General features: G+C 43.5%; 3 protein-coding genes across 10 annotated transcripts; 2 read left to right on the plus strand and 1 right to left on the minus strand.

The window, feature by feature from the left end:
- The first annotated feature begins 12,233 nt into the window (after positions 1-12,233).
- On the plus strand, positions 12,234-12,833 carry LOC101017794 (COX assembly mitochondrial protein homolog). Its single transcript, XM_017949018.3, has one exon. The coding sequence runs from the start codon at positions 12,366-12,368 to the stop codon at positions 12,684-12,686; it is 321 nt and encodes a 106-aa protein (XP_017804507.2). The 5' UTR covers positions 12,234-12,365; the 3' UTR covers positions 12,687-12,833.
- Positions 12,834-20,619: 7,786 nt separating this feature from the next.
- SORL1 (sortilin related receptor 1) lies at positions 20,620-200,190 on the minus strand. 8 transcript variants are annotated; one of them, XM_003910849.4, is made up of 48 exons: positions 199,539-200,190; positions 182,186-182,302; positions 173,416-173,541; positions 164,982-165,143; positions 162,729-162,796; positions 155,856-156,036; positions 139,778-139,879; positions 138,549-138,718; positions 132,158-132,350; positions 130,327-130,444; positions 130,041-130,114; positions 119,999-120,087; positions 108,761-108,939; positions 107,077-107,263; positions 102,452-102,580; positions 101,859-101,944; positions 98,397-98,569; positions 97,191-97,322; positions 95,120-95,211; positions 93,690-93,936; positions 92,865-93,003; positions 85,619-85,792; positions 83,606-83,719; positions 79,505-79,627; positions 76,486-76,605; positions 70,230-70,355; positions 67,438-67,545; positions 65,619-65,750; positions 64,395-64,526; positions 63,609-63,743; positions 62,619-62,774; positions 57,986-58,135; positions 50,543-50,674; positions 49,753-49,879; positions 49,423-49,592; positions 47,730-47,842; positions 47,398-47,502; positions 46,519-46,591; positions 43,517-43,599; positions 41,849-41,945; positions 39,337-39,521; positions 35,520-35,639; positions 34,494-34,658; positions 33,170-33,344; positions 32,150-32,256; positions 29,099-29,291; positions 26,627-26,839; positions 20,686-24,883 (listed from the first exon to the last, which is right to left on the minus strand). In XM_003910849.4, exons 1-48 carry the CDS (start codon positions 199,821-199,823, stop codon positions 24,816-24,818), a joined length of 6,645 nt encoding a protein of 2,214 aa, XP_003910898.1. In that variant the 5' UTR covers positions 199,824-200,190; the 3' UTR covers positions 20,686-24,815. The 8 variants fall into 8 exon arrangements, 7 of the variants coding, with proteins under 7 accessions (XP_021782330.1, XP_021782331.1, XP_003910898.1 ...); XR_002517258.2 differs by lacking the exon at positions 29,099-29,291 and having other exon boundaries at positions 20,620-24,883; positions 199,539-200,101; XM_021926638.2 differs by lacking the exon at positions 26,627-26,839 and having other exon boundaries at positions 20,620-24,883; positions 199,539-200,099.
- Positions 199,822-211,990, plus strand: LOC108582137 (decreased expression in renal and prostate cancer protein-like). The gene is given in 6 exon segments (XM_031653866.1): positions 199,822-200,133; positions 200,239-200,398; positions 204,265-204,403; positions 210,568-211,194; positions 211,196-211,312; positions 211,314-211,990. Coding segments are annotated over 6 exon segments (1,746 nt in total). The 3' UTR covers positions 211,705-211,990.
- The last annotated feature ends 76,368 nt before the right edge of the window (positions 211,991-288,358 follow it).

Genomic DNA, 288,358 nt, shown 5'->3' on the forward strand with positions numbered 1-288,358 from the left:
TGAGGGTGTTTGTTACCTCCAGCAGGTGACGACTAACAAGAAAGCAGCACCTTGAGCAGCCCCAGGGGAAGAGAGGTGAGACTAAAGCAGTGATGTCAGCAAGGGCTGGGAAGTGGGTGCCTCCATGTTCATTTTGCCTCTGCCATCTACTTTGGCCCAAACATGGCACTAAACTTTTCGAGGGCCCAGGAGCCTCATCTCTAAAAACAAATCATTGCAGAGCAGTTATCTCCATGATGGCCATCTGCAGGTGGGAATCCCTTTTGGGAACATAAGTGATAAATGAGGGAAATCAGGGCCGGCGGGGGTTGGATTTTCATTTCTAAAGATCTCAGTATAAGCATTTATTTAAAGCTACAAAATTGAAAATTCCCCGGTAAGTACTGTCCTCCCTCAGTATCTGTGGGGAATTGGTTCCAGGACCCTCACAGATACCAAAATTCATGAATGCTCAAGTCCCTTTAGATGAAATGGTGTGGGATTTGCATAAAACCTACATACATCCTTCTATATACTTTAAATCATCTCTAGATTACTTATAATACCTAATACAATGTAAATGCTATGTGAATAGTTGATATACTGTATTGTTTAGAGAATAATGACAAGAAACAAAGTTTGCATATTCAGTACAAAGCCATCCATATATATATAATATATATATAATATATATATTTAATATTTTGTATCTAAGGCCAACTGAATCCATGGATGAAGACCCCATGGACACAGAGAGCCGACTGTAAGAGGAATTTCTTATAGGCAACAGCAACACAGGTTGTGGCTGATGGAGGGTTTCATTAAACAGGGAAAAGAAGTGACTGGCTCAGTCATTAATGGGTTCAAAGACTGAGGAAAAGCCTCAATCATGGCTGAGGAGCAAGGAGGTCTTATACAGAAATTCCGGACTTACTGAATTTGTGTGACCTTGGATGAGCCACTTAACTCTTAGGAACCTCATCTGTTAAAACAAGGGAATTTGGGTTAGAAATGCAGTGATTTTTAAATTTTGTTTTTTAGCTTCTAGCTGTACATTACAACCACCTGGGCAGGGAGTAAAATTGTGACCCCTATCCCCAATCCCTTTCCCTTGTGATTTCAGCAGCTCTGGGGTTAGGGCCCAGGCAATTCCTAAGTAGGCAGGACTGAGAAGTTCTGGATTATAGCAGGTCCAAAGGCTGATTCTCAGAAGGGAATAAAGTAAATGAAGCAATGGAAAGGAACACTGGAATTCCTCAGCCATTCCAGGCACGCAGGCCTCGAACCATTGTACTCACGCGAATGCCTCACTTGCCTATTTCCCCCCAAGGCCAAGTTCCCTCTAGGATTAGGGCGAGACTCCCAGCAAGACAGTCAGCACTTTCCCAGCAATCTGCAGGAACACATGTAGTTTTCAGACTGAAAGGAGGATAGCAGGAAGTCTGGGTCCCTAAACACTCTGCAGGTATTGGACCAGATGTGTGGAGGTCCCACCTCCTCCTCCACACAGTGGGGTGGCCCCTGCAGCAGGTAAGAGACGAGCGAGGCCCCAACCACATCTAACAAGATGGCCGCTCCGTCGGCCTGGCTGGCTGATGCCAGCGCCAGCCGCTAGCTCCCGACATGCAGGACTTAAAGCATCTGCCAGACTGGTGCCGGCTTTTGATCAGTACCATGTTGAGCCAGAGACCTGCAGGGAAACGGCCAGGCTCCCTGGAGTCGACTAGCAGGAATCTTTCTTGCAACCTTGGGAGAGGTGCTTGAAGAATTTGAGCACAGATTTACAAGTGAGGTGCCGGCAGGGGGAAGGGGTGTGGGGGACTGCTTGACAGAGGCTGTCTTTTCAAGGCCAGGTTATTCCATCTCTGCTAAGGGAAGAGACACCCTTTCCTGGCTGGTGGTTGGAGCAGGATTTCTGGGCTCCCTTTGCACATTTTGCTGCTCTGTCCTGGGGGTCAGAGGGAGTCTTTTAGCCTCAGCTCATGCATCTGTAATACCCTGAGACCACTACGACGGGTCCCTAGTCTCCCCTGCATCCAGCTCCACGGTGTGGCAGTAAAACCACAGCAGGGCCATTTACAAGACACTTGATGACTCCAGCCAGTCCACTCGCCACAGGGCCTGCAGGAGGGCTCCTGTCTTCTTAATGAGTCCGCTGGGGCCTGGGCTGCTGTCCTTAGGAAACCCAGTCCACATCCTTGGCAGATATTCAGAGTCCCCCTAAAAGCTGTGTGCTAACATGGGGAGCCCCCTCCTCCTCTGCCCCCTTCCTGGGACACCAGGCCAAGTGTTAAGCAGAGGCCCAGCCCCAGAAACAACGCATTTTGTGTCTGACAATAGCAGCCTACGTGACTTGAAGGACTCTGCTCTTAGTAAACCAAATGCACGCCAGTTTTGCTTATTTGCTCTAACCTTCAAAGAACCCAGAGGTCCCTTCCTAGTTCAACAAATAAATCCAGTTCCACTCTAGCGGGCCTCCTGGACAAAGTTCCATTGTTACGCCTTCCCTGAATGTCCACTGCTCGCTCCCTCTCGGGCACGCTAGCCCCATGCCTGTTCACCCTTCTTTCGTTTGGGGATAAATCAGCCTCCTTTTTTTGTTTTGTTTTGTTTTGCTTTAATTCTTTCCAAGGGTAAGGAATGTTGACACCCCCTGAACCATGCCTCTGATGTCTGCTTAGACTTCAGACGGCTGTATTTGAACGTGTGCTGACGCAGTCGGGCAGATTGGGTTAAACCAAATATTACAATTGCAAGAACTCATCTGGAACTAATAATTTTGAGGCCACCGAAAGTAAAAGGGCCCTGCTTTGGGGCTGGCCAGCGGCAGAGGCCAGCTCGGGCCGATGCTGCCACCTGCCGAGGGCGCCGGGAACAGGGCGCGCCGCCGCGGCCTTCCTGTTTTGTTCTGGCCCCGCTCACCGGCTCCCACGCAGACAGGTTCGCCAGCCAGCCAGACCAGGGCTATTTTAAAAGGCTAGCGCCTCTTCCCAGCCCTTGGTGTAAAGATAGCTAGTCTGGCTGTCCCGTGTCTTCGCTGAAAAAAAGACAACTTCCCAATTATAGAGCCGGGGCCGGCTACAAAGGCAGTTGCAGTCGGAGTCCGATTAAACATGTGCCCCGTGGATTACACAGATCATGTGTCAGTGGCTCGCCGAGGAGGAAGGCTCGTTTAAGTTCAGGATTTTTATTTTGCGGGGGATGAAGGGGACGTACAACTCTGGGTTATGTCGGCGCATTGCTGAACTGCGAGTCACATGCCAGATCCAGAAATGATGAAAACATCTGTTTTTGCTTTAGACCAGCGAGGCTCTGGCGGTGGGGAGGGGCGCGGGAGGGACGGGCATGGCTTTGCTCACCAGCACCATCTGCTGAGCCTACTGTGGAAACGCGTGCGTCCTCGGCACAATGCAGGTTGCCGCTCGCCCCGGGAAGGGGGAGATCAACAGGTGGGGGTCTCTGCCCGGGCGATCACTCTCCGTGGAGGACAGCCCCGATTGTGCCCTGGGGACTGTGCAATTCCGTATTGTCTCAGAGTGTTCACAACAAAGAGCTTTGTCCCTGGGGACTGCCCCAGGGCAGAGGAGGAGGAGAGAGAAGCAGCAAATGAATTCCCAGGTTGGGAAGGAAGGAGGTAAACGGGGAGGGGAGTAGCTCCTTGGTGGTTTGCAGACAGTAAAATTTTGCTGTTCTTTCTGGCTGAAATCTACCAGAACAAAGGAACCACGTCTCTAGGAAAACTCCCAACTGCACTTCCCCCCACCGTCCCTCTTGCCTGCGATGGTAGCTTTTCCTCAGCATGTCTGAGAATGTTCCAGTATTCACAGAGACCTTTCTGGTCAGGCAGGGCTTGACCAGCCCTTCAACGTGCAATCCTCCCAGCCTCAAGAACCCAGCGCTGGGATGGTTCTGAATCGGAGCCATACTGACAGCCAAGCCAACGGCATTCTTTCGATGCACAGCAAATATTTACTGCCTGCCTGCTAGGTGCCCGGAACTCACTCAGCACAACTATTTGTCAGACAGTTTAAAAAACAATACAAATATGTCAGAGGAAAATGTATGTTTAGTGTCAAGTGCGTGTTTGAGACAATGACAGCTCTGAGTTCAGAGGCAAGGAGAGGATTGCAGACCTCGAATCTACCTTTCCTCAGTATTTGGGGGCCAATTCTGAGAAGAAGCTGGATTCCTCCAATTACGGGTTGTGTAGTCAAATCCCCTGAGTAACTGATTTTAATCAACTTGCTTCAGCTATGACCTCCAGCCCTCTGGCGTTAAACATAAATCCTCTACAGTTCCCATCCAAACGGTATCCATTACTCACAATCAGAATTGGGTGGGGACCTAGACTCCACTCCCAGGAATCTCCCGTGGGCCAGGTACAAAATTCTGAGCTACAACCAGATGAGCTGTGCTTCCCAGCAACACACAGAGAGGTTAATCCAAGGGAGAAAGACTTGGGTCAAATGAAAAGATCCAGGCTTGCAGACCTCATTAAGCACAGCGCCTCCCTTTACTTGTAGCTACGGAGCACACCCTCAGCTCTCTGCTGCCCACATCTGAGGTTCCCAGAAGAGCAAATACTGCTAATCTGGACCAAAGTCAGTCTCTTCCGTAGGCTCATTTTTGTCCACTTACCTATAAACTCCCAAGTTCAAAAAGGGAACGGATCCTCTCCATTCCATCCCTTCTTCCATCTCACCCCCAGATAAGTATAGAAAGAGCTGCCATTTGCGTGGGTCTGGAAACTTGACACTAAGGACTGAGTCGGAAAAAAGCCTCCTTCCCATTTTACAGCTGGGCAAAAAATGTAAGAACCATCCCGATCCTCACAAATCTTGCCACCAGCTATATCCCCAGTGGCCACATCCACTCCCACAGGACTCACATTCTTAAATTATTAGGGCGCAAACGAATCCCCAAGGCCATCTGCAAGTCCGTCGGTCAGTCACCTGCTCCGCTCTGCTGAAAGATTACTAGTTCAGGGAAACCATGCAATTCAACACAATCAACTTCACTTTTTGTTTCAGGCCTCAGAGGATTAGAGCATGAGACAGCACTTTAATCTGGTTTGGTACTGGACTGATGTGGAGAGTTCTGATGAATTTTCTTTGTTTTATAAACTGAGGAAACCTTGTCACTGACCCATATTTGTTTTCTGGACTCTTCTTGACAGTTTTCCTCATTTCTATCTGGTTTTGCAACAGATCTGTGTTTGAATCTATTGAGGGCTGAAATTTTTCATGCTGCATTGACAACTCTGAGCCCAGATTTTAGGGTGTTTTGTCAACATTCAGCAAAATAAAATCTCTGAACTAGGCTCCAGCAAGAGGGTAGAAAAACTGCAGATGAAAAAATATGTGGCATGAAAATAAACTTTGGTGATTTTGTGCCTTACTAGGCCTAGGATGCCAACCTCCCAACTATTTTTCCAGGCCTATATAAGACTCTCTTTTTCCTCATTATAAAAAATAATTTCTGTTGCCCCACTTCACTCCATACATCTTGGTGTGATTCTCTTCACACAGAGAAATCACCTTTGTTCAAAGCCCTGCTCTCCTAAGCTGTGCTGAATTCTGCAAGATCACTCTCCACATACGAGATTAGCACCTCCTTTCCAGCTCCAAATAGACTATCATCCAAAAGCTGCTCTTTTAAATAGAGGTTCCTTTTATGCTTAAATTCCTAAATAAAAGAAACATCAATGCTACTGCTAGTCTCCCCAGTTAAATCCGATTTGCAAGAAATGCTGCATGCTCAAAAATCTGGGTGTGAACTGAAGTCTGGGCTGAGGCAACGCATTTGGGATTCTCCAGTCATTCTCTATCTGGAGGGCCCTCCAGTGGCCAAAATAATACCTGATATAAACAAAGACCACCAAAGCAAATGTTACAACAAAGGCAGAGGATGGACGCTAGCCTGCGTTTAGAATGCTGCGTGTGAGCCCCACATTTGCCCCTTAGAGGTGTGTCTCATTTAAAGAAAGCCAAGGCAGAATCTCAGCTCACAAAACGAAGGCATTATTTGCATTACAAAAGGAGCCTTCACTTGATTAAAAAGAGGCAGGTTTGCACTCCATTAAATGACAACTCCCCCTAATTTCTTTAAGATTCTATTGAATTTGCAGAAAAAAAAAAAGACTGACATACAAATTTGCAGAATGCATGTGCAGTGTAAAACAAGGTACATTTGTACTCACTCTGCACTACCTGACCTACCCCACCCACATCTCCACCTCTGAAGGCCTAATAAGCACTCTGACCATGAGACGTGGGGGAAAGTGCAGGTCAGAACCTGTGGAGGTAAGACCTGAAGGTTCAGGGCAAGTTCAAAGTGCTCGGGGCCCAGAGCTGCCCTCCTGGAGGACGGTGAGGGAAGCAACCATTTGTTCCAATACAATTTGCTCTGGACTTGAAGGATGCTGTTGGTTTTCCAGAAGGAAAGTTCCAGCTCTGCCGTGTAGTGTCATCTCACGACACGCAGGCATGCCTCACTTTCCACGGGTGTAAAACGAATGGGTGGACTACACAAGCCAGATACAAAATTCTGGAACCTTGGACTCCCAGATACCGTAATGATCTTTCTTCCCTTGGAAGCACTGGGGACAAAGTGGGGAGAAAGGGGGGAAGGAAACTTTCTGCCGTTAAGTCTTTTAGGTCCTTCTGACTCTTGTTCCTGCACCTCACCCTGACTCCAGTCCTCCAACCAACCTGTGACCTGCAGCAGCACCAAATTTCAGCACCCCACCACAGACCACAGTCTTCACAGAGCCGCCGTCACCTCACTCCCCACTAGGCAGACTCCTCCTCATTCCTCATGGCCCAAGTCAAATGCCAGTCCTACCCTCAAGCATTACCAACTTTCCCAAACACTGGGCTGATTTCTTCCCCGCTTCATGTCGCCACGGCACTGTGCACCTGCCTCGGTCCCAGTGCTTGGCCATGCTGGTCCCCTCCAGCTCGAGGACTGCAGGGCAGCCCCTGCCTCCTTTCTAGCTGCATCCCCAGGGCTTAGCATGGTGCTGGGGACATGAGGTGAGTAAATGGGGAATGAAAGCAAGGGATTCCTGAGAGCAGAGCTCCTTCCATTCCCTTGGGAGATGACACAGTGGTTGGGGGCCAGCAATCCCTTCCCCAAGCCTGCTCTGACCCAGGGCCATAGGCTTCCACTGCCAGATGCTGGGAGAAACAGAACAATGGTCCCTCCCTTCTGCACAGTGTGGTGGTGGTGATAGAGGGATGTCTTGTCCTCCCCATTCCTCTCTTTCAATCAAGCACCTGCCATCAGTCAGATCTCCCTTTGTGTTTTAATGATCTGTGCTAGAGACTGAATGTTTGTATCCCCCCCAAAATATATAGGTTGCAGCCTGATCTCCATTGTGATGGTATAAGGAGGTGAGGCTTTGGGGAGGTGATCTGGTCAGGAGGGCAGAGCACTTATGAATGAGATTCCTGTCTTTATCAAAGGGACCCCAGAGAGCTCCCTTCCCGCTTTCTCCATGTGAGGATACAGCGAGAAGTCTATGAATCAGGAAGTGGGCCCTTATCAGCCATCAGATCTGCCGGTGCCTTGATCTCAGACTTCCCAGCCACCAGAGCTGTGAGAAATACGTTCCCTCTGTTAATCAGCCACCCATTCTGTGCTATTCTGTGACAGCAGCCCAAACAGACTCAGATCACCTGGGTTCTTTTTGCACTTTCAGCAAAGGCAGCAAACACTCTGGAGCAGCAAGTATCGTCTGGAAAGTGTGCTAGTGATGGGCCCAGCCACATCTAGTTCAGGAGAAAGGACACGTCTGAACAAGATGACGATGTTCTGAGGCAGGTGGGGGTGCAGGTGGCAGAGCAGTGAGTTCTGAGGTGGCAGAAGCCACTGAGCACACAGTACAGGCTGCAGGGCCAGCCTCCTGCTCTCCAGACACTCCTGCTTCCCCTCTGCCCACCAGACATGGCCCAGTCTTCCCCAGACTATGAGATCTTTCCCTTGATCTTTTTTTCCACATTGAACCTACTATCCTCTTTCTCTCTTTTTGAACATTTGTAGAGATAACTCTAAAGTCATTTCTTCTCCCCACCTGCTCATCCTCTAAAACCCGCTTGTTGAGGACACCAATGGTTTCTTTATCTGTCAAGGGCTGCAGGAAGGATGAAGGAGGGGCATTCTCACAGGCACCACTCATAGTCTTGGCTAGGATATGTGTTCTCTCATTATCTAATTTCACCCTCACTACAATACTGTGAGTCAGGTGCGAAACCACCCTTATTTACAACCAAGGAAACTACAGTGCAAAAAAGGTTAAGACACCCAGTCACATGGCCCCTGAGTCCAGATCAAGCAGAGGCCATCTGAGCCCAGAGCCCAGACGGTTAACCACTTGTGATTCTGCATGGAAAATGCAAAGAAGTGTTTCTGGAACAGATGAGCTGCTCCACAGTTATCATCCCTCAGCTCCCTGTGGTATTTGAGCCGGATCCTGCCCATCAGCTTCCTGTGCCCCTTGACATCTGAGTGCTCCTGATCTCCACCTACCTCTCTGGCCTCCCTAGCACAGCTTGTCCCAGGCTCCTGATGTTGGACATTGAAAGAGTCCCAAAAGTGTGGCTTTGAGATCTCTTCTCTTCTTGACATCCTTCTTCCAACTTTTCTCTCTACCCTCCCTCTAACTGCCACGATTCAAGATATAAATCTCTGGCAAACATCTCCAGCCTCGCTCTGCACTCCAAAAAAAACTGTCTAAACTGTCCTCCCCAACTGCTCTTCCCATGCACAATTCTCCTTCGAGCTCTGTAACTTCCCCCAGCCCCCGCCTCCCCAGCACTGGTAACACCGACCATCTTCAAACATATAATGTCATTTCGTAATCTCCTGTGTTTATTGTTTGTCTCCCTCTGCTTGAGGCCAAGTTCCTTGAAGGCAGAGGTTTGTGTGTTTGTACACTGTGGTATTCCCAGCACCTGGAGTGTGCCTGGCACATAGTCACTCAGAAATGAAAAAAAAAATAGCTGTCAACTGGTCATGCCGCCTGGAAGTGCCACTAGCCCTTCAAACTCAACATTTCCAAAACAGAATTCACCACCCTTCCCAGCCCTTGTCCTCCTTCTGCCTCTCCTGTCTGGGTTCGTTCAGCTAGACCCTCAGTTTTATAGACTGGGAATGTTGAAACTGTCCTGAACCTTGCTCTGCCTTCATGCCCCTTCTTCTAGGGGCACACTGCTAGCTGCGGTGAGTTCTCTGCAGATGGTATGACCCCTGAGGTTTTGCAAAACAGTGATCTCTGTACTCAAGGAGATCCCTTACAACGTTATCAGCAAGGCATTTTCCTAGATGAAACAACTGAGGACCCATGTAAGACTAGACAATGAAATGGGCAGCACAAGCAGTGCGGTGAGTGCAGCGCAGCAAAGTCGGTCACAAGACATTGGCCTGGGCTAGGTGATCATTTTCCAAACATTGTCTTTTTTCTCCAAACACTTACAGAAGTGATATTCATCTAGTGCCTTCCAGCTTAAAAGCACTTGTACAACCGGGCACGGTGGCTCACGCCTGTAATCCCAGCACTTTGGGAGGCGAGTCCTGAGGTCAGGAGCTTGAGACCAGCCTGGCCAACATGGTGAAACCCCGTCTGTACTAAAAATACAAAACATTAGCCGGATGTGGTGGCGGATGCCTATAATCCCAGCTACTTGGGAGGCTGAAGCAGGAGAATTGCTTGAACCCAGGAGGCGGAGGTTGCAGTGAGGCGAGATCACGCCACTGCACTCCAGCCTGGGCAACAGAGCGAGACTCCATCTCAAAAAAAGAAAAAAAGAAAAAAAGCACTTGTATATCTACATCTTTCAAACCTTCCAACAACCCTGTGAGGTCCGCTTCCACATTATTCCATTTTATGGACAAGAGAACTGAGGCACTGAGGTACCAAGGTGATCAGGGAAATTGTCTCGGTGGTCACAAAGCCACGAAGCACTGAGGCAGGCTGATGCCTCAGCTTATACTCACCCCCCGCACCCCACTTCGGGCTAGACCTAGCTAACCTGGCCCTCCGTAGAATCTGGCCTGTTTTGTTTTTGTTTTTTGTTTATGTTTTCTAACTTTTCATTGGTTTTACTATTATCTGCCACAGGCTGTAGGCAAAGATCACTAGTTGCCTGCTCAATATTGATTCTCCCCTTCCTCCTTCCAGCGCTGGAAGTGGCAATGAGCCAGGATAAATGCACGTGCTTCCCAGACTCCTTACAGGAAGGGGTGGCCAAAGCCGCACAATCAGAAGTTGTTAGGTGGAGATTCTGGGAAGACTCTTTAAAAGGAGCCGACACAGCAGTGAGGTACTCTTACCCACCTGACCTCTTCCTCCTTCTTGATGCCTGAAACTTAGACATGGTGGCTGGGATGGGAGCTCCACGCAGGCTGCAGACAAGGAGGGGATCTAAAGGGAGAAAGTCACCCTAAGGATGGTGGCGCTGAAAGATGGGAAAATCCTGGATCTTTGACGGTCAAAGCTTCTATACCAGCCCAAGATTTCTTTTACATGAAAACAAACAAACATACAACCCCAGTCTTTTGAAACCACTGTTAAATGGGGTTTAGGTTATATGCAGCTGAGCCACATACTAACTGATTCACTCTTCAAGAACAGGTTAATTAAGGCCTGGTGCAGTAGCTCACATCTATAATCCCAGCACTTTGGGAAGCTGAGGCAGGAGAAGCACTGGGGCACAGACTCTGTCTCCAAGAAAAATTTAAAAACAAATTAGCCAGCCATGGTGGAACAGCCTGTGGTCCCAGCTACCTGGGAGGCTTAGGGGGGAGGATCGTTTGAGGCTGGAAGGTCAAGGCTGCAAGTGAGCCGTGACTGCATCACTATACTCCAGCCTGGGTGACAAAGTAAGACCCCTGTCTGGAAAAGAAAAGGAAAATAAAAGAGAGGAGAATAGGTTAATTCATCTCCTCAGCCATTCAACAGATTCACTGAGTGTCAAGGATTGTTCTAGGCTCTATGGAAATAAACAAACGAGGAGCTCCAATTTAAAAGGTTCTGTGTTTTCTACTTCTTCACCCTCACTCTACCCCTAACTGCTCGGGATCCAGGGCTGACGAGTGGCAGGCTTTATTCCACAAGTTTGCTCACTCCTGGGTAAGATCAATGACCTTCACTTTTGTATTCTCCCATCAAGCTCACCTTCTCCACGGATGGGGTGACTTGTGCTCCTGAAGCAAAGAGGTCACCTTTTGTGCTGTCTCCCCCTGTCAGAGCCACTTCTGGTCCATGTGTCTTTGTGTGAAGAGCAACTTCACGTGACCTTGGAATGTCCTTTAAGAGTAAGCCCCCAGAGGTCGGGAGCAAGACGGCCGAATAGGAACAGCTCCAGCCTCCAGCTCCCAGCACGAGTGACATAGAAGACGGGTGATTTCTGCATTTTCAACTGAGGTACTGGGTTCATCTCACCGGGGAGTGCCGACCAGCAAGAGCTGAAGCAGGGCGAGGCATCGCCTCACCTGGGAAGCACAAGGGGGAAGGGAATCCCTTTTCCTAGCCAAGGGAAACTGAGACACACAACACCTGGAAAACTGGGTAACTCCCACCCTAATACTGAGCTTTACCAATGGTGTTAGCAAAGAGCACACCAAGAGATTATATCCCACACCTGGCCCAGAGTGTCCCACGCCCACGGAGCCTCCCTCATTGCTAGCACAGCAGTCTGAGATCTCACTGCAAGGCAGCAGCGAGGCTGGGGGAGGAGCCCCGGCCATTGCTGAGGCTTAAGTAGGTAAACAAAGCCTCCGGGAAGCTCGAACTGGGTGGAGCCCACCGCAGCTCAAAGAGGCTTGCCTGTCTCTGTAGAGGCCACCTCTGGGGACAGGGCACAGTTAACAAAAAGCAGCAGAAACCTCTGCAGATGTTAATGACCCTGACAGCTTTGAAGAGAGCAGTGGATCTCCCAGCACAGAGGCTGAGGTCTGAGAACGGACAGACTGCCTGCTCAAGTGGGTCCCTGACCCGAGTAGCCTAACTGGGAGACATCCCCCACTAGGTGCAGACCAACACCTCACACCTCACATGGCGGGGTACACCCCTGAGAGGAAGCTTCCAGAGCAAGAATCAGACAGCAGCACTCACTGTTCAGCAATATTCTATCTTCTGCAGCTTCTGCTGATGATACCCAGGCAAACAGGGTCTGGAGTGGACCTCAAGCAATCTCCAACAGACCTACAGCTGAGGGTCCTAACTGTTAGAAGGAAAACTAACAGGCTTTTGCAAAGGGCCCACCTTTCTGTTGTGGGAAGCTCCCGGAGGTCGCACGTGCGTCCGAGCCCAAGCCCCTCCCTCCACTCCCCTCCCCGCTTGCCCCGGAGCCGGCAAGCGGCTGGCTGCTTCTCGGCCCGCTGAGATGGCGCTCGACCGCGCAGACCAGCATCTCAGACATGTCGAAAAAGATATTTTGATCCCTAAAATAATGAGAGAAGAGGCCAAAGAGAGGTATTCTGAACAAGTTCAAGATTTTACCAAATGTTGCAAGAACTCTGGAGTTCTTATAGTAGTAAAATGCCAGAAAGAAAACTCTGCATTGAAAGAATGTCTAACTGCTTACTATAATGATCCAGCCTTTCATGAAGAATGCAAAATGGAATACCTGAAGGAAAGGGAAGAATTCAGAAAAACTGGAATTCCTGCAAAGAAAAGGCTACAGAAGCTTCCAACAAGCATGTAGGCAGATACTCAAATGACATTCAGGAACTCTAATATTCATGGAAGTCATTTTATAGTATAAATCACCTTAAATAATGAACTCAAGCATGTATGTTTGCTTTAATTATGGAAATACTGAAATAAATATTTTATTTCAAAAAAAAAAAAAGAAGGAAAACTAACAAACAGAAAGGACACCCATACCAAAACCCCATCAGTACGTCACCAGCATCAAAGTCCAAAGGCTGATAAAACCACAAGGATGGGGAAAAAGCAGGGCAGAATAGCTGGAAATTCAAAAAATCAGAGCACATCTCCCCCTCCAAAGGAATGCAGCTCATCACCAGCAACGGATCAAGGCTAGACGGAGAATGACTTTGACGAGTAGAGAGAAGGCTTCCGTCGATCAAACTTCTCAGAGCTAAAGGAGGAACTACGTACCCAGCGCAAAGAAACTAAAAATCTTGAAAGAGTAAGCCCCCAAAGGACTACTTCAGTCTGGCACTTATTCCAAAAATTTGCTACATCTTGAAAATGTGTCCATTCATTCTAACCTGTTCGATGTATCACCAAATTTTGCAGCAGTAAGAAATTTAAAGATCATGTAGCTGTATAGAACAGACTAATCTGTGTGTGTATGTGTGTGTATCTCATTTTCAGTGAGGAGCGTGATGGTTAATTTTATGTATCAGTTTAACTGCCCATAAAGTGCCCAGATTAAACATTATTTCAGGATGTGTCTGTGAGGGTATTTCCAGATGAGGTTATCACTTGACTGGTGGACTCACTAAAATAGATCCCTTCCCCAGTGAGACTGGGCATCATCCAGTCCATCAGGGGTCTGAATAGAACAAACGTGGAAGAAGGAAGGGTTTGATCTGTTGTGCTCCCTACCTGCCTGCTTGAGCTGGAACATCTCATCTCATTGTCTCCAGTCCTTAGATTAGGATTTACACCATTAGCTCCTATGGTTCTCACCTTTTGGACTCAATTACACAACTACCTTTCCTGGGTCTTCAGCCCTCAAACAGTAGATTGTAGGACTTCTCAGCCTTCATAATTATGTGAGCCAATTCCACATATATATTTCCTAATGGTTCCACCCTAATGCAAGGAGATAGGGAAAATCACATAAATCTCTGGGCTCACTCTTCCTGTCATGGCTTGCTGCGTCTTGTAAGACATAATTACTTTGTCTTCTCCTTTCAATCTACCCCCGGACCAGAACCTCTGAATACAGGAAACACTCAAGTAAATGTCGATTCCATAAAACAGACCATCTGCTAACTAGCACAGTGGGGTTAACCCCAGGAAGGACCAGATAGATCTGGGCTCAAAACTGGATTTATCTTCTATGTAAAACCGGATGATTCTATTTATTCCAAAAGAGTTTTCATATTTAGTGATATGGCAATGCCTGGCACATCATTGGTCCTCCATAAATGGGAGGGATCATTATGCACTCATCCATCCATCCACCCAACAAACATTTCCAAATTAACCGTAAATTCAGAGCAGTATAGTGTCAGTGATAGACACTGGTCTTTCATTTTAGAGAACTTAGTTTTGCCATCCAAAATAGAAGTTAGGGGAAATTTTACCAGATAAGAAGGCAAAATAGATTTTCCATCAAAGGGTTCCAGTGGCCACAAATCTCTACAATAAGTGTGATTTATTTATTTATTTTGAGGCAAGGTATCACTCCACCTACTGGGCTCAAGCGATCTTCCCACCTCGGCCCCTAAGTAGCTGGGGCTACAGGCACGAGCCACCACGCTCAGCTGATTTTTGTATTTTTAGTAGAGACAGGGTTTTGCCATATTGGCCAGGCTGCTCTCGAACTCCTCACCTCAAGCAATTCACTTGCCTTGGCCTCCCAAAGTGCTAGGATTACGGGCGTGAGCCACCACACCCAGGCAGTGTGATTTATTTTAGTAAGAAACCAGATCACACCTCAGGCTCTGTGTGTATATGCCATTCCTTCACACAGCCCAACTGGAGCAGAAGAGAGCTGCCCTTTCAGTGAGGGACTCAAGGATGTATTCTTCACTTTCCATCCTGCTGGTACCCCTGCTGTAGCAGTTGACAAGCAGAAGCATTCAGGGAAGGACTCCGTCTCCTGCTCTACTGTGCAGGGGATGATGCTATGTTCATATCAACAGGCCATATGGGTGTAGGATGCAACTGCTTGCACCATTGATTCGAGGGCTGTCTAAAAGAGTCAAGGAGAAGGAATCCCACCTATGATGTTCAGAGCAAGGAGGAAGATCAACTTGTTAATTTATGGTCTAGAGACTCATTTTTAGTATGAATTACAGAGTTTAGGGTGAAATGGTGAAGATGGACATATTACCTGTGCTCCCTTTAGAAAGGGAGCTGAGAAATTCTGGAAAAACCTTAGAAGATGGGTTATTCAAAAATGTATTTTCTATGTGTGTTTTATAAACAAAAAGCTTGCCTACTTTTGTACATTTTGCTGTTATTACAATCAGCTTTTATTTCCCTAATATAAAATAACAGAATAGTGTCAGGTTACAGGAGAGTATTTGGGTACTGGGATTCTTCCATTCATCCCTTTTTCCATTTGAGGAAGAGTCTACATATAAAAAACAATGGCCAAGGGGAATAAGGTACCACATTATTAATAAAATCTGGATAAACAGACAACACAACTCTTCTGCACCAGAGAAGAAGGTTTCTCTGAGAAGTTGAGTTACAGCCTGACTTAGGCTGGAAATCAAACTGGAGCCTACTCCCCCATCCCAGTAGAGTCACAGGGCGTACAGCACAGGCTTCACTTCAGAGCTTTTGGATTAAAACTGATCAGCTCACTGATGAGCCAAGCTCTTATGCAAGTCATTTGACATCTTTATCCTCCATTTCCTCTTTTATCATATCATTTATACTACCTACATAAGACCCAAAATGGCCTCTCAACCCTGAGGTTTCATTATTTGTTGCTCGGGAGAGCAGGAATCATGCCTGTCTTATTCCCAGCAGAAGGCACAGCATCAATTCACATAGAATCCGAATTTTACATCCTCTAGCTCTGGCATAATAATCTCTATAATATTGGTGTGCTGCAATTTAATACTAAGGAAAACCATCTTGCCACGTAACACATTCCCATTCTGAGTTGAAATGAAGAAAGTATTCACCATCCAACACTAAATACCTCCAAAACTCCTTTCATCTCTTTCTCTTCCTCCCTCCCCATCACAGAAACCTGCAAACCGGTCCCACCACTGAGCCTTTAGCAGACTGGAGACCATCCACTACTTCTCCCCAGAGTTGACACCTCCTTGTTGGCAAGTCAGGTTCCTTTTGGCCTAAACATGCTTAATGTGACAAACATGTTTGCAACCCATCTTCTGTTTATGTGCCTATGTTGTGCTGTTTCATGTCTACTTCTGTTCTCCACTTTCACTGATGGGATGTATTGATAGCTGTTCTCCCAATCTGGTGAGCAGCAAAACACTGAACAGTAAAAACCTGGTGAGCCAGAGACAACGAGGTGACTGGAACGAATCCTCCTGGGAACCCCATTAGTGGAAGATGACTCAAAGCACTTGACTGTAATGATAAGAGAAGGAGACACACAGCTGGTGGAGCAGCAACAACCCCCGGGTCCACTGGTCTTCCGAGTCAGCCCGTATTAAAACTGCTCCTAGGTGCACAGGGGGAAGAAGATCCTGCTCGGCTTCTATCTGAATTCAGATTTGTCTTTGTAGTTGGAACTAAGACCTAAGAGACCTAAGAGAAGTGACAGAGGTCTGGCACACTCCCACACATGGACTTAGTCATTGTCACAGCAGAACTGTAACAGATGCCGTCACTCATACAGAACAAAGCGATAAAGGGACACATACCAAATGTTAACAGCCATTATCTCTGGGGTTACCTGGAAATCTTATTTCCTTCTGGCTGCTTTCAGTTTCCAAAAATGTCTACAATGGATACAAATTCCTTCTATAATCCACCCCCTAACAGAACATTACTGTATTTAAAAGGGTAAACTGGCTGGTTAAAATAAATTCCTAGTGTATACACCCAAAACTGTGCTATCAAAAGGGTTGTTTGGAGAGATTGTGCAGTGAAGTAACTGAAAGCACTCTGGAGCCAGGTTACCTGGGTTCATATCTCAGCTCTGACACTTAGAAGCTGTTGTGACCTTGGAGAAATTTCTTAACCTTTCCGTGCTTCCATTTCTTTATAATATGAGAATAATAATACCTTCCTTAAAGGGCTGTTGTGAAGATTAAATGAGTTAACATATAAGAAGCCCTCAGAACAGTGTCTGGCAAGTAGCAATTACTTGCTACTTATTACAAAATACTATTACTTATTGCTACAGTGCTGCCCTTCCTCAAGATATTTTTGGACCACCTTTTGGGAACCTAGTCATTAGTCTTAAATGCATTCTCTTGAATCACCTCAATAAGAACAAAACTTCTTCGAAAATGTGCTAATTCTTAGGAGCAGTCAAGCAGTTTGGGGTCCAAAATAAGGTGTATTTAGGAAACCAACAGGTTGTTCTATTGTTGGTCATCTGCTGTCTACGAAGAATTCCATCAAACATAGCTGCAAACACACACACCAGATAGTTCAGCACCATCTAGGGCTTGATCAATCCCCGGGTAACTAATAAGTTCTGCGTCTGCTAGAGAGAGGTTGAAAAACGTTTGAATTATGAAACCTCTTTGATAGATCCTGAAGGCTTTACAGATTGGCATGTAATCAAAGGGCAAATTTCATAAAAGGCTGATTTACATTTAAATCCTCGTCTTTTTTCTTCCTCAAAGTTTGCTGATGCTGAGTTTTAAGTATGAAATGTCATTGTTTTCATACAAATATTCCCAAACATTACCAATTGTCATTTTGGCATTAAACAGGGTTGCAACATTACAATTGTAACATTAGCATTTTAAAAAGCATAACATCATTGTTCTGTAAATTGTTGCGGGCTCAAATTACCCTACACATGATCTCTTAAAATTAATGGGCCACAAGCATCAAAGCCAGTTCAGGCTGGATGGAAAGAATGGGAGCCACCTCCTTTTGCTGGGATTTTTGATGGTCTCATGCTAGCCCAATTATCACCCTAATAGAACATGTGATGATGTACCTCGCTGCATATGTAAATAAAGGTGAATAAAATATTCACTGAACGTTCCTAACCAAAGATGCAGAGAATTTTGATAAAATGTAACTGGGTTGCTGAAAAGCAAAAGAATCCTCCATGTTCCTAATTATTGAACTCTTTGCAAAAACGTTTTCCAATAAAAAAGGCTTCATTGATCTACCATCCATAGGTAATACTGTGTTCCACATAAATGGTTGTGCAAAGAAATCTAAGTATACTTCTTTATGTCTCCAAACATTGTTTTTAATCTTTCTAGTGGGAATCCTTTAAATATCACTATTACAGATCACTTAATGTTATACTGACAGGGCTAAACAGCATGACAACTAAGAGCAGGAGTTTAAGGATGCGATAAATCTCGATTATTTTGACTCTTCCACTTTAATACATGTGAGACCTTGGAGAAGTTACTCTTCTTTTAAAACAACATCTTGTTTCTTTTAAAGGAAAGATTAATACCTAAATTAGAGAAGCACTTTTAGAATTAACATATTAAATATATTTATATATATTCATATAATATATAAATATATTAATATATAATGTATAAATATATGTATTAATGATAAGAGAAGGAGACACACAGCTGGTGGTGCAGCAAGAACCCCCGGGTCCACTGGTCTTCCGAGTCAGCCCGTATTAAAACTGCTCCTAGGGACAAAGGGGAAGAAGATCGTGCTCGGCTTCTATCTGAATTCAGATTTGTCTTTGTAGTTGGAACTAAGACCTAAGAGAAGTGACAGAGGTCTGGCACACTCCCACACATGGACTTAGTCATTGTCACGGCAGAACTGTAACAGATGCCGTCACTTATACAGAACAAAGCAATAAAGGGATAAATATATATATATATATATTTATATATGCATATATACGCATTTATTATATTATATATAGATTATATATAATATATAGTATAATATATATTTATATATTATATATTATATATAAATATATGTATATGTACACCTATTTTAATTCTAAAAGTGCTTCTGTGATTTAGGTATTAATCTTTCCTTTAAAAGAAAAAAGATATTGTTTTTATATATAACAAGATATATAAACTTTCCTATGAAAGATATTCTTTTTTATATATATATACACACACACACACATATATATATATATAGAGAGAGAGAGTTTAGCATAGTCACTAGCAAAGAATAGGGGTTCAATGGAAGGGAATGATAATTATTCTAATTGGATGGGCTACTTACTGTGTAGGACTCTGGTTTTATGCTAAATATTCCCAAGAAGTATATTTGCTGGAGTTCCTTTATCTCTCACATAGGTTTTCCAGCAGTCTAACTCCAACTCGTGGCTTCTCTTCTATTGTACTCGGAGTAGCCGCCTTTAGCAGCCTCAACCCATGTTCAATTTGCTGTGGGCTGGGGAGCCCAATAATCACAGCTGACGGATGTAGTCAGAATGTGGCTCTTAGCCAGGAAGATTCGATTCAGACTCAGTCCAAATAAATTCATTTTGCTATAGAATGTTTTCATGAGTGGGGAGCTTACTCAACAACGGGACACGTAGAGATGAGTCAGAATGACCGATGTAGGCAGTGCCCAAGACCTGTCCAGGGGAATCACAGTGCCTGGACTTGAAGTATTAGATCCCATTGGCAAGATCTTTTTAAATAGAAATGGATACAGGGCGTTGCAATCTGACGGTTTCAAATACTAAGTTTATATGGAGTAGATGATTCCTGTTGCGGAGTGTCAAGCCTTTGTCCATTCATTATTTATACCACTATGCTAACCCAGAATCCTCCTACTTTTAAAATTATTTGCCCCTGCTCTCCAAGCAAGCTTCTAGTGGTGACTGGCTCCTGGGATAGATCTCCCTACAGGGAGAGAATGCACTGGTCATGTGGACATTGTAAGGGACAGGACACTTTCCCAGGGTGAATTAACAAATGGACATTATGACGTTGCAATATCAGCATCCTGAGTTTGGTTAAGGTGTGTTTGGCCATGAGAGATGAATTCACTATCATGTGTTGACAAAAATTATCTAAGCCTGAAAACCTAAGGGTGAGGCCATGACCAAGGAGACTCACCCAGGTGGTAGGTCTCCCCTTGGGATTTCGCTTGGTGCAATATGTTGGACTAATGCGTTCTCTGTGACACTGAATGGTGACATGAGGCGCTGCGGCACCGTGATTCAGAAAAGGATCTGGAATCAGAAACACCAGGGACGGGAGGCTGGTTTTGCCTTTTATGCTCTGGTTTCTCCTAAATTACTTCACTTTTCTATGCCTCCTTTTCTTCATTCACAAAACCGGATGCTAATACTTCAGGGTTTGGCTCTGGCTCAGTGTCTAAACAAAAGCAGCATACCAGAAGACCTGTTAAATTCTTAAAAACCTGCCTCCCTCCCCCACCCAGTTCCACAGCCTCCAATCCTCACTTACAGGCCCACTGGCCATTCAGCTGCTCATAAGAGGTACATGCAGCCCTCCTCACAAGACTCTCTATGGAGACCCGTGGAAGTGCTCTTAGACACACAGCTCATCTCTACTGCTGGGTTCCTTCTCTTAGATTTGAAAATTGCCTTCTTAGCACACTGCCTCTTAGCAAATGTAGCTACAGATTTAAGAGAGCTACTTTAGTCGTTGTCCCTACGGAATAATTCTGTTTACTTCAAAACAGCCACCACATCTCCCCCCTCCTCAGCCAACACAAAGGCATCGTGTTCTTCAAGGATCCACCATCTGAGACCAGCTTGTTAATAACAAAATTATTCCAGGCCTTAGTGTTCTCTCATCTATGAAATAAACATCCCTTTAAAACAGACCAATCAAATGGGGTTTGGAGCCTGCGTTAGCCATCTTTATTGCACTCTAAAGAACAACTCGAGACACACAGAGACAGTGGATTTTCAAATCGGTGTTTTCTTGACCCAGTTAAATTTTTATTCAGTGAAAAAAGTTGACATTGAGACAAAAATTATCTTAAAATTGTGCAACAATATAGTAAAACCTTCAGCAGATTTCAGTGACTTGGAAACTTATCGAGGCAATTGAAATTATAAATACCTAATTTCACTTTGGAGAGAAACAAGTATACAGTGTTTCACTTTAAATAAGAGTAGAAGAGGCCTTTATTTTGCCACAAATACTTTCGATTTTGCCTAAAGTTTCTAATAGTTCATAACAAGAGTCTTTAAATGAGAAGTGACATAGAATATTTGAGGATAATGTTCCACTCCAGCATTCATGCTTATTCCATTTGAGCTATTACACATGAAACTAATACCATTCTTGGGTTATTACTTGGCTGTGATGATTTAATTCATAATATGGCTGCTCAAAATTAGTGGGCAGAAACATATATACAACCCATCCTCCCTCAACCCATTTTCGGTGCTGGTACTCCATCCGAAAACACATTTACTGTCCGTGTACCCAACAGTACATATCTCTTGCTATCCATTTCATATCTCAGTCTTGCATAGAAAGTAGTCTATATAAACTTAATGCACTGGCTTTTATTACACAAAAATTGTACCTGAAAGGCAGCACACACTCCAGTTAAGAAAAATAACTTGACAGGAATGTCAAGATATAATCCCAACACAAGATTCTGCACAGAGTTTTAGAGTCAATTCCGAAAATCAATATGGGGTGATATTCAGTTTGGTTATGTCTCTGGATGCCTTCTCTAAGGGACCCCTCCAACCGTCTGCAGAAGGAAGAAAATTTTCAGGAATTCACCATGACTCCCTTCATGGAGAAGGGACTGACCAAACCTGACAGGATGGTGTTTCTGCCCTAAGGAAGTGTACTGGAAATATAATCTTACTAGATGCAGGGACCACTGGGTAAGCATCTGAAGGCAGGATTCACCAAGGAGGAATGGGTGCTCATCTGTAAGGGGCTCACCATACTACTGCTCTCCCAAGCCTCCCCTGAAAATGGCCAGTTTTGAGAAGGGTTACATTCCTTAAATTTTTGCTGAGTATAGCCAAACATGATGGGCAGGAGAGAAAAGACAGCTGTGTGTCCCCTGTCCGTCCTACCCAAATATCCCTGGTGATGCTACCGAAGACAGAACCCCAGGAATTACTTGTTCAAAAGTCAAAGTTTCAACAGTTACCCAGAATAATAACTATCTACCCAGCTTGTCAAGGTAGCCAGTAGCTCCGGGAGCTTCTCACCTGTCTGGAACTAGGACTGCACAGACATGGCCTTTTCCCGGAATATCCTCTGTAGAACTTCACTCTCTGACATTTTATCCATGTGGACTCGTATCTCATAAAGCTCAAGGGGCATTCAATACATCCAGGAGTAAAATCGGCTTCCAGAGAAAACTCATAAGCAAACCCCCTGCCCACCAAATTTTAGAGGCCCATCGTGGTCCACATGGATGCAGGCATCTGACATTCTAATGTACACCGCGAGAGAATAAAACCTTTTTCCTGCACGGTGTGAACTTCTGAGGTGGCATCTCCAACAAGGTACAAAAGCCCCTTCTTCACAAGCAAGGAGGGACTCCAACTGGTCACAATGAAGACAGTTATCTGGTCACCTTCAAAGGCTGTCTGTCGTATGAGGCATTTGTTTTCATTTCCTATTGGCACTCCAACCTCTGGATTCTTTCAGACAGCATATACACATGAAATCCCCACAAAGCTACGCAGAGGGAAACGGGAGTGTGTGCTTCAAAAGTTCATAAAAATATACAATTTACATATAGCTGCATCTATCTAGCTTAGTCTTCAGGAACTTAGCTCTTCTGTTTATATAAAATACTCTAGCCCTAAAAAGCTGCTTTTTTTCAAACAGCACAGTGGCATTTTCCAAGGAGAGGGGTGATGGCCACTCTACAGTACTGTGCACTAAGCATTGGGAGGCACTGGTAGCTAGAACTGGATGCTCAAAAATATCTCAAGCTGCCAACTGGAGACATATGCTCTGTAAAAAGGCTTGCCTATGGAATAACTGAAAATAACATCGCAGAGCCTTTTATATCAGCTTTTACAAATGCCACCAAAAAGTTGGCAGAAAAAGAAAAGAAAATACACTTCCTAGTGGTTCAATTAAATGACTTACCTCCCACCAGGTTGTTAATGATTCAACTATTTAAAGAGCTTATTAAAGGGGAGGTGGTAGGGCTTAGAGTTTTGAACAAATCTCTATAGTAAGACATGATAAAGCCAAAAAAATTCCAGTCTTTAAAAAAAAAAGAAACTTAAAAAAGGAGAGTGACAGGAAAGAAGAGAAAATACACTAGAAGAAGGCTTATCATTACCACCGGTTGTTAAAATGAAATACAGCCCTACCCGTATGGCAAATTAAAGGTCGACAGCTTAAAATACTCATCTCAGTATATATATAAATAAAAATTTTAAAAACTAAAAAATTTAATTGGCTCTTTGTTTTCTAAACAATCCCTAAGTAGAATAAAACTATATTATCACCCAAGAATGATACTTTCGGTTAAAAGAAACTAAACACTTGTGAGAAGGTGATGCATCGCACCTAAGGGGGGATGGGGTTTTACAAAGCTTGCATATCAAGGACATATATTCAGAGACACGACTTTGGACTATTCTCAGACCTCACTGCTTCTTGGCTGAAAGGAAATTCTTCAGTGAGAATCATACAGTACAAGTCACAACGATGCTAGACATTGGTACCTACAACGCTAAGCCTAAAGGGTTGGCATCAGCCCACGATGGCTTCTACATAACTATCAAGTGGCCATGGTTTGAATGCAGGGGTGGCATTTTAAAGGCAGAAGAAAAAAAAAAGCACAGCTTGTTTTACAAAGAGAATAAATGAACACCCTCTAGTGCTCCTGCTGTTGTTAACTGGATTGAGGAGTCTCAACGTTTTAGATCTTCTCTATCTCTATGAGAGTGTACAGCACTGTCTCTTTAGATTGAGTGGGGGCATGGGTGAGGGAGATGGAAGAAAAGAAAAAAAAAAAAGAGAGCGAGAAGGCACTGACCCAATTCAAAATGACTGCATACATCAGTATGGATTTTTAAGGACAATAAGTGGCCATCTCAACCCAAATACATAATTTTACATTTGAGATCCTTCAGTAGTAAGTAAAAACAAAAAATGGAAAATGGAAAAATTATGTACTCTATTGGCCAGTGTATGGATCATGGCACAGATCTAGAACTCTCTCCTACAACAAGGGTAAGTTTTTGCAATGACAATGAAACCAGTGTGTAATAAAGCAGTATTATCATTTTGTAGCTCTCAAAGCTACATCTTGTACAGAGGCACATACAGTAAAATTCCATCAATTAATATAAGAGAGGAAGCTGTGGGCTTGCAGGGCTTCCCAGGCTGCAGCTCTGTTTAACTGAACTCCGGCAATGACTCAGTGCTCTCTCCTGCCAAAGACCATTATGTGACACACAAGTGAATCAAAATGGATTGCTTCCGGAATGGCAACAAAAAATGCTTCTGTTCCCACCTCCAACCCTATGGGTAAGGGGCTCATAACACATGTGGTGTCTAATGACCACTAAAGCCTGGCCTTACACAGAGTCCCAATAAATTAACAAAATAACATAAAGAAACCTTCCCCCCATAACACACCCACACACTTTCCTATAAACTATATCCAAACAAAATGGAGTATCTGCGCACACTTTCAAGGAGAAGGGGTTCCACCCATCACTCTCTCGAGGTTTTTATTAAATACATTTCTGTGTCTTAGAAAAATAAAAAGATTGGCCAATTTACTGAACCAAAATTATCTCACAGACTTAAAAGCATGCCCAGCAAGCACAGCCCTGTAAGACTACGTTAATGTCAAATCAAAGCAATTTGGTTACTCAAATCAACCTGGTTTGAAGTTCACAGTTGATTACTACAAAGTTTATTCATTCCTTTCTTTCCTTTTTTTTGTTCTTTGTTTTTTGTTTTTGGCCCATATAAAAATAACATATTGCAACTCAAAGTGCATCTTTTAAAATAAACCATCAACTATCTTTATCAAATAAAATATTTACACCATTTGGTTTCTAGTGAGGAAAGCTCTTTCAGGCTATCACCATGGGGACGTCATCTGAAAATCCAGTTATCATAGGAGCATCTTCATCATCTTCCCCTAGAGACAAAACAGTCAGGCCTTGGTGAGTTCCAACACACTTTAACCTGACCCCACATCCCACCACTCTACCTACCCCTCAACCCTACCACAACCCGCTAGCTGAGAAGGTCAACGCCATAGCCAGGCAGACACCATAATCAGTTCTGAAACCCAGCCCAGCTTCCCACGGTCCCTCCTGGCCACCTTCTACCCATCGACGGATCCTCATACTGATTTTAATGGTCATTTGAACGTAGCCAAATTAGGAAAACAAAGTTTCTCAGGAGAAGAATCTTATTACCTACACAAAAGCTAAGTGGGTGGTTTGGGTTCCCCAGTTTGAGTTATCCATACCCTACACTAGCACAGTGAACTGCAGTGTCTGCTTTCTCTTCTGAACCCAAACTGCTCTGGGGAAAAAGGATCTTGGTGGGGTTTAAGCATTTTGAGGACAGCTTCCCAGACTAATGGCTATCCTCTTGTGACCCCTGGTATAATCCTGTGCAACCAAGTGTCGACCGACACTCAGGGATTATCGCAGGGCACCGTGACGGGTCGACTCCTTTTGCCTCCAACAGCAGAAGCAAAGAAGCCACCCCATTTACGCAAGGCAGTCCAGGTGCCGGCTTATTAAGCAAGAAAGGAAACTGACAAGGAAAGGGAACAGAGCTAATATACGACCCGTGAAGGGGAATATACAAATGTCTTTATACACATAGATAAACAATTATAACTAGTTTACAGAAAAAAATAAACTTGTACATTCACAGTCATTAGTCTCAGTTTGGGGAAGCCTTGTAACACACCCACTTAATTATATTACTATCTTACTATCTCTATTAGCATTTAGGGTTTTCATTGTGCAAAGATTTCAAAACGGGAAATTTCTTACTTTTTCCCTTGCTATGTGTCAAGAGAGGGGTCCCCAGTGCCCGGGTCAAGGACCACCGGTACCAGTACATGGCCTGTTAGGAACGGGGCCGCAGAGCAGGGGGCAAGCAGCGAGCCAGTGAGCATTACAGCCTGAGCCTCGCCTCCTGTCAGATCAGGGCGGCATTAGAGTCTCACAGCGCAAACCCTGTTGTGAACTGAGCATGCAAGGGATCCAGGCTGAGCGCTCCTTATGAGAATCTAATGCCTGTTGATCTGAGGTGGAACAGTCTTATCCTGAAATCATGCCCCAACCCTCCCCCCTCCACCACTGGTCCAGTGAAAAAAATTATCTTCCACAAAACTGGTCCCTGGTACAAAAAATGTTGGGGACCACTGTGTTAAGGTACATGAAAGAATGGCTGGTGAGGTTACACTAGCAACCAGAAAGAGAAACAGCAAGACGGAAAGGGCCTCCTTTGATAGAAGCTGATTGGGAAAGCATTATTAGTTATCTCGAGTTAGGATCTTGAGAGACCTCAGACCTCCAGGTCAGTGAAGGATGAGAGACGGCTCAGATATTCTTGAGGATTTTCCCAAACTTTGGGAGTCTCAACGCCTGGGGCCTATCTATCCTTCCTGTTTGAGGCACGCTCCCTGTTTCAGGCCAGAACTACACAGTCAAAGATAATACAACATTTTAATTAACTTAAAAGGTAAAAAGTAAGGACTCTGAATGGTTTAACCAAAAGCCGTGGAATCAAATCGCTGGCTGATGAGAGCTCCTCCAGTGTCGAAAGACGAGCTGAGGGTGGGTGTTTCCTCTTCAAGTCATTGGCTGTGTGCCGGCCAGCCCTGGGAGGAAGAACCGACTTTCCCTGCCCCACTTACCCAGGTCATCCCCAGAGGAGAAGATTGCGGACCCCAGCCTGGAGCTGTAGTGGCTGTTGGCGAAGGCGGTGAAGCTGCTCTGCAGCCTCCGGTGCTTCGTGTACAGGATGGCAAACCCCACCCCCAGGCTCAGCAGTATCAGGAATAAGATGGGCACTACCACGGCAGCAACATCCGTGGATCTGGCAGCCTGCATGGCGGATGCATCTGCACCTGCCAAGGCAAAGTTCCCACCAATAAGCCCACCTGAGGGCAGGAGAACAGACCAGATGACTCCTCAAGGCCCCACCCACCAAAAAAAGCTGGGCGATCGCCACAGCTACACAAACTGCCTGTCTGGTATGAGACATTTCTGCATGTGCGTGATGCCTGATTGCTTTCCGACTACTTGCTATGGGCTGATAGACCAAGGGCCTTGTGCATGCAAATACGGTAATTACATTAGACTCCTAATCACTGCCTTGTTGGTTATTTAGATAATCTCTTGGAAGGGAGACCTTTGTTGGGGTATCAACATTGATTTCATTAGCATTATTACTTAAGACCACTTGCTTGCCTTACATAAGAGGATGTGAAATCAGACCACTAATTAACGAGATTGCAATTATTTCCCCCTACTTGGCACCAAAGTCACTCTGAACTGCAATTACCTGAAGCTCCATTAAGTGATACAAACGAGATTCCTATACCACAATACAGACTTAACAGCTCATGAAGTTTTACGAGGTTTTTCACTTAAGTAAAAAAGAGAGTGGGGGAGAAAAACAACTTTCCATATACATGTAACATTTTTTAAAGCTCTTTACAAAGCCTTTTTGCCATTTATAACCTAACACAGATGGCCCCTTCCTATTGACTTAAACAAACTGGCTCTGTGATGAGTCACTAATAGATTTGTACCACCAGGGCTCTAGGGCAAAGCCATGGCCCACCTTCCACGCTGCTGGGGTAGGGGCCAGTCTCCTTGAAAGCGGTAGACTTCTCATGTTAAAAATTCCAGGGAATGTCTGAACTTGAAAATGAAACCTAGGAATCAGGTTTTGGCAAAGGAAACAGAGTGGACTTCCCTCAGGCTAGGTCTCCATGAGGAGCCTCAACAGGCTTGGGGTTGCTCCCTGGTATCGGGAGAAGTGGCACAGGCCAGGACTCTGCTTCATGTAGAAAGCTCTGTCGCTACCCAGGCATTCACCCTCACAGGGTATTCATCAAGATGGGCCAGAGAACCACCATTTCTTGCAAGCTTAATTTAACAATTCAATATTCATGTCTGTATTTAAATTTCTTTCATTATTTCCTTGCCAGAAAAAAACTCTAGCAACATCTTATTTAATATGTTCCAACCTATTCCAACTGTGCTGTGGTTAATGAAGGGGGTGTGCTCGGCCGGAGCAGTGAAGAGGAAGTCGGCACAATGGAGGCTGGGAGCTCCAGGAATGAGCGCCCTCCCTCCCCCACCCCACTTCCAAGGGGAAGGTGAACATGAAGGGGCAAGATGTCAGTCAAGAGCCCTTCTGCCTGACAACCTTGGTTCCATAAAGGTGGCCGGGAGGGGTCTGCACAGGAATTTTTCCCAAAGCATATTTCACAGGTTACCAATTAGTTTTGCCTAAAAATGGGGCTCTATTGAGGAAATCCTAGGTCAACAAGAGTTGTGCTGGTTTCTGTAGGACCTTCTCAGAACCTCTAATATGTTATGATTCTCCCAAGGGAAGTGGCAGGCAGTGCTTCCCTCTCTTAGTGGGGGGTGCCAAGGATAAATATTGCACGAGATCTCACCCTGAGAAACACTATGAGACGGAACATTTAACAACTCTAACACAAGATTTTGGCTTGAGCACTGGTTAGTTCTTGGCTGAGAGTAAATGGAACTAAAAAAGACCAGTGGCAAAACATTTGTTGAAATCCTGGCCAAGCTACTCTAATGTAAGCAGACTTTCTGTATGAACGGAAGGGTCTTCTCTACCACCACTAGCATGGCCCAGCATAAGACGTAAGACAGAGATCCCAGGGCAAATTCCAGGCCTAAGCTTATGCTGAGAGCTAAGATGAAGCCGGGGCGGGGCGGGGGTGCGCACTGTTATATGATTTTACATGTAAAATCCATGACAAAGAGATGATCTACTGGCTTGGGGACCCGCAGGGTATATTAGCATGGTAGAGGCTCTGAGAAGTCCCACAAAAAACAAAACTCTTATGAACCTAGTATTTCTCTTTTTAAACCAAGCCTTGCCTTTCTTATACTTTCTGTTGAGAATCCAGTCCCCCTGTAATCTCAGCTTCTTGTACCATGTCCAGCTCAGGAAGTATTTGTTAAATACATCACTACCTGATTAAACTGATATATAAATGATTTTCTTTTAAGCTGAGAATATCTTCAAGGTGTTTTAGAAAGACAAGTGGTCATCAAATCATCCAACGTTCTTGCTATTTCCCCAGAACTGCAGGCAGAAACGGACAGCAATCGCAACTCACCAGAACCCAGCTCATCGTACAGCAGGATGGCAGGCTCCCCACAGATCTGACTGCCAAAAAGGCATCTTGCTTGGACAGTGAACGTGTAATTATGACCCATCTTCAGGTTGGAAATTTTAAAGAAATTGTCAGTAGTATTCCCAAGGTAAGCTGTGATATTCATGGCACTATCATACATGTGTATCTCATAGCCCTGAAAACAAACACAGGAGATTGCTCAGGAAGTCGAATATGGAAACTGACAGCCTAGTCTATTACTGGTTCCAGCTTTATGTGAACTCCTCACTGCAGGCTGCTATAGATGCTAAAGTGCTCTGGGTTTCTCCTTGTTCTTTTTATATTACCACTGAGATACTGGATTCAGAAAATGAAAATTTGCTCATCTCCAATGTCTCAAATAACTGCCACCCCCCGCCCCCCACTTACAAGCTATATTGTGGAAATGAGAACTGTGGCCCTCAGGAAAGTCATTTTAACAAAGCCACACTTAGAGTTGTGCTCAGCAGTCTGCCTGTCTCAAGCAATATTAAATGCCACCAAGAATCTGAACAGGTTGCCGTAATGGGATTTGACTAATAATAAATCCAGGTCGCAGTGGACTCCAGCAATGGGGTGAGAAAGGGGAATTTGCAATTAGAAAAGACAGGACATTTGTCTCCAGAACAATGTGTAGGAATGACCTTGTCGGCTCACTTCCTGTCTCCTTGCTTTCTAGCTCCTCCTGAGCTGATCTCAGCTCCCCAACAACCTGGCCTTGAAATAAGAAGCACTGTAGCTTGATCAGGCCCCTGTTCACTGGAGGAGAGGATGAAATGTCTTCCTAGTTAGAGCCCTGGACTCCAGTGCTGGGAAAAGTCACCCTTGGGACAGCCCTGGCCCAGGATGCTAGCTGGGATGAGGGCTGACAACCTGACCTCTCTGCTGATCCCCGACTATTCCAGTGTCAAAGCTACTGACACTCTCCACCATCCCCCTGAAAAGACTCTATCCCTTATCTCTAGCCACATATTGGGCCCCCTTGCATAATCACAGTCTCTTGATCCCAACACCACTGACCTGTCTATTCTTGATGTGGTTTGGCTGTGTCCCCACCCAAATCGCATCTTAAATTCTAGCTCCCATAATTCTCAGGTGTTGTGGGAGGGACCCAGTGAGAGATAATTGAATCATGGGTGTGGTTTCCCCTATATTGTTCTCATGGTCGTGAATAGTCTCATGAGATCTGATGGTTTGATAAGAAGTTTCCCCTTTCACTTGGCTCTCATTCTCTTTGTCTGCCACCATGTAAGATGTGGCTTTGCTCCTCTTGGCCTTCCACCATGATGGAGAGGCCTCTGCAGCCATGCGGTAATGTGAGTCAATTAAACCTCTTTCATTTATAAATTACCTAGGCTTGGGTATGTCTTTATTAGCACCGTGGAAACGGACTAATATAATTCTTTATTAGCACCGTGGAAACGGACTAATATAATTCTTTGAACTCCCTGTCAGGGGAAGGGAAGAAGGATATGCTCTGCCTGTGCCAGACCCTCCACTAGGAACGAAATACTAACTTAGAATCTCAACCTAAGAGCCGGGCTCCAGCCACCCAGGAAGGATCCCCTACTGGCGACTGGCTGCCGAACTGGGATTCCCAATACCTGCCTGGAATCTCATCCCCACATTCTTTTCTCTAAGCTAGCAGTTATTACCTTCCACCTAATATATATTTGGTGTCGATCGTTTGTAAAATACATAAAGGTTATAAAGAAAATAATTTAGATTACACAACATCAACCACTCATACATTATTTAACCCATCCTCTTCTGTTTGGCATTTTGGCCATTTCCTCTTTCTTACTGTCATAAATACTGTACATAAATTCTTCAGGCACATTGTTTCTTTAGAGTAAAATCCTACAACTCCTGGATCAATGGGTGTGAACACTTTTAACATTTTTGATAGATATTACCCAAGAGCCTTACTTAAGGTTGAACCAATTTATATTCACAGAATGTTTACTTCCCTAACTATTATCCATACCAGTTATATTCTTCCCTGCAAATCTTTACCAATTTAACATGACAGGGCTACCTCTTTGTTATTTACATTACTGGTGAGGTTGAACTTTTCTCCTTTTGCTTACTGCTGCTGGAATTTTTTGCTTTGTTACATGTACCTTCTTCAAAATTAGAATATTTCTGTTGTGAATTTACTTGAAAGCTTTCCTTATATTTAAGGATATTAGCCATTTAGATATCATAGTTGTAAGAGTTATGAGAACTCTCACAGAGTGTGTGGTGAGAATTTTCCAATTTTCATTTCACTTTGCTTTGGCATTGCATGGTGACTATTTAGAACCCACGGCTCTTTGCCTATGCTGCATCTCCAGGTAGCCATAGTTGATTCATCACATTCCTATTTAGCTAAGGCTTTGCTGTCACTGGGGCCAACCCAGCTTTACTCAAGAATCTGTCCACCCTTGGGTGGTAAATCTACTCCCAGGTCTCACTCCCCTTCCCCTGTCTTTTGCTGTGAATATCATATTGGCCTACCAATAGCAAAACCAAACAAAACCAAGGTGTTCTTCATAAGTCAGCAAGGTATCTTCAAGTACCTCCTGCTCCCTGTAATTTCTCTGGGAAGAGAGTGCTGAGATGCCAGGCTGAGAGTGCAGCTCAGCTCCTGGTACTGAAGCCACAGTCCCGCCCTCAACGAGTGTGGAACAGGCGGGGCTCCTGGTGTGATACCCTGAGCCCCAGCCCAGCTGCAGCTTCTGCGGGAAGCACAGCATGGCCTCCAGCCCATTTCTCTTTCTTCAGAGGAAGACAAGTCAGGATTGAAAAGTGCTTAGTGCAGAGATTCTCATCTTTAATGGGCAATATAAAGATTTCACTAATTAGCAATCCCATCGAAAATGGTCCTTTAATTCTCAAGTTCATGTCCACGTCCTATTCTTTTTCTTTCTTTTTTTTTACACTATCTATGCCAGCAGGCTGTTAACGAGCTCATCTCTGAAACAGCATTTCAATTAAATTTCCAAAGTCATTGAGAATGAGGGAGGAACTTACCCTACTTTCATTAAAATGCTTTTCCTTTAAACCCAGGCTTTTCCAAAACAGAAGAACATGGTCATTTTCTGTTATGATTTTTAAGGCATCAGGTGCTGATAATGAAACTGAAAATTAAAGATGAAATGGGATGCAGTTAGTGGATACACATTTGAAACTCCATTTTCTTGTCTGTCAAAGAGAGATTAAATAATGCTAGCCTTGGAGGCTGGATTACGGAAAAAAATAAAACATATAGACTGCTGAGTACAGAACCTAGCATGTGGTAGATATTCTTTAATTGGCATCTCTTTGTTATTGTTATAACATCTTCAGGCAAGAAATTTGGACAGTACTTAATTTAATAGCCCTTGTACCCAAGGGTGTACAAAAACAAATGGGGTGGGCTAGAGGGGTGGTGGGGAAGGAATGGGATGGCGTAAGGAGTTTCGTCTGAAAACAGGACACTGGAGTGACGATGGCTCGTGGCCCGGGCCCACTGCATGCCACTAGCATAAATGGGGCTGGGCCTCCATAACCCAATATCAAAACTCCCAATAATACCTGCTGTCTGAGCAACTGAGCTTACTACCATCTTTCTGAATTGAGCGTGACTGCCCTTAGATCCACTGCCCAGCTATGGGTCTCCCTCCACTTCGACATGTCAGACTGCCACAACGGACCATTGAGAACCTGCCATTCAGATATTCAGCTACATCGTGGTAACTATTCGGTTTTATTTCCTCTCTTGGGCATCCCTCCTCTCTTTTCCTTTAGTAATATCAAAACAAGTGAGGGGAGTTAAAAAGACTTAGAAAATATAGAAAACGATAGCCACTCCCCAGCCCACTGTGCCCCGGCCACCACGCCGCAGCCCAGACACTGGAGCCTCTGCACTGCTCTGCCCCTGTAGGGATACTGAAGGCAGCGTTTGCACTTCCTGTGAAACTCCTAATGAAAAGTCTGTGTCTGGAGGTCTAGCGGCACAGCACTGTGGGCACTTGGCTGTGCGAGGAGACCTCTAACCTCTCTCCCGCTTACCTGTGGTAATTTTGATGCTGGCATCTTTGCTCATGTTCCCCAGTTGGACAATGATGTGGTATTTCCCACCAGGTTCCAACTTGTTAAGGGTGTATTCCACAGTACTGTTACGGGATTTTACTTTGTAGCTCCTGTCAGTCTTTCTTATTAGATCTTTAACTGCAATTGCATACAACTAGGACCGAAAAAGAACATCTGAATGATAATCAGAAGGCTGACATTTTTTACTCTTTGTAGTTCAATGGTGGACAATGCAGTATATTAATAGCTGTGACCTACAGCAACCATAGTTTGAGTCCCAAACTCTGACTTCATTCTTTGGAAAGCCTTTGGAGTGACCAGGTCCAATCTTAAAATAACTATTCACTCATAGAATTGCACATAGAGTTATCAATTAAATTTTTTTTAGCCCTCTAGGGAAAGCCACATTTATCGTGGCATCAGCAGGTAGGCTGGAACAAGCAAGCACATCCAAACTCAGTACTCAACTTCCATATCTCCACCATTGCAATAGTTCATGGATGTTGTTGGTGGAGAGAGAATGAACCAAAGTGTTCAATCCTGGCTCTAAAGGGCAAGGATCTACTTACTTTCTCCCAGGCTGCCTCTAGGTATATGGGTGCAAGGGAAAATAACAGGGCATATAGTAAGCACAGGAAATTCAGTCGCAACAAAGAAGTGGAGAGTTGAGAGGAGTATTAGCAACCAAGCATTTTAAACCAACCACTGCTGGATGAAGGGGAGTGGAGAGAGGGCAGAGGGCAGAGCAGCCCAGAGCAAGGAAAAAATGGGCGATTTTTGTTTTGTTTTGTTTAGGATCAACGCTCCTTTCAAAGAGGGGTCACAAACTTTCTGTAACGGTCCACACACAGTAATACTGTAGGTGTTGAGGCCCAGAGAGTCTCTACCACAACGACTCTGCTGATCATTGCACAAAAGTGGTGAGATATAATATACATATACAAATGGGCATGACTTGGTTCCAATAAAACTTTATTAAAAAAAAATAGGCAGTGGGCTGTGTTTGGCCTGCAGACCTCTGTTTGCTAATCCCTGTGTGAGAGGGTCAGGGAAGGAAATGTGAGCAGCAGAGAAGAAAGAGGGACAATCCAAAATGGTAGCTGGGAATAACGGAGAAGTGTCAGTTAAGAAGAAGTCCCTACACGGACCCCATCTTTGGCCAGACAGAAATGGGAGAGACCTTCTGCTGGGCGCCAGAAAGCAGGCCTGTGTTTCTTGCCCCATTAGAGGACCCCCTTCCATCCCACCCTACCCTAACCATGCCAAGAATAAACACAGAGGCCTAGAAGCCCGGCCCACTCACCAAGTCCTGGTCAGGAGAGTCATACGGTGATTCCCATTTGATGACCACGGAGGTTTTGCCCGTATGAACCACATGCAGGTGACGGGGTGGAAGGCGGCTGTCTGGAATCATCTTCACTACAACGTAGTCAGACGATGGCCCCTGGTAGGGTACCACCACCCGGACCTAAAGCCCAAGCACACACACAGGAAAAAAAATATATCATGGCCTTATGCAATCTTTATTAAAGTATTTTTTCAACAAAATAATGACAACAATTAACATTCAGTTAGTAAAAAACAACATAAAATATAAAGTAATTTCCCACCTACCCCAGATCATTTTCCAAGGGGTACCACTGGTAAGAGTCTTTGTGCTTCCTTCCAGAAATGCCCTATGCATATATAAGCACGGATATGTATATACATGTATCCTTACCCATATAAGCATGTGTATATGTAGCCTATCTTCCTCAAATATTTTTTATACAACTGAGAAAATGGCACACATATTCTGCTCTTGGCTTCTTTCACAGAATAAGATAGCTTAGAGACTTTTTCCATATCAGTACATTTGGAGTTGTCATATTTCTTATGAATGGCTGCCCTGTACTCCAGTGCATGAATAAATCACAATATTTTTAACCAGTCCTCTCTTCATAGACGTTTAGGTTGCATCACATCTTTTGCTATCATAAGTAATAATAACATACCAAGTATCTTTCTCCATCTATCTCAGCACACACATAAAAGTATGTAGACTAAATTCCTAGAACTGGAACCTGATAAAAGTTTTTGATTTATCTATACTTGTGATCATCTGCTGAGTTATCAATCCTCCATAATGGAGCTGCAGTTGGTGACAGTGGTCGTTCATTCCATATTTCAAGCAAGAACCCGATGATGCTTATGAAGAAGAGGAAGTTGCCTCTCGACACACACATCGATCCTGGAGTCCAGGTATGCGAGCTCCCCAGGTCCTGGGTTGAGCCCAGAGCCCAGGACTTAAGACATCCCTTAAAAAACTGAAATGGTACAGGAAACTTACCAGAAACAAATACTGCTCATCCTTACTGACAATGACCGTCTTATTGTGGAGCGAAGTAGTCAAGCTCTTCGGGTTGCGATAGAGGTCAAGAAAGGACGTGGCATAGAAAATACCATACACCTGGTAAAAGCAGAGAATGGAAGAGGACATCAGCTCATGGGCCAATGACCTCATTTCCTTGAAATCCCCAATTTAAGACCCTGGAACTGCTTCAAAGGAGCTCAGAGAGAAGTCTTCATTCTACATTTATTACATTTATAGCATTTACAGAGAAGGCACTTGGGCCAGGCACTGTATGTAGAGCTACAAAAATAAATATGATGTGGTCTCTGTCCTCAAAGAGCTCATTCTGGAGAAGAGGCGGGCAGAGAAGAAAAACATACATAATTATAAATAACAAGTGGCAAACATAGAGCGTTAGATGCTACACCAGAAACCCACATGATGAGCCCGGGAACCAGGGGAGCTATTAAAGAGGGGGTGTCATTCTACCATTGGCAGCACGGCCGTGGGCTCCAAGGAGATGTGCTGAGTGGGAAGGAAAGTCATGGGAGCTTGCAGAGTAGATACGAACACCCCAGCGAGTGTGTGGAGGGAGGGAAGGCGGGCAGACACTGCTGGCTGTCCAGCCGGGACCCATCCTCCCTTTCTTCCTCAGAACTCTGGTACTTACTGAGAATTGCTGCCTAGAAAAAGTCTACACTGTGCACCTCCCTAAGCTAGGAGAGGCTAGACGAGGAGCTTCCAGCCATTGAGATGCAGATGTATCACACGGAAAGCTTTAGGAGGACTCATTACAACAGAGGGAGGAGCCCTTCTTCCTGCCCTCCGGCTGCCTGGAATAGAGATCATGACTGCAGCCCCAGCACCATGAGGTAAGCTTGAAGACGCATGTCACAGGCTGGAGATGACAGGGCTCGGGTGCCCGATCAAATCATGCTGCTCTGACAGAAGCCCTGCACTGCTCAACTCTAAGCTTCTTTTAATTACGAGAGGAAATAAACTGTTCAAAGCCACTGTTACTGTCACTTCCTCTGCTCTGTGCATCCCTGCTTAGTCCTAGCTGGTAAACATTGGAAACTGAGGGAGTCTCAAGCAGGCAAGTGGGAATGGGATGAAGCTTACGGCAGAAAGTGGAAGCCGAGAGAGTTTATTACTGGAGGGTGGGAGCTGAGGAGGCTTTCTATGTAAGGCAGAATCAAAGAGAATTTTCTCCAAGAGTTATGTGCACAGGTAAGACAGGGGCTTGAAGAGAACTGTAGGAGCTGCAGGATCCATGGGATGAGCAGGAACTGAGCAGGGATCCACAAAGGGATTTCCAAGTCCCAGGCAACAGGGTGACTTTCTCCAACACTGCTCAGCAGCTGTGAGGGCTAAGCTCTGCTTTTTAAAATATTGACCAAATTCCTCTCTAAGGGGTCTGGGGAGTCATGCCCTACAAACCATAAATTCTCATTAGATGGGTTTCATTTCATCCTATATATCGGACTTACTTTCCAACCTGACCCTGGCATAACATCATGAGACAAGGAAGAAAATCAAAATATTTTACCCCAAAACATGTTTCTTTGTCATAGCTTGAAAAGGCCCTGCAAAGCTGTCCTTTGTAGGGGAAAATTCACATCTGTAAAGAATCTGTATTCACATAGCTAGATCTTTTTCTTCCAGGCCCTCCCAATCCGAAAGACGTTAACTAAAAGTCTTGCTCCTTTTAAAGATCTACATAGGAAACATTTGTCATCTATTTCCCCTAAGGGCAGCCACTAAAAGACTTCAAAACAACCTTGGTCTCTACAATCTTTTATCTTAACCTAAACATTTCCTTTCTGTTGATCTCAGGTCTTCAGACAAACTCAACCAGATGACAACCAGAAAATGTTTAAATTTACCTATAGCCTGGAAACCCCACCTTCATCACGCCCACTTTGAGTTGTCCTGTCTTTCTGGATCAAACCAGTGTATTTCCTAAATGTATTTGATTAAAGTCTCATGCCTTCCTAAAATGTATAAAACCAAGCTGCACCTGGCCACCTTGTTCTCAGGACCTCCTGAGGGCTGTGTCACGGGCCATGGTCACTCATATTGGGCTCAGAATAAATCTTTTCCTATATTTTACAGAGTCTGACTCTTTTTTGACAGCTGAAAAAGGACAGACAGACAGGAGAGCACAGACAGAGAAAGAGGAAGGGAAACCCTGAAGACGGTGATCGCCTGGGAGGATGTAAGAAAGATAAGCGCTGAGGGACTCAAAGGAGTCCCAAAGCAAATGCAAATGGAGCTGCAAAGCATGAGGTGGCAGTAGGCCAAGTGGGGGCTTAGAGTACAGAGGTAGGATGATATCACCGAGGACAAGCTGGTGACCGCCCTGGATGGGGTGTCTCTGGAGAGGAAAGGGGACCACAGAGCTATGGGAGCCAAGGGATGAGAGGCTCCCCACATGCACAGTGACAATGGTACTTCTCATAGTAGACAGGAAAACCATGAGAGCTGTCAGGGTCCTCAGTGAACTAAAGAGGGGTGGAAACAGAGAGCTTCCTACAGGTGATCTCATTTACACTCTCACCTCTGAAAGCCACCTTTAGTGTGACCAGCACATGAGCTGGGATGAGGTGCAGGAAGCCTCCTCCAATTGCACACTTACAGACCCCAAACCAAGTCAGGCTTCAGTGTTCTGTGCAATTGCCCTGCTCTGGACAGATAGTTGGGGGTGATGAGGTGGTCACGTGCTGCCGGGTATGTAAATGGAAAGAAAGGGTGCTTTGTGAGTAGACTCAACTTCCAGGTAAAAGAGAGCTCCGGGGATGGGTCAGGGCTTCTCATCACTGTCCCTGCCTCAGCTTCAGGTGCTGGGACATACGAAAGAGCAGAGGCTATTAAATTAGCCAGACCTGAACTGAAATTCAATCTACTGCTTGTGAGCGTTTTAACTCTAGCAAGTTACTCAGCCTCACTGAGCCTTAGTTTCCTCGCTGGCAAAATGGGAATATTTACCCACAGAACCAATAAAAGGAATAAGGGGGAGCATGGGTTTATCGGGTTTTGTATTGTTCCTGGCACATACTGGCTGCTCAGTAAACCTTAACTTCTCCTTCCTTCTTCTTCACTGATTTTATAGACGATTACTTGCAAACTTTGGTTATTTCCTTATAAATCAGCCCTGTGCCAAATGCACACTGAAGATATCCTCAGAAGACCAGACGTGGGTAGTTCCTCCACTCATCACTAAGGATTTACTAATTCCTGATTATAAATTTACTTCTATATGCTTTTCCATTGAGAAAATCCAGAAAACAATCCTTCCCTTCAAGGAAATTACAAACTAGTTAGGAAGATAAGAGTAACAGACAGAAATTATCAAATAGGGTAAGGCGGTATTTAATGAAATATCATGCTATATGGAACCAACTATAAATATAGTAGGAGTTCATAGGGAAAGAGATCGATTATAGAAGGGAGGATTTTCTTGCATAGCAGGAGGAGGAAAGGACTCCAAGGAGGAGAAAGGGCATAAGCCAAGTACAGAGAGGCAAGAGGGGGATGAACGTGCCAACAGCCTCGGGACGGTCGACCTAAAAGCAAAGGGGACACACTGGGGAGGAGTGGATAGTGAAACACTAGACTGAAAAAGGAGCACAGATCTGCTCACAGTGAATCATAATGCACATACGAAAACAAAGGAAAAAGAAAGGCCTATATCCAAGAGCAGCAGGGACACTGGAACATTTGCAAAAGACAGAAAAGCGCTAGAGTTGTGTGGTGGCGCAGCATTAGGAGACAGTTCACACTCACTCTGTGATGGTCATTCTGGCTGACTCACCACATTCCGGGGGCCGGTCCAGGTACATTCCACTGCAGTCTGGTTGATGGCTTTGGCCTTGAGGCTAGGTGCAGGTGGGCGAACCCCTCTGGTCATGACATGCTCAAATGCCAGAGGGCTATCCCCCAAGTCAGTCTTGGCCCAGGCAGAAATCTCATAGGACGTATGAGCTGTCAGATTGCCAACTGTGAAAACAGGAAAAGGAGATTCCAGGAGGAAGCTGGGGGTGTGAGTCAAGAATGTGTCTTGGTACACATACTTCTTAAAAAAATAGTCATCTCTCAATTTAAATGAGTCCCATGTACTGTAGGACTGTCATTAGATGACAAATTCATTCAACGTTTATGCACTGATGACGACCGTACATAACACACTGCACAGGCACTGGGTAATTTCCTTAAAGCTGCCCATCCACGGATATGGGTTGGTATGATGCTCCTGGAAGCCATCTGGCCTTGTATAACAAGAACCTTGAAAATCATACCCTTCAATCCAGTTATCCTATGAAGTCAGAGAAGGACTCGAAAGTGTGTATAATAAGGATTCGCATCACAGTGTTACAATAGGAAAAAACTGAATGTAATTTGATTGTCCAGTAACAGGATAATAATTAAATAATGTGCGTTCCATGAACTACTGTGCAGGCACTAAAAGTTGTTTCAAAAATATTTGATGACACTGGAAAATTCTCACAATTGTATGTTAAGTGAAAAGGGTGGGATATAATACTATATATGGCATTATTCTGATTTTATAAAAAAGACATAGAGATCAATCCACGGAAAAATATATTAGAATATATCTGAAATGTAAAAGTGAAATTACAGGCAATTTTAATTTTCATTACATTCTTTTTGTTCTCTCAATTTTCTGAAACAAATATGTATCCCCTTTCTAATCAGAGGAAAGGCTATTAAAACTAAAAGAAGTCGGGCGCGGTGGCTCACGCCTGTAATCCCAAAACTTTGGGAGGCTGAGGCAGGTGGATCATGAGGTCAGGAGATCGAGACCATCCTGGCTAACACGGTGAAACCCCATCTGTACTAAAAATACAAAAAATTAGCTGGGCATGGTGGCGGGCGCCTGCAGTCCCAGTTACTCAGGAGGCTGAGGCAGGAGAATGGTGTGAACCCGGGAGGTGGAGCTTGCAGTGAGCCGAGATCGCGCCACTGCACTCCAGCCTGGGCGGCAGAGCGAGACTCCATCTCAAATAAATAAATAAATAAATAAAACTAAAAGAAAAGTGAGAAGGGGGAGGCTACGCTAACAGGATAGCCTTTGGAATCAGAAGGACTGGGGTTTAAGGCCTGACCCTATACTTTGTGGTTGTATAACCTTGGATAAAGTATTTAAACTCTCTATTTCCTTGTTGGTGAGATGGAGAAAAAATAACAGCACTTACAGCAGCTGCTGGCTTACAGGGAGAAAAAAAAGAAAATGCTTATAAAGTGCTTGGCATAATGCCTAGCATGGCACTAGCCCTAATAGATTTCAGACAACAGCTAGTTAAGACTTCTGCTCCTGACTCTGCCAGTTTCTACTGGGGCAACACTGAGGCCATGAGATCATAGGCTTTGGAGTTAGAAAGATGTGGGTTCCAGTCCTGGCTCTGCCACCATCTGAGAGTATGATTTATTCTTTCAACTTCAGTTTTGCCTCTGTAAAGCGCCCATATCTCATGGAATTATACTTGGGGTTATGTAAATAATATGCATAGAATGCCTGTGTAAATGCCTGCACATGGTAGGTGCTCCATGTGCAAGAGTACCAATAACAACCTCCTCGGGTACCTTGTAGACTTTCAGTTAAAAAAAAAAAGTAACAATAGAACATTTGTAGTCTCTATTTTATAAGGCTATGACAAGGACTAAATAAAAACATGACTGAAAGTACTTCACGACTAGAAGATGGAGACAGGAAGAAGCTCCCAAGTCATTCTCAACAATCACAGTCAGCTTTGGCCACTTAGAAATAAATTAAAATCCGTCCTGCAGCACGTGTTTAGATAGAGGAGTTGTAGCTGAGACTTGCTGCTGGTACATATGTAACAAGGACTGGACCACTCCTCCTTTACTTTTTGTTCCTTTCTCCAGGCAACGTATATTTACTGAACGCCAGTTATGCATAAGGCCTTCTGCTGTCTCTCATTAGCAACGGAATAGAAAAGAGAGACAGGAAACTGTCTACATCTAAGAACTCTTTATTTTGGAAATCAAAACTCATCTGCAGAGAATTAGTCTTGCCTCTGTCCAATTTTCCTCCTTATGGCCCCCAACTTCCACTAAGGGTCATGAGGTTGGAGGAGGGCTCGACGGGCCACCGAGGGAAGCCCTCTGCCTAGGATCAGCAGCAGACTTACAGGATCCTCAATGCACAAGAACCTGTCAACGCAGAACAGCTTCCAGAGAATACCTCCCATTCCCTGGCACCCCCAATCAAGCTCTATGGCGGGAAGGCGTCGGTCCAGCCTTACTCCTTCCTGCTCACACACTGACCAGCACCAACGTGTTACCTTTGTGTGATAATATGCTTCCTCGGAAGTTCAAAGTTCTCCTCTCTTGCTTGTGGGTATCAAACGCCCAGAAAAGGTTCACCACATAGCCATTCACCTGCCAAGAACGAAGAAGCATGTTAGATGAACAGCTAGTCATGCGGCACACCACATACAAAAGGCAGGATTAAAAATACACCTCTTTTCTGCTGTTTCCTTGGGTATCTCGCTTCTTACACTGAACAGGTTGTTTTTTAAAATTTTTAAACAGGTTCTATTTGTGCTACCATCAGCTAATATTTAGTTATACTCCACCTACTTCTAAAAACAAATAGCAGACCATGTTTAATTTATAAATTCGATGCAACAAAAAAATGAATGAAGAATAAAAGAATAATAAACAATTAACAAAGGTAGAAAGAGGAAACACTGGAAAGATAATTAGGCTATGGAAATTAAGGATAAGTCCTTGCAGTCAAGGCCATGAGGCCAATCCACCCAAAACAGGCTGGTTAGATCTCATTGTCTAACTACCAAAAATACACCCACCCATCAGGAAAGATTACCTTTTCCAAGTCCTGAGCTCATAAAAGGATTTGATCTAAAGATCTTTAAATATGGGACAACGAACAAACAAAAATATTTTCAAGATCAAAGATTACAAGACAAGAACCACATAAGGCCATTTCTTTTTCTTCTCTTCTTTCTTTTTTTTTTTTTTTTTTTTGAGACAGAGTCTCACTCTGTTGCCCAAGCTGGACTGCAGTGGCATGATCTTGACTCACTGCAGCCTCCATTTCCCAGGTTCAAGCAATTCTCCTGCCCCAGCCTCCAAGTAGCTGGGATTACAGGCATGCACCACCACACCTGGCTAATTTTTGTATTTTTAGTAGAGACGGGTTTCACCATCTTGGCCAGGCTGGTCTCAAACTCCCGACCTCAGGTGATCCATCTGCCTCAGCCTCCCAAAGTGCTGGGATTACAGGCGTGAGCTACCACACCCGGCCAAGACCATTTCTTATATCAACCCATTCTGAAGCTAAGGGCATGACACTAAATGGTAGTTAAGTAAATGGCACAAGGACTCTGAAGGCTGCTTGTCCCAACACAGCTTCATCGATGGAGAGGCTGTGAGGAGGGACAGATAAGAAGGAACACTATGGAAAGTGGATCTCAGCTTGAGGAACCACATGGGCACAGATAGCAATGGCGAAGTCGGCTACGCAGAGGGCCAATAGAAGCGAGGGCGGTGCTGGAAGAGGAAGATCTTAGGTGGATGGAAAGTGAATATGTTTCCAAGGTCTCCAACTCTCCCACAAGAAGGTTGTTCTTCCACTGTGAGTGCCTCAGCATTAGCGCTTAGCACCAGGAAATCCAATAAAGCTGAAAATTACAGGGCATACATATTCTGTTAACACCAACTCTTTATTTGCACTGTTGCTGTGAACTATTTAATTATATGGTTAAGGAAAAACAGGCACCAGGCTGAGGCAGAATAATTACATGCGAAGATTCAAGTTATTCTTCATGGGGGGAAGGAACCACCTAGTTCTGGTATTTTAGCTTCACTAGATCTAGCCGTTCGTTTTGTTTTTGTTTTTGTTTTGTCAGCCTTACTGTGCTATGTCCTTTCAGTTCCCATACAAAATAAAGCCCCATCCAGCTGCTGGTTTGAAATTCCCACATTACCTTGATATCACTCTCCATGGTCAGGGTGAAGCTTAGATAATTTTCCCCATAGCTGTCAATGTGGATATCTGGTCGTGGGATCACTGAAAACAAAAAGGAATTCAAAAACAGAAGCCACGTGATGAAAAACGAGGAAGGCAGGACTTAACAGTTTTCAACTCAACGGACAAAGCCATCTTTCAGTCGGGGAAGAAAGGGTATTTCTTTGGCAGTGTTCCTCATCTATCTTTTTTACCACTGTTTTCCCGAAGCTAAGGTTGGTCCACAGTTGCTTGGTGAACACAAAACTATCTTGGCTCAGTCAGCTATCCTGGCAATTAGGTCAGGCAGAAAAGTTCCATTTTGTAAAGGTCCCAAAACAGCCCTGCTTCAGCCTCGTTCTTAAAGGCACAGGGATCATTCACTGCGAGTGGCGTCTCACTTGGCACTAACGAAGTCCCACCAATCTCAAGTCCTTTCGGAAGGCTGACAATGGGGTAAATCATAAATGGTAGATGTGCGTGTAGCAAAATGGAAAGAATGTGGCCTCTGGAATCTGGCAAACCCGAGTGAGGAGGACAGATACGAATTCCTGTTCTGGTAGCTGTGTAACCTGGGCAAGTTACTTATCTTCCTGGAGCCTAGAGATGTTATCCGCATTTCACAGAGCTGGGAAGGTTAACTAAAATAATGTATGTATGGTGCCTAGCACTCAACTGATCCTCTCTTTCTCTTCCTTTCCAGTATAACCTCACATAGGGCCAATTAAACAACTAGAAACCAACTGGCGCTCTCAAAAAGACCAGAGCTCAAGCTGAGAGTTGATGGGGCAAGGAGAAGTGGCCAAGGAAAAGACCCCTCTCACTTCAGCCAGTGAGCGCCATGCTCGTTCTCTGGAAGGTCTTCCCACCAGAAGGCTGACAGTGCTTGGCCCAGCATGATCTAAAAGAGCTCAACGGATCAATATTATCAGAAAATATTATTTAAATGACAACTTGCATATTAGACTCTCCACATATATGCCCCTTCTATAGACTGGGCAAGAGAGAATCAAAGGAGCAGATAAGATTTGGTGGCAAAAGAGACGTGTCAAAGTCTGAAGAGGTCTGTCCAGATGATCAATCACGTAATAAAACTCGACTTCAGGAAAATTCAATAACTGGAAGAAGAAAGGAGATTGGAAGCTTCAGGCGGCCAACACAGAACAAAACACTATGGATGCTGCATATGGTAAAGCTGACTTGAATTATAATCATGGCAGCCACAGACAAGTCACAATCCACTCCAAACCCCAGTTTCCTCAGCTACACAATGAGGATAAGGATACTTATCTCATAGGATTCATAAGGATTAATAAGAGACCAATTCATGAGCAACAATAGCACGGTGCTAGTGTATAACAAGTGCTCAGGGAATGGTGGCTTTTCTCATTGTCATTACTAATCCACGACGTTCACCAATTAACCTGGCATGTCTGGCTGATGCCTCTGCTGTCTTTGTCCTTCATCTTAAAATATTATTATGATACCAGGTCACAGATATTTTATAACAAACACCTTTTGGATGTGGCACACAGCTGCCTTCTGTATAAATCCTAGCCCAAATATATGCAAGGAGCTGAGATTCATCAAAATCACAGAAAAGAAGTTAAAGAGAAGCAACCACCCACTGAGATTTTCAAATGCGGTTGTGACTTGTGCCTTTGGAATTCAAGGTACATGTTTTTGGTCGATCTTCCAACATCCGTTTTTCTTGGTACGTGTGGTCAGTGTTTTGAAACAGACTTTGTAGAGAGAAGTCATAAAACAATAAAAACTCTAGGAGAGTGTGAATTCAGCAGGCTTTCTCGAATACCTGCAAGCATTCAGCTCCAAAGACCATCTGGTGGCACTATGTTTGACCGCCTTGGGCCCTGATCTCAAAGGCTCCAGATTTTAGAGGGGACCAGACAGTGACTCTCCATGACCCAGAGCCTATTCTTCACAGGCTTAGGTTAAAGTAAAATCTTCCAGTCCTGTTGCATGCCACAGTGTCCACCCGGTTTTAATACCTGGAAATCCAGAAATGCAAGTCCCCAGTGCCAAGGCGAAGGTCCGGAAAACCACTCTGGAAAATGAGTTGTAGTCCATCCCCCAAAGTATGCCAGAACCCTTCATTTAACTGGTTCGACTCACTCATTCATCAATCATTTCCTTAGTCTCTACTAGATGCCCATGATAGAGTAGAGAAAAACAGACCGGATCTCTGCCCTCATGAGGCACTCGTGCAAGATGCTGAGCCCGCCACCCCCGGCAAGCAGGGCGGTCCAGTAGGCCGCATGTGTCTCAGCCCAGAGAGAAGCGTGGAGCACAGTGGTTAAGAGCACAGGCTTTGGAGTCAGGCAGATCAGGTTCCAGTGCCAGCTCTGTCACTTACTGATTGTGTGTCCTGGGGCAAGTGACATAACCTCATTCAAGTTCCTAATATTTTTTTGTAGTTGTTCTGACCATTCAATTAGACGAGCTGATGTACGCAAAGCAGTGAACACTCTAGAGTGTCCTGCCCTTGGCAAGCCATCAGTTATTACTAATATCAGCTCTAGTACAAGATAAAAAAACCACCTACACACAGTTTGCCAGTGCCACTGGGAGAATAACAAGACTCAGCATGGTGCTTTCTTTAAAACACCATAAATGAGCATGCACAAAATCATCTTCGGCTTTGGCGAGAAGGAAGGACTCCTTCTATTTTAGATATTGTGACTACTCACAAAGGGCTGGGCACGATGGCCTTTGGAAATCCCTTTGTATGTCTGCATTAGAAGAAATGCTCAGTTCTAGGAGGAAAAACACACTCAGTCACCCCAAAAAGACTTTGTATCTAAAGCACTACAGAGACACCCAGAAATGTGCATGTGTTGGGGAGAAGGAATTTGTGTGATGTTTTTCTGACCTACACTTCCCCATTTTCTAGTCATACTGAAAGTCATTTGAAAGGGTTTCTGTAATATTTTCTCTAAATCTGCAAAGGCTGGGATCATTTACCTTTTCCTTTTATGGTGGTAATGCATTTAGAATCGCTCCAGTTTCCTATTCCACGACTAGTCACCGCAGCCACCTTTTCAAATCAGAGGGGGAATTAGTATGACATAAAGGCAATACACCACACAGCAAGAATACTGAATGAGTTAAAGGGCTGAGATTTTGGCAGTGAGGGTGGAAAAATTTTATACAGAGTGATCCAGAATATTCAGAGGTGCCAGCATCTGAAATAAGATGGCAAAATACCCGAGGGAAGGAGCTTGGGTAAAGGGCATTAGGACAGTCCTGAGATCAGGAAATGTCTGTTGATCGACAAATATCAAGGTTCTTCTAAAGGGCAGGTGTACGGGGGAGGGGGTTCATAAATAGACACATATATAAAAAGGGTGCTGACAAAATGATCAGTGTGAGAGTCACGAATGTGTACACTTAATGGTCTTAGCAAACATGCTTTACACAAAATCTATCCCTTTCTGCTAAAAAATACTAAAAATATATTTCATAAGAACCTCACAAAATCAGTGTCGAAAGACTACTTATCATAGCTCTGCATCATCCTGCAGCTAAAGATAAGCAGAGAAGAGCTGAGTGCAAAAGTACAGGAGCTGGAAAGCTAGCAGAATTTCAGAGTTAAAAGCAGGGAAGCTGCATTCCCATAAACGCCCCGTTATTGACAGAAACTCTGACGTCAAGCTCTCTGTGGCGTCCATTTAAGAGACTGAAAGAAACTCTGAGCTCCCCTGTCCCAGGACAAGAAGTTGGGTATTTTGCAGATGAGTAATATGCATCTCATAAAGGTGAGTAGAGAGTTCTCACAAAATAGCAGCAATTTCGCTCAGTTCTAAGACTGCGTGGATGGCTGGAATGGACGGTGACACTCACTCTGACGGTGTATAGAGTGTTGACCAGTAAGTTGTTGATTTCTGTAAAGTTACTAGCAGCCCTCTGGGAGGCCCACATCTTGGAACCACTCCTGCTGTACTCTACCTAAAATGAGAAGAAAAAAAATGTGAGGAAAGGGAACCAACGGTCCAGGGCATCCTAATACCTTGCAAGGAGGCGGGAGGAGAGGAAAGAAGGTGAGGAGCAGAATGTCCTGACAGATGGGTCATCACCTACAAAGCTATACCAAATCAACCCCTACTCATACAGAACACCCAGAAATCTCCTAGCCCCCCCAACACACATACGGCCAACTCCTGGAAGATACTTACAATGTACTCACGGATGAGGCCATGGGTGTGGATGGGAGGAGCCCAGTGGCCTACAACCACACCTTCTGCTTCCCTGGGGAGTGACAGCTGGAGATTTCGAGGGGCATCTGGCACTAGAAAAAGAGTCAACTCAAGGTTAAACCCATCTGCCTAGCGGCCAACCAGAGGAATTTTCCTGGGCTTAGAACAAGGACAAGAAAGACTCCACAGGCCGGGCGCGGTGGCTCAAGCCTGTAATCCCAGCACTTTGGGAGGCCGAGACGGGCGGATCACGAGGTCAGGAGTTCGAGACCATCCTGGCTAACACGGTGAAACCCCGTCTCTACTAAAAAATACAAAAGACTAGCCGGGCGAGGTGGTGGGCGCCTGTAGTCCCAGCTACTCGGGAGGCTGAGGCAGGAGAATGGCGTAAAAACCCGGGAGGCGGAGCTTGCAATGAGCTGAGATCCGGCCACAGAACAGAAGCCTCCTCGACAAAAAAAAAAAAAAAAAAAAAAAAAAAGAAAGACTCCACAGCCGGCACTGAGACTATCCACTAGAAAGGCTGCTAGCTTGGTCTTCACACTGACAAGACACTTTTCCTCTTCTTCCAAAAAGCAAGGTGTGCCGTCCACACGTCACATCATGGCTTAGTTGAGTGTGTGGTAAATTTGTGGCTCATAAGGCCTGCAGGATAGAATCACTTGGGCAGGCTGAGTCACCACTGACCCTATGAATTCAATGTTCAGATCTTAATTGTCAATGACAGCACCTGCTGCCTCTGCTTCTTGTACAACAAAAACAGAGTACTGTGGGCATGACTACCAAAAAATAAGACTAATTTTGTAACATCACAGAATTTCTATATCCAAATGAATGTGATCATCTTCAAAGCAGGCTCCTTAATGAGTTTAGTGCTAGCATATTAGAGATACTTTAGGCAATGGAAAAAGATGACATTCAAGCAGACAGTTGCTCATGTCAACTACTTTGAAGTAGGGAGGAGGTGAGGAACTCTCTTAGACACATAAATTTGGTAAATTTCTTAAAAACTTAGCCACAAAGCCAGGCGCAGTGGCTAACATCTGTAATCCCAACATTTTGGGAGGCTGAAGCAGGTTGATCACTTGAGCTCAGTAGTTCAAGACCAGCCTGGGTAACACGGCAAAACCCCATCTCTACAAAAATACAAAAAGTTAGCTGAGCATGGTGGCACACACCTATAGTCCCAGCTATGCGAGAGGCTGAGGCGGGAGAAGCACCTGTGCCTGGGGAGACTGAGGTGGTGAGTAGTGATTGTGCCTCCACGGCACTCCAGTCTGGGTGCCAGAGTGAGACCTTATCTCCAAAAAGAAAAAAAAACTTAGCCACAAAATTGCTGATATGCCTCATATTTTAATGACGATGACCTCCCAAGTACCAAGTACTAGGAAATATCTAGAGAAGGAAGGTAGAGGTAGAAACTAGACAAACAATGCAAGAGGACAATGGTGGAGAGAATCTTAAATTAACTTAAGGTACAAGAACAGTCTCTGACGCAGTAAAGGAGAAGAGCTGTTTGACAGCTCTCGCAACACTATAAAGCTTAGCCACAATACTTCTGTACATGTGAGGCACACGGGTGTTCCCACATTCCTGAGAATACTCGGAAAGATGCTCACAAAACCCCACCTGAGGTCTCACACACACCATAAAAATTAACTGAAACACTTACATCCCTCCGGGGTCCTCAGGGTCACAAAGTCATTGGTGTTGTGTGCCTTGCTGAGACACTGAACTTGTACTTTAACCTGATACGTGGTATCTGGTTTCAAGACTTTTAATACAGTGTTTGTCTTATTGCTGTGGGTCTCCAGAGTCTTCCATATGCTCTCTCCAACCACCCTGGCCCAAAAAAATAAAGATATTGTCACACGGGAGCAGCACAGGGGGCTGAGATGTCTGACTCAGTTAAGAACATGGTGCACGCCACTAGAGAGCTTTCAGAGCATCCTGGGACAATGAAGACATCATTTTCATCTCCCGTGGCAACGACGGGACCCACCTGTAGTAGACGTTATATACACAAGAAGCAGAGGGCATTTTTTTGGGCCGCATCCAGGTCAAAGTCACATCCCCAGAGAAGTCAGCTGTCCACTGAAGATTCTGTACTTTGTACACAGTCAACTCATCTAGAGAGATAAAGGAGAAAAAGTCAAAAGAAGTTACATCTCGGCCAGGCGTGGTGGCTCACGCCTGTAATCCTAGCACTTTGGGAGGCTGAGGCGAGTGGATTGCCTGAGCTCAGGAGTTCGAGACCAGCCTGGGCAACATGGCTAAACCCCATCTCTACTAAAAATACAACAACAACAACAACAACAAAATGTTACATCTTACAAATCCTTAGATTTCAGAGGACTCCTGCTTTTAAACAGAACTACTGCGATCTAGATTATCAGGAGATCATAATCAATATCCGAAAAGAAATCTCAGAAAATGTAGTTGAAACCTCCCTATACAATCCCTCCTAGGGTCTCCTGAGATAAGAACAGAGTTAATTCCACCAGCAGATTGAGACTATGAGAGTCATGATGTATGGACATGAGGTGGGGAGTCCATAAAAAAAAAAAATCCAAGACCAGCTTTTCACTAACAGGGAGGAGACAGCTGCACGTTATATCAGACTCTGGCCAAGGCTCACCTCACTTGGGGCTCCAAAACTAGGCACAAATCTGTTTCATCCTCAGATTGAGGAACAGTTCAAAAGGGTCCTAGCTGGAGATCTACACGGGAGGGGCCCTGGGGTAAGCGAGCCTCCCAGCCCAGCCCAGCCCAGCCCACGGGCTGGCACTCACCACTGCAGGCCTTCTCGTCGCTCTCGTCTGAGCAGTCCAGGAAGCCGTCGCAGCGCTCCGAGAGCACAATGCAGGCCTCCCCATCCTCGCACTGGAACTCCCTGCTCATGCAAGTCAAGGTGCTGTGTGTGGCTGAAACACAGAGAGGCTTCTTAAACCCACGGGGAGAGGCCGTATGGTACTAAAGGCTGGGCCCAGGTTTATTCGGGTTTAGGCAAAGTACTAATAGGCTTCTGCTTCAAAACACACCTCTGGAATGACCAGTGGTGGAATCTATACCGGCACTAACATCTAACATCTAACATTAACAATTGGAATCTGCATTCAGGAAGAGGGAGCCCTTTGGAGTCAAACAAACTAGAGTTTAAACCCTAGATCTGCGTGAGTTTGAGCAAATCACTTAACATCACCCAGGTTCAGTTCCCCTATAAAAAATGGAAGTAACAATTCCATCGCTGTCGTGTCTACAAGGATCTAACGGGATCACACACCTGGAATAGCGCCTGGCTCCTGGCCAGCATCAACAAACTGTAGCTATTACTCTACAGTACTATTATTCTGCTGCTATTATTAGTTTGCAATCTAGAAAGAGGAGCTGATTTCTGGTTTGAGTAATAGAAATAATAATGAGATGAATCCCAAAAATATTAAGAGGCATGCGTACTTTATGTAGTATTTTAAGTTGTTTGGCTTTTCAAAGTACTTTCACGGAAAATGAAACAATGCAAATAATGAGCATCGGTAAGTTAAGGGTTACTCAATTGTATGGCTAGGCTATTGACCAAAATGTGATGTGCTCTCCAGTTCTGAAAGTAGATTTAAACTGCATGGGAGGCTCTCAAAAGAAAGCAATCACCATAAAATTGCAAATCCTCCTGAAAAGAGAAAAGGTGAGAATGGCTATAGACAGCAAATCTGCTATGCAGGCTGTGTACCTGGGTGGTACAAATCTGCTATGTACCTGGGTGATCCCAGGAACGGTAATTTGAGGCCTTCCTTATACAGATTCACACCTGCCTGCCCAGTCCTGGACAAGGAAGGGCTACATCAGAAATCCAGTGCCACCAGTGATGAGGGTCTAAAATCAATCTTGCTCCTCCAAGTCAAACAGGTCCACATCCTAATCCCTGGAACCTGTAATATGTTACCTTATGTAACAAAGCCACTTTGTAGGTGTGATTAGATTAAGGACCCGGAAGTAGGAGAGTTCAGCCTGGATTATCCAGGTAGGTTCTGTCTAATGACCTGGGTCCTTAAAAGCAGAGACCCTTTTCTGGTTGTGATGAGAGAAAGAGAGAAAACAGAAGAAAGGTGAGAGACATGCAACATCACTGGCTTTGAAAATGGGGAAATTACAACAGACAAAAGGAGGCCGAACATGAGTGGCTCCATTCTGCTCCCCGCACCCTGCCCCGTGCCCGTGGTGACATCTTGTAGGTTAACAGCCTCTGCTTATCTCGGCACGGCACATAGGCCAAGCTAACTATGGAAGGAATTTTGTTTATAGTTTAATTTTAAAGCAACGATGATAATAGTCCCTTCCTGAAACTAACCCCTGAGGAAATAAGGAGTGTGTTCACACAAGTAACAAGGTTATGTTAAAGGTGATATGAGCATTGTGACCTGAGCAAGGAAGCTTCATCCGCCCCACCTCAGACCCAGGCATGTGGCCATGGGTCACCTCTTGACCTCGACCCCCTCCCTCTTCCCCTTTCTGCTAACATAAACAACCACACTTTGAGACGTAGGTAGAGAAACTGGATAATGTTCCCATGAGAGCAACAAGGATGCTCAAGAGGAATGGATAAAGGATCCAGGGATATTTTCCTAGAGACGAAAAGACACAAGGATGGGGGAGGTGGTGAGAAGACGTGCAGACTCTAACAAGTGTTCCCCGCTGAGGAGTCTTCATGAGAAAGAAGAATTAAGACTTCTTTGCACGAGTCTCCAGGATGGAGGTACAGACTTCAGTTCACTACTTATTAAAAAACAATTCTGATACAGAAACTGTCAACAGGAGAAGGGACCTATCAAAACCACTTATAAGGCTTTTCACAAACTGTAATCCCCCAATCTCCAGGAAGATCACTGCATTTCAGAATTCTATTATATACTGAGATGTAATTGGTTTGCCATGGTGGGGGGAAGCTCGTAACAAACAAACGTGTATTCAAGAATTAAAGAAAGGTTTGAGAACCACTACTGTAATAGTCTCAGAAGCCCAAGATGGAATTCATCCATCCAGCGAACATTCATGGAGGTCCTACCATGACTCAGGCACTGCTCCGGATGTTAAGAGTATGGGGATATGTGGAACAGATGAAGGACCTGCCCTCATGGAGCTTATCTTCTATTGAGAGAGACTGCAAACAAGTAAATTAATCTGATCAGGTTATGCCATTTTTTATAGGATTGCCAGGGACAGACTCTGTTCAGAGGGGATTATTTTGAAAAATACCAAAACCCTCATCACAGAAGTATTCCACTGGGGAACAATGTGGTAAAATACCATCAAACAACAGATAAGCAGTAGAGCTGAGGACATTGGAGGTTTCTTTATAAAGTGTGTCTCAAAATTTTAAGAGCAAAAAAGCACAGGCTTTAGACTCTGGAAATAAGCTGGGTGCAGTAGTGTGCACCTGTAATCCCAGCTACTTGGGGAGGCTGGATTGCTTGAGTCCAGGAGTCTGAGACCAGCCTGGGAACATAACCAGACCCTGTTTCTTCAAAAAAAAAAAAAAAAAAAAATAGAATCTGGGAATAAGGTTGTCATTGATCTCTGAAAATTCTTAAACTGATAATGAAACAGATGATTAATAGGCACTTAGAACAGAACTTAGTAGCCTTCAGGGGACAGCTTCTCTAAAAAGAATCACACCACACTCATCTCATTTCATTTTTAGATAAGGTTATCAAATTATTGTTGGAAAAAAACTGTGGATATAACACATCTTGATTTTAAGACCCTTAACTAGGCAACATCCCCGTGAATAAGCCAGATTGGAAACAGGCTGAAAAACGATTTCAAGAATGCCAATTAATGAATTAGTATCACCCAGGAGGGAGGTCCCATTTCTTTTCTCTTTCTTAATTATCTCCAATGTTCATCTTATTATGTGGTTGCTTATTCGGCTCAGACGTTCCCACTGTTATTTTGGTGAGTGTGGGGCCAACCTGTCCCCGTTGGTTTAACACTCTAGGAGTCCACTTTGTTCATTCTTTTAATGTAAGGGTAGAATTGCACACTAATCCCTATTCAGTTCATCTGTGTTGGTTTTGGTGTATTCTTCCCTGATGAGAACTTTCAACACGGCTTTCAACCTAAATAAATAACCCAGTCTGGTACTGGCTAGGTGATGCTCTTGGAACCTTAATTCTCCTATCTCAACAAAGGAGATAATACCAAAATCACAGTTATTTTGAGAATTAAGTGGAATGAATACCTGATTTGCCTGAGAATAATGAATAGCACATTAAAACCCACCACCAACGTTTAGCTTCCCTTTGTAAAACCTGAGTGTTTTGCCAGAAAATAAGCTATCTGGGCAACTTTGTATTATTTGCAAGTATGACAGGCATTGCCTTCCAAGTTTTCGTCTGGTCATTAAAGAAGATAGGATCACTTTAAAAAGCATCAGAAAATATTACCACAGCGAATAGAGCAAAGCAGAAGCAGCCTGAAAAAGACCACTTATGATAAAGCAAAGCGAAAACGAAACAGCCAAAATGCAAGAACAGGCATAACAACGAAAGCAGTATATAAGGCGATAGAATGAGAAACGAGAATCTTTTAAGGCTTATCAAAGGCTGCCGCATCCTGCTAAACACACAACTTTAAAAAAAAAAAAAAAAGTACACAGCAGGAAAATTAATTATATTGAAGACAAACTGTATCAGTGAATCCAAACACTTAATTGTGTGAACTTGCATTAACTTTGAAAGCAAATGACAAAGCTCAACCTTATAACTGATAGACATGACAAAGAAATGAGAAAGAGATGTAATATGGAAATGTTAACCAAGGAGATTAAAATATCCCTTACCATCTGAATTTATTTGGTTTATTTTTTAATTTATGTGACAGAGTTTCACTTTTGTTGCCCAGGCTGGAGTGCAGTGGCCCGATCTCAGCTCACTGCAACCTCCGCCTCCTGGGTTCAAGCAATTCTCCTACCTCAGCCTCCCAAATAGCTAGGATTACAGCATGTGCCGCCACGCCCAGCTAATTTTGCATTTTTAGTAGAGATGGGGTTTCTCCATATTGGTCAGGCTGGTCTCAAACTCCCGACCTCAGGTGATCCACCTGCCTCGGCCTCCCAAAGTGCTGGGATTACAGGCGTGAGCCACTGCGCCTGGCCTATTTGGTTTATTTTAATAGATTTATGTATTTATGTCTATGGATTTATATGCAAGTATCAAGAGATATCAAATTATCTTAATCTTTTTGGTTCTTGGGTTCTAGATAACAAGGGGCATGTTCTGGACAGAGAGAAATCCATCCCCAAAATGGATCTGAAACTGCTCAATTCCTGAGTTCCAATAGGAATAGTTTAGTAATGAAAGATTCCTTACGATTTTCCTAAACTAAAATAAACACATAAATAAATAAACGAAGCAAAAGAAATCGCCCTACCTTAGAAATTGAAGAATTAGAAAGACTCAAAGGCTGTTTCTTGAAAAAAAGAACCCTAGGTAGCAACTTATCCAATTCCTTGACTTTTAGTCAAAGAAAAGACCCTTCAGGCAGCTGAAACAAAAGCCAAAGTGACATTCCCGGAGATGAAAGGATGCAGGAATGATGGGGGTCCTGGGACCCCTGCCGAAAAACCAAGTGTTAAGAGAAAAACCTATGTATGGTGGAAATAAATTAGTTTCATATTGCAAGTTAAGGACTTGGCCAAGATGATTTTTTCTCTCAACTCAGAGCACATCAAGGCCTAGAATGAAATTCGTCTCCAAAAGTCCATCACTGTAGAGATCATCATAAGGAACAACAAACGTGTGAAAATTGGCAAAGGCTCATTCCAACGGGCAAGTGAAGGACACGTGCACGGACAACGAATGCAGTAAAATGAAAAGGAAGACAACAATGCCCCAGTTTCTGACCTTCCCTTTTCACTTTCTACCAGGATGACTTGCACTACCTCAGATGCTAATGTCAATCAACGAACCCACCATCGTGCCTAGGCCCACCCAGGGAAAGCTGTGACTCCTCATCCTCAGCATCCCCCGCATAGCTGGCGGCATCACCTTTCACTGTCATCCTGGGGGAAACCTTCATTCTTCCTTTTTCCGAATCACCACAACCAAAAAAAACCTCACTGGACACTGTTAATAGTACCTCCAATATATTAAGAGGTCACTCTCCCTTTTTCACCTTCACAGTCCCATCAAATTAGCCTCCTCACGGGCACCTGGCTTCCAATCTCACTTCAGCCTTCTTCTAACCCATTCCCCGCGTGATGAAGTTCAAGTGATCTAAGATATAAACACCCCATCTCTGAAATCGTCAATGGCTCCCTAGGACCAGCAAAATAAACTCGAAGCACAGGGGTCGCCCCATCCACCTCATGCCTACCTCTCCGCACTCACCTTTATCCCACTCACAACCACTCTACAGGTCTGTTTTCCTATGCCTCTGAGCCTTGAAATACACATGCTGTCCCCTGTGTCTAGAATGCCCATCATCTGCCACCTTGTCCCACCGTTGTCCAGGCACCATCAATAGGGCTGCCTCTCCTGGCCTGTCCCCACCTCTCCAGGAAGCTGTGAACTATGCCAGTTCCTTGGATAACTTCTGCTACTGCCTACACCACACTGTAGGATAGCTGCTGACTTGATGTCCCTCCCACTAGAATCTGTATTGCCAGTCACCGGGCATGGTGGCTTAGGCCCAGCACCTTGGGAGGCCAAGGTGGACAGATCACTTGAGGTCAGGAGTTCAAGACCAGCCTGGCCAACATGGCAAAACGCTGTCTGTACTGAAAATACAAAAATTAGCCAGGCATGGTGGTGCATGCCTGCAATCCCAGCTACTCGGGAGGCTGAGGCAAGAGAATCACATCAGCTCAAAAGGCGGAAGCTGCAGTGAGCTGAGATCCCAGGCTTGGGTTCTGGAGCATTTCCTCCGTCATTGCTCTTGATTCAGTGGTCTGAGGTGAGATCACCAAATTCACATTTCTTATAAGCACTTCCACATGATCCTGCTAAGTCCCATAAATTTTGTAAATACTGAATTAGAGGAATTAAGAGATGACTAACCTCCACCTCAGATTCTATTCCATCTCTAAATGGTAAGATTCGGTAGGGTTCCAAATGAGGCTTAGTTTTTCATTGGTTGAGGAAGTCATTATTTTAAGATTAAAAAAAATGGGACCAGAACAGGGATCAAAGCGGAGGAACTGAGGCATTTGCTGCTTAGGGTCAGGGCTTGGCGGCAGGGAGGCTCTCAGCAGAGAGTGAGAGGAGCTTCCTCTACATTCACCAGGGCAGGAATCAGGCAAACATGGACGAAGCCCTATCCTGGCAAGGAAGGGAGTGTGACTGGCTAGGACACCTGCTGTCTGCAGCCAGCAGGAGACTGGATGGAGGGGAGGCCCACAAAGCTGGGATCCCTGAGCTAGAGCAGTACCCAACCATCAGGGAGGCAGGCTGGTGAGGGGCTGCATAAGCACCATTCCAGCCATGCCCTCCCTAGTCCACTACAGTAGGACAGACCAGCCAGTGGTGGCATTAGCATGCAGCCAGGGACTGAAAAGTGCTGACTGGTCACATGAGGATAACGCTTGCAGAAGCCAGTGTCTCCCTCCATCACTCACTCCAAAGATCCTCCCTGGGTACATCAGAGGACCGAACACCAGGACCCACTGTGTTTGAAAACTACCAACTCCAAACTTGTAGAGAATGCATGCATCACTTCACACTGGGTTCAGATGGCCTTGCAATTATTCCCCATGTGGCTCAGCACACTATCTCACCAACCATAATTACCCTAAAGGCTAAGAATGAATTTTCTCAATGGGGTGCTAGAGGCAAACCCTCTAACAACACGGCCTCTATGCCCAGTAAGTGCTCACTAAATACTTCCAGAAGAATGAATGCACATACAGAAGAGTTGTGGCTTTCCCCACGGGTGTTTTTAAAGAGTTAAATATGCTTATGAAACCTATCTAAAATATTTATTTTAGTCATTCAGAAAGTATTTTTATTGGACACGCTCCTGGTATTTAAAACACAGTCAACTTATTAAAAAGAAAGTGACTAACGCAACGGAATGGGTGCACGTGGCAAAGCTCTTGTGGAGAATGTAGTAAGAGCATGGTTACACAAAAGTACACAGACTCACACACAGGCGTGTGCTGATCCAGAAATGAAGCAGAAGCACCAGAACTGCACTGTCTGCAGAAATGTGCCCAGGGGGTGAAGGGCTTTCTGACTACTCACGGCAATTGGCCTCGTCCCGGCCATCCTGGCAATCTCGGTGGCCGTCACAGCGCTTCCAGTTGGGAATACACTTCTTTGGTTGGTGGCATTCGAATTCAAATCGGTCGCATCGCCCAAGTTGGGTGGGAGTGGAGGCAGCAGTGACATTTGCTAAAATAAAAGATTTTTAAAGTTCACTTTTTAGTACTGAGGGAGCTGGCCAATAACAGCAACCAATCAATACGCTAGGAGATTACGGTGCTTTAGAAATTACAGTGGGAACCTGAAGACAAATGCAAGTTCCACACAGAGAACTCAGTAGATACAGACATCTAATGTTGCTTCCTCACAGGATCCCACTAAAGCCACAGCCAAGAGATTGTTTTCAAAGACCTAAATCCATGAGGACGTGGATAATGAGATTTGGGACCTGGAAAGAAGACAGACAGCGGTATGTGACTAAAGAGGCCAGTGAAGGCTGCATCCTACCTTAAGCCGTCACAGGAGAAAGCTCAGAACCAATCAGATCAACAACACACAGTCCTCCAAAAGCTCAGAAACTGGTATTTCCCAACCAGAAGTGAAGAAAAAGGAGTTAAAATAAGGGAACTGACGGAATGATGTTTAAGACGCAGCTACATTCCCTATATCCCCTCCTATCAGTCCCACCAGACAACCGATCCATACGTCACCCCAATAGAAGAATGGAGGGTTGTTGTTTGGAGAGGGTAAAAACAGAGAGTTGTTTAGATAGGCGTAGTTGAGAGCAAGTATATCCTACTGATAAAAGGGGGATTAAACCTACATACGGCAGCCTCAGTCCTCTTCTCCGAGGATCCTAGCAATAAGGTACTTATTGTCCAGGCAGGAGATCTAATAATCTTCTCTGGGGAAAATGACCAGCTTCAGAGACTAACCCTGAAGTAACCGAGATTCAGAGTTCCCCCATGGTTCCCAGCCATGAACCTCAAAGTTGACAAGCCCACCCACGTGCTCACAATTACTTAGCAGTTCTTTAGTCCCCAGCCTTAAACACAAGCAGAGCAGCAACCAAGGACTCTCTGAGAAAAAGCTTTGACAGGAAAGGCAGAAAGCCAGAGCCCCCAACCCCCAAAAGGCCATTTACAGGCTTTGCAAGAAGAAAACTCCAGAAACAAATATCCTTAATGTGTTCAGAAAGAAAGAATATATATTTATCCATGAAAAAAACAAAACAAAACAAAACAGGAAACCATAAAAAGGGACAGTGGTAAAAATGGAAAAGCTCTCAAAGTTGAAACCATGATAACAAAAATGAAAAACTCAGCAAAAAGTTGAAATGTAAAGTTGAGTAAATCTCCTAGCAAGTTGGGGGTAGCGGGGGAAGGGAATGTTAAAAAATATAAAAGATTTTTTAAAAATAAGGAAGAAGACCAGATCAGGAAACAACATATGAATGACAAGAGTTCCAGGAAATAAGAGAAAACAGAGAGGGAAATATCATTAATAAAAATTTCAAGAAAAATTCCTTGAACTAAAACATATAAACTTCCATAATCAAAAAGCATGCAAGTGTCTACTACGTTGGATGGAAAGGGTCTCACAGCAAAGCACATCATTGTGAAATTTTAAAACACTGGTGCCAAAGGGAAGATTCTACAAGCTTCTAGAGGATTAAAAACAGGTCACATATTAAAAAAAAAAATCAGAATCAAAATGGCTTTTGGATTTCCCAAAAGCTGCTTGAAGGCAGTAGAACAAAACCTTCAAAATTCTGGAGGAAAATTACTTACAATCTAGCATGCCAAACCCAGCCCAACTATCAATTAAGTCTGAAGACAGAATTAAAACACTTTAAGACAAGCAAGACCTCACACAGGCCTCCCACATGCATTTTCTCAGGCATTTTCCAGAAAATGTGCTCTACTGAAACATGGGATTAAACTAAAGAGAGAAAAACTGGGACACAGGAAACAGGAGTTCCAACAGGAGATGGAGGTAAAAGCAAGTACTGAGGATGATGATGGTGCAACGTCCTAGAAGGCAGTTGTGCCCCAGGTATACAGGGCAACTAGTACAAACCAGAGCAGCAAAATTCAAGAGACAAACACCTGAGAGCTGTTATCACAGTGTCCTTGGCCACTGCATCATCATATTCACCTGACAAGGCTACTGAAGGATGCACTCCACCCAAACAAGGGAGTAAACTAAGAAAAAGCAAAACACAAGATCCAAGAAACAAGGAATCTAAACTGGGAGAAAGGCAAAGAGAATTCCAAGGAGGCCATGAAAATTTCAGCATAACAGGCACACAGGAGGACTAGAGAACAATCTGTCCAGAAAGGAGAATCCAAGTTGTTAGAAGAAATATCTCCAAGAGAAAAGCTGAACCTGATACATCCCTGGACATGTTGACCTGTGGAAAGTTATCCTGAGTGGTGACTGAAAGGCAGAAAGCATTGGCAAATGGTACAAAACAACCTAAGCAAACAAATGAAAAAGCAATTATTAACTTTAGGATATTTTGCCTATTCTACAGTTTTAATTGGATTTTCAAAAGGGCTTTCCCTAAATCCCAGAAACACTCTGCAGAAACACAAGGTACACGGAGACAGGTGATAAAAAATAAAAAGGGGGAGAAAGCCAGGCCAAGGCAAATCATGCCACTTATTCCTGGACAAGAAGGGAGGCATCAGAGGGCTCCAATACTGGGGAGGATATGATCGTTCATCAGTATGGGCCTTATCAGAAGAAAACTGAAAGGGGGAGAAATATGAGGCTGATAAACCAGTTAGGAGAGTTCTACACTAAACAAAGAAGATCCAAGAGCTACAGACAACAACGAGTTTAAATTTGTCCCAGCACTGCACACAAAAAAGAAAGCACAAAAGCTGAACAGGATACATAAACAGAGATCTGCTCAACGGATTAGTCAGAATTTGCTAGAGTCTATTAATGTCCTGGTCAGAGTTTTAATAAGCAAAAACAACTTGGAGAGGATAATCAAGTTATTCAATAAATACGTAGGCCTGCAGGGGAAAGGACAGACACAAAGTTTTGTTTCGTTTTTTACAATTCATTTTAATTTGAGAAGCATTTAGGGGATACTGACTATTTGCCTATTATTGTAGGAGACACAGAGCAGGACTCAAAGTAGTAGATGGCATGATCCCCAAACAGGAAATCCACACAATGGCTATGGAAGCAAAGATCAACACACATGAAATAATTAGGAAGCAATATACAGCAGATCCTAGTTAAGAATCAAAAGGTCAATGGGTAAGTTTAATGAGACTGGAAAAGAGATGGAAATCAGTTCAAGGAATCAGTGAAAGCACCACAGAGGTGGAGCTTGAAAGGAGAATAATGCCCTATTTGTTCAAAGCAGAAATCCCAAACTTTAGTGAACCTAAGAATCATATGGGGATCTCCTGGGCTCCACCCAAAAATTCTCATTCTACGTTTTTTCTAAACACCCCAGGTGATTCCATTAGGGTGGTCTTTGCACCATATTTTGAGAAGTTCTGACGATATTAACACATCAAGGTCTCTTTTGCTATAAAATCCATGCCTCTGTTTGCACTGACGGATGGTGGGTTTCAGTGATAAGGAAAGTAGGAAGACGAGGTTGAGGATACAGGAGTTTCTGCTGAGAGCAAAACCTTGCTGCAGATGCACAGGCAGGAAAGAAGCAAGTCTATCTGGAGAAGGTGAGGAACCTAGCTTGGCTGATGTAGGGAATCCAGGGAGGCAAGGAGGAGTCAGCTCATAGAGGGCCTGGAAAATAGAAATTGTCAAAAATTGAGCTTCTAGACAAGAGAACAAGAGGAAACTCAACATGGCAAAAAGACCACCCTAGTAAAACCATCATTTTTAGAATGTTTTATAAAAAAAAGCATAGAATCAGAATTTCTGGTTGGAACCCAGGAGATCCCTATATGATTTAGCTTCACTAAAGTTTGGGATTTTGATGTTTTTAAACAAGGAAGCCATGGAATGAACATGGTCACAGAAGAAAGGAAACGATCATGCAAAGCATGCAAAACATTATTTGTTCTTCTATTATAACTGAGTTTGAAGTAGACTCCTGTTTAGGAACGAACACAGGATCCTTACCTCTGTTCTGCCTGCAGTTAAGAGCACGCACGAGAAGGGGTTTCAAGGTCTACGCCCGCCTCCAACAACATGGTGACTACAGACCTTCAGCTGCCTCTTTGAGTTTAGCCACTAGATGGCAGTGCTTACCCTTCTTTTAGTTGGACAGGCCAGCCAACTAGCAAGTGGAATTGGGCTCTCTCCCCTGAGAGTTTAACACACACACAAAAAGTGCCACATTAATTCCAATTTGTACTTTCCCACTAAGAAGGCAGCAAAGGTGGCACAACCACAGCCTGGGTGGAAATCAGGGTGGCTGGCCTCTTGCAGGAAGGTCAGAGGCCAGTTATAGAGGATGAGATGCTCCCATTCCAATTTCCTATGCGTCTGTGATCCAGGGAGAAATGCTAGAAATCAGCCTTCCCTGGAGGTGCACCATTAGTGACAGGCAACCTGGCCACACAGGGAAGGCCCAGACAGCAGGGCATGAGGCCCGGTTGGGTTGTGCCCAGAGCACACCCCCAGAAGGTCCTCTCCACAACAGCAGGTACCACAGAAGAGGACCTGGGCCAGAACTCACCAAGCGAGGGGCAGGCTTCCTCATCTGAGCCATCTGCACAATCTCGGTACCCGTCGCACACCCAGGTGTCCATCACGCAGGTCCCACTGCTGCAGCGGTAGTAATTGGGCAGACACGTGGAGGGCCCAGGAGTCGAGAAGGGAAGAATATGTGAATCTGAGAAAAACACCAAGCAAGGAAACCCAGAACATTAGAAGCAGAACATTGATCTTAGACCAAATGCATCCCAAACCTAGTGCGGATGTCCCAGTTTTAGCTGTACCTGCTGAGGGAGGCCAGTGCCAGGCACAGCTCTGAGCAGTGGCTAATCTAGAAATCATGTATAACAGGTTGTCAGAAGAGGCAATATCCTTTTCCCTTTTGGGGAGTAGATTTCCTTTACTTACTATATTTGATTTGGGCTAATAACATTCAGGTAAGTTTGCTTTCGCAGGGGCTGGGGGAAGAAACAGGTGGCTGAGGAGGCACAGCGTGGCTAAGAGAATTCCTACCGAGGTGAAGCATTGTTTTCTAGTTAATTCAACCTCAACTACCCCACGACCTGGTCCAGAGATGAGAATGCCAGAAAGGAAAGGGGCAAGTCTGCATTCCACATGAGTGCTCCTCAAATGCACGGTGGAGCACACAGGACCTGGGGGTTTATTAGCAGGCAGATTCTGACTCTAGGTCTGGGGTGAGGTCAGAGATTCTGCATTGCTAACAAGTTCCAAGGAGATGCAGATGCTACTGGTTGTAAACCACACGGTGAGTAGGAAGGCTCTAGACTTCTCACTCTGCCCTGAAAATACAGAATAAACAGCCTGAAAATAGGAGAAACCAACCACACTTTTTTCAAAATGAGAAAGAGGAACAGAAAAAATTTGAGTCACTATTCTCACAAAAATATGCCCCCGAAAAGACGGAATAAGCCAGGCACACCCTGCAGAGCTGGTGGAACGATTCCGGCGTGCCTTGGTGATGAGGCTGACCCAGGACCCTGGGGCCTCTTACCTCCACAATCCTTCTCATCAGTCCAGTCCCCACAGTCGTTCTCCCTGTCGCATTTCCATCTGTTGGGGATGCAGTGGCCGTTCTCACACCGAAACTGGAAGTAGCGGGAGCAGTTCGGGGCTTCTGTGGGGTTTTCTGTGGAGATCAACCACGTCATCAGTCGCTTCCCCTGCACCAGTGTGAACGCGGGGCTCCAACTCTAGGCATCCTCCTCCAGACCCAAGTTCCAGGGCAACCCGCACTTCCCACCCATAGAGAGATAAGGCAGCTTCACGCACCCAGTGGGCAACAAAAAATACACCTACGACCTAAACAAAACCCCATCTTCCCAGCCCCTAACCCATGTTCCTCTGATCTATACTATGACATCCTGAGAATGATCACCTGAATTTTAATTCTGACATTTCACTAAAGGAATAAAACAACTATTGATGGTAAGCCAATGGTGACAATAACTATTACACGGTGGCCTGTCACTTTTAAGGGGAGGTCACTCCATAATATTTACCATAATTCCTTATCTACCGTCTTCCTTATACATAATGTGGTCTTCCCAACTGCAGAAAGGAAAGGAGATCAAATAAACTTTTCCCTAGCACCTGCTGGGTGCCAGCTGCCCAGTTCAAGACTCAACACCTCGTGTGAGGATTCAGGAACTGGCAGCAACTGCTGCTGAGTTAGGGGAAGGCCAAGTCTGCAGTGGGGGTGTCGGTGAGTGTCCCTGTAACTGCAGGCATCGCTGTAACTAGAGGACTAGGATGCAAGGAGGCAGATCTGACATCTTACCGCAGTTGGCTTCATCAGAATAATCGCCGCAATCATCCATCCCGTCGCATTTCCAGATTAAACTGATGCACACTCCATTCTGACACTGGAAACCGAACTCATCACAAACCTTGTGGAACTCAGGATCTTGGGCTACAGAGGAAACAAACATCCATGAAGTCCAGGAATTTCCAGGCTGAGGGGTCGAAGCAGCAGTGCTGCTCAGAAGCAAAGGGGAACAGCAGTGAGTCCTGGCAAGGGACTGTCTGGCTAAAACATACCTTGAAAGCAAAAGCCAAACCTAATCTAAACAGAGCACACTCTGTTAATTAATCCATTCCATGAATCTTTACCGAATCATGTTATGAGCTGAGTTTATCCCCCCAAAAATCATGTGTTTAAGTTCCAACCTCCAGTCTCTCAGAAACAGGACTGTATTTAGAGATAAGGGCTTGAAAGAGGAAAAGTTAGAATGAGGTGATCTGGGTGGCCCGAATTGAATAGGCCTGGTGTCCTTACAGAAGCGGAAATGTAGACACGGATGTGTACAGAGGAAAGACCGTGTGAAGAGCCAGGGAGAAAGCAGCCGTCCACGAGGCCAGGGAGAGAGGAGGAACCTAACCCTGCCGACACCTTGAGCTTGGTCTGCCAGCTTCCAGGCTTGTGAGAAATAAACTTCTGTTGTTTGAGCCACCTGGTCTGCGGTACTTCGCTACATAAGTCCCAGCAAACAAATACAAGAGCTACTCCAACGAGGGCACTGTTTTAAGATAGGGCCATAGCAATGCATAAAACAAGCCCCTGCTCCTGTGAAGCTCAAGCAGCAAAATGAATAGACAGGTCCAAAGCGGGGCAAGTTGTGGGAGGACCATCGAAGCAGGGTAAAGGGCTGTGGCAGGCTGCAGGTGCCATCTGATACAGCACTGGCAAGGAAGGCCTCTCACTCTCAGTGACCCTTGAGCCAAGACCCTGGTCACTCGCCATCCTGCCCTTTATACATACACCCACTACTGAAAAGCAGGATTCCTTAAGCAACAAAGGAAAGTCTTTCTCAGAAAAGGCAAGCTTGGACACTCAACCTAGACGTGTAAGCTAAATAGAGGTGCAACTCCAGGGTGGCCAAACCCCTCAACACTCATCCAAGACCTGTAAGTTATTAAATAGAGACACAACCCCAGGGTGGCCAAACTCCCGTGCAAGTTCTTTAGTGACCGTGAGTCACCTCCCCTGCCTGCCCCAACTCACAGCATCCCGCAAACGCCGCATCCTCATCAGACCCATCGCGGCACTGGATGATTCCGTCACAGACCATGGAGTGGAACAGGCACTGCTGGCGGTTCTTACACACGAAGTCCATGAAGTGCGTACAGAGGGGCTCTGTAAGGGATCCAGAGCGGGGAAGAGGCCATGAGCACTGTGGCTGGCTGGGCCTTCTAGCCCTGGGCAAGTGCCTACAGGTACAGATGTGGCTTCAGGAAGCAACAGTAAAAACCACCATTTATTGAGCACTTGTTTTCTGCCAAGCCTAGAGCTAAAGCACTTGACATAAAGTGCATCATTAAACCCTCAAGACAACATTAGGAGAGATTTTATTGTTGCTAATTCAAAATGAGAAAACAAGGGCCATAGGGTTAAGTATGTTGCCAAGAGTACACAGCTGATGAAGATGAAGCCAAAAGTGAAATCCAGAGCTGTCTGGCATCAAACCCCCTGATCTCAAGCATGATTAATATGATACTGACTCTCTAATATGGGGGTAGGCAAATTTTTCTGTAAGGAACTAGTCTAATGGAATGCACTGTGTCCCCCCAAAATTTGTATGTTGGAGCCCTGATCCCCAATTTGACTGTATTTGGACATAGGGCCTTTAAAAAGTAATTAAGGTTAAATGAAAATATAAGAATGGGTCCCCAACTCAATAGAATTAATGTCCTTTGGGAAGAGAGAGACACCAGGAATGCCCACACAGAGAAAGGGCCGTGTGAGGACACAGCAAGGAGACCTTCATACTTGAACTGCAACTGGCTCTCTCCAAGGTTTGCAGCCTGACGGCCTTTGGACTTAAACTATAGCCTTAGTGTGTCCCTGGGTCTCCAGCCTGCTGGAGCAAATTTGGGACTTGCCAGCCTCCAAAACTGCATGAACCAATTCCTTAAAAGAAGTCTATATATATACATATGCATATCCTATTGGTCCTATTCTTCTGGAGAATCCCAACTAACCCCAACTAACACAACTAGGAAGCAACTATTTCAGGGTTTTCAAGTCATACAGCCTCTGTCACAACTGCTCAAGAGTCCAGTGCCGCAGCATGAGAGCAGCCATATACAATATGTAAACAAATAGTAGTTACTGTATGCCAATCAAACTTCATTTAATAGAGCAGGTTAGGGACTGGATTTTGCCCACAGGCTAGTTGGCCACTCCCTGCACTGATACATTAGCTCTCAATCCGGACTGCACAGAAGAATCACCAGGAGCACCATAAATGTTCCAACACCCCAGCCACACCTACGCTAATTACATCAGAATCTCTGGGGGTAAGGTCCAGGCACCAGAAGGTTTTAAAGCTCCCCAGGTGATTCCCATATGTAATCAAGGATAAGCACCAGTGACCCAAGGCAATCTTTCTGGGTCTAAAGAAAACTGAAGATAAAAAGGGTCACCTGGCCAAAAAATGCCTACCCACCCCCCCACTCTACCCCCAGTGATACTCAGCAACATTAATAAAACCTATCAAGTAGAAATAAGTGGCCGATTCAAAACAACCAGTCAATTAATAGAACAGATTTCAACTAAACAGTATGAACTAATTCACTGAAGTACAAACTAATCCCACCATCGCCCCCAACCCTGCTTCCTTTCTTCCTGCTCTCCTTTAACCAAACCATGTCCCTCTGCCACGATCAGCCTCCAGGAGTCCTAGCCAAGAACTCGGGGATCAACTCAGTTAAAAGCTAACCACAAGCAGGTACTGAGGAAATGAAAGGATTTAGTCCAATATACGCTCTTCACTCACAATCACCAGGCCTGAGTGCGTCCTAGGGGCAAGGAATGAACTCACCGCAGTGCTGTTCATCGGAGCCATCAGAGCAGTCACGCAGACCGTCGCAATGTTTGCTGGATGGGATGCAAGTGCCATTTGGGCAGCGGAATCCATTGCACTTCTTCTCTGAAAGAGAATTCAACAGTACGGAAGAATGATGAGGAGGAAACCGGCAGGCACTTACACACAGTGCTGGCCAGAGTACACATTGGTACCACCACTGGGGAGGGCAAATTTGGCTATAACTAGCAAAATGACAAATGTATATACACTTTGACCCAGTAATTCTACTTTTGTAGAAATGCATTCTATTTCACAACTGAAAAAAATGATGTAAATAAAAGTTTACGACCTTGTACTTAATGTAAGTACAAGGGTTGCATTACAACACTGTTTGTAATAGATTGAAAACTACCCACGTGTTGCATTGCAAAACTGTGTAATAGATTGAAAACAGTCCATCAACAAGAGACTGTTTAATAAATTACTGTACACTGGAACACAGACAGCTATAAAGAGATGCAAGAAGTGCTCTATAAAAATTATGCCTTAAACAGTTCTGTGAAAAAAACAAGGTGCAAAGTTAAACATGATGGGTATGAAATAGCACAACAATACAGAGTATACTTACATTTGTTTATATATGCACAAAAATATTCTGAAAAAATATACAACTTGGTTTCCTATTAGGAAAAAGTGGGAACTGGGCAGGTGAGGAGATCAACCTTTAACTCTATACCTTTTTGTATCTTTTCCATTTTGAACATTTCCATTTTTATAAGTGTGTGTGTATGTGTGTGTATATATAGACACACACATATACACATATATATGTATATATGTGTATATATGTGTGTATATATATATTTTTTTATTTTTATTTTTTTTAAGGCAGAGTCTTGCTCTGTCACCCAACTTGGAGTTCAGTGGCATGATCACAGTTCACTGCAGCCTCCACCTCCCATGCTCAAGCAATCCTGCCACCTCAGCCTCCTGAGTAGCTGGGACCACAGGCGTGCACCACTACGTCTGGCTAATTTTTGTATTTTTTGTAGAGATGGGGCCTTGCCATGTTGCCCAGGCTGATCTCAAATTCCTGGGCTCAAGCCATCCTCCCACCTCAGCCTCATAAAGTGCTGGGATTACAGGCATGAGGCACCATACCTGACCTAAGTATACTTTTTAGAAGAAAAAGAAAAGCTTCAATGAATAGGAAAAGGACAATATGAATCCTGACTATGAAATCCTAGTTTTATAAAGCTCTTTAAATCACTCACTACCTTAATTCTGGAGGAATTCTAAGGCAAAGCTGTTTTTGAGAAAGTTTGCGTAGAAATGCTAAGAGCCTGAGGTTTCACAACAGTTCCAGGGGAAATTAAACTAGAACTAAGGTATCTTGATCAGAATCTTTAGTACTAGGTCATCCTTTCTCCTGAGCAAAAAGTTACTGCCAGGCATTGGACTTGAAAATCAGTTCTGGCCAGGCGCAGTGGCTCACGCCTATAATCCCAGCACTTTGGGAGGCCGAGGTGGGCAGATCACTTGAACCCAGGAGTTTGAGACCAGCCTGGGCCATATGGCAAAAACTTAATCTTTACAAAAAAATAGAAAAATTAGCTAGGCGTGGTGGTCCACCCCTGTGGTCCCAGTTACTCAGAGGCTGAAGTAGGAAGATGGTTTGCGCCCAGGAGGTCAAAGCTGCAGTGAGCCATGATCACACTACTATACTTCAGCCTGGATGACAGCGTGAGACCCTATCTCAAAAAAAAAAAAAAAAAAAAAAAAAAAAAAAAAGAAAGAAAGAAAATCACTTCTAATGGGGCAGTCATAGATAGCCTTTGAAAACCGAGCTCTGTGTAGAATCGCTCCTTGAGGATTAGGTATAAGCATGAAAATGTGTTTTAATCCTGTAAAAAGTAATCATTTCTGGGAAATTAGCCAAAGGATATCAAACAGAAACAGTAAACAGGCACCACTATTTGGAGAAATGGTTAATGTCACTAGGTAGAAAAAGTATTTTAAAAGAGGTATAAATCAAACCTACGTGAGGCAAACACACACATTACATTAGTGGAAGCAACTAAAAAGATACAAATCTAATATCAAGGGAGACTTGCGGAAACATACAACCTATTACTAGTAGAGACACATTTGATGGAATCCCTTGGAAATCCAATCTGGTAACAGAGAGACTCAAAAACTGGTCAGAACCTTTCACCTTACAACTCCGTACTGAAGCACGCCTCTCAGAAAATATCTCAAGGAAAAATCAGGCCATTTCCAAGGACATGAATAGTGGTACTAGCATAATAGTATAAATCTAAAAACCTCAAACGCCCAACCAGGAAGCAATCAGGTGAACTAGGTTATGGCAGTATAAAGTGAGTACGCATCTTCCATGAAAATGCTAACTACAGAAAAATAGAGTTGCATAAACATCTTTACTTGAGGAGTAGAACGTATAATATGTAGACAACTAACATCCTCTGCAAATTTGGAATGTTTGGCAAAAGGATAGAGAACCTTAAAAATATTTGGTTTCAAAAAGCATTTTAATTTGTTTACGTGGCAGCATTTCATATAGTTTGTGTGGGGGGCAAACTGCTTGCCTGCAACTCTTAAGACTATATAGTATACTCTGATACATCATATGGCAATACAACATAGAAAGTAGATGGGCTTATTCGATTTCAGAGTGTAAATACGGGCATAGGAGAACAGCATTTCATCCCCTGGCTCGCTGTTGCCTCCCTGCCTGAGCAGCAGACACTGGGGAGGCTCAGGGAGGGAGCTGGGGAATTTGCATTTACCACAGTTGACTGGATCCTCATCGGAACCATCCTGGCAGTCCGTATCCCCGTCACACGCCCACCGCTGGGGGATGCAGTGCCCGTTTCGGCACTGGAAGTTGGAGGCCTCACAGGTGTGATAGATGGCTGTAACAGAGAAGAGACACACAGTTGCACACCCCTCAACTCCATCCCCAGCCAATGTCCAAGGGGGTGGGCTGAAAAGAGGTTTGCACGAGGTAGGAATATGGTCTGAACTGTGGGAGCGCCCAGGTTTCTCCTCGGCTGGGAATTGGGCACTGGGGCTGACCTTGCAGTGGAGGGCAGCTCCCTCAATGGGCTTGAGCCGATGGATTTATAAACATGACCCAGGCCATTGCCCAGACACAGATGCACACGTTAAAAAATCACTCGCCCTTCACAACAACCTGTGAGGTAAGTATTATTCCCCTTTCACAAATGAGAAACAGGCTTAGAAAGAATAGGAAACTTAGAGATCATTAAGCAGTAACACCAAGGCAGTCCAAGGCCCAAGCCTGTACTTCTTCTACTATACCCTGGTAGTTTACCTTCTCACCTCAATCCTCTTACTCATCCAGATGCTGAGAAATAAGGAGTGGCAGCCTGTGCTCAGGAGACGGAGTCCTGGACCTGGTGCAGCCACCGTGTGGTGACCTCAAATTCACCAGTCATACAGTGACACCTAAGGGCCCTGCTAAGTTCTGGAAAGCCATACGTTACAATTCTTAAAAAAAAAAAAAAAAAAAAAAAAAAAATTCAAATGTGAAAAACCTCAGGCCAAAGGAAGAACATAAAAGAATCATCCAAAATCACAAAGAAAGCAGCCCCAAGAACCTGAAATTGTCTTTCTGCAGAGTTGAGAGCAACATCTACCAGCCAATAATATGTGGTGTCCACTATAATCACTAAAAGCAAAAAAGAAGCTAGTGAAACAGAGAGTCACTGTTAAAAATGAACAGCCCCTTCCACACACGTGGGCTGAGGCCACCTGGAAGTCATTTAGAACCATCTCAAAATCTCAGTCAAACACTAGTTCAAATGCATAATATGTGCCTCAAACCCAACCAACACTCCTAATGGTCCTCTCCATCTGATTTCCTCTTCCTCCTCTGAAACAGAAAGCTGTTTGTGTCTGTTCATTGCTGAATGCAAGCCAGGACTGGCCTTGTTTACAACCAGCATAAAATAACAGAACCTAGATAGATGGGCTCTCTGTTAGTTTAACTGTGTGGACAGGATGACTCCACAACAGAAGAAAACAAAACATACAGAAGTGGGTTGCTGAGAGCAAACTAGAGTTTTCTATTCAACTGAGACAGTTGGCAGTAAGTTGCCCAAGGACTGGGGAAATTGGTTTATGATGTCCTCAGGAATTTTACTGCATTTGAAGCTATTTTTTGCAATGGTCAGAAATCCAAAGAACCTGATTTTTCAAACCACTTTAAAACAAGCGGTGGCTCATTATCTATGTCTTCCCATCTCTCCAAAGACTAAGGCTGTATTTGGCAGCATGTATATACAACTATAAGAAGTTTCAATATTTACAACCTTTGGCACTCAGAATCCATTAAACATCTTTAAAAACTATACTTATTTCTGATGAGAGGAATAAATGTATCATGCATGTTACATGAGTTTCTGCCCCAGTAACAGCCATCGCCTGGAATACTTTTGATTTATTCATGTCACAAGTCTGACAGCCTTTCAAAAAATCCCTCACCAACACCTTGCTCACATCCATAAAACATAAAGTTGCCTAAACTGATTGCCATGCTAATCTAGTTATTATTCAGCCTCTGCACTGCATTTTTAATTGAAAACCATTTCAGAGTGCTAGTGAAGTTTCCAAATGACAATTCTGGGAGGTATAGCTGAGATCTCCAGATTCTATCACAGAAGCTGAGTTCAGAAAGAGAAATCAGTTTGCACAATTTCATTCAAGTGGCCAAGTATGGCTGGAATGCATAACACATTATCTTTTTCTAGATTGTTCTGTCTTCTTAGTAACTTACAAGCTCTGATTTTGAGTGCCCGGTAAATACTGCATGCTTAATACATATTTTTTTTTTTTAATTACAAGGATGGAAGACATGGACTTTAATCCAGACTGAAGAATTTAGGGAAGAAAAAGAATCCTCTGCATGATAGGATTCATTGTGACTATAAGAATGGTGAGGTTCATGTGGTAAACAATCATGGAAATCTAGTATCAGTTTCTAATATAGGTCAATATCCTACAACTTAATCTTTGACTCAGGCAGAACTTTCCTGATTCATCAAGACCTGCTGGAACACCTGATTAAAAACATTAACCAAACATGGGCAAAGTAGAACGGATGAAATAAGTACTATAACAGGGAAAGTACTGCCTTATTTCTTACAAAGCACTGACTATTAAGAAGAGAATGAGGGCCAGGCACGGTAGCTCACACCTGTAATCCCAGCACTTTGGGAGGCCAAGGTGGGTGGATCAATTTGAGGTCAGGAGTTAGAGACCAGCTTGGCCAACATAGTAAAACCCCATCTCTACTAAAAATACAAAAATTAGCCAGGCCTCCTGGTGCACACCTGTAGTCCCAGCTACTCGGGAGGCTGAGGCAGGAGAACCGCTTGAACCTGGGAGACAGAGGATGCAGTAAGCCAAGATTGCACCACTGCACTCTAGCCTGGGTGACAGAATGAGACCCTGTCTCAAAAAAAAAAAAGAAAGAAAGAAAAAGAAAAAAAAGTGTATGAGAAGGGGACCAGGTGCAGTAGCTCATGCCTGTAATCCCAGCACTTTGAGAGGACAAGATAAGAGGATCACTTGCACCCAGGAGTTCAAGACCAGCCTGGGCAATATGGCAAAACTCCACCTCTACAAAACATACAAAAATTAGCCAGGCATGATGGCACGTGCCTGTAGTCCCAGCTACTCAAGAGGCTAAGGCGGGAAGATGGATTGAGCCCAGGAGGTCAAGGCTACAGTGAGCTGTCATGGCGCCACAGTCCTCCAGCCTGGGAGACAGAACAAAACCCTGTCTCAAAAAATAAATAAATAAAATAAAAAGTAAGTGCATAAAGAAAAAAATGACTATCATCACAATTTGAATGATTGACAGAGAAGAAAAAGCATAAAGTATAAAAAAAGAACACTGAAAAATAAAGGGCAGATTTGAAAAAGAACCAAACAGAAATTCTAGATACAAAACATATACTCACAGAAATAAAAAAAAATGCTCAATGTATATGTGAAACAGCAGATTAGAGTTAGCTGAAAAGAGAATTGCTGAACTGGAAGATAAATCTAGAGAAGTCGCTCAGATTCTGCATAGAGTCATAAAGCAACAGCAAATATAAAAACAGGAGGGAAGAGAACAACAGAATGAGGTAGTCCAATGAATGGCTTAGAGTAACTGCTGAAGACAAGACCAGAGAAAGTAGCCAACAGGTATAGTTGAAGAGTTAGTGGCTGTAACTTCCCAGAGTTGTCTTTTGAAAAATTCTCAGATCTTAAACAAAGTCTCAAGCAGGATAAGTAAAAATAATTCCAAACCTAGGTAGGTGAAACTAAGAGCAATATAACCTAAAGGTAATTAGAAAGAAAAGAATGTCTGTTATTGTTTGAACAGACCACTAAGAGCAGAATTCAAATCAACACAAAAGAAGCCAGGAAGAAATGGAAGAATTCTGTGAAAATACAGAAAATTACTAAAAACCTAGAAACCCAGACCCATCTGAATTCAAGATTGAGGATTAAAGATATGTCTATACTAACAAAACCTTAAAAGAGTTTGCCACTCATAGACTCCTGCTGCAAAACCCCTGAAGGATGTGCATTGGTGGAAGACATTAGCAACAAGACACAAAGGTAGCTGGTAATAGCTGTGTGCCTATGCAGAAGAATGGTTATTAAAAAAAAGTAACAATGAAGTTTAGGATTTTTCAATATAAAACTAAAATACTAAATATTTAGTGTTTAAAATACTAGGTATTTTAGTACTGGAACTGTAGGCAGAGATTTGGATCAAATTCTAAAGTCCCCATATATCTAGGAGAGAGGAAAGATGTTAAGAATATACATAAAATGACTACAGGTAATTGTTCTTAAAAGAAAAAAACACACAGAAATCAGATGTATACATTTAAAAAACAATAGCGGTGGGTTGAGGCGAATAAAGAAAACAGCCCCATGGAAATTAAAAGTGGGGAAAAGCAAAGCAAAGATGACACACAGCAGAGAACATATCCAAGCTGATGCCAACAGGAGGTCAGTTACGCTGACCTATTTCTTTTGGCACTGTACCAGCTTAATTTAGTAGGTCTGAAAATGAGGTGTCATGTCACACATCACCATGAGCTCACATCTGACCTCCAGCTATTTTGAGATGACAGAGAAGGTGGATCATCCTTGAAAGGTTTGGAAGAACAGCCCTTGGAACAAGGCTGCAGTTGAGCAGCAAGGACTCTTAAGTTTTCTCCAGTTTGCCTTGCCGGAAGAAAATCAGAGAAAAAAACCCAGGAGTTTATACAAGCTTGCCTACAGAAATGAAGTTATCAATTCATTCTGTAAGACCGGCACACACTGCTGAAACACAAATTTGAGTAAGGCAGTTGTGTTAACAAGATGTTCAATCATACTGCAATTTACAAACTGCAATGTCCAAGTGCACCCTTCTAATCTATTAACTAATTATCCATCCAAACCCGAAGCTTCCAAACAGCATTCATGCGTTTCCTGTGCTAATGGTAGCTCCCTTATGGGCCTCGGTTCTTCCTCCCTCTGCAGGCTTATATACAGAGAGAAGCGTTTTCCTGCAGTCTTTTCAGAAGCAGAGGTGAAGCCACAGAGGCTGCACCAGAAAGAATATGGGTGGACTTTACAAGCGAACAGGATTTGGTAATATCACAGAATATCCCGTGTGATGTATAAGGCATTTGAAGAGATCCATTCACTTCCTTAAGGCCATTATGAGGTCACCTCTAAACTAAAATGAATGGAGGGAGGCAGTTGCGCAAAATTACTCAATCCACAAAGGTTCTCTGAGCACGCACTCTATTATGTGCTGGGCACTGCAGAGAATACAAAAGAGTAAAAGAAGAGGTCATCTCTCTCCTTGGGGAAGCAAGTCTAAGCCAGGCATAATGCACAGTTATTTATCCTTAGGTTTGAGATATAACAGATGTACCTTCTTTGTATTTGCTTTTACCAATTAATAGGCGTGCTTTGAGCCGCCAGATGCCGGGCAGTGTAGGAAGTGCTGGGATACTCTGGGGGCAGAGGAGGTTAAGGCATGAGATTTAAAAGTCCAATAACTCACAAGATTAATGACTGGCTTCAGATAATTGAGAAGCTGACTCAACAATGAATTGCACAATGAAGTCTGAATTATCCGAGTGTAAAAACAGATCTGTCCTTACCATAAAATGTTTAAATGAAACATCTTTATTTCCCTAGTCCAAAATCACTAGAGGAGTTCAAGACAGAACTGAATAACAGCTTCTCGAGGAGGCTGTAGAGCAAATTTACTCAATGAGTCATAAAACCTGTTTTTTATTCCTTGATTTTTGTTTTATTTGACAAATTATAATGGGGTACAATACAAAGTGATGATTATAAAATAGAATTTGTTTTCATTTCTCCACAAACTTCCCAACTCCTTGCACTACCTACTGCCCATCACCCCCAGTCTGCCCTGCCCCGTCATAACGTATATGGCCACCATTCATCCACTCATCATAAAAATAATGTAATGAACGTAAGTGAACCCAACAAAAGAATTAGAACATTACCCCTACCTTATAGCACCTAGCACTTGCCTTGTATTCATGTTGTTTCCATCTTTACCTTTAATAAAATCTTAGCCAAAATGAGTACAAACACAGTTTACATTTTCATTGTCTGGGGAACTCCCTGATGCTCCATTTAAAAAACATGAACTAGTTCAGTGCTTACTCAAAGTATGGACCCCAGCCGAGGGGCTGGTCTGAAAACTGTTTCACACTGGTCCTGAATAAATAAGAAGCTTGAGCCAGAACATAAATCAACGATATCACTCAGAACACTGTTTAGTCAGTTGCAAGCAGGGTGTTGATTTACATTCTGGCACAGGCTCCTTATCTCATCACAGACCAGTTCTTTGAGAAGCATGAAACTCGTTGATTTCTAAGGTCCAAGCTAATTCTCAGAGCCTAGATCTTCCAATCGTTTAAAGCTATAATGTTAACCACTGCATGAACAGATCAGTGCTGTCAACTGAGTCCAGGAAGTACTGACCGGTACAGTTGGCTTCGTCAGACCAGTCCCTGCAGTCGTTGTCCCCGTCACACACCCAGGAGGAGCGGATGCACATGCCAGAACTGCAATTGTACTCGTCACTCCGGCACTGGTGCATTTCTGCAGGTGAGACCACAAACAGAGAGGTGAGGACAAAAGCTTGTTCAGAATTTTGTCTCTGGTGTGAAAGCTCTCATAAAGGACGGAGATGGACCCATGATCACCAATGATCCATAGAGACCATGAACGAAGAGACTTTTACCAGGGACATAAGGTCATTTAGCAGCTTTCAGTCAGTGTGCTGCAAATGGGTTACAGGGTGCCACAAATGGCTGAGATTCTGAGATCCTCAGACCCTTAGAGCTGCTTGCCTCTTGACAACAGCATCCTTGTCCATTCATCCCAGTGCTCTCCACATATATTATTGTCTATGCTTGCTATGATGGAAAGAGGTTACGAAGCAGTGACAGAGGCGGCCAAGGAGCAGAACTTTCAAGAAACAGAGGACTCCTACAGACACAGCCTGTGGTTTCAGAAAAGGAGCACCAAGAGGTCCGCATGCGCTGATCACTGTGAGATGCTCAGTCAGAGAGAGTAAAATCAGTGCTGAGCTCCCAAAACGGGGGAAATGTAACTCGGGACTTTCTGTGGGCAGAGCTCCAGGGACGTGGGTGGATGCACTGTCTCTAGAAGGGTGGGGGCCTGGTACGAACCAACCAGTAGAGCTTGACCAAGAAGGGGAAGGAGGCTGCCCTGGCAACAGCCTTCAAAGCTCCTGGGGAGATCATGAAGACAGAATGCTATAGACTGAGCCTATAAACAATAGCAATTTATTTCTCTCGGTTCTGGAGGCTAGGAAAATTCAAATGTTTATACTTCATATGTTGAAACTTCAAATTCGTTATGTTGAAACTTAATCACCAATGTGATATTACTAAGAGATGGGGCCTTTGTGAGGTAATTAAGTCACGGGAGCGGGGGGAGCCCTCATGAAGGGTTTACTGTCCCTATGAAAGAGGGGGGAGGGAGCTGTTCACTCCTTCTGCCACGCTTGTGTACAGAGAGAAGCATTTCCTGCAGTCCTTCCAGAAGCAGAGGTCCCATCTGACGATGCAGTGAAGGTACCATCTATGAGGAACAGGCCCTCACTAGACAAAAAGTCTGCTGGCACCTCAATCTTGGACCTCCCAGTCTCCAGTACTCTGAGAAACAAAATACTACTGTTTATAAATTACCTACACTAAGTATTTTGTTATCGCAGCCCAAACAGACTGCGGCATAGAACTTTCACATGGAGTTTACAGAGCCTCAGAAAACAGGAGCAGCCAAGCGTGGGGCCCGAGGCAGCCATCTCAGTCATTCTCCCCAAGAGGCTTGTTGATGGCAAAGCTGGTAAATCAGATATTGATGAGGAAGAGTTTGGAAACTTACGAAGAGGACCTGCATCAGAGGATGGGGCTAACTGGGACGCTGGGATGAATTCAGGACAAACTAGTAAGAATGGGACATGAACAGAGGATCCGGGGGGCTGAAACTGTTTCACAGTCAAACATGTGCCCCGTACGTGAGCTCAATGATACCAGAAAGAGGGAACCATGTGGAGTTTCCTTCTTACTAGGGCAAAACTAGCCACACGTTTCAACCTTCTAAGAGTGCTGGGAGAGGAATGGCAGGGATGAAGGGAAAATAGTTGCACATTCCAAGGACATGTTTTCAAGCACTTGAAGAAGGAAAACTGGGAATTTTTAAAAAACCTTCCAAGAGCCAGGCTAGGGGTATTATCTGTGTGGAAGTGGCCTAGGCTGTGCTCTACTGGTTAAATTGTGTTGAGATGATTTACAAGCTGCCCTAGCTCCCCTTATTTCAGCCGCTGTGAGTCAAACCACCTGCTCATAATCAAGCAGGCTGTGTCCATGTGCACAAGCACAGCGTGGCTGGACCTGCCCCCGTGGACAGGGAGAGAGGGCCGACTAGGGCCTGGCCAACTCATCACCACGTCTGGGTCAGCGTCTGGCCTCTGCTCTCACTTCCCTCTCATGCCTCAATCTGGCACACCATGCTGATTGCATAACGTCTCCTTTGGTGGTCAGCAACTATGAGTCTGGGACCGAAGACTGTTAACTAACATAGGTCTCATGAAACTGACATGGAGGTACTGTGCAACAGAAATAGTGCAGGATTAGAAAACAGGAGACATGGATTCCAGTTCCCCATTCTGACACAACTAATTGTGTTACCTTGAATAAGCCCCCTGACCTCAACAGACCTCAGTCACTCTAGAAAGTAGAAATTAAAAGGATTGGACCAGAGAATCTCTATCATTCCTTGGAATTGTAACCCACTGTTTTTCTAAATATAAAAATGTCCATTCAGAAAACAGATGCTCACTCAATGCCTATACCATCTGCTGACTTCTAATAATAACAGAGTTGAATGAATTAAATTGGTTAAAAAAAAAAAGAACAGTTCACAGAGGTGCAGATTTGTGTCTTCAGCGGGCTAATCTCACACACACTCAGACATGTGGGCCAAGCCTGTAGCGCTGTTAATAACTCCCTGAATTCATTCAGAAATTTACTTCCTTATCATCACCTTTTGTCCTTGTAGCATCTCTCCAAGGCAAAGCAGGGTCCATTTCTCCATTTTTCAGATTAGAAAACAAAGGCTAACCTAAGAGTAAGTGACAGGAGCTGAGTCTCGGCTCCATCTTTTCTGACCATGAATCATGAGGGTTCGGTTCTGCTGGAGACGCTTGATCCAGAGACCCTAGATTCCCATTCACTTTGGATCAAGTGTCTCCAGCAGAACTGAATCCCCATGAAAAGCAGAAAACAAGCTCTTTAAGAATGGAAGAGAGAAATTACTCAACCCCACCATGTGGATGGAGAAAGCCATTCAGCTAGAATATCATAAATCCTGAGATGGCAATCAGAAAACCAGTACACACCAGTACAGCCCTGTGAGGGAGCACGATGACCCCTACTCCGGAGCAGGGTTTCAGGATGTGGCATCCCCTTACCACAATGACTTTCATCACTGTTGTCTCCACAGTCATCCTCCAGGTCACATTTATAGGAGAGTGGGATACAAGTCCCAGACTCCTGGCAACGAAACTGGGTGTCCAGGTCACAGATGGTGGTAGCTAAAATGGGAGAGAAAGATGATATACTCCTTAGGTACAATTAACTTCCCACAAATGTAAATATCCTACTGGAAAGCCAATTAAAAAACAGAAGAAAGCAGATATTAATTGTAGCAACAGAAATTAAACCTAGACTTACAGAAGAAATAAATTGCATGAGAGCCTGAAATTTACAACCAAGAGAGATAAGGGTATATCTTTCTGTGGACAGCTTCCAGATTGGAATAGGACTGGGAAAAGTGAGAAGCTGTCATCTGTTGGGGAGAGAGAGTGACAGGCTAGATTACCTCCTAAGATCCCTTCAGACGTGAAAAGTGTCTTCCTAAATAGGTGGCAGAAATACCTTTATCTACAAAACTACCTTTAGAGAAGCTCAATTTCACCCAAGAAGTTAGCACTTCACTGGACAGATGGTAAAGGCAACACGGAGGTAGAATTCCACAGTAGGAACAGAGGCTCTGTCTGTAGTCGGTCAAGACTGGGCATCAAATCCTGGCTCTACCTGTTCCTGGGGAAATTAATTTTAATCTCCCTATGGCTCAGTTTTTGCAACAGTAACATTGGGTAAGATAACATGTCCAAGTGTTTGAGATCACAGTCAGAGAGACTAGATTTGTTTTTTTGTTTTTTGAGATGGAGTCTTGCTCTGTTGCCCAGGCAGGAGTACAGTGGTGCAATCTCGGCTCACTACAACCTCCACCTCCCAGGTTCAAGTGATTTCTCCTGCCTCGGTCTCCCAAGTAGCTGGGATTACAGGCACCCACCACCAGCCCCAGTTAATTTTTGTATTTTTAGTGCAGACAGGGTTTCGTCACATTGGCCAGGCTGGTCTCGAACTCCTGGCCTCAAGTGATCTGCCTGCATCGGCCTCCCAAAGTGCTGGGATTACAGGCATGAGCCACCAGGCCCAGTCAGAAAGACTAGATTTGCAGTGAATCTGCTACCTACAACTAACTTAATCTACCTTTACCTGGTAGCATTATTATGAAGACAAATCAGGGAACAAGTTTGGAACCAAAGCCTATTAAATAGGATGTAAATATAATGGGCTCTAAACAAATGTCACTTCTCTTCCTCATCATTCCTCACGTCCTTCTGGCATTAGAATGGATATAGAATTAGATTTTTCTTCCTCTCCTAAGTAGGTATTTCCTGTGCTTAAGCACAATCCCTGGCACCCCGTGAAACACCCTCCAGGAAAGGCGAGGGGAAGGCAGGCTGCTCTCAGGAACAGTGAAAGGCTGACCCAGGAGGTAAAATGTGGCAGAACAGAATCCTGGCACGGGGGAGGGGTTATCGTGCACGAAATGCCAAATAGCAATGCTGCCGTTAGACATCCTGGCAGCTCTTATTTGAGGCTCCATTTCTTCTCTGTAATTGAGCTCGTGGTGGGAGGCAGGGGATGAATGCAAAATGACAAGACTGCAGGGATTCACGTCAAAACCCTGAGTGCCTGACAGCCACCCAGCTGGAGGAATCTGTGTAAGAGGGAGGGAAACCCACTGACAACACCCTCCTGCATCCCTGTGTCCCCCTCCTCCACTGCTCCCTGGCGGCTGGCGGGGTGCCTCACTTAACTCCCCACATGGCAGTACTCATTCACGGCGGTCCCTCTTCTGCAGCCCTGCTTAGAAACAGGGAACCTCTCTCCTCCACACGCAACCTCCTTGATGAGGGAGACACGTGTGCAGGCACAGATAAGCCCCTCTCTCCATTCCCAGGCTCTGAGTTTTAAATCCTTCTGGTTCCTCCTCTCCACACCTCAGCTCCATCTGACGTGTGTAGATCTGAGCCAGGTGAACTAGGGAGATGACAGAACAGAAAGCAGGTCTCGGGGTCTCCGGAAAGTGAATCCCAGTTGACATTCACACCAAGCTGGGAGGAGGGCAGGGCCAGCTCCATACTTCATGCATAACTGTGCAGTCTGCAACAGAGCTCAGGGGCTGGGTGGGAGGAAGCCACTGGGGGCAGCAGGTGCCTCCCAAAAGATGCAGGTCTTCATTCCTTTCAAAACTCAGAGCCAATACAAGATTCAGCCTGTCCATTTAGTAGAAACCAAGCCCAAGGGCACAAGGAGGAATGCTGGGCCGCCTGCGTCCCTCACTTGGATATGAGGTCATCTGGTTTGTATCTCACTGCTTCCACTGTGCCTAATTATGTCTGGGCAATTTCCTTGCAACTTGTTAATTCTAAGAAGCATCTTCTATCCCACCCAGATATGTAATAAACTCCTTTCCGTTACCTGCTTCAATGCTGTTGATAAGCATTAATGTTTTTAAAGAGCTTTGGCTATTCCCCCACAAATATCACACCTTCCCGCAACTCTGGTAGATAGAGGAGGCTTTATAGGCCTTATTTTTTGCAGAAAAGACACAGAGAGGTTAGTGCTTTCCCAAATCTGCCATTCCGCAAATAAGCTCTTCTCCCTCGGTGTGAAAGGCATCCTCTGAAGCCAAGGGAAAACGATTAAGGAAAGGCTTTGTGAATAACCCTCTAGCAGTCAAAAGGGGGAGTCTGTAGGATTGCAGGGCCCAGATGTGTTTAATGAGCTGGATATTTCTCAAGTTGCTTTCTGGGTGAGGTGGCAGGGGAGCCAGGCACAGGCCCCATGGATGACTGGCTAAATGAGTATCTAGAGCTGCCCATTAATCTGTTCTTACAGTACAAATGGGTAAATGAGCCCCTGGGTTGCCAAAGGTAAAATATTTAAAAGAGAAGCTTCTGACTTGGTTCCTGCTTCTGGTCTCTCTCCATCAAACGCATTCTGCCGAGTCACTCCTTATCCTTCCAAAGATGAACTTTTATCACATCACATCAGTGGTTCCCAACTGCTTCTCCCATAAAGTCCACAAAGCCCTTGCTGCCCTGGGCCCCACCCATTCATCCAACTTCACCTTGGCCCCTGTGCCCATGCCCATTCCCCATAACTCAAACCAGTTTCCCGGCCACGCCAGCTTCCCCACATGCTGCTCTCTTGCCTGTGAATTGATTCCCTCCACCTCTGCTTGGCTCACCCCAGACACTCTCCAGAGCTCTTTGCTAGGGCCTGCCCAAGTTTGCTTTGGGTGCCCATCCTACGTGAACATGACACTTCCCCATCGCAGTGCCCATCGCTCTACTATAACTGCCTATTTTTCTGACTCCTACTTCAGACTGTGAACTCCGTTTCCACCTTGATCGGCAATATACATGCAGGCCCAGTACACAGCCTGGAACACAGGGTGTATAGCAACTGCTCGTTGAGTGAATGCATGACTAACAAAAGGGCAAATCATCTCCTTATAAGATGATGTCGAAGCTACTAGAAATTAAGTGAAGAAAAGATAGTGAACATTTGTGGTTCATAAACTATCTGTTATTTGTGATTGTTTGGTTTTCTTTAACTTCTGCTAACCACAGTCTTATACTTTAGAAGTCAGACCTTAAAAGTTATACAGCTCAAAGATGACATTTACATGGCAGGTACACTAATGGCCCCACACTGTAGGCCAAGCTATGCATTACTAACCAATGAAAACAATCTTCTTGAGCCTGGTAGGTAGCCAGCATCGACTAACTGGAGTAAATACTCATTTCCCATCCCTAAAAAGGCTGAATATTGAATTTTCAAATCAAAGAATATCATGTGTTTACTCACCCAAGTCACCAGTTTTATTACAGAGCCACAGCCAAGACTAGAGCCCAGATTGCCAAATCAGTTCAGTTTCAGCCATGTGATGTTTATTTATAAATCTCTTGTAATGAGTGGTACTTCTGGGGTGGTTAAAAACATATTATGTATATAATACTAATCCTATATATCTAATACCTACCTGTATGTGGAAATATGTTTTCTCTGTCATCCAAGCCCCATCCACTTAGACGGGCATCACCAATCATGGGTGGCCCTCACCCTAGACCTTAGGCCCTCAGCCTGGGAAGAGCCCACCAGGCTTCTGAGTAATGGCAAATGCTTAATGTCCAACCCAGAAGACTCACGGCAGTTTCTCTCATCGCTCATGTCTCCACAGTCGTTGTCGAAGTCACACCACCAGATGCTGTTGATACAGTTCCCGTTGCTGCAGCGATACTGGTTGCGGAGACAGGTGTTCTCTACCCATCAGAGTGCGGCAGGGGAGGAAATGAAACCAATATTATTCTCACTGCTGGACCACAGGACTTTCTCTTTGGCATTTCCCTTCCTTTAGTAACATGATGGTAAAGGGGGAGGAGGAACGCCAAGCACACATGTATACAGGGAAGGAAATGTCCCATACTAGCCTCTTGCTTTCCTCTTTTAGTTAAAATCAAAGGAGAGAAGGCTTGCTGGAAGAAATGCTTAGGAAGGATAACCATGACACCAATTGAGTCTATTGGGTAGTGAATAGAGTACATCAACATTACAAAATACTAATTACACACAGAACTCCTTAATGGACTGTGTCTACACAGTATTAAAACAGACAGATTCAATATATCTATAGGTATGTTTTTATATATATGGTTATATATATCCATATATATTCTATCTATCAAGCAAATGAGTTACGAAGATTTTCTCAATACTCGGAGACTTTTTTCTGTCCCATGACTACTTTAAAGCAAGCAATTAAAATTCCTTACAGAAAAAAATGTATTGTTTGGCAAACTGCATCGACGACATGTGATGACTGGTCTCTTATTTGGATAATCAAAGGCATTCTAATGGGAAATATAGAGTAGCTTTCTTCCCCTTCTCTTGGAATTTAGTGTTGATTTTATTTCTTTCCAAATAGTTTTAAGATTGTATCCACAGCCTGAAAGAAAGTTTCTTGTTTCTAAGAAAGAAAGGCTCATCGTTTTTCTGTTTATATTTCTTAAGGAAGACTGACTAAAAGGCTTGTATTGTGTGTTTCACTGCCTTGGACTTGGGCTGCTATGAGAAGCAGGGGTAGGATTACAAAGCAAATAGAGTAGGCACGGTGGCTCACGGCTGTGATCTCAGCTCCTTGAGAGGCAGAGGAGGGAGGATCCCTTGAGCCTAGACGTTCAAGACCGGACTGGACAACAAAGTGAGACCTTATCCCTGTAAAAGAAATTAGCCGGACTCGTGCCGGGAGTCCTAGCTTCATGGGAAGCTGAGACAGAAGGATCCCTTAAGCCCAGGAGTTTGAGTTGAGGCTGCAGTGAGCCGTGAATGTGCCAGCCTGGGCAATACAGCAAGACCCTGTCTCTTTCCTGTCTCTTTAAAATGTTAAAAAAAAAAAAAAAAGGCAAATAGAATCACAGATAAGGAAAAGCAGAAATTCTGGCCATCAATCCATGTACTTCATGGCATCAATCCATGTACTCCATGTACTTCACCTCACTCACAGAAACATGAAGCTGGAGGGTAGGGAAGTGGTGAGGGTAAAAATTACACAGGAAGGAAAAATTTTTTAATTTCGGAGGAAAGAAATTTTAAATCTCTATATTCAAATTCAGAGGGGGAGTGGGCGTAAGGCTGCTATTGCCACTTGGTCACGGCATGAAAGTCTAGACTCAAAGCGCTTTGCAAACATTGGTCTGAAAGTTCAGGACACGCTGGGCTAGGCTGTGGTGAGAGGATGGACACGGAAGGAGTCACCCTGGTTATTTTTCCCAGTCAGGCTGGTCCAGCTTATGCAAAACAGGAAAAGGTAAGAAACCTGGATGTGAGGGATGGGTGAGGAAAGGAAGAAGCAAAAGAATAAAAAGGGACACCCTGAAGAAAGCCTGTGCCACCTGACATGAAACCAAAAACCACAACTACTCCTTAGAAAGGCACAGCGTAGGCCTGTTCTGAATGAGGCCTGAAGGGCCTCTTTGACCCTTACCAGGCCTTAGAACCCAAACCAGTATTCTTGTAAGTATCTGCTAGGTTTGATTTTTACCTTGGACTTTTTCCAATAACGGGAAAAGGTCAGGAAACAGAGAGCTATCCCTCCCACCCCTGGCGGGGGAGCAGGAAACAAAGGAAGGAGGATGACAGGCAAAAAAGAAAAAGGGAAGTACCTTCTTTGACACAGGTATTGTTCTTGAGCTGATAGCCCTGAGGGCAGTCACACATCAGGTCCCCTGACGGAAGCACACTGCTGGACACACCCTCTGGACACCTGCAGCTTCTACTGTTGTTGGCCTTGGGCAGGCACAGCAGGCTGCATGGCCTGGGCACACAGGCATTGCTTCCTGGAGGGCAGACAAACAGCAGCAGGCAGGTTAATACACACCATGAGGGAGGTACCGAGTACATAAAGGAGACCCAGTGTAACCTCCTCGTCTTACGGAAAGGACAGCGGGAAGCTCTAAAGGGTCAAGGGGCAAGCTCTGGGGGCCCTACTGTGCCGAAACCTTCTGCTCAGTATAACCAGTGACTTGCATCCTGTCTTCAGCCAGATCAGATTGCCCCAGAGCCAAGCCAGGCAGCAGTGTTCCTCCTGGGAATTTGGAATTGGGTTACTGAAAGACAAGAAAGCAACCAAGGAACGGGAGCCAGGGAAAGGGTCATAGAATGTGGGTGTTGAAGTGGCACATGGCAAGCCAAAACTGTGTGGAAGTCATAATTCTGGGTATGCAGATAAGCTCAGTCTGCAGACAGTCAGGAGACTAAAAGAGACTTACAGAGGTGCCAGGCATGGCAGCATGCACCTGTAGCCCCAGCTACCCAGGAGGCTGAGGCAGGAGGATTGCTCAAGCCTGGGAGCTCGAATCCAGCCTGGGCAATATAGCAAGATCCTATCCCTTAATTTTTTTTTTTTTTAAATTGAAAAAAGAATCAGAATGTCTTTGGATTTCTCAATCACAACACTGGTGGCTATAATATAGTTGAACACTGCCTTGAAAATTCTGAATAAATTGTTTTTTTAAAAAGAAACTTATGGAGAGAAGAGGCCTAACGAGAGGGAAAGAGAAAGAACAGCTCCAGTCCCCATGAGGCTCTCCTAGACTTCCATCTTTGGGCTCCTTTAGTCATTCCATAAAACCATTCACTTGAGCTAGCTTGGGTGGGTTTCTGCTCCTTAGGGCCCCAAAGGCCTTAATTAAAACATACACCTGATTAATGGTGAGCCCAGGACAAAAATCCAGGCCTCCCCTTCTCAATTCCTTTGTGCCACAGTGCAGCTCAAGAGCTAAATGAGGAGCCAACCACAGTACTCACCAGTCACTGCTGTGCAATGAGTTCATATAAGGACTAGTGCATGATGATCTAGCCCACTCCTGCCAATCTTTTCTCTGGTTCAGCTTACCAAAGGTAGCACCAGAGAGAGTTGGTAAAATCCATCACTGCACTCTTGAGAAGGAGCCTTTGTGGATGAACAAAGGTGGCAAAAGTGCCATCTCATCCCCTACGTCGTTCCAGGGATGGCGGGTAAGAGGATATATAAACCATTTTATAACAATCTGAAACATGATACAACTATGGGGTCACAGAAACTGTGAAATCATGTTTTTTCTTTTGACTGCAATTATTAATCATGAAAATGGGGAAAATGAACACAAAAACTTAGATAGAACTCAACTGCTAATTCTTCATTTGTGCTATGTCATGGACAGAGACACCCTCCCACACATCAGCACCATATCCAAATCATCTGTTGCCATCCAGCCAAGCGTTCATCTAAGTCATGCGTATCCTGGCCTACAGGTTAGACGAAGTTCATTAATGGCAATCAGTATCAATATGGATAATATACTCATAGCTTTGGGTGTGTGGGCACCTCACTGGTTAGTTTACATTATGAATAAAAATAAAAATCACAACGCTATGGCAACAATGTTATTATGATGCCAAGGAAAAGGGTAAGAGGTATTACCAAAGAGAGAAAACATACACATCCAGAGGAAGGGAAGTCCATATGATGAAACATTCCAAAAGGTTCAGTAAATAATCAATCATAACAGCTTAATTACCATAGCAGCATAGCAGACTAACCAGGTGACTACAGCAGAAGCCCCCGACATCCCTTCACTCTGATCTATTAGTGGGCACAGACTGCTCCTTTAGTTCAAAGGTACAGGCCACTGGCTACAAGAGGGAATGCAGAATTGACACAGAGCCACCACTCATGAGAAACAACTCAAACAAGGATGTGGGAACATGTGTTTTGTATTCAAAGGACAACATATCACTCAATGTTCCAAGATCCTGAACAATAACAGAATATGATGTTATCTTAAAATACTCTATGACTGGCTGGGTGCAGTGGCTCACACCTGTAATCCCAGCCTTTTGTGGGGCCAAGGTGGGAGGATCACTGGAGCCCAGGAGTTTGAGACCACACTGAGCAACATAGTGAAGACCGTCTCTACAAAAAAAGTAAACACAATTAGCTGGGTACACATCTGTGATCCCAGCCACTCCAGAGGCTGAAGTGGGAGGATCGTTTAAGCCCAGGAGGCAGAGGCTGCAGTTAGCTGAGATAGCACCACTGCACTCCAGCCTGGGCAACAGAGCCACAGCCTGTCTCAAAAACAAACAAAACAAACAAATAAAAAATTGACTCTACTACAGGATGATTTTTTCCACAGGGATCGTGTCTGTAAAGTAACGTAACTAACATTTTCATATGCAGAGCAAATATTCCTATCCAAACAAGCAAGAGCTAAGAGCAGAGAATTCAAAATGGGGTATCATGCTTCAGGAGGCTGATCTAGGCAGAGATGTATGAAACTGTACTCTGAGGCAGTAACCAGGGACAAATTCCAAACCAAGCCAACCAGGTCACTGATCATGAGAGGCAGGCAGGGCAGGAATGTCTAGGCTGGTAGGAAGCCAGAGAATGGAAAACGGGAGAGCTGCATCAGAGAGAACCTGGAAGAAGATGGAACTCCTACGATGGCAATTCCACCACAGCCACAGACCCTTTATACAGGATGCCAACTGTCTTGAGTAGACCAAGCAATATGAAAACCGTGATCTCAATGTGAAGAGCGGACAAGTGAGAGCAATCATCTTCAAAGACATTCCCTTAGAAGATTAAACACGTAGTCCCGTGACGTCTTCACTGGCCATGTTCAGAACATTTTCACATTTCCTCTTTGGAAAATTCCTCCAGGAATACTTTAGGAGCCAAAAATGTCATCATCTCAAGTATCTATACACTTCGCAGTTATCAAAATCAAATCTACCTCAAATAATAAATACGTACCCTCATTACAGATATTTAAAAGCACGTACTTACTGCAGGCTCTAAAGGAGAATTCCAAAACTTCGAAAGAATTCCAAAGCTCCAAGAGCCATTGCAGGAGCAACTGAATACATCAACAATCTTGTAAAGTAACCTCTTTAAAGAAAAAACACACTTTACACTTTACAAAGAATAGATTCCAGTAATACCATTTAAAAACCAGCTAGTGGTCAGGCACAGTGGCTCATACCTGTAAATCCTAGCACTTTGGGAGGCCAGGGTGGCCAGACTGCCTGAGCTCAGGAGTTCGAGACCAGCCTGGGCAATATGGTGAAACCCAATCTCTACTAAAATACAAAAAATTAGCCAGGCATGGTGACACGTGCCTTTAGTGCCAGCTACTTAGGAAGCTGAGGCACAAGAATTGCTTGAACCCAGGAGGCAGAGGTTGCAGTGAGCCGAGATCACGCCACTGCACTCCAGCTGGGGCAACAGAGTGAGACTCTGTCTCCAAAAAAACTAAATACATAAAAATAAAAAATAAAAACCAGCTAGCTATAAAGGAAAAATGCATTTTTTGTTATCCGTTTATAATCAAATATTTCAAATTGATAAATGTTGCAATTGAACAACATTTTAATCAGGAACAATCATCAGTCAAAATCTAGAACAGTACTTCTCAACTGCTGTCACACTACCAGGGCACTGCTATTCCAGCAACACATGGCAGAGGGAGCAGAGCCTGGTGCTTTTATCCAAGTTCAAGCTTTGACGTCAACCGAGCCACAGTGCAAATTCTTACCACTTACTAAGAGTGTGACCTACTCAAGTTACTAAACCAGACTTTCATATTGTCATCTATAAAGTGGAAATATTAATAGTACATATGGAAATCTTTGGAAAGACGAAGTGAGGTTATACAAGCCCACAAAGCATATTACTGTGGTACTTACAACACAGCAACCCCTCAATAAATGTCGTTACTATCAATTATTATTATTTAACACTTGGTTAATATAGTAGTCCCCACTTATTCCAAAGTCCCCAATTCCAGGACCCCCAGGTGACGCCTGAAACTGCAGATAGGACCAAACCCTATAAATACTGTGCATGAATTTACTTTTCCTTCTTTACAATTTCAGAGATAGAAGGTTCGTTCTTACAGCAGATCTTAGCAAACTCAGTGTAAGATTTTTTCCTCCCTTATTAAGTCTAGAACTTTCACCCTTTCCCTAAAGGAAGCACTTTACGACCTCTCTTTGGCATATCCACATTACTAGAATCACTACTCTTGAGATACAGGGTCATCATGAAGTAAAATAAGGGTTCCTTGCACACAAGCACTGCAATACTTTGACACCCTGATAACCCAGCCAGCTCCTAAAGGGACTAATGAGCCGGCAGCATCAACAGCATGAGACACTGGCCAAAGGGAGGATTCACATCCCAGGTGGAACAGGGAGGGGACAGTGCAAAATTTCATCATACTATTCAGAACAGCAAGCAATTTAACTCTTATACATTATTTATTTCTGGAATTTTCTATATATATTTTTGGACAGTGGTTGACTGCAGGTAGCTGAAATCACAGAAAGCAAAATGGCAAATAAGTAGGAGACTACTGTAGAAAGTCCTGAATATATTAGGAGGAGACAACAAAAATAATAAAGATGGACAGGAGTTCCCAACACACACCGTGGATCTGTAATACAGTGTCCAAAAAAGCAAGTATCTTCTCAGTTCCAGAAAAGCAAGCAGGTTAGAGCAGAGTTCAAGGCCAAAAGGTGTGGAGTGCTCACAGACAGTGCTGACAGCCAGACACCACTGCAGAAGTTTTGATTTGACCCACACTGGGCTGCAGAGAAAGACAAAAACATCTTTCTCCAGCCCTGCGTTAGGAGGCAGGAGGTCTTCCGGAAATATCCTGCTCACAACCAAAGGGGAATAAGAGAGAACCCCAAAGGCAAACAGAGAAAGGAACAGAGAGGCGAAAACTGGCCATGGCCAAAGGGACGGTCACAGCCGCCTCTGCACAGGTCCAGGTCTGTGTTCTACTCACCAACACAGATCTCCCCCAAAACTTTTTTTTTTTTTTTTTTTTTTTTTTTTGTGACAGGGTCTCACTCTGTCACTCAGGATGGAGTGCAGCAGCACGATCTCAGCTAAACTGCAACCTCAACCTCCCGAGGTCAGGTGACCCTCACACCTCCACCTCCCGAGTAGCTGAGACTACAGATGCGCGCCACTATGCCTTGCTAATACACATCTCCCTTTTAAACCAGCCTGTCATCTATCCAGACCTCACTCTGGGCCCCAAAATGACTCTGGCTAGCTTAAATGAAGATGACTCTTTGAGGCATGAAAGGGAAATTACACCTAAGGTGAGGATTGTAGGCCTGTCTGTCTGGCACCAAGACACCATGTTTGCACATGCTGAGACCACAAACTCCCTCCTCCCCCACTGCTCCCCAGTCACGGGTGTGACTGCCTGTGTCAGCTGTGCTCAAATTATTGGGATGAAGTGGACAGTCAAGACTGGGAAGTAAGTTGTGACCGGGTAACCACTGGCTTCATCTGCACACAGTGTTTCAGAAGCTCCTGTGTGCACATCAAACACATGCTTACAAGCACTTGTGAAAATGAAGACCCACTGGACTAAGGGGTAACGTGGAGAAATGCTAAAAATCCACTTGGAGAAATGCTAGAAACCCACTCTGCTAGCTAGCAAGTCAGATCAGTAGGGGTGGATGTCCTCCATCAAACAAAGGCCTGAAGATTTCAGTCACTGGAGCTGAGAAGCAAGATTCCTTCAACTCTCCTTATTTCAAAATAGGTGCCTCCTCTAAGAAAGAATGTGACTTCTCCATTTAGTGGCAGAATTGCAACAAAAGGCCAGCTCCTAAACTAGTGAGGATACTTTGGGAAAGCTAATTGATATCTGAGATTTAATTCCCTAATCTATAAACCATGGATCATAACACCAGCCTTCCCTACCTCACAGGTCAGTGGTGAAGACATAACAAATAATACCGTCTTACATTTGTAAGACACTTTATAGTTTTCTCAGGGTATTCTCATGCTATCTTCACAATCCCAAGAGGATAACAATGGTATCTATAACTGTATTATTTCCCCTGTCAATTTTCTCTTCGTATAGGGTCAGCCAAGAACCATAAAACAATATCAACATTCCAGCTAAGAACAGAAAACTTAGCAGTTTGTCAATAAAGGAGAATCAGCAAACCCAGGATGCCATTTAATCCTGCTGAGATAAAGAGGGAAATTCTTAAAGGGACTATTCTTCTTGGTAATCCTCTGATCTTTCTCCTCTAGAATCAATAGTAAGGCTGGGAGATAAGCAAAATTAAAGAGCAGTCATGAAATGATAAAGGCTTTCCATTGAATAGTCTCAGACTCCAGGACTAGCCAGGTCAAAGCCTCATAGCAGTTCTTGAAGCCTCACCCGATAGATCTCTAAAACAGCTACTGTCTGCACTCACTGCAATTCTTCCCCTCCCTTTTCATCCCTTATTCTTTCAACAAATATGAATTGAGCACCTACAAAGTGCTAGACACTGGTAAAACTATCGGGGAATAAAACAGACAATCTCTTTCTTCATGGGGTTTAGAGTTTCACGGTGGGAAAAATTAATTAAAACAACACCTAACTACACAGCGCCATTCCAGCAGAGGTAGGTATGGGCAATGAGCAATAGGTCATCTGGGCAACCAGAGAACAAGCAAGAGGCCCTGGCGGGAAGCAGCAACGATCTCAGCACCCAGCCCAGAGTCTCTTCCTGCAAGTGTGCCAAACAGGGATTAAGCACATGTTGGGACTCTCCCAGCTGCAACAGAAGCCACGCCACCAATCAGTCAGGGGCCAAGGGCAGGAGGAGGGTGTAATTACCCACCAAGCACCAACACTCTAGGCAGGCAACAACATGCTGTCTTCCAGCTGTGTGTGTATCGTTAGAAAAGAAATTAAGATGTCATTAGGAAGAAATTAAATAATGTGCATGTTGTCGTGACAACAAAGACGCAGGCTGCCAGCTCCTGCTCTGAGCAGATTGGCCACACGCAGCCCCTTTCCTGAGATCAACTCTACAGAGACAACAGAAGAGACTCTGCCTTACCGGTGTTCTTCCCCTTGTAGAAAATCTTCATGTCCATGAGCCCCGTGAGCTGGTGCGCCAGAATCTCCATCTGAGACCCACTGTATTTGGAAGCTCGGAATATGCTGAGCTGTGACCAGTCATCCCAGTAGATTTCATTCTACAAAGAAAACCTTCGCCCATTAACCCAGCTCTTTAGTTCTTTATTCCGATCCCTCTCTAAGGGTAAGAGCTCCCCGAGGCAGGACACAACTAACATTTATTGGCTGAATGACTGGCCCGATCAAGCTTCTACTTAAATGCAAAGGACAGCGATTTTATCCAAACCTCACCATATAACGCCACAGAAGAAACTGCCCAAAAGAAACTATCTGATAAGCATTCAAGTTTATCACAGGAACCCAACCCCCTCAGTTTGAAATCTGCTTCCCAGAGTTGGGGAGAGCCATGTTGCTCTCCAGAGTTGGAAAAGAACTGCAAGGCACTGTAGGTGGTGCAGAGCTCGCCGGAAGTCATCAGGGGATAAAGTGAGCAAAGCGCACAAGAAATGAAGACACCACCCTGAAATGAGGCTACTGACGCTGAGGGACAAACTGGGAATGTTCACGGGAAGAGCCTTCACTTTTAACCTTTTGAAATGTGAACAGCAGGGGAGCCTGGTCCCCTGGCGCCTCTGCCTGGCATCCCTCCATAGGACTGAAAATAAGTTATCTCAAATTTGGAAAAAAGGCAATCTTTAAGAAGTTAACCAGCTTCTCTGCAAAGCCCAGGGACGGCAGGCTCCTGACCTCATATGTCCTCACCCGCTCGAGATGACTGTCCAACGGCGGCAACAAACGGACTCACCTTAAAGACAGCAATGGCATAGGGGTGCGGGAGGTTGTCCAGGATGACGGAGCGCTGCTGGCCACTGAATGTGATCCGCTCTATGCAGTTCAGGTAGGCATCCGTCCAGTAAATCCACTGGTCGTCCACAGAGATGCCGTTGGGCCACTTCACATCCTCTGATACCAGGCGATAGACAGCAGAACCATCCATATTGCTCCGATAAATCCCAGGCTTCAGGTCTCCCCAGTCCGTCCAGAACATCACCCTGGCGGAAATGGGGACAGAACACATATCTCACCAGGACTAGAGAAATGGGAGCTCAAATACTACTCCAAAAAAGATCAGAAACCCCTTTCGAATGATCCAGCTGGTTATTTCAGCATTATTATAACAATATATAATGATAATACCTGAAACCACTTAAATTCCTTGACCTGCAAATCCCTTTACTAGAATTTACAGATAAAATCAAATTATGCAAAGATAATATACAAAGAAATGTATATGTTTGTATATTAAACCAAATGTTAATCAGCAGAGGAGGTGACACATTATGGTACATATAATAGAATACTCTGAAACCTAAAAAATCTATATGTGCTCACACAAAACTATCTTCAACACATATTAAGTTTGTTTAAAAAAGTACAGAACAGAAACTCTACTACAATTCTATTTGGCATGTGTGTGTGTGTGTGTGTGTGTGTGTTTCAAAGACATTACTTGTACATAAGTAAAAGCAATCATGAAAGATACACAAGATATTATTAACAATGATTACCACTAGGAAGTGTGAGGGTGAAGGGTTAAGAATGAAAAGGAAGGAAGCAAAATTTTTATCAACTTCTGTTCTCTCTAAATACTGTCAACCAAGTACATACATTACTCTTAGAATTTTCTTTGAAAAAATTGTGCCAATTCTCTATCATAAATGCTACGAGAGAGGAAAAGCCAGAATGTCAAATCAGGGATTTCCCTCTTAGTTATGTTTTCTTCAGTTAATGAGTTAATAAAAAGCACCTTTGCCTTCCCCAAGTGCACACTGATTGTAAGTAAGAAAACCTACACATGCTAGGAAGGCAGGGGAAAGATGGAATGAATTAAATGTTTGTACCATGCATAAAACTCAAGAGAAAGTTCTCACAATATCCAAGCAGGCCTATCTAGGTCTACAGAGGCTCTCTTTTAACATCAACTTTTCTAGGGAAACAACCTACAGATGCAAGACATCTGGATGCCTAAAGAGATTCTGACACTGGCTAACAAAAAGTGAATGGAGTTACCTGACCATGGTGACTAAGCTGTGGTCTCTATTAACTTTTCAGTTAATAGATCATTTCAACCACCATCATGAGAAACAGGTTTTTGTCCCACCGTCTGTGTTTCCATGAGAATCTATTATTGCAGCATTGGATGCAAGACTGATTTCCTTTTGGGGCAACACTTACCCCTCTTGGGGCACGAGGACCAGAGCCCTGGGATGATCGAGCACAGAGGAATTGACGATTGTGAGTCGGAAGTCGCCATCTGGATTAGCTACCTGACAAAAACAGGGGGAAAGAGGCTGAGACGGATCTGAGCTCCTTAAAGACCCCCATTGCCAAAGATGGCTCCTCAGCTTCTGCCTACAGACATGCCCCCTCCATGCCTGCCTGTTTCCCTGACCCGACCCATCTGGGAAACCTGCCCCAACTTCTAGTCACAATGCACTGTTCCTTCCTCTGACTCATGGGACGTTTTTCAAGTGGTCTGAAAGAGGAGCTAGAACCATGCATGCACCAGTTTCCAGGGCATGATGATCTGGACAAAGCAATATCAATAAGTAAATTACTCAAATAATAAGCAAATAAGCATTGACTTATTTCACCATCCCATGTCAGTCCACGTTCCAAGGCAACCGATGGCTCCACACTGCCCATAAAACAGATTCTCAATGTCACAGCCTTGCAATGAAGAGTCCACAGGTGGGACTCATATTCTTGCTCCTCTCCATCAGCCAGGCTGGTCATCTCACGCTTCTCTAAGCCTGATGCAGACTCACTCCTGTCTGCTCTTGCCACATCCCATCCTGGACCCACCTGCCCCACTGCTTACTCTAATCAAGGCATAACTCTCCTTCAAACCTCACTGCCAGGCCTGCCTCCTTTCCTAACTCTCTGACCCACTTGGACCTATAAGCATCAGTAGCTCTGCACCTTGGCTCATTTGACATCATTTTGCACCAACAGTATTTGAGTTGTGCAGTGGTCACCCCACAGCTTGTGAGAAGGTAGGTGCTTGTGACCAACCACCTGCATTCTTCTGGCCCCTAGCCAAGTGCTGACCACACGCAACTAAAGAAAGGAGAGAAAGAGCAATAACACGACCACCAGGGCAGCATTCAGTAGATGCCAGTTCACTTCTATCAGCATCCCCATGAGGTGGACACAAGATCATCCTCGGCTCAGCTCAGACATCAACTTCAAGTTACCTGCTCTGTCTGCCTATTCTAATATTGCCCCACTCTCCAAAAGTGCAATCACACTGCACTGTTTCAGAGTCTTTGCAGCAAGTATCACCAACAGAACTGATTTATTATTTTGCTTCCTCCACTAAAATCTAAGCTCTGTGGGAACAGGAACGTGTGAGTCAGGCCCACTGCTGTATCATCAGAACCTAAACCACATGTATCATGCAGAGAACCCCTGTCAACTGGTTGCATGAATAAATGAATCTCCATCTAACGCGTGAAGCAACTGAAGTTTAGAAAGCATAAGCACCTTGCGCCATGTTGCTTAGCTAGTGGAGTCAAGCCTACACCCGGGTCTATCTCCCAAGTCTGTGTCTTTCATCTTACAACTCCTCTTAGTTCTCTGCATCTCCCTGCTTCTACTGTACTTCCCACTTAACCCACATGCCATCTCTCCATGCAGAGTCAGTATAAAGAGGTGCTGATGCAGTGAGCTGAGCATACTACATGCCTCAAGACAATGATTTGGCAGTTTAGAGGTCATTCATTATCCTTGCCTTGGGTATATAAGGCGGGACAGGTTACTAGATAGCTACATTGCAGAGAAATGGGGATTAATAACGACGACGATGATGACGATGATGATACTGTTGCTATCACTCTAATTGACTAAAATAATACTAGACTATTATTGTTACAGTGTTATAATAATACCATATTAGGTTGATGCAAAAGTAATTTTAGTTTTTGCCATCATGTTTAATAAAAGTAGTAAAATAAAACAAAAATAATATATAAATAAAATAAATAAGTACATATATAAATAAAATAAAAATAATATTACCATTTATTGTTATTAGCTAAGCTTCTGCTAGTCAAAAGATCAACTCCCAGGTACTTACCCCCTTTTCTCTCCTCTCCAGAGGCTCAGCTGGTCCATTCTCTGGAAACTCGCAGGAAATTTCCAGAGTAATCTGACACACTGGCCCCTGCCTCTGTGTCAAATCTGGCTCAAAGCCCAGGTGCCCCGCCTACTCCCTTAATTAAGAACAGCACGAAAATACACATACCTCAATCTTTTTGAAGCCCGCATCTACCCAGTAAAGCAGCTGGCTGAGGGGTTCAAAAGCCAAAGCTTCTACTGTCTCCAGGCCAGAATTGATGATCACTTCTTGCCCTGTGCTTCCATTCAAACAGAGGCGCTGAAGAGAGAAAAGTCATAATAAATGCTAGGAACTGTTCAAATGACCGCCTGCCAAGTCAGTCCTATGAAGGGTAACCTTTATTCAAGTGGTAGGACTGGCAAGGGATGAGATGTTTTATGTTAGTAAACTTTCCAGACCCATGAAGCCGGGTTTTCATGAAAACATTTCTCAAATGTACTACATTTTTGTTTTTTAAGCAGGACAAAGAGAATTTAATCATATACATTACTCTGCATTATCACTATGAACACTGGTTACTAAATTATGCTGTATCGCAACAATAAAGTCGGAGATTATTGAGATGTATGAGTCTGTTTGCTTTTAAAAGAAGTGAAACCAGACTGCTGTTATATTTAAGTTCTTGTGTCTGCTTTTATACTCTTTCTTCCCTGTGAGGCTCTTAGCCATCAAGTGCTATTGTTGGACAGCTCCATTCAGCATCACCGCCATCCCCCACCCCAACCCCCTCAAACACCCAGGCACTGTAAGATTTCTGTTGGGTTGGGAATCTAGATACAAAGTTGTTGGAATTGCTTTTCTAAAAGGATTAAGCAGACAATGAATAACGATCAAATAGCTTTCCTTTAAATGCATGGGTTTGAGTGTATGGCTATCTCCCTGGCCTGTCCAGGGCTCTTTAACGCTTGCTTCCTGGTTCTTATCTGTGTTCAGAACAGCTGAAGTGGATAATTATGTGAGCTATGGGTAAGTCAAGCGTTACTGTATCATGACTTGGGAAGAAAGATGCTCAAGAGGCAGTTGGCACAATAGGGGGCAACTAATCATCCTACATTATTAGTCCCAACACCTTCCCAGCAGGCAAAGCAAGACCTCACTTTCAAGCACATCTGTGGATTTAGGGCCTTCTTTATGCTTCCTATATGAACAGATGAAGACAGAGAAAGAAAAATACTAACACAGAAGACTGGAAAGTTTTACCTGTTGGCCCTGAGATGAGCAACACTTACAAACCTCTAACGGTCCATTTCCATAGGCCATTCTGCATGAAGCTTATCAGGACGGGACAGTCATAATGCACAGCCCCCACAGTGAGGCCAAGCGCTGACTCACCTGGATGATGTCCAAGGCCAGGTCAGACCAATACAAACAGTTGTGCTCATAGTCAAAGTCCAGGGCCACTGCTGCCCGTAGCCCGCTGAGAGGCAGCTGCTCTGTGGCTCCCGAGGCCAGGTCATAGCGATAGATGGATTTCCGCACAGCATACAGGATGAACTCGTTCTCCTCTGCCAGGCACACAAGACACGTGGGAGGTTGGACCCAGGGGATGCTGAAGAGGTCCTAGCACATCTGACCTATTTGTTTCTCACACACAAACCTCAAATCCATTGGCATGTGGTGTGGACCCAGTGAAGAGCACAGAAATCAAGACTCAGGAGGTGCATAATGGAATCACATTTCCACCTCAGGCAAGTGACTTAAACTTCAGTGAATCTGTTTCTTCATCTGCAAGTGTTTTTACTTGTTACGTTTTTCTTTCATCTGAATCTCCCAATATGCATGCTCCAACAACCATACGTCTGGGCTAAGCCTACAAGTCTTCAAGTCACACTTGCCAACCTAATTACACCAATCGCCCTGTTCCCCCTCCTCATGTGACTGCTATCACCACAGCACCATCATCTTGTTGACGAGAGATCATTAGTCACTGAAGCCTTGTAACTAAGCTCTCTAATCAATGTGCTCACTTATTCATATTGTTTACAACACCATATGGCAATTACATCAACCTCTTAGATCTTCAAAATAATAATAATGCATTTGTTCTTGGCTATTTAGAAAATGGTGCACAACATCATCATCACAAAAAAATCTGTTTCTACTCAACAAATACAAATTGTGTACATATTGTGTACAACGTGCTTACTAAGTATTGGGCATTATTTAAGACTCACAACAACTGCCCGATGGTAGAACTACTGTTAACCAAATTTTACAATGAGAAAACTGAGACCAGAGAGGTTAAGTAACTCACCCAAGGTCACACAACTAGCAAGTGGCAGAACCGAGATCAGAACCCAGGCACTCTGGATCCACAGTCTATGCTTTAACTACTACACCGTGCTCTCTCTTATGATACAGACACGGGTGTGGATGATTTTTAAGATGTAGAAATGAAGGTCCTGAGTGCTGAAGATACTTACCTAACGTCAGACAACTGGAAATAGGAAGACTCAGTACACTCTCTTTTCCACTTAGGGAACAGCCTGGGAAACATCCAGATTCTTCCCCAGGAGTGGACACAAGCAGCACAACAGCATCTGTGTCTAAAGTGTGCCTCTTGACAGTGTGTTGCATATGGAACCAAGATGCAAATCTGAATTCTTTTGCTGCCTGCCTGGGTTAGCCATTCCTGCCCACTTCCTGATTCCCTACACTCAGTGACTTAACATGTACCTATCACCTTCTTTATAAAAGCTGCAATATAGATAATGCATCAAAAAATAAATCTATCTACAATTTGTAATAAGGTAAGTTTTCCTTCTTTTCCTTTGGTTCCAGGTCACTTTAGAAGTATCTATGCTACCATCACATGGTAACCTACCTCCCCTTTTGATTGTCAAGAAAACCTTCCCACTGTCATTCCCAGGGAGGGGGCCAGCTAACGTATAGGGATATGAAAGCTACCTTTGCAACAGTGAGCCTTTTGCCCCACATCTCTCTCCAGCATCTATAAACCTCATTCTGTCACTTTGGGTTATTTTTTTTTTCCTTTAAGAAACCAATACCCATAAAGTAGAACCTGAATCCAGAAATACTTGTTTTAGGATTATGTTCAGAGCAGCATGTGGCGTTCCAGTGGGCAATGTTTAACCTAGAAAAGGAATGGAATTCTTGGCTGGTCCTGGCCATACATGAGCACAGCCTAGGAATGTGTGTTTTCATAGTAATTGTAAAGGAAGAAAAATTCTTGCATTTAAAAAATCCTTCCAGATGCCCAGATTACCTCATCTTTGCAAAGATATTATGGCTCCATTAGTCCTATGAAAGCATCTTTTTCTTTCCTGGTATATCCCTGCCCCCTATTCCATGCCTTTTTTTCCTCTCTCTCTCTCTTCTCCATAGGAGGTGGCCCACAATGGAATGAGATTTCTCCACTTCATTCCCTGTTCTATCTTCTGGTAGAAGAGAAAACAGCTTTCCTGCCAGTTTAGATGGCTTTAAACAAGCTGTTTTGTCCCTTGTTGAATGATCTTCGAAATATTTATTACAAAAGTAGGCACTCCAGCCCCTTAAGAGCAATCACTCAAACCCCACTAACCCACGCCCTCATCAATAACAGCTCTTGTGAGGGAAATATTTGAATATTATCTGCTCATTTGTTGGAATTTGCTGAAGTGGTGGTTCTTTTTAAGTCTCCATAGTGAGGTATGTTAATTACTCTGGTAATGATGAAAGATTAAATTAAGGGACTAACGAGCTTAGCAAGAAAAACACCAGGGCAAGCTGGCAGCAGTAAGCAAAAGACAGGGCTGCCCTGCCCTGCCTGCGGAGACCACACGCTTCTTTCATGATTCATTCGGTGCTTATGGCTGTCCACGCAGACAACACCATCCACCGCAGATGGAAGTTAACTCCAGCCGTTTGCCTTCACCAAGAGGTATGGGCAGGAAAGTGGGCACGGAGGGAATAAAGAAGCTTTAAATGAATAAGAACTGGAAACAGAGTGAAGAAAAATAAGCAGCTAAGAGATTATTTGTCAAAGTATCATCATTTCATGTCTCTATTGTAAAGATCCCATGTGACATCACCACTAAATCTAGCAGAAACGTGTTTTAAAACACACTATACCTTTATAGCATATGAATCATTTCAGAGAAGTTTTTCTTAATTAGCATGCATAATGATTATCTAAAATAGTGAGAATGACATTTATTTGCCCTCTGGGCAATGTCCAATGAAGAGCATGGGGCTTAGAGTCTGAATTTCAACTTTGTCACTTACTAGATGTGTGACCTTAAGCCATTTAACTTCCTCTGAACATGCTTCCTCATGAAAAAGTAAAAAACAAAATTGATAATATCTGCTTCCCTGAGTTGTTAAAAGGGTTAAACTGGCAACACATAAAAAAGTACACTGAAATCTATAAAATTCCATTAAAATTGTATAGTTATTTTTATTATAAAATTAACACAGACTACTCAGCTACTTCCTAAGAAGCCACACGCCTCTTTATACTCAACTTGGACAAACAGATTAAGGAACACACGGAAGCCCGTGGGCACCTTTCTACCCCAGTGGATGCTGAATCAATATTTTTCAATTAACAAAGGGATTTCCCTCAAAGAAACTGAGCTGACACAAAATACTTTCCATTCCTAATAAAGGGTATGGCTATGCATAAGTTGAGTGTAGATACCAACCTTAGGGAAAAGGGGAAGCCCTGTGATGCTTGTGATGGCCATTGTTTTTCTCCACTCAATTACAGGACCCACAAGCTCAGACTTGGGTGAGATCATGACACTGTTGCAACCACGTCTCAAGAAATGAAAGAGAAGAAACCACCTCCCTTACCTGCCAGGGGACAGGGGACCACCTCTCCTTCCAGTCGCGCTTCAACATCTCCTCCGCTACAAGTGTCCCCAGAAATCTTCCGGTAGCTGTCACCCCACCCCAAGGGCAAGAGGTCAGAAACAGGGAAGAACAGTCACAAAGGCATCCCAGCTAGGAATATATTTACTATCCACGCTCAATACAGTCCATCCACTCATTCCCCTTTAGAACTAGAAAGAGGATGCTCAGTAGTTCTGAGTCAGTTCTGCTTATAACTAGACTAGGCAAGCCCAGACAATTTAGGGCACTGTCCTGGCCAAGATTTTTAAATATATCTCTTGAATACATTCCTCTGAAGATGTTTCCTTGCTAAAGTTGATGACTTAAGATATTCCTAGAGTTTCAGGGATGCTTACAGACTTGCAATGTTTTTCTCACTGGAGGTAGGAGAGTTTACAAATACCATAAGTTAAAATGTGGCCCAAACTACTTGTAGGCTGTTAACTTGCAATTGTACAATTTAGAGTATAGAGCAATCCAGATGGCCCTCTATGCTCTCTCGTTCCATGTGCAGACCCCTGAGAACCTGACAGGGAAATCTCTGTGATACATACCCTCTCGTTCTCCTGTAAGTAGAACCCACAGGGCAAGGCACAGGAAGGGAGTATGACTTTCCAGAAAATTCCGGATCTGGAACACAAACCTCTAATGACAAATCTTCACTCATCTTGAAACCGAAGTCACTAAAAAGGCAATTGGGCTTTGTTAAGGCCACTGTTTTATACATTTCAGGCATTCCCGTACCAATTGTGCTGACTTTACCTTACTACTTTTCACTTTTATTATAAGTTATTTAACTTGTCCCTTTAAAGAATATTTACTTTTTATATAAAATACATCTTCAAAAGAAGATTTATATCAGAACCACAGTTGGGAAAACACAATCATATGCCATAAATAGACCAAAAAAAACACAAATCATCATGCCAAATCAAAACAATATTAAATTTTAGCCAGATCCAGTTCCCTACTCTAAGAATCTGGACCTGCCCTCTCTGTTAAAAGGGATTAGGCAAATGTTACAGAATTACTAGTAACCAATGAGACTTTCTGTTTGACAGACTCTGAAGAAGTAAAAGAGAAATTTTAAAAGAATAACCCTTTTAAAAAATTATTTTGGGCCGGGCATGGTGGTTCATGCCTATAATCCCAACACTACGGGAGGCCAAGGCAGACATATCATTTAAGCCCAGGAGTTCAAGACCAACCTGGGCAACATGGTAAGACCCTGTCTCTACAGAAAAGAACCAAAAAAATAGCCAGGCATGGTGCTGCACACCTGTGATCCCAGCTACTCGGGAGGCTGAGCAGGGAGAATCATTTGAGCCCAGGAGGTCAAAGCTGTAGTGAGCCGTGATTGTGCCACTGCACTCTAGCCTGGGCAACAGAGCAAGACCCTGTCTCAGAAAAAAAGAAAAATTTTGACTAAGGGTTCAATGTTATTTAAGACTATGTCCACATACTAGCTAAAATCATCCTGTACTTTGAGATACAGTAGTTAGGTTCACGAGACCGCCTGTGATTTGGGGTCACATCTGCCAAACCTCCCAGCTTGATGGGCAGCATCCTGGAGTAGGAAGCAGGAGGCGTCAGTCGAAGACGATTCTAAAACGAGATGACTGTACTATGAATGTTCTAAGGCCCTGCCCAAGCTGTAAATTCTATAATTCAATGAATTATAGAACATATTCAAAGAATTATAGAACAGAACATATATTCCACATTCATGTGCTCTACCAGAACACATTTATTTGCTCTATTCAATTCAACAAATATTTAAGCCTGGCATGGTGGCTCATACCTGTAATCCCAGCACTTTGGGAGGCTGAGGCGGGTGGATCACTTGAGGTCAGGAGTTCTAGACCAGCCTGGGCAACATGGCAAAACCCCGTCTCTACTAAAAACACAAAAATTAGCTGGGCGTAGTGGCACGCACCTGTAGTCCCAGCTACTCTGGAGGCTGAGGCAAGAGAATGGCTTGAACCCGGGAGGTGGAGGTTGCAGTGAGCCAAGATCGCACCACTGCATTCCAGCCTGGGTGACAGAGTGAGACTCTGTCTCAGTAAAACAAAAAAGAAAAATAAAAAAACCCAAATATTTATTAAACATTTCTGACACGAAAAGTATTAACAGATACAGAGTGGCCTGTGTGCATTATATCATAATCCACATTTAATAATTTGTAAAGAATCGAAAGGCAGCAGTTTTGCCACTGGATCAAACGTGCCTCTTTCATTACCTCGGTTTGTTATTACTGAACAGCCACTTTAAATCTTTTTAGGAACCAGATAAAGCATTAGCTAATTACTTATTTGCCTCCAATAGCAAAGCACTCTTCCTGGGCACCTTTCTTTGACCACAGGTCATGACCTAGTGGACTCTGAAAGTACCTGGGAGGCCCAAGACCAGATTCTTCCCCTCCCAAAAAAGAGCAAAAGATTGCAAAAGGCCCCATCATACATTTAAAAGTCAACGTTGTCTCCTAAAACTTGTGTTTTAGTTACATGTGTGTATGTATCTACATATACACATGTAGGTACAGGGTCATAATAGAAAATGTATTATTTACTAGGGGTTGCAGTCAAGAATGTGAAAGCTGTATGACTTGGCAATGTCAAGAAATATAAGGATATAAAAGAATCTGCCACTGAAATCAGGGAACAGGGGCCGATAGCTGGGCTTCCCTGCATGGTCTGAAAGGACCATCAGAAAAAACCTGGTGTTCAAACACAGTTGGTCAACCAGTACCTGAACTAATGGAAAGATACTATAATCTCATCTCATTTCCTGACATCCATCTTGGGACCATTTTCCTTTTCACTGCCATAGTCCGATGCCATCAAACATCTCCAAGAGCCACACAGTTGGGCCGGCTGCCTTCCAGCAGCTACAGCAAGCAGAGAAACAATGGGGGGTGGAGCGGGGAACAGCCGATATCCATATACCCCTTAGCATTTCAGAGGGTCATCACCCCACGATCTCATTTGGCCTGCAACCCAACTCCATAAGGGGCAGAGGAGGTGGTTTGACTGGTCTATAATAAAAAGACTCCGCGTACAACCAGGATGAGCATCCAGCAGGTTCCAGCAAGGCAGATGGGGTGGGCATGGCAGACCAGCAGGATGCAGGTCAGTTTACCCAGGAGAGCACACCAAGCTCCATTTCTTTTTTGTTTTTTTGTGAAATTTTTTTTTTTTTTTTTTTTTTGGTGGGGGTTGGGGAAATGTAGGGCAAGAGAGAAAAGTTTAATGTTAATTGTTTTTAAACCTAAATGTCATGGGGAAAAAAAAAAACCCAAAAATTCGTTAGACTTTCTTACTTATTTTTTACTTAGTCTTAATTTTATTTTGAAGTACATGTTGGGGATAGGAAGAGGGGAGAGAGAGGTCACTATGATCTTTTCAGGGATTAGGACGTCTCCAGTCTCAAGCCGGTCTGAGGAGGACTACCTGAGGCCACCAAAGCTCTTAGATTAGATTCGACTATAATGAAAAAGTGTCTAAGGAAGAGCAGAAGGCACACAGCATGGAACTGGCATCACCGGGAACATCAGCCAGCTCTGTGCTTTTGCTGTTAAAGAGTCTGTGTCGCTACCTTGGGAGCACACACCTTTCTAAGGAAATGACTGTCTTCTGTGTTCTAAGCCTTGCTGCTCAAAGGGTGAATGTGCAGATAAGCAGCATCCGCATCTCCTGGGAGCTTGATGGAAATGCAGACCCCCAGAACTCCGGAGGCAGAATCTGCACGTGATTCATGCGCACCTTAAAGTTTCAGAAGCACTGGTCTAGAACAGAAGTGGCCAAACCTGGTTGGCCATTTTTGTAAATAGAGATTTACTGGATCACAGCCACATTCATTCATCTAGAGCTGCTTTCACGCACCCATGGGCACTGCCATGGGCAGAGTGAGGAGTTGTAATGCAGATCATGGAAACCATATGGCCTACAAAGTCTAGAACATTTACTGTATGACCATGTTTCAACCTCTGGTCTAGAACACATCAGAAGTTTCTGGCTTTAGTCAAGACAAGTACAGCTGCCCAAAGCAAAATCTAGTTCCTCTGTGCCTCGGCAACCACTGAAATATGAGTTGTGTATTTATATTAAATACCCATGGCACTCTTGGTGCTTCTGAATAAACTACAATGATTTCATGCTGAATTATAGACTGAAGTAACTGTCCAGGAGCTCTGAGATCCTGCGTACTCCTCCACTAGAATCCTCTTCCTACAGCTAAGTTCTGTTCTGATCATCAACTCTCCTCAAAATTCCTACAGCTAAGCTCTGTTCTGATCATCAACTCTCCTCAAAAGCCCCTGAAGGCTTCCTCCTAATTATAGAATAAGGTTCATCCCTTCTAAGGTCTCTCTGCCCTACTGTATTCTATCTTTTCAGCCTCATCTCCAATTATCATCCCCATGTCATACACCCAACAAGGCATCCCAGTTCAACTCCCAACCACACCCTGCTGCCTCTACACCTGCCTGTTGCAGCTACATGGTCTCAAAACACTGCTGTCTGCAAATATAGATGCTCCCTGAGAGCCCAGCTCAAACAGCACTTCTTCCAAAAATTTCCTGATTCTCCAACAGCAAGTCACAGCCCTCTCCTTCCCTTCAATAGTCACAATAAAAGTACCGGTTCCTGCTCTGAGGCACCTGCTCTCTTCCCCCTCCTGTGCCAATTAGCTATGCACAAGTCACTTCTCCTACTTTTAGCATTCGCAGCAGTGCCTTGGATATTTTGCTCAAGAAATAATAAATGATGCAAACACACACATACGCATATACACACACTAATATCCCCTTGTTTCAGATAAAGAAATAAATCCCCTCCAGGATACGGTCCTAAGGAGAAGGATTACCAACAATGGAACCTTCAGCAAATTTTTGGGTTACCCTAATAGAAATAAATCCCAGAGCTATCTATTCCTGAAGAAATGGCTACAGCTCTCCTAGACACCTCTACCACTTTACCTGGCTGTAAGAAAGAACTAAAGAAGACAACTTACATGAAACATGCCTACACAGCTCCTGGCACATAAAAGATGCTTCCTAAATAATTGTTTCCTTCTATTCCCTTCCTTTGCTCAGGGAAAGGGACCGTGCCTAGTCTCTTTCCCCGACACTACTGAGTGAATAAAGCATAACTCAGTCCCCAGTCATCAAAGAAGAACTAACCATTCATAGTCCTCCCGGGTGCAGGAGCAGTTGGACACGACCACTGGCCTGTCAAAGTCCTCTCCATTGAAGCATGTGGCATGGGGGGTCCTCCGTTTGAAAACAGTCTTGTGTCCCAGTAAACACTCATTCCCCCGCTCATCAGATGGTGACCACAGCTTGTAGTCATTCTCTGTGCAGGGAACTCCTAAGGAAAAAGGAACACAGCACGAAGCATTACAGGCAGGCCCATACGGGGTTCCCTGCTGTGCCTCAAGGTGCCCGGCCTCAACCCCCACTTCCTGTCTATCTGTTGCCACCCCACAAGCACACAGACCCTCCAATCAGCTTGCTTTGAAGCTGGGCAGCCCTGTGCCAATGAAAAGGATACCTGAAATGCAGACATTTGCCTGGAAAAGTTGGGAAGAAGCAAGCCACCTTTAGGCTTCTATCCAAACTTCTGAAACATTACAGAAGACATTACTGTAGAAACAAGTACCCGGAAGTGTTTCTCTCCTAGAGAATTGGCTGATTCCTTGATGAGCAATACCACTGGGGGCTAGTGTTCTCAGCCTGCCTCCTCGGGCAGTGACGGCCATCTGGTAGTGTGGCCCGAGGGCAATGGAGGGCTCGCTGGCCCTACTTGAAGGTACAGGATCTCTATGGAAAGAGGCTGGAAAATGCTAAGATACCTTGCACCGTCACTCCATCTGCCACATTCATCGAAATGTAAGTAGGGTGCTTTTTACAAGCATTCCAAAGTATGCCTATGTCTATGTTAGCACTTTTTGACTCTTATATATGTGTCTTCAGTCAGATTAGATACTACCTGAAGTCGATACACAACTTTTGATTCAATGCCATGCAACACAGTAAACTTATTAAACTCCTACCGACTCTAACGCTATCGAACTTTCCAGTAGGTGGAATACAAATACGCACAGGGCAAGCTCTTATTCTGAAGGGCTTTATAATCTAGTCAATGGAAGGTGAAACACACCGAGTGACAGACACAGAGTTATGAGTACACTTATGTTCTGGACATAGAGAAGGGAGATGTCTTCTGGTTAGGATATCAGCAACAAGTGTGTTGGATCCTGAGATATGAAAAGGATTTCGAGTAGGGGAGGCTGAATGGGTGGAGGTGAGAAGAAACAGGGCATTCCGGGCAGCTAGAATCAGGTTAGCCAAGGCTGAGAGGTAGGAAAGGGTAAGATAACGTGGGGATGCAGGGAGAGGATGCTGAAGAGTTTCACTTCTGCCTGCATACTTACACATTCTGTATCCAGACTAGCAGATCACGACTAGATCCTAGATGGCTTTGAGAGGACCCTGCATTGCTTGGCACACTGACTTACGGAAAGCCAGGCACACTCACTGAATACGTCCAATTGGCACTGCTGATTTGGAACTATGTTTTTCATTCATGTATTTATCTACATATTCAGCAGACATATATTTAAACCTCCTATGTGCCAGGAACTGCATGAGGAAACTAAGATACAAAGAATAACACCCAGTCTTATTAAGAAGAATTGAGCAAGCCCTCAATTACCTCCCTATGCATTTTGCTAACTCTTATGGGCCCATCTACCCCAATGAATCTCAAGCTCCTCTGAATACACAGTATCTAAGCTGGTGCTTTGCACATAACAGGAAGTCCATGCATACCCATGTGAAAAGGTCCAAGGAGGCAGCAGCTTACCCAAGGCATCTGTGGCATTGACCTGGAGGATCAGCCAGCTGTGGACATTCTCTTTGTTCGAGCCAAAGATGGTGAAGACAGTGCTCTTCTCCCCGGGTTCTGTGAGGAGGCCATACACAAACACTGGCTTCTCAGAGAAGATGAATGTCTTCCAGGTCTCCCCTTCATTGGTACTGTATCTGCCCAAATGGAAGTAAGAGAATCCTTGCAGTTAAAGTATCTAAGGCAAAGGCTTGGTTTCCATATAACATTCACCAGGAGCAGGAACCAGGGCTCCTTGGAGAAATGGCTGATCCCGGGCTAAGGCAGGGAAAGTTTAAGGAAATGCTCAGAGATAAACGCAGTCATCTCCAAAGAACACAGGAACCAGCCTGATGGGGCTCCAAGTGGCCGAATTTAGGAGAATTCAAACATAAAAAAGAAAAATGATGGTAACAGATTACACATTGAATGAAAATAGGACATGGGTCTCTAATGATACTAAAAAACAGAGGAGCAAAAGAGAAATTTTTTTCTTTCTTTTTTTTTTTTTTTGGAGATGGAGTCTTGCTCTGTCGCCCAGCCTGGAGTGCAGTGGCGTGATCTCAGCTCACTACAAGCTCCGCCTCCCAGGTTCACGCCATTCTCCTGCCTCAGCCTCCTGAATAGCTGGGACTACAGGCGCCCGCCATAATGCCCAACTAATTTTTTTTTTTTTTTTTTTTTTTTTTGTATTTTTAGTAGAGCCTGGGTTTCACCATGTTAGCCAGGATTATCTCGATCTCCCAACCTCGTGATCCGCCTACCTCGGCCTCCCAAAGTGCTGGGATTACAGGCGTGAGCCACTGCGCCCAGCCCCCAATTTTTTTCTTATATTAGAATGACACTTAATAAAGGTTGGAAACAATATAATAGTAATTACAGAAAAATTACCATTCTGTAATACCCACTGCAATAACTAAATCACACAAGGATCAAAACTGGATGCTAAAACCACGGGGTGAAAGTGTTGGGGCCAGGATGTTCAGATTGTCTGAACATCAACCAACAGACAAATCGTTCACTACAAATGGGGAAATAAAATTTTACAAAACATAATCTCACAATGAATGATCAGAGAGTCACAATCTTAGCTAAACATCATCAATAACAGGACAACTTAATATTAGGTGCCTCCTGAATAAAGCATTGAGAATAACACACCCTCTGAGTACTATTCTATATAATTGGACAAATCCAAAATGTGGGATATTCTACATAATAACTGCTCCAGATTCTTCAAAAAAATCAAGGCCACAAAAACCAAATAAATAAACAAAAAAGGCAGATAATGTGTTACAGATTTAAAAAGACTAAAGGAGTATAATAGCCAAATGCAATGAGTAAACAAATTCGCAATGCATAAATCCAATCCAGGGTTTACTTCAGGACTGAGTAAATCCCAGATCGAAGGGGAAAAGTGGCCATAAATAATTTGAGACAACTGAGAAAATATAGTCTATAAGTCATACCGAGTTCATGTTAATTTTCTTAGGCGTGAGAATGGCATTGTGATTATATAGGAAAATGCCCTCATTTATTGGAGATACATGTTTAAGTAGCTGTGAGGGAGCATGATGTCTGTAACTTTCTTTAAAATGATTCAGCTAAAAAATAATAGATGGATACACAGGATAGATAAATAGACCAATGATAGAAGTAGAGCAAATTGGCAAATTCTAACAATTTGTGACTCTAGATGAAAGTTTCATGGGTGTTCTTTATACAGTTTTTCCAACTTTTCCACGGTCTTAGAAATTAAAAAGCAAAAAAGTTGAAGGAAAGTATATACTGAGGAAAGTCTCCAAGACAGACTGTAACAGAACAAGGAAGCAAGTCCTTGAAAAACTAAGCAGCGTTTGAGTAACTGCACTGATTTTACACTATCTTTGGTATTGAAGAAGGAGAAGGAGAAGAGGGAGGGAGAGGGAGGCAAGGAAGAAAATCTGCCCAACATTTGTTTTATCACCCACTGAGCGGGTGAGATGCTTGACATGAGAAATCACTCAATTCAAGCCTCTTTAGAATCACAGGGCTTCTGGGCCCTTCCTAAATCCAAATTATATGCAAAACTTTTTCTTTCAGCTTTCTCACGTTTTTGAGATTTTAGTTTTACACCTTAGGATTCTAATACTTGACATAAATCTTTTCAAGACATCACTCAATCCAAACACTTCATCTCATATTGAGATTATTAAACTTGATTTGGCCAGGCATGGTGGCACATGTCTGTAATCCCAGTACTTTGGGAGGCCAAGGCAGAATGATCTTTTGAGGTCAGGAGGTTGAGACCAGCCTGAGAAACATAATAAGACCTCCATCTCTACAGAAAAAAAAATATTTTTTTTTAATTAGTCACGTGTGGTGGTGCCCCCTGTGGTCCCAGCTCCTCCTCTGGAGGCTGAGGTGTGAGGAATGCTTGAGTCCAAGAGTGTGAGGCTGCAGTGTGCCATGACTGCACCATTGCAGTCCCGCCTGGGTGACAGAATGAGACCCTGCCTAAAAAAAAAAAGAGAGATACTGCCACAAAAAGGCTAGGGGTTAAACCAACTGGTAGGGTTACAAGGCAGAATAATAAATGTCAGTGGGAGATTAAGTAATCTCCCACTACAAATCTCTCACAAGGGGAGAAATCTCACCTGGCAGATACACTTTTGGTTTAAGAAAATTTTGAAACAGATATTTGGATAAATTAACTCATTCAGTCTCCTTCTTGTAACCAGTGTCATAAGCTAAAGGTTTATATTACTTTTAAAGCAAAATGAACCAGCAGAGTCAACCTATTATCCAGATATGATGGTAGCCATCTGCCCACTCAGCGGTAATGCTAAAGTCCACCTATTTATACATTGCCAGGTTAATTCTCTTTAAGAGCTCCTCGAACCCCACATAACCTCAGGAAATGAATCACCTCATTTCTTGAGGGTTCCCAGAGGACTCTGACAATAACTCATTAATGAAATAACAAGCAGGTGCATGACCAAGCATAGCTTGTATCTGAAAATACACTACTCATTTAGAAAATGGTGCTCTTCAGAATTCTGGTGAAAAGGCTCTTGCCTTATCAACAGCAACAGTTAAGAGAACACGTATTTTGGACTGAACTCTGACCCCTAAAGGAGAACTTGTGTTGGTAAAAGTGACAAGAACCTTGTGAAGAAACAAAGTCATCTTTGCGTTCTTTTTTTGTATTTTTAGTAGAGATGGAATTTTACTTTGTTGGCCAGGCTGGTCTCATACTCCTGACATCAAATGATTCACCCACCTTGGCCTCCCAGAGTGCTGGGATTATAGGCGTGAGCCACCGTGCCTAGCCCATCTTTGCATTCTTAAGTTATAAAAGAGGATATAGGGCACTAAGCTTTAGGAATGAAGAATTCAAACTGCTCAGATAAAAATATAGACATAATCCCAGGGACAAAAACTCTCAAGAAGATGGGAAGGTCATATAATATAATAATAAAACATAATATAACCACAGATACTCTAAAAGGAAGAAGTGTGGTAGATAACCAACTTAGGACTCTAGCAGGCAGCTACACAGAAAGGTTCCTGGTGAGTTCAGGTTTCTAAAGAACACATTCAAGATGGGAAAAAAAGTCATATAATCAAGAGCAAAAAAATTCAGTTACTGCGAGCTAATTCTAGCTGTAATTCTCACAGCCAATAGTCTGTCGGAACAGTAGCAAGGTAAGTTCAAAATGAATCACAGTTTATGTTTCAAATTACCAAAATAATTGGCAGACTGGTGGGTCAGTGGATGGGTTACCTGATAAGTTCTATAAAGAATTAGAAAGGAACAGGATCATTGTTCTGATGGTCAATAGAATAAATAAGAGCAGACATAATCATATGTATCAATTTAAAAAAACAGAGCACTTGATATACATTCATCTATTAGTTCATTCATTCATTCATTTATGAAAACCATCACCCAGTTCTGCCTATCTTTACTAGAACTTTGAATTGAAAATATTTTATGTTTTCTGACTGATTGGAAAACTGAGAATAAAAGAAATAAAGACTTCGTTAGAAAAAAAAAAATCTTTGAGTAACAACATAGTAGTAAAGCTGGGTCTAAAAAAAAAAAAAAACAGAAAAAAATAATTTCTATTTTGCTCTTTATCAACGAAAATAATCTTCAAATTGGACATGACAAGAAAAACTAGGTAAGTTAAAGGAAAATGAGTACAAAATATATTCTAAGGACTGAAAGACTTAAAGACACGATGATTATAGCATCCTTTTCAAAAATCTCTAGAAGAATTATGAAGAACAAAGATCTCAAAAACTAGAATAAGGAAAAAACGTTTATTTCCTTAATGAAGAAAAGGTGGTTTCAAGAATGGATTATAAAAGAGGTTATTTGAGAGCAATCAGACGAAAAGGAGGTCAAGGCTAAGAACTCAAATGGTTTCACACACAAGTCACAACAGACTAACTCCATTTCCTTTCCTCGTGGTAATTCTTGATTTGAAAAACAGAACAATGACACAGAACATTCGTTTTTTCATGAAGATCTTTGTGGACCACGCAGTCAGATAAAATTCACTGGTGGTAAAATAAGCACATCCCAAGAGTGCTGACATATGGTTTGATCTCAACCCAAGATAAGACTTCTCATTCTCACAGAGCTCAACACATCTGTCAATGATCTGAATAGGGATCTGGAAGGCAAATCTGCCAAATTTGCAAGGGGTAAAAGGCTAATTGTATAAATAATAAAATAAATGACAAAAACAGAATTCAAACCAAAAAAATAAGCAAAAATAAAAATAAAGCTCCACACGTTGTTTCAAAAACCTATCTGCTCAAATACAGAATGGGGAACATCTGGTCTTTAATAAGATCCATAAGAAAGAAGGATCTCAGGTATTTTAGTTAAAGTGAACTCAGCCTACCAATACCAGTTAAAAGATGGATAAATCTCAAAATCATTATGCTGAGTAAAGGAAGCCAAATACAAAACATACAAATAAATGAAATTCTGGAACAGGCAGAACTAACCTACAGCGATAAACATACCACTGGTTGCCTGTAATTGGGGCAGGGGTTTGGGGGTGGAGAGCACTGACTGGAAAGGGACACGTGAGTATTTTCTGGAGTGACGGAAATACTCTACATCTTGACATGCACCCTTCAGAACTGATTAACTGCTGTAGTCAATATCTGGGCATCCTGTGGTATGCAAATGATACCTTCACTCAAAAAAAAAATTAATAGGAGCCACCAGTTTGAGATGGCTGTTAAAAATGTAAATATTGTCAGAGGTTTTTATTAATAGATACAGAGTGTTCAGAATCGTGAAGGCAAAAATCTCAATGTCTTCTGCACGTTTCAGGCTACTGGGGCCAGATCCAAGTACCACATTTTAAGGCACTGACATCGTGAGGCAGACCTAAGGCAGAACCTAGAAGATGGAGATTCGGGATTTATAGAATATGAGGAAAGGAACTGGGGATATTCACCATGAAATGGCAGACACTGAGGAGAACATGACGGACTCCTTAAATACTTGAAAGGCTTTCGTGCCAAAGGAAATATCTACTGCACATCTCCACAGAGCAGAACTAAGTCCATGAATAGAAGCTGGAGGGAGGAGAATTTGGGCTCTCCCTTTCATTCGCAAATGAATGAGTGAACAAATGAACAGCAAACTGTCCCAAAGTAAAATGGAAGCACCTTTTGATATGGCAAATTTCCCACCAAGAGAAATGTTCAAGTATAGAACAGAAGACTGTCTATCACAGATGGCATGGAGAAAATTCTTGCAAAGGGTGGCAGAACGCTGAACCGGATGTTGTAATATATCCAGATTCCTGCTGGATATCTCCCCTTGGACACACCACAGAGGCTTCAATTCAACCTGTCCATGTCTGCATTTAATACACAGCCCTGCAAGCCTACTCCTTCCCCTCTGCCTTTCTATGAGTGGTAGAATCACTTCTCCCATCATCCCAGTGAATCAGAAGCCACGCCCTGCAGACTTAGTCCTCAAACACCCCCGCATCAGCTCTCACCTCCGGTCTCTCTCCACTGAATCCATCCTCTCCATTCTGCCAGATCCATCGTTCCATAGTGCAAGTCTAGCCACGTCATTCCCCTACTAAAATCCCTCAAAGGGACCCTATTACCTCAAAGCAAACTTTAATCTCTTTAGTAAGGCACAGGTAAGGTCCCCCAGGACCTGGCCTCTACATACAGACCTTCCTCCAACCTCGTTTCTCACCACTTGCCACCTGGAAATTTGCATTCTATTAATACTCAAGAGCCGTGCACATTCCCCACTGAGCATGCTTTGGCCCTTGCTCAAGGTCTCTCTAGCCCTAGAAAAGCATTCCGACCTTGCTTTATATCCTTTTAGGTTCAGCTGGGGTTTCCTCTCCCAGAAGCCCTCCTCTGTCCCCCAGATAGCACCACCTGGCCCTCATTCTGGTTCCCAATGCACCCAGGGCTCTCCATAATCTTATACCTCACTATATTTCAGTGACTTGATTTTGCGAGTGTTTTCTACCAGATTGCCATTCATCAGGAATAAGACCTCTTACTTTCTGCCCCTGGCACCTCGAATCTTTCCTAGCACACAGAAAGGGCATTATTCATAAACGCTTGCTGAAGGAAGTTAAAGAAACTGCACTGCATTTTTTTTAACCCCATTTCTCGGTTTCTTAACGGTTAAAAGGTGATAAGGACCAAGCTTGGTGGCTCACACCTGTAATCTCAACACTTAGGAGGCTAAGGCAGGCGGATCACTTTGAACTCAGGAGTTCAAATGAAAACAGCCTGGGCAATATGGCGAAACCCGTGCCTACCAAAAAAAAAAAAAAAAAAAGATATAAAAATTAGCCAGGCATGGTGGCTCATGTCTGTGGTCCCAGCTACCGGGAGGCTGAGATGGGAGGACCGCTTGAGCCTGGGAAAAGGAGGTTGCAATGAGCCGAGATTGCACCACGGCACTCCAGAAAAACAAAAAAAAAACATGGTAAGAATACCTGCTCCTCTATACCTCAAGGGGCAGAAAAACCACAGGGGTCAGGATAAAGTAGAGGTGACTCTCCCGGCAACTGTACCATTGAGAGGTGCTGCAAGCAAGTGAAGACATTAACCGCTGCCTCCCACATTCTGGAACTGTGGGTCTGATTCCAGAGCCCAGGTCCAGAAAAGGCAGCTGCTCTGCTGCGTGGAGTCTTTGCAGGAGCTTTTCGGGATTTCCAGAGAGAAGCCCCTATGAAACTGGATATCTTAGAAAAAAAGATGCTTTGGGGCAAGTTCAAAATCTTATTACTGACTACGAATAATATCATCACACTGACAAGCAAACCGCAGTGAAGAAACAGAAATTGATCTTATCTTCCGTGATAAAGCTGACAAACGTGTTTGAATCTTCTTCAGTCGGGGTGCAAAAATGCAACAGCCCCTTCTCCGAAGAAAAAGCCACTGCTCCTACACCTCCCGTGAGCATGTTCACAGGAGCAGCATGCTGAATGAATGAATCAGTGAATCCCCAGTGCAGGTTCTTATTTACCCATTTCAGACATGTAGACACAAGAGCAAAACAAAGTGTTCCACTTCTTGCTCTCGATTTCAATTAACAATAACAAAGGTAACAGTCTCAGAGGAGACTCAAGGCAGAAGCTGAAACAAATAACAGTCAGCTCCTAGATATCTGTGCTAATCAGGGAGAGAAAGACACGCATAACTTAAAAGAACATCAACAACAACAACAACAAAACCACTAATGTTTACTTCGAGCAATGCTTCAATTTCTGTCCCCACTACCACCTATTTGAGTTACCAATGCTACTTTACTTGGCTTTCCTCCCTAAAGATGGGTAAAATCAGAGCAGAAAGCCCTCTTTCAAACAACCCCCTCCTCCCAGCCTCTCTCTCTGCATCTGGCTCAGAAACATCACAGAGCAACAGTGGGCACAGGCAGCTCCTGATCAGTGTCCCACTCGCCTTTGCATCCTTGGTATCTAGCACAGCATCTGCTTCATTGTAGATGTTCGACAGCTGTCTGTGTAATTGACCTGAAATGATTCCTAACAGAAATATGCTCAAGTTCCAGTGTGGGCATTAACTCCTGACTAATCTCTTATTCCCTCATGTGAAAACTAAGGAAAGTGGATTAGGTCACCTCTGGTGTCTCTTGGGTACCACCAGGTTGCACACATCCAGGGAGCCTCCACTCACATCTGTGCTCCCGGGGTTGTCATTGACACGGAGCACAATGGCAGTGGTCCCCTTGGAGCTGTGCAATTGGCACGCCAGCTAGGTCTCCTCTAGTTTTATAAATCAGTTAAAAAAAAAAAAAAAAAAAGCAATCTTGGATGATTAAGTATGCATGACCTATTTCAATCAAATATTTGCTAAGTGCCTGCTAACCTGTATCGAGCAGAAGTATTTACCTACAAAGACCTTACTAACGAGTTGCAGAATTCAGGCACATCATGTAAAGGTAACTAACATAAGAAGTCAGAATATGATCAATGCCAAATTAATGGGACAGCCTATACATGCTGTGAGTCATAAAGGAAAAGAGATCTCTGTGGTTGCGGAGGCCAAACTTAGAAGGGGCCTGAAGCCCTAGCCCAGCAACAGATATCCGGTCTTGTCAGAAGCACCCTCTCCTCGTGCACGGGCATCACAGTAAATCACTACTGTAGTTTGAGAATATGAACTAACTTGAATATTATTTCTTGCTTTTTAGAGCAGCAGGAGAAGAAGCAAAATACCTCTGTGAACAACACACTGAGTAAATGCCAGGTGGCTACACAGATTTAGGCCAAGCTCAGGTTGTTATGTGGGACACATGCACCTGTCAATAGGAAGCTTATATGTATTTTTGTATTTTCAAATGCTTTATTTGAACTATTCAAACAGACACTTCCAAAAGAAACCTATACAAATAGAGGAATGCTACAGTGTCCATAATCCCCCAAAGTCTACAACCCCCAAGTCATTTCAGAACGTCTGCGGAAGGCTTTATGATTTTCTGGCAGCGAGTTTATTTTCCTCATCATGTTTTGCTCCAGCTAGTGCAGAATGACGCTGCGTTCCCTGAGCACATATGCACCGACAGATGGTGTAAGAGGACTAGAATCACACTAACTCCTTCAGAGGAGCCAGTTTGGAATGCAAATTTAATTTTCAGAGAAGTTAAACAAGGCAAATCGAGAACTGACTCTGAAATCTGAAAACCATACAAAGAATGAAATGTATTCCTAGGAAGCCAAACTATGTCCCCTACGTGCGTATTACACACATAGCAGTATACCAAACACTACAATTGTTTCCTCGCCCACCTTATGACTACAGGGTGGCATGCATCCTATTCATCTATAGATACACAGTACCTGGCACAATCGGCGCTTGCTAAACATGTGAAATGAAAATTAAATTAATGGGTATATAAATGATAGCACAAATGTGGGAAGTACTGTGCTCTGTGATGGTCGTTGTCTGAGCAAATACCTATCTGAATATGAATACAGAGTGTGGCATACAAACAGGACCTCTTCAGAGTATTGCCTCTAAAGAAACAGCTAACCAGTGCTACACAGAACAGAGAACAGCCAAGCGGAATGCCAAATACCAGTACTTTGCTTCTCTCTCCTTCTCTGAAGCCAGGTTGCTCAGCACATGTCAAATTATCCACAGGGAAAAAACCAGCTGCTAAGATCTCTTTTTCCAAACCACCCACCTCTCACTTGCTGCTGGCCCTGTTTCTTTTTTTCTTTTTTTTTTTTTGTGATGGAGTCTGCCTCTGTCCCCCAGGCTGGAGTGCAGTGGCGTGATCTCGGCTCACGGCAAGCTCCGCCTCCCAGGTTCACACCATTCTCCTGCCTCAGCCTCCCGAGTAGCTGGGACTACAGGCGCCCGCCACCTCGCCCGGCTAGTTTTTTGTATTTTTAGTAGAGACGGGGTTTCACCGTGTTAGCCAGGATGGTCTCGATCTCCTGACCTCGTGATTCGCCCACCTCGGCCTCCCAAAGTGCTGGGATTACAGGTGTGAGCCACCGTGCCCGGCCAGTTGGCCCTGTTTCTAAAAGGAGCAAAGAAAAATAATGCTTTGTCCTTGCAATAAACAAGATAGTTACAGAAGCCCTCTCCAGATCCTTCACCAATCCATCTAATGGGTTCAGCTCAAAAACAGGAAGAAGTGCGGTCCGGCATGAACTTGACCTAACATGAACCATTCAATAATGAGCCAAAAGAACCAGTACATACATACAGATCTGTCTATAGCTGATAAAATCAGAACATAAGGGTGTAGAGGTTACAAACTCCTGACAGTTTTGCTTTTCAGAACAATATATTGCAAAGAATGTAGGATGCAATCTAAAAACCCAAGTGCTAATCCTGCCAATGTCACTAACAAAAGGAATGACCCTGGGCAAGTTACTTCGCCTTGCCGAGCCTGTTTTCTCATCTGTGCAATGATGCAGTTAACCCTAAACATCCCTTCCAGCTCTATGAGACCCCCCCACCGACCTAATGCACCAAAAGTCAATGGCTATCAAGGTGTATGCATTCTGTAATTGTTACTCATGTATTATTATTATTGCTATTTATTTTTAGTCATTCTATGTAATAAAGACACAAAGCAAAGGAGAACAAATTAAAGAGCCTTCACTTAATTACTTGGCCATTATTAATTCTTTCTACAGTGTTATACTTTTTCAAATCCATAAAATTAATTGCCCTGTTCCTCACAATCTCCCTTTCTGATAGGAAGGACAAGTTCTTATTATTCCCATTTTAGAGATAAAGAGTTTAAGTCAGGGCAGGCGTGGTAGCTCACACCTGTAATTCCAGCACTTTGGGAGGCCGAGGCAGGTGGATCACCTGAGGTCAAGGGTTCGAGACTAGCCTGATCAAGATGGTAAAACCCTGTCTCTACTAAAAATACAAAAATTACCCAGACATGGTGGCAGGCGCCTGTAATCCCAGCTACTCAGGAGGCTGGGGCAGGAGAATCGCTTGAACCCAGGAGATGGAGGTTGCAGTGAGCTGAGATCGCACCATTGCATTCCAGCCTGGGGGACAGAGTGAGACTCCATCTCAAAAAAAAAAAAAAAATAGTTTAAGTCATATCCAGAGATCACAAATTGTGCTGTCAACAACCTAGTGCTGTAGAGAGATAATCCACTTAGAATCACAGACGTAAATTTCTGGGAGAAGAGTTTGATGTTAAAAGGCCTCATCAGAGACACTTACTTTAGCTCATTGGTCTCCATGCCCTGGGCAATGGCCATGATGATTCCGCCGTGGTCTCCCCACGTGTAGTAGTGAGGTCCAGGAAGTGCCTGAGGAGGAAAAATTCATGGTGACACCACTGCTGTGGAGGTAACTGTGCAGAAACACATAACCAAAGGCATGCACACATGTGCACATAGACATAACAGCAATGACAACCACTTTAAAACAATTTTTCTGTTCACAGAAGACACTGACATCCATTATTTCATCTGTTTCACACAATCCTAGGGACAGGCAGAGCAAGTTCTAGTATCTCAATTTTTTGCCCAAATGAAGAAACACGGGCTTAATATTAAAATGGCAAACTGTGAACAGCAGAGATAGGACTCAAATCCAAATCTATGACTCCCACCAACCCTTGATTAAAAAGTAACTGAGGTTCCAGTTCTACTATGACAGTATTAGCCCTCTATAGCCTATCCTTCCTGCTAATTACAGTTGAAAACTCTGGACAAAAAACAACTACCAGTGGATGCTGAAAAAGTAAACAAAAGCAAGCAGCTTGTGGAGATTTAAAAACCTAGAGAAGCTACACACACAAGTCATGAATTTGCTGGTAAAGCTTTGCCCAAAGGGAAAGTCCCAGACATGGGGTACACCTCAGTCTCAGTCACAGCTAAAACTTCAACAGACACTATTTCCCCCAAAGGAATCAGAGAAAGGAGCCTCTGTAGGGTAGGGAAAGTGTGGATAGAATCCCATAGCAGGGAGTGTCAAAAAAGTAAATCCCCTAATTTTGTGTATGAATTTACGTAAGTCGCAGCCTAACCCCTGAAGTGTATGTGCATGAAACAGACACAAACCAGTATAACAGAGGCTTAGCATACTGAACTGAGAGTTAAAATACCACCTACAGAAAGCAAGACAGAACTCAGGGTCAGAACCTAAACAGGCTGATTATATGCTGAAACAAAAATATCAATATCCTTCAGAAGTCTTGATTGCATGAATTTCATTCACATGTGCAGAATACAAACCAAAATTACTTAACATACAGCATACAAACATATCCAAAAAATGTGTCTAATTCTCAAGGGAAAAGATAGTCAAAAGGTGCCAATCCCAAGTGACCCATATTATTAGAATTTTTTTTTAAATTTTTTGAGACACAGTCTCACCCTGTTGCCCAGGTTGGAGTGCAGTGGTGCAATCTCAGTTCACTGCAACCTCTGCCTCCTGAGTTCAAGCGATTCTCCTGCTTCAACCTCCCAAGTAGCTGGGATTACAGGCATGCACCACCACGCTCAGCTCATTTTTATGTTTTTAGTAGAGACAGGGTTTCACCATGTTGGTCAGGCCGGTCTCAAACTCCTGACCTCAAGTGATCCACCTGCCTCAGCCTCCCAAAGTGCTGGGATTACAGGCATGAGCCACCATACCCGGCTGGAATTTTAAAATAGCTGTTATAACCATGTCCAGTGAGGGAAAGAAAAACACACGTGAAATGAATGAGAGAAAAGAATTCCAGAGAAGTGGAAACAATTTTTAAAAAGAAACCAAACAAATTTTATAACAGAAAAATATAATGTCTGAAACAAGAAATTTACTGATGGGCTCAACATCAGAAAAGCAATGACAGAGGAATTACTGAACGTCAAAATAAATATAGATCTGTAGAAATTACAGATCTATCTGTATGTTCTAAAGAACATACAGGGGAAAAAAAGATTTCAAAGAAAAAAAGATTGCCAAGGACACAGAGAATAATAACAGTAGGTCTAATATGTAACTGGAGTCTGAGAAGAACAGGAGAAAGGGACGGGGGCAGAAAAAATTTTTGAAGAAATAATGGCTGAAAATTTCACAAATTTGGTGAAAGACATAAATATAGATTCAAAATCAGCATCTACTTAGAGAATAAACTCAAAGAAAAGCCCTCCTAGACACATCATAACAAAACTGCTGAAAACTAATGAAAAAAAAATCTTCAAAGTATCCACAGAAAAATGGCATGTTACACACAGGAGAATGATAGCTAAAGTGAAGACAGGTTTCTCATCAGAACCCACCGAAACAAGAAAACAGTAGACATCTTTAAAGTACTGGAAGAAAATTACCCAGAATTCTCTATCCAATAAACATATCCTTCAAGAATGAAGTTAAAATAGAGATAGATTTTCAAACGAGGGATAAACAAGAGAATTCACAGCCAATAGATCTTGCTACAGGAAACGCTATAGGCATTTCTTTAGGCTGTAGGGAAATTTCCCATGGGTAAACAGAGATTTTTCCAGAACAAAGAGCAAGCAAGAGAAATTGTAAATATCTGGGTAAATATTTAAGTTCTTTGAAATTCATATGACAATTTAAAGAAAAACCAAACACTGCTTTGTGGGTTTTGTAATGTGTGTTGATGTGATAAATATGAAAATAACATATAGGTGGGGGAGGAGAAAAGGGACTTACATGGTTGAAAGGGTTCTAAATTTTATGTTAAGTGCAATATCAACTCAAAGAAGACTATAAAAGATTAGATATGTATGTTGTAATCCTTAGAGAAACCACTAGAAATACACAGAGAAGCCCCCCCAAAAATCGAAATAAAAGTAGAATACTTAATGTATCTAGATAATACAAAAGGAGAGAGGACATAAGGAACAGAGGAATAATAAATAGGAGAAATGAAAAGAAAATAAATGAAATATTAGACCTAAATTCAAATATATCAGTAATTATATTAAATGTTAATGGCCTAAGCATTTCAGTTAAAAAGCAGAGCTTGGCAGAATGAGTGAAAAAAGCAAGACCCTACTATATGTTGTCTGGAAGAAACACTTCAAAGAACTGCACATGGCAGCATGTGCCTTTAATTGCAACTACTTGGCAGGATCACTTGAACCCAGGAGTTCAAGACCAGTCTGGACAACACACAAGACCTAACTTCAAAAAAGAGAAAAAAAAAAACACTTTAAATACAAAGACACAGATAGGTTGAAAGTGAATGGAAGTTAAAAGATGTACTATCCAGGGTTGGGCGTGGTGTCTCACACCTGTAACCCCAGCACTTTGGGAGGCCAAGGCGGGCGGATCACTTGAGATCAGGAGTTCGAGACCAGCCTAACCAACATGGTGAAACCCCGTCTCTATTAGAAATACAAAAATTAGCTGGGTGTGGTGGTGAGCGCCTGAAATCCCAGCTACTCGGGAGGCTAAGGCAGGAGAATTGCTTGAACCCGGGAGGCCGAGGTTGCAGTGAGCCAAGATCATACCACTGTACTCCAGCCTGGGTGACAGAGTAAGACACCAACTCAAAAAAAGATGTACTATCCAAATAGTAAACAGAAGAAGGCTACAGTAACTATTTTAATATCAGATAAAATAGACTTTATGACAAAGGGCATTACAATAAAGAGAGATAGTTCATAATGATAAAAGGGACAATTCATGAGAAGATATTATTATAAATGTGAATACACTTAACAACAGGGACTCAAAATGCATACCAAAACAAAGGAAAACTTGACAGAATTTAAAGGAGAAACAGACAATTTCAGAATCATAATAGGAGATCTTACCATTCCTCTCTTAGGAATTTAGAGGACTAGACCCCCCAAAAATCATTATGAACACAAAAGATCTGAACAACATTATCAACCACCTTCATCTAAATAATATCTATAGAACACTACCTCAAACAACTGCTTAATACATATTCCTTCCCAGTGCACATGATATATTCAACAATACAGACCACACGCTGGATCTCAAAACAAATCTCAATAAATCTAAAGGGACTGAAATCATACAAAGTGTCTTCTCTGACTATAGGAAATTAAATTAAAAATCAATAACAAGATATCTATGAAACCCCCAAATACCCAACAAATTAAATAACACTTTACTAAATAACTTATCATTCGAAGATAAAAATCAGGAGATATTATGGGTTGATGAAAATGTTCTGGAATTAGATAATGGTGATGACCGAATAATACTAAAAACATTTGAATTGTACACTTTAAAATGGTGAACTTTATAGTATGTGAATTATATCTCAGTGTTATCTGTTTTTTATTTTTTTGAGACCCGGTCTTGTTCTGTCACCCAGGCTGGAGTGAACTGATACAATCACAGCTCACTGCAGCCTTGAACTCCTGGGCTCAAGTGAGCCTCCCACCTCAGCCTCCGGAGTAGCTGGGATCACAGGCATGCCCGGCTAATTTTTTTATTTTTTGTAGAGATAAGGTTTCACTATGATGCCTGGGCAGGTCTTGAACTCCTGGCCTCAAGTCATCCTCCTGCCTTGGTCTCCCTAAGTGCTGGGATTACAGGCATCAGCCACTGTGCCCAGCCTATATCTCAGTTTTAAAAGGGGACATTAAATATACTCCGAACTTAAAAACACTAAAAATACAATATATCTGAATATGTGGCATATAGCTAAATTAGTATTTAAAGGAAAACTTATAGCTTTAGATGCTTACATTAGAAAAGAAGATATAAAATCAATAACCCAAGGTTATATCTTAATAAGCTACAAAAACAACAAAAAAACAAATAAGGGAAAAAATAATAAGAAAAAAATCAACAAAACAGAAAGCAGACAATAGAAAATCAATAGAGATAATGCGGATTCTTTGGAAAGATCAACAGTATTGAAACACCTAAACTAAGGAAAAATAGAGAAAATACACAAATCACCAATATCAGGAATGAAATCATCACCAAAGATCCTACAGACATAAAAAGATAAAGAGAATATATCACTATTAACTAAGGCCAATGAATGTCACAACTTATGTGAAGGGACAAATTTCTTGAAACACACAACTCATCAAAATTGAAACAAGAAGAAGAAAATCTGAATAGTCTTATATCAACCAGAGAAATTAAATCTCTTATCAAAAAATATTCCCAGAAAGAAAACTCAATGTCTGGACAGTTTCATTAGGGAATTACTCAAGAAAAAATAACACCAAACTTTGTCCTAAAAAAGAGGAAGAGGGGTTTACCACTCTGCTTGTTTTGTGATACTAGCCAAACCCTCATACCAAAGCTTTAAGATTTTACAAAAAAACAAATTACAGACAGGTATCTCTCACAAATAATGCAAAAATCTTTAACAAAATATTAGCAAATCAAACCTATCTGCACATAAAAAGGATAACGCATTACAACCAAGTAGAGTTTGTCCTAGCAATTCCAGGTTGTTTTAATATTCAAGAATTGATTAATGTAATATTTAATACATCATAGTAATAGAAAAAAATCATTTTAATAAATGTAAAAATAGCATTTGATGAAATCCAGTATCTGATTATGATAAAAAAAAATACTCAACAACTAGTAATAATAGGGAACTTCCCAAATGTTGATAAAGAAATCTACTGCTAACATCATAGTTAATGGTAAAAAGGCTGAATTGTTTCCCCCAGAGAGAGAGAACAAGACAAGAATGCCCACTTTCACTGCTCCTATTCCGTTGGTAACAGGCCCCCCAAAATCTGGCCATATCCTGGCCCCAAAACTGGCCATAAACAAAATTTCTGCAGCACTGTCACATATTCATAATGGCCCTAACGCCCACGCTGGAAGGTTGTGGGTTTTCGGGAATGAGGGCAAGGAACACCTGGCCCACCCAGGGCGGAAAATCACTTAAAGGCGTTCTTAAACCACAAACAATAGCATGAGCAATCTGTGCCTTAAGGACAGGCTCCTGCTGCAGATAACTAGCCAAACCCATCCCTTTATTTCAGCCCATCCCTTCGTTTCCCATAAGGGATACTTTTAGTTAATCTAGTATCTATAGAAACAATGCTAATGACTGGCTTGCTGTTAATAAATACGTGGGTAAATCTCTGTTTCAGGCTCTCAGCTTTGAACGCTGTGAGACCCCTGATTTCCCACTTCACACCTCTATATTTCTGCGTGTGTGTCTTTGATTCCTCTAGCACTGCTGGGTTAGGGTCTCCCCGACCGAGCTGGTCTTGGTGTATTCAACACTGTATAGAGGTCCTAGCCATTGTGATAAGGAGAATGAAAGAAATCAGAAGGGAGAAAATGGAGGGAAGGAGGGAAAGAGAAGAAGAAAGAAGGACAAGAAAGAAGAGAAAAAGAAGGACAAGAAAGAAGAGAAGAATGAGAGAAGAAATAAAAGACATTAAGATCAGAAAGGAAGAAATAAAACTGCCACTCTTTACAAATGGTATGATTGCTTACATAGAATCTAAAAACCTACTAGGACTAATGAATTACCTTAGCAAGGTCACAGAATACAAGATTAATATATAAAAAATCAATTGTATTCTTACATACTAGAGCAAAAATTAGAAAATTCCATTTACAGTAATACCAAAAATAAAAATAAAAATATATAGGAATAAAGCTAATAAAAGATGTACAGGACCTCTACATTGGAAACTACAAAATACTAAGAGAAATTAAAGAAGAAATGGAAAAAGATACTGCATTCATGGATCAGAAGACTCAATAGTATTAACACATGGATTCTCCTCCAAATTGATCCTATAAATTCAAGGCAATTATAATAAAAATCCCAGCAGATTTCATAGAAATTGACAAGTGATCCTAAAATGTATCAGGAAATACAAAGGACCTACAATAACGAAAATGATTTGTAAAATGATCAAAGTTGAAGGACTTACCCTACCTGATCTCAACATTTACTATAAGGCTTTGGAAATTAAGATAATTTAGTATTAGTGAAAAGACAGACAGATTAATGGAACAGAATAAAGTCCTGAAATAGACCCAATTGGCCTAAAACTGGCCCATATATGGCCAATTGATTCTCAAACAGGTACCAAGGCAATTCAATGGGGGAGAGAGAAGTGTTTTCAACAAATGGTGCTAAATCAATTAGATCTCCATATGGAAAAAATGAGTATCTACCATCATACAAAAGACTTGAAACCAAAACATATTTTTTAAAACACTCCTACAACTCAAAGAAGATAGACAACTCAATTATTAAAATTAGTTTTTAAAATTTATTTATATATTTATTGAGACAGGCTCTCATTCCATTGCCGCCCAGGCTGAAATGCAACACAATTACAGCTCACTACATCTTCAACCACCAGGTCTCACGTGACCCTCTGATCTCAGCCTCCTGAGTAGCTGGGACTACAGGCATGCACCACCATGCCTGGATATTTTTATTTTTTGTAAAGACGAGCTCTCCCTATGTTGCTCATGGCTCCAGCAGTCCTCTTACCTCAGCCTTCCAAAGTGCTGGGATTATAGGCAGAGCCATTGTGCTAGACCAACCCAATTTTTTCAAAAAGGCAAAAGGTTTGGGCAGATACTTCACAACCGTATTTTAAAATGGCCAATGAGTGCATGAAAAGAATCATTAATAATCATGCAAATGCCAATTACAAGTACAATGAGATATTATCACATGCTTATTAAAATGTCTAAAATTAAAAAGACTAATCATACCAAGTGTTGGCAAAGATGTGAAGCAATTAAAATTCTCACATACTGTTTGGTGGAAATGTAAATGGGACAATAATTTGGCAGTTCTTTAAAAAGTTAAATATACACCCACCATGCTGCCCAGCTATTCCATTCCTAAGTATTCACCCTAGAGAAATGAAGAAAATATGCACATGAATGTTCATAACAGCTATATTTGTAATCAGCAAGGCTGGAATGTTCATCAACAGATGAATGAATAAAGAAATTATGATATATCCCTACAATGGGATACGACTAGCAAAGGAAAGAACAACTGATACACAAAACAACTTGGATGAAACTCAAAATCATTGTGATGTGTGACAGAAGCCAGGCAAAAAGAGTATATACTGTGTGAGTCCACTTATCAAAATTCTAGAAAATGTCAATGAATAACCTATGCTAGCAAATGCCAATGAACAACAGAAGCAGACAAGGACAAGAGTAGAGAGTGGGACGGATTGCTGAGGGGCACAAAGATACCTCGAGGAGGGTGATGGAAATGTTTGTTATCTTAACTGTGGTGACCATAATTCTGATCAAACTGTACACTTTAAATACGTGCAGTGTACCATCCCCTTATCTGCTTCAGTAAAGTTGTCAAAGAAAAAAGCTAAAAATAAAAGAAATAAAAATTATTTTAAAAAGAAAAAAGCACAAAAAAGGGATTCTGAGGATCAGAGAATTTGCAGATGGAAATGTTTGTTTTCTTAATTGTGGTGACCATAATTAATTCTGATCACACCGTACACTTTAACTATGTGCCGTGTACTGTACCTTCATCTGCTTCAATGAAGTTGATAAAGAAAAAAGCTAAAAATAAAAGAAATAAAAATTATTTAAAAAAGGAAAAAGCACAAAAAAAGGAATTCCGAGGATCAGAGAATTTGCACAACTAATTAGGAGGAAAAGAAAACCAGAATTACGATCAGCAGTGCTCCGGGCAGCATTCTGTCCACTACAGCCTCTTCCTCTGCCACCACCTGCTCCCGCACACAGCCCAGATTGTCCCTCTAAAGTGAAGGCTGCCCATGGGGACTCAGATGCCCACTCACACAGATAAACTCACAATCTTTTCATCCCCCAGTTAGTTTTCTGCTATGTCCCAAAATAAGGTCTCTTATGCACTGGCTGCTTCTTGGCAGGCACAAGGCGTGTGTGGAGGGAGGCACTGACAGCTGCCCCAGTAATCGCCAGACGATACCACTTCACTGGAGGAGGAACAAGACACTGCTTTCTACCCAGAAGGAAATCACTTGCAGATGTGCAAATCCCAGATTACACCAACAGCAGAAGGCACAAACAAACCACAGGCCTATTTGCAGAGAAGAGGATACCCCATTTCAAAGGGAGCGTCCAGCTCCACGAAAGGGGAAGGCAGCTGCTTAATCTTCCCTTGGGAGCTGGACAAGGACAACCCGAAAATTCTCCTTCAAACTGTCTGCACTCTGATCACAATGGCCCTAACAACCTGCCTCATCTGAACGCATATTTCTGTTTGCCACACACAGTACACGGTGTCTGAGCCTCATCTCTCTCCTCGGGAGGGATGGTAAGCCCTGCCACAGTGAGAGAAGGCTTGTGACAGGCCTCCATGAACTGCGAGGTGCCAAATGAATGTTGGTATTTTTATTACTGCTTTACATATTACCTATTCAAATATCAAGGTGAGCACGGTGCATTCCCAGTAAAGCACCACGTGGATGGGAACTATGTCTGCTATCTCTTCTGAGGACTCCACATCACTCCTGACATGCTGCTTAGGCTGCCCAGCCTGCGTGGCTGCTCAAAGACAACGTGCTCATCCTGTCAAGGGATCTACTGGGTTTCACCCTAGTGGCTCCCGGCATAATTAGAGGGTCACTCCTGAAAGTAACCCCTATAGAACGAGACCAAACACACGTCCTTGGCTTTAATCAATGATGGGAGGCTGGAAACAACGTTTTGTTTTTTTTTTTTAACAAGTTTGGAAATTCTCTAATGCCCAAAGATGAAGATGAATTAGCATTTTGGAACCAGAGAACTAGCCCCGCTATAGGAATTGGTATAATCAGGATTGATACTAGTTACACAACCTTAAGGCAAAAACAGAGTCTATTTCCATAGCACAGAATGAGATGAAAGTGCCCACACAACACAGCCCAGCAAGGACTGGCTTCATTTCAATGTCAATAATATACAAAATAATAAAAATAGCCGGTTTCAGGGCTGATACCACTACGTTGTAATTTGCTGATACATGCAGCATATATGCCCTGAGCCCCCACTCCATGCCAGGCACTCTTAGGTCCTCAGGATAAAGAAGTCAGTAAAACAGACACTGTCTTTGCCCTCATAGAACTCATAATCTTAGAACGTTAAGTAAAATTCACACATTTGCAAAGGTCTGTTTTTAATTTAAAGTAACTGTGGATACAAATCAGTGACTTCAGGTACCTGTCTTTACTTTATAGTCATTTCTGGCATTATTGGTCTCTGCCATGGACCATATGTGTCCCTGAAATGCCAAGGCACAGTCTGCATTCTCACACAAACGGGAACCAGGGTGGAAGGGAGAGGATTGGGGGAGGGGGCTGACCTCTCGCCACCTGGCTCCAGCGCTGCTAGAGATGTACACGTTTGTCTTGCTAGCCAAGTTCTTTCCCACTGAACCTAAAATGCAAGAGAAATAATTATTTTTAATTTCAAGAGTATGTCAGATAATCACCTTGCCCAGCCAGAAATTCTGAGTAGTATCTAGCAACTAAGAATGCCTTCAAACCACGAAGAGTGGTTACTGCTGGAGAGGTGGGTGATCACTCTGCATCTGGCTGCGTATCACCAGACAGCCGAACCCCTTGTGAGAACAGGCAAGGCACACTTACCAGTGGCGATGATGAGGCCCGGAGCCGACTCCTTGGACAGGATGGGCATTCTCCGGAGCTGGAGGTTGAGGAGCTGACTGAGGCGCTGAGCCAGATGAAGGGAACAGCCCTGGGAAAGCTACACAACCAAAGTTTCAGGCAGTGTCAGCACGTGATACCATGCCTAGCGCTCCCTGTAAACCCTGCGGCCTGTGTGAAGGCACTGCAGCTGACACAGGGCAAGGAGGCCTGGCCCAGGGGAAACCAGACTCACAGTCCGGCTGTCCCCGCACCCCCCAGACAGAGGGGATCATCTGGACCCACATAAATGTCCCATGGAAGAAGAGAACAATCACAACTTAGAAAGGCCTTCTGAGACTCTCAGGGAATAACAATTAGAAATCAGTGTCATCTCGAGTAGATGGGAAAGTCATCATCTCATCCTATCACTCAGTGATCCTCTCAAGTGACTCAGAACTAAAGAGAAATGAAATGATTTTGTCATATACACTTTCTAAGTCAGAGATGTATTTCAAATATGATTCCAGCAATTCTATCATAAGACCAAGAATCAGAGGTTATAAGTCTCATGGATAAGCTCCCCTGATGTACAGTATCAATGCGATATAAAAACCAAAGGACAGGCATTAAATTTTTTGCCATGTATTTTACATTTGCACAAAGGTGTACGTATACAGGGCAAGGCTTCGAGTGATTCAATCTGGCTTCCATCACTCATGTCCAGATTTTAGTAGCTCTGCAAGCAATCAGGACAACGCCTTTTGCCATATGGTCACACTCAGTTCTCCTGGTCAGAAGAGCTTGTTCAGTGTTACTTAGATGTGGCCAGGGTTCTGCACAGGAGAACTATGTGCTTATGTGGTTATAGTCAGGTAAAAATGGTAGCAAGGTTTGCTGGATTATTTGCTACTTATTTTTGTCACAAAAGGATCTCTAACAAGTATCTGTCTGGCTAGAGTCTCAGTTTGACCAATGAAAACTGGAACAAATTAGGCTGGGTGTCAAAGAAATATTTATTTGCTCACTCCTCTTTGTGACTCATGCTTTTCTGCCTGCAAGGAAGTCTGTTCATTGAAAAGTTCCTGTTATCCTCAGGTAATCAGACTTATCCATTTCCTATGCATTCCTTCCACCACCTAAACTCAGAAGAAGAAACTGAAAGCTGATGAACTGTCCTGTAGTTCATAAATAAACTGCTCAGTCAGGGAAACAAAAAGCTGAATTTGAGTGACACCATTAATTCAATTTAACTAAAGCCTGACCCCCAGAGCACACTCAAAAACACCCAAGTTCCAACCACCCCAGGATCTCACCAAGACGCTGTAGAAGACACTACTAAGGGAGGAGGAAGCACCCAGATATTTGTCTATATCTATTTATAGGCTGCCTCTTTCCAAAATTAGATTTGATGTGGTAAGCCAAGACCCATTGCTAAATAGAGAAGAAAAACCAAGAAGTAAATTCAAAGAAATGTTCCCAAGGGCCACAGATATATCATACAGGGGAGTGTCCGCATAGCCCACCATGGACAAACAAAATTCAAAAATCCAAAAGACCAAGTAATGGTCTAACTAAACAAGTAGTACTAAAAGTGAATACTACTTTTTTTTTTTTTCCTGAGTTGCTTCTGCCCAGAAGTGGTAGTGAGACCTTGGAGCAGAGTTTGGGAACTCCAAATGTAGCAACACAGATAAAAGTCTGCTCCATGTGATATTAATAGAATCCTATGTGATACTGTATTTTTTCAATTAATACTAGACATAGGAAACTACCACAGAGTAGGGCTCTTTCCCTTATATCAAAAAGCAAAACAAGATTAAAACATCAATACCTCACAATTGATTTTCTCTCCATATCCCGTGAAGGCTGGAGCCTGAAGAAATTCCCAGGTTCCCCCTTTGTCAAAGGTGATGACCGATCTCATGTTCTCCTCATTCATAGAACCATTAATCAGAGTAGCAATGTAGACTCCTTGCAATCCTTCCACTCGGTGGAAGTCAGCAAATGGCTCATTTGCAAAATACCTACAATATGAAAATAAGCAGCTATGAACCTGAATTGGTATTTGCTTGTTATTATAAATAACATAAAATTTGACCATTTAAAAGTATACAATTTTGTGGCATTAAGCACATTCACAAAGTTGGGCAACTATCATTACTATCTAGTTCCAGAACATTTCATCATTCCAAAAGGAAACCTCATACCGACTGGCAGTCACTCTCCATTTCCTCTTCCCTTCCCAAGCCCTGGAAACCACTCATCTGCTCCATGGGTTTATGAATTGGCCTATCTGGATATTTTATATAAATGGAATCTACAATACACGGTCTTTTGTATCTGGTTACTTTCACTTAGCACAACGCTTTCAAGGTTCATCCACGTTATAGCACATTGTTAGTACTTCATTCCTTTTTTTTTGGAGACAGGGTCTTACTGCTGCCCAGGCAGGAGTGCAGTGGTACGATCACGGTTCACTGCAGCCTCGACCTCCCAGACTCAGATGATCCTCAATGATCCTCCTACCTTAGCCTCCCAAGTACCTGGGACTACAGGTGTGTGCCACTACACCCAGCTAATTTTTTAATTTTTTGCTAGAGATGGGGTTTCGCCATGTTGCCGAGGCTGGTCTCGAACTCTTTAGCTCAAGTGATCCACCTGCCTCGGCCTCCCAAAGTGCTGGAATTACAGGCGTGAGCCACCATGCCCAGCCAGATAATTTGCTATTTTAAAAAGTTGTTTCTTTTCAACTTTTAGGGCCAAAAGGCTTATCTGATCAACAATTCCTAATAGGGGGTTTAGAATGATGAATATAACATACAAAAATTGACGTAAGAGTCACATCTATTACATCAGTATCGAAATTGACTCCAAATCCTCCAGCGAGCCTTCAAAAACAGAAATCATTAAGTCAGACCTACAAGACACTAATAACAGTACTGAGGCTTAAAATTCAACCCAATCTGTAGGAACATAGCTCAGGGTTACACAGCCTCTCTCCAGGTACTTACAATCTAATTATCCAACACTCTGATCAGATAGAAGTCCACAAGGTCTTCTGTCAGGAAGCTCAGCAGAACCTGTCGACTCCTTCCTGAAGAAACTGTACATACAGCAAGGATGGCTCTAGAGAGCTTGGGGTCATATTCTGAAGAGAATACGGCCTTCCCAGGCTTTATCTACTATGCTGATACCCTGATGCCACAGGAAAGTGGTTTTGTGCTAAAATGATACAAGCATTACAAATAGAGCGGATTTCTGAGAAATTGTAACCAGGGTTCATACATGGCTGTTAAGACTGGAAGCTTAGCTGAGTGAGGTGGCTCACGTCTGTAATTCCAGCACTTTGGGAGGCCGAGGATGGGGGAATCACAAGGTCGAGGGATCGAGACCATCCTGGCCAACATAGTGAAACCCTGCCTCTACTGAAAATACAAAAATTAGCTGGGTGTGGTGGCACATGACTGTAGTCCCAGCTACTTGGGAGGCTGAGGCAGGAGAACAGCTTGAACCCAGGAGGCACAGGTTGCAGTGAGCCAAGATCATGCCACTGCACTCCAGCCTGGGTGACAGAGCAAGACTCCATCTCAAAACAAAAGAAAAAGAAAAAAGACTGGAAGCTTGCCCTTTATTTCAGGGGTTCTGAGCCACTGGCTACACAATAAAGCAGAGAAACGCTGCCCTCTGTCATCCGTCTCCACACAATCTCTTCAGCTGGAGGACTGCCCTGCCACATCAGACAGAAAGACCCAAAAGACAACCTCTGAGGCAGGAAAAGGAACACTAGGAGCCCCACCAAAGCTGCTTCAGGCTGAGGGACTGAGCACAACGCTGAATGAAATGCTGGAGCTGAGACCAAATTCTCTGACATGAGGTTTCCTTAGGTCTAGTTCAGTTATTTTTCAGGGGCTTCTTAGGAACCAGCTGAAGGTCTCTCTCCCTCCTTCTCTGTTGACCTCTGCTCTACCTCTCCGGGGGTTATCATCATAAACTGTCACCCGACCAGTTATGGGCTTCTTCTACATATCTGGGAGGTCTGAGTTTCTCTCATTTAGATGAGCCCTGTTTCTTTCCCGAGTTGGATTCTGGGAGTTTTATCTTTTACTTCTAGGCAGAAGCCTGTCTTCCTGTATCTCACATGCTCCTCCACCAGGAGTCCCAGCTCATCCTTTTCTTTCCCCCACTTGACCTGCCCTACAACAATTTGCCCCACCCTAAGCACTTTCTCTGAGAGTCCACTTTCTCCCATTTTATCCTCACTGGCCCTCCCCCAGGCACTTCTCCCCTTCTTCCCGGAGTACCCAGGGCCAAGGCTTACCAGGAAGCTCACCAGGTCTCCTACAGCCCCGCTCAGTGCAGAATCCACTCCCTGACAACACCCCCACCATCTGGGCCCGTGCCCCTCCCTAAGGTGACCCGCGGGCCTGACATCTCCTCAGCACATTAGTTCCTCCAAAGCATCCAACATCTAGCTAGTGCTTTCCATGAGACTCCCACCTGGCACATCCCACCAGGGCCAGGGTCATTCCCCAGAAAGAGCTCTTTCTCCATTTCTCTAAGTAAATCAGAAGCAGTTCCCACACACCATCCTTTCCTATTCAGTTCAAAGACTTGCTCATTTCACACACCAGTTTACTCTAAACCAGCCTGCCCACGTGATGTGCTAATTCACCTTTATCCCATTTCATCCGGCTGAGATCGAGATGCAGATGACAAAATGTCACTCAGCTGAGTACAACGGAACCTCTCTAGTCCTCAGATAAAATCTGAGAAGAATGAGAAAACTGAGTAGGACGTTGGTCTATGACTCTTGACGTGAATCTATTTCCAGTTTCTTCACTGGACTGTGCGCTCAGGCAAGGAGGGGAGGCCTTCATAACTCTGCAAAGGGCCATCGCTCTGGCTTCTGGCTCATACTCTGTCCCAGCATGAAACATTCACCCTGACTATCTGACACATGCGGAAGACAAGAAAATATTTAGCAAGCTGTGACTTTTCCATTTCATAACCAGGGGCTTTTAATGGTGAAAAAAGAAAGATTAAAGCGTCAGTGAGAGGTCTGAGGGACAGTGATTCACTATTTTAATTATTTAAAAAAGGAGACTATTATTCACTATTAAAATGAATGAGGCACTGATCTATGGTACCCATGGATGAACCCTGAAAACATTATGCTAAGTGAAAGAAGCCAGACACAGAAGGTCACATATTATTGTATGATTCCATTTATATGAAACACCCTGTAAAATAGGGAAAAATCCACAGAGACAGAAATCAGACTGACAGCTGCCAGGGGCTGGGAGAAGGGGATAGTGGAGAGAAGCGACTTAATGGGCATGGGGTTTTCTTTTGGAGAAATGAGAAGGCCATGAAATTAAACAGAGGTGGCAGTGGCGCAAGATTGTAAATGTATCGAATGCCACCGAATTGCCTACTTTAAAATGATTAAGCTGATGTTATATACATTTCACCTCAATAAATAATATGTATTTTTTGGAGACGGAGTCTCGCTCTGTCGCCCAGGCTGGAGTGCAGTAGCGCGATCTTGGCTCACAGAATCCTCTGCCTCCCAGGTTCAAGCGTTTCTCCTGCCTCAGCCTCCCGAGTAGCTGGGACTACAGGCACGTGCCACCACGCCCGGCTAATTTTTGCATATTTAGTAGAGATGGGATTTCACCATGTTAGCCAAGATGGTCTCGATCTCCTGACCTCCTGATCCACCCACCTTGGCCTCCCAAAGTGCTGGGATTACAGGCATGAGCCACCACACCCAGTCAATAAATAATTTTTTCAATAAAAAACGACAAGCCAGCCTGAAGGAGGTAGGATCTGCCACTGACCAAACCAGGACAAGCTGAGCATCAAAATGAATCATGGCAGGAATGGTTTATAACACATTAAATAATAATTAATCCATGAGTCTGTGTCAGGTGAGGAAAGGAATAAAAGATGACAGCACCTCCAAAAGAGAAGAAACAGGAAGTGGAAAAGCACCATCAGAGATCAGGTAGAAAGCTGGGCACGTGGATATCCAGTAGGCCTCTCCAACCAGGTAAGTCCCAAACCAAGTTCGTGGTCTCCCCCTAATACTACCCCTGCCCCAGATCTCCCTGACTCCCTGTGTGGCCATCTCTTTACAGGCAGCTCAGGTGAAGCAGCAGCAGTCCCTGGCTCCTCCTTCTTTCACACCCCTCGTTCCCATCCATCAACAAATCCCATTGGCTCTACTTTAAAAATATATTTAGGGTCTGACCATTTCGAGCATCTCTAGTGCCACCACCCTGGGTCCAGCCAACATCCATCCCTACTGGCCTGTATCTCTGCAATCCTTTCACAACTAGTCTTCCTGTTCCCGCCTTTGTCCCCTACAATAGTCAAATTCCCACACAGCATTGAGGATAACTTCTCTAAAAGATAAGCCACATGAGGGCTCACTTATAATTATTTATAACACTATTCATTTATGTTTTACATTCTTTTCATTACATAATGCAATTCACAATTTTTTAATGGAAAAAAAAGAAAAGGTTAAATCAGATCATGTCCATTTCCTGGTCTAAACCTTCCATCTCATTTAGAAGGAAAAAACAGGATTGAGTGTGGTGGCTCATACCTGTAATCCCAGCACTTTGGGAGTCCAAGGCAGACAGATCACTTGAGGTTAGGAGTTTGAGATCAGCCTGGCCAACATGGTACTGTGTCTACTAAAAATATAAAAATTAGCCTGGCCTGGTGGCACACGCCTGTAATCTCAGCTACTTTTGAGGCTGAGGCAAGAGAATCACTTGAACCCAGGAAGACGAGGCTGCAGTGACCCAAAATCACGCCACTGCATTCCAGCCTGGGCGACAGAGCGAGACTACATCTCAAAAACAAACAAACAGAAAAACAACAACCAAAAAGAAAAAAACAAAGCTCTTCACAAGCCCCTGAAGGCCCTATAGGATCTGAGCCCTGCTCTCTTAGGTACTGTTTCTTCCTTCTCTCTCCCTCTCTTCAGCCCTTCCAGCCACTCTGGCCTCCTCCCTGCTCCTAAAACACCAGTGCAGTCCAGCCTCAGAGTCACTGTGCTTCCTGTCTGCCCTGCTTGCAGTGCTACTCGCCCAGGGTTCTGCCTGGTTCCTTCCCTCATGTAATTCAGGCACCTGCTTAAATGTCCCCCTCCTGAAGCAGCCAGTAGAATAAAAGAACACCCTTGCAAACCCCCGTCCCCTGATCTTGCTTTATTTTTCTTCTCAACATGTTAGCAGGCAGATCACATACTTGCTTATATTCTCTCTTCCCCAACTAGAATATAAACTCCATGGAAGACGGACTTTGTTCTGATATGTTATTGCTTCATACATTATTTTGTGGCTATACCTAGAACACTCTGGCAGAGAGCAGCAGCATACTTGTGAATAAACTGACAATGGAATGAATTGCCCAGAAACAGTGGGCACAAAGGCATGCCCTCAGACCTGGCTGTCATGGCTGGAGAGCCAGACCCCATCCCAGACCAGTCAGCTTCATGCAGGAGACTCTTTCCAAGAGCAGAGGGGACTCTAACCACAGCCACACAGGTCACACAAGTCTGGCTGTCAAACGACAACTCAGAATAAATGGTCCTGAAAGGATCTTAAGAACCAATTCATCCCTCCCAAACCCCAAGTCCTCCACCACCCCTTGATGGGTGTGGTGCTCAGATATTGCTCACTGCTGGACTGCAAAACAGCTCTAAACACATGATTTACAGATAAAAGATCAATGACGTTGGCGCCTTTCCTTACAAAACACTGCAATTATCTCTTAAAAAAAAAAAAAAAAAAGAGTAATGACATCAATTAACCTGATCCACTGGCCGCATATGCCAGCTCTCACTGACTTGATATTTTCCAAGTGCTGTTTTTCAATGCTCAGAAACCACAAAACCAGAACACTGAACAAAAGGAGCTCAAGGGATTGATTAACACAGTAGCTCTGACCCTGAATGTTACCTAGAGGTGTAGTTTCCAGACTTGGCTGCACATAAGAATCACCTAGGGTGCTTCTTAAAATCCTCATAACCTGGCCACACCCCAAACCCATCCCACGGTGATCCCCGGGCATGTGAGCCAGACATTGGATTTCCAAAACTTCCCGGGTGAATCCACATGTGCAGCTAATGCTGCAAACCACTGAACCAGAGAGAAGCTAATGGTTGTGTTGGCCTAAGAAGGCAGAAGGACTCACAGTCTCCTTACCTCACCAAGGTGTCACTGCCGGCCCCTCCTGGGCTGTAATAGAGCACGTTCTCCAAGGACAGGGAGAACTTCAGCCCCTCTGCCTCTGAGATGTATAAATTGGTACGGTTGTTACTGTGGCTGACACACACAAACACCTGGTCCTCGGAGGCATCTGCGATGTAATATTCCTTTGGAATCAGAAGTCAAAAAAGATATGTCAAAAAACAAATGTGCCCTGTGGGCTTTTTCTATACACACGGAAGCAATGACTTTCAAATGTCCTAGTGACGAATGTGTGCCTAAAGCCCACAGGAAGCTCCCTAACCTTGGCAAAGAAGCTTTGGCGACTTTCCCTTTGGAGAACCTGAGGCGGATCTGCAGCTTAGTGGGCCCCTTACTGGCAAACGGGGCACAAAATAACGGGCCACTGCACTGCACAAATGACCTACAAACCTCTTTCTGTTAATAATGTCTCCCTCATTTTCCCATGAGACCTTTCATTCGTGCAAAGTACAATATGGATTAATGCATTTCGCTTTATTTTCCCTAAGGTGACCAAAGGAAGGCAGAATCCATAGAAACTAGCAGAGAACTGGCAAGACGGTTCTCCATATGATCCCATTCGTTGGGTGGAAGGTACGTCAGTGAGCTGCTTACCTTTCATCAAGCCAACTGCCAGTGTCAAGACGTTTCACTGTGACCTCCTCTCTGTGGCAACTCCTCTAATGACCCCATCCCATGCAGCTCTTTCCTATCCATCTTCATGTTATAAAGCTGCATATGTAAGCACTTGCTTATGTGTGGTTTCTTCTGCTGCTCAGTTCATAGTCTCTCCAACCTGTTTCTAAAAGGTGGGACCCAAATCCTATCCCCTGTTGGAACTCACCCCTTGCAAGCAATACAGCAGGTACTCAATAAGAAAAATTCCTATCATGCACAAACTTCCCATTGCTTCAGTACTGGCACACTGCTCAGATGGCACTGACTCTGGCTCCAACCTCTCTCTGCCAGTGCTGCTGCACTTAAAGCAAACTAAGACTCTCCTTCAGCTCTGCTTCAGTGAAGTGGGAAACACAGATCACGATGGCCAAAGTGAAACTGCTCTCTCTAGAGACCTCTCTGGAAAGTGACTTCAGGGAGGCTCCATAAAATATCCACTCCAGCAGGCCATCCCTGCAACACCCTTCCTCTGACCTCTGCGTAAAGACAGTGACACTTCTCCCCAACCTCAAGCAGACCCCACTCACATTAATAGGATGTCTTGTGACAAACTGGGCTGCTCGCATGGGCTTCCGGCCAAAGGAGACCCAGAGCTGGACAGAAGACTGCTGTTGACTGCCCAAGAGATGCTGCCAAGGAAGAGGAGAAAAAAAAAATTAATGGTGCCACATTACAGTCATTCAAAAGCAGCAAAAATAAAAATAGAAGAATCAGATTCTTCCAGTTCTACTGGAAACACAAAATAGAGACTGATTGCAAATTCATATTTTTGCAGCATCTGCCATCACTGGGCAGCTTGGGTTGTACTGCTTCATCTTAGATACCTGGTTTGCAACGGACACTAGATACTCCGTGGATATTAGATAAGGAAGGAAATGGTATGATGGTAGAACTTGGACTAGAGGAGGTTGTTGGAGGCTGCCAACACTTCAGTAGAGTAAGAGATAGAAAGAGGATTGTGTGATGAGGCTGAAGAAACAGGCAGGGAGGAGCCTACAGCCCCCAAACCACTAAAGGGTGAGATCAGCCACACACCATGCACACAAAACATGTTCTTTTCTTCTTTCTACTCCTATTTTTAGATTACAAGGATGCTGCAGTCACAAGGCTTTAATTTGCACCAAGACTTGAGAGAATATTCATTGATTCTGGTTTTCCATCTCTGAATAATCTCATTGAGGAAGGTCTTTTGCTAGAATATATATTCATTGGTAGAGTATTCAACATGATGTTGACCACATCACATTGCATTTTAGAGACTTTTAAGTCACAGCAAGAATCTTGGAAATGTGTATAAAAGCATCAGATTAAGAGCTAGCTCTACCAACTGAAAAAATGACAAAAATCTCTCTAGCTTTCAGTTTATTCATCTACAAAAGGAGAAGCTTATTTGGATCAAGACTTCCCTATAGATGGGTTTAAATGGTCCAGCAACCCTGTAAACATATATGCAAATTTTTTATATACACTCATTTATTTTGCTATGGAGGCTCCATACGTTTTATCAGATTCTCAAGAAAGTCCACAATTCCAAAAAAGATAAGAACTGTTACAAAGACTCTGTGTGGTTTCTTCCAGCTCTAAAAGAACACGGCCAGAAACTGAAGGCAAATGTTGCATATCTGTCAGGAAAGACACAGGGAGGCACACCCTCATGTGGACATAATCATACAAATGACTATTAAACTTATTGAGATGTTGGGATTCCCAGCCAGAGGGGTTACTTCGGCTTCACTTATCCTTGACAAGGTTGCTGTTTATTATAGATATTAACTTCCTAAAGAGTAAGGAACATACCCATTTATTTTATCTGTAATATAACAACTCAGTACCCTGTGCTCACACATGCCCTATAAATACTATGAGGACCCAGCTGATAAAGACAAAGTTACTTTTAATCCATTTGAGCAGCAGACATTCAAACCACCACTGAACAAATGGTTAAAAGTAATTTGTTTTAAAGAAATCAGGTAGAGAGGTACAAAAGACTGCCCACCAAAATGGAAATCTGAAAACCATATTAATAGCTTGTACTAAACATGGGGCTGTAGGAAATGATGGATCTATAAAAAACGTAAAAGCATTTTAACTGAATGAGAAAACAATTCCCAGCAAAATTGTGACATATAAATTCCAAAAGCCCTCATGAAGCTGATAAAATGTTATGACTATGTCAGATGATTGGTTTCAGTCAGCCTATATACATACATTTTTGTTAACATATAGAGGAACGTATCAATGAAATACACATTTTTATGCTTTGTTTTTTACTACTTCCAACTGTCAGTAAAACTTTAAAAAGAGTGATTTCTCAATGACACCCAGGCTCATCATTAGTTAAAAATACTTAACAATTGCTGCTGGGAGGCCTGAGTATTAAGAATATATTTCACAGGTCAGTCTTACCTCATAAATGCAAAAATCACAGAATACTACAATCATCGAACCAAAAAAAAATCTCAAAACGCATCGATCCCACTTCCTTCTTGGAGAATTATTCCTAAACCTGGACAATTCAGGTTCATTCTTAATGCATTTTTAAAGAGTTATTATATTGTTTTACTGCCACCAAGAAATATATTAACAATTAAGCTATGGTACACTAGTGATTGTAAGATGTATTGTAAGGCTCTGAGATTTTTCTTAATAAACCGTAGGTTTTGGGTTGGTTTGTTTTTTATCTCTATTATTATAAAAGCAAATCATACTCATGGAAAACATCCAACAGCACAGATGAGTACAAGGTAAATGCAGAAGCTCTGCTCTGACCTCCACATCCCTCCTCCCACTCTACCCTGCAGAGTGCCCAGTGGCTAACAGCTCTTGTGCATCCTTTCAGAAATACACTGTGCCACCACACACAAGCATACTTACATAGTGACAGACACTGCTACATCTACCCTCAACACCCATTATCCCTTTCCTTCCGAGCACTAGGACCCTGACAACATCCAGGATAAATGACTGCACTTCTCTACCATTTTTGCAGCTATGGCTAGTCATGTGATTAAGTACTAGTCAATAAGATTAAAAACAGAAGTCTTGTATTGGATTTCTAGGAAGGCTGCTTAAATAGATGGAATTGGTGGGAAGAGGTCCTACTTGCTGTCTTTCCTTATTCTTCCTAACTGCAATAAGGACTTGAAGGCTAGTGTGGACGTCTTGAACCACGAGGTAATCTTGAGAATGGAAATCATTAGTCAGGATGGTAGAACGTTAAGACAGATATCTGGGTTCCCAAGAACATCAGGACACCAACATACCAGCCCAAGACAGCCTACCTCCAGGCAGCGAGGGGGAGAAAACTAAACTCCTGACTTGGCTAAGCAACTTTTCTTTCTAGTCTATTACCAGCAACCTAACACAATTCTAAACTGACACAGGCAATTTAATTTTTCACATATAATTTGGATCATGATATAAATGCTGTTTTATTACTTAACTTTTTCCATTAACAGTATATCTTACTGTCCCACAATTTAACATTTTATCACTGGCAATTTATCTTAGACATCTTTCCACTTAACAGCTATTGGTAGGCATTTGGGTTATTTCCAAAAACATTTCTTAAACACACACACACACATATATATTTATTACTTTTTCAGAACTGCACAATACTATTGGTAGGATGCATTCTTAGAGAAGAATTCTTAAGTCAAAATTTGTATTTTTGATAGCTATCATGAAATGGCCCTCCTGAAAGGCTGTACCAGCTAACACATCCACAAACACACATACCTTCATCAATTACTAGGAATGATTTAAATGTTTTAATCTAAGTCAATCCTATATCCTATAGAGTCTGAGAATTTATAAGAAGTTTTTTTTTTTATTTTGTTTTCATTTCTGATAATTAAAAATAAATTTGGTCAGGCACAGTGGCTCACGCCTGTAATCCCAGCACTTTGGGAGGCCAAGGCGGGCAGATCACGACGTCAAGAGATCAAGACCATCCTGGCCAATATGGTGAAACCCTGTCTCTACTAAAAATACAAAAATTAGCTAGGCATAGTGGAGTATGCCTATAGTCCCAGCTACTCAGGAGGCTGAGACAGGAGAATCACCTGAACCTGGGAGGTGGAGGTTGCAGTGAGCTGAGATCATGCCACTGCACTCTAGCCTGGCGACAGAGAAAGACTCCATCTCAGAAAAAATAAATAAATAAATAAACAAATAAATTCATCTAGGTATGTGAATAACCTGAATTTCCCTTTATATTTGAGATTGTGTTAAGAGCAAAAAGAAATGGAGGAGGATCAAGAAGAGGACAAAGGAACTAAATAAAGGATACTCTTATCAAGTAAAGGCCAAAGGATACTGCAATGAGCTATCCCACTGAAAGTTGCATGGCAGCTCAGCTAGAGAAAATGCGTAAAGAACTAAGCCCTCCCAGGGCATGTGGAAGCACAGGGCCACTAGTTCAGAAGCACCAGAGCCATGGGTCACATCCTCCCTTGAAGCAGCAATGAAGCTTCAGCAAAACATCCTCATCCACATTAATGTTGTTTACAAAAAAAAATCATAAATAAAACATAGCTAAAATCCGACATCTGGGATATTCCAGGGGGTAAAAAGGAGTGAGTAGATAGCTAAGGAGAGGTTGGCAAACGTAGGTAAGTAATATTGAAGCTGAATGAGGGCACATGGGGAGGTCATATCAGCATTAACTGTTCTTTCGTGTAGGTTGGAAAATGCCTATAATAAAGTTTACAAAGTTAATATTAATTGGAAGCATTTCTAGGAACTCTAAAAATATACTCATCCTTAAAAGCAAGAAAAACACTGACAAAAATCTTCAAAATCCACTTTTTCACAATTCTGCAAATGAAATAAAGAGTTACAAAAATTCAAGGCACATTTATTCAAGAACAATGGCTGAATCTTGGCAAGAATAGCCAGCTTTGTGATGTTTTCATTTGCCCTAATCCCATCCCCCTCTCTCTAGCTCTGTGGTAGCCTTGGAAACCCACAGCCTCACATCTACAATAGCTGTGAAAAACAGCAGCCTAGCAGCCACTGGAGAGGACAAAATAGGTCTGGAGTTCCCAAAAAGCCTGACCTGTCTGGGGGCTCACAGGAAAGTGCATTATCAGCACTTGTCCTTATATAGCCTGACTTGGTTCATGACATAGACAGCCTTATAGCCAGCCAAGGTATTTACTGAAAACAGTGAATAAAAACTAGCAAATGCTTATCATCATAACTGCTGAAGACAGTATTACCAATTAGGAATAAAAAGAGGCTAACTAAAAAGCTCAAAAGGAAAAACTGGGGAAGAAGATGCCCTTAGGAGACTTCATTAAGCTCTAGAATATTCCTGGGACTCCACAAAGTCAAACACATTAGAGCTGTGAGTATGCTCAAGAAAGAAATGAACAGGGTCTAATCTCTTACCTCCAGCTAATCTTGAAGCTCTACATAAGCAGGAAGTGAAGGCTAGGACAGAGTTGTAAACTGCCTGCCAAAGCATTGAAGGTATACCCAAACACACACCCAGAGGCCATTAGCAAAGGCTGAGGGACTTAGTGGTTCAAAGTGTTTAAGAAAATCTCTGTCTTATCATTGACTGACGAATAAGCTAAATTATGAGATACTTCAGTAGCAATAACAATAAAGAACACAAACTTGAGAGCAGTATAGGAAACTCCCTGAACAACAAAACCAACAACAACAAAAACAGCAACAACAACAAATAGCAACAACACAAAACCCTGAGGAGGGGGTGTCAGTGGTGTGGAGCTGCCACACCATTTAAAATGTCCAGTTTTCAATTAAAAAATCACAGGACAAGTGAAGAAACAGCAAAGTATAGTCTATACACAAGCAAAAAGAGTAGTCAGTAGAAACTGTCCTTAAAAGCTCAGACATTAGACTAAGTAAAAAAAAAAAATTCAATAAGCTATCATAAATATGTTCAAAGGACTAAAAGAAATCATATATAAAGTATGAAAGGACAGTGTAAGAACAATGCCTCATCAAATAGAGAATATCAATAAAGAAATAAAAAAATTAAAAAAGAAAAACAAGCAAAAAGAAATTTGGGAGTTGAAAAGTATAATAAATCAAAAGAAAAATTTAGTAGAGGCGTTCAACAGCAGATTTGAACCAGGAAAATAAAAAAGCAGTGAACTTTAAGACATGTCAATTGTGATATCTTAGTCTGACCAAAAAAAAAAAAAATGTTAAAAATAAACAGAGCCTAAAAGAACCAGTAAACACCATCAAGTGTCCTGACATACAAATTACTGAAGTCATTGATGAGATGACAGAATAAAGGAGAAAGAATATTTGAAGAAATAATGGCCCAAAACTCCCCAAATTTGATGAAAAACATAAATCCAGTAAGCTCAATGAATTCCTGAAAGGATAAACTCAGAGACCCATACCCAGGCACACCATAGTAAAACTGCTGAAAGCCAAAGATAAAGAAACTTGGAAAGCAGCAAAAGAAAAATGACTCATCTTATATAAGGAGTCCTCAATTAGACTAAAACTGTACTGACGGGCTTTAAGAGTATAAAGATGAGACAATAATAGCACAAAAGCAGCGACACAATAAAGCTATATAATGACAAAGATTTTGTACACTACTGAAGTTACATTGTTATTAATCCAAACTAGATTTCATAAATTAAGGTATTTATTATACTCCCCAAAGCACAGATTAAGAAAACACCTGGGAAAAAATTTAGTGAAAGAAGGTACAAGGGAATTTAAATGTTACCCTAGAAAAATCTGCATTTAATATAAAAGAAGGCAGTAATGAAGTAATAGAGGAACCAAAAAAAAAAATATGAGGAATATAGAAAGCAAACAGCAATAGCAGATATATAGTCTACCTTTTAGTAATTACATTAAATGTAGGTGAATTAAACACCCTAATCAAAAGGCAGAAATCGAAAGAATGCATAAAAGACCTGACACAACCATACGCTATTTACAAGGATTCAAAGATACAAATAGATTGAAACTACCAGGATGAAAAAATGGTATGCTCTGTGATATGGTTTGGCTGTGTCCCCACCCAAATCTCATCTGGAATTCCCACATGTTGTGGGAGGGACCAGGCGGGTGGTAATTGAATCATGGAGGCAGGTCTTTTCCATGATAGTGTTATTATCACTGTTCTCCTGATAGTGAATAAGTCTCATGAGATCTGATGGCTTTTAAAATGAGGGGTTTTCCTGCACAAGCTCTCTTTGCCTGCTGCCATCCATGTAAGACATGACTTGCTCCTGCTTGCCTTCCACTATGATTGTGAGGCTTCCCCAGCCATGTGGAACGATAAGTCCATTATAAACCTTTTTTGTAAATTGCCCAGTGTTGGGTATGTCTTTATTAGCAGCACGAAAACGGACTAATACACCATGTTAACTGTACCCAGAAGAAAAGAATAGCTATAATAATAGTCACAATAGAATTTAAGACAAAAAATAGTTACTAGAGACAAGGAAGGACATTTAATAATGATAAAAGTGTCAATCTAGAAGAATTAACAATCATAAACATATATGCACCTAACAACAGAACTCCAAAGCACATGAGGGAAAACTGCCACAATTGAAGGGAGAAATAAATAATTCAAGATGATAACAGTTAGAGATTTCAACAGTTAAATATTTTCCCATCTTCAATATAGAACAAAGCAGAAAAGGAAAAAGATAAACTGAACATCACCATCAACCAAGTAGATTTAATAAACATTTCTAGAACATAATACCCAACAACAGCAGAATACACATTCTTCTCAAAGCACATCTTTCGTTTCACATGTTCAGCCACATTCTCAAGGATAACAGATGTTAAGTATTAAAATAAGCCTCAATACATTTAAAAAGAACTGAAACCATATAAAGTACATTCTGTGATCATAATGGAATAAAATGAGAAACCAAAAAGACAAGGAAATTCACAAATATATTGAAATTAAACAACACATTCAAAAATCATCAGTGGGTCAAAAGGAATCACAAGAGTCATTAGAAAATACTTTAAGATGAAGGAAAATGAAACCATAAGCATATGAAATGCAGCTAAAGCAGTGATTAGAGAAAAATGTATACCCATAATCACTTATATTAAAAAAGAAGAAAAATATCAAATCAATAACCTGACTATCCACCTTAAGAATGTAGAAACATAAGGGCAAACTAAGCCCAAAGCAAGCACAATGAAAGAAATACAAAGATTCAAGTAGGAATAAATGAAATACAGAAGAGAAAAAGAATAAAGAAAATTACTCAAATAATATACTGATTCTTTGAAAAGATTAACAAAATTTAATAAACTAGACTACAAGCTAGACTTGCCAAGAAAAGAAGACTCAAATTATTAAAATTAGGAAAGAAATAAGAAACATCAACAATCTCACAGAAATAAAAAAAAGAAAATCAGTATAAATACTATGAATAATTGAAAATTAAATAACCTAGAAGAAATGAACAAATTACTAGAAAGATACAAACCGCTGAAACTGAACCAAAGATAAATTTTAAAAACTAAAAAGATTGAATTAGTAACCAGAAAACTTCCCACAAAGATGGTAAATTCTGCCAAACAAATTACAGGATAAAAATGATTATAAACCAAGAGCATGTGGGATTCATTCCAAAAATGTGCATTGGTTTAGCATATGAGAAAGATCCATCAGTGTAATATTCAATGTTAATAGACTAAAGGAGGAAAAAAAGAAACATACGACATCACAACTGACACAGAAAAAGCACTGACAAAATCCCAGACTTTTTCCATGATGAAAACACTCAACAACCTAGGAATAGAAGGGAACCTTTCTCAAATTGGTAAAGGGCGTCTAGAAAAACCCCACAGTTAAAAATCATACTGAATGGTATAAGACTGAATGCATTTCCCCTAAGATCAGGAATAAGACAAGGATGCCTACTCTCTCCACTCCTAGTCAACATTTTACTAGAGGTTCTAGCCAATGCAGTTAGGCAAAAAAATAAACAAACAAAAGGCCTCCAGACTGGAAAGGAAGAATTAAAGGATGATGTTGTCTCTTTTAGCAGACCTAAGGAATTATCCTAAGGAATCCACACACCAAAAAAGTTAGAACTAATAAAGTTCAGCAAGGTTGGAGAATATAAGATCACCAATACAAAAATCAATCATGTTTCTACATACTAGCAATGAACAATCTGAAAATGAAATAAAGAAAAGAATCATTTACAATGGAGCCAAAAAGGATACTTAGGAAACTTTTTTTTTTTGAGATGGAGCCTCACTCTGTCACCCAGGCTGGAGTACAGTGGCACGATCCCAACTCACTGCAATATCTGTCTCCTGGGTTCAAGCAATTCTTCTGCCTCAGCCTCCTGAGTAGCTGGGACTACAGGTGCACCCCACCACGCCCAGCTAATTTTTGTATTTTTAGTAGAGATAGGGTTTCACCATATTGGCCAGGCTGGTCTCGAACTAAAGTGCTGAAATTACAGGTGTGAGCCACCGTGCCCCGCCAGGAGAAGTTTTTAACTAAAGAAGTCCAGGACTTTTACACTGAAAACCAGAAAATCCAGTTGAAAGAAATTAAAGAAAACCTAAATAAATGGAAGAATATCCTTTGTCCATGCATTGGAAGACATAATATATTGAGATGGTAATACTCTCCAAATTGTGTTGAATCTGTAGATCAATCTCTATCAAAATCCCATCTGCGGTTTTTTGTTGTTGTTGTTGTTTTAGCAAAAAATTGACAAGCTGATCTTAAACACACGTTGAAAGAATAGCCAATACAATCTTGAAAAAAGAACAAAGTTGGAGAGTTCTAATTTACCACATTCAAAACTTATTACAAAACTACAGTAATCAAGACAGTGTGATGTTGGCATAGGGATAGACATATAGATTAACGGAACAGAACTCAGAGTCCAGAAACAGGCCAAGTGTAGTGGCCTGGGCAACATAGTGAGACCCTGTCCCTTCAAAAACTTAGCCAGGCTCAGTGGTGCATGCCTGTAGTTGCAGCTACTCAGGAAGCTGGGGCGGGAGGACCATTGGGCTTGTGAGTTCAAAGTTGCAGTGAGCCATGACCATGCCACTACATTCCAGCCTAGGTGACAGCAAAACTGTTTAAAAAAAAAAAAAAAAAAAGAGACAGAGAGAGAAGGAGTCCAGAAATACATTCTCATATTTATGAGAAATTAATTTTCAACCAAGGTACCAAGGGAAAAGTATAGCCTTTTCAACAAATGGTGCTGGGACAACTGGTTATCCACATACAAAAGAATGAAGGTAAATAACTACTTCACACTAGATACAAAAATTAATTGAAAATGAAATGAATCATAGACTGAAGAGCTAAAACTACATAACTCTTAAAGGAAAAGGAAGCATATCTTCATGACCTCAGATTAGGCAATAGTTTCTTGGATATAACAACAGAACAGGCAACAAAAAAAATGGATAAATTGAACTTCATCAAAATTAAAAACAAGGCTGGGTATGGTGGCTCGTGCCTGTAATCCCAACAATTTGGGAGGCCAAGGTAGGAGGATTGCTTGAGCCCAGGAGTTTGAGACCAGCCTGGGCAACTTGATGAAACCCCATCTTTACAAAAAATAAAAAAATTAACACGTATGGTGGCACATGCCTGTGGTCCCAGCTACTCAGGAGGCTGAGGTAGGAGGACTGCTTGAGCACACGAAGATCACGGCTGCAGTGAGCCATGATTGCTCCACTGCACTCCAGCCTGGGTGACAGAGTAAGACCCCCAACTCAAAAAAATAAAAATAAAAACTTTAGTGCTGAAAAAGAAAAGAAAGTAAAAAGATAAACCATGGAAAGGCAGAAAAGATTTGCAAATCATGTAACTTATATATAAAGAATATATAGAAAAAAGAACTACTATAACTCAAGAACAAAAAAGAACCCAATTTAAAAACGGAACAAAGGACTTGAACAGACATCTGTCCAAGAAAGACATACAAATGGCCAACAGCCACATGAAAAGATGTTCAACATATGTTCAACATCCTTAGCCATCAGGAATTCAAATTAAAACCATTAGATACCACTTCACACTTAACTGGGATGGCTATCATCCAAAAAACAGTAACAAATGTTGACAAGGATATGGGAAAACTACACCCTAATACATTTCTGGTGGGAATATAAAATGGTACAATAGTTTTGGAAAACCACTTGACCGATTCTCAAAAAGTTAAACAGAATTATCAGCTGGGCACAGTGGCTCATGCTTGTAATCCTAGCACTTTGGGAGGCCAAGGTGGGCGGATCACAAAGTCAGGAGATCGAGACCACCCTGGCTAACATGATGAAACCCCATCTCTACTAAAAAATACAAAAAATTAGCCAGGCATGGCAGCAGGCACCTGTAGTCCCAGCTACTCGGAGGCTGAGGCAGGAGAATAGCGTGAACCCGGGGAGTTTGCAGTGAGCGGAGATCGTGCCACTGAACTCCAGCCTGGGTGACACAGCGAGACTCTGTCCCGAAAAACAAAACAAAAAAAAGAATTGCCACATGACCCAGAGTTACCCAGTAGTTACTCCCAGGTATAAACCCAACAGAATTAAAACCATAAGTTCACACACAAACTTGCACAGGAACATTCACAGCAGCACTGTTTGTAACAGTGAAATAGTAGACACAAGCCAAATGGCCACCAACTAATAGATGGATAAATAAAATATGTTATATTCATTGCAAATACTAGTCAGCCATTAAAAATGGTTAAAGTAATTATACATGCTACAATATAAATGAAACTTGAAAACATTATACTGTGAAAGAAACCAGTCACAAAATGTCACTGATATAATTTGGCTATGTCCCCACCCAAATCTCATCTTGAATTGTAGCTCCCCCATAATCTCCACGTGTCATGGGAGGGACCTGGTGGGAGGTAACTGAATCATGGGGGTGGGTTCTCCTGTGCTGTTCTCAACATAGTGAATAAGTCTCACGAGATCTGACGGTTTTATAAAGGGCAGTTCCCCTGCACACGCTCGCTCTCTTGCCTGCTGCCATGTAAGCCACGCCTTTGCTCCTCCTTCACCTTCTGCCTTGATTGTGAGGCCTCTCCAGCCATGTGGAACTGTGAGTCTATTAAACCTCCTTTTCTTTATAAATAACCCAGTCTAGGGCATTTCTTTATAGCAGTGTGAAAATGAACTAATACAGTCACAAATTGTATGATTTCTGTTATATAAAATGCCCAAGATAAGCAAAGCCGTAAAGATACTAGATTAGTGATTACCAGCATCAGGGAGGAAAAGGGAAGTAATGGTAATGGGTATGTGGTTTCTTCTGTGGGGTGATAAAAATATTTGGAATTAGGTAATGATGAGCATTGCACAACTTTATGAATATACTAAAAACCACTGAATTGTACACTTAAAAAGGTTAAATTTTGTAGAATGTGAATTGTATCTGAACACAGTTGTAACAAATATTAATTTTAAATGTATTGGTATTATAGTTTTATTTTTAATCAGTAAATGTTTGGGTTTTATTGATCGTGTATGAGAGTTATAAGCATTAGGTGCTTATACGTAGCTTTATATTTGCATACATTTAAGTAACATAGTTAAAATAATATGTAAGTAATTTGATTTGGGTCAGTTATCCTATAATTCACAGCACAGTTTTGTCAGCTGATTTCTCATCTAGAAGGCCACAACATCTTGCAGCAGTTACTAAACTCTTCTGTTACCTCTGATCAACATTAGAGACTAAATTAGCTTAAGGTTGAAAATTGGTTTTCAATAGTGAAATTGGTGGTTGCTTGGTCAGAATCATGAAAATATACATGGGCTTTCACTTGGGAGATCGACATGACATCAAAATACTTGAATTGGGCATAATATTCTAAAGATACCATCCTGTCATTAACAGGGCATAACAATTGAGAGAGGCCCATAACCTATACTTTTTGGGATAATGCCTGGGACTTGTCAAAACAATGCGATTCCAGTTACCTGATGCCAACTGAAGGGGTAACAGACAACTAGCAGCATAGTCAGCAACTACAGGTAGTCAGACAACTATCTGTAAAGGTCCAGATAATAGGTATTTTCGGCTTTGGAGCCATACTGCTTCTGTACAGTTAACTATGCAACTCTACCACTGCAGTATGAAAGCAACCTTAGACCACACATAAGCAATGACTATGGCTGTGTCCCAGTAAAACTTCATTTACAAAAACAGGTGGTGGGCCACAGTTTCCTAGCATCCACTCTAGAACATAACGTGTGCAGCATGCAAGGCATGGGTGGCTGCATCACCTGTAAGGACACAGAAGAGACTTCAAGTCCACAGATCATGTCTTTGCGTACTGATACACATTTGTGCCAGAAATATCTGAGTCTGGCTTGCATGATAATCTTAATCTGGTAGTGAGGTTGTAGGGGAGTAGCTAACCCTGACCCACCTCAAGCTTTTCAGAAATTACTGTTATCTACTGAAAGAGTCTCACAGTTGTGTACTACCAAATTAACAAATCACAGAGGAACGTCATTGTTTCTTTAATGGTCCTATCATTTTGATGTAGACTATGAAGACAAATAAGTGAAATTTATGTCAAAAAGCAAGGAATAAAAATTAAACTAGACAGCTTAAGGGCAACAAATACAAAGCACATTACAAAGCCAGAGCAAGGCCAACAGGGTACCAGGAGGTTCTGAAGACCTGGACACCAGCTCCAGTCCCGGAGCCAGGGGGCTGAAACAGTAACTTGCAAAGGACTGTAATTATTCACGGTGCTGGAAGGAAGCAAAAGAGTTAATCACACAAAACCAACTTTCTGTAGTTTTAAAATCAGTTCTTTGATTTTCCCAATTTGATCTGAATTCATTTAGCACTAAAGCCAGCTGGAATTCCCCAAGCTCAGGCAGCCTTAGAACTAGGCAAATCCCAGATAAAAAGTTACACTTGCAGGTTTCAACACTCCTGCTGGGAGGGGATTATCTGACCAAGGCCAACTTTGTTTATCCTTGCGGTTTAGCAGTCTGATGTAATAAAAAGGAGGAAAGCACATATTTTACGTGCTGTCCACAGCCAGTTGTGTTTCTTTTCTCATCAATCCATCCCTTGAGAAATATTCCCTAGACAGTAGTACAACTCTGTCATTTGAAGGATCTGCCTGTAGAAGGCTCAGGGCAGAGTTTCTCAAACTGGTGATTCTTAGACGACCTTGAGATGCTCTGGGGAAAAGTGCATTTGAGCCCTGCAATCTGCACTTGTAACAACTGTCCTTGCCTGATGCTGACGTGGCTACTCCTAAGACCACAATTTGGGAAACACCTCTCAGTGGTGGCCCAACTCATCTTACCTACATCCTCTTGCTAACACCACTGACCTTGGACTCTGTTGGTTCATCCATGTGCAGGAGGAGGAGCCAACACATAACTACAGTTGCGCCACCAACAGCATATAAATAAATAAGCCATATAGAGAGTTAAGAATTGCCTATAAAAGTACCAAAAATTTAATACCTCTCCCACCGCATTTCTAAAAATTGACTACTTTTTAAATTTTGTGGGCAAACATGGCATTCGTTCAACTCCATTGCGCATCTGCTGCGTACCAAACATTGTGCAAGGCACTGGGTACTGTATTAGTGAGATCGAAACAAACACGACCCCTAATCTTACCACTGGCTAGGTTTAATTAAAAACTCACCACAGGCACTCTGTAAACCAGATACATCTGGAGAACAGACATAGCTGTTAGATTGGAATGGAGGGCACAGAAAGCTCCAGCTGGAATATAACTTTTTTTCTTTTTTCTTTTTTTTTTGAGATGGAGTCTTGCTCTGTTGCTCAGATTGGAGGGCAATGGCATGATCTTGGCTCACTGCAGCCTCCACCTCCCGACTTCAAGCAATTCTCCTGCCTCAGCCTTCCGAGTAGCTGGGATTACAAGCACGTGCCACCACACCAGCCTAATTTTTGTATTTTTAGTAGAGATGGGGTTTCACCATGTTGACCAGGCTCGTCTCGAACTACTGACCTCAAATGATCCACCCACCTTGGCCTCCCAAAGTGCTGGGATTACAGGCATGAGCCACCATGCCCGGCCCAGCTGGGATATAACTTAAACTCTCGGCCGTGACACCTAGGAATAACCCGGTTAAGAGACATGCACAACAGCTATCCATCCTGCCCTGGTTCACACAAAAAGGAGGACAAACCAGGCAGTCAGCCAATGTATTTTAGCGTTCAGAATTAAAATCATACAATAACTCCAGGCCCAAGGTACCAAGGCAGAAAAGGCCTATAAACCCTGGAGAACTGAAGACAAGGTTTTAGACCATACTGAAAACTCAAGACTGTCCAACTGATGTCACAAGACACCAGTGCTTGGGCCTGATTTCTCATCTGTGTGTTCCCATCATCCCATCCCTGCCCAAAGTCATTCAAGGATGCTTATGTTTCTGGGCTGCTGTACATATTTGTGCATGTGTGTCTAAGAGAAAGATAGAGAAAGAGACAGGCAAAGCAGGAAGGCAGTGAACCGATGTCTGTGGATCAATGCAAATGGCCCGACAAGAAAAACTGCCATAGGCTAATGGTTTTTCAGAACATTTTGCAAGGTGTGTAACTGAAAATGCCTCTAGCCTTTAGCCACCCACATCTCTCTTCTCATTCTGTCCTTACTCCCTGCTTTTCCTGCTGGGGAGGTCCTCTCTTGACCCTAAAATCCTACCAAGAAGGTTGACCTACTTCCACCTTGCCTACTACCAATTATAGAAGTAAATGGGAACCTGAAGGAAAACACTGCGTCTGATTTCAGTCTCTAAGGTTAACAGTGACAGACAATACAGCAACCTCCCAGTTAGCAAAGGCCTTCAACAAAGCCTGAGTCAACAAGGGAAGGGCACCATCAGGAAAGCAAGCTAGTAGCCTCCCAGAAATAAGAGCCCCACCTGCCCTCGACTGGACCTGGTTATTTCCTTTACAACTAGGGTGATAAAGACTGAACTCAATACAGTTTCAAGACAAGTCCTGTTAAGTAATCAACTCTGGTTTTAAACGAGCAAGCCCGCCATTTCAGCATCTGGCTCCAAGACATCAAATCAAGGGGAAGATCTTCCCAGAGGCTGAGAGTTAAGCTACTTACAGCTGGAAGCTTAATTACTGCTTTTCTTAGAGCATTAACTCCCACTAGCCAATGACTACACATCCTATTAGCCATGTAAATTAACATGTGTTGAAAAATCTCAAAGAAATCAGCCTAAATTTAAAGGAAATCAGGCAGTGGGATTAAAGGAAAGAAACCACTGAACCACCCTCCCCCCCTCCATTCTTTGCTCTTTTCATAGGGATTTCAAAGCAATAGTCTTTGTCAAGAATGCTTGGCTACCAGGAAACAACCAAATTCCTAGAGCCTAGAGCCACTTCGAGTGTTTGTCCTAGGCCTCTCCACTCCTCTGACTTCCTAGCACCTGCCAAGCCCTTTGGGAATGTTCGTCAATGTCGTCAATGTTGAGAATCCTTCAGTCAATCTGTCCCAAGCACATCCTTCCGGTTCCTGTGTATGCAAACTCACCTATTTAATCACAGAATGCCAAACGTCACAAAGGAAACTCAAAAGTAGTTTATTCTTTAGTGCATTCAACTTACCACCACCTTTGTAGCAAACATGTACTTGTCCCGAAGCTGAAAATCTCGCACTTCCTCAAGGATCACTTCCTGGTTTTCCCGAGACTGGAAGAAATCTGTACTTCGGAAAACGGTGGAGTAGCCAGAGGGTTCATGTCGTTCAATGTAGATGGTATTTGGTTTGTCATAGGGATCAATTCCCCTGGCAGAAAAAAAAAAAAAAAAAGGTTGTTATCATTTGCACATTTAATTACTAGAAGTATGGAGGCTTTGCAATGAGGAAAATCAACTAGAATTTAGGCCTACCATGGTGTGACCTACAGATGATACTCTCCGTGCCTCAAACATATCCCTGTGGTTACTCCTTGACTCAGGATAGAGGGGACAAAATTGCCATTTGTAAAGTGTTTTCTGTTGTTTTCAAAGCATCCTGGGTTTTGCTCAAGGCAACCCTGCCCTGCTTGGGAAGGGCAAAAAGTAGTAGTACAAGATAAAATTTTTCAAAATTAATAAGCAAGGGACTGCTTGAAGCTATAAGCAAGTTTCTGGTCTCAAGTTATGCATCTCAGAGGAACGAAGGAGAGTTTTCCCAAGGTGCTACATCCTCTGAAGAACATTACTGGAGAAACCACACTATCAACCTCTGAGCCTGATCCTTCCAAGGGACGCTGCCCTCTCTCTGCCCTGTCCCCTGCCAATGTCACCGATCTAGGCAATCTGGAGCTGCCTGTGCATTTCGTCTCCCATGAGGCTCTTCCACAAACTCTTTCTCGCACATACTGATCTCCTTGATGTCCTTCAGAAAAGGAGGACGCCTTTCTCCCTCTGTGCTTTTGCGAACACCACACTCCCACGAAGAGATGCCCTCCGCACACACTCTGATCCCCCCATCCAATTCCTACTCTCCTCTGTCATCCAGTTCCAGTCTTCATCTTCCAGGAAGCCTTCCTCAGTGCTGTCCTCTCTTCTCCCAACACTAGCAAAACATCGCTCCGCAGCACCCAATTCCCAGCCTTTCACATGAGTTTGAACTCCAGACGAAGGTACAAAACCCCTTTAGTTGGGCCATTTTTTAGAATCAGTCTTATTCCTTTACGCAGTAATGCCTCTTAGACACTGTATTTTATTGTTCACCATTATGTATATGTCTGAGCTTCCTAGACACAGTATAGATGCCTTGGAAAACCATGTCTGAGATTTCTTTTCACACTATAGTACTCCTAGCTGAAGAGATACTTTTTGCATGGGATCTGTGGGGCAATTCGAGAAGCTAATCCAAAACGAAAACATAGAATGACCAGGCCAAACTACCTTGGAGAAGAACTTCTGAGCCAGTGTTCCCCAAAGAAGCCCCACACGGTAGCTCAGAGGACAACTCATCTGCTCCAGGTCTCCTAACATTCTCAAGAACACCAAGGCCATAGGAACCATTCAGCAAATGGAAAAAATAAATGGAAAAGTCGGGAAGATAGTCTTGTAGTAAGAATACAGAGTGATGACTCAAGGAAAGGCAGAAGGCCTCAGTTAGGTAATTGCCCTTATACAGTTCCATATGCATGATGGCTCTCAGAATAATGAAGGTAATTGTGTTAAAATTCCTTCAGAGATACACCGTCAAGAGCATATTCTCCCCTACCCCTCCCACAAAGGAAGATAAGAAGCAGAGAAACAAGAGCCTCTTTTGCCAGGTGCAGTGGGTCACACCTGTAATCCCAACACTTTGGGAGGCTGAGGCCAGGGTAGGGAGGGAGACCATTTGAACCCAAGAGTTCGAGACCAGCCTGGGCAACATAGTGAGACTCCACCTCTATAAAACATAAATTTAAAAATAGCCAGGCACATTGGCACACACCTGAAGCCCCAGCTACTCAGGAGGCTGAGGTGGGTGGATTGAAGCCTGGAAGTTTGAGGCTGAGTAAGTCATGATTGTGCCACTGCACTCTAGCCTGGACAACAGAGCAACACCCTGCCTCAAAAAAACAAAGAAAAAAGAGCTTCTTTTTACAATGAGAGCAAGACTTGAGTTTTGCCCTACAATCTGGATTCTTAGGGCAACGAAGAAACCAGCAGCCTTGGTCCTAGTGTGGGAGAAAACTATTCTTCACTATCAGATCCTCTGTGTGCATGTGTGGGCGGGTGGTGGCATGTTCTCTTCTTTTCCACAATTAGAAGTACTGATTAAAGTACTTCCTCTAGCCAGAGGATATGCAAATTAAAATGAGGCTGCTTGGTATTTTTAAAACAGCAGAGGAAGGAACCTTTATTGAGCTATTTTGAGACCCAGCTCACCTCTATTATTCCTTCCTAGCCAAAAGCAGCAGCCAACACCTAGAGATAGAAAGAACTATGACTTTCATCCCAATTTTCTTCCATAATCCATATTTGGACCTCCCATTTCTGCAAGCTGCTCCACCTACAAGTTCTTATACTTTGCAATCACTTAGACTTCCAGTGTCTTACGCTCACTGACACCTACTTTCTATTGTCTTTGCCCTCATTGAGAAATTCCACTCCTTGCTCTACCTCTGAGCAGTCACCAGCCTCACCTGGCCTCACCTGAAATCCCTCAATGATACTCCACAGGGTATCTTTAGTCCCCTCAGCTCCCCTCCAGGTCTTCCACTGTTCTGTCCGGCCAATCTCCAGCTCCCGACCATGTAAATTATTAGCTTTCCCACTCCTGCTGCTCCCAACTTGCCAAGCATTGTTGAACAAATGTATGTCATTATTCTGACAGACTAGATTACACTTTAACTTACTATGGGGAAACCTAAGGGGAAAAATCCCCTAAATAGCCTAAAATCCCCTAACCGACATGTCATTAGCTTAAATGAGATAAACCAGTCCTTTCTCCCAAGATATCTGTATATTAAAATTTCTAAATTGTATGTTCCCTTATCTAGTAATTCTGCTGGTTTGCCCTCTTATAGTTTCTTAAACAGATAAAAGAACAATTTTTCCCCTTAAAATTCAAATCAAGCAAAAGAAAGTTCTAATGGTTTTCCTTGAGCACAGGGTGTCCTTGGATGAGACTGTGGTTATAATTTCACTAAGATCCCACAACTTCTGCTCAAGGAAAATAGCAAAAGGGTCAGAAACAGCTACCCTCTGTGGAAACATAAACAAGAATCTATGGGTGTCTGACGATGGTCAGCTGTAAGGCTCCTCAACATGCCAGCTCCATCTTTACCATCCTCTATTACTAAGGAAGCAATACCAACTAAAAGACATTTCGCTTTACATGGAGAACTAAAAGAAAGGCAGTATCTACATCTTCTGGGACCATTACACGTAATGAGGACTAAAATTACTAGTAAAAATCTAAAAACACATGAAAAACTAGGAGATAGAAATATAAATACACACACATACAATCTATCTCATATTACAGCCAAAGGGCTAATCTCAAATACATAAAGAGCTCCTTGAAATCAATAATGAAAATACTAATAATCAAATAGAAAAGGGGCATGAAGCCAGGCACAGTGGCTCACACCTGTAATCCCAGCACTTTGGGAGGCCGAGGTGGGCAGATCACCTGAGGTTGGGAGTTTGAGACCAGCCTGGCCAACATGGTGAAACTTCGTCTCTACTAAAAATACAAAAATTAGCCAGGCATGGTGGTGGGCACCTGTAATCCCAGCTTCTCGGGAGAGTGAGACAGGAGAATCGCTTGAATCTGGGAGGCAGAGGTTGCTGTGAGCCAAGATCACACTACTACACTCCAGCCTGGTCATACTTACACAAACAAACAAATAAATAAATAAACCACAATCCCAGCACTTTGGAAGGCCAAGGTGGGAGGACTGCTTGAGGCCAGGCGTTTGCAATCAGCCTGGGAAACACAGGGAGACCTCCTTTCTACAGAAAAATTTAAAAATTAGCTAGGCATGGCTGCACATGCCTGTAGTCCTAGCTACATAAGAGGCTGAGGTGGGAGGATCACTTGAGCCCGGGAGTTTGAAGCTGCTGTAAGCTATGATACTGTCACTGCACTCCAGCCTGGGTAACAAAGTGAGACTCTCACTAAAAAAATATAAAATAAAAATAAATAAAATTAGCCAGGCATGGTGGCAGGCACCTGTAATTCCAGCTACCCGGGAAGCTGAGGCAGATAATTGCTTGAACCCTGGAGGCGGAGGTTGCAGTGAGCCAAGAACGCACCACTGCTCTCCAGCCTGGGCAATAGAGCGAGACACTGTTTCAAAAAAAAAAAAAAAAAAAAAAAAAAGGACCCTTAAGCAGATTTAAAGATGTTCTAACTCTTAATAAGGAAAATGCAAATTAAAACCACAGAGATAATATTTCTTCCCTAACACACTGGCTGTGGAGGGAGACACTATGGTATATTGTTGAGATGAGGGCAAACTTGACACTTTCTATAGCAAATCTGGCAATCTCTCCCAAAGCTACAAGTTTAAGGATTTATTCACCGGGATATATCAGTGCACAAAACTTACAAAAATCCTTGCCCTTGGGGAGTTTCCACTCTATTGAAGAGAGAAAGACAAATAATAACCATAATAATAGTGTATTAGAATGTGGTAAAGTGCTCTGCAAAACAGAACAGAATACAGTATAGGAGACTGGGAGTAATGGGGGAGTAGGTGCAATTTTATTTTTATTCATTCATTCATTCATTCATTCATTCGTTTATTGAGACAGCATCTTGGTCTGTTGCCCAGACTGGAGTGCAGTGGCGCAATCTCGGCTCACTGCAACCTCCACCTAGCAGGTTCAAGTGATTCCCCTGCCTCAGCCTCCTGAGTAGCTGGGACTACAGGCACCTGCCACCATGCTCAGCAAATTTTTGTGTTTTTAGTGGAGACGGGGTTTCATCATGTTGGCCAGGCTGGTCTCGAACTCTTAACCTCAAATGGTCCACCCAACTCAGCCTCCCAGGGTGCTGGGATTACATGCGTGAGCCACCGCGCCTGGCCAGGTGCAATTTTAAATAGGATCCTAAGGTGGGCATAAATGAGGTGGGCTTCATTTAGAAGATGTTATTTGAGCAAAGACTGGAATGAGGTAAGGGAGTACGCAGTATAGTGTATCTTGGGTGGGAGTATTTTAGGCAGAGAAAACAGCAATTGCAAACATCCTGTTCCCTGTGGTAAGAAGGTATCTGATATTTAATCAGAGAGAAATGACGAAGCATTTAAGGGTTCAAAGCAGAGGAACAGAATGATCTAATTTGTTTGAATAGACTCAAACCAACCACATGCTGAGAATTAATGGTAGAAAAACAAGAGTAAAAGCAGAAAGACTAGTTGGGAGACTAAGGAGCAATGATACTGGAGGCTTGCAGTAAAAGTGGTACCTGAGTAGAAGATTCTAGATATATATTAAAGGTGGAGCCAATAGGATTTCCTGATAGAATGAATGTAAAGCATAAAACAAATGTGAAATCAACAATGACGCCAAAGATTTCAGCCTAAGCAAATGAGAAAAATTATGGGTGGTGTTGATTCGGGGTGGTGAAGATCAAGAGTCAATTTGGGAGATGTCAAGTTTGCAATATCCATCAGTCATCCATGTGAGTAAACGGACAGCTGTTAGATAAACCCACTGACCCAGCATACCCACTCCCAGAAATCTGTCCTACACATTTGCCTACACACGTACAAATTCAGATAATTCACGATCCTGTACTACTTTATCACTGTCATGGTAAATTACAATAAGTATATTACTATTTAGTTCTAGAACAAGTACTTCTTGAAGTACAGCCTGTTTATTTCACTCCTCTTCTCAAAAATCTACAGTGGTATCCCATTGCTTTCAGAAGGGAGCCCAAATTCCTTTATGAAGCAATGCAGATTCTAATACCAGCTTCCCTTTCAAAACGTCACCCAATATTAAGAGTTCATGTTCTCTATCCAAGCACTATATTGGCTCATCCTTGTGCCTTTGGCCACTTTGTTCCTCTGCCTGGAATTCCTATCCTCCACACCTCCACACAGGTACATCCTACCTGTTGTACACATCCTGGATCAAGGGCAAGCTCCTCTACAAAGCTGTCTATGATCCTCCCATATGGAAGGATAAGTCCTCTCTCTAGCTTCTCACGTGATGTCTGTTACCTCTGTGTCCCTTTCACGATGTGTGTTATGTACCTGAAATGTCTTTCCTTACCTCTCCTTAATAACTATATCCATAAATTATTCAACTTCTTATACCCTTAAGCATCTAGTAGGTTTTATATTTAACAGACATTCAAGTAAATGTTATGAACAAATGAAGAATTTTGTTTTGTTTTTTTGAGACAGAGTCTTACTGCATCGCCCAGGCTAAAGTGCAGCAATGTGATCTCGGCTCACTGCAACCTCTGCCTCCCAGGTTGAAGCGGTTTTCTTGCCTCAGCCTCCCAAGTACCTGGGATTATAGGTGCATACCACCATGCTCAGCTAATTTTTGTATTTTCAGTAGAGACAGGGTTTGACCATGTTGGACAGGCAGGTCTTGAACTCCCAACCTCAGGTGCTCTGCCCACCTTGGCCTCCCAAAGTGCTGGGACTACAGGCGTGAGCCACTGTGCCCAGCGAAATGCATAAATTTTATATAGAGAAAAAACTCCCACTTCTAATATGATGCTCTAAAAATGAAACTCTACAAACATGCAAGGGCCTCAAGATTCCCCTGGGTTCCCTGACAGACTGAAAAATGCAAAAGCTCTACCACTCCTCTCATAAACAACCTTACTTTCTCCTCTTCCCCACTCTCTCCCCCAGTGAGATCACTGTACTTGCAGCTCTAATTCTCAGATCTGGAAAAACGTATTTCCTGAACAAACGCTTGACATTTCAGGTGAGGGCAGGTTTGTCCACCATGAAGGAGCTAGAACTGGAGAAAGGAGGTCATGTACATCAAAATTTCTTAGATGACACAACTTACCAAGAAAAGGACTTGACATGTTCCTGAATCATGATCCAGGTCTGGCCAAAGTCATCTGACTTCCACAGCTGCAAAGACAAGTGGTCATGATGCAAGAAGCATGTATGATGCAAGAGGCATGTATAATACAACCTGAATGGCATCACCATCAAACACCCGCTGAAATCCCACCTTCCATGACACGCTCTCTGTGAAGGCAGGCACTGGGACTGCCAAAGCCAGCTCAGTTGCTCCAAAAGCAAACAAGGGCAAGAAAGGAAAGACAACTATGTACATATGTGTTCTTCTCTCAATAGCAACTGGAAGGAAAAATGAGTAGGACTTGCCTTCTATTTATGGATTACCAAAAGTTATATTTCACTCAAGACTAGCCTCTAGGTAATGGTAAAAACAAAAGGTTGATTATACTCAGCACTTTTCACCGAAGAAACAGTGTCCTTAAAACCCTTTCACAGACAGCAGCATTCACGACAGCTAAAATGTGGAAGCAATCCAAGCGTCCATGAGGGATGAGCAAATAAGCAAAATGTGGTCTATGCATACAATGGAATATTATTCAGCATTAAAAAGCAAAAAAACCTGACACATGCTACAATATGGATTAATCTTAAGGACATTCTGCTAAGTGAAATAAGTCCATCACAAAGGGACAAAAATAGTATATAATTCCACTTAGGAGGTACCTAGAGTAGGCAAAAGCATAGAGACAGAAAGTAGAATGGTGGTTGCCAGGGGCTGGGGGCAGAGAGGTATTATTTAATGGTTTTAGAGTTTCAGTCTTGCAAGATGAAAAGTGTTCTAGAGATGGATGGAGGTGATGGCTGCAAAACAATATGAATGTACTCAATATCACTAAACTGCATGCTTAAAAGGGTCAAGACAGTAAATTTTACATTATGAGTATTTTAACACAAAAAAGAAAAGGAAGAAAAAAACAGTAATGGACCCTGGTAATTAAAGATGAATGCAGAGGACACCAGCTAAGTACAGAGCCCCGCGGGGAACCAGCTGAATACGCGGCTGTGGCAACGAGGAATTAACACGCTGATCTTTGCCAAAGCCCTTCAACTTCCACAGATGGAATCTGAGGGTTCCTCCGGCCCTAGGAACCATGTATTAAGAGGCACGAGACCCGGGCCGGGCGCCGTGGCTCACGCCCTGTAATCCCAGCACTTTGGGAGGCCGAGACGGGCGGATCACGAGGTCAGGAGATCGAGACCATCCTGGTTAACACAGTGAAACCCCGTCTCTACTAAAAAATACAAAAAACTAGCCGGGCGAGGTGGCGGGCGTCTGTAGTCCCAGCTACTCAGAAGGCTGAGGCAGGAGAATGGCGTAAACCTGGGAGGCGGAGCTTGCAGTGAGCTGAGATCTGGCCACTGCACTCCAGCCTAGGCGACACAGCGAGACTCCATCTCAAAAAAAAAAAAAAAAAGAAGCATGAGACCCAAAAAAACGATAATTCCCCCTCCACTGGTAAACTGACCCAGCCCATACTTAGGTTACTCCCTAAGGCAAGCAAAGGTAAACAGATCTGTGTTTTGGTTAAACAACCTGCAAAGAAATGTTCCAAGGTTTCTCTGAGCAAAAACATTCAAGGCTCACTGTAAATCCAATCATACAGGATCTACAAGTTTCACAGATTTTTGCCAAACCAATATCCTTGACTTGGCAAGTTGCAACCTTGAGATACAAATCTTACTGAGGCTCTTTCCTCATCTCTCGGATTTCCATCAAACCTGGGTTGAAGGAGGAAAATACACACATTTATATGATACACATGCACGCACTCAAAGGAAGACTATTACTGTTAGTGGTAACTTCAAATAAATGGGAGGCAAAAGCAGTGTTTAAGGTGGAGGACGGGGAAAGCAGAACAGAAATTCAACAAGAGGTCCCAGAAGAGCTCAGATTTCAGCTTTCTCTACCTGGCTCTCTCTCTGATTAAATTCCAAAGCCTCGATTTACCCCAAGAGCTAACCAAGGTGCAACTGCATGGAGAAGGGCATGACGTTTAACCCACGGGGTCTGCCAAGTGCTGGGTGCTGATGGCTGGCTGCGCTACCGACTGAGAGCGCCAGGAGGAGATATTTTTCTTGAGCCCTGGTAAGGGAAATAGTAGCTACAAAGGCTAGGCCTGAGACAGAAGGAGGGACAGGCAGGAGGCGACGTCACTCAAAGGACACACAATCACACAGGCAGAGGAGAAAACTAGAAGAGCCCCGTGCAACTGGGTTCCGAAAGCTCTCTTACCTGCTTGTTGGGGTGGGACCTGTCGAAGCCCAAGAGAAGGTTGGAGGCCTTACTGTGTAGGAGGAGATCAGCCGCCCGAAATGGGATGGAAAAGCCTTGGAGAGTGTTGCAGAAGTCAAACGTGATCCAGAGGTACTGGGCATAAGCGTCTGCAAAGATGTACTGCAAGGGAAAACAGGTAAGTTTCAGAGCAGGCTCTGTCCAGAGCTGCCCAACACTCCCCTAAACCACGTACGAGTCCACGCGAGTACACACATGTGCAGGGGCCAACCTGCACCAAGAAGGCACCATGGCCTTCCAGGGCTTCCACAATGGCTTTCTCCCCACCTCTTGGCAATGAAAAGACACCGGTACAGTCCAAACAAGGCTTAACGAAAGAGGCGGCCTGGAGATGGACTGGGATGAAGCTACAAGGTGGGTTTGTTTAACCAGGTAATGAAGCTGGTCAAACCTTTCTGTTTTTTCCTTTCAATGGAATTAGCAATTCCCACTCCCTAGCGGGTCACTCAGTCACAATCAGAGGGTAGTCACTGGCATCTGGGACAGAGAAGCCCTACTTTTCAGATTGGCTAAACACAGATGGGATGGCTGAGTCTCCCTGCATCCTCCAAGCAGTTATGGGACATGGCTTTCCAGGAAAAGCACTAAAATCACTTCCATCTTAGAAGATAAGCTTCTCCTTCTTGCTGTTATGCCAGGTGACCGGCAGCTCCGGGGACCAGGCTGCCACCGTGGCTGGCAGGCTCACTCTGGGGCAGAGCAGGAAGTGCCTCTGGTGAGCAGGGGCCTCACCTTACTTAGCTTCTGCATGGATGAGTGAATCTGAACAAGTTAGGCTGGACAGTGGCTGCGGCTGAAATGAAAGAGTTCCCTGGGGAGAAGGATCCAGGCAATTCAACCTAGCATGTGTGCTGCATTCCCACCACGGACCAGACACTCAGGAGCTGCCACAAAAACCCGAGAAGCCTTCCCTCAAGTAGCCCGAAATCTGACATGGGAGACAGACATGTCCAGGGCTAACCATCAGTCCAGAGAAAGTGAGGCTGAATGAGAAGCCATGACCAGAGTCCTATGAGTACCAGTCCAGGCCGAGAGATGAGAAATGATTCATGGACGAGATGGGCCTCGAAGGGCAGGCGAGACACCCACAGGGAAAGAACATTCCAGGTCTAGGGTGGCGTGGGTTTAGGCACAAACAGGGAAAAGAGATACAGCATGGGTTTGAGGAGAGTCTTGTTTTTCTGAGACAAGGTCTCACTCTGTTGCCCAGGCTGGAGTGCAGTGGCGCAATCATGGCTCAGTGCAGCCTTGACCTCCCCGGGCTCCGATCATCCCACCTCAACCCCCCAGGTAGTTGGGACTACAGGTGTGTGCCATCACACCCAGCTAAGTTTTCGTATTTTTTTTTTTTTAAGAAACAGAGTCTCGCCATGTTGCCCAGGCTGGTCTCAAACTCCTGAGCTCAAGCCATCAGTCTGCCTCTGCCTCCTAAAGTGCTGGGATTACAGGCAGGAGCCACTGCACCCAGACGACAGTCCTGAGGGCCTGAGAGAAATAAATGGAAAACAAGGCTGGGAAGCACAGATGATGTAAGGCCTCGCGTGCACACCTGGCAAGACCCGGAGGCCAGTCCCTGCTCCTGGAAGAATGAGGAAGGCTCAGGAGATTATGAATCAGAAACCAGAGCAACAGGGACCTAGTTCTACCCACAGCCAGTCATTGACATCCTAGAAGTCAAGCAATCCTGCAGGATAAGCCCAAGGACACTTTCTCTAATGGACTCCACCTGACCCAGATCAATCTCCAGCTCTGAAGCCTTTCAGCGCCACAGCCTCTGTGTGGACCAGCACTTTGCACTTGTCTCATACGGCTTTCAGATGCTCTCACTCCTTTTCATTTGCACTCTCTCCCCAAATCCAGACCATAAACTTCCCAGGGACATATTTTGTGGATTTACGCTCGTCATGTTTCCTCCCCAGCATCTCAGGTAAATCTCTAAACTCTGTAGAAGCCTCATTAAATTGAACTGGAAAAGGTAGTAAATGTTTTAAAAGCAAAACCTACAAGAAAATCCAATGTTATAAAAAACAATTATGATCCTAAGAGGATCATCATAATTTTGGCATAAAAGTATTCCCCAGAAATAACGTAGTCCATCTTTCCGCTCCCAAACCACCTAGGTTATTGGAGAAGGAAGCATTCTCAGTTTGAAAAGATTTCCCCAGAAATCTGTTCCATGGCTTCCTGCAGCCTCACATTGGAGAATCTAAAAATCATGCACCCAGTCACAGAATGTATTATTGTCCATGGTAATAGCTAAACATTTTCAAGAGCACTTACTATGTGTCAGGCACTGAGCTAAAAGTTTGGCATGCCTTATCTCATTCAGGGTTCACAGTGACTCAGTGCTTTGGATATTACTGTTATACACTCTCTTAATAATGAGGACACTGAGACTGAGAGTGGTTTACTGCCCAAGGTGACGCAGGACTAGGCAGCATTGACATCAATATCTGACTTGTTCACATCCCACCTCTTAACATTTCTTCTTCTAACAAAAAGGCAACATTTCCTGAACTTCATTCATAGATCTTACCTTGTACTATTTAACTCATTTGCGTGCCTTTTCTCCTAATCCACAGCACCCTCTCATTTCACCTCTCCAACCCCAGCCCCTGATCGTCTCAGGCCTTCATTCTCCTCTGCTGGCTCCTTTGTCCTCCCCACTCCCTACGCTCATGTAACCTCATTCTTCTTCTATCCTTTGCTGCTAACCTTGGCTTATCCTTTCAAAAAGCTTCAACTACCACCCTTAAGAACAAGCAGGGGGCCGGGCGGGGTGGCTCACGCCTGTAATCCCACCACTTTGGGAGGCCAAGGTGGGTGGATCACTTCAGGTCAGGGATTTGAGACTAGCCTGGCCAACATGGCAAAACCCCATCTCTACTAAAAATACAAAAAAATAGCTGGGCATGGTGGTGTGCACCTGAAATTTCAGCTACTCAGGAGGCTGAGGCACAAGAATCGCTTAAACCTGGGAGGCAGAGGTTGCAATGAGCCGAGATCATACCACTGCACTCCAGCCCGAGTGATGGAGTGAGACCCCGTCTCAAAAACAAAAGAACAAGCATGGCCTGACTTTTAAATCTACAGTCTAACCCTGACTTCTTACAGAGATTCCATTTTTGTTTACCTTCTCACCCTCTCCACTTTTGATGGGCCAAGATATTTTACTATACACAAAACTTGAGTTCTTCAAAACTTTCCCAATAAAACCCAATTCTCCCACCCCACGTCCCAAGTCCCCTCCCTGCTATGCCTTCTCCCAGCCCCACTACTTACAAGCAGAGATAGGTTCTACTCCAATCCTTCCCTTTGGCCCTCAGTCTCTATCAGCCACCAAACCTGTTTTGTTTTCCTTTAAAATCTTTCTCAAAATGCGTGCCTTCCTTTTTCCTCTCAGTGCTATTGGCATGGCCCACATCTTTACTAGAGACTAAGCAAACTGGAGGCAGGCAATGGGTTTTCTTCATCCTTATGTCTTCCAGGGCCTAAATGAAATACTTAGAGGGTGATACTAGGTTTGGTTGAGTGACAGAGCGACTTCATGCCTGCACTGCTACAATAGTTCCCTTTCTAGACTCTTCTCTAATCTTTCCCTGCTAAAAGGGAAAGTCATGAATATTGCCAGAAGACACATATCCCTAAAGCACACTATTCATTTACACCCCTACTCAAACACTCTTTCCTAGCTCCCTTCAGCCCGCAGAGCAAAAGATAATCTCCATCTTCAGACAGGGGCCTGTTTGACATTGTACAGCAGCTCAGTACAAACTCTTCACCACTGAGAAGTGAATCTCCTCGCCATCCTGCACAGAAACCACATTTTAGCACTTTGCAGTCTCTGCTGACGCCCTTCTCCCGCTTGAGGGCTCCTGCCAGCTCTGCTCTACTTACCGGGGTCACACGCCCATCCTTGAAGCTCGTATCTAATCCCACGAAGACTTGACTTCTATGATCCAACCTCATTTGATTCCCCTAGCTCTATTATTTGTAGGTTACATTCATCACTTGAGCACCTGGTACCTCATGCTGTGATATAAAGGGTCACATACGCACATGTTAGGAAGACACGGTATTTCACCCTGGCTTTTAAGTCCCTGTGCTGCCTGGCTGTCCAGTTTACTGGAAGTCAAACCTACAGACTGACCAAGAGCTGACCTACAAGGTGCTTCCAAAACTATGCAATTTCAGGAGTGCCTTTGTGTACCCCAATCTCTCAACCCTGTTTGCAGTAACTTAATATTCCAGAGGAGCTTCCTCCTTTGGTTTAAAGCTGTTTCCTCTGAAAATACAAACACCTCTGGAAAGAAAACAAACTAAGCTAGTGAATGTATCCACAGTCTATTAGCATAAGTGACTTTCTCCAGTTTCAAGTGGAGAAACCAAGAGTCCCATGAGAGGAGGAAGGGAAGGGAAGGCAACGAAGGAACATCCCTGCAAAAGATGGGAATTACATTTTACCTAGGACCAACCTCTGCCTGGAAAAAGGCAGGACTGGCTCTTGCTTCTGCCGAGGCTGACGCCGTGAGCCCTAACTGTACATTCAGTGGCCTTTTTTAAAAAGCCCCGGATATGCAGTGGCGCTGGCCTGTAGTCACAGCTACTGGGGAGGCTAAGACAGGAGGATCCCCTGAGTCCAGGAATTTGAGGTTACAGTGAGCTATGATTGTGCCACTGCACTCCGGGCTGTATGGCAGAGTAAGACCCTGTCTCTATTTTTTAAAAAATTAATAAGCAAGCAAGTAACAGCACCAGACTTACTTCAATACTGTCTGAGCGATCTCAGAGGCCCCACAATGTTGGTGGAACTGCCACGTGGCCAGCACTGCACAATGGTTCAGGGCAGCACACAGGAGACCAAGAAGGAAGTGGGACTGCTGGCTAATGCAAAAATAGACCCAAAACTCACATGGACCCACAGGCACCATCTCCATCACAAGGCAAAGCCTTCGGACTGCAGCTGGATGCTGTGCTAGCACCTTCTCTCCCCTTCCACAGGCACCCACACTCCTGGACATCCACACTGCCCTTCCCTGACATCTTAACCTTGCCGAGCAGCCGCTAACATTCATTTCAACCATTTCAAACGCTCCTTGGCAGCTCACATTTTCACCTGGGTGATTTGCCTAGGCGGAGCGCCCTGCTGTTGACAGCAAGGCACCCAGCCTTGTGTGATTCTTCTCAGGAAGTGGTAGGTCTGGTGGGGCAATTTGCCTTTCAGGGGACAAAGGCAAAAGCAACAAAAGCAATCAGCACTGTTAAGAGTCATCATTTCCTTCCTGAGAGTCTGGTGGGGTGTGAGGAGCAGCCTTCTCTGGGGAATTCGAAACTATCTAGACAGAATGCTGCCCCCCTCACCCACTCAGCCTGTTCCAGGCCTGAGGTCCAACCGTCAACAAATTCTCCAAGAAGGCAGCCTTTTTTCTCCTGACTTCTCCATCCCCACCAACTCCAAAGAATATCCACCCATGAGAATCTAAGACGCACCACTCAAAGGTACACAGCACTTGGGCTGCAAACATGTCACCCCTATTCCACTGTGCAGCACCTAAACTCCTTTATTGCAATCGCCCTCCAGTCTCCCCTTGCTCTTGCCCCAAACACCACGGCCCCAGCTCTGCTCCTTCTCCAGATCCAGTGCTTCCAAAGCCCCGGTCCTCTGCCTGCACCAGCCCTCCTCCTCCAAGTCCAAAACATCATCTGTCCTTGTCTTCTGACTCTTCAGACTTGTGACCTTAGCAGCTGCTCATCACAACCCACAACGAGCAGGAAGGAAGTCGGAACCTACCTAAAGGCATCTGTGCAGTAAGGAAGAAGCTGGGGAAGAGGAGATGGAGCCTGCCTATAGACATCTGTGCACTAGGGGAGGTGCTGGGGTGGAGGAGATGGAGGCTGCCTATAGACATCTGTGGACCACAGTGGGAGCTGGGGAGGAGGAGATAGAGCCTGCCTATAGACATCTGTGTACTAGGGGAGGAGCGGGGAGGAGGAGATGGAGCCTGCCTATAGATAACTGTGCACTATGGGAGAAACTGGGGAGGAGGAGATGGAGCCTGCCCATAGACATCTGTGCACCACAGCAGGAGGTGAGGAGGAGTAGATGAAGCTGAAAAGAAAGATTCCAGAGGGGCAACAAGGCATTTTTGAGGGCCACAACCTCTGCAAGAGTAAGCTCTGAGACAATGTGTAAATATAGTAATCATCATCACCATCAGATAAGTACAACCTAATACATTGAGAAATCCAGGTGTTATTAGCCTGGTGCAAAAGAAATTGTGGCTTTTATCATTACTTATGATAATATTTGATTAGTCTTTTTTCAAATTTAATTATTTAAATTGTCATACTATTATACATATTTATCGTGTAGAGTATAATGTTTAAAAACATACATACGTTGTGTAATGGTTAAATCTGACTAATTAACAAATGCTTTCCCTCTCATCATTATTTTTGTGTGAGAACACAAAATCCACTCTGCAGTTCCAAGCGTACAACACATCAGCAGGTGTAATTCGGTTCTTGAGAGGTGGGGTGCATGTGGATCCATCCACAGAAGAGGCAGCTAGGAGCCGGACCCTGGACAGGGCTCCTCGCCTCATGGAGGAGCCAAAGGCAAGGCAAGCAGCGGGCCCTACCTCCCTGTGGGAGTCCCAGGGGCCAGGACTCCGGGTCACACTGTGCAGTGAGGCAGAGGGACACAAAGGCTGGCTGACCCGTTTATGGGGCCATTTCTCTCCAACACCACCTCCTTGCTTTTCATCTCAGAGGAAAAAATTACTCTTGTCACCCTGGAGTCAGGTAAGAAAGGGAAGTTTGCTCCTAACTGCCACTCCACTCTGAGATCATCAGGCAGAGCTGATATTTTAACAAGTATGTACCAGTAATGACCATTCCAGTTGTTAAAAAACAACTGTTCTGTACCACCTGGTCAACAGCCGCTGCCCTGAAACCCTTAAGTGACCCTCCCTAAGCCTACACCCACAATACTTCCCATGGCCTGGTCCCTTCCCCAGGACCTCCCTGAAATTCAGCAACTCAAAAGTTAATGCATGGCCCAGCAGGGGACGTCCAGGACCCAGCCTCCTCCGGACAGGATTTGTTCTGATTGGTCAGTGCCTAAGCCACACCAGTTGCTAAAGATTTTGAATGCAGCCCTTGCTAAGAGACCTCAAGCAACCTGAGAAGCCAGCACTAGGGACTGGAAGTAGGACCCTGTAGATCTTGCTTGCTGGTTGCTTTCTGGAGCAGAAAGCCTCTGCTACTAGAAAGTTTCTCTTAGTTTTTCTACTAAGGGTCTTTCCCTAGAAGATCTGGCCTGGAAACAAACAAGGTAACACAGAGTGGGGAAGAAAGCAATGAAATACAATTCTCCGAGCTAAGAGCTACCCAACCAGCAGGAAAGCCTTGCCGGCTGCCGGGTTCCTGCCCTCCTACCTCCACCTCCCCGGGGGCCCAGGGTCAGTGCTTCCTCAAATCAAATTGCCTAACTGAAGAAACAAAGGCCCCAGGGCCAGCCAGCTGGGAAAACAAAGCAGGAGGCATAGCAATATCTGCTGCCTTGGTTTTCTTTTCCACGTCAGTACAGGTTCAAAGGCAGGGGGAAGAGGGGTGCACCAACACACGCACACAGGTACCCACATGTGCTCACAGGTACCCCCACACGCACACGCACACAGGTACCAATGCATGCACACAGGTACCCCCACACGCACACGCACACGGGTACCAATGCATGCACACAGGTATCCCCACACGCACATGCACACGGGTACCAATGCATGCACACAGGTACCAATGCATGCACACAGGTACCCCCACACGCACACGGGTACCAACGCATGCACACAGGTACCCATACGTGCCTACGCACACACACGCAGGTACCTACATGCGCACAAGTACCTACACGCACACAAGCACACACACACAGGTACCCACACGCACACAAGCACGCACATGCACACACTCGCATATAAGCACACATAAGCACGCAAGCAGACACACTGATAGTGTCTTGGAAAACATGAATTAGACTGCAAGGTTATTCTCAGTGTGCCTGGGAAACATTTTTGCCATCTGCGAGTCAGGCAAGGTATTATAATGGTTGGCTGATTTTCTGTGGTTTAGCCTGCCATTGTTTGTCTAGAAATCCTGCCTGACCAGTACTTGGCCTGCCTGATTGTGCAGAGACCCACCCTGAGAACAGCAGTCTGTCACAAATGCCCAGGTTAGCACAAAACCTCACTAGCCATCAGTCATGCTGCAAAGATCACAGACAACGCCATCTCCTAGCACCCTCTTAAGTGCGGCAACCTTCCCAAAACCCAGTCCCATGAAGTCAGGACAGGCGGGATGGCCGCTTCCTTACCCGCTTGTTGTCCGCAGGGCTGTGGTAGAACTGGGCAATCACAGCTTCACTCCTATTTCCCACGCCAAAGTTTAACTTCTCTGAAATTTTCTTGAATGATTTTCCATAGTCGTAAGACACGTATACCTGGAATATAGAGACAAGGAGAAGAAAAAGAGTTGGTGAGAAACTAGCAAAAAGAAAGATCTCTTTTTTTTTTTTTTTTTTTTTGGAGACAGAGTTTCACTCTTTTTGCCCAGGTTGAAGTGCAATGGCGCGATCTCGGCTCACTGCAACCTCCGCCTCCCGGGTTCAAGCGATTCTCCTGCCTCAGCCTCCCAAGTAGCTGGGATTACAGGCACCTGCCACTACGCCTAAGTACTGCCACTACTAAGTTTTGTTTTGTTTTGTTTTGTTTTGTTTTTTGGTATTTTCAGTAGAGATGGGGTTTCACCATGTTGGCCAAGATGGTCTCGATCTCTTGATCTCATGATCCACCTGCCTCGGCCTCCCAAAGTGCTGGGATTACAGGTGTGAGCCACCACGCCCGGCCACAAAGATGTCTTTCAAACATCCCATCCTGGATCCTGAACCTGGCTCCCATTAGTTGCCTGATAGGAAATGACAGATGTTACCAGATAACCCACAAAGGTGAGGCAGGGCACCTCTATGTCTGTCCCCAAGCATGTGGGGGCAGAAAGCATGGGGCCCCTGCAGTCCCCACTGCCTGGAATACACAAGTCTCTTTTCTGAGGTCATGGCAAGTCCCTGGAGCAGGAGACGAATGATAGAAACAGTAATAACCTCCTCACCAGGGCTGAGTTAAGTGTTTAACAAATTACATCCAGAGGCAGGGAGAATGTGGCTAGCTGAGGGGAATGGAGTAGAGGATTTGCTTTGTCATCTGTTGAACGGTGCCCAAAACGCATCTAATTCTTCATTCTTCTGCTGGGAAGTTCTGTTTGTACAGCATTCCATACAAAAGAGAAGAAAACTCTCACAGGTCTCTACCACGTAGCCCAAGAGATGGAAATGAAAGAGTGCTGAGTGACGTGAAAATACTGGGAGCGCTAGTGTTTTATGACTCTGTAGCACTGGAGACGGTAACAGCAGCAGAATCCACGAGGGTGCCAATCGTATTTGCTTCTCTATTGCACCCCAGTTTCTGGCTATGCAGTAATCACAGTGACAAAACATAAGAATGTTTGTCATTCCGTGAGTGCTCACCATGTGAAGATAAAGTACCAACCTCTTCAAATGAATGAGCTCCGGTAACTCACAACGGCCCTGCATGGCAAGTGCAATTATTAAAATTGTTTTACAGATAAGACATCACGGGCTCATGAGGTTAGTCCCCTGCCAAAGTAACACAGAAAGTAAGTAGCAGAGTGGAATTCTGACCTAAGCTGCCTGAAGGCCATTATCACCGCAGGTAACAACTAGGAGAATGAAGGTCTCAGATGTTTCATACCTACCTGTGAGATGTGAAATAATTAATATAATCACTGGGTTAAAAACAAGCCTGATAGGTGAATATATTAATAATAACTTAGTTATTTTTCAAATGATTCATGGAAAAGGGGATTAGGATGAGCATTAAAGACAAATGAGGCCATGAGTAGTGGCTCATGCCTGTAACCCCAGCACTTTGGGAGACTGGGGTGGGAGGATGGCTTGAGGCCAGGAGTTTGAGACCAGCCTGGGCAACAGAGTGAGACCTTATAACTACAAAAAATATAAAAATTAGCCTGGCTTGGTGGTTTGAGCGTATAGTGGTTTGAGCCTGTATTCCCAGTGAGTTGGGAAGCTGAGGTGGGAAGATCACTTGAGCCCAGGAGTTTCAGGCCACAGTGAGCCGTGATCACACCATTGTACTCCAGCCTGGGTGACAGAGCGAGGAAGGAAAGAAGGAAGGGAGGCAGGGAGGCAGGAGGGAGGGAGGGGCAGGTGTTCAAAGTAGAGCACAGTGTATTCCCATCCTTGTTTGTCTGAGTCATCAGCAAACATGTTTTGAGGGTTCCATGTGAGCCAGATATTGTCTAGATACCAGACAAAGACTAATAAAAGACATAGTGTTTAGACACCACGGGCATGTAAACATGTAAACGTCTGTAAACAATGCCCTATGTAAACACAAGATATATAGAAAGGGAACAGAGAGCACATGCAGGTCTTTAATACTTACTAGATGTTAAGGTTAGAAGAAGCCAAGACAGAGCCTCTGCCTTTATCTGGGTCACAGTGGAGGAAGCTATTAGAACACACAGTATGTGTTCCCAACTACCAGATACACAGTAAGGGGCTGCCACAAAAGCAGCTTCAGAAATTGTGCAGGCTGAGAGTTCACAGATAATCTGAGTGGGTAAAATGACGAAGTAGCACTTTCTCACTTCCATTCTGCTGGCCAAGAATGGACATTAGTGTCCTAGTTAGGTTCAAACATGACATGGAGCAAAATAATGGCTTCTCAGGAAGGGAACTAAGGCCCCTTCCAGCTCTGACATCCCATAATTTGATGACCCCCTATGTATTTCTTCAGGGGCACGAAGGTGATAGTTTACATTAAGGTAGCATTTTTCAGTATGCAATACTCCTTTACAAACATTCTCTCTCTTCATCTGAAAAACCGGAGTTAGTCGCACCTTTGTCTCTTTCAGTGTACCTGGGGCATAGCAGGCACTCAACAAAGATTTCTAGGATGAATAAATATCATTATAAACCAAAGAGCAAGTAAACAAATGTGATAAATAAATGAATAGAAAAGAATGAATTGAATGAATCAGTGAGTCACTAAGAGATTTCCATTTAAGAGACACACAAAAACTAAGATTCCCAGAAGTGAATGGCCAGCCCCAGGTCATACCACTAGGAAGAGACAAAACTATGGCAGTTTCTTCCAATTCCACGTCCAGTTGTCTTTCTACTCCAACAAGTTACCTCTAGGAGAATGTTCTCTTCTCCATCTTAACGTTTCTCTGCTAAGTAGGAAGGTCTTATACCAAGTCTACAGGCCAAGCACTGGAAGGCGTGCTGGCCAGCAGAGAGAGAAGACCCACATTAAAAAGTAGGGAGCCTCCCTGAGATTCTCAGCCATGCTGCTGCCATCATGCACATGGAGGTAAAACCACCTTCACTATCAAAGAGCTCTTCCCTAATTCTCACCTATAAACAAAAATCCATCTCTTTGGGTCTTCTACTCATAGAAGTGAAAAAGCAAGTCCATCCTATGCCTGAAGGCCATCCTGAACCGCTCATCAACTTTCCTTCTCTTGGCTAGGTTGAAAAATTCCAACATGACATTTTTATCCTACCTTCATAATTCTTATTTCTTTCTCTTTTTTTGACGAGACAGGGTCTTGCTCTATGACTCAGGCTGGAGCGCAGTGGCACAAGCACAGCTCACTGCAGCCTTGACCTCCCGGGATCAAGCAATCCTCCCACCTCAGCCTCCTGGGTAGCTGGGATTACAGGCAGGCGCCACCACGCCCAGCTAATTTTTTGTATTTTTTTTTTTTAGAGACGGGGTTTCCTAGGCTGGTCTCCAATTCCTGAGCTCAAACAATCTGCCCACCTCAGCTTCCCAAACTGCTAGGATTACAAGCATGAGCCTCCGCGCCCATCCCTCAATTCTTATTTCTATTTAATTAGCATAGACTATAAGCTCCATAGAACAAGGACAATGCTTAAGGCTGGTGCACAGTTCTCTACCTTCCTCCACATTGAACAGCCCAGAAAAGGCCTCTGCCAGTGTGCAGTTAGCTCAAGCGGATTGGTGGCTCCGTGGCCTCCACACCGCACCCTGACTTGCGCGTTCCTTTCTAGCTGTCTTGTCTTCATGGCAGCACCATGCTGCTGACTCACGGTCCAATACGATCTCCAGGTGAATTTGAGAGAACACCCTGGACTCGCTCATCTTGTGCTTCTTGTTGGTTTTTCATCCAGACAGGATTTCTGCACTAATTAGTCCCCTCTGACCTCAGTATGATGCTACTCCCTAAAGAGCAAAATAGCAGAGGGGAGGAGTTACTAAACTGCCCCCAGTTTCTACGTACAAAGATGGTCCTTCAAAGTGAGTGATTTTAAATTCTTTCCCTTGTACTTCAAAACTACATAATAATAAAGAGGAGGGAGAGAAAGGGGAGAAACAGATGACGGCTAAAATGTACAGAAAACATCCCCACATCTGGCACTGTTCTAAGTACTTTACAGCAATGTTCTCAAACTGTAATATGCCCACAGACTGCCCCCCCTCCACTCCCCCACCCCCGCCCCCCGGCCCCAGCAAGACACTGGACAAGTGCAGGTTCTGAGTCCAGAAGTCCAGGCAGGACCTGAGATTCTTTTCTAACCAGCTCCCAGAAAATCCCCAAGGGCTGATCCACAGACCACAACCACACTTTGGGTAGCAAGGTTTAACAAGCACTATCTCAGTGACAGAGGAGGACAAGAGAAGGTACATCACCTGGCCCAAGGTCAGATTGCTAATGAACGGCACAGCCGGGATTCCAGCCCAGGTGTTCTGATTTCAGAGCCTGTGCTCAGCCAGACATCAGCCTCCCGCTGTTAGTTAGCAAGACCTGACACTGTTTCCCAGTCAATCCTGAGGGGCACAATCATAATGTCACACTGCTCTAGGGACAAGGGCAGCAAGTCCTGTCATGCACAATATATTCCCTGGTTGACTCTTTGCTTTCTTTTTTTTGTTTTTTTGGTTTTTTTTGAGACAGGGTCTCACTCTGTCACCCAGGCTGGAGTGCAGTGGCACAATCACAGCTCACTGCAACCTCCACCTCCCGGATTCAAGTGATTCTCCTACCTCAGCCTCCTGAGTAGCTGGCATGACAGGCTTGTGCCACCATGCCTGGCTAATTTTTTGTATTTTTAGTAGAGTCGGGGTTTCACCATGTTGGCCGGGCTGGTCTCGAACTCCTGGCCTCAAATGATCCACCCACCTCGGCCTTCCAAAGTGCTAGGATTACAGGCATGAGCCACACCTCACCCAGCCCCTGGTTGATTCTGATCTTCTGGTGGACTGTACCACTGGACAGCTCTTCAGCCAATTATGTTGTACCTGAGCACTTTGTAAACCTAGTACTTTGTAAAATACATCATGAGAGAGCAGAAACAAAGAGTTAGGAAAAGTTGAGATAAACATGTATTGTTTCTTTTGTCGATTTATCACGGGACAGACGGGTCCTGCAGGAGCCGTTCTCTTCATGGAACCACACTGGCTTCAACTTCATCAGTGGAAAATGATTCATTTTTTCCCCCCCTGTTTAAGAGCAAGGCTTTCTGGATTCCAGCTTCCAGAGCCATTCCTTTTTAGATACTGAATATGCATGACCTTGGCTGCTCACCAACACCCACACAGTTCCTGATTTGTTTAGGTTCTTTCCCTTCTGGACTGCTGATGGGACCTTACAAACCAAGCTCAGTCTTCTTTTTTTTTTTTTTTGATTGAGTCTTGCTCTGTCGCCCAGACTGGAGTGCAGTGGCCGGATCTCAGCTCACTGCAAGCTCCGCCTCCCGGATTTATGCCATTCTCCTGTCTCAGCCTCCCAAGTAGCTGGGATTACAGGTGCCCGCCACCTCGCCCGGCTAGTTTTTTTTGTATTTTTTAGTAGAGACGGGGTTTCACCGTGTTAGCCAGGATGGTCTCGATCTCCTGACCTCGTGATCCGCCCGTCTCGGCCTCCCAAAGTGCTGGGATTACAGGCTTGAGCCACCGCGCCCCACCCAAGCTCAGTCTTCTTTAAAGAGAATTTGGATTGTTATTACCCCAACTCCTGCCTCTGAGTCATCATTCTTTTCACATTAACTTTTTACATCAGGCATCTCAGTTGCATCTGACAATCCTTTAACACAGTTTGTATACAGAGGAAGGCCATTTCTGCCAACCCTACTTATTAACTTTGGCCATTGCGTTTCCTTCCCATTTAATCTATCTCCCATTTCTTTGAGACAGAGTTTTCGCTCTTCTTGCTCAGGCTGGAGTGCAACGGCGCAATCTCAGCTCACCGCAACCTCCACCTCCCAGGTTCAGGTGATTCTCCTGCCTCAGCCTCCCGAGTAGCTGGAATTACAGGCATGCACCACCAAGCCCGGCTAATTTTGCACTTTTAGTAGAGATGGGGTTTCTCCATGTTGGTCAGGCTGGTCTCAAACTCCCGACCTCAGGTGATCTGTCTACCTCGGCTCTATCTCCCATTTCATTCCACAATAGTGTATCCCACTTCAAATGTTCAATGGGCTGTTAGTCAGACACACCTAGATATACAGAGAGAGCAAGAGTTGGGTTTCAATCGACTGGCAATACTCAGGTGACAAACCATCCTGGTTGACTCAGAACTAAGGGAGGATCCCAGGATGTGGGGCTTTCAGTGCTAAAACCCAGACAAGTTGGTCACCTGACTAACACCACATCTTTGCACACTAAGCACATGACTGGGCCTTGAGTCTCATCAGCCCCAACTTTCCCACTGACACGCTGAGTGACCTCATGCAAGTCTCTTTACAACTCTTGGCTCCTGTTTGTCCAGCAAAACTGTAAAACAATGCTTAAGGTCTTTGCCTACCTCACAAAAAAATGGTGTCTGGATTAAGAGTTTTTTTAAATGCATAAAAATTCCAAGAAGGATTTCTCAACACAATACAGCACAGTACATCTATCTCCTGTGCCCAGGAGGGATGCCCATGGGCAGTGGCTACACACAGGTGCCTATGAAGAGTTTCACGGGCCCAAAGGCCTTCTTTCCTATTTTTTGTTTTATTTTTTCTAGAGAGAGGGTCTCGCTGTCACTCAGGCTGAAGTACAGTGGCACGACGATAGGTCACCGCAGCTTCAAACTCCTTGGCTCAAAGGATCCTCCCGCCTTAGCCTGCTGAGTAGCTGGGGCTACAGGAGCAGGCCACCACACCCGGCCACCAAAGGCATTCAGACATAGCTGTCTGTGGTGGCCACAGCTGTAACCTGCAAAACCTAATCACATTTATAAACGGGCCAAAGTCATTGCCCCAAACAAGTCTAGCCCTGCCCCAGAGCACTACACCCAGACTGGCCTTCAGCAGCGGTGGTCTCCCACACACACGGCTCAGAACCCACCCTGGGCAAAGCCATGCATCCTGACAGCCAGCCCTTCTGTCTCCCCTGTCTGTGGCTGCCCTCATTCAACTCCCTGGAAACAGTCCCCTGAGACAACTTCCCATCGCCTGCTTCTCAACACACCCAACCCAGACGGCGGATACACAGAGAGGCACCTCGCAGAGACCAAATCCGCATCCGAGAATTATAAATGTATCCCTAAGGCTGATGTGAAAGTGCTGGCAAATTCATCAGAAGGTTCCCCCGGCCAGAATGCAGGGTGACTGAAGCTGTAAAGCATGGTGTTCCATCCACAGCCTCGCACTGCCACAGCATCAGATCCCAGGTTGAGGCAGGGTCTGCTCCTTTTTTCCCACAAGGAGGAATCCGGAGCACAGGCCGCAGACCTGGGACCAGCCGTGGGGCCAGCTTTGGCCCTTACGTGTGTTTCACTTGGCTCGCGCGGTGTTTGTAGAAACTATACACTGGCTGCCAACTTGTAAGACTCAGCAGTTTTCACATGAAACTCCAGACCTCAGGGTTCCTCTGGAAAACCAGAAGATCTGGCAACACTGGGCCCTGCATTCTGCACGGCAACCAGAGCCTGCAGCTGATGAGCAACGCTCCTCAGAAGCATGCTTCTCCAGGTCCTCAAAGGCCCTTCCCCTTCCCCACGTCTCTCCAACACGGGAACCGAGTATCCATTACTACGTTCAAATTTAGATACGGGAGAATGCTTCTTGAATCTGCATCTCCATCAAAAGTAGAAATGACATATATTGTCCAAGAAGGCCACAGACTTCAAGAAAAATGGGAGAAACCATATTTCTTTGAGGAGGTAGAGTTGTTATGGCCAGGCATGGTGGCTCACACCTGTAGTCTCAACAATTTGGGAGGCTGAGGCAGGCGGATCGTTTGAGCCCAGGGGTTCAAGACCAGCCTAGGCAACATGGCATAAACTCCATCCCTACCAAAAAATATATATAAGTACAAAAATTAGCCAGCCATGCTGGTGTGCACCTGTAGTTCCTGCTACTCGGGAGGCTGAATGGGTGGGAAGATGGCTTGAGCCCAGGAGGCGAAGGTTGCAGTGAGCCAAGATCACACTACTGTACCCCAACCTGGGCAACAGAGTCAGATCCCAACTCCAAAAAAAAAAGAGTGTTGTAAACTTGAAGGGGTTTCACTCCTATCCTTTACCTGCCTGGCCTCCCATAGGCCTTTGAGTTTGTAACCCTTGGCATCTTGTGTCTTCAAAGTACCTAACCTACTAAACATCATAAATACCCAGCTACAGAAATTAAGAATATTAGAGAATCAGTTTCAACAGCTCATCCCACTACAATGGGTTAGAAGAAACCAGCATATGGGAAAGGCCAATTTGATTCCATCTGGCTCAGCTGCGGGCAGGCAGGTCTGCCCAGGAAGGCACTCTGGTATTTTCTCGGGCAGATGCAACAATCCAGTCCATACGCTATTACTTCCCAAAGGTAATCACACATTGCATGGATCTGTTTGCAACACTGACTGCAACTCCCTGTGTTCAGCAAACAAGGGATATATCATTTTGTAGATTATTTTCTCTGTCATACAATTCATTCCTTCCATGTTCCAATTACCCACTACTTTTTCTGGTATGATAATCCCAGTAGATCAGAGAAGGGCATGTTGATGGCATCAAGGTGTGCCCAGAGCCAACACAATACTTACATCGCTGCTCTTCGGCCTCGTCAACGCCAGGCTATCTCGGGCCAAGGCCACGATCACGTTGCTTTTCTCTCCGGCCCAGTGCACCACCATCTGATTGTGGGAATCATTCAGACTAACCTGAAAGAAATCAATATAGGAATTAGGATCCATAATAAGTGATGGCCACAAACATTCTAAATCAAGACTCCTTCCTCCTTTGTCAAGCAGAAACGATTAAGATTCTGACATCTAAAGCATTTGGGCCAAGGGGGCCTCTTCCCCTCCCACCTCATGCATATTCTGTCACACTCAGCTTCCCCACAAAGAAATATGAGTCCCCTGCTATTTTGGATGTAAACAGATTTTGTAGAAAGGCTTCTTGGGCTCTCATTGGCATAACCAATTCCTTTGATTATTTTCATCCTTTATGATACCAATCTCGGGTTACTCTGATCCTTACTCCATGTATGACATGCACTGGTAAGATTTTAAACCAAAGCATGGAAACACTGCCCTTCCTCAGAAAAAATTCATGGGCCAGAAAGACCACATGCTTTTCAAACTTCTTTTCAGACTATGTTTTCTCTGGCTCGGTGGTACCGTCATTCACTTTCAGCTGGTAATGAGAAATGAGAGAAGTAGCATTGTGAAGCTTCTCAAAATCGCTTTTGAAGTGTCTCAAATAAGGAAATATTTTAGTTCTCAGACTTTTAGATTTTGTAAACCAATGAAATAAAAATGAGGAAGGCCAACAGAGAACTGGTTGGCAACTTCTATTCCGCCAAGTAAGGACGTCACAAAAACAGGACTAGCTATTCTGTCAATCTCTTTCCTCTGCTTCCTGAGGACACTGCAGACTCTGGTCCAGGCTGTGGGGCAGAAGGTGTGGCCTGGGACTGAGTTCCAGCAGGTGGAATGTGAGACAAGTCATCAGGGCCACTATCAGCCTGGTCCCCATCCAGTCCTGTTTTCTTTCCCCACCCACAGGCCGCATTCAGAGGACTCCAAAGCCCCAGAGGAGGGCAGAGCCGAAGACAGAAGGAGCCTGCATCCCCAAGGAAAAGACCTCCGCTAATCAGTAGCATTCATCCTGAACTTCTCATAACCCGGAGCCTCAACTCAGCCACACCGCCGAGCCTGTGGGATTTGTCTGTTATGCAGCTCACCTTACAGGGCAATTTGACCACTATCTAGAGTTGCTGTCATTTTTTTTTAAAGATGTATTAACACTGAAAACTGAGGGAGGATGCCATCTCAGAATAAAGAACGGTTGTTTCGCTGTATGGAAAACTACATTGCTTTTATTTTCTTACTTCACCATTGGCTGTTGGACACCTGTCTGAGGACTGGCATTTGAACACCTGAACCATACATTCCACCCACTCTGTGGAAAGCAAAGTCATGACAGGAATAACAATAATTCTGAGGGCTGGTCAGGCTCAGTGGCTCACGGCTGTAATCCCAGCACTTTGGGAGGCCAAGGTGGGCAGATCACCTGAGGTCAGGAGTTCAAGACTCACCTGGCCAATACGGTGAAACCCCGTCTCTACTAAAAATACAAAAATTAGCCAGGCATGGTGGCAGGCACCTGTAGTCCCAGCTACTCGGGAGGCTGAGGCAGAAGAATCGCTTGAGCCCAGGAGGCGGAGGTTGCAGTGAGCCGAGATCGAGCCACCACACTCCAATCTGGGCGACAGAGCGAGACTCAGTCTCAAAAAAAAATTCTGAGAGGGGGTCCAACACTCAGAAGCAGGACAACACCCTGAAACCAGGAGCACAGGCTGCCTCTCCTGCTGAGCGACGTCTGAGAGAAGCCCATTCCACCAGCCTCCTCAACCTCAGCTGTCTCAGGCACACATGGAAGGAAATCAAGCTTCTGGGACTCCAGCCCACACAGTCCACCCCACCCATGAGTAAGGCTTAGACTGAAGACAGTTCAAGCCTTGGCCAACCTGCCCTCCAAGCTGTCTTCTCACCAAGGCTCTGCAGCAGAAAACCCACAGCTCCTTTCTCCTTCTCTAGCTTCCTCTCCCCAGCACTCTCGAACTTTCCCCACCCACTCCTAGAGGTGCTCTCAGATGTTATCAGGGAGAAGAGAAACACCTGTACCACATACTTGGCTGGCAGAAGGACACAGCAGCTAATCCTTAACGACGCTACTTGGGGTTTTAAATACCTGCATTTAATTTGATCCAGGATCAAACTCTTTTTGAAAAAATTTGAAAATTTTACTTTTAAACTCTTACTTTAAAGAGAAGGACCTAGGAAAATACGTCCTTCCAAAATGTCTCTTCTCATTCCCAGATAGATCAGTCCAGGCAAGCACTAACTGAGAAGTGCAAATAAGAAATAGAAGTAAATAAAGTATTTAACCCAGAATGCTACAAAGAGAAAGCAGCTAAAGGAATCTCCTCCAGTCACTGAAGCCTTCGCTTTTCCTCCTCTCTCTTTCCAGCCCAATCCTCTGGATGCATCTGGAGATCAGAAACTCACAACACAGGTGCCTGGGAAACCCAGGTAAAGGTTTCCTCCCCTCCCAAAACATCTGCACTCTTGAACCAGAGTGGGGATAGAAAACTATGCAAATGTCAATAAAATAAAGGACTAGGAACCTAGAAAAAAAATCACCCATGTTCCCCTGGGGTCTGGGATAAAAAGTCCTCAAATATTCAACTTGGGCATCCTTAAAGATGACGTCAAAATGCTCCCTCGGGCAGGTAACACTCAGATAATGCTTTGAGTAGGTTGCAAAGCTTTCAGTGATCAGAGAGGGCAAAAGGTCTGAAGACAACTTGCTGAAATCGATCTACTCAGAGGACAGGAGACCTCCTCACCAATCCCAAGGCCGGTGAAAGGTGAGAAGAGCACCAAGGGCAAGCCTCAAAACATCCAAGGGCTTTTCTACAAAGAAAACCTCTAGAAGGCAAGCCTGGTACAACACCTGTTTGTTTCTTTCTTTGTTTCTTTCTCTTTTTTGGTTCTAGAAAAGCCTTTTTTATTAGATGTGCCTTTTACTCGTAAGAGCAGACTGAAAAGGGGCAGCCCAGTAGGGGGATAAAACCCCCGGCAAGAAATGACTTGTACGAGGGCCACCAGGCACTCGCAGGAACAGCTCAGCTCCTTCGCTTGGCGAGATGTCAGGCACATCCTGGTCATGAGAATAACTCCCTGGTGAGTCACAGCTGATCCCCAAGGCAGCCCAGGTGCCCATCCCCCCACAGCAGACCTAGTCGTAGGAATCAGGAATGATGCCCACAGCACAGGGGAGCCAGCAGGCAGGCTGGCGGGAAGTAAATTTTATTATCACCAAGACATGCATTCTGCCCTCCGGCCTCACCTTCCTCCTCTGTCTCCACCGTGCCCCCATCCTCACCCCCAAGGGAGGATGGAAAAGAAAAGAAGTCATCAAAGCGGGCTTTTCCCCGGCTGGCTCTCCATGGCATGTGGCCAAGACACCAGCAGCCCAGGGCAGCCCCCAGCAATCAAAAACAACCTACAAGTCCTTAGATCCCTTTACTTAAGCAGTGGCTTCCAGTTTGTTTGGTTCCTTTTCCATCCATCCCCAAGGATCTCCCCGTGATGTCCCCTTTCCTCCTCCGCAAGCCTTTTACCATCGCCAATCCCCCACGCAGGTCCCACACCCAGAAGACACTGGCCTGGGAGCGGGTGGGAGGGTGGCCTTCCCAGGAACATAACCTTGACGTGCAATCAGCTGTAACCACAACCCCGGGGTGTGAACAACCTTCCCTCTCCCCTCTCTAGCTCACAGGGCATAGCTGGAGCTTGATAAATGAGACGCAATTAATTGGAACTGTTAAGGCAGCAGGGAGGGGCTGAGTGCCTCCCCTCAGAAAGCAAACAGAAAAATTACAGGCCACAGAAACCTCTGAACACACAAACTACATCATAAACAACAAACAGCATCTGGCTCATTGGCAGGTCATTAAGAGTCAAGATAACTCCCTCCACCCCACCCCCCGAAGATCACCTGGCCTAGGGGGGTCCCATGCCCCACCAAAGGTCAGAATCACCTGAGAGGCCCCACTCCACGCCTACCGGCTCTGTTGCCCTCTGCCTGGAGCCCAGGAATCAATCTTTTTTAAAAGACACACCCAGCCGGGTGTGGCGGCTCACGCCTGTAATCCCAGCACTCTGGGAGGCCAAGGCAGGTGGATCACGAGGTCAGGTGATGGAGACCATCCTGGCTAACACAGTGAAAACCTGTCTCTACTAAAAATACAAAAAATTAGCCAGGCATGGTGGCAAGGGCCTGTAGTCCCAGCTACTCGGGAAGCTGAGACAGAACTGCTTGAATCTGGAAGGCAGAGGTTGCAGTAAGCCGAGATCATGACACTGCACTCCAGCCTGGGCGACAGAGAGACTCCGTCTCAAAAAAAGAAAAAGAAGACACACCCCAACCCCAGGTATTTCTAAGGCAGCTTCTTTGGGAAACAATGAATCTAGCTGATTCCCCTGCCTCCCAGCAGGAGCTGGAACTAAATGACGGTAACTAGAAAGATATACCATTTTATGGGGATTTGGGATGGTCATTAAGACTCTAGGATACACTGATGATATATGCTACAATGTGGATGAACCTCACAAACAATATGCTAAGTGAAAGAAGCCAGATACAAAAGATCACATATTGCATGACACCATTTATATGAAATGTCTCAAATAGGTAAATCCATAGGGACAGAAAGCAGATGAGTGGTTACCAGGGGCTGGCAGATTGGAGAGGAGGGAATCGCTGCTTAATGGGTAAGGAGTTTCATTTCAGAGCAATGGAAATGTTTTGGAAATCGTAGTGGCACAACATCGTGATGATATTAAATCCACTGAACTGTTCACTTTAAAATGGCTAATTTTATATAATGTGAAATACACCTAAATGTTTTTAAGGCCTCTAGGACCTGCAGAGAACATTATATTTCTCAAGTGCTAATCAAGAACCGAGGAGCTTCCACTCTTAAGAAGTGCTCCTTTCATCTCATCTCGAGCCCTCATGCTACCAAAATATGCAGCTAGAATGAGTCATACAGGAGGCAGGCTGGGGACTGGGTCTCTGGCCAAACCAATCCTTCAAAGTGCTGTCAGTGGCATCTGCAGAGCCACAGCATCCGCACGGGCCTCCCTGTCCCCAGCTGGAGAAACGGCTGCAGGCCCAAGGCTAGTATCCACCGCCAGTTCACAACAGTGGATGCCACCCACACCTTGACTCGCCTCGGCATCTTCATCAAACAAGTCCATATCACCCCACACATGTTGTCCCTCAGCCCCCCGCGTGCCCTGGCAACCCAGAGAGGTGAAATGATTCACCTCCTGTTATTCAGAGTAAGGGGAAGGACCTGCTACCACCCAGTCCTCAAGTTCTGGGTTGTTACAAGTAGAGGGGAGGAAGTCAATGGCTTGGATGAAGGGACTGATTACTCATGCGTTCACTTGTGGATGAAGTAGGCACTGAGGTCTGCTAGGTGCCAGGCACCCTTTAGGCTCTTTAATCATTTCTTACCTGTGAGCTCACACAGAGCACTTCTGGGGAAAATTAGGGTTGCAAGTCTAAGCCAATGATAAGAAGTTTCCTATAAAACCACCAACATCTGCATAGTTGTTGAGCCTTATGCAGAAGGTGGGTCCCCTGAATAGAATGGGTCACAGGTACCCTTCTCTACATCTCCTCTTTCAAATTGGTCAGACCCAAAGATCAGGATGTCCTAGACTCCCACAGCTTGCAGTCCTCACAACTCCTACACAGCTTCCTCCCAGAACACGGTACGAGGAGGACAAACAAGGCAGTCTGATTCATTTCTCTGCTTCACTAGCAGTGGAATACAAAGAGGCATTTTTAAAATTCTACAATATAGCATAAAACAAATATCCTGTCCTTCAACTGTGAGGACAGAAGGAGCCAGGCACTCCCCGAACTATACGACAAAACTGAGGAAGCCAGAGACAGCCTCCTGAGGTCCAAGGAGAACAAGGTTTTCCCAAACCGTCCCTTTGCACGGCCTAAATGCTAGGTATGCAAATTGCCTCTCACTGTCCCCTTTCAAGACTGTGTTCTCACTATATTTAGCAAGCTGATTATCCTCCCTGGACTCCTCACCTCAGAAGAAGAGCTGAAATCTAGTTTACAAGCACGCCCGGAAGAGAGGCCCAGTTCATGGAATCTCAGCTCACTCACTTGACTTTTGAGTTTGCTCAAGATGCTTCACCCACAGAACTCCTGAACTACTTTGCTGATGAATTCAGGCTGCCCATTTTCCAGATGAGGAAACACGGAGAGTGACCTTGGACTAGAACTTAGCGTTCACTACTATCTCCTTCACTGGAGCCATGACCACTCTACAGAGAAAATACACACATGCCCTTTCCTTTCTCTTTGCTAAAAGGATGATAATCATAATCTCACTGCCTTAGAATATCAGTTTAGAAAACTTATTTCCCTTTCTGATTGATCCTTGGCAGGGAGAACCTATGTACCGTTTACCTCTGTGTGCCACTCTGTCCTGGTGAACCCACTTTGTCAATGAGCGAATGTGCTTTGCTGTTTTGGGAGGGGCTCCCTACCAAAAAGAAACCGTGGAAAATTCTCTTTCTCATGAACATAATATCACCCCTTAATTTACCAGTTGGTAAAAAAAGAAAAAAAAAATGAGGAAAATATCAAAGCCAGAAAGAATCTCAGAGAACATCTAAACCAAATGCTACATTTTGCAAATGAGATTAAGCTCAGAGACAGACTTTAAGGCAATGTGGTGGTCCTCACTGCCTTAAAACACAGGGCCCCAGTGCAGGAAACACAGTCAGAGCGAGCACAGCAAGCACCCCCTCCAGACTGCATACCCTAAGCCAGGACTTGCCTTATGTGAGGATTCCGCTGTGAGCCCAAAGCCATTTCTCACAGCTCTTCAGGATGGTTCCAGACCCCCGACTTTCCCTCTGCAGCTCACTATAAATAGCCTCTCACCTTGTTCAGTCAATAAGTATTTATCAAGCACTTACCATATACCAGATGCTATACTAGGTGTTAGTAAAATGGCAGACTCACATCTGTAATCCCAGCACTTTGGGAGGCCAAGGCAGGCAGATTCCTCGAGCCCAGGAGTTCAAAACCAGCCTAGGCAACATGGCAAAACCCCATCTCTACAAAAAATACAAAAATTAGATAGGCATGGTGGCGCATGCCCGTAGTCCCAGCTACTAGGGAATCTGAGGTGGGAGGATCACTTGTGCCCAAGAGGTCGAGGCTGCAGTGAGCTATGATCATGCCACTGCATGAGGGCCCACCCATTGATTCACCCCCACATTTATTTCACATAAGATTCACCCTGGCCATCTTCCCCCAGGGTTTCTACTCAACAGTGGCAGCCTGGGCGACAGAGCTAGACCCTGTCTCAAAAAATAAAAAAGAAAGAAAAATAACACGCTTCTAGGTCCTGCCTCACATCTCTGACTCTAGTAGGGAAAACACGCATTAAACAATGAATTCCAGGAATGATGATTGAATTACTGTTGTTACACAGGGGACCTAACCTCATGTTGAGGAGACAGTGAGGCTTCACGGAAAACCTGACCTATGTACTGACACCATAAGGATGAAGAGGGAGGAGTTAGGGAAAAGGGGATGGAGAAGTGAGGCAGAGAACAGAGACCCAGACCTAAGGCAGGGCAGAGCAAAAGCCAGGAATGAGAAGGGCCTTGATACTTGCTGTGTTTGAAAAATTACAAGATCAGTGTGGCCAGGAGAAAGTGGAATTATATGAGATCTCCAGGTTTTAAAGGTGGAGAAAAAAAGCACTGCAAAAAAGCTGTGGATCCCCGCCTGAGATCAAAAATTTCACTAGATTAGTTAGGATAGACAAATGTGTCCGCGTAAATCTGAAACAAGTTAGCAGGTTGGTTTGAGTCTTGATCTCTCCGGTTTACCACCTGTCTTAACTATGGGTAAGTCACTTCACCTTTTCGAGCCTCAAGATACTCATCTCTGAAATGAGATGAATAATCATTCTTATCTTCCCCATTTTTCAAGATTGTCGTAAGAATCAAATGAGATGCAACCCATGGATGTCATTTCATAAACTCCGACGCACTAAAACATCATTTCTTTTCATTACCAAATGCCTCTCAACCAAAATAAGCCATTTCTCACAAAACGGCTCCACATAAAACATTAACATTAGCGTAAGGCCTAAGAGCAAGCGATGACATATATAAAATGACAAAATGCTGCACGCCTGAGTCAAGCTAGGAGCTCCCGCCTAACTGAAACTCACAGGCAGTTTTCTCCTTGATTCCCAGCCAAACTCCGAAACCTGGGGAAACCCAACCTCCAGGTCCCAAGGCTCCAGCCCAGAGGTGACACTGTTTTCTAGCACTTTCCTAACCCCAAGAGAAAAGCATTTAAACATTACAACCCAGAACTGAAGGCCTCTATACCCTACCAGTGGCTTCTTCACCACCCTGTGAGAGAAGCTATAAACAAGACTAATGGAGAAGGGGGAGTGCATTAAACCCAATGGCTCTGCCAATTTCTCAGTAATATGAGATGCCCTCTGGGCTACCAGGAGGTGAGGCAACAGGCGGACGTCCCACAGGCTCTGATCTGCTAGCTAAACTCCCCCAGCTCTGTTTAGATAGCTCTTTCACCTCTAGCCAACTTCCACATCCACTCCTTCATTTCTCTCCTCTAGAGATTGAAGGCCTTGTTTCTGCAGTAACCGTCGCCACCCCCACCCCACCCATCACCACCACCACCAACAGCACACCTTGCCAAATTCAGCAAACCACGTGCACAGTTAGCTGCAGATTTTTTTTTAACCACTCAGTGAGAGAATTTCAGGGAACGAAATATACAAAGATGAGGTAAGTCATAGGTACAGAGTCTCAGGTTACTCAATTAATTGAGCACAGATTTAAAACATGCAAGTCCTTCCAAATACTCCCGGTTTCACAGGACACTCACCCCATTCTGCTGTGTCCTCACTCCCTGCCATCTCGGGCTCCTTGGCTGAGATCCCTGGGCAGCCAGCACTGGCCTTTCTTCCCAAGTCCCTGGGGCAGAGACACGTGGATCTGTCTCGCATGTGTCTCCTGGGCTAATAGAGAAAAGGGGTCCTTAACTATCTGGGACCCTAACCCTATAGCTTGCTATCTCACAGGTACCTATTAAAGTCTTCCCAGCCACCGTTTCCAAGCTAGCCTTTCTCCCCAGGTAGCTCTTAACCCAGGGCCCTCCAGGCTCAACCAGCTCATACCAGCCTTTCCAATGCCTCTGGGCACAGAGGCTTCCTAAGAGTTAAAAATTTCATCAAGGCCAGGCATGGTGGCTCACACCTGTAATCCCAGCACTTTGGGAGGCTGAGGCAGGTAGATCACGAGATCAAGAGTTCGAAACCAGCCTGGCCAATATGGTGAAACCCCGTGTCTACTAAAAATACAAAAAAATTAGCCAGGCGTGGTGGCACGCACCTGTGATCCCAGCTACTCAGGAGGCTGAGGCACAAGAATTGCTTGAACCCGGGAGGCAGAGGTTGCAGTGAGCCAAGATAGAGCCACTGCACTCCAGCATGGGTGACGGAGCAAGACTCTGTCTCAAAAAAAAAAAAAAAAAAAAAAAAAAAAATCATGACACTATGCCTCAGCTCACCAGCCCACCAAAGTCAGAAGGAAATCATCTCAGTAACCCTAAAATATTAAAATCCCAACTGAGGGCCCACCCATTGATTCATGCCCACATTTATTTCACATAAGATTCACCCTAGCCCAGGGTTTCTACCCAACAGGCTAGTCTATCTTCTAAATAATAGAGGTCACATCAGTTACCTTCTTCATTTAAAAACTCCCCAAAAAGGGGGGGACATAATAAACAACACATCAGTCTCTACACAGCACAAATGCATTTGATATAGGTACATCTTTTTATTGCCCTTGTCAGCCACTCAGATTTGGGATATAATCACATCAGCCTGCCTTTCTGAGAATTCATAGCTGTGTTTTGAATCTAATTCAGGGGACTGGAGATAAATCATTGTGAAGGGTCCTGATTCTCCAAGCTAAGAGCCTGCGGCAGCAGCAGCAGCAGCAATGGCACGCTAAGTTAAAAGGTCAGCCAAGAAGAGGGGGAGGTTTTTATGCAAAGATGAAGACCACACGCCTGTAGTGTTTGTCTTCATGCCAATCTGGAGGGTTGAAGGGAAGACAGACAGACCCAGCTACATCAAGGTAAGTCAACAAGAGCACAGGAAGCAAAGGGCAGGGCAGGGAGATGGCCCCACTGTTAAGGCACTATTTACATCTTTCATTGCTAAACAGAACGTGCAGGGTCTGCACTCCACCTGAGCGAAGCCCAACACAAGGGCAGTGTTTGCATAAGGCCAGATGAGAAGTGAAGCCAGGAGATTTGGTTCACCCTGTGAATAGCCAGCCTTCATTGACTAAGTGACTGACGGAAGGAGGCAACTGTGCAGAGGCATGCCCTAGAGTCAATCACTGGACCCACTTGGCCCTCCACGGTCCCCTGGTAAGTTCCTACCTAGGAAAGAAGGGCCACTGTCTCCTGACACTCAACTTGGCAGTCAGCAGCCACCAACACCTGGGGTCTAGACCCGAGCCCTCCACTCTTGCTTTTATTACCCTGTTTGCGATGCCTACACGAGCAGGTCTTTGCAGGAACTTCTCTCTTGGGTGAAGCAGAGGTTGCCTACAGGTGGGAAGAAGGGGCCTCGTCAAAGCTCGTGCTGTCTATACAGGAGCCAAGAGCCACATGTGGCTATTTCAACTTTAAATTCATTAAAATTAAATGAAAGACACTTCAAATCTTCAGTCACACTTGCCACATTTCACCTGCTCAATGGCCAGATCTGACTACTGAACGTGGTGAACAGCACAAATAGAGAACATCATTCTCACAGAAAGATCTATGGAACAGTGCCACATCGGAGGGTCCAGGATGCAACCAGGAAGATAGGATCTTCCAGCTCTTGGCTGGTAGCAGTGCTATGGCCACGGATGTTACCGTTATAATAAACCCAGTGGATAACAGAACTTTGTAATTACTTTTTAACACACTATTGTACTTGTGATCGTTATGCAGACCTATTTTTATGGAACTCACCATAAAATGCACAAAGCATTAGTCATGTTACGGTTTAAAAAAACTGAGCAACTCACAATAACATAGGAGGAAACCCAAATCTTGATCTTGCTCAGGAGCCCATCCTGCCTTTTCTGGTTTTTAGCTTCATCAGCCACTTCAGTACTTGAAGGCCGCCCATGCCACATCTTCAAAGGCCCAGGGTTCACAGGTCGATAAACCAATAAATTAGGTCGAAATTAACTGTGGTCCATTTTAAATTGAGGGAAATTGATTTTTGCATGTACGCGGCTAGACTGACTATACCATCTGCCAACAGAGTCTGGCATACCTAGAAAATGCATAGGAAGGTCCCACATTCATCAACAAAGAGAATGTCTCAACCCCATAGCCCAGACCACCTCTGGAGAAATACTAATCCCTGAATATTCAAACCAAAAATGGAGTGAGCTCTCTTTTACTTTCCATCACATTTATTTAAACCCAAATAAATGGAGGAAAGGTCAATGTAATGCCCCCGGTTTTAATACATTTTTATGCATTTAAAACATTTAATACATTTTTATCAACTCTCAATTATCTGCATCTGAATTATTGTCAAAAATTCTAAACCCCAAATTGCCTCTCCCTGAACACATTTATGCCAGCCATTTCCCTTATCAATAGATCAGAGAATGCAAACTCATTTTAATATTCACCTAAGCAAAACTTAATTAGGAAGGTAAATGAATGCTTTTTAAAAAAGACTAAATAAATACATAGCAAAAGCAAATAGATTATTTTTTGGATTATCTGCTCTCCCGATTATGATAAGACTGCCCCCTGTGTCCCTCCATTACAGTGGGTGGAACAAAGCTGGCTCCATCTCTCTGTGTCCTGGTATTCAACAATGACACTACAAAGACGGCTGTCATCTCTAAGGAGGAAAAGACCAAAATCTGACAATGAAATGTTCCTACAACATCCACCTTTTGCCTTGGGATGTTCGTTGCTATAAGGATCTGCCTTGTGGATCCCCAGTCTCAAAGCAATTTATGAAGCATACCACTAACTTCATTTTACAGAACATAGAAAAAATATTCTCGGAAAGAACACAAATTAAAACCAAGATCCATGATCACTGTATTCTGATGCTCTTACAAGCCTGGACTCCACATCTCAAGGGAACTGTGCTCCAGCATCTCTGCAAGTTATAAGAGGGCTACACCAGGCTGCTCTCCTGCTCTGCAAGAACCCTTGAAGTGAAAGGAGAATGATGTTTTTCTCACCTGGCCTGGAAAAAAAGTAATTATCTATTTTATATTATGACACTTCAGGTAATTTTCTAACAATTCACCATCATAATATCACAAATATAATTTAGAGCTAAAGTTAATCTCATTATTCAGGATACCAGGGACTACAGATAACAGGAAGCCACTTATAATTCAAGTTTCAAATTTTATGTACATACATGTTGTACATGCAGAGACTATTTCTGGAAAGATATACAAAAAGACTGATAACAATGGATGCCACCTGGGAAGGAGCTCTGGGTGAACAGGGGGCACGAGAGGGAAGGAAATTTACTTGTCACTACATACTCTTTTGTACAAATTTTGTTTTGTAAATGTGCATTACCTAATCAGATAGCTTTTTATTTCATCCCTTGAAATTCCACCTCCTTACTCTTCTCACCAACCCCTTTCCTCCATTCCTTCCACCTCTCAAAGCCTCCACCTTCTGTGCCTCTAACCACGCAAGCTATTTATGAACTAAAAGTGGCCAGAGACTGGGCACAGAGCTCCCTAAGAAAAGATGCCAAGTGGAACCAGGAAGAGTTTTTCAAGGTCACAGCCCTTATTGAGCCAACCCAAGGCCCAAAGCAACTCTTCAACTACGTAGAAGCCAACCTGAAACAGCAAATTCTTTGCCTTCTCATCTTATTCTGGAAGCATACAGGTCAAACATCCAAACTTCAGAATCAACCGGCCAATTCTTTCCCAAGCAAGTGTATCATGGAAGAATCTACTCAAAAGAGATCTAAAGCTAAACGGTATTCCACCCCCAAAGGAGGCCCTTTGTCCCAGGGCCTTGTGCTGTAACAGACACTTTATTTTCAGTCCCAAATCAGGACACTGAATACTGCCTGGCCTCTAAAATGTAGGAATTATGAAGAGAGAGCTTGTTGGAAGGAAAATAAACCTGTAAATCCTGTTAGGCTTTGTGCTTCATTCCAAAGGATTTTTCCCCAAAACAATACCATTAGCATAAACCAGAATGATAGCCCTAAAAGGGAGGATTCTGTAAAATAGAATCCAAGCTCTTCATTCAAAATAACTCCCAGATAGCACAGGAAAATCGGGACTCCACTATCTGTAGGCCATGCCACTTGCATCCTCACTACCAAATAAGCCAACTCATTTTCACTATCCATGTGTGGTTCACTGCATTCCTCCTTATAAATACATTTTATATAATGTGAATTTGCTTCCTACCCTCCAGGCCTCTCTTCTTCCAGGTGCGCTGCTGGTCCACAAATACTCATTAAGGGCCTCCCAAGTGCCAGGGAAACACAAGAGAACTTGATCCATGCCCTTAAGGAGCAAGTAGGAAAACGAGACAGTGGAGCAATTCTAACACAAGGCAGCAAGTGCTGCATCCAAGCTCAGAAGAAACTCTTCCCACCGCAGCCTGAGAATACCAAGAGGTATTCCTTGGATGTTAAAGAATGGAATAAGCGCTTTCCAGGCAAGGACGAGAGTCGGAGAAGACCATTTCAGGCAGAGGAAAAAGCAGGCATGATGGTGCAGAGAGACAGAGCTTACTTGAAATCAGGAGGAAATTCAGTGTGGCATAAATCATGGAATTTCTCTTCTTGGACTTGGCCTTTTTAAGAAGGGCTCAACTTCTAAACTTTGCCTTTTTTTTTTTTTTGATGGGGTCTCGCTTTGTCGCCCAGGCTGGAGTGCAGTGGCGTGATCTTGGCCCACTGCAACCTCCGCCTCCCAGGTTCAAGTGATTCTCCTGCCTCAGCTTCTTGAGTAGCCAGGACCACAGGTGCCCGCCACCACGCCCGGTGAATTTTTGTAATGTTAGTAGAGACGGGGTTTCCCCATGTTGGCCAGGCTGGTCTCGAACTCCTGATCTCAGGTGATCCACCCGCCTCGGCCTCCCACAGTGCTGGGATTACAGGCGTGAGCCTTGAACATGGGCAGAAAAGTCCTGATATCTGCCAGCAAATTATTTTCACCACTACAACCACATTTCAGTTCATAAATGTGCCTTTAACTAATCATGGCAGAAGCCAATCTCCCCACCTTAGAGAAACTGAGGAGGAAAATGGTTAAAATAACCAAGCCTAGTTTACCCAAGAGGTTAGCAAAGCAGAGGAAAAAGGATCGACATTGACTCTAGGACATGGCTCTTTCTCAGATGCAAGTATTCCCCTGAGAAAGCCTTCCCTTCTCTTCCCCCTGAAGCTGGTGGCCTTAACATTGCCTCTAGGCCTGCTTCCTTCAGGCAGCTTCTGCTTCCAGCCCTGCTCTGTACTGCCAGTGTCCTCTTAACCTCACTCAAAGGTCAGAGGGCAAGAAGCTGGACAGTGTCTGAGCCCACCATCCCCTATCGCTCCATCTCCCATGCACTGCATGTCACAGCCCGTTATCACACCATTGTAGAGTTGTGGCTGGTTTCTTGTGACCATGTTTCCTGGTTCCCGTCCTGGTACACTGACATGCCTGTGTCTGCATCTGCTTGTTCTCCTTAAATTGTACATTTCCTAAAAGCGGGAATGAAATTCTATTCCCCACCCCACTGCACCTCCATAGAACCACATTCAAGTCAAGCAGTACTGTTGGAAAACATCACCATTCCTTAGGTTTAAACCTAAGTTGAAGGGGAAAGCGGTGAGTATAAAGTAGAACTTGGCTTAAGGCTAAAAGTAGGACCATATAACTTACTGTCACATCTTGACACTTTTGAGAGTGAAGGGGGTGCTATTCATAACCACCAGAGACAACTTAGAAACCAGGTCTGCCCCAGGGAAACACAGAGGCAATGGTCATCCTTGCTAGAAAGATCATTCCAAGTAGATGTCAGTTACTCCAGGGTTCCAAGAAGGGCACCTCAAATCCCTTCAGTCACCAACCTGTGCTTGCACTCGGAAGTGTCTGCACCAGACAGAACTTGTGGCAGAAAGCCCAGTACGGGGAAGTTCTTCCTTTTATCCGACTCAAATCCTTACAGATTCCAATTAATTCCACTTCTTATTAACCTCAGAGCAAGAGGCAACAATGGCATAGGAAGGCAGCCACAGGAAAGAAAAATCTCACCCTTGCATCCTCACCCTCTGGTTAGGAATTCCTCATTCTGAGTTCGACTGCTACTTCTCCATCCTTCAGCTGAACCAGACTCAATCTGGCTGGCCCAGAAACTCAAAAGCCCAGGGTTTGGAAGTCACTCCCAATGAGAACAGAGTTCATGTCCAACTTGCCCCACATCCCCTGGAGCTTTTCACAAACCAAACCCAAGAAAGAAATGGCACCTGTACGCATATTTTTGAAACCAGAAAGCTTTTTCCTCAACCTAAACTACAGCTTCAGGGGACCTGAGCACTGGGAGGGATTGCCTCCCACCAGCCCCCAACTCCCAGTTCCCAGAATGCTGATTCAAGAGCACAGCAGAGCTGGGCTGACTGGGGAGGCCCAATGAACAAGCAGGCCACTCCTCCTCCTCCTCCCACCCTCCATCAGCCCCATGCTGTTGTCGCTGTTGAGAGCAAGGACCTTGATGATTTTTGTTAATACATATATTTGTCATATGGGGTGGGGACGGGGGACAAGGATCTGGGCCCAAGAGGAACTGAGCATGCAGGTTCCTGCAGCCTGTGGCCACCATTAGTTACATGCCCTGGGGCACACATTCTTGCCCAGGGGCCAATAGTGGAGGGAAGTCTAATGCACCCACCCAGTCCCCACCATCCTTTCCCCCTTTAAACCAGATCTATTTTATTTCAGGAAAGAGGTATTTAAGCAGCACTGCATAAAGACAGGGTGACTGCAATCAAGCAAAGGTCACTGAGACAATGCAGACAAAAACTAGAGAGCAGGCCACCTTCCCGGTATGACCTTGGACTAGTCACTTCACCGTTCCATGCTTCAGTTTCTTCACCAACAAAATGACACAATAGGGTGATATGTTTATAAGGTTCGTCCTGGATCCAAGGGTTGAACATTTAACTCTATATATTTCCTGAAGAAATGGCTAAAGTGAAATTAGTGAGAAAAGGCAGAACTCAGGGTAATCTTTTATTAATAATTTCTACTTTGAAAGAAACAATTTGACTCTAGAAAACAAGTGTATTTACCACCTCCTCTGGTCCTACTTTTTCTCCCCTCCCGACTTTATACTTTTGCTGATGTCAATCTTAACTGCAGAACTGGGAATCTCATGAGGCAATAACACGGTCAAATTAATTTTGCCAGTGCGGATCCTAACCTACAAACTCCATCTGCAATTCCTCGCAGTAAGTCTGACCATAAAAGTGAAATTCACGTTACTTATGACCTAATAAACCCATTGCCTGGATAGAAATAAATCACTTATAAAATAATAATGCCCACCAAATTTCCTGCAGTCATTTCAAATCTCCAAGTGCCATGAGGGGTATGCCTCTCCAAAATAAAGTTATCTTGAAGGGGGTAGGAGAGTCAGTATCTTGAAGGGTGGGAAGAAGGAATGGAGAGCATCTCATACCCTAGCCAAAAATCAAAAATTAAAAATTCAGCCCTTACACACGCACACACACCTCTTGTCTGACTGTACAGAGACAGTCGACAAGCTTTCAGGTTCGCCCACCTTATTGTGCTAATAATGCTAAGTGTGGAAACCCCCACCTCGTGCTGTTCTGTGTAAGTGTACCGCAACTGCAGGGTGCTCGCCTCCACTGCCAACTGATGGTACACTAAAGAAAGCCCGTTTTTTATCCAGATGTAAAATGAAGCTGCACCCCTCCTATACCTGCCGGAAACTACAGCGTTCTGCACACACCCTGGGGTAATACGCACTGCACCCGGCCAGTTACCTGGAATACGTTTACTAAATCGACAGGAAGAAGGAAAGATCAATGCGATTCAAGTGCTGACGGTTGTACTCGTGAAGGAAAAAAACAAATGCAAGCCGGGAAGTCCACAGTGGTGCCTGCACCTAGGAAGCGACTGCAACGGATGGATGCGGGGGTGAGGAAGTGCAGGGAGAGGAAAAAACTGGAGCGAGGCGGGTTGCAAAACTGCTCACCTGTCCGTACACCTTGATGGGCTCGGGCTGCAGGGCAGCGCTCCGTTTCCTCCGGAGCGGCTTCTCGTCCGCGCGGCTCGCCCCCCTGGCATCCCCGCGCGCCCACAGCCGCAGCTCGCGCGGGTCGCCCTGCACCACGAGGAAGCCCCGGTCCTGGGGCAAGGGCGCGCGGCCGCCGTGCAGCCTCTGCGTCCAGACTTCGCAGAGAGCTCCGGGCGGCAGCAGCGCGACCAGGGTGAATAGGAACGGGAGTCGCGACTCCCTCCTGCTGCTCCGTGTCGCCATGTTCGGGCGAACGCTACTGCAGGTGGCGCCGCCGCCAGGAGAGAATGTGCAGCGCGAGGCCAGGAGAGCCGCTGGGCCGGGGCCGCGCGCGCAGCTCCCGGGGCTCCAGGCCGCCCGCGCCGCTCCGGGCCACCCCGCTGCGCCCGCCGCCGCTGGCGCCAGGTCCCGCTCGGTTCGGCGCGGCGCCGTCACGTGTGAGGCTCGCAGCGCGTCCCCTTCGCGCACTTTCTGCGCTCGGCGGCCTCGGCGGCGACTCCGGCCCCTCCCTGGCGCGGGGATGGGGAAGTTAAGGCAGCAAGCGCCGACGAGGGTGCGTCCCCTTCCCTGGCGGGCACACCTCCTTGTTCTCCCTGCAGGAATGAAGAGTTGCGTGGGGCTCGCTCGTTTTCTCTGGAGTTAATTGCCGCCTATACAGGGTCGTGTCGAGGTCGTCCTAAACTGTGACCACTTTCCTGAGTGCACAGCCCTCAGTCCCGTCACAAGACCACCTCCCCCCGGCCCCGGCCCCGGCCCGATCCCCACCTCCATGGGAGAGCCCAGAGCCACAGAATTAGCTCCTAGAACGCAACCAACAAGTCAGAGTCCAGATGAACCCGCTCCAGTGGGAAACTCAGTTTTTCATCTACTCTGGCCACCAAAACGTATTTGCAGGGGCCACAGCAAAAACCACCCTTTATCAAGCTACGTGCCCCCGCCTGAAGCACAGCAAATAAACATTCTGCACAGAGGCAGTAAAACCAAGGGTACATCTGACAAAGAATGCACCACACCTGGACAATTATTACACAGCTATACAGGGTGTGCTTGCACGCACGCATGAATACCTGTGCGTGGCACAGGGCCCCAGCGGCGGCTTGCTTATGATCCCTCCAAGGTGACCAAGCACTGAGCCACCCTGCCTCAGCAGTAAAATAGACACATTTACCAGTCCCTTCAACCCACAGCCAGGAGCTAGGCAAACACCCACAGAGGAGGGAGGACACACTTTAGATTAACCCTACTTTCAGCTTGAAGAGCCAAACTCTGTGAACCGCAGGAGATAGAACTTCTGCCATGGAACTGCTAAGGTACGCCCAAGGAAAATATTTTTTTTGCAGGTTAGTGGGAGCCGCCAAGGTCTATGTACTACTGCAACCTTTCCTATTTCATTTTATGTTTCACTGCCCTCTGGACTCAGATCCTGGTTTTTGATAAGAATAAAGACACAGCAAGCAGGGCTGAAAGGGAGACTACCTCTATAGTTGCATACAAGCTGCTGTTCAGGGGAAGGACGGGATGGTCAGTTCAGTTTTCCAACAATGTTCCTCATCTCCAACAAGCCACAGTAGCCTGATTCCTACCCCTGCCCACTCTAGCGCTTTTCAGTCAGCCTACCAAAGCCCCCTCCTCTACCCAGGACTACCACTGACAACCTGCCAGCGGCAGGCCAGCTTGCCTCATCTCCCTGAAGCCAGCATTCAACCAGCCCACCCTACCCCATGCCAGACTTGCTGGAGACCTCTGCCTCAGATTCTGTACTCTCCCACCTCCTCCCACACCCGATTTTCTCCCCAAGTCAGATGATGTCTTTCTGTCCATCTCAACGTAATTACAGAACCACCCAGTTCTCCCCACCAAGCAAATCATGCATTCTCTATGTTAACTACCCTGCTTTGTTCAAGCAAATCATGCATTCTCTATGTTAACTACCGTGCTTTGTTCATTATACATCGTATACAGGTATCAAAATATCACACTATGCCCAGTGTGATATCATTGGGGTGCCTTCATCCTGCACCCCAACTTTGATGGTGTTTCAGAGAGATGGAGGAAGTGGTAGCTTGTTTACAACCCAGAGCTGGTTTTGAAGCTGAGAGGAACGCCTAGCTCATATTGTGCAATTCAGCTCTAACTCATATATATATAACATATATATTTATTATATACAAATATATGTCAATTAAAAATAGTAATTCAAACAATCATGCATCCTCCAAGAAAGCCACTGAACCACTGTCACCTCCCACCCCTCATCTAGATCAGCTCTGTCTGGTCAGCATCACCTTACCAGGAATAGACAACCCCATGGTCTCTCAAGACCAGCAGCAAAGGTATCTCTACTCCCATTTAGCCCTCAAAGGAAAACGAAGGGAATATGGCTAAAGTGAGAACATCCTGTAGATGACTCAATTATTGGGGGTTTTCCAACATATATTTAACGAGAACCTTCTCTACAAGAGCAAGTGTCAGAGTCCCAGCAGAAAACAGAGACAGGAGTCTCCTAAGTGTGGATTTGAAGATGGGGATCTGTTTGCCCACACCAACTGCTGGCTTAAGGTTCAGATGGCCCCTTGCAGAGAAGGACTAGTAGGGCAGGGCCAGCTACTTGCTCATTTTGATGTTGATTTGCAACTTGGATGCTGGAGAATTGGTAAGAATATTCAAACATAGTTCATGTACTCCTTGCAAGCCCTCCTATCTAATCATTATCTACATTCCAAACCATTCTCAGGTGGATAATCAGCAACCCCCCAAGACTGTGCCCGCTGCACAACTACAGGGCACAGTGGAAGACACGCTGAATTTCAGGTCAGAAGGTTGACTTTCTAGCTATGGGGACTTGGCCAAACCTACTCAGAGCTTCAGTTTTCTCATCTTTAAAATAGGGATCTTAATCCCTACAAATCTCACAGGACTGCTGAGAGTATCAGATGAGGTAAGTATATGAAATAGCTGTGCAAATTTGTGTGAAGGCCTCCAGAGAGAAATAGTGCATGCAGGTGGCATTACAGACATAGATTCTAGTCCTGGCTTTGCAACCAAATTATTGTATGATTTTTTTTTTTTTTTTTTTTTTTTTTTGTCTTGATCATCTTGCCTCTCTGGACATTGATTTCTTCATAAGTTAAATGAAAAGACACCTTTCAGCCCTGACCACTCCCAAACTGGGTCGTGAGATAGGAGCAGTCACAGACAAGGTCACCCAGGACAGGAGTTAGAGCTGAATTGTGCAATATGAGTGAGGTGTTCCTCTCAGCTTCAAAACCAGCTCTGGGTTGTAAACAAGCTACCACTTCCTCTATCCCTCTGAAGTAACAACAAAGTTGGAGTGCAGGATGGAAGGCAGTACCCCATCGCCCTCTGTCCCAGCTTGCATGGCCTTGCTCGGATGCTGCCCAGCATCATGATGAAAACATGCATGGAAATGTCATGATAGACTCACAGCTGTGTATAAAACAGTCTTAAGCCTGTTGTCAGACTTTAAACTGCCCTCCTCTGTCTTTCTGCCCATCCCAGGCCACTGGAGATGGAGGTAGAGGACAAACACACAGAGGTCACAGTGTCCCACATTTTTATCCAGATGGAGTCCCGTTTAAAATAGCAGCAAGGACAGCCACGAAGAGGAAGAAACTCCCCAAAGCCTAATTTGACTTCTTTCTGTTCTTTCTCATCCTGTGGCCTTCTCACATGCTCACCTCCTGGCTGGCCAACTTCTATTCATCCTTCAGGTTTCAGAGCAGCCTCCTTAGGCACCTAGGCTAGGTTATAGCCCTCACTCCAAGGCTCTAGTCCCCTGTAGCCTTTGATACTTCCTCTCTGGTCACTTGCTTAATCTCCATCTTCCTCTTAATCTACAAGCAGCAGAATGGCAAAACCAGTCTATCTCATTCATGTCTATATGCCCAGTGCCCAGCTTACTCTTGGCACATGGTGGCACTCAATATTTATAGGGTGCATGTATTTAAATGAAGGTGAGAAGTGACACCCCCTTTGTCCTGGTGGCAATGGTTGGGTAAGGGGCCAATATCGTTGAATCTCAGATCTTTTCTTACCACCATCTGCTTCCCACCTCCTTTTTTCCCCCAAAGCAGGCCTCTCTGAGTCACACAACCAGACCAGAGTCATTAAAACAGAAAAGCGACTTCCCTGCCCTTAGGATAGTAAACATTGTTCCCTCTTCCATGTTACTTTGGCCAAATAACTACCATTTACCTCACCAGCTCAGGCAAAATAGCAATACCCGCCTGCCCCCAAAGAAATAACTCCTTCTGCTGTTGCCAAAATCTACTTCAGTTAGGAAAACGTCCAAGATAATTGATGAGGTTTAAAATACAAATGCACCCAGAGCATAGAATAAGTAACTTATATTCTCACTCTTGATTAAATTAAATCCAAAGAGGAGTTTCTGGAAATAGCAGTAACTTATTTTGCATAGCAGTGATCTACATTTGCATAACATTATAACAGCATTATCTATCTCATTCCATCCTGCAGCAACCCTTTGAAGTGGGCCAAAGCAAGAATTATTGTCACCCCCATTTTACAGACCTTAAGTGCTGAAATTCAGAAAGGAAGACGACTTGCTTTGCCTAAAGTTAAACAGGCTTGCTAACTTACTGTTAGTAAGGGATAAATTTGAACCCAGCCTCTCTTTTTCTGCCACATCTGATACTTCCCTTAGGAAGAGAAGAGCTGGTATTTCAAGTCCTGGGTATAGTGGAACAGCAGGAACTAGGACAGAAAGAAGGAAAGGGAGTGGCTCTAGGTCTCACCTCCTTCACAGCTCAGCCCTGCTTTACCAGCGCTGTCTCCCTTCCCAGGTACCTAGCCTAGGTGAGATGCTATATCTGCTTGACCCTCAGGCCCTGAATGGGACAAGTTAGCAATAATGTTACAGTTACAAAGCTCACAAGTCCAGTCCTATTTTCTGTACTTTTCTAGGAGATGAATTTAGTGAGGGATTTGGTTTCCAATGTGTTCCAAAACCTGTGAGAGAGCACGAGTTTTAGAAGGTGCCCTCAGACGGGCACAGTGAACTATGCCCTTAATCTCAGCACTTACTGAGGATCGTTTGAACCCAGGAGTTTGAGAGCAGCCTGGGCAATGTGTCGAAGCCCCACTTCTACAAAAAATAGAAAAATGAGCCAGGCACGGTGGCACATGCCTGTAGTCCCAGCTACTTAGGAGACTGAGTGGGGAGGATCACTTGAGCCCAGAAGGTCAAGGCTGCAGTGAGCTGAGATCACACCACTGCACTCCATCCTGGGTGACAGAGAGAGACCCTATCTCAAAAAAAAAAAAAGCCCTCAAGTTTTGGTTCCACTGTTTACCCTTGTCTGGTCTTTCATCCCTGAGTAAATCAACTTCCTGAACTTCTATAACAGGAAAGCATTTAGACCTTTGTCACAAAGTGTGTGAAGTGGGAACCTAGAAGTTTCGCATAATTATGTAGACCCAAGGACAAACCTCCTGACGTAAGACAATGGGTGGCTGAGGGTCCCCAGGAAATTACCTCTTTCCCTGGGAATATAGAGGAGTAGGACTCCCCCTCCTGGGTTTGAAGTGAATGAGAGGAACTTAAGCTGAAGATTCTTTGAAAATCCCTGTGTAATTACATATTAAGGCCTGTATCTTCTTCCCTTGAGGCCTTTGCAGTACATTCAGTGGGGATGCATGCGCTAGGCACAGATGAGCCTAGAGATGTGACCAGTCAGCTTGGACACAACATAATTGAAATGTGATGTTTTATTTCAGCAGATGCCTCTGCACTCTCGTAGGGCCAGCAAGACAGGGAAAGCAGACAGTCAGACTAGCTTTTTGGCCCACCTCTCCTGGATACATTCCTTTTCCTTTTTTTTTCTTAAGACAGAGTTTTTGTCACCCAGGCTGGAGTGCAATCGTGTGATCTCGGCTCACTGCAACATCTACCCGCTGAGTTCAAATGCTTCTCCTGCCTCAGCCTCCTGAGTAGCTGGGATTATAGGTATGTGCCATCACACCTGGCTGATTTTTGTATTTTTAATAGAGACGGGGTTTCACCATGTTGCCCAGGCTGGTCTCAAACTCCCGACCTCATGTTATCTGCCCACCTTGGCCTCCCAAAGTGCTGGGATTACAGGCATGAGCCACCATGCCTGGCCTTCTCTTGGATACATTCTAACAGAAACCTAGGATCTCCCACACCCCTTTTCCAGTCAGAACAGATCAAAATGTTCTCCCTCTGGCCTTGTTTATTCACTAACTAAAAGGCCACTTCTTGACCTCTTCCTGGATTTCCCCCAACCACCCATGGAGGCCCTGAAACTTGCTTTAGGTTTCTTTTGAGATGTTGATCATGTTCTGCCTTCCATTAGAGCAACCATTTTAGTGCTTACCTCCTTTTCTAAATACTAATGATGTCTTGGAGTCTGTTCCCCTGTCTTCTACTTAACAGAGGCAGACTAGATCCTACAGAATAGAAATGAAAGTGAAGCGAGTGGTGAGAGGGAATTACCCCCACCCCCTTTCCTCATACCCTGCGGCAGTTGGTTCTGGAAGGAGGAACAATTTTCAATCAATGCTCTGGGGAGTCTGAATTTTCCATTCTAGCTTTCACTCCAAAGAATGGCAGAGAGACCTCTGAGGGCCTGTCAGCACCGGGAGAGCCAGCCCGAGCGAAAAGGGAGTCTTTTCCCTGCAACGTATTTTTATGCATGTCCTAGTCATCATCTGCCCAGTAATAGGCTCAAATGTCTGTAAAGGACACAGCCACTAACTTCAAGGAGCTTGAAGAAATAGAAGAAAGATAAACATGAAACTAGCAGAAGTATGTAAATACAAAAAGAATTCTGTCTTGAGGGGGAAAAAGATGAGTACTGGCTTTGGGGAGGGTGATGGGCAAACTCTCTGGAGAATAAGACGTTTTGAGCCGTGGTTTCAGGTGTGTGTGTGGTAGTTGGGACAGGACAAGCGGGGAAAGCTAAAGTGCTCTGGTTCCGGGAGGAAGCAGGAAGTTATTTTCAGCATCCGAGGAGAAGGAGGAAAGGTTTCAGGATAGAGTGGCAGCAAGGTAGGGTGTGGGAACAAACAGGTGGGTTGGTGCCTGCTATGGGAGGCTGAGAAGGCCAATGGAGAGAGACACCAAAGGAGAGCTGTGGGGACAGCAGAAGCTGGGGTGTGAGCGCCCAGCTAGTCCCTTTCAGCACGGCAGTGCAGGGATCTGTGGAGGCCGTGCAGCCAGGGGTTCTGAGAAGCGCTTCTTCCAGCATCTGTTTCACCAGGGCCACAACACGTGTTCCAAATGCCACTTTTGCCCATCTCCTGCTATAGCTCAGGAGAAGTGGGAGGACCTATGTATCATGCATATCATCTCCCAGAGGGTGCGACAGATCATACCTGTCACTGTGCGCCTTCTCTAAATCCATCACCCTGGAAATTTTACGTGGTGTCATCAGCTGATTTAACACCTGTTAAAATCATCATTCCCACCAGACTCAAAACTGCAAGTGCTTTTAATGAGGCTCCACATAAAAGAATACATTTTCTCAGAGCCCTTAAACAAATTACATTAAATCCTCCACACCAAATAAATTATTGAAACAGCGATTAGAGTTTGGATTGTACCAACAGACCTGCTCAGAGGCAAATTTTCAAACTGCCCAACCACCTAAGCAAAGAGGTGAGTGAAAAATTCGTTCCTTTTCAATGGTTATTTCCACAGAAGCTTCAGTGCTAAATTAGCAGTGAGTTTTGTGTATGAATCTTCTTTGAAATCTAACATTATGTAAATGAAAAACCCAACACAGCGCAAATTAAGACTATTCTTAATTCTAAAAGGCTGCTATTCTGTGATAATGACGCCATGGAAGACTTTACAGTCTGCCAACCATGGAGTGTGGTTCCTGCTCCCCCATCTGTCTTGGATGCCTCCCAGCAGGGGGACACCCACTGTGTCCTCATTTTTTTATCCTGCCCACTGAAGTTAGATCCTGTCCACCCTTCCGCCCCTCTCCCACCTCATAATTTAATCTTGCCCAGATCATTTAATCACCTAAAATGGAACGAGAGATTGAAATGGGCTTAACCTGCATCCATGTGCAGTGCAAAGTACTAGAGGCGTGACGTCAGGAGCCCACTCACCTGGGTTTATATCCGGCTCTGCCACAGACCAGCTGGATCTGCTCAGGCACCTTCTCAGAGCCTAAGTTGCTTCATCCGTAGGTAAATATGAATTACCTACATCTGCAGGTTTAAAGGATTAATTGAGATTATACATGTCAATGGTTTAGAAAGAACTCCTGGCACATAAAACTTGTTCAGCGAATGATGCCTATTGTTACTAAGGGAAGCTCGGGTTAGGTATTGTTGGTAAGTCAATTTGGCCATTCAGCAATTGTTGGGTTTTTATTCAGGTTTGTACATGTCCCTTCAACCTCGCTACTAGGTGATATGTTGCTATAAAAACTGAGATTAGTTTTTATAAATTAAACCATGTTTCTCTCTCTCTCTCTCTCTCTCTCTCACACACACACACACACAGACACACAGACACACACATTTCTTAGCAAGCAGGTTAGAGGCCATCACACAGCCTGTACCAGAAGGCTCAGGGCACCCCTAAAACCCTTACAGGAAAACCTAGACCCCAAACAGACGTAGCGGTATTCTGAGGCCAGGATCCACCAAACTCCTGGTCAAATCAGGGAACAGTTTCCCTTTAAGTGGAGAGACAAAAGACCAGATGAATTCGACAGCTCTGGAGGAGGAATCAGCCTGCTGGGTCTGCTGGATTCTTACATCTTGTCCAAGCAAGCCCGCTCCAGCTATGTTTCTTGAGCAGCACTAATTTCACCAATGAAAAAGAATTAATATCCCTTATGCTAATTAATACACCTTCTGATTCGCACGTACGTGATGTTCTCAGCGCAGCTCCCTGAAAAGCCTGAATTCCTGACCAGGATGCTCCAAGTGCCGATCACATTTAGAGCATGGATTTCTGATGAAGTCCCTTCAAATGTGGACTGTACACCCCCAGCACGGATTAAAGTTAATGTATACACATATACATGACTCGGTTTATAGTGAAGTATTTAAAATCTACTACAGACAATATAGCAACTATGAATAAGGAAAAGCTTCCAACATCGATGGAACAGGAGAGTGGTATAAAACCATGGCTTTTCCTCCAGTGGGAATATTCATGCCTTGGGTTCCTGTCTGTTTGACATGGCATTGTGAGAATTTATTTCAGATATGCCACTGTAGACAGCCAGATATGGCCATGTTTGGGCAGCAACCTAGGGCAGTGGTTTGTCCTAACCAGGAATTCATGCCTCAAGGGTGGTCAGCCAGCACTAGAAAGTCCAACGCTAGCTCAGGGTAGCTCTAAATCTCAATCAATACAAGTGATTTTTTACTAATTAGCATAACAAATGTGGAGAATGAATTTTCACTAGTAGCTTGTTAGATTAGTAAGTATTAGAAACAGGTTCTCATTAGTAAAGTCAGAAGTATTCAAGACATATGGCTTGTCAAAAATATTTTATAGACACACTATTCCATCCCATGTCTTCTTGTCCTCTAGCCTCAGAGATGCCAATTGAGTCTTTTTTTTTTTTTTTTTTTTGAGATAGAGCCTTGGCTGGGCACGGTGGCTCACACCTGTAATCCCAGCACTTTGGGAGGCCGAGCAGGCGGATCATGAGGTCAGGAGATCAAGACCATCCTGGCTAACAAGGTGAAACCCCGTATCTACTAAAAATACAAAAAATTAGCTGGGCGTGGTGGCGGGTGCCTGTAGTCCCAGCTATTCTGGAGGCTGAGGCAGGAGAGTGGCGTGAATGCGGGAGGCGGAGCTTGCAGTGAGCCAAGATCACGCCACTGCACTCCAGCCTGGGCGACAGAGCGAGACTCCATCTCAAAAAAAAAAAAGAGACATAGCCTCACTCTGTTGTCCAGGCTGGAGTACAGTGGCACAATCCCAGCTCACTGCAACCTCTGCCTCCCAGGTTCAAGCAATTCTCCTGCCTCAGCCTCCTGAGTAGCTGGGACCACAGGTGTGCACCACCACGCCCAGCTAGTTTTTATATTTTTAGTAGAGACAGGGTTTCATCGTGTTGCCCAGGCTTGTCGCGAACTCCTGACCTCAAACAGTCCACCTACCTTGGCTTTCCAAAGTGCTGGGATTACAAGTGTGAGCCACTGTGCCCAGTCCCAGCTGAGTCTTAATCCCTAGCTCTTCCTGTGTCCTTGTGTTTAAGGATTCTAGTTGCTTGTTACCAATCATAAGTTTAACTGAATGCCGACTCTGGAATGTTGCATCTACATCTAGTAAAGCACATTCAAGTAAGGTGCAATGAAAGCACCTAAAAGATTGCTGAGACTTCCTATGCCTTGTTGCTAATACATATTTCCTTAATAAACATCTGCCTGTATAGCAGAATCTTGTGCAAGGTTTGCTATCATTAAAATCTGGCAGTGAGGTTGTGGAGGAGTAACTAAACCTTATGTGCTCCAACTTGGCAGCTACTCTATCAATCAAAAATAACTAATGATTGGGCATGAATAAACTTATCTAGCTCAATTTCAATATGTTACTAAGTGCTCCTGTTGGAAAACCAGGGTAAGAGTAGGGGTAGTGGCACACAGGTTTTTAGGATCAGTGGATTACTTAGGATAAAACTTTAGCTGCATGCCACAGAGACCCAAAATGATGGTGGCTTACACAAGACAAAAGTGTATTTCTCCCACACATTAGCTGGTGTCTCTGCTGTAACTCCATGCAGCTATCAGTAGTTCAGGCTCCTTCTGTCTCATTGCTGTGCCATCCCAGGGTGCCTCCTTTGTCTGTATGATCCACAATGGCTCACCAGAACATCCTCAAGTCATCCAGTGGGAAGGAGAAAGGGCACAAGCCAGTGCATACACATCACTTCTGCTCACATCTCATTTGCCAGAACTTAGTTTCATGATCACAGCTACCTGCAAGGGATGCTGGGAAATAGAGGCCTTATTCTAAGCATCCATGTACCCAATTACAAATCAATGGTTCTCCATCTCCTTTTCCAGCTTCATCAGGCTCCTTGACTTCAAATCCAGCAGCTTTCCCAGCTGGTGCTTGTGACCCAAGTATGGCTTCTTTTCCAAGAGGGATGAATCCCACTGGCACAGGTGCAGTTTCTTTCCCAAGGCCTGGTGGCCTCTTGGGGCCAGGCCCAGGCCCAGGACCCACCCTAAAGCCTAGGACAGGGGCTCTGCCAGGCCCAGGGCCTCTGTCTAACCCTAGGTTAGGGAGTCTTCCAGGACCAGGTCCTATGTCCAATCTAAGGGCAGGTGGTCTCCTGGGAGCAGGTCTTGACCCCAGAAGTGGTGGTCCCATGGGCCCTGGATCTGGACCCAACATGAGAGCAGGTGTTCTGTTGACCTCTGGGGATGGTCCTCCCAATCCTAGGCCAGTTGGCCTGGGCCCAGGACAAAACCCCAGTCTGAGATCAGGCTTTTTAGAGACAAACCCTGCCCCCAGGTCACATGTGTCTCCAGGCCCAGGCCTTGGGCCCAACCCAGGACCAAGTGGTCTGGGCCTGAGCCCTAATCTAGATGCCAGAGCAGGTGGCCTCTTGGGCACAGGATCTGGTCTTAAGAATGGCTGGACCTCAAGGCCTCGATCTTGCCCCCATTCTAAGAGCAGCAGGTCTTTTAGGAGCAAATTCAGCTTCTTTCTCACAGGCTTCTGGAAACATGGGCACGAGCCCCCTCCATGGCAAGAGTACCTGGCCCCGTGGGCCCAAACTCGGGTCCTGGCTCTTGGGGAATTGGCCTTCCATGGCCAAATCCATCTCCCATGTTAAGGGGTCCTGGCCCCATAGGCCCTAATTCAGCTCATTTCTCAAGGCGAGGCAGCCCCGTGGGGGTAAATGCCAATTCCTTTCCCGGGGAGTGGGTTCATCTGCCTTCTCTCAGTCTTCTGGCACATTGGCATCAAACCCAGCTACCTTCCAAAAGTCTGCTGGCCTCCAGGGCTCAAATCCAACCATTTTCCCAAGAGCCTCTGGGCCACTTGGCCCCAGCCCAGCTAACTTCCCAAGGGCCGCTGGCCTGCAGGGTCCAAGTCCAACTACCCTCCCAAGGTCTACTGGCCCATTAGGCCCTGGTCTGTTCAGATTATTCTTGACCTCCTTCCTCCTGAGTATGGAACGGGACCCCTCTTGAATGAAGGTCTTCAAGAAAGAAGTATTAAGGGAGAGCGTGATCTTACCAGGCTCATGGTTTCTGAGGCTGCTGGTGGGGCTTTCCCATCTTCTTCAGTTCCGAGTCTCTGCATGCCATCCTCTGGCCCTCTGGAGTTTTTTGTTTATTTATTTATTTAGAGACAGGGTCTCACTCTGTCACCCAGGCTGGAGTGCAGTGGCATACTCTCGGCTCACTGTAACCTCCGCCTCCTGGGTTCAAGTGATTCTCTTGCTTCAGCCTCCCAAGTAGCTGGAATTACAGACCATGTACCATCATGCCCAGCTAATTCTTATACTTTTAGTAGAGACAGGGTTTCTCCATGTTGGCCAGGCTGGTCTCGAACTCCTGACCTCAAGTGATCTACCTGCCTTGGCCTCCCAAAGTGCTGAGATTACAGGCATGAGCCACCGTACCCACCCTGAGGTACCTTTTTCTGAGCCCTGGCAAGCTCCTGAGCACTACCAAATCCCATTGTCCCAGGCACCATGCCTCCCCGCCCAGAACACTGTGAATTTCCCTGAGGATCCAATAACTAAAATATTAATGTCTGGTCTGCTAGGGGCCTCCTAGACTCTCATCCAGTCCCATGGCCTGTGTCCATTCTGACTGGCCAATGCCCTTGTCTTACTGAGTTTTAAAAAATTCAAATATAACTTGTGGCAGCAATGTCTGGAAATCATATTTTATGCAATGAGATATTTAACTTAGAATAGAGGAGATTTAGCAGAAGGCCAACTCAGCCATTATCTTTAAACATTTATATTAATAATCACCATCTTTACATGTTATTGTAAGTGCCTGTTGTGTGCCAGGATTGGATCTGAACTCAGTGCTGTATTTGTGCTCTCTCAGATTCTCAAAGCAATCCCGTATGGTGAGAATTATTTTTATTTTACTGACAAAGCTGCTGAAGATCAGAGACATTGAGTTACTCATAGAAGATACACAGACAGATCCAAGATTCAAACCCCTTGGGTGTCTGGCTCCAAAGTGGAAGTTTTCTCCATGGTGCCAAAGGACTCGTAAACAGAATGTGCAAAGGACTCTTACAGATCAATAATAAAAAGACAATCAATTTTTTTAAACAGGCAAAAGACTTAGATAAACACCTCATTAAAGAGAATGTGTGCATGGCCACTGAGAACATAAAAAAGATGCTTAGCATTGTTGGTCGTCAGGGAAGTGCAGATTGAAAATGCAACGGGATACCACTACACACCCACCAGAATGGTTAAAATTTAAAAATTTTAGCAGTACCAAATGTTAGAGAGGCTGTGAAGCAGCAGGATGTTTTATGCATGGCCAGCGAAAGTATAAAATGGTAGAGCCATTTGGAAAACTGATATTTTCTCATAAATATTCACCTATCATGTGATCTAAAAATTCCAAAAGAAGTGAAATTTTATGTCTACAAAAAAAGTTGGATAAGAATATTCTTTATGGCTTTATTTATTTTGTTGTTGTTGTTGAAACAGAGTCTCGCTCTGTCGTCCAGGCTGGAGTGCAGTGGCGCCATCTCGGCTCACTGCAACATCCACCTCCCGGGTTCAAGCAATTCTTGTGCTTCAGCCTCCCGAGTAGCTGGACTACAGGCATGTGCCACCACACCCGGCTAATTTTTGTATTTTTAGTAGCGATGGGGTTTTGCCATATTGGCCAGGCTGGTCTCGAACTCCTGACCTTGTGATCCGCCCGCCTTGGCCTCCCAAAGTGCTGGGATTACAGGCATGAGCCACCACGCCCGGCTGTGGCTTTATTTCTAAAAGCCAGACTTTGGAAACAATGCCAGTGTCTATCAATAGACTAAAGAGATAACATGAGATTTTTCATACTGTGAGATATTACCCCACAATTAAAAGGAACACACTATTAATGCATACAACAACATAGATGAATCTCAACAACATTATGTTAAATGAGAAGCACCAGACACAGAAAAGAGTACACACAATGAATGACTCCACTTATGTGAAGTCTAGCAACAGGAAAAACTCATCTATGGAAATAGAAATCAGAATAGTCGTTACCTGTGAGAAGGTAGAGGGAGGGTGGGCCACAGGAAAGGAGCATGGGAAAATTTTTTGGGTGATGGCAATTTTCACATTTTGATTAAACAATTAAGTTTTAATCAGATTATACACTTAAGGTCTGTGCATTTTACCGTATGTAATTATGCTTCGAATAAAAATAAATTAAAATAAAGGGATGAAATGAGTTGCTTCTTCCAGTATTATGCCTTGGCACTGGAAGTATTTAAGCTAGACTAATGCTTGTCAGAGATATTGTGGATGCTTCGAATTGGGAGTTCAGATTAAGCAAAAAAAAAAAAAAAAAAAAAAAAAAGCCCTCAGATTTTAAGACTTTGGTGTGATGCTTGATATGTAATGCTGAATTAATCATGTATTTTGGAAAAGGCAAAACCTGTATTCATCTTCTATTTTGGAGAACTCCACGTAGATATGGAAACTTAGGTTACCAAAAAACTTTCTTGAATCTGTTTATTTTTCTTTTCTGAAATTCTTCCCCTATTTACCATTACCTCTAACTACTTGCCTCCTGAAACGCAAACCTTTAGCCACTCTATGTTCCTATGTCTTAGAACATGTGGTGTTTGCACGTTTCCTTTGTTAAACATCCTCCCTACCCCAACTTCCCATCAACTTCTGCCCTTCCTTGAAACTACACAGAAGTCAACTGCACCAGTAAGACTACCCTATAAGCCCTGTGGCCCACAGTTTGAATCTATTTTTGAGTCTAGATTACCTGTAACATAGCAATTTTCCCAGGCTAAATGATGCCGAGGTCCCTTCCAGCTCAAAGAGTCTGGCTCTTTGAACAGGGGAATCTGGGTTTGAAGAATGAAGAGAAACAACCAAGCCATCAGCAGTAGCATCTTCATCAGGTTCTACATGAGATAGACTGAATGATAGAATATGACCTGGGACCTTTCTGTGAAAACTATATTACTTAGAATTAAGTCAGAAGTTTAAATACCAGCTGATTAATAAGAGAACCAGTTGAGATTGCCAAACTTGTTCAGACTTGGAGACTTGCCATTTTGGAGCTGCATGGGAAAGAATTCAACTCAGTGGTTGCATAAGAATGGGTCTGTGCAGATGACATGGAACATGGAGGGTTGAAAGAAAGTGGGTGAATAAAACTCCAGGCTAAGTACTGAAGCTAATATTTACTGATGACTCTCTGTGGAGTCAGATCCTATGCTAAACACTTTGTGTCCATTCATCTTATTTAATCCTCATTGTAACTCTCTGTACAGAGGCTAAGTAGTGTGCCCAAGATTTCACAGTTAGTCAGTACTAGAACTGGGTCTCATTTTCAGGTCTATTTGACTCCAAAGTCCATATTCTTGCTCACTAGGCTCTAGTAAGTCCCAGAAAGGAACTGCCAAAATCATTTAGCCCCGTTTCTTAGTTCCAGGTACCTCAGCCATCCCAAACTGACTAACTTCTTTCCTGTTATTTTTAGGATTACTGGAAAGAGAGGTCTGTGGCATTCCTCAGTAACCTGTCCCAGTGCCTCTAATATCTGCAGCAAGAACATTCTTCTTTGTGTTTCATCTGAGTCCTCCCTACTTTTGTTTTATCATTCATAGGTGTGATAAGGCTCCATTTATACTTATAATTTCAGTGAAAGCAGGAGACTGCAGAAACCACTGCAGTAAGAACTTTAAATATTTTAGTGCGTCTTCTGTTTGAGAGTTGTCAGGTTCCTCTAGCAGTGCAGTCTGGAGCCATGTGAGGGGAGATGAATGAGGGGACATGAGGGGTCAAGAAGCAAATATTCATTAAAGAGATCAGGAAGTGGGTTTGTCCTCATTAAGGCATAATCGCAGCAGACCACAGAGCATAGTGGAATATGAAGCTGTGGTTTAGCCAAGGAAACTGTAAGGAACAAACCTGATAGACATGGGAAATAGGAGCAGGAAACCACAGCACCGTTATGCTGAAGCTGTGTAACAGACTTTTCCCCGTGGTCATTTTGCCTAAATCAACTAAAACCATGTCTAATATATTTAGCACCTATGAGGAACTCACTTCTCCTCCCTCTCCTCTTCTTCTTGTGTGGATGTGACTGTCTTACTGGACAACCTTTATTTCAAAAGCAGTGTTGTGAGAACCCAGCATATGGCTCTTGCTCAAGAGCCTCTCCTCAATCCTGAATTGTAGCCCAAGACATCACAGATCACTGAGCTGGGGTGTGGGAGGTCCTCAGGCTGTTGTCTTAAAGCTAGTAGAGGGCAGAGCTCAGATATGAACACAGGCAGTCGAGCTCCAGAGCCCGTGCCCTTAACCACTTCATTGCTCCTCAGTTGATTCGTGACCGTGATATCCCTAATCCCCTGACAAAAGAGAAGTACCCTGGGAGATCTAGCCAGTGGTTTACAATCATTTGAAAATTTCAAGCAGCAGAACTAGACTTATTACAATTAAAACCTGACATGGAACCTCAATGTATGAAACAGACAAAAGCAGATGTATGGTACTGAGGCTGTGGGGGACCCAGGGTTTCCAAAGCCCTGCTTGCTTAACTCTGCCAATCCGTAGGGTTCTGCAGAACACACAGTGAGAACTACATCACTCTGTTAGCAACCAAGTAAATTGAAAATTGACATGTAATAGTAAATTGACATGCTTTTTCTTTTTATCTCTTTGCATTTCTTTCAACTAGATAAGAGAAATGAGACTCAGGACAAGTAGACAGAGCAAAGGGAAAGAGACAGAGCAAAGGGAAAGAGCCAGTGCACAGGGCGTTATCAGAGAGCAGAGCTGAGCAAGGCACTGCAGTGGGGCGTCATGGTCAAGGTGAGCCGTGTGCGATCATCCGCAAGTATAGGAAAAAGGGACAGGCCATTTGTGCCTAACACCATCCCCAAGAACTTTTGAAGGAAAGGTAAAGACAGGAAACTATGAACTGGGCCAACATGTGAACAGCTTTCTGCCCTCTAGCATCCCTTCTTTTTGTCTATGCAACAATCACATGTACTTTGCACAAGCCCAGAAATGGGAACCTGGTTTTCTGTCCTTTGCTTATGTTTGTAACCTTCCCAGGCCTACCTCAGGAAGGATGTCTATTGAGCAGATGGGTTTGTGAAATTTCCTAACAGGAGGAAGCTGTTTGCTACAACAACAGCTCAGAGGGTTCTTCTGCACTCCGCACTTCAGCAGTTGTGCCAGCTGGGTGAGGAAGAACACAAAGGGAACCAAAGCTGTGGGCTGGTGCATTTGAGTCAGAGGCCTCTTTAAATGTAACTGATGAAGAGAGAGATTGAGAGAGGATTATAATAGTCAGGCTGTCTAACTACTTAGGTAACCACACTTAGTGAGGATTCCGCAGATCCAGCAGCTGGATTTTAATTTGCCAGGCTCAGAAATTCCATTTTATCAAAGCACATGCCCTTATTTGGGCCATTATCAGTGTCCTAGATATTGTCCATTTTCCTTTAAGCCAGTCTTCATCCTTTCTTGCCCTGCCCTGTGCTTCAGGAGACTGGCACTTGGTTTCCAGTTGGCTTTGGCCAACTGGAGGCACTGCGAGGAGATCATAGTGTTGCAAAGAAAGGAGGTCAGGGGTTATTCTCCTACTTTCCTGCCTTCTAGGTAGTTATGGGCTAGCTATGTCCCTTTACTGAAGGCCTGCCCCTGTGGGGTCATTCTCTTCCATCCAGCTGTCCTTTCTGGGTGTCAGTAACTGCCCCTTCCTCTGGTCTCTTCAGGCTCAGGTTGGTAAGAGTTTCGCCGACTATTCGCCGAGAATACCGCATTATCTCGTGTAAGTTTTGCACACTTTATAAATCATAGCTTTTAAAAATTCTTGTTAAAGTATCCAACTGCATATGCCATCTCAGAACACTTCTGCTATTCAGTCAACATCTGTCAAACTGACAGTATGGAAACGAAGATCAGAATAACTGCTCCCGAAGACTGTGATTTTATCCTATAACTTTATTAGTTTGGATTATTACAAATAGGTTTTGTTTTGTTTTGTTTGTTTTTGTTTTTGTTTTTGAGTCGGAGTCTCACTCTGTCATCCAGGCTGGAGCGCAGTGGTGCAATCTTAGCTCGCTGCAACCTCCACCTCCCGGGTTCAAGCAATTCTCTGCCTTAGCCTCTCAAGTAGCTGGGATTACAGGCATGCACCACCACGCCCGGCTGATTTTTATATTTTTAGTAGAGATGGGATTTCATCATGTTGGCCAGGCTGGTCTCAAACTCCTGATGTCAAGTGATCTGCCCGCCTCAGCCTCCCAAAGGGCTGGGATTACACGTGTGAGCCACCACACCCAGCCACAAAGAGAACTTTCCAAAGCTCTTAAATTTGTCCTATGTACTATGCTGCCAATTTGAACAAGCTCCCTGCAGATGAACGGTAGTGCCTGGGTAATAACCTGGTTAAATATGTATAGGTGTTAAATAAGCTTACTTTTTCACTCAATTGTGTAAGATTGTAAAACTAAAACTGTATAAAAGCAGTAAATTATTAAGAGTGACTAAATATTAATAGGCTATAGTACGGCAATTCAGTGCACAGGCTTTAAGATGAGACAGATAGGGATTCACATCCATTAACCATGGCCTTTGGAAAGTTACTTCACCTCTCCAAGTCTTGGGTTTCTCATCTGCAAAATAGTCATGATAATTGAGTGCCCACTTCTTACAGGTATTGTGAACGTTAAATGAGATTCATAAAGTATGAGTACCGTGGGCATTTGAAAAATGCTAGCTATTATTATTGCTATTAGTTTTAATTTGCAATTCCCTAATGACATGATATTGAGCATCTTTTTACATTCTTATTTGTGCACTATATATCTTCTTTGGTGAGGTATCTGTTCAGAGCTTTTGTCCGTTTTATAGTTGAGTTGTTCATTTTCTTATTGTTGCATTTTTAGTGTTCTTTTTATTTTTTATATGGCAGTTCTTTATCAGATATGTCATTTACAAAAATTTGCTTCCAGTATGTGGCTTGTCTTCTCATTCTCTTGATACCACTGCTATTAGTAAGTTAAAATAATGATATACTTTAAATTGTCTCAGAGAGTTGTCATGAGGATTATATGGGTTTATATATATATATATATATATGCACACATATATTTTTTTGTTGTTGTTGTTGTTGAGATGGAGTCTCGCTCTGTCACCCAGGCTGGAGTGTAATGGCGCAATTTTAGCTCACTGCAACCTCTGCCTCCTGGTTTTAAGCAATCCTCCTGCCTCAGCCTCCTGAGTAGCTGGGATTACAGATGCTCACCACCAGGCCAGCTAATTTTTTGTAGTTTTAGTAGAGATGGGGTTTCACTCTGTTGGCCAGGCTGGTCTCAAACTCCTGACCTCAGGTGATCCACCCGTCTCAGCCTCCCGAAGTGCTGGGATCACAGGCGAGAGCCACCGCACCCAGCCTATAAGGGTTAATATTTTCAAAGTACTTAGAACAGTACCTGGCACATAGTTACCAGCTATATGAATGTTAACTAATATACAGATAATAGTTAAGTGTGAATACCTAGAAATAATTTTATTCCTTTCCCCCTATCTTGTAATTATTCTCAGTCACTTTTCAAACTACCTTTGGATTTCTTAAATAGAAAAAGACCCTTTAAATTCTTCCTGAATTTTTTCTTGGAGTCAAAAACCTTCCTAAGCACATGTAAGGTTGTTTTAAGTTTTGATTTTTTCTTTAAGAGATGGAGTCTTGCTTTGTTGCCCAGACGACTGAAGTACAGTGTGATGATCATAGCTCACTGTAGCCTCCAACTCCTGGACTAAAGTGAGACTCCTGCCTCCGCCTCCAGAGTAGCTGGAACTACAAGCACCTGCCACTACATTCACTGAATTTTTAAATTTTTTGTAGAGATGAGGTCTCACTATGTTGCCAAAGCTGGCCTCAAACTCCTGGCCTCAAGTAATCCTCCTGCCTCGGCCTCCCAAAGTGTTGGGATTACAGGTGTGAACCACCGCATCCAGCCCTAATTTTTAAGCATTGGTCAGCTTGCTGTCAAAAGCTATCTCAAGCAAGTTTTCTTAATTGTTTCAATCCTCACACTCCCAAATGAGATCTTAGATATATTTTTAATATAGTGATAGAGCCACTGAAACTTTGCTTCCTAATCCAGCCTCTCACCTTTACCCTACACCAGCAACATAAGCCAGAGAAACAACTGGTTAGGAAGAAGTGTCTAGGTCCGGAGCTGTTTGTTATCTGGCAATTTAGAGATGAATATCCACTAGAGAGACAACTCAGAAGGGAAAAATGCTTTCTTAATGAAATGAGTCAAGATTATTGCTCTCAAAGTGTCAAATTTATGATAATAGGAGAATATGAATTTCTTATTTAGACCAGATAAATGTTTTTATGACAATTAGTCCTTGAATTTATGACCTGTGTTTGGTTACAGAGAGTAAGGCACCCATGGCCCAGAATGAAATGCTGCTCTCCTTCTACTTCCTTCCCTTATCCTCAGGACTTAAGCTTCAACTGCCTCTTTTCCTGGGGGAGCCAATGGACCCTAACACCAGAATCCTCCCTTCCTGGCTACAGAGCAGCAGTACTGAGTACATGAGCCAAGCCACTGATACGCCATGGAGCTTGAAAATGTGAAACTTAGGCCGGGCGCGGTGGCTCAAGCCTGTAATCCCAGCACTTTGGGAGGCCGAGGTGGGCGGATCACGAGGTCAGGAGATCGAGACCATCCTGGCTAACATGGTGAAACCCCGTCTCTACTAAAAATACAAAAAACTAGCCGGGCGTGGTGGCGGGCACCTGTAGTCCCAGCTACTCGGGAGGCTGAGGCAGGAGAATGGCCTGAACCTGGGAGGCGGAGCTTGCAGTGAGCCGAGATCGCGCCACTGCACTCCAGCCTGGGTGACACAGCGCGAGACTCTGTCTCAAAAAAAAAAAAAAAAAAAAAAAAAAAGAAAATGTGAAACTTACCGTATACAAGAAAAAACTTAGGGAGACTGAAATTTGACTATTTCTCCAGGGAAGGAGGTAGATTCCAAGAGAAAGGGGGATTGGATGGGGAATCAGAAGGTGAAGAGGTTAAAGGGAGCACAAAAATGAGAGAGAACATAGGAAGAAAGGAATGTCCATGAGGGATGCCCTCTGCAAGCATAAGCAGTAGGATCCAGCCCTTTGTAAAAGGTACAAAGGAGCAAATTATCTAGAAGAGGCATAACCCTTTATCCCTACCTGTGTCTGCTTCCCTCTGTATTAGCCGGTAGTCTTTTAGATGTAAGGGGTAGAGACTAAAACCAGCTGAAGTGTTAAAGGAAATTTATTGACTTATATAACCAGGAGGTCTAGAGGTGATCTAACTTCAGGCTTGGCTGAGTCCAGGATTTCAAATTATAAGGACTATATTTTTTGTCACATCTTAGTTCTATAGGTAGCTGGTTCCATTGGTTTCACTCAGATTTTGTTCATATGACCCAAAGATGATCACCAATTGTCCCTGGCTTATACTATCCTTAAAGAGAAAAGAGAGAACCTTCTCTCCCCACCACATCATTCAGTCCACATCAGTCCCTGAAGAGGATTCTGCTGAGGTCACATGCCCCAGTGTTCTATATCCAGGAGGATGAGGTATTTTGGTCGGTCAACTGGAGACATGTACCCACAGTAATCAGCAGATGTGGTGAAAGTACATTTCCCAGAAGGAAGGCTTGAAGCACAGCCATCCCAAACAGCCCCGAACTCCATTTGGCTAGAATACTTTTCTAAACTCTTCAATATGAGGCTGTTTTAACATCCATGGCCAGGCACAGTGGCTCATGCCAGGCCTGGTGGCTCACATCTGTAATCCCAGCACTTTGGGAGGCCAAGGCAGGTGGATCACTTCAGGCCAGGAGTTCGAGACTGACCTGGGCAATATGGTGAAACCCAATCTTTATGAAAAATATAAAAATTAGCCAGGCCTGGTGGTGAGCACCTGTAATCCCAGCTGCTCTATAGGCTGAGGCATGAGAATTGCTTGAACCTGAGAGGTGGAGGTTGCAGTGAGCCGAGATCGCGCCACTGCACTCCAGCCTGGGTGACAGAGCGAGAATCCGTCTCAGGGGAAAAAAAAAAAAAAAAAAAGCCATGGTGTTTGGTGTACATTTAGTAGGGGAGAGGAACAATGTGGGTTTGATGCCGTGGTGGACGTTGAGGACAGGGGTCAAGGGTCAGGCAGGGGTCATCCTCTCAGGACTCTTTGCACTTCATGGTGGACCACTAGATGATGAAGACAATCTACACAGACATTGCAATTTAGATTTTTTAAATCAGAGGGTCACTCAACTGTACCACCTCCCCAACTTGCCCTCCTTACCTCCCCAGCTAGTAACGAGAGACACACCTGTGAGACAGGAAAAGAAAGTCTCTTGGCGCAGATTGTGTAATTACATCAGCCATGTTTATTCTTTTGTACTCTCAGTTCCCTAATTTCCTTTTCTCTTCATTGGGGTAAAAACCAAAAAGACAGAAAGTAGAGGGACCACAGCCATATTATTCATAACTCCTCTGTGATAACTCCGTGATGCCCCTTATTTTTCAGTGAGGGAGTTTTCTGACAGCTGGCTTTTTAAATTCATCTACTAGACAGTTTAAATTTAATGACCAATTTCTTTTTAATAACCTTAGCAGGCCCCCCTAGAGTTTTAGCCATTTAAACAGAATACAATAGAAATTTCCAAAGAAATAAAAGGTGATTACTTTATACAGCTTCTCACATTCAAACACATTTGCATACATGGCCCACCTGAAAAGCTAGAACTAATGAAATTATGAATGAGATTCTCATTTTTCTATTCTCAGAATCCTCTCCCTCCTGGCATCTTTCAAAACTCTAATCTGAAATTATTCCCTCCAGGAAGTCATCCTTGATTAATCACTCCCAACTCTAATTATGTATTTCTTTATGATATAAACAATAGCTGTGGATATAGTTCCAATTAGGTTCACCTTCTCTCATTCATATATGGATTTAAAGTTTCCCGAGTCTTGGGATGTGAATGTGTTCTTGGGCAGGGATGTCTTCTGTCTCTGTGTAGCCATTCCTTCCCTCTGCCCTCATCCCCAGGACTGCTTTAAGCAAAGACGAAAGAGAAACTTATTTACTGGTATAATAAAAGATCCTGGGCCCTGCAAATTGCCAGATCTGAGGTGAGATTTGAGCTCTGCTGATACTAGCGGTATGGAGGAAAAGTTAACTTTTTTAAAGCTTAATTTTCTTACATGAAAAAATGATAAATTCTTTAGGGCTTGTGTGATAATTCAATAAGATGTGTGTTCAAAAGCACTTAAGGATGCTTGTAGATCTTTTTAAAAGTATTTGTTTCCTTAGTGATATGATTGCAGAAGCTGCCGAGTCCATGACATGTCTTTTTCATCTGTTGTTGGCATCTGAAATTCTTTTCCAGAAGACAAAAGCCTTTTATGCCAAATTAGAAATAAGGTTGAGGCCAGGCACAGTGGCTCACACCTATAATCTCAACACTTTGGGAGGCTGAGGCAGGTCGATGACTTGAGCCCAGGAGTTGGAGACCACCATGGGCAACATGGTAAAGCCCCGTCTCTACCAAAAAAAAAAAAAAAAAAAGTACAAAAATCAGCCAGGTGTAGCCTGTGGTCCCAGCTACTTGGGGTGGGAGGATTGCTTGATCCCGGGAGGCGAAGGTTGCAGTAAGCCAAGATCATGCCACTGCACTCTAGCCTGGATGACAGAGTGAGACCTTGTCTCAAGAAAAAAGAAAAAGAAATAAGGTTGAAATTGCAAATAATCTTGGGGTAAGTAACAATGAACTTAAATACATTCACTCTGCCAGGCATGCTAAACACCTGGCCATACATCCCTTCACTGATCCTTCCCCTACCCGTGATTGACACCATAAATTGGTCGGAGTAGAGGTCCCACTCAGCCCACGGCATGCCTCAGAACTCTCAACACAAGGCTCTCTAGACAGACACTACTGATCAACTAAAGTTTGGGAGGGTCCAGTCGTGCTAAGACATACGTCATTGACACTGTTAATCTCTGAGGAGCAGGGTTTGCTTAGAGGATGAGGGGAAGATTAAAGGAAGGGATAAAAGAGCAACCATTGCTGGATGTGGCAGTGACAAAGGGCACCAGGAGAGAAGGTACAATTTCTCTAGCCTGATAAGTTTTCTCACATGTCACCATGACCCAGATAGGCATTGCTCAGGGCCCAAGTGAAAGGTTTGGCCCATGAACACGCTGCTTCTTGACCTAGCTCCTCATTTTCACATCTTTGCTGTCTTTACTTCTTCGTTGTCAACGCTGACCCACTTCTCCGTTCCAAAGTCCCCCACGTATAACTCCCTCGGTTCTGAGAGGAAATAGGGGTTGGGTTATGTCTGGGGTATACTCCAAGTCCAGACCCTGTGCTCCGTGTTGCTGACTTCAGGGTCCATTCTCCACTCAGCTTTCCCTTCTGGATTGACACTTCCACCGGCAGATTCCCAGTAACCAGCTGATGATGAGCAATCCCTGGGAGTCCTCTCCACACCCTGACCCCACAGGCTTCCGCCACCGGACAGAGTCTGACCGGTGGTGGGACCAGCTGTAGACTAAAATGGTGCGCCTCGTTATGTTGCCTTAATCCTCACCGGCCTGGACAAGGCCATCCACGGAGTGACAGCCAAATACATTGAGGTCAACTCAAAGTGACTTAGGGGTGGCTGAAGTTAATGACTGTTGAGTATAATTATCTCTCCTACAAATGAACGGTGTGTTTACAAGCTTATCAAGCCCCTTTTCTGAACCTTGGTTTTCTGCTCTGATCAGCGAGGGGGGCTGAACTACTGTAGAGAAACAGACCCCAAGGCTCTGCAAAGAATGGATGGACCATGGATGGGCTCTGTGGGGAGACATTCCAGGGCTCCCTAGCTGTGGGAAAGAGTCCAGGAGCTAATACAGTTTTGCCTGCCCTTTGTTTTCACCAATTGTCATCTGATTCAAGAGAAGCTCTTCTCACAGTAGGGTAGTGCCAAGAAGAAGAGTCAGATGTGAATACCTCACACATCACTCTTCATCCATCCATCAATTCACCAGTCCATCCATCCATCCATCATTTTCATTCATTCTATACATACATACATTATTCTATTCATATACCCATTCTACACATTATTCATATGTAAATATGAATAATATGTCGGGACACTGGGATGCAATAACAAACTAATCAGATGTCATCACCACCTTAGGGAGCTACAGTTTATTGTAGGTAGACAATAAGCAAGTGAGGTGACAAATAAAATAATTACTAATTGTGAAGTTCCTGAGGAAACAAACAGGGTGGTATGATAGAAAATGGTCCGGTGCGCAGCGCCCCGCTCCCCGGCCGGCCGCACGTAGTGGAGCTTTGCCGGGGAGGCGCCGACCCCGCAGCTGCACAGCTCGCAGTTCCCGCGGGAGGTGGGCGGGTCAGGCTGGGCCGCGCGCTGCTGAGCCGGGACCTGGTCTTGGAGCTCTGCGGCCGCGCGCTTGCCCTCCCGCGGCGGTTGCAGTCGCCGCCGCCCCTTCCGCCCCTTGCGCGGGACTGCGACCTGAAAATGTGACTTTTACTCATGTGAGCTGCCTTCAGAGAAACCTCCTCCAGAAACAGGAGAATGTGTGGCTCTCCAGTGTGGTCCCATCTCTGCAGGGTTTGTGGGTGTTGAGGGACCCAAACCTGCACCCGATGTCACAGATGCATTACTGCAGTGAGGAGCATGTGCCACACTGGAGATTGACAGGAGCAGGCTCGGACACAATCGGAGTTTGCACGATGCAGGTCTTTTTTTTTCCGCCAGAATTTGACATTGCAGCAGAAACAGAAAATGAGATTACACATGAAATTGTGGAAAAGGAGGGCGACTCAGAGACCACAGGGAGCGTGGGCGAAGCCCTTGAGAAGGAACTGGATTCCATGGTGAAGCGCGGTGAAGCGCGAATCCGGGATAGACACAATATCCCAGAAGTTTAACACTCAACTACCCCTTGAACCAGAACAGATTCTCAGATAATGGCCGAGGGCTTGCTGCCATTTGGACTCCTGGTGAAAATATCTTTCAAGAAAAGGGTATTCCAGACTGCCTCTATGTTGCCAAGAGAATGTTTGAATTCCAGGTCCTGCAGCGGGCCCTGAATCGCCTGAAGGCCACAGACCAGGCAAGGCCACCTCCTGGCCAGCTTGTCCCTGCCAGGAACACTGAAACTTAGGGGAATTTGTAGGGATACAAGATGTTACAGATCCTACTCGAAGACATCTTAAAGCCTTAAGAACGTTGATAATCTCTTATACCTTGCAATTCCATTTCTAGTACTTTCTCCTAAGGAAATCATTTTATCAGAGATAGAGGTACAAAGATATTGCTTAAAGCATTGTTTACAATGTCTGAATATTAGTAAAACAAAAAAAAATGTCTAATGACAGGGAATTAAAGAGATTTTGGTACACACACCCACACGAAGAAGGAAAAACATGAGCAACCTCCTTTGGACAGATGGGAATGCACAAGGCCTCTCTAAGAAGGTGACATTTGGGCTGACATCTAAAGAACGCTCTTTAGGAACCAGCCACACAAATGGGCAAGAGGAAGCAAGTAGAAAAGGTTCAGGCCAGAAGGAATTAAGCGCCTAAGAAGTTAAACAAAACCCAGTAAGGCTGGAGCAAAGGAAGCTGGAAAAAGTGACTGATATAATTTGAATGTTTGTCCTCACCCAGATCTCCTGTTGAGATGTAATCTCCACTGTGGGAGGTGGGGCCTGCTGGGAGGTGTTTGGATCCTGAGGGCAGATCCTGCATGAATGGCTTGGGCCATCCTCTTGGTGATGAGTGAACTCTGGCTCTGAGTTCACAGGAGATCTGATTGTTTAAAAGTGTGTGTGGCTGGGCTTGGTGGCTCACGCCTGTAATCGCAGCACTTTGGGAGTCTGAGGCAGGTGGATCACAAGGGCAAGACATTGAGACCGTCCTGGCCAACATGGTGAAACCCTGTCTCTACTAAAATACAAAAATTAGCTGGGCATGGTGGCATGTGCCTGTAGTCCCAGCTACTCAGGAGGCTAAGGCAGGAGAATCTCTTGAACCCAGGAGGTGGTTCAAGAGGTTTCAGTGAGCCGAGATTGTGCCACTGCACTCCAGCCTGGTGACAGAGCAAGACTTCATCTCAAAAAAAAAAAAAAAAAAATTGTGTGACACCTCGCCCCCTCCAATTCTCTCTGTCTCTCTTCTCTCTCACTTGTTCCTGCTTTTGTCATGTGACCTGCCTGCTCCCCCTTTGCCTTCTGCCGTGATTGGAAGCTTCCTGAGGCCTCCCTAGAAGCTGAGCAGATGCCAGCACCATGCTTCCTGTACAGCCTGCAGAACCGTGAGCCAAGTAAGCCTCTTGACCAATTAAACAGCCTAATATAGTGACAAAGGATGAATTTGAAGAGGTGAACAGAACTGCAGCCCACAGAATTCTGGGGCCTATAATAGGAAATTTGGGTAGACATTGAAGGGCTTTTAGGCAGGGTAGTTGTATTAGGCCATTCTTGTGTTGCTATAAAGAAGTATCTGAGGCTTGGAAATTTATAAAGAAAAGAGACTTAATTGACTCACAGTTCTGCAGACAGTACAAGAAACATGGTGCCAGCATCTGCTTCTAGCAAGGGCTTCCGGAAGCTTCCAATCATGGTGGAAGGTGAAGGGGTAGCAGGCATGTCATACAGTAAGAACGAGAGCAAGAGAGAAGGTATGGACAAGGTGCCACATACGTTTTTTGTTTGTTTGTTTGTTTGTTTTTGAGACAGGGTCTCCCTCTGTCACCCAGGCTGAAGTGCAGTGCCATGGTCTTGGCTTACTGTAGCCTTGACCTCCCGGGCTCAAGCAACTCCCCCCGCTCAGCCTCCCGAGTAGCTACGATTACAGGTGGATGCTACCGTGCCCAGCTAATTTTCTTGATTTTTTTGGTAGAGACAAGGTCTTGCCATGTTGCACAGTCTGGTCCTGAACTCCTGGTCTCAAGTGATCTTCCTGCCTCAGCCTCCCAAAGTGCTGGGATTACAGGCATGAGCCACCATGCCCAGATGCCACACACTTTTAAACAACCAGATCTCACAATAACTCACTCATTGTAGTGAGGACAGCACCAAGCCAGAGGGATCCGTCCCCATGACCCAAACACCTGCTGCCAGGCCCCACCTCCAACATTGGGGATTACATCTCAACATGAGATTTGGAGGAGACAAATATTAAAATCCCTCTCTGGCTACTGTGTGCAAACTGGGTAGGAGTGGGTCAAGAATAGAAGAGAGGAGACCAGTTAAGAGACTAAATGAGAGGGAATAGTGGCTGAGAGAATAGTCTGGAAAAGGGGACAGTCATGTATGTTCTGGAGGTTGACACTGTAGGACTTGCTGATGCACTGCGAGTAGGGCATCAGGAGGAGAGAGAAGAGGTGACTCCACACTTCCAGATGATGGTGCCATTGACTCAGATGAAAGTTCTCAGGAGGAGACCCATTGGGGACAGGGGTGTGTAACTTTTTGCAGAACAGGTTTGTGTGTCTTTCAGTGGCCAGTTTCTCCTATCCAGGGGGGAATTCTGGGGATGAACTGAGAGAAAAGCAAGATTGAGAACAAAAGGGAATGTGTGCTTTATCTGCCGAGGCAAGCTCGGTCGGGGAGACCCTAACCCAATGGCACTAGAGGAATTAAAGACACACACACAGAAATATAGAGGTGTGAAGTGGGAAATCAGGGGTCTCACAGCCTTCAGAGCTGACAGCCCCGAACAGAGATTTACCCATGTATTTATTAACAGCAAACAAGTCATTAGCATTGTTTCTATAGATAATAAATTAACTAAAAGTATCCCTTGTTCCTATTAAATGAAGAGAGGTTTTGACCTTGGCCAGTTTGCAGTGAAGCGTAAGAAATAGATCAATATCACACACTATTAGGATGTCTACTGTCAAGAAAAATAGAAAATAAGTGTTGGTGAAGATGTGGAAAAACTGGAACCTTTGTGCAATCTTGGTGGGAATGTAAAATGGTGCAGCAGTAATGGAAAACAATACAGAGGTCCTTCAAAAAACTAAAAATCAGATTACCATATAATCCAGCAATCCCACTTCCGAGTATATATTCCAAAAGAATTGAAAGCATAGTCTTGAAGAGAGATTAGTTCCCCCATGTTCATAGTAGCATTATTCAAAATAGCTAATAGGTGGAAGCCACTCAGCTGTCCAAGAGTTGAGCCCAAGAGTTGGAAGCTGCAGTGACCTGTGATCATGCCACTGCACCCAGCCTGAGCAACCGAACAAGACCCTGTCTCTAAAAAAAGAAAGGAAATCCTGTCACATGCTGCAGCGTGAATGAATCTTGAGGACATTGTGCTAAGTGAAATAAGCCAGTCACAAAAGAACAAATACCATATGATTTCACTTATATGAGATATCTGAAGTAACTAAATCCAGAGACAGAAAGTAGTATGATGGTTGCCAGAAGCTGGAGGCAGAAGGAATAGAGTTGTTGTTTAGTGGGTATAGTTTCAGTTTTGCAAGATGAAACATTTTGGAGACTGTTTGCACAATGTGAATATACTTAACACTGCTGAACTCTACACTTAAATGGCGTTAAGATGGTAAATTTTATATTATGTATATTTTAGCACCATTAAAAAAACTTTGGAAACTAATGACTTGTTTAAATCAAGATTAATAGCATGTAACCCACACACTACTTTATTAAAAAAAAAAAAAAAGATCAAGAATAAAATAATGACATAAGTGTATGTACATATTAACAAAAACTGCCTAAGCCAAAAAATATCAAGTATCTCTCACCTAAGCCATTTCACCACTAAGCAGCTTGAAATATAGTATCTGCAGGTGGTAAATTCTGCTATCGGGGACACAATTTAGGAAAAATGGGAAAGCATCCATCATTATTTCAAAGTTTCTCAGCTACCAAAAATCCTATCCATCCATTAAACCAAACAGTATGTCTTGACCCTTGACTACATTTTTAGCCATATGCTAGGTACCATGGACATATACAGACATAAGACACCCACCAAAACTTCTCTCTCCCTCTCTCTGAGTCAAAAATCTCTTCCTTCCCTTTGATCTTTACCCAATTTTCTCTTTGCCATGCCTAAGATATGCTTTCTTTGCTCATACAGTCTTGGTCCCTGTTTCTCTGAGCCTCTGAGACCTGGAAAATTGATATTGGCTGGTTGTTGGTAGAACCATTTGCTTTTCTTGAGTGTCATTTTTCCTTGCTACCATCCTTAGTAGGCTGCAGGCTAACCCTTCATTTCCTTTTGGGTGCTGCTTCAATTCCTCTTGTCTCTGATAATTCTCAAAGACGACCTACAATGTATTCAGGCCACTGCCCAATTTTAGAGACATTTCCACTCTAGTTGTCATGGTCAATGTCTGAGCTTTAATGCTTCCTCCTGAGCTGTGGTTCATCCAGCTAAGTCATGCTTAATGATAATTAGAAAAGAGGTGACCGACATGGGGATTTGAGTCCGTGGCTTAATCATCAGGGAGAGAGATTTTTTACTGCTAACTCATATGACAAATCTGTGAAGCACTGTTGGCTAGTATAATTTATTTTATTGAAGTAAGAGGTTGTGTTTTTTCTAACTTTTCAGTTGAGCTTACTGACCTGTATAAAGTCAGCAAAATCAGGTAATTTTGTGTAAGCATCCTTGTAGAATCTACACTAAATACTGGCAATTGAGATGAAGTGGATACAGTTGGTGTTCTTTAAATATTTACATCCCAAAGCTGATACAGTCACAAAACAGTTCAACACAATGCCATGAAATATTGTATGCTCATGGGTTATAATGACTGATTAATTCACAGTTGCTTCCCAGGTAAGTTCTAGAAACTAAGCACGAAGCCTCCCCTCTTTGCAGACCTATTTGCATACCCTGGAATTGCCAGGTGCTCAGCCATGGATCACAATAACAGTGAGAACATTCAGTAGCACCTTCCTAAGTCTTTGGCTTAGTTTTCCAACTGTTGTACTCTGGACTCCCCTCTTTAGTGACTGGTAACTTGGAGTTTTAATTCAATATTAGGCTTCAGCTGGCTATAATGTGTTAAGTAACTCTGTCTTTTTCACAATGCGTATTTATTGAGCTCTCTCTTAATATTCATCGGACATCCCTTAAGAGGCCCCTCAATGGCAGGGAAAGACAATCTGGTTTTGCAGCACGTATCTGCACACATCTGTCCATTCCTCAGGAGAACTATAACTACAGCCTGAGTCCCTCCATCTTTCCATATTGCCTTTGGGAGCAGATTTTAATAACTTAATCCTGCATTTGATAGGTCAACTAGCATTTATCTGAGTAACAAGGCCAGTTTTCTGCTGTGCTAAACCTTTCAAAATCATACAAAGCTTCACCTGTATGTTCCTAATCCCACTTCCACATCCTGGCATGGCGCTTGATGTCATAGCCACATTGCATGGGTTTATCCTGCAGAGTACAAGAGGAAAATCGTTCTGGATTTTAGAGAAGAAAATCCAAGACAAGAAACAGAGGTAGCAGGAGAGAGATGTCATTGGTGCATCGCTGAAGAAAAACCTCAAGCTGCCAACGTCAGCTCTACAGAGAAATGGGGACTGAAGCCAAAGAGAGGGATTTCAAACCTGTGTCAGCTGAAATCTAAAATGCAGTCAGTCATTTGGACAATAGCTAGGGAGTTATTTTGATGTATCAGTGACTTTGAAAATGCAGTATCAATCATGGTGTTATTTCTCTTGGACTTGGGGGTGAAAGGACTCAAGTGGAAGGCTCCCATTACCACAGCAGTATTTGAGGGAGTGAGGAAGTTGGGAGGGAGGAAGAACAATATGTCCCTCATCTGGGGATTTTCTCTCCTCGTAACTGGTCTTTTAAAATCCTTTATGTAGGGATCTTGCAAACTGACTCTGAAAAAGAAAGCCTCACTATCTCTTACAGTGCCATCAACTCACACTATAAAAGGAGCAAAAAGCGTTTTAAAAGCCAATTTGACCGGAGCTAATTTATTTTACTTTGTTTATCGACAGATGTCAATATCTTTATATGTTTCTTATCTCCCCAGTGGACTGTAAGCTTCGGGAAAGGCAATAGCTCTGTAACAGTTACAGCACTCCTGGAGTAGTGCCCATCAGACTGTGTGTAAATGAGAATTGGCCATCAGTCACCCTGAGAGGCAATGCACATTCATTCTCAGGATGCTGCTATTGCTCAACTGATTTTTAGAACTTTGAGAGGGAAGAATTTTCTAACCCTTTCCATTTACTAAATTTACCTTTAGAATTGGTTCATAAGTCACTCCCAAATCAATTTTTTATACTTTATAGTCATCACATTCCTTTTTTTTTTTTTTTTTTTTTTTTGAGATAGAGTCTTGCCTTACTGCCCAGGCTGGAGTGCAGTGGTGCGATGTGGGCTCACTGCAACCTCCACCTCCTGGGTTCAAGTGATTCGCCTGCCTCAGTCTCCCAAGTAGCTAGGATTACAGGCATGCACCACCATGCCTGGCTAATTTTTGTTTTTGTTTTTGTTTTTGTTTTTGAGACAGAGTCTCGCTCTGTCGCCCAGGCTGGAGTGCAGTGGCCGGATCTCAGCTCACTGCAAGCTCCGCCTCCCAGGTTCACGCCATTCTCCTGCCTCAGCCTCCCGAGTAGCTGGGACTACAGGCACCTGCCACCTCGCCTGGCTAGTTTTTTTGTATTTTTTAGTAGAGACGGGGTTTCACTGTGTTAGCCAGGATGGTCTCGATCTCCTGACCTCGTGATCCACCCGTCTCAGCCTCCCAAAGGGCTGGGATTACAGGCTTGAGCCACCCCGCCCGGCCAATTTTTGTATTTTTAGTAGAGACTGGGTTTCACTATGTTGGCCAAGCTGATCTCAAACTCCTGATCTCAAGTGATCTGCCCGCCTTGACCTCCCAAAATGCTGGAATTACACGAGTGAGCCACCGTGGGCAGCCATATTTCGTTTTTCAAAAAAACTTTATTGAGGTATAATTTACATTTAATAAAATGCATTCACTTTAAGTGTACAATTAGATGATTTTTAGTAAAGTCACAATTATGCAACCATCACCACAATCCAATTTTAGAGCACCTCCATCACCTATTCCCATCCCTAGCCCCAGGCAACCACTAGTCTACTCTGTCTGCATAGATTTGCCTTTTCTGGATACCTTGTATAAGTGGAATCCTATCATAGATGATCTTTTGTGACTTGCTTATTTTGCTTAGCATAATGTTTTCAAGGTTGTAGTGATGCAGATGCACCCCAAAATTGGAGCTTAGCTTGGTGGGTTCTTGGCTTCATTCAGAAAAGAATTCAAGAATCAGCTGACAGTGAAAGAAAACAAGTTTATTAGAGCAACAGTGTACATCACAATGGCTGCTCCATAGAGCAGGGCTAACCCATAGACAGAGTCGTCCAGAGCAGCAGTGTGCAGCAAGGTGGCCACTCCGTAGGCAGAGCAGCGCTGTCTCATAAGCAGAGCAGCCTTGAGCAGCAGCAGCAACTGCAGTCCCAAGCAGGAGCAGCAGCTGCCACAGCCATCACGGACTGCTGGCCAGCTATATTTTTGCCTACTCTTAACTAAGTGCTAATTATGGGATTATTCAGAATTTTCTAGAAAAGGGGCGGGGGAGTTCCTGGAACCATGTAAGGCAACTTCCCACTCGTTACCATGGCATTTGTAAACTGTTATGGCGCTAGTGGGAATGTCTTTATGCTAATTAGCGGTGAGGACAACTAGAGGTTGCTTTCATCACCATCTGCTGGTTTCCTCCAGTTCCTCTGCTACATCTTGTTTTGATCAGAAGGGTCTGATTGGAAAACAAGTCCATCTACCTCAGTAGCATGTATGAGTACTTCATTTCTTTTTAGGGCTGAATAATATTCCATTGTATGGATATTACCATATTTTGCATAGCCATGGACATCGGAGTTGTTTCCAGTTCATGGTTATTATGAATAAAACTACTCTGAATATTCACATATGTTTTTGTATAGACTTCTTTTTTTAAATCAGAAAATGTATTCCTCAATTTTATCTTGCCTCTACTCTCAGTGGCTTCGCGACATTGAACATGTTCAAAAGAATGAACCATAGGCTCTGAGGTGATGCCCAAAGAAAAGATGCCCTAAAAATACTTTCTACGCAGATAACACCATTGGATTAAGAATATGACCTCCTGAAGGCTGAGCGTGGTGGCTCACACCTGTAATCCCAGCACTTTGGGAGGCCGAGGTGGGAGGATCATGAGGTCAGGAGTTTGAGACCAGCTTGACCAACATGGTGAAACCCCATCTCTACTAAAAATGCAAAAATTAGCTGGGCATGGTGGTGCGCACCTGTAATCCCAGCTGGGAGAATCGCTTGAACCCGGGAGGAGGAGGTTGCAGTGAGCTGAGATGGCGCCACTGCATTACAACCTGGGTGACAGAGCAAGACTCTGTCTTAGAGAAAAAAAAAAAAAGAATATTATCTTCTGAAATAATTGTTCTAAAGATGACGATATTCATTTGATACATAAACGTAGGTGTATTGTTTGTAAATAGTTAATCTCATGTGTGCACCTTAAGTACAGCATGCCTGTGAAGCTACAACAGTTTAGCACGGTATTTTGCAGGTAGAAGCTGCTTGATACATATTTGCTGACTGAGTTTTTAAATGCTCATAGTGGTTCCTCTTGGAAAGTAAAATATCAAAAGTTTCAGTGTTTAACAGCCTTTTCCCGTTTTGTATAAACAAAGCCAAAGCCCTGGGAGAGAACATGACAAGCTGTCCAAAGAGCCCCAAGTCACAATTATCTATCAGGCAGTCTTATTGATCTTCCTTCAACTCGAGAGGCCTCAGGCAAAGCAACTGCTCTGTAGGCTTGGAGGGGCAGGAAGCGTTTGTGTGGGGCCTGTGGGAGCATTGATTTCACTGCTGAATTATGCCTCCATGAGAAATAGCCAGAGGAGCCCAGCTCTTCTCGGCAAGGGCCCTGCCCCTTGCTGGCACATTTTCTTAGAAGTCGATTGGCCCGGATCCAACATTGGCTAACTTCCTCTCAGTTGCTCCCTTGCACACTGTTCCAAACCTATGTGGTCAGATTTGGGCTGTTAATTCAACAGACTCCAACCACAAGGAAACTAGAACCACCCGGTCCCCTCTTGCTGACATTCTAGCCACCTTTTTGGCTCTGGGCAGCTGTGAATGCATCTGGGCCTGTGGTCTGTGGGCTCTGAGGCAGCACTCAATGAAATCCCATCTTTAATTGGACAAATGAAGTGTCCTCCTCTGGGTTTCCCCAGTGCTCAAGAAAACAGTGTATGAGAAATGTAGCCAGCATGTCCGCCCACAGCATGAGCTCTTGTGTGCCTCTTCCTTAGAGTGGCTGCCCAGGCAGTAGGACCACAGCCCCCAGCACAGGAGAACCCTTCATCCGGGTGTTCAGTGCCTCAATAGTTTTCCATTGTCATGTAATCATAAGTTGATTGTTTCAATTTTCAAAGGACTTTTTCAAATAGATATCACCTATTAGTACAGATTTTATAACATTTAAAATGTATTTATATAATTATTTTCCATCACAAAATATTAAATTGCATTCTTAGTAGATACAAAGTAAAAAATCAATACACTCAACATTTTCTTGTTTCTTCATTACTTTTTAATCTCCCTTAAAAAAAAAACTATCAGGCTGGGCGCGGTGACTCATGCCTGTAATCTCAGCACTTTGGGAGGCCGAGGCGGGCAGATCACCTGAGGTCAGGAGTTCGAGACCAGCCTGGCCGATATGGTGAAACCCTGTCTGTACTAAAAATACAAAAATTAGCCAGGCGTAGTGGCACATGCCTGTAATTCCAGCTATTTGGGAGGCTGAGGCACGAGAATCGCTTGAACCCAGGAGGCAGAGGTTGCAGTAAGCCAAGATCATGCCTTGGCACTCCAGCCTGGGCAACAGAGCAAGACTACATCTCAAAAAATTTAAAAAAAATTATATATTATATATATTACTCATTAGCCATTTAAAACTTTTTTCTAGCTTTGCTGCTGTCTTCACAACTCTATTCTTAGAATATTGGAGTGCTCTCTACACCTTTTTTTTTTTTTTAAGTAATCATCCTTAGGGCAGGGCGTGGTGGCTCACGCCTGTAATCCCAGCACTTTGGGAGGCCAAGGCAGGCAGATCACGAGGTCAGGAGATCGAGACCATCCTGGCTAACACAGTGAAACCCCGTCTCTACTAAAAATACAAAAAAAGGAAATTAGCTGGGCATGGTGGCAGGCGCCTGTAGTCCCAGCTACTCAGGAGGCTGAGGCAGGAGAATGGCGTGAACCCGGGAGGCGGAGCTTGCAATGAGCCGAGACTGCGCCACTGCACTCCACCCTGGGCAACAGAGCGAGTCTCCGTCTCAAAAAATAAATAAATAAATAAATAATAATCCTTAGAAGCCCAAGCACAGTGGCTCATGCCTGTGATCTCAGCACTTTGGGAAGCTGAAGTGGGAAGATTGCTTGAGGCCAGGAATTTGAGACCAACCTGGGCAACATAGCGAGACCCCATCTAAAGAAATAAATACGCAATCACTACATAAAATATTTAGTGTTTGTCTTTGACTTTGTGGCTCACTCTCTGAAGGGCACCTTTATGTTTGTTTGCCCATGCCCACAACCTTCACCTCTCTCCTAGTGATACTCTGCTCCCTCCTCTGTCCATGTGATCTGGGTGACTCTTTCCTCTTCTTACCCAACTATGACTTCCCTGCCCAGGAATTGGCAATGACTCAATTTGACTAATCAGAGCCCCTTTCCAACTGGAACTGAAGGGGAGAGGGCTTTTTGCTCTCAGGTAAAGATATTCTGTTATTTGTTTAAGCAAGTCCCAAATGGGTTTTATCACTTGCAACAAAAACCCTTGACTTACATACTTACAGCTCCCTATAATCTTGGCCACAGTCTTTCCAGTCCTCGAGCTTTATTACTGACTATGTGTTTGGAGACAGGGTCTTGCTCTGTTGCCCAGGCTGGAGTGCAGGGGCACGATCTCAGCTCACTGCAGCCTTGACCTCCTGGGCTCAAGCTATCCTCTTTCCTCAGACTCCTGAGTAGCTAGGACCACAGGTGTGTGCCACCACATCCAGCTAATTTCTTAAAAATTATGAAATGTTTAAGGTGGTACTCACTTATTCTCACCATATTTCCCAGGCTAGTCTCGAACTGCTGGGCTCAAACAATCCTCCTGCCTCAGCCCCTCAAAGTGCTGGGATTATAATTACTGATTTTTTTTTTTTTGAGACGGAGTCTCGAGCTGTCGCCCAGGCTGGAGTGCAGTGGCGCGATCTCGGCTCACTGCAAGCTCCACCTCCCGGGTTCACGCCATTCTCCTGCCTCAGCCTCCTGAGTAGCTGGGACTACAGGCGCCCACCACCGCGCCCGGCTAATTTTTTTTGTATTTTTAGTAGAGACGGGGTTTCACTGTGGTCTCGATCTCCTGACCTTGTGATCCGCCCGCCTCGGCCTCCCAAAGTGCTGGGATTACAGGCGTGAGCCACCGCGCCCGGCCTAATTACTGATTTTTTTAATTAGCACATTTTACAATGCCATGATACTTTTGCTTTGTTTTCTTTTCATTTTGTAACCTAATGATTTTTAGTAGCTCTGAGGGTCGCCACAGATGAGAGATAAGAATAGGAAGGTGTTTGGAAACTCCATCACTGTGGGGCATTGCAGAGAACTGGGTGTTCAACTAGGAAAAAGAACAAAAACAGCTTGGGGGAAGGGGTGGTGGATATAAAGCTAGGTGCAATTATTCAAAAAGCTTTGAGGTGGAGAGAGTTATTGTTTGTCATCCTGCAGGGCCATTAATTGTTATAGCTGGAATTTATGGAGAGGCTGACTTCTGTTCTTTATAAAGAGAATATGCTTTCTAATAACCAAGGTGTTCCAAAAATGAAACAGGCCTCCACTCAAAAATTAAGAATTCCAGGGACTTAGATGTTATCTTTCTAAGGACTCCTGGGTTAGGAATGTCACCTCAAAGATCCTTTTAGCTCTTCAAAGTCTGCGATGTCGAGATGGAGATGAAGGTGAAAATGTTGCTGGTGAGAGAGCTCAGGAACTCTGCCTACGGTTCGAACCAGCCTCTGTCTTATATAGAAACAGGTCCAGATCCCATATCCTGCCATGTCGAGTGACTGATCATTAATTTCTCTGACCTCATTCTCTTTCAATGTTGCCTGTTATAATTTTTATTTGGTATAACAGAAGTGTAAGATACCCGGAAAAAGATACCTAAATAATTTAAGTGGTTGCTGGAGGACCTTGCATCTCTAGATCTTGGTATTCTTATGTGTAAAATGGGGAACTTGGACTATCTCAGAAGTCTCCATGCTTTCCTGGTAAAAACTGAGAAGTAATCTGAAAAGATGGAGAGGTGAGAAGATGCAACCTCTGGTGTTCTACATGCAATGCTTTCCAGCTGCCTCCAGACATTGGAATTGTCTTACTGCAGGAGAGGTACATGGAGGGAAGGAAGGCTGAACATGAGGAGATATACACAGAACTGATTATATAATTTGCAGGACCCCTTGTTCCAAATAATAATTTCGAGACTGCAACAGTAGAACATTGAACCAAGCACGGATCCTTCTAAGTGTGGGGCCCCAGGCAACTGCACTAGTTGTTCCTTTATGAAGCCAGCCCTGAATATGTTACAGGCCAAGAGGCTGTGGCTCCCCATGTCATGAAAATTAACACGAGGCCAAGCAGGTTTCCTGGACAAGGATTCTATTTTGGGGCTTGTGCTACAGCACAAGAGAGACAGCCAAGGGGAGACAGCAGAGGCAAAAGGATCCTCCAGCTGGCTTTCTGAAAAAAAGCTGTTAGGGATTTTATTATTATTATTATTATTATTATTTTGACTTGAGATGGAGTCTGTCACCCAGGCTGGAGTGCAGTGGAATGACCTCGGCTCACTGCAACTTCTGCCTCCCGGGTGCAAGCGATTCTCCTGCCTCAGTCTCCTGAGTAGCTGGGACTACAGGAGTGTGCCATCACTCATGGCTAATTTTTGTATTTTCAAATAGAGGTGGGTTCACCGTGTTGGCCAGGCTGCTCTCGAACTCCTGACCTCCTGATCTGCCCACCTCAGCCTCCCAAAGTGCTGGGATTACAGGCGTGAGGTCAGGAGTTTGAGACCAGCCTGGCCAACATGGTGAAATCCCATCTCTACTAAAAATGCAAAAATTAGCCGGGCATGGTGGCACATACCTGTAGTCCCAGCTACTCGGGAGGCTGAGGCAGGAGGATCACTTGAACCTGGGAAGTGGAGGTTGCAGTGAGCTGAGATCATGCCACTGCACCAAGATCGTGCCACTGCACACCAGCCTGGGTGACAGAGCAAGACCCTGTCTCAAAAAAAAAAAAAAAAAAAAAAACCAATAAAAATAAAATAAAAAAGATAAACAAAAAAAAGGAAGGTGGGATAACCTTGCTTGCTGAGTCTTCCTTCTTTCTCCCATGCTGGATGCTGCCTTCCACTCCTCCTGCCCTTGGACATCAGACTCCAGGTTCTTCAGCCTTTGGACTCTGGGACTTGCACCAGTGGCTTTCCGGGGTCTCTTGGCCTTTGACCACAGACTGAAGGCTACATTGTTGGCTTCCTGGGTTTTGAGGCTTTCGGACTCAGACTGAGCCACTACCAGCTTCTCTCTTCCCCAGCTCGCGAACGGCCTATCATGGGTTTTCACCTTGTAATTGTGTGAGCCAATTCTCCCTAATAAACTCCCCCTTATATAGATTCATGTATCCTATTGGTTCTGCCCTTCTGGAGAACACTGACTAATACGGTGGAATGCATGAAAGAACGCCGTAGTGGAGGTGAGCTGAAGCCGAGCTCCATCCCTAACCCGTCTCAGGTATAGGACAACACCCTGTATCAACTGCACCAATTTAAAACAACTGATTTGAGGCTCCTGGTCTAGATGATTTCAAAACTCTCCTTTGACTATAATAGAGGATACTTCAATCAATAAATCAATTAAAAGCTTTGCTGATCATCTATATATTTAAAAACTGTTGTAATTCTATGAGTAAGTAACAGAAAAAAAAACAAATAAATGCACAATTACTAAATATCTCTGAATCCCCCAGAACTGGGGGGGATTCTGGGATGATTGTGGCTTTGACTCATTATCACAATTTGTTTCAAAGAGGCCTACCAAATAAGGAGATTTGCTGCACTTCTTTTTCTTCTTCTTTTTTTTTTGAGATAGGGTCTTGCTCTGTCACCTAGGCTGGAGTACAGTGGCAATATCTCGGCTCACTGCAACCTCCGCCTCCCACGTTCAAGTGATTCTTTGCCTCAGACTCCCAAGTAGCTGGGATTACAGGCGCCCACCACCACACCTGGCTAATTTTTATAGTTTCAATAAAGACAGGGTTTCACCCTGTTGGTCAGACTAGTCTCAAACTCCTGATCTCAAGTGATCCGCCTGATTCAGCCTCCCAAAGGGCTGGGACTACAGGCGTGAGCTACCACACTGAGCTGCCTGCACTTTTTAAACATACATTTTATCCCCATTTGTCTTTATTCAGAATCACACACATCCATTTACCCTTTCCTCTGGGATGGGGGTCGATGAACCACACTTCTCTTATTCATTTAGCAACTATTTACCACACTGGAAATATGTTAAGTGCCCCACAGTGTGCGAAGTTCTGTAAGGCACTGGCAGCCAGGCCCCAGTCAAGGATGACTGGTTAGAGAAGGGGAAGAGTCGGCTAAAGGCAGGGAATATCATGAGCCAAGGCATTAAGGTCAAAATCTTAAACTGGGAAATGGCAAGGAATCCAGGGTGGCTAGAGTACAAGGTGTATATGAGGCAAAATGTGGGAGGTGAATATGGCAAGGGAGTTTGGAGCCAATAGTGGAGGCTTGTGAATGCCATAATAGTTAGTTCTTGACCCCATGAATAAAAAGGATTTTTTGAGCAGAGAAGTGCCAAGTTCAGAGCTGCCCTTATAGGAAGTTAATTTGTCACATCCAGCTTTAAAAGTGGTAGCTATTATTATTATTATCATATAATTATGTAATTGTTAGAACATTTGTTTATTTAGAAAAAGTAACCAAGAACAATATACATCAATGCCATTTTCCTACAGCGTCCTCAAAGTGGAACATTTTCAGCTCTTCTCGTCTGTCCCTCCATTTAGTCAGGCCTTTCTTAATTCCTCAGTGTGGAGGTCTTGCTCATCATTCACTAAATTCATCCCCATGGGTTTTTTTTACAGTGTTACATATATTACTTTAAAAATCATTTTCAATTTTTCATTCTAAATACATAGAAATATAATTGATTTTTATGTTAAAATTCTATCCTACAAACTTTGAAAGAAATAAAAATACTTTACCCCCAAATATATTTCTTTGACATATTTTGAGATGGCTGTCAGAGGGCCAGCAAACAGAAGTGGCCCTGTAAAGCTGTCTTTTGGGGGAGATTTGCATCTGTGGAGAATCTGCATTGATACAGTCAGGCTTTCCTTTGCCCAGATCTAGGAAAGATTCACTGAGAGGCTGACATCTTTAAAGGTCTGAAAAGAAGCATGGACCATCTATTCTCTCTGAAGGCTGCTACCTGTGAGGTTTCATCTACATACAAGACAACCTTTGCTGGCCAGGCCTTTTCTTCTTTCCTTCCCAGGACCTCTCTTGCCACCATCACCTAATTTTTTTTTTTCCCCCCAAGACAGAGTCTCACTTTGTTGCGAGTGCAGGCTGGAGTGCAGTGGCACAATCTTGACTCACTGCAACCTCTGCCTCCCAGGTTCAAGTGATCCTCCCGCCTCAGTTCCCCTAGTAGCTGGGATTACAGTCACATACCACCATGCCTGGCTAATTTTTGTATTTTTAGTAGAGACGAGGTTTTGCCATGCCATGTTGGCCAGGCAGGTCTTGAACTCCTGATCTCAGGTGATCCACCCACTTCTCCCAAACTGCTGGGATTACAGGCGTGAGCCACCATGCCTGGCCACCATCACCTAATTTACCATCATAACCTGCTTTGGGTCATGCTCTGAGCTGCATTCTCTCTGTAACCTCAAGATGGTAAAGAAGCTTCTGCACCCCATTGGAGGATTAGGTCTTCATTCTGAAAGCTCCTATGTCACATAAAACTGTGATCAAATACATCTGTATGCCTTTTTTCCCACTGCAATACTAGCCTTTTATGAGATGATATTTCAGTGAAACTTCTGAGGGTAAAGGGAGAGATTTCCCTAGGTTTGCCTCAAACTCCTGGGCTCAAGCAATCCTCTTGCCTCACATCCCAAAGTCCTGGGATTACAGGCATGAGCCACTGTGCCCAACCTATAAAGTTTTATTAAAATTAGCTATAGCATTAATAATACATTGATACAAAGGTAGAATCAGGTTTTCTCTTTTGAACAAGATTTTTGTGTAGTATTAAGAGATAGTAAAATATTTTTTGTTGTACTTTTGAGTAAACTGAAAAAAAAAAAAAGTAGAGTAAGGGGAAGAGAGGGAGAGAAAGATTTTGTTTGCCTGATGGTGTCTATTAGGTCTTCTGATTGTTTTGAAAACTGTATTCTTTCCCATCAAAGAATAAAGGTTTTTGCTTTTTGAAGTCTTTGAATCATCACTTTGGCTAAATGAATCAATATTATTTCACAGTGAGCTGTGATCCTATTTTGAACAAGTATTTTAAACCTTTGATATCTGGCAAACTTTCCAAAATCAAAATTTCAAATTCTGAATTCATTCTTTTTGACATCAAACTAACTTGTTGAATGTTAGGGCCCCTGGACGTCCAAGAGAGACATATGAGGCTTATTTGGTATGTTAAAATCATATGAGAAGCATTGTTAAATAAGAAATGGTGTTTAACTTTTGGGGGGTTATGTTTGTATAAATATGTTAATATGTGTTTCAAAATTGTATGATTTCCTAAAATTCTGATGTGTCTTGGTATAAATTATCAGTAATAATTGTAATTATTATGTTCAATTGTTGCATGCCATAAAACAACAAAATGTTCTTGTCAATTGTATCTGTATTTATGGCTAGCTAAGACTTTTGTCATTCATAGACAGTTATTCTTTTACTTTGATTCTTCTTTAAGAAAGCAGTTTATAATCAACTACAGTCCACAATTTGCTTTCTCTATAAGGAAATTCAGGGAAGGTCTCCTGAATACAGGTTTCTAACTTTGGATATCATACCATTGGACTAGGTAAAAAAAACCTTCCAGGATTCTAATTAAAAGCTGATGTGCTCATGAGGATTGCTAACCCAACATCAAGCAGAACAAGGGCTAATTACATGGGGCTGAACTAAGAAAGGACTAAAAAGACTTTTTCATGAACTTTTTGTTGGATACATAGCTAATTCGTTTTATGTTTTCTTTTCCAGAGTCAAAACAAAACAAAACAAAACAAAAAAACCCTTTTCTTTTGAGCTATTTATAGCTTACAACTAATTGGGTAAAGTATACATTATGAGCAAAATTTGAAGCATTTATCTATCTTTCTACCTGATATTTCCAGCATTTGGAAACTTTTGTGATTATTCTTAATTTAGGACAAGATAGCTATTCGTATACGTTCAATATGAATCTGTATTCTTTTGGAGGATTTGACTGGAATGGCATATTTTCAAATATGACCAGATTGCTTTGAGGAATTGAAGTTGACTTTATAGAGCTAATAAAAAACTCCTTGGTACACAGTTTCTTTACAAGGTTCCTGACCTGTGGTAAGTGAAGAGTGTTACTTTCTGACAGGCCCAGGAACCTCAAGTTATTTTGGAACCTCAAGAAGAGAAGAATTCACCCAATTCATACAGGTATTGCAGTCAGTCAATGACAAATGACAAATCCTTGCCTTGGTTTTACAGCCTCAAGGCTTTTAAAAGTCTAATCTGAGATTTCTTATGAAAATGTTTCTGCAAAGCCAATTTGAGAAAAGCCTATATGGTCAATCACTATTCTTGCTGCACTTTATGCAAATAAGCAGGCCAAGTATAATAAGATAAAAACTTATTTTTACAAATAAATTGGTCCTGCTATGATTTGCCTTTGGTAGAAATTTGGGGGACTGGGCCAGGCGCAGTGGCTCACACCTGTAATCCCAGCACTTTGGGAGGCCAAGGTAGGCGGATCACCTGAGGTGAGGAGTTCGAGACCAGCCTGGTCAACATGGTGAAACCCTATCACTACTAAAAATACAAAAATTAGCCGGGTATGTTGGCATGTGCCTGTAATCTCAGCTATTTGGGAGGCTGAGGCAGGAGAATCATTTGAACCCAGGAGGTGGAGGCTGCAGTGAGCTGAGATTGCAGCATTGCACTCCAGCTGGGCAACAAGAGTGAAACTCTGTCTAAGAAAGAAAGAAAGAAAGAAAGAAAGAAAGAAAGAAAGAAAGAAAGAAAGAAAGAAAGAGGGAAAGAAAGAGGGAAAGAAAGAAATAAAGATTAATTTAGGGAACTGGAGAGAGAAAATTACGTTTCAAAGGAAAACTGTAGAACATCTGTTATTAGATTTTAGCCTTGTTCATTATTTTTGAGTTTTTATGATTTGCCTGCAATTTGTACTGGATCCTGAATTCTTTCCTGGCTACAAGTCTCCAAACTAACTTTTTCAAATTTTTATTTCATTTTTTTCTGACTTGGAATTACTAGAAATGTGTTGACAAAAAGCAACAACAACAACAACAAAACTTTATAAAATATTTAAAGAGGCTTATCCTGACCCAATATGAGTGACCACAGCCCAGAGAACAGTCTCAAGAAATTCTGAGAAAGTGTGCCCAAGACTGTCAGGTTATAGTTTTGTTTTATACATTTTAGGGAGACAGAAGTTACAGGCAAAGACATAAGTCAATATATATAAGGTGTACATTGGAGGTGTCCTGGTAAGGTGGAACATCTCAAAGATTTTCTGATTGGCAATTTGTTGAAAGAGTTCAGCTTTGTCTAAAGATTCAAAGTCACTTGAAAGACATGCTTGAGTTCAGATAAGGAGGGTTGTGGAAGCCAAGGTTTTGTTATATAGATGAAGTCTCCATATAACAGTCTTTAGCGAGAATAGATGATAAATCTCTCTTTTGAGAACTTAAAAGGTATCAGAAAGTTAATCTTTTCTAGGTCCAGGAAAGTCCTGACTATTAACAGAGATTCTCTACAGATGTAAATTTCCCCCACAAAAGCTGGCTTTGCAGGGTCATTTAAAACTATGTCAAAGAAATATATTTTGGGGTAAAATATTTTGATTTCTTTCAAGATTGGCTGTCAATTGATGCTATGTTTGAGTCAGGTTGGAATTTGGTTATCTTCTTGCCACAGAGAGTCTATTTTGTCAGTCCTGTGATCTCTATTTTAATGTTAATGCTGGTCAGTCTTGCCTAAACTCAAAAAGGGAAGGGGCATAATGAGGCATGTCTGAACTCCCTTCCAATCAGGGCCTGAAATTTAGTTTTACAGGTTTCTTTGGGATCCCCCCTGGCCAAGAGGGCATCTGTTCAGTTGGTTGGGCGGCTTCGGATATTATTTTCAATTTATAAATTAAAACTGTGTTTTTCTTAAAGTTCTTAAAATCGAAGCTAGACAACTTTAATAAACTTTGGGAGAAATAACATCAACTTATATATAAACAGACTTCATGCCCGCTGAGGTATGCACCACTCAGAAAGTTCACTTGAATACCTGATTCAAACTACAATTCAAAAAAATCTGTCTGATTATCATAGCAATCTGAAGATGCTTCAGAAACCAGAAAAACTAGGCTACAGGCTACCCCAGACACTGCCTTTTGTTTTTCTTCTGTTTCCATACAAACGTCTCTCATTAAAAATCTGCTTGCCTGGATCAGATACAGAGGCCTAACCCATCTGCAATGCCACCTCCTGGAATGGGGCACAGCTGTTTAACTGAACTGATCTATTCTCAGGACTGAGAGACCAACTAAAGAAGAAATGGGACGTTATATTTAAATTTGTTCTTTTCTGCTTATCCCAATTTGCCTTTTCACTCTTTTGTCTATCTCCATCTAACAACCTCTAACCCAAAACTCTCCAAAGCTATCAGCTTTGGCTCTTAATATGTAAAGTTTTTTTAAGTTTCAAAGTAGGAACTAGAGGAAATAAAAATATTTTATCTCCAAATATATTTCTTTGACATATTTTGAGACGGCTGTCAGAGGGCCAGCAAACAGAAGTGGCCCCGCAAAGCTGTCTTTTGGGGTGAGATTTGCATCTGCAGAGAATCTGCATTGATGCAGCCAGAACTTCCCTTGCCTGAATCTAGGAAAGACTAAGAGTCTGATACCTGTAAAGGCCTGAAAAGAAGCATTGACCATGCATTCTCTCTGAAGATTGCTACCTTTGAAGTTTCATCTACATAACAAGACCACCTTTGCTGGCCAGGTCTCCTTTCTTTCTCTCCTAGGACCTGTCTTGCCACCATGACCTGATTTACTACCATAACCTGTTTTGGGCTATACTCTGATCCTAAATTCTTTCTGTAACCTCAAGACGGTATATAGGCTTTTGCACCCCATTGAGGGATTGGGTCCATTCTGAAGGCTCTTGTGTCACATGAAACTATGGTCAAAAAGATTTATTTGTATGCCTTTTCTCCTATTTCTATGCCTTTTATGACTTGACTTTTCAGCAAACCTTCCAAAGGCAAAGCAGAAGCTTTTTTTTCTCCCCATCCTTTGCTAAATTGATTAATTTCTAGTAAGTTTGGGTTTTTTGGGTAGAATTTTGAGATATCATTCTCTAAATACACTCTCATGTTGTCTATGAATAAAGTACTTTTACGTCTTCCTTTCTAATCTGTAAGCCATTTTGTTCTTTACTTTGTCTTATTTCATCTGCTGGTAATAGTAGAAATGTAAGGACAGACATCCGTGCTTTGATTCCAATCTTAGGGGGAAGCTTCCAGTCTTTCAACAAGCATCCAGTCCAGTCCTATGATGCTGGCTATTATTTCCTTTTTGTGTTTCTTTAAAAAAAAAAAATTGTTCTCGTTTCTCTTTTTGTTCCCTTTTTGTATTATTTTTTGTCTGTTTTAAAATCTGAGCTTCCCTTTTTGTTTCCTTTTTGTACTCGTTTCCTGAAGCTGCTATAACACAAATTGGGAGGCTAAAAACAACATAAAATTATTCTTTCCTTCTTCTGGATGTTGGATGTTTGAAATCAGTATCACTGGGCTGAAATCAAGGTGTCAGCAGGGTTGTACTTGCTTCAGAGGCTCTAGGGGAGAATCTCTTCCATGCCTCTTTTAGCTTTTGATGCCTGCCAGAATTTCTTGGCTTGTGGCTGCATCACTCCAATCTTCAAGTCCAGCATTGTGACTTTATTTCATTTTTTTGAGACAGGGTATCACTTTGTCACCAAAATTGGAGTCCAGTGGTGTAATCTTGGCTCACTGCAGCCTCAGCCTCCCAAGTTCAAGTGATCTTCCTGCCTCAGCCTCACAAGTAGCTGAGAATACAGATGTGCACCACTGTGCCCAGTTAATTTTTTTTTTTTCTTTTTTTTTGATGGTCAGTCTGGCTATATCACCCAGGCTGGAGTGCAGTGGTGCAATCTCTGCTCACTGCAACCTCCGCCTCCCAGATTCAAGCAATTCTTGTGCCACAGCCTCCTGAGTAGCTGGGATTACAGGCATCTGCCATCATGCCTGGCTAATTTTTGTATTTTCCGTAGAGTTGGTGTTTCACCATGTTAGCCAGGCTGGTCTGGAACTCCTGACCTCAAGTGATCCACCCTATTCAGCCTCCCAAAGTGCCAGGATTACCGCACCTGGCCTAATTTTTTTTTTATCTATTGGAGAAACAGGGTTTTGCTATGTTACCCAGGCTGGTCTTGAACTCTTGAGCTCAAGCGATCTGCCCACATCAGTCTCCCAAAGGGCTAGGATTACAGGCATGAGCTACCACACCCAGCCAAGGCCAGCATCTTTAAATCTCTCTCTGCTCTGTCTTCATGTGGACTTGTGTGCATGTAACCTGCCTCTCTTATGGATACATCTGACTGCATTTGGGGCCCACTCAGTCCAAGATAATCTTCCCTTCTCAAGACCCTTAATCAAATCCACAAAGGTTTTGCCATGTAAAGTATCATTCACAGGTTTCAGGATTAGAAAGCACATATCTTTTGAGAAACCATATTGTGGTCTATCATACTTATTATATTTATTTTTTTCATCTACAATGTCTAACATATTCATAATAACTTTTAAAGCCTTTGCTAATTCCAACATCTGAGTCTCTTTCTATAAACGTTTTCCCCCCCTTACAACTACGATTTGTTTTTCTTCTTTTCATATATCTAGCAGCTTTTGATGGTCTGTTGGGCACTGTGAATGCTACATTTTTTAGAAGTCAGATTTTGCTCTCATGTTGTAAATATGCTTGAAATATGTACTGCCAGGTATTCATCTGCTGAAGTCACCTTGTCTTGTTGAGACTTACTTTTAGGTTTTCTTAGAATGAGTCTAGGGTAGTCCTTACCTCAGGGCAAGATTCTTTTTTACTATTACTATTACTAATCTAAATTATGATATCAAGATTGCTAAATCTTGCCCTAAGGTAAGGACTACTAAATTACTATAAGTTACTAAAGTCTCACTCTGTAGGTGTGGCTTTCGTGTGATTGCAAGTGAATGCCAAGGGTGTTCAACAAGGTCTCTGTCTCTAACTGGTCAGAATTTCAATGTCTCCCAACACTGTGTGATCTCCAGAATCTCTGAGGATCTTACTGGGCCACCCTTGGCTGTTTTCTGTTAGGTCTGTATCAGTTTTGCATCGTACATTTCTAATTTGGTATTTTTGTCAAAGACTCAAGCTCCCTAGGTCAATTTCTGGAGCTCCTTCTTTGCATGGCTTACTACCCTCCAGGGCTCTGCCCTGAAAAGCCTAGCCACCTTAGTGGTCCCCGCCTTCAATCTCAGTTTCCTGCATCTTTCTTTTCTCTTTCTTGTGCCTTAGTTTGGGAAGCACACACCGGTGGTAAATGCAGAGCCAACCTCGTGTGTTTTTATTCTCGAAAGGATCAAACCCCTCCTGTATTTGTTGTCTAAGGCATGAAAAGTGATGCTTCATCTATTTTGTTCAGTTTTGTAATTATAAATCAAGCATAAGTTTATTATCAGTTACCTCATCATGGTCAAAGTCAGAAGTCCGACGTTACGAATTTTTTTATGCCTGCCATTTACTGAGCATTTGTGTAAGAGACAACATTTTACATGAATTTTTCTCATATAACTGTCATATAACCCTTTAAGACATATACTGTATTTATCTTCCTGTTACCTATGGGTAAATGAGACTTAGAGATGTTAAGTAATTTCCCCAAGGTCACAGATTCTGTGGTTGAAATATTTAAGGCTTGCATTCATCTCTATCTGTCTGAAGATCCCAAGCTCTTAAGCATTATATAATAGTATCCTGTAACGGCTAAATAAATTTACCTTTGAAAAACACCAAGACACAAGTCTGGAAAGTAGTAGAAATTCAATAAATCAGTAAATCAGGCCTACTCAAATTTCTAAAGTAACCATACAAGTACTATTGAGTAAGTGGCTGGTCATTGTCCTGTTTGATTTCATACCATTTCTCCATTTTTCTTTTTGCTGTTCACTATTGCAGGAAATCACTTATTTTTTCCAGATTTCCTTTCCCTTTGGATTCAAGAAATAGTAATGGAACTTCTTTAGGCTGAAAGCAAGTGACCCCGAACTATAATGCAAGTCAACATACACACATGCAAGTGCAAGAGTAAAGATATGTAATTTTAAAAGACAGTATAACTATCTCTGTCTTCTTTCCGCTCTTAACTGATTTAAAAAGCAGTTGTACAAAGTGATATGTATATAATTGTCTTGGGCTTATAGCATATAGAAATGTAATATATTTGACAATAAGAACATAAAGGAGGTAGGTGGGAGCAAAGCTGTACTGGAGTGAGGAAATGACAGCAGATGGTATCCAGATTTGCAGGAACAAATAAAGAGAACCAGAAATTGGAAACAAGGTTAATATGACAAATTCTATGAATGTATACTAGATCTCCTTTCTCAGATTTTAAAGCAGACAAAAAATAAACGAAAGAAATGGAAGACTTGTATACTGAAATTACAAAGTATCATTGAAAAATTAAAGACCTTAATAAATGAAAAAACATTCTGTTTTATGAATTGAAAGACTTAATCTTATTAAAATGAAAACATTCCCCTAATTGATCTACAGATTCAACACAATTCCCTATCATAATCCCAGCTGGCTTATTTGCAGAAATTGACAAGCTGAACCTAAAATTCACGTGGAAATGCAAGGGAGTAAGAATAGCCAATATGGTCTTTAGAAAGAACAAAGCTGGGGACTCACACTTTCCAATTTCAAAAACTTATTACAAAGCTACAATAATCAAAACAGTGTGGTGCTGAAATAAGGGTAGTCATATAGTTCAATGGAACAGAATTGAGAGTTCTTAAATAAACCCTTACACATTTCAACTAGGGAAGAATAATCTGTTCAACAAATGGTGCTAAAACAGCTATATAACCACATGTAAAAGAATGAAGTTGTAGCTACGAGGATGAAAAGGCATATGAATGGATGGACTTTGGGGATTTTGGGAAAGAAACTGTGGTTGGGAGGAGGATAATCTGGATGCAACTAAAATCTCAGAAATCACCACTGAAGAATTTATCCATGTAACACAAAGCCACCTGTGCCCCCCAAAACTATTAAAATAAAAACAGGAAAAAAAAAATGAAGTTGGCACCCTTCCTCACATCATACACAAAAGTTAACTGAAAAGGGATTATATAGTTAATTCTAAGAGATAAGACTATAAATCTCTTAGAAAAAAATATAGGCATAAATTTTATGACTTTGGATCAGGCAAAGCCTTTTTTAGACATGACATCAAATGCACAAGCAACCAAAGAAAAAAAAATAGATAAATTGGACTTCCTCAAAATGAAAAACTTTTTCAAAGGATAGCATCAACTAAGTGAAAAGCAACCCACAAAATAGGTGGAACACTTGCAAATGGCATATCTGATAAGGGACTTGTATGTAGAATATATTTTTAAAATCGTACATATCAATAATAAAAAGATTAATAACATGATTACAAAATGGGCAAAGGATCTGGATAGATATTTCTCCACAAAAGGATATACAAATGACACATAAACACATGAAAAGATATTCATGTTGTTACCCATCAGGGAATTATAGAAAAAAACACACAATGAGATACCACTTCATACCTGCTAGAATGGCTGAAATAAAATTGACTAATAATAATAAGTGTTGATGAGGATGTGGAGAAATGGGAACACTTATGACCTGTTGGTGGGAAGGTAAAATGGTGCAGTAAGTTTGGAAAACAGTCTGGACATTCCACAAAATGTTAAACCTACAGTCACCATATGACCCAGGAATCCTACTCCTTGGCATATACTCACAAGAGGTATGAAAACCTATCCACACAAAAATATGTATACAAATGCTTATAGCAGCATTATTCATAAGGCCAAAAAGTGCAAACAACCTTAATGTCTATCAACTAATAAATGGATTTAAAAATCTGGCATACAATGGAATATTATGCAGCCATAATATGGAATGAAGTACTAATATACACTATACCATGGTTAAATCTTGAACACATTACGCTAAATGAAAGCAGTCAGTCACAAAAGACCATAGATGATATGATTTCATTTATTTTCATTTTATTGTAAAGCTGGAGTCTTGTTTTGTTGCCCAGACTGGAGTGCAGTGGCAAAATCATAGCTCATTGCCACCTCAAATTCCTGAGCTCAAGCAATCCTTCTGCCTCAGCCTCCTGAGTAGCTGGGACTATAGATACATGCCACCTAGCCCAGCTAATTTTTAAATTTTTCATGGAGAGGGGGGTCTTGCCATCCTTCCCAGGCTGGTCTTGGACTCCTGGGCTCAACAATCCTCCTCCCTCAACCTGCCAAAGTGCTGGGATTACAGGCATGAGCCACTGCACCAGGCTGATTCCATTTATATGAAATGTCCAATATAGAAAAATCTATAGAGACAGAAGGAAGGTTAGTGGTTTTATGGGGCTGGGGGACTTGGGAAAATATGAGAAATAACTGCTAATAGGTACAAGATTTCTTTTGGAAGTGATAAAAATGATCTAAAATTTATTGTGGTGATGGTTGTACAACTCTATGAATATAGTAAAAACCATGTAATTGCACAATTTTAAATTGTGGGTGAGTTATGATGGCATGTGAATTATGTCTCAATAAAGATGTTATATGTTTAACACTTGGAGGATGAGTAGGAGTTGACTAGGCCATGGTGGCTGCGAGGAAGGAATGGGTAGTTGTCTTAGTCCATTTGTGTTGCTATAAAGGAATACCTGAGACTGGGTAATTTATAAAGTAAAGAGGTTTATTTGGCTCACCGTTCTGCAGGCTACACAAGAAGCATTGTGCCAGCATCTCCTCAGCTTCTGGTGAGGGTCTCAAGTTGCTTCCACTCATGGAGCAAGAGGAAGCAAGAGAGAGAGGGGAAAGGTTCCAGATATTTTTCAACAGTTAGTTATCTGGGGAACTAATAGAATGAGAACTCACTCACTCACCCCTCTCCCACCTCTTGCCCCTGCCTGGGAAGGGTGGGCATTAATCTATTCATGAGAGGTCCATCCCCGTGACCCAAACACCTCCCATTAGGCCCCACCTCCAACACGAGGGGTCAAATTTCAACATGAGAGTTGGAGGGGACAAACATCCAAACTACAGCCGTAGTGTTCCATAGAAAGCATTTCAAATGGGAAGGTGTATTTCCCCAACCACTATGGAAGCCCATTTTATAGTATCTCTACTAGTTATCTTAACCTCTTCTTGACTACTTCCAATGAATGATCATTCTATATTCATTGGCATAGATAGCTAGGCTCTGAAATAACTGTAAACAAAGCAATTCAGGAATCCAGTGAGCTAGGTGCTGTGATAGCGACATGTACAAGTGCCAAGGGAGTCTGTCCAAGGGAAGGGCATGAAACCCACTAAGTGATCAGTGAAGGCATCTTGGAGGAACTCAGATAAAAGCCTTGGCTTAAAAACTAGTCACAGCAAAGGAGGCAAGGGAACGAGAAAAATTTCACAGAGAAAAAGTATAAACAAAGGTCCCTGTTTGCTGGGAACTACACATCATTGAAAAGGGCTGGAATGCAGAGCGTGGAAGCAAGGAATTGATGAGAGAAGGGGCAAGAGAAACGAACAAAGGCAAGATGATGAAAGCCATCTATATTTGTTTCCTATTGCTGCTGTCACAAAGTACCACAAATTTAGTGGCTTAAAATAACACAAATTTGTTATCTTATTGTCCTGAAGATCAAAGGCCCAAAATGAGACTTATGAGGCTAAAATGAAAATGTTGCCAAGACCATGTTTGTTTTAGAGGCTCCAGAGGAAAAGCCCTTTCCTTACCTCTTTCAAGTTTCAGAGGCTGTCTGCATGCCTTGGCTTGTGGCACTCTTCTCCATCTTTAAAGCACATAACCCCAAACTCTGCTTTATCTCTTTTTTCAACTCCCACCATCTTGCTCCCCTCTTATGAAGGACCCTTGTGATCACATTGAGCCCATCAGGATGATCCAGGATAATCTTTCCATCTCTAGATCCTTAATTTAGTCAACATTTGCAAGGTCCCTTTTGTCAAGTAAGGTCACATATTATCAGGTCCTGGAATTAGGATGTAGACATGGTTAGTGGGGAGGGCATCATTTTGTCTACCACACCATCTTAAGAAATTTACTCATTACCTTAAATGTAATGGGAAGTAATGGAAAGATTTTAAGAAGAGACGGTACATGATAAGATTTGGGTTTACAAAATATTCTTTTGGAAGTGGTAGATGAGATGGAGAGAATGTGTGACAAGACTGCAGGCAGAGTACCACTTAGAAAGTTTCTTCAACAACCCAAGAAAGCATGGCAGCCTGAGCCAAGGTAGTGGCAGTGAGAATGGAGAGAGGTGGCCAGGTGAGAAGCATTGAGGCAGCAAGTGATTGAACATAAGGGACAGGGAGGGCTCAGTGGTGACCTCCTGAAGACCACTATTTGGAGGTGTTTCTGTTATTTAATACGTAGATGAAAACAAGTCTAACAAAGATCCAAACATGGCTTAACAAGATGGGCATTTTAACCTGGTAGAAAGTTTAACCAGATAGAAAAGTTCTCTTACTCAGTGCAATGTTTCCAAGGCTGAGAAGAGAAGATGGGTCCATGGTATTGGGAACTCAAGCTCCTTCTACTTCATTGCTCTGCAATTTCTTGGTTTGTCTCCATGATCGAAGAAGATCCATCATGACAACATTCAAGGCCAGAGTCCAGGGAGAGAGAGAGGAAGAGGGCACACCCCATTCCTTTTAAGGAAAGACCCCTTTCGGCCTTTGACTGATCCCTCTTGCTTGAGCAAGAGGTGGCATACATCGTTGCTGTGTTTATCTCATTGACCTGAACCTAAATCCACAACCATAATAAGGAGAAGCAGAAAAGACAATTGTTAGTTGGACAGCCAGGGGCCCAGCTTAAACTTCTACTACCAAAAGATCAATGGGAGAATGGACGCTGGAGAGACAAGAACAGTGTCGACCACAACTGTTATGGATCCAGTTGTTAAAAAGTTCTGTGTTCAAAGAACTGTCTGCCTCCCTGACACTCGGTGATTGACCCTACATCAGCACTTTCAAACAGCATAAATCCATTTCATGTTCTACAGGACAGCCCTTGAAATATTTGAAGACAATTTTAAGTTCCCCCTAAGACTTTTCCAAGCTAGACATTTCAATTTCCTTCAATTATTTATCATATGACATGTTTTTCAGACTCTCATGATCCAGGCTGATATTTTATTTATTTACTTATTTATTGAGATGAAGTCTCCCTTTGTTGCCCAGGCTGGAGTGCAGTGACCCGATCTCGGCTCACTGCAACCTCCGCCTCCCAGGTTCAAGCAATTCTCCTGCCTCAGCCTCCCGAGTAGCTTGGATTACAGGTGAGTGCCACCACGCCCGGCTTTTTTTTTTTTTTTTTTTTTTGTATTTTTAGTTGGGACGGGGTTTCACCATGTTAGCCAGGATGATCTCAATCTCCTGACCCCGTGGTCCACCCGCCTTGGCCTCCCAAAGTGCTGGGATTAAAGGCTGATATATTTTTAAAATTTTATTTTTATTTTTGTTATTTTCTTTTATTTTTATATTTTGAAACTGTCTCTCACTCTTTTGCCCAAGTTGGCCATGCAGTGGCACGATCTCGGCTAATTGCAACCTCTGCTTCCCAAGCTCAAGCCATCCTCCCACCTCAGCCTCCTGAGTAGTTGGGACTACAGGCACACACACCACTACGCCCAGCTAATTTTTGTATTTTTTGTAGAGATGGGGTCTTGCCATGTTGCCCAGGCTGGTCTCGAACTCCTGATCTCAAGCAATCCTCCTGCCTTGGCCTCCCAAAGTGCTGGGATTACAGATGTGATTCACTGCACCTGGCCTGATGTATTCTTTAAACTCTGATTTGTTCTACCTTTCTTAAAAAGTGGAACCAGAATATGGTGCATTAGGCAACATGAGTAAAATAGGACTATCATCTTTTCTGGTCCAGAGAGAGTTCGTAAATTAAAATAGCCTAATATTCTGTGTTAATGCTTGAATTATACTATTCACCCATGTGGAGTTTGAGATCAGTGAAAGAACAGCTCTCTCTCTCACACCTAGTTCAAGTTAGAACTCCAGCTGGTATTTATGCAATTCATTTTATAAGGTTAAAGCCAGCATCTGTGCAGTTATCCCTACTACTTTTTAGGAGATGGGGTTTTGCTAATGTTGCTCAGGTCGGTCTCATACCATTGGGCTCAAGCAATCTTCTCATCTCCACCTCTTGAGTACCGGGAACTACAGGCGTGCACCACTGTGTCCAGGTGTATTACTTCTTACCTTATTACTTTTAACTTAAGGTTCTAGGATGTCAATAGGGTTTTATGACCTAATCTATTACTTATAACTTTGAGCATATATTTAAAGAAGTAAGAACATTTTTAAGAACCAAAATAATGATCAACTCTAGGAAAGACAAAAAGTTGTACAACAAAGGAAACAATAATAGTGTACTACTCTTTTTAGTTTCCTTAAGAGTATCCTACTTAACACTACTACTGCTAATACTATTAGCTATACTACTTACTTAAAAGTATCCTACTTAATACTACTACTGCTAATACTATTAGCTATACTACTTAATTAAAAGTATCCTACTTTTATTCACTGATAGTGTACCACTAGTATACTACTATTAATGAATAGTAATGAACGTCACTTATACAGCTATAATAGTAAAGTACTGAGTATAAATTAGCAAAAGCTGAGATGAATAATAAAAAGATGAAATGAGAAGAGATAAGAGCATGAAATTCTCATCTTCCAAAATAGAAAGATGAATAGATATCTAAAATGGATGAACCAAGATATAATTTGTATAAGCAAATTATTTACAAGTACAGAAATAAATACCAGAAGAAATAGCTTAAAAATGGAAAGTAAGAGGTCTGGGGAGTGGGATGGGGACAGAAGGCATGCAGGCAGGTGACAGCTGATTTTCCGTCTGTCCTTTCGCTACCATTTCACTTTTTTTTCTCTTTTTGCTATGTGCATTTATTACTTTGTAAAAATAAACATTAATTAAAAAAAGAAATTCAGTTTAATTTGAGCTGCTCAATAAGCCCTAGTTTAGGAATCTATTAATCACTTTTATGTGTCATTACCTAACATCTTAATACAGGAAGGGGGAAGAAGCATTTTCTATACAATTTAACACTGCATTTGGTGATGGAGTTATCATTTGTGTCAGGGAGATAAATTTAATCACCCCTTTGGTGTCCTATTGTTATGAAGTGACAAAGTTAATGCAATTTATTCAGCACTCTTGTTTCATTATTAATGTGTCACTCTTAATAAGGCTCTAATTTTGTGAAATGACTTAATTTTTGTTCTTGGTTTTAAAATCATATTTATTCCAGTTTGCCTTAAAAAAATCAGGAATTCAGCTGAGAAGTTCAGATCGAATTCCCTAAATTGCTTTGGTTCAGGAGAAAAAAAAAACTTTTCTTGGTGACAAAATTTGTCATTTACTTCTCCTAAAAAATTGTCATTTATTTCTCCACTTATTTACACTTTTTATTTCTATTTTTTATTTACACTTTTGATTTCTATTTTCTTATTTACACTTTTTATTTACGCTATTTATTTCTCCACTTATTATAAAATTTAGGCAAAAGAATCCTTAGTAATCACCCAATACAGACTCTATTTGGCAACAAAGTGAACCAATGCAGCAAGGAAAGTTAGAATTACATCAGTATTATAACGATGCTACAGCTAAAGTAACCAGCTCTCTCAATGACCCAATTTTCTAGCTACCTATCCTATTTTGGTGCTTTGGATTTTGGCTCAGGTTGTAAGACGGCCTAAATGCTGTCTTACACCACGTGCTATGGGTGCCTAGTTAATATTCCCTCATTCTGCAAATATTTACTTGGTTTCTGTCATGTGTACAAGACAGTGGATTGAATGGTAAGCCCAATTCTCCATTTTGAGGAAAAGAACGTAGGAGTTTACATGAGACCTGGGACTCTTTAGTCCTTTGTTGCCCTGTGCTGGGTATATAAATACTCCACATGGCCAGGAAAAGATTGAGGTGTTCCCAGCAATCTGTACTTGCCCTCCTGCCCCTGAGGAGGAGAGTAATTCTTCAGAAGAACAATGGACAATTGCCCCCCAAATGGACTCTTCTTTGTCAAACCAAGGTTACCAGAGTTTGTGTGGGAGGGGTGGGGTTTTGCACAAAGCACTAGACACAGGAAGGTACATGTGTGCCCTTGGGATCTCTGCAGGTCTCTAGGTGTGCACGTAAATGGGCCAGGGCCAGCTGCCTGGGGTAAAAGCTCTCCCAAGCATTCCAGTATGGAGTGGTGAAAGGGGGCAAAAATGGTTATATGGACAATAATGCATTGGATAATGTGGAAAATTCAAAATAACTCCTTTTTAGATCACGTTCTTTTTGCTGCTATTATCATGTTACTAGCGAAGCACTGTGGAAAGAACACACACTTTGAAACCAGACAAATCTGGGTTCAAATCCCAGCTTCCAACCTTAACCCAAATGACACTGCGCAGATCACTGAAGGGCTCTGAGCTGCAGTTTCCCCTCTGTGAAACAGAGATTCTGTCCACCTCATGTGTTTTATGCAAAGCTTTGAAGCACAGCAAGCATCCAATCAATGGGAGATATTAAGTTGTGTATGTGGAACACCAGCAGGATTCAGTATAAAACTTATAGACAGGGAAAAATGTCATCAAGAACACTTGAGCTTTTTTTTTTTTTTCCTGAAGAAGTGATAATTTTTCTAACTCTTGGTGTGCTCTCGCTCCTCTACAACTTGCAAACTTAGCCCAGATTTCTGACAGGGGCCTCTGAGTAGCCATTGCCAATCAGAGATCATGTTCCATCTGTCCCCAGAGTTCTATCAATTAAACAAGTGAACACCTCCATGAGCTGGGAACCAAGAGGTCTTCCTACCTGTGAACTACTTTTCGCTGGTCTCTAAGTGGTATTTATCTGAAATCAGATGGGTGTACAGCATTGTTTACACCCATCTTTCACGCAGGCTGCAGCCCAGCCCCACCATGGGAGGGAGAAACAACAGCCAGCAGGCAGGCAAAAGACCCGAGGACTTCTCAGCCCGGGAGAGAAATGCAGGTGGTTCTGCGGGCAGAGGAGATACAGGAAGGACTACAGGACAAAGGAAGTTGCTGTTCAACCACTATGTAAAATGGAAACTGTTTTGAACTTTCCTGAGAATTGGACATGGAAAGAAAAAGAAACCAGACATTTCCCCAGAGCCTGTCCCTAAAGGGAAACTTGAACACCATGTCAGCTTATCTCACTTGTGGCAGCTTTCAAGGCCAGTGCAAATGCCCCTGCAGCTGGGAAGCCCATGTTATCCTAAGCTATAATCATCTGGGTAAAGGGGATGCTTACTCCCTTTCATCCCTAGCTCGGAGTACACGCACACATCCTAGGCCAGCGCCAAGAACAGTTATGGTGGCCCACAAGTGTGCAAGAAGGTCCTCGGGCATTGTGGCCAGGGAGGAGATGAATGCTTGAAGCACAGACAGGGCCAGCAGCCCACTCATGCCTGGTGAATGGCTCTAAAGCCCTAGGTGCTGGAACCCACAGTTTCTGGACAGGCATAGCACAGTCATGTATCACCCCTGCACCACACTTCTTCTTGAGGTCTGCTGCCCCTGGCACTTATGGAGCCATGGTTCAACCAGAGTCCATCTCTCAGGAATAGACACCCCCAGACTCAGGGTCCTTTTTTCCTATCTGCTTCTTGGTTTCCTACCCATTCCCTTTTTTGGCCGCACTCTCAAAAGCCCTTATTCTTCTCATTCACTTGTTTTTTGTTTCTTTGTTTTTTTAGCCATAAAAGGGCTTGATGGATCCCTAAACGAGCCTGACGGTTGATGGTTGGCTAGAAAGTTTGTAAATCCTTAGCAACACCCTAAAACTTGTTGGCCCCCACAATTCCTAGAAAATCAGATCTCTTGCCAGAGTAAAACAATATTTCCAACTCTTTCTGAATTGTCATCATCCCCCAAGGATGGACAAAAGAACTTTTTTTTCTAGAGCAATACAACATAAACCAAATAGAAACAAAACAAGAAAACGCCCACAAACAGATTCCCTTTTTTTTTTTTTTTTTTAAAGAGATAAGGCATCTCGCTATGTTGCCCAGGCTGGCCTTGAACTCCTGGGCTGGAGCAATCCTCCCGTGTAGCTGGAACTACAGGCATGCTCCACCATGCCTGGCCCACAGATAGATCCTTAATCAACTACTCTGCAAGCTAAGTCTGATGAGTCACCTTGTGTATATCCACATAAATTTATATAAATGCTTCTTATCTCTTATGAGGGCAAGGAAATATGTCCTCATATAGTCTACCCTTTCTCACATAGCATTGTAACTTACACCTAATACATGCTTTCTAAATATCTGAATTAATTCTCGTATCTATAGTGACATGTCTTTATATGACATGTCTTCCAGTCCCCTCATCATTTCTTTGCTATCCCTGGCATGCTCATCTATGTCTGTAGCCTTCTTCAGATGAGGCCCTTGGAAGAAAATTAAATATTTCAGCTGTAATCTGACCTGTCCAGATCATGGACTATAACAAGGCCATAACATTAAAACCTCTCCGTAGAGATTAAAACCAACCCATTAATCTGCACCCTTATGGTCACTCAAGCAGTTATAAACCCACCTAATTATTCTTGGCTTTAACTCATCTTTCTCTATCTTGAGCACAAGGATACCATAAGAGATTTTAATAAACACTGTTGAAGTCCCAAAACATTCTGTCAATTACAGTTCCCTGGTCTTCCCTGAGTAATATATTAAGTAGGATATAATTCTGTCTGCATATCTTAAACAAGACAGAAGTTTATCTTTTTATCATGTAAAAGTCCAAGCTGCTATGGCGGCCTTGCTCCAAGAAATCTGCAGGGGCATAGGCCCTTGTTGCTGGGCCACACCCAGGTACTGGCCTCATCTGCCAAGTCCAAAGGGCTCACTTATTCATGTTTCAACAAAGATCAGGTACTTTCATCTAAGAGCATGACTCAGAAGGACAACACTTCCCTTTGGCTCACATCCATTGCCAGGACTTGGTCATGTGTTCTAAACGCAGCTACAAGTGAGGCTGGGAAATTGAGTTTTTATCTTGGCAGCTGAAGTAGGCTGAAAAGTGCCCCCCACCCCCAAATGCTCATTTCCTAATCCCTGGAAGCTGCAAATATATTACTTTGCATGGCAAAGGGACTTTGTAGATGCAATTATATTAAACATTTTCAGATGAAGAGGTTACCCTGGATTGTCTTGATGGACTCAATGTAGTCAGGAGGGTCCTTCTAAGAGGGAGGCAGGAGATTCAGGTGAGAGAAGACAGAGGAAGGAAGCAGAGGGGAGAGAGTGAAAGCAATCTGAAGATGCTATGTTGCCGACTTTGAAGATGGAAGGAGCGGCCACAAGCCAAAGAATGCAGGTGGCCCCTTTGCATTCTCTGTTTTATGGAAAAGACGGAGAATAGATACTGAGGGATAATTAGCAGTCTCTACCATGACTTTGTGTGTGTGTGTGTGTGGTGATCTCATGCCTATTCCTGAAGATCACCTCTTTCACTTTAAGTGGCTCACAAGATCACCTCTTTCACTTTAAGTGGCTCACACATTCTTTTTAAAAATCCCATGGGCTGGGCACGGTGGCTTATACCACCAGTACTTTGGGAGGCTGAGGCGGTTAGATCACGAGGTCAGGAGTTCGAGACCAGCCTGGCCAACATGGCAAAACCCTTTCTACTAAAAATACAAAAATTAGCCAGGCAGGTGGTGCATGCCTGTAATCCTAGCTACTCTGGAGGCTGAGACAGGAGAATTGCTTGAACCCGGGAGACAGAGGTAGCAGTAAGCTGAGATCACACCACTGCACTCCAGCTTGGGCGACAGAGTGAGACTCTGTCTCAGAAAACAACAACAATAACAACAACAACAAAACATCCCATGGTTTATCTTGCTTGGGTGCATTGCCAGAAACAAACAAACAAAACAAAACAAAACAAAAACAGGTCTGTAGCCCCAGGAATCTTCTCTATTTCTGAAAACAATTGTTTGCCAGTACTTCTTTTATTGTTCCTGATGCATCAGAGATAACCAACTAGAGTCCAACCATCTTAGTTACACATTCTCTTGGTATTTGGAGGTGTAATTTGCATGGACTCAAAACTTGAAGCCATTAAAGGATTAAGGTGTTTCACAGTTCACTCATGCATCTTGGAACATCTATTCCCACCTGTGAATGGTTGTTCATCATTTTCAGTCAAGAGATCTTTTTCTGAGACAGAATTCAGAAACTACATAGATGCTGAGGAGTTCGGCTTTCTTTATGTCACCCATCAGCATCCAGCAACAGACTTTGAAGTTCTAGCTTAAATTACCTTTGATAGTATCACCTCACCTCCACAGGACTGATGGAAGTGGGAGCCATTGCTGTTCTTTCTTGCCCATCCAGAAAAATGCAAGGGATTCCGATTTCTCTACAGGCCTCTTAGCAATTGTCTAATTGCCTTCCTAGAGAGTTCAAATGCCCCTGTTTCGGAGCCTCCATGCCCTTTAGGCCTCTGCCCCCCATGCTAGCAATAGTTTCAGGATTGCTAAAACTGATGCTTCTGCTTACCTTAGCTCACCCAAGACCCACCACTTCCAAGAGTATTTGTTCTCAGAGAAACAGCCTATGGGATGACAGCCAGGATAATGAGAAAATCGAATAATTCTGAGGCTTACGGTTTCCAAGAGATGAGCATATTTCTTTGTTTTGTTCTCCTCACCTGCTCTGTGTTCTCTCTGCCAACACTCCCTCTGCCCCAGATTCGTTGGCAGTCAAGGCAGGAGCCAACTGCCTGCCGAGGCGTCCTCATTAAAATGCACTGCTCTTGCTAATTAGGAGCCAAGGTTCTCCCACGGTGGGCTTGGCCTGGATATTGCCATTATCTTCATAAATAGACTCTTTACTTTGCAAATGGTGCTGTCATACCCAGGCATTCCCGACCTGGCAAATGCTCTGTGCATTCTTAAGTGGCGGAGGGAATGTGTTAGCAGGAGAAGGCAGAGGCATTCATGCTGAAGCAGGGCTCTGTCCTGAGCTCACCCCGCTATGTCTGGGCAGCAGGCAACCAACACAATGGCTGACTCTGCATGTACAACCACAATGGGAAGCAACATATGGCCCAGATTTGCTGGGAGATCTTATTTCCTGCCATTTTAATCTTTACAGTAAGGGCAACTTGCTAAGTGCATAAAATGCATAAATATTTTTTAAGTGATCAAATTGTTTTACCTTTGAAAAGAGCATTCCTATCAATAAATTCACAAATCAGAGGAAGAAAATCAGATGAGTTTTTAGTTTCCCAAATATGCCCTTATGTGATCTCATCTCTGAGAATGTGTTTACTTATTTAATTTCCTTCACTTACAAAACTCTTTCCCTGCAATTTCTGCCTGTCTAATGCTAAACTGCCATTGCTAGTCTAGCTCTTTCACAGGACCTGTTTTTATTCCCCCAATTAAATGTAACCTCATTCTCTCCTGCAATACCAAAGTATGTTTGTGATTATTTACCGTTACAGCTACCCCTTGTGGAGTGCTGGCTCCCCCAGGAGCCGTGCCGAGCACTTTTTACGTGTTATCTCTAATCCTCGCAATGAACCTACAACCGAGGTGTCACCCCATTTTGTAGATGAGAAAACTGAGGCTCAGTGACATTGAGAAACTTGTCCAAGATACTCTTTGGCAAGAAGTAGAGCAAGGCTGAGAGCTCTGAGTTACAGTTCTCTCCTTTTATCAGATTGTGGCTCCTAAAGGAAAGATTCTGTCTCTGTCATCTCAGCATTTTCTTTCTGCCCTTAGGTGTTCCAGAGTAATGAATCAAGGAAACAGAATCCGTGATTACAATCTAATTAGGGTAATAAGACATGTCGCCAAGAAAAATAGCTCTATTAGTTGGTAGTCTAGATGTATAATTGCTGCAAGCGTATACCTTCTGCAGGCGAACTTTCTACAAAAGTTGCTATTAAAAGGTTCGTATACTCTGATGAGGTTATAAGGCAAGTCGTTAGCCCCCACCACTAATACCAGTGCCATAATTAAGCATGTCTCAAACTTTAATATGCATTTGAACCACCTCGGCATCTCACTCAAACGCTGGAGTGGGACTCGAGGATGGACATTTCTGACAAGCTCCCAGGTGATGTTGCAGCTGCTGGTCTGCTGGCCATACTTTGAGTAGCAAGGATGTAAGAGACTGTACTATAAACTATATTATTGGGACAACCTGGAATGTTTCACTCTTTGCTGGTCTCTTGCCTACAGGCTTCCATGCCTTTCCCTGTGTTGCCCCTTTTACCTGGAAATCCCTTGCGCATGCTTTCACTTGATAAACTTGTATTCACTTTTAAAGACAGCTCAGAGGTCACTGTCAGTAAATTTTGCTGAACCTCTAAGGTTCCTGTATGTTCCTGACTGTCAAGGCACACTTCAGTTCTGTCCATCTGCTTCTTCTTTAAAAATTTTTTTATTTTCATAGGTTATTGGGGAACAGGTGGTGTTTAGTTACGTGATTAAGTTCTTTAGTGGTGATTTCTGAGATTTTGGTGCACTCATGACCTAAGTGCACCCAATTTGTAGTCTTTTATCCCTCAACCACTTCCCACCCTTTCTCCCTGAGTCCTCAAAGTCCATTATGTCAGTCTTATCCCTTGACATCCTCATAGCTTAGCTCCCACTTATGAATGAGAACATAGGATGTTTGGTTTTCCATTCCTGAGTTACTTCATTTAGAATAATAGTCTCCAATGTCATTCAGGTCACTGCAAATGCCATTAATTTATATACATATATTTTTATATATTATATATGTATTATATATAAAAATATATATAAATTATATATATATATATATCTCTATCTCAGAGTTTCTTTATCCACTTGTTGATTGGTGGGCATTGGGGTTGGTTCCACGTTTTTGCAGTTGTGAATTGTGCTGCCATAAACATGCATGTGCAAGTATCTCTCTCATATAATGACTTCTTTACCTCTGGGTAGATACCCAGTAGTGAGATTGCTGGATCAAATGGTAGTTCTACTTTTAGCTCTTTAAGGAATTTCCACACTGTTTTCCATAGTGGTTGTACTAGTTTACATTCCCACCAGCAATGTAGAAGTGCTCCCTTTTATCGCATCCATGCCAACATCTATTATTTTTTGATTTTTTGATTATGGCCATTCTTGCAGTAGTAAGTTGTCCACCTGCCTCTCCACATGACTATCCATTCCTTGTGGTCAGGGACGATGTATAATCATGGATGAATGATCGGACACATGATGGGTGCTCTTTAGCAAGCTGAGCTTACGACAGGGACTGAGGAGTTGTATAGAGGAGTCAACAATTTACCTCTACCCTCTTAGGGTTTTTCAGCTGGGCCTAAGAATTAAATTGACATAAGACACATCAACAGGAGAAAAGCAAACAAATTTATTTAATACGAGTTTTCTATGGCACAGGAGACTTCATAAGGGAACAAAGAGCCAAAGACACAGAGTTGAACATTTGCATGCTGACCTAGACAAAGAGCAGATTATGAAAATGTGACAAGGCAGAGGAGCTTGGGCTAGAGTAGTTGTTGGTTGGAGAAGTGGCTAGGCATGTAGGTTTAGTTTAACAAGATTTGTTTATACAGATTCCCTTCCACCTCCACTTTTTGTCCTTGATGAGAATGATACTTTCCTTCTGTTATAGGGAGGACATCTTTCACATGGGAATTTCCTCTCCTTCTTTTAAGAAACAGAAGCAAGGTCAGAGTGATCTTCTCGCACCTGCTGGTTTTTGTTTTTGTTTTTTAAGATGGAGTCTTGCTCTGTGGCCAGGCTGGAGTGCAGTGGTGTGATCTTGACTCACTGCAGCCTCCGCCTCCTAGGTTCAAGTGATTCTCCTGCCTCAGCCTCCCGAGTAGCTGGGACTACAGGCGCACACCACCACACCCGGCTAATTTTTGTATTTTTAGTGCAGTCGGGGTTTCACCATGTTAGCCAGGATGGTCTTGATCTCTCGACCACATGATCCACCCGCCTTGGCCTCCCAAAGTGCTGGGATTACATGCATGAGCCACTGTGCCCAGCCGCACCTGCTGTTTTTAATGTCCCTTTAATTTAACATAGTCAGTATATCAGAGAAACATATTACAGATATTGAGAAGGTAACAGTATAGTACTAGAGGTGGAAAGGAAAGAAGCTAGGACAGCCACAGAGTTCCATACCTGTCATCTGCTTCCACAGTAATGCTACGTGAAAAATGGCCATGTAATCCAGTGGCTTCAAACAATAAGCTTTTATTTAACTCATGAGTGTGTGGGTCAGCTGGGCAGTTGTGATCCCAGATAGACTCTCTTGTGTCTTTGTGCTCAGTTTGCAGGTCAGCTTCAGTTTAGCTTTGCACATCTTGGCTGGGCTGTCTCACATGTCCAGGACCCCAGCCTGGGTCCGCGTAGTCTCTCATCCCGACAGACTAGTCCAGGTTTTGACTCATGGTCAAGGCAGATTTCAAGAAAGGGAGTAAAGTTTCCATGACTGTTTAATGCCTAGGCTTGGACAGGCACATCTCACACATTACTTTTGCTTCACTGTATTGGCCCAGCAATCCAAAAGGCCAGCCCAAGTCAAGAGGCAGCGAAGTAGACTCTACCTCCTGATAAGAAGAGCTACAAGCTGAATTGTAACAAGGAGGCTACAAGGACGACAATAATCAGGGCCAGTTTTGCAATCAACTGTCATAGTTTTACATTGATTTAGACTCTGTGCAAATGCCAGGGCACTGTTGCAATGGGTCTTAACTTTAATGCTGTCACCTTCAGGAGGCTGCTGGGCTGCAAACCAGGGCCACTCTTCATTATTTGCACATCAGTCACCCAAAGCAAATGTTCTTTTCTAGACTGTCTTCTTAGCTGCTTCCTCCTACTGTCCAGCTGGTGTGTGTTCATTTAATTCAGACTTGGTCTAAAATTAGGGTGAGCAAAACATGATTAGAGAGGCAAATCTGTTGGAAAAAAAAGTAAAACCAAACTAAAACTAAATTTAAATACTTTTAAGTTAGCTCCATTCATATTACCTCTGTTCCCAAAATCAATGTAGATACTTGAGTTGTTCACGTGTACATGTATTTTTAATTTAATATTTTGAATACGTAATACATTAAAGTTTAAATGATTGCATGTGAATCTTCCTTCGTATCCTCTCCCCTAGTCACTTAGCTCTCTTCAGAGGCAAATAATGTTATTGTTAAGGGTATTTCAGAAATGCACATATAATTAGCTATAAACAAATACATACATATGTTCTCTCTTTGATTCTGTGTTTTGCTTTTATTTTTTCAATTAACATCTTATCCATAAAGATCTTTCCAAACCAAGGCATAAATACTTTCTCATTCTTTTGTAGGTCTGCATACTTTTCCACTGTATAGAAGTATCATAACTCATTTAATCAGTACCCCATTGATAGTTATTTAATTTATTTCCATTCTTTTGCTATAGTATAATTAAATCTAGAGAGAAGAGGGCTTGTAACACAGTGACGAATTCCAAAACTTGGTCTTATAAGTGGATTGATGACAATGACTGCTCTATTGTCTCCTGATTGGAGTCTTCGTCTTAGTTTGTCACCTTGTGATATTAAAAACAAACAGAAAATTCCATGAAGACCTTGGTTTTGGCATGTACCCCCCATTTTTGGAACTTTATGTTCTAAAGGGCCTCTAGAGGAAGGAAGACATATGGGATAGTGGAGAGATGGGAAGGGAGCAGAGTGATATGATTAAAAATATAATCAGCAGGCCAGGTGCAGGGGCTCATGCCTGTAATCCCAGTACATTGGGAGGCCAAGGCGGGAGGATTGCTTGAGGCCAGAAGTTCAAGACCAGCAACACAGTGAGATCTCATCTCTACAACTTTTTTTAAAAGTTAGCTGGGCATGATGGTGTGCACCTGTAGTCCTAGCTATTCAGGAGGCTGAAGCTGAAGGATCCCTTGAGCCCATGATTTAGAGGCTGATTTTATATTATATAAAATAAGCTATGCTGCATTTTCAAAGGGCTGTTGAGAACTGTTTAGGGGAAATGCAGTTTGTCAAGTGTCTTTTCATGCTTAGGGCTTCACCATGTCAGCTAGCTCTGCTTTGCTGCTATGGTGCTTTCTGTTCCAGAGGGTGAAATGGAGATGTGCAGAACTGGCCTCCTGAAAAAACTGTGATGTGGCCGTGATAACTGGATTCTTAGGAATCTTAGAAAAACTCGGAATAGCCTAAATCAGAGGTCCTCAACCCCCAGCCACTGACCAGTACCCTTCCATGGCCTGTTAGGAACCGGGCCACACAGCAGGAGGTGCGCGGCGGGCCAGCAAGCATTACAGTCTGAGCTCCGCCTCCTGTCAGATTCTCATAGGAGCGCAAACCCTATTGTGAACTGAGCGTGTGGGAGATTTTGTGCACTCCTTATGAGATTCTAATGCCTGCTGATCTAAGATGGAACGGTTTCATCCCAGAACCATTCCCTCCCACCTCCCCCACCCCATATCCGTGGAAAAATTGTCTTCCACAAAACCGATCCCTGGCACCAAAAAGAAATGGGGAACACTGGCCTAAATGACACAGTCACCACCTAAGATCTTAGGAGGCCACTGGGCTCTTCATTTATCCAGCACCACAGTGTACACCAATTGTTTCCAAATGCCAGCTTGTGCACCTGCTGCCTCAAAATCACCCCAGATCTTTTGTAGGGCCCCAACTTATCAGACTCGTGGAATCAGCCTCTCTGGAATCTAAAATAAGCTCGCTAGGTGACTCGGAAGCATCGTCAGGACTGGGAACTCTACCAAAGTAACAGTGCAGATAAACATGACTGCATTTAGAAACCAGGAAGCTCAGACCTTACAGACTCTATATATGGAAGACACCAAATGTTCTGAGCTCTACCAGCCTGATGCTCAAGCATGGAAAAGTCTTAGCATTCTCTCTGGCTTCAAAAGGTTCAAATGTGAGGCTGTGTCTCCTCCCAGCTTCTTGTTAGTCAGGTTTCTGACTGGAGCCCTGGATGAGACTCTGAAATGCTGATGTATGAGGGATGTGGTAGGACAGTGCTGACCGAAGAACCAGCCTAATTCTCCTTCTTTGGCCTTATGATAACAGACGCAAGCCCTTTTGGGGAGCAATTGATGGTAGGGAGGATGTTAAATTAGACTCTGGGATTGGTTCAACTGGCTAGAAAACTGGTGTGAAGACAGGTACTAGGTCTAAGGCTGGGCCATGGTGCTAGTATGGGGTGGCCCTGCCCAAGGAAGAGCCGCTGCTTTCTCAAGGAATTTGTACAGACTTAGGCCATTGCGTAGTAGCAGGAGACAGGAGGTATGGAGATTCAGGGAGAATTGTCTGGTCTTAATGCTCAGAATCAATTTTAGGAGCTCTGCTTTCTCTGGGAGAAACTAGTTCTCTTCACTTGATCAAAGTGAGCTGAGGCTAAGGTAGGCCTGCATCCAGACTGTAAATGGAGATGTTGGCCCTGGAGGTGGATCATCAAGGGTGGCCACCCTCTCCTAGACCTAACCTGCCCCTTCATAGAGGGAAGAGAAATTTTCCTACTTCTATGTAAATGCACTGAAGGTTTAATTTCCAAGCTCCAACTGGGATTCTAGAGAAGCAGGCGATAACACTTTGCTATTTTGGGATGTAGCTGTGCAAATAAATCTCCTTTTAAAAGTCAAAAGCAGTTTCTCAAAGTCCTAATAGTGTTCTGCATATAGTTGGTTGTCAATAAATGTATGGCAAATTAATGACAATAGGTCAGTTCTCTCACCCTGAAAGTAAGTGATATCTGCATATAAAAAGGTAGCCTCTTCTATGATGTGAGGCATGCTAATATCATGTATTTTCTAGTGTCTTAAATCAACACTAAACTACCTGCCCACAACGACTTGCAGTAATCCTTTGTGCTTTGAAAGCATGCTACTTCTGTGGAGGAATAAATGGATAAAAGATTCATATGAGCCAGGCACGGTGGCTCACGCCTGTAATCCCAGCACTTTGGGAGGATGAGGCAGGTGGATCACCTGAGGTCGGGAGTTCGAGACCAGCCTGCCCAACATGGTGAAACCCCGTCTCTACTAAAAATACAAAAAAAAAAAAAAATTAGCCGGGAGTGATGGCGAGCACCTGTAATTCCAGCTACTCTGGAGGCTGAGGCAGGAGAATCGCTTGAACCCAGGAGGCAGAGGATGCAGTGAGCCGAGATCGCGCCACTGCACTCCAGTCTGGGTGACAAGAGCAAAACTCTGCCTCAAAAAAAAAAAAAGATTCACATGAAAATGTCTTCATGGATTAAGGAATGTTAGATAAATACTTCAGAGAGAACAAAAGAACACTGCTCTGAACGCTCTTTCCGTAAATATCAATCCTTGGTTAAACCTCACATAATAGGAAGCCACTGTTCCCCACAGCTCCATGTAGTCTGGGACCAGGTGAACCAAGGGTCCCAAGCAGAGGCCTGAGCAGACTAACAAGCTTTTGTCTTATTGAGTTGGAAGTGAATGGGAACAGGATTCTGGGAGATGTGGAAGAGGGGAAGAATTGAGAAAAGACAAAGGCAGCCTGGAGGGAAGAGATCCTTCCATGGGGAGAGAGAAGGATGTAGTATCTGCTCTAGGGAAAGGAGCTTGGAAGCGCTGGGGAGGGAGTAGGAGGTGGAGGGAGGGACAGATAGAGAGATTTTAGGGAGTTTTTGGTGTGATATCATTGCTTTCTCTGTCTCCATACAAAACCTGCAGTAATATTTCTATCAGTCATCAGTGCTGTCAGAGTTGAATTTGTGTTTTCACTGGGAGAGTGAGAGATGCGTTTTCAATATGAGACCTCTAGGTAAAAAGAAGGGTAAGAGAAGAATTGGCCCAAGAAGATCGTTCCATTCAGAATATATTAGACATTACTATATGCTTATCCTTTTAACTCTAAAAAGTGTTGTAAAAATCAAAGAAAATAGAGAGACAGATATAATGAACACCCCTATATCCATCATGTAGGTGGAACAATTGCTAATTGTATTAGTCCATTTTCACACTGCTAATAAAGACATAACCGAGACTGGGCAATTTACAAAGGAAAGAGGTTTAATGGAGAACTTACAGTTCCACGTGGCTGGGGAAGCCTCACAATCATGATGGAAGGCAAGGAGGAGCAAGTCACATCTTAGGTGGATGGCAGCGGCAAACAGAGTTTGTGCAGAGAAACTCCTGTTTTTAAAGCATCAGATCTCGTGAGATCCATTCACTATCACAAGAACAGCACAGGGAAGAGCTGCCCCCATAATTCAATCATCTCCCACTGGGTCCCTACCACCACACGTGGGAACTATGGGAGCTACAAGAGGACATTTGGGTGGGGACACAGAGCCAAACCATATCGCTAATATTTTCCCATAATTGCTGTGGGTTTTTTGTTTTGTTTTGTTTTTGCTGAGTATTTAAAATGTTTAATTGTAGTAAAAAGGCATATGAAATCTACCATCTTAACGGTTTTTAAGTGTACAGCTCAGTGCTGTCATGTATACTTAAATTGTTGTGAAACTGATCTCTAGAATGCTCTCATCTTCCAAACTAAAACTCCACACCCATCCAACAACTTCCCTTTCTCCCCTTCCCACAGCTCATGGCAGCCACCCTTCTAATTTCTGCCTTTGAATTTGACTACTCTAGGTACCTCATATAAGGTAATCATATGGTATTTGACGTTTTGTGACTGGCTCATGTCACTTAGCGTAATATCCTCCAGGTCATTCCATATTGTAGCACGTGACAGAATTCCTTTCTTTTTAAGGCTAAATAATATTCCATTGTACATAGATACCACAGTGTGTTTATCTACTGATGGACATTTTGGTTCTTTCTACGTTTTGGCTATGGTGAATACTGCTGCTATGAACATTGGTTTGCAAATACCTCTTTAAAATACTGATCTCAATTCTTTGATACCCAGAAGCAGGCTTGATGGATCCTATGGTAATTCTATTATTAATGTTTTCAGGAACCTCCATATTATTTTCTCTAGTGGCTACACTATTGTACATTCCCACCAACAGTGCACAAGGGTTTGAATTTCTCCACATCCTCAATCCTTGTTATCTTCTGGGTTTTTTTTTCTTGTTATTTTCTATTATTTAGTTCAAGATTTTTTTAATAGTGGCCACCTTAATGGATATAAGATAGTATTGTGTGGTTTTGATGTGTATTTCTCTAACAAGTAGTTGAATACCTTTTCATATGTGTGTTGGCCATTTTATATCTTTGGAGAAGTGTCTATTCAAACACTTTACTTTTGTTAATATATTTTTTAATTACAATCATCCTAACATTTTATCATTAAGCACTTCAGTCTGCATCTTCAAAATAAGCAATAACATTTTTTTCTCCATTACTCCAATGCCATTATCATGCCTAACAAAAAATTAACAGTAATTCTTCTTTTTGCTCTGTGCCCAGGCTGGAGTGCAGTGGCATGACCATGGTTCGCTACAGCCTTGACCTCTTGGGCTCAGGCAATCCTCCTGCCTTCAGTTTTCCAAGTAGCTGGGACTACAGGTGCATACCACCACACCTGGCTAATTTTTTTTTTTTTTTTTTTTTTACTGACAAAATTTATTTTTAGTTTTGTTTATTTTTTCAATTTTTTATTTCAATAGGTTTTTGAGGAACAGGTGGTGTTTGGTTACATGAATAAATTCTTTCCGAGATTTTGGCACACTCATCACCAAGCAGTGTACACTGTACCCCATGTGTAGTCTTTTATCCCTCATCACCCCCCTCACCCTTTCCCCTGAGTCCTCAAAGTCCAATGTATCATTCTTACGCCTTTGTGTCCTCATTGGTTAGCTCCCATATGTGAGTGAGAACATATCATGTTTGATTTTCCATTCCTGAGTCACTTCACTTAGAATAACAGTCTCCAATTCCTTCCAGGTTGATTCCTTTTTATGGCTGAGTAGTATTCCATACACACACATACACATCATATATATGATATATGGTTAAACCCCACACTACAGAAAGCCACTGTTCCCCACAGCTCCATGTAGTCTGGGGCCAGGTGAACCAAGGCTCCCAAGCACAGGCCCGAGCCGACTAACAAGCTTTTGTCTTATTTAGTTGGGAACAAATGGGAACAGGATTTTGGGAGATGTGGAAGAGCGGGAGAAATGAGAAAAGACAAAGGCAGCCTGGAGGGAAGAGAGATCCCTCACATAGGGAGAGAGAAGGATGTAGTACCTGCTCTAGGGAAGGGAGCTTTGAAGGGCTGGGGAGGGAGTAGGAGGTGGAGGAGGGGACAGAGATTTTGCTCTGTGCCCAGGCTGGAGTGCAGTGGCATGACCATGGCTCGCTACGGCCTTGACCTCTTGGGCTCAGGCAATATATTGAAGAGATGAGATCTCGCTATGTTGCTGGTCTTGAACTCCTGGCCTTAAAGCAATCCTCCCGCCTTGGCCTCCCAGCGTGTTGGGATTGCAAGCATGAGCCACTGCACCTGGCCAGCTGATTATATTTTTATTCATATCACTCTGCTCCCTTCCCATCTCTCCACTATCCCATATGGCTTCCTCTAGAGGCCATTTAGAACATAAAGTTCCAAAAATGCGGGGTACATGCCAAAACCAAGGTCTTCATGGAATTTTGTTTGTTTTTAATGCCTCAAGGTGACACACTAAGTCAAAGACTCCAATCAGGAGACAATAGAGTGGTCATTATCATCAATCCACTTATAAGGCCAAGTTTTGGAATTCATCACTGTGTTACAAATCCTCTCCTCTCTAGATTTAATTATACAATAGTGAATGAATGGAAACATACATATCACATTTTCTTTATTCACTCATTGATTGATGGGTATTTGGGCTGGTTCCATACTTTTGCAATTGCAAATTGTGCTCCTACAAACATGCATGTTCAAGTGTCTTTTTTGTATAACGACTTCTTTTCCTCTGAGTAGATACCTAGTAGCGGGTTTACTGGATCAAATGGTAGATCTACTTTTAGTTTTTTCAGGAAGCTCCACACCGTTTTCCATAGTGGGTGTACTAGTTCACATTCCCACCAACAGTGTAAAGTGTTCCCTGTTCACTGCATCCATGCCAACATCTATTATTTTTCATTTTTTTTAAATAATGGCCATTCTTGCAGGAGTGAGGTGGTATTGCATTGTGGTTTTGATTTCCATTTCCTGATAATTAATGATGTTGAGCATTTTTCCATATGATTCTTGGCCATTTGTATATCTTCTTTTCAGAATTGTCTATTCATGCCCTTAGCCCATTGTTGACAGGATTGTTTGGTTTTGTTTTGTTTTGTTTTGTTTTTTCTTGCTGATTTGTTTGAGTTTTTTGTAGATTCTGGATATTAGTCCTTTGTCAGACGTATAGATTGTGAAAATTTTCTCCCCTCTATGGGTTGTCTGTAAACTCTGCTGATTACTTCTTTTGCTGTTCAGAAGCTTTTTAGTTTAAGTCCCAGCTATTTATCTTTGTTTTTGTTGCATTTGCTTTTGGATTCTTGGTCATGAAGTCTTTGCCCAAGTCAATGTCTAGAATTTTTCCAATGTTATCTTCTAGAATCTTTATGGTTTCAGGTCTTAGATTTAAGTCTTTGATCCCTCTTGAGTTGATTTTTGTATAGGGTGAGAGATAAGGATCCAGTTTCATTCTCCTACACGTGGCTTGCCAGTTTCCCAGCACCATTTGTTGAATAGGGTGTCTTTCCTCCACTTTTATGTTTTTGTTTGCTTTGTTGAAAATCAGTTGGCTGTAAGTATTTGGCTTTATTTCTGGGTTCTCTATTCTGTTCCAGCAGTCTATGTGACTATTTTTATACCATTACCATGCTGTTTTGGTGTCGATAGCCTTATAGTATAGGTTGAAGTTGGGTAATGTGATACCTCCAGATTTGTTCTTTTTGCTTTGTCTTGCTTTAGCTATGCAAGCTCTTTTTGGTTCCATATTAACTTTAGGATTGTTTTATCTAGTTCTATGAAGAATGATGGTGATATTTTGATGAGAATTGCACTGTATTTGTTTGCTTTTGGCAGTGTGGTCATTTTCACAATACTGATTCTACTCATCCATGAGCATGGGATGTGTTTCCATTTGTTTGGGTCATCTATGATTTCTTTCAGTAGCATCTTGTAGTTTTCCTTGTAGAGATCTTTCATGTCCTTTGTTAGATACATTCCCTAAGTATTTTATTTTGTTGCAGCTATTGTGAAAGGGATTGAGTTCTTCATTTGATTCTAAGTTTAGTTGCTGTTGGTGTTGTGAAAGGAAATTAAATCTTGGGACTCCAAACTCATTAAGCCGGAAAGGGATAAGTCAAACTTGGAACTGGGTCACGCAAACCTGCCTCCCCATTTTGGTTCCTAAATAAGATGGCTACAAGAAGAAAAGCTACATGCCTCCCCCGTATTTTGTCCAAAAAGAAATTCCTAGTGAGCTGCAAGATTTTTTAATGTGTTTCTGTTAAAATTTCACCATGGCAATGTAAACTGATAGCTTGTCTTTACAGGTGCAGTCACCTCTGGCCCACCAGACATAAATGCATATCTGATTGTTCCCCTACTGCATTTTTGTGTATATTATCTTATGTAAAATGCATTCTCTGAATTTTTCCTCTGCCCTGTTTGCCTATGTCATCTTATGTTAAAAAAAAAACAAACAAAAAAAAAAAAAAAAAGCACATTCACTGGGCCAAAGGTATGAATGACTATTTTTCCCAACACGCCTCTTACATGAAAATTGCATACTTCTCAATATACTGCTCTTTCCTCCTTTAAATTTGGAGCCCTCAAAATCTTCTTCAGAGAAAGGCATAGACTTGTCTCCCAGGTGCGTGTCCTTAACTTTGGCAAATAAACCTCCTAAAATGAGTAAGCCTTGTCTCATCATTTTTCTCAATTGACAGTGTATAGCAGAGCTACTGATTTATGTGCATTATTTTTGTATCCTGAAACTTTGCTGAATTCATTTACCAGTTCTAGGAGCTTTTTGGATGAGTCTTTAGGGTTTTCTAGGTATACGATCATATCATCTGCAAAGAGCAACAGTTTGACTTCTTCTTTACCAATTTGGATGCCCTTGATTTCTTTCTCTTGTCTGATAGCTCTGGCTAGGACTTTCAGTACTATATTGAACAGAAGTGGTGAGAGTGGGTATCCTTTCTCTTGTTTCAGTTCTCACAGGGAATACTTTCAACTTTTCCCCATTCAGTACAGTGTTGGCTATGGGTTTGTCATAGATGGTTTTTATTACTTTAAGGTATGTCCCTTCTATGCCACTTTTGCTGAGGGTTTTAATCATAAAACGATGTTAGATTTTGTCAAATGCTTTTTCTGCTTCTATTAAGATGATCATGTGACTTAAAATTCTGTTTATGTGGTGTATCACATTTATTGACTTACATATGGTAAACCATTCCCGCATCCCTGATATGAAACCCACTTGATCATGGTGGATTATCTTTTTGATATGCTGTCGGATTTTGTTTGCTAGTATTTTGTTGAGGATTTTTGCATTTATGTTCATCAGGGATATTGGTCTGTAGTTTTCTTTTTTTTGTTGTTATGTCCTTTCCTGGTTTGGTATTAGGATGATACTGGCTTCATAGAATGATTTAGGGAAGATTCCCTCTTTCTCTATCTTTTGGAATAGTGTCAATAGGATTGGTACCAATTCTTCCTTGAATGTCTGATAGAATTTAGCTGAGAATCCATCTCGTTCTGGACTTTTTTTGTTGTTGTCAATTTTTTTTATTACTGTCTCAATCTCACTGCTTGTTAGTGATCTCTTCAGAGATTTTGCATCGTCCTGGTTTAATCTAGAGGGTTGTATATTTCCAGGAATTTATCTATCTCCTCTAGGTTTTCTAGTTCACGCACATAAAGGTGTTCGTAGTAGCCTTGAATTATCTTTTGTATTTCTGTGGTATTAGTTGTAATATCTCCCATTTCATTTCTAATTGAGCTTATCTGGATCTTCTCTTTTCTTTTCTTGGTTAATCTTGCTAATGATCTGTCAATTTTATTTGTCTTTTCAAATAACCAGCTTTTCGTTTCACTTATCTTTTGCATTTGTTTTTTATTTCAATTTCATTTAGTTCTGATCTCTTTTCTTCTGCTGGGTTTGGGTTTGGATTGTTCTTCTTTCTCCAGTTTTATGAGGTGTGACCTTAGATTGTCTGTTTGTGCTCTTTCATACTTTTTGATGTAGATGTTTAATGCTATGAACTTCCCTCTTAGCACACTTTTGCTGTATTCTAGAGGTTTTGATAGTTTGTGTCACTATTATCATTCAGCTCAAGAATTTTTAAATTTCCATCTTGATTTCATTGTTGACCCAACAATCATTCAGGAGCAAGTTACTTAATTTCCATGTATTTGCATGGCTTTGAGGATTCCTTTTGGAGTTGATATCCGATTTTATTCTATTGTGGTCTGAGAGAGTACTTGATATAATTTCAATTTTCTTAAATTTACTGAGACTTGTTTTGTGGTCTATTATATGGTCTGTCGTGGAGAACGTTCCATGTGCTGAAGAATAGAATGTATACTCTGGGCCAGGCATGGTGGCTTACACCTGTAATCCCCACAATTTGGAGTCTGAGGCGGTTGGATGACCTGAGGTCAGTAGTTTGAGACCAGCCTGACCAACAAGGTGAAACCCCATCTCTACTAAAAATATAAACATTAGCTGGGTGTGGTGGCAGGCATCTGTAGTCCCAGCTACTCGGGAGGCTGAGACAGGAGAATTGCTTGAACCCAGGAGGCAGAGGTTGTAGTGAGCTGAGATTGTGCCACTGCACTCCACCGTGGGTGACAGAGTGAGACTCCATCTCAAAAACAAACAAACAAAGAAGAATGTATATTCTGCAGTTGTTGGGTAGAATGTTCTGTAAATACCCACCCATTTGTTGTAGGGTGTAATTTAGTCCACTGTTTCTTTGTTGACTTTCTGTCTTGAAGACCTGTCCAGTGCTATCAGTGGAGCATTAAAGTACTGCACTATTATTGTGTTGCCATCTCTCTCATTTCTTACGTCTAGCAATAATTGTCTTATACATTTGGAAGTTCCAGTGTTAGAGGCATATATATTTAGAATTATGATATTTTCCTGTTGGACTAGTCCTTTTATCATTATATAATGTCTCTCTTTCTCTTTTATAACTGCTATTGCTTTCAAGTGTGTTTTGTCTGATGTAAGAATGGCTACTCCTGCTCACTTTTGGCGTCCATTTGCATGGAATATCTTTTTCCACCTCTTTACCCTAAATTTATGTGAGTCCTTACATGTTAGGTCAGTCTCCTGAAGACAGCAGAAACTTGGTCGGTGAATTCTTATCCATTCTGCCATTTTGTATCTTTTAAGTGGAGCATTTAGGCCATTTACATTAAATGTTAGTATTGAGATGTGAGGTACTATTCATCATGTTATTTGTTGCCTGAATACCGTGGGTTTTTAAAAATTGTGTTGTTATATAGGTCCGGTGAGATTTATGCATTAATTAGGTTCTATTTTGGTGTGTTTCAAGGATGTGTTTCAAGATTTAGTGCTCTGTTTAGCAGATCTTGTAATGCTGGCTTAGTAGTGGCGAATTCTCTCAGCATTTGTTTATCTGGAAAATACTTTCTTTCCTTCATTTGTGAAGTTTAGTTTCACTGGATACAAAATTCTTGGCTGATAATTGTTCTGTTTAAGGAGGTTAAAAATAGGACCCAAATCCCTTCTAGCTTGTAGGGTTTCTGCTAAGAAATCTGCTGTTAATCTGATAGGTTTTCCTTTGTAGGTTACCTGATGCCTTTGCCTCACAGCTCTTAAGATTCTTTCCTTTGTCTTGACTTTCGATAATCTGATGACTATGTGCCTAGACAATAATCTTTTTGCAATGAGTTTCCCAGGTGCTCTTTGAGCTTCTTTTATTTGGATGTCTAGATGTTTAGCAAGGGCAGAGAAGTTTTCCTAAATTATTCCCTCAAATGTGTTCTCCAAACTTTTAGATTTCTCTTCTTCCTCTGAAACACCAATCATTCTTAAGTTTGTACATTTAACATGGTGCCAAACTTCTTGGAGGCTTTGTTCATTTTTAAAAATGTTTCTTCTTTGTCTTTGATGGATTGGGTTAACTTGAAAGCTTTGTCTTTGAGCTCTGAAGTTCTTTCTTCTGCTTGTTTGATTCTATTGCTGAGACTTTGCAGTGCGTTTTGCATTTCTCTAAGTGTGTCCTTGATTTCTGGAAGTTGGGATTATTTTTTATTTATGCTCTCTATTTCACTGAAGAATTTTCCTTTCATAGCCTGTATCATGTTTTTGATTTCTTTAAGTTGGACTTCACCTTTCTCTGGTGCCTCCTTGATTAGCTTCATAATCGACCTTCTGAATTCTTTTTCTGGCAATTCAGAGATTTTGTCTTGGTTTGATCCATTGCTGGTGAGTTGGTATGATCTTTTGGGGGTGTTAAAGAACCTTGTTTTGTCATATTACCAGAATTGTTTTTCTGGTCCCTTCTCATTTGGGTAGACTGTGTCAGGGGGAAGATCTGGGATTCAAAGGCTGCTGTTCAGATTTTTTTGTCTCACAGAGTGCTCCCTTGAGGTGGTGTTCCCTCCCTTCCCCTATGAATGAGGCTTCCTGAGAGCTGAACTGTAGTGACTGTTTTTGTTCTTCTGGTTCTAGCCACCCAGCAGAGTTAGCTATTGGCTTTGGGCTGGTACTGGGGAGTATCTGCAGAGTCCTGTGCTGTGATCTGTCTTCAGGTCTAGCAGCCATGGATACCAGCACCTGCTGTATTGGAGGTAGCAAGGGAGGGAAGTGGACTCTGTGAGGGTCCTTGGTTGTGTTTTTGTTTAGTGTGCTGGTTTTGTGTTGGTTGGCCTCCAGCCAGGAGGTGGCACTTTCAAGAGTCCATCAGCTGCAGTCCTATAGGGAGGATGCAGACTTGCCCCAGGTACACCTGGTTAAGTATTCAGGTCTCTCAGGCAGTGGGCAGGGCCATAGAGCTCCCAAGGGATTATCACCTTTGTCTTTGGCTACCAGGGTGGATAGAAAAAGACCACCAGGTGGGGGCAGGGATAGGCCTGTATGAGCTCAGCCTCTCCTTGGGCAGGGCTTGCTGTGGCTGCTGTGGGGAATGGGCATGTGGTTCCCAGTTTAGTGGGGTTATATTCTCAGGGGGATTATGGCTGCCTCTGCTGAATCATACAGGTCACCGAGGAAGTGGGGGAAAGCTGGCAGTCACAGGCCTCACTCCACTCCCATGCAGTCCACAGTCCTAAAGGCCAGTCTTACTTCCACTATGCCGCTCCAACAGCACCAAGTCTATTTCCAGGCAGCCAGTGACCAGGGCTGAGAACTTGCCCCAGACCATGAGCCTCCCCTTTGAGAAAGCAAGCAGACTCACAGTTTTTCAGTGTTTTAGGGAGCCTGCGGGGGTGATTCGGTTCCTTTGAAGGGTCTGTGAATTCTCTTGGCTTTCCTGGTATGTTTTTGTGATAGTTCTTGGAGCAGAAGTTCACGATGTGAGTCTCCACACACTGCTCTGTCTGTCCGAGTGGGAGTTGCAAGCTAGTCATGCCTTCTATCCTCTGTCTTAATCCATGCCTGGCTAATCTTTAAATTTTTTGTAGAGATGTTGCTCAGGCTGACCTCAAACTCATGGCCTCAAACAATCCTCCCGCCTTGGCCTCCCAAAGTGTTGGGATTACATGTGTGAACCACCACACCCAGCACCAATAATTCTGTAATATCATATGCTATCTAGTCCATGATCAAAGTGTCTCCCCAAATTTTCCTCAAAATATTTTACGACAGATTTTCTTCCCCTAAATCAGCATCCAATCAAGTTTCAATCATTGTGTTGGCAATTGTTCTTTTTAAGTATCTTTGAATCTAGAACAGTCTCTTCTCCCTGCCTTTTTGTCAGGACCTTGCTATGTTAAAGAAACTAAACTATACCAGTTGTCCTGGATTGGTCTTGGTATTTTGGGTAAGCTTTGGCAGTTTGTTAGATATATGTGCACAGTGTTGTTTATAGTCTTCCCTTACTGATTGTCTGTTTACTCTTTGTTTGGGTCTGTACTGATGTCTCCTCTTCAATCCCTGATATGAATAACCTGAGACTTCCTTGTTTTTTCTTTATCAGTCTTGTTAGATGTTTATCAGTTTTATTGCTCTTTTAAAATAAATAGCTTTTATTTTCTCTATTTCCTGTTTTCAATTTTGCTGATTTTTGCTCTTAGCTTTGTTATTTCCTGATTTCCTGATGCTCTCTCTGTCTCTCTCTCTCTCTCCTTCCAAGATGTTTTTCTTTTTTTTTTTTAGTTTTCAGCAATTTGATTTTAATATATCTTGGTATGGATTTCTTTGAATTTATGCTCTCTGGGATTTGCTGAACTTCTTGAATCTATACATTCATGTTTTTTACCAAACTTGGGAACATTTCAGCTATTATTTTTTCAAACATTTTTTCCTATACTTTGTTCTTTCTACTCTTTTCCAGGATTCCAGTGACATAAATTTTAGATTTTTGGTATTGCCTTTTATGTTCCTGAGGCTCTGTTAATTTTTTCCTCATCTTTTCCCTCTTTGTTCTTCAGATTGAATAACTGAATAATTTCTATTGATTTTTTTTTTTTTTTTTTTTGAGACAGAGTCTTGCTCTGTCACCCAGACTGGAGTGCAGTGGCACAATCTCGGTGCACTGCAACCTCCACCTCCTGGGTTCAAGCAATTCTCCTGCCTCAGCCTCCCAAAGTGACTACAGGCACATGCTGCCACACCTGGCAAATTTTTTGTATTTTAGTAGAGACAGAATTTCACTGTGTTGACCAGGCTGGCCTTGAACTCCTGAGCTCAGGCAATCCACCTACCTCAGTCTCCCAAAGTGCTAGGATTACAGGCATGAGCCACCATGCCTGGCCTCTATTGATCTATTTTCAAGTTTATTGATTCTTTCCTTTGTCATCTCCATTCTGTTATTAAGCCCAACTAATAAGTTTTTACAAAGTTTTAAACTATTATTTTATTTAGTTGTAAAATTTGCATCTGGTTATTTTTTAAAAATATATCCTATTTCTTTGCTAAGGCTTAATATTTTCCTATTTGGTTCAAAATTGTTCAACCTTACATCTTGGAGGATTTTTATATCTTCTTTAATGTGTTTGATTATTTCAACATTGGTGTCGTCTTATGGTTGACATTTGCTGATTATCTTTTGCTTTGCAAGATTTGTTTGTTGTATGCCAAATAATTTTAGATGACATTCTAGACATTTTCAATATTATATTATGAGCCTAAGTCTTATTTAAACCTTATGGAAAGTGTTTATATTTTTGTTTAATAGGCAGTCAGCCTGGTGGGGTTCAAGTCATATGTTCCAACCACACTTCTCTATGTATGGTTCCAATGTCACTTCAGTTTTGAAAGCCTTTGAAGTATTATTCAGATCTGTCACCACATATACACCACCTGGAGACAAGTCTGGATGGAGCAGTGAATTGAGACCACAGTTCAGTTTTCAACATCTAGGATATTTTGTTTCGGGTCAGATCCATCCATGTGCACCTTTTGGGTGAGCTCAGAAATTCAGAAACAACTTTCTCAAGTTCTTCCCTCTCTGTGATCTCCCCAGTACTTTTCAGATCCCTGTGGTTCCACTCTTTGCTCCTCCAGTCAGAAAGCTGGGGCTTAGTTGCCCCACTCTACTGCATACTTCCATGAGTGTGCCTGCATCTAGGGCCAAGCGGCAGAAGGACAGAGAGAAAGAAAAGTAACAGGTGTGCATCCATGATCTTGGGACCAGAGCTTCTCCCAATCAGAGAGGGAGGTTCCTCTTCCTCAGAGTTTTAAGTCCACATGGGCCCTACCGCTGCCATTGCCACAACCACCTCGGGATCGTATGGGGACTGGAGCACAATAAAATGAAGGAAAAAGCAGAAGAAAATTGGACTGCTGCCCCCACTTCCCCTAAGTGTTGGGAATCCCATTTCTGTTTCCTCTAGCCAGAAGTAGCAGACCTCTCCCGGAATTCTCTCTGTCTCTTTCTGGTTCTCACAGTTTTCAGGCAACCTTCAATCCAGGCCAGAGGATACCAAGGAGAAAAACGGTGGGGGGCAGCAACTTCCTGCTGGTTCTGTGATATTTCACATTTTGGTCTTATTTCCCAATCCACTTGCTATCATTTACTTTTCAGCATACTCAAATAACTTCCATGCATTCTTTTCTGGTTCTTTATTTTTATGTTTTATTTTTATGAGACAGGTCTTACTCTGTCACACAGGCTGGAGTACAGTGGTATGACCACGGCTCCCTGCAGCCTCAAACACCCAGGATCAAGCAAGCCTCCCAAGTAGCTGAGACCAAAACTGTGCACCACCGCATCTGGCTATTTTGTGTGTGGGTGTGTGTGTAATTGTGGGATCTCCCTATGTTGCCCAGGCTGGTCTCAAACTCCTGGCCTCAAGCAATCCTTGTGCCTCCGTCTCCCAAAGTGCTGGGATTACAGGGCCATTGAGCCCAGCCCTTTTCAGTTTTTGTAGCTGCATTCGCTGGAGGAAGCAGGGTGGCATCTGGTTACTTCATCATCTATGCTTCTGTCTTGCTTTGTGAGGATTCTACCTCTGCCAAACAGATTGTAAACTGATGTAGGGCAGAAAGGGGGCGATCCCTTTCTTCCCCATCATAAAGTGTTATGGCCTACATCCCTATAATAAAAAACAGGTCAACAAGAGAAAAGCATAACAAATTTATTATATGCACATGTATGCATGAGAGTCATACAAAATCTGAACCCAAAGAGAGGCCAGATGGTTGAGACATAAATGCCCCCTTCCATAGGGGAGAAGAAAATGGGGGAATGAATAGGCCCAATGCAGACAATTATTAGTAAACGATTCTCTTTGGGAAGGTGAGGGGCAGAACCACACAGAAACAAAGGTTGTCTTATTATGCAGATAAAGTCCCCCAGGTAATCTCTCTGAGGTGCTCTCTGAAAATTCTATGAAAAGTTTGTCTGGGTATAGTGATGACTCCAGTCTCTTCTCTACTTAGGTGGTTGATCTTTCCTGGTCATTTGATGAGATTCCTAGAGAGAGGATCTTAAGAAAATTGCATTTCTTCTGGAAAGATTCTTGCTTTCTTATTCAGATAAGGAAAGTTCAAAGAGAGAGAAAGAGTCTCTCCCTGTACCTGGTGAAGGATTTGGGGAACAGTGGACAATAAGACAAGGTTAGAGGAACCTTGATTCTGAGGCAGCTTCAAAGGCCTCTCAGCATGTAAAAGTGTCAGTCTTTGGTGTATTACTTTCTGAGCTCCAACACTGACGAACTAGGCTTTTAAATTTCACTTTTTTATTCTAAGATAACTTTACAAAAGCAAAAATCACTAAGAAAAATGTTGACCTCTCAAGGGAAGTAAAATACGTTCGGTTTCTTGGCTCTTCAGGTTACTTTGCTTCCTCTTTAAGATCATGGGCAAGAGAAATCCAAGACAGAGCCTGGTTATTGTACACCATACATATTGTGAAAGGAAAATAAATCTTGTGACCTCAAACTCACTAAGCCAAAGGGAAAAGTCAAGCTGGGAACTGGGTCATGCAAACCTGCCTCCCATTTTGGTTCCCAAATACAATGGCTACGAAATGAAAAGCTACACACCTCCCTCATATTTTGACCACAAGGAAATTCCTTGTGGGCCCCAAACTCTTTACCCCAAAGCACTTCTGTTAAAATTCACCAGGGCGATGCAAATTGATGGCTTATCTTCACAGGTGCAGGGCCACAGAGGACAGAACTCAAGTCATCCCTCTGCCCACCTGACACAAAGGCAGATCTGATCGTTTCCTCTGCCCTATTGTCTATATCATCTTATGTAAAAACACAGATTCACTGAGCCAGACAAAGGCATGAATGACTGTTTTCTCCCTACGCACCTCTTACATGAAAACTGTATTTCTCAATATCCCGCCCTTTCCCCTTTAACTTTGAAGCCCTCAGAATTACCTTCAGAGAAAGGCATAGACCTGTCTCCAGAGTGTGAGTCCTTAACTTTGGCAAATAAACCTAAAATGAGTTGAGACTTGTCTTGGCATATTTCTCGATTGACATCTGGTAACAACGGAGGGATCCTGAGTGAAGGTGGCCCAGGCCTGTGGCTGCCCTCCTATCAGTACTTGGTACTGGCTTGGGCTCTTTACAGCTCAAACCGATAGGACAATTTGCCGAGGTCTAGGGCCCCTTTCCTGCAGGGATCCCTGACCTCCCAACATTTTTAATTGGGTGTTTGAGGTTAATTTGCTGTTAAGAAAAACTCCTTTTTGCTGGGAGTTTCCACTTGCTTCTATCACGGAAGGTGGGCTTGTCTGCTTCTACATTGGCAGAGAGCCGTCTTCAGCTCGGGCCCCACCAGTAGGTAAGGAGCTGAGTTGGGATTCTGGTTTGCAAATTCTCTTTAATGACTAAAGTTAGTGTTAACAACCAGCTGGTCTTAATTTCTCCTTACATTTAGAGCACTCCGAAATGTATAATTTGTGTGATCGTTGTTTTGCTTAGCTGTTTTGTTTGTTTGTTTCTGTCTTGTTCGGGGGTTTTTCTGTATGTTTTCATCCTTCTCTTATCAGTTTTGACCAACTCTAAGCCCTCTCACTTATGACTGTGGAATTTTCCACTCCAAAGAAATAAGAGCACCATGCTCCCCTCAGCCTTTCAGGGCATTTTCAGTCAACTGAGAATCATATGAGTGTCTGAGGGGAACGCTCCCTAAGACGTGCCATGGCTCTGAGTAGGTTACGCCCTCAGAAGAACACACTTAGAGTCTAATCTCAGCTGGCAGGTGCATATATGGAGCTGACCCCTCCCGCACCTTAAGCCCCTGACACACTGTGCCACAAAGCCATGACACAGGTGGATTGAACTGGTTCAGGGAGTAACAGCCCTGAAAAGCTAGGTCTGCAAGCAGAACATCCTGGGTCTCACATACTCCCTGACTTGGTAAATCTGAAAAAGAAATTAAATTATGGGGAACAAGGCCTCTAGGTTGGCTAAAACCCCAGCAACTGTGGAACATCAAGTTCCATCTTTAGAAACTCCAGCCGGGTACATGCAAAATACTTATGGCAAGTTGTCATGCAAATGTTTAACCAAGTGGACCCTTATAACCAAAGCAGATTCCAAGTTACAATGGCCTAGATGAGGATCATTTGAGATGCACAAATTAGCATACCTGTGAACTAGGATGGAAAACACAGGCACAAAAACAACCAGAATGGGAGAGCTACTTTCAGTGGCACCTGGAGAGTAGCAAAAGCAGGGAAGATCACCTCACTTCCTCACAGGAGGCCAACAAACAACTCAGAAATGCTAACCAAAGACTCTCTAACGTTTTACCTCTTTTAAAGAAATCCTTGGCCGGGCGCGGTGGCTCAAGCCTGTAATCCCAGCACTTTGGGAGGCCGAGACGGGCGGATCACGAGGTCAGGAGATCGAGACCATCCTGGCTAACACGGTGAAACCCCGTCTCTACTAAAAATACAAGAAAATTAGCCGGGCGAGGTGGTGGGCGCCTGTAGTCCCAGCTACTTGGGAGGCTGAGGCAGGAGAATGGCGTGAACCCGGGGGGGGCGGAGCTTGCAGTGAGCCGAGATCGCGCCACTGCACTCCAGCCTGGGGCACAGAGCAAGACTCCGTCTCAAAAAAAAAAAAAAAAAAAAAGAAATCCTCTAAATCTCTTCCTTTCTCCTTGGAGCACCCCCTCCCCACCTCCCCCTCTACCCTGACTGTACCCTTACCTCTCTGAACTTCTTGAACCAGATCTGTTTCCTCCTTCTTCTGCATGTTCCAGTCCACCATCCCCCACTTCCTTGTCTGCCACTCACTCAACAGAAGGCAGTAGGAGTCTAACTCCCAAGACCCTACTTACTATTGATTCCCTGGTAGCCTTGGTGGCAGCCTGTCATCTGGAAGACGTGGAGAAGGGGGACCCTGCAGGGTTCCTGCAGTTTTTGTGCTTCATTTATCATTTTTTTAAAAAAAACAAAAAAACAAAAACAAAAACAAAAACAAAAAAAAAAAAAAAACAAGATTCAGTAAAGAATTCCTTTCACAGCGCGCTCCCTGAAGATAGAGTTCCAGGTATAATCTGCAGCCTGGAGACTTTGTCTACTGGAAAAGACATTTAATGAAGGACTCCCTTCAACCCCAGTAGAACGGCCATACCAGGTACTATTGGCTAATCCATGTGGTACAAAATTAGAGGGTATAGACTCATGGATTCACATCTCTCATCTTAAAAAAGGCACAACCTCCTGAGTGGACAGTGACTCCTGCCAAGGATCTTTGCCTTCGACTCACTAAACATTGAACTTTGACTCAGCACTAGAAGCAGATGACAGCTGTTGTGGACTGCTTAAACCCAAGACACAGGGCCAGGCCTGTATACAAAGGAACACCTATGTTTTATTTTATAATAGCTATTACAACTATTGTCTTAGAGATACTGGCAACTGCTGTCTTACACAGAACAGGGCACTTTCCTTGTCTGATTTAATGTCCTTTTAGTAGTTAAAATCAATTTCACAACCTTGCTTTTATTTCTCCTATGTCCCGACACCTTGTTGCCACTGCCACCCGCTGTCAGCCATGAAACAAACCTGTTTCTACAATGGGCTCAGGATTATGCAGACAGATTACAAAAGGATGCCTCTTGGATATGCGGATTCATGCCTCTTTCCAGGGGCTGCAGCCTGCCATGGCGGGTATCTATCTTCCAAGGGCAGAACTGGATAAAGTATCAAAAATGTATTACATCACAGAAACAGTCTGGTATCCCTAGTGCTGGCATAACAAAAGACAATATATGTAATTGACCCATTAAAAACACTCTTAAGAGCAAGGGACAGGGGAAATGTTTTTTAATGGAAAGGATCAGCTCACTAACTCTCACTGTAGCATCTCCCCAACTAAAAGAGAAGGTGACAACTATGCCCCAAACAATGGCTCATTTTCAAAATGGGACAATGAAAATTTGGGTTGGGTTTATCTGGCTCACCCCTTCATTAGGCCAGTTTAGCCAAAATGCTCCTTTATGCTAGGAACAGGGAAAACACACCAAGGACCAATGGCCAAACAGTAGAAGAGATATGGGGTGGATACCTGGAGAACGTTGTGACCACATTATTATAAGACAAGACACAGACTGGCATTCCACCAATTGGGTACAGCAACCAGGTATTTATTGGCTACCTCCAAATGGGACATGTTAGCTATGTGGCACTAACATGGCTGTAGTTACCTCTAGGATGTTATGATGATGTTCCTTAGGTAGTTATACTTGCACACAAGGATGAATAATTCAGACCCTACCAAAACCAGCAAATCTTTTTCATTTACAATCTTGCTGGACACATTCGGTATTCCAATGGTATGATCACTTAGCTTCAATCTTTGTACCACAAATAGGTATTGAAGATGTTATATGGCATATAGAGGCCTAATATGGTTTGATTCTGTGTCCCAACCCAAATCTCATGTTGAATTGTAATCCCTGCGTGTTGGAGGAGGGGCCAGGTGGGAGGTGAATGAATCATGGGGGAGGATTTCCCATTTGCTATTCTCGAGATAGTGAATGAGTTCTCATGAGATCTGGTTGTTTTGAAAATGGATAGTGCTTCACTCCTTTTTGCTGTCTCTCTCCTGGTACCATGTGAAGAAGGTGCTTGCTTCCCCTTCGCCCTTCTGCCATGATTGTAAGT

This window comes from Papio anubis, chromosome 12 (genome assembly GCF_008728515.1).
Source record: "Papio anubis isolate 15944 chromosome 12, Panubis1.0, whole genome shotgun sequence".
Taxonomy (NCBI): Eukaryota; Metazoa; Chordata; class Mammalia; order Primates; family Cercopithecidae; genus Papio; species Papio anubis.

What these genes read in the sequence shown, in the direction of transcription:
- LOC101017794 (XM_017949018.3), top strand. Translation starts at nt 12,366, where the DNA reads ATGGCGCTCGACCGCGCAGACCAGCATCTCAGACATGTCGAAAAAGAT.
- SORL1 (XM_003910849.4), bottom strand. Translation starts at nt 199,823, where the DNA reads ATGGCGACACGGAGCAGCAGGAGGGAGTCGCGACTCCCGTTCCTATTC. An exon ending in CTACAAGGGGAAGAACACCG is followed by an intron (nt 85,793 to 92,864) that starts GTAAGGCAGAGT and finishes TCTGCCCTCCAG; the next exon opens with GAAGCAATGCCTGTGTGCCC. An exon ending in GAGCGATGAGAGAAACTGCC is followed by an intron (nt 79,628 to 83,605) that starts GTGAGTCTTCTG and finishes CTCCCATTTTAG; the next exon opens with CTACCACCATCTGTGACCTG.